At 39.2% G+C, this 288,358-nt stretch overlaps 1 protein-coding gene across 2 annotated transcripts; it reads left to right on the forward strand.

Moving 5' to 3' along the window:
- The first annotated feature begins 52,217 nt into the window (after positions 1 to 52,217).
- On the forward strand, positions 52,218 to 205,527 carry ANOS1 (anosmin 1). 2 transcript variants are annotated; one of them, XR_010370377.1, is made up of 15 exons: positions 52,218 to 52,549; positions 83,246 to 83,293; positions 136,731 to 136,793; positions 140,013 to 140,235; positions 149,030 to 149,214; positions 155,709 to 155,838; positions 165,396 to 165,598; positions 168,467 to 168,614; positions 173,032 to 173,181; positions 193,554 to 193,648; positions 195,675 to 195,846; positions 196,780 to 197,000; positions 199,705 to 199,846; positions 200,548 to 201,249; positions 201,974 to 205,527. XR_010370377.1 is itself a non-coding variant. In XM_064437236.1 (14 exons), exons 1-14 carry the CDS (start codon positions 52,361 to 52,363, stop codon positions 200,604 to 200,606), a joined length of 2,028 nt encoding a protein of 675 aa, XP_064293306.1. In that variant the 5' UTR covers positions 52,218 to 52,360; the 3' UTR covers positions 200,607 to 205,527. The 2 variants fall into 2 exon arrangements, 1 of the variants encoding a protein (XP_064293306.1); XM_064437236.1 differs by having other exon boundaries at positions 200,548 to 205,527.
- Positions 205,528 to 288,358: the final 82,831 nt, after the last annotated feature.

A 288,358-nucleotide genomic window follows, 5' to 3' on the forward strand; every position in this document is an offset into this window, starting at 1 on the left:
CCAGAAACAGGGAGATCAGAGGATGCTCTGACCTCTGTGAAAGCAGGAAGGGCACATGAGGAAAACCGGAAAGACAGACATGCTTTTCAGCCACATCTCAGTATGGGAACTATCTCGTAGTGCAGGGTTATCAGAGTGTCCGAAAATGCTTTAAAAGTCTCCTTGTTATTACTGAGTACTCGGCTGGAGCCAAGTACAAGGCCCAGCAAAACTTGCTGAAAATAAAAGCATGCAGTTCAGTTTTCAGTATTTCTCAGGTTTGATGGTGATAATGCAAATGCTTTTAACTAGAAAAAAAACTATATCCTGAGTTATTGCTGAAGAAGTAGACTATAAATTGATGAAAAACATCATTAAAGTAAATTCTCACATTTCTTTCAAGATTTCATCTGTCAAAGGGTATGAGTTTCATGGTAATAATGCTATTCTACACTTTCCTTTTTGGTTTCTTTATTAATAATATTTTATATTTCACAATTGGAGTTAATAGACAGTTAAAGTCTCACTGCCCAGAGATAACAGGCATCAAAGTCATTAAAACAGTAAAGACCTAAGTTTCTTCTCTGGTCTCAAAGAAGTTAATAATGATACTCTCTTACCATTCTAAAAAATTAACTCAAGATTCAAATTCTCACATTCCTTTGTTCTGATACAGTTTTTCCCACTTTGAGATTAAGTTTTATTTATTTTTAATTCAATAGTCAAGCTTGTACTGAAAGGCAACTTTTAAAGATGTTTGAATATCTCATTATTTATGCTGTTTTGTAAATAACCGCCTATGCTTCTATGTACAGTTAAACACCATGATGTTTGGTAATAACTCTCTCTCCTTTCATTTGTGATATTCAGCTACCATTTCTAGCTATATAGCTTCATAAGTAAGTACTCTGAAGTGCAAAGCTAAAAGTATCAGTTCTGGATTAGAAAAATAGTTGGGCTTTTTTTCCATTTAATATTACACTTTCCATACTTCATTCTTTTTTAGCAAGAGTATGTTTGTGTCTGTAAACTAAATGTGCAGTCACAAAAAATAAAGATGTGGTTTTAATAAGTACTTTTAAAAAGCCAGGCCTATTACAAACACAAGGAAACCAGAGGAAATGAAATAATTTTCAGATGCATAACAAAATTTCAGCTGTTAATGACTAAGCCACTTTTCTTTGTGGCCTGTGTCCATTAATGTGCATGTCTGGTGCAGTAAAGTGTTTCATTTATTTCACACTTGAAGATAATATTTGAGGATGTAATAATAATAAGTTGAAGAAGGAATAAATTCAAAGTGAGTCCATGCTGTTAAAACACAGTGCTTTATGTAGCTATGGCAATTTGATAAATATCCTTTGACAGACTTCGAGTCATGAACAATAAACCCACTACAGTCTTCAAATTTTTACAAATGATATTTTTTATTAATCATTTTGCTGGTGTTACTGAGACATCTCTGACTTACCAAAACTGATTTTGTCTAAGTGTATGAATTAGTACATAGATTTTAATACATGATAAGGCCTGTAGTCCATGCAAACACATTATAATATAATTTGTCACAAGGTAGTGTTGTTGAGAAGGAGTGACTGTTGTGCTACAAAGCAGCATAATTCTTAATGCCTTTTAGCAGAAAATCTACTCAACTGTCTAGACAGTGCCAAAATAAAGATTCTACAACCAGATATAAGCAATGACATTGAAGTATGCCACTGGTTGCTCAGGAACTGTTATGGGACAGGTACTGAATGTGGGAAGGGAAGATATGAGACATTGGTAAGGTGAACTTGAGAGACTTTTATCTCTTTAATGCTTGGCCAACATTAATCTCATGATCTTATATTTACAGATGAATGAAAGAGAGCTCTGATCATTGCTGGAAGAAGCTGTAGCAGCTGCAGGATGTATAACAGTCATTTATTATGTGAGGCCATAAGCTGAAGAGGCTGAGGAGAGGATAAGCATGCCATTCAACTGAAGTAATTAAGTAGGGTGGTAATCCTCAATACACATATAAAGAAGGCACCTGGGACAGTAACAAAATATAGCTGACATTAATGAATCAGATCAGAGACACAAGAGTTTGGAAGGGACCTCTAGTCCCACCTCTGCTCAAGGTAGGGTCAATTAGAGGAGATGCTCCAATTCCTTAAAAAGATAAGAAATCAAGATTTCGCCATGAGTAGCCTAGCAATCTAAAGGGCATTTTGTAACTGCCAAAATTAATCTTTGTCAGTGCAGGACTACCTCAGTTTAGCTCGAGACAAAAATTTGTTTCATCTTTTACATGAGAGATTTGCAGATATTCAAGTCTGGGATTTGGGACTATTTCAGAAATGTCTTCGATCAATACATTATATTGACTGAAGAAATTCTAATTGAAAAGTCACTAAGGTTTGCAGACTAATTTTATTTGTCTTCTAGAATTTTCATTTCTTTTTAATTTGATGGTATAAATGTACATTTGATGTTTAAAAAAATGTAAAGGAGTTTTCTTTTGATTTAATTAACTGGGGGAGGTAATATGGGTTAAGATGATATGTAGGACAGAGAGATTAGTGTAATGTTTACAAGAATGTCTTGTGAGACAGTCTTGTCCGTTTTACGGTAAGGTGAATTAATGGTCAAATTTGGTCCTCACATTGGTGAATGGCAACAGATTTGAGAGAAAACCATTCAGACCATATTTGCATGACACTTGGTTTTATTTTGAATGTCAAATCAATCAAAACTTTAAATCATCATTGAAGTTAGCTGCTTCATTTGATCCCTAACAGTTTCAATATAAAGTGTTGAATGAGACCAAAAAAGGAGGGTTTTCTAGGGGTTTGAGTTCCTACAGGCCAGAAAGGGTGAATTTTGTCCAGATGTATCAAGAATAAAAAGAGTTTGTTACTCTTTTATGCAATCTTTTTTGCTAGTGGTTTTTACTTCACTTTATGCACTCACTACTTTGTCTGTACATTATTTCTGATTTAAATGATTCATTAAAGATCAGGTTCAGATACTGAAAAAATTGAGGTGAGAGCCAAAAGGATGTTCTCAAAGTCTGAAATCAGGGACTTCATACACAACCTGTCTTCCCAACTTCGTCTGTGCATACTTCCACTTATAACCATCAGCTGATTTGAATAATTTTTCCCTATTTAAAGTGAACTCTTTATATAAATTTTGCTCATTATTGACATGGCTAAAACCACTGCTTTAATTTTGCTGCCCAGCATTTTCCTATCTGTCAGATCTAAGGTTGGGAATAGGACAGTGCTGTTCTATATTTCAACCTTCATGTGTCTTTGAAGGAAAACTAATAATTAAAAGCCACTTCAATTTAAGGGAAGCACAATATCTATAATTACAGTGGGAATTGTGTCCAATGGAGGAACAACATATTTAAGCATACTGTAATGGAAGAAAGTTCACTGGCAATACTCACTCTAGAATGAATAAACAAGTAGAGTATTGCTTCACATTTGCTGAGAGCGAACTAAAATTCCTTCTCATTGAAAAGCTTGGCTACATTTTAAATAGAAACAGAACACAGATTTAGCATTTACTAATGCAGTGGGTTATTCAATTCCAGAGGAATGTTCTTTTTTTATCTTTTTGTCACAGGATACCCAGTCATGATATTTAAATGTGAACAATTTGGGACTTCAGTATCTTCTTTTTTTAAAAAACCTTCTGCAGTTGTGTCATACAGATGCACCCTAGTACTTTACATAGGAGTTAAGACAGTAACAATTTTAAGTTCATTAACTGAACAAAAACATCTCCAAAAATCAAAGGAAGAGTGGTTTAATATGAACTGATTACCTTTGCTAAAAACACACAACTGAATATGCTTGCTTCCTCTTCCCATTTTTTACAGAGCTCCTCTGAAGTTCCTGCCTTCCAGGCTGTATCGTAAACCCTTCCCCAACCATTGCCCAACTATTTTCATTCCAACAAAACAATTCTTCACCGCTTGTTTGTCTCTTGAACCTTAGGATCAGTAATCTGCATCCCTGCCCTCTTTGACTGCCAGCCACCCCTCTGCCATTTGAGCACAATCCTTTTCTGAAAAGCATCAGACTTCCTGGACACCCTACTTGCTATACTCCTCCATTTACCTTTCCTAATTACTCTTTCAGTATGTTTTTTTGGAGGATCCCCCAAAGCGGAGAGTCATTATCTGGACAGTGGGACAGAGTGCCCCCTCAGACGCTTTGAGGACAATGCCACATTAGGGGTGGCGGTTGATACACCAGCAGGCAGGGCTGCTGTTCGGGGGGACCTCGGCAGGCCCCAAGAATGGGTTGAGAGGAACCACTTGAAGTTCAGCACAGGCAACCACAAGTCCTGCCCCTGGCTGGCATGGAGCAAGCCCTGGCACCAGCACAGGCTGGGGACTGGCAGCGAAGCAACTTTGCCAAAGAAGACCTGGTGCACAAGGCTGAACATGAGTCAGCCCTATGCCCTTGTAGCAAAGAAGGACACATAACTATTTCTGACTGAAACATTATAGCATCACTAGCTGCAGAGAGATTAATATTTCTGACATAAAAATTAGAAGAGGAAGTTACTGTATCATTTTTGTTCTCTTTCCTCTTTATTGTTATCCCCTTGTATTCTTTTCTAGGTTACCACCCTGAAGCAATGGTCTGCCTGTCTGCTGGAAGTTAAGGAGCTCAGAAGATTCTGAATTTGCACTTATGTTCTCCCAAAATCATAAATAAATGAAATGGCATATCTGTGTATCAATGCAATGAGTCAAATAGGCTCTTGAATCTTGCCTTTTGAGCAAACTGGAGAGAGAGGGAGGGCAGGGACAAAGGCGGCTGCATTCTGCTTACTCCTTCACGTCAGTGCTTAGACCATGCACCACTCACACAACCCATCTGTTCGTTCATTCAGCTGCGGATCTCCGCTGAGCGTTGGGCTGCCTTCAGATGAAAATGGTTGCGTATGTGCAAAACGGAACACACAGCTATGGCATCCACATATTTTGGCCTACGGTGTTTATAGACTCTCAATTACTCACAAATGGTCAGGATACTCACAAACTGCCGGGCTAGAGTTGGTTTTGCTGCTCGCGGGAGCGCGGCCGCGGAGCACGTGCGCAAAGGCAGCGGTGCCACCTCCTGTCCCGCCGCCAGCGCCCGTCGCCCGGCTCGGCCTCCCGGGGAAGCGCTCCCGCCCGCTTCCCTCCGTGTCCAGCCTGGGTGGCAACGGATGCCTACAGGTTTAGAATACGCAGGAAATACCATACATAGAGTAAGCACAGCACTGGGTATAAGAACACGAAGATTTAATATTCCCTTTTGGCACGCAAGGTGTTCACCTGCTTCTGTGCGTGCATAGGACTGCCACCCCCAGGTAAGTTGGCCAACGCAGCTACAGCCTTCAGCTTGTCTAAAAAAAATATTTCTTATGTTTTCATTCAAAAGAGAGCCTTATCTTAACGCGGCTAACTTATTTCAACAGAAACCCCACTGTGTTAAAAGTCTGAGATAATGCTTAAAAATACGTTTGAGCTGTGCAGACATCCTATAAATTTTAACATATTTTTATTTATCATATTTTTAAAGTATTAAGTAAACTATAGCACAGAATGTATGAAATCAGCTTCACTGAAAAAAAAGTATGATTAAATTATTGTAGTTTGCAAATAAAGATAGCAAAAATCTGTTTATTTTGCCATGTAAACTAAAGTGTTCCTTTATGGCAGTGGTTCCACAAGCAGTGTACTTCAGAGAAGGTAAACAGGAAAGATTAAATCACGTCTTTTTAGTGACTCAGCTTTATTCAGCCTAGCAGTTACAGTCACAGTAGCCTTCAAAGTGTTTTATTGCTCTAAGCATGTACTAAGCCAGATCCTAGTTTTCCAGTTAACTGCGCTGGGACCATTAATGCATATCTAATTTGGACATGAATTATTCAGCTCCCATTACTTTGGGCATTATTAAAAATCTTTAGCAAGTCAGGTAAGTGGGTAAGAGAAGATAAATGCGTTTGCCACTGTAAATGCACCACATTTGCAACAGTGTAATTACATTGCTAGGGGAGATGGCACATTTGCATTATAAACACATTATAAAAATATTTGAGGACATATCATCATTACAGTCATGTTTAAGGTCAACCATGACAATCACCTGTGCTTGTCACTCTGTCAAAGCTTGACTGTACCATGAAGCTTGTTCCACAAGCAAACCCTTCAAGAAACCCACTTCTTTCCTTCTTGAAAACCTGTGGTTTCAAGCCAAAGTGGCAGAAATTTAATTACTGAATAGATGAAAGAGGGCAGCCATGAGGATTAATGACAGGAACCCTGTCGGCTATTGAAGATTTTGTTTGAAATACCTGCTAGATACAGAGAGTTTGTGAACCCACCTTAGGAGCGAGTAGGGTTAGGGCCTTGGGCACTGACCTTCAGAAAGATTCTGCCTGTCCTGCACTGAAGGCAAACTTCGGGGTCAGCAGGAGAGATGTTAGAGCAACTATGGGATGGCAGTGAGACTGGCTTTTCATATCAGTTCACAGTCTGCATAAGCAGATCCATAGGGCATGGCATTCCGCCACGGTGTGGCGGAAGTGGCACACCATTAAAGAGCCAGAAGGTCTTTCTGACTCACAGGAGACTGCTTCTGGACAGAAATTGTTCACATAATGAGTTTATACGGTAATTCTTGAGAGAACGGGGAGCTTGTGGTTTTTTGCATCATAGCTGCTGCAGCCCAATAAAACATTTAGCCACTTACTTAAGTAAGCTTTAACTTAAATGTTTTAGTTAAACACTTTTAGTGATTTCTGTTGACATGTTCTTAAATACTTCACAAAGTTACTGTTCTCTGGAACGCTGCCACTGGCATTGCATACAACTGCCTTTAGCAAAAATACATTTTAATAGGAAATCCTGAACTGTGCTGGCAACTGGTAAATCTTGTGTGGCGTACAGGAGAGCACATTAACAGCACAGATATGGCTATAGGTAAGCTGCAGAAGCTTAAAAAGATTATCCCATTTGTTTAACTCTAGTAATAAATAATTGGAAGGAGTCAGCTCAAGAGAACTGAAGTTCTTTACAGTATAATTCAAAAAAGTAGAGATTATTTTGGCAATACTATCTGGAAAAGTGTACTGCCATTTGACTTCATTTATTCATATCACATGGCAGGGAATGGTAAAATATACCCAAACACTTCTTTATGCAAGTGCCTTTCTCAGTACTAAGCGCTAACATTTGTTTAGCTGTATGGTACCTACTACACCCGCATAGCGCTCCATCTATTGCATTAACAGCTAGCAGAAATATTACCCATTATTGTATATAGAGATATTTATTCTCCACAATGTATAAATGTACGTCGTTTATCCATCATAGTTGTAGGAATCACATTTTAGTGCCATGGTCCAGTACCAGTCACAGGAGAAAGGCTGGTAGAGAATACTTAGATTATTGAATACTAAAGTGAGATTTGTCTCACCTAATTTCAGCCTTTTTCTTCTGCTTACTTAGGTTTTCTTTATTGACTATAATGGAGGATAAACACCTCCAGAGGGCAAGTCATTAGAGAGAACCAAGGCAGAAAAATCAATTCAACCCTAGATGTTTGATAATAGAGGAGTTTTACCTAACACTTACGTCTTCTATCTGGGACCTTGTTTGTCTTGATGTTCCTGATAATTACTTGTCAAGTCAGCTTTCCTGTGCATTGTAATTCTTTCTTTCCCTGTTGATTAAAGCTGATCTACCCCACATCTTTTGCCAGAGGAAAATTAGGGAAAAAAATTGATCTTTCTTGTGGATATTGCCAGGCTTTTTATCTTTCATAACTGGCATGAAATATGCCAATTCAGAGCTGGTTCTATTATGACTTACACAAATCATGTCTAATTCATTTAGCCCTTACATTACTCTCTCTTGTAAAAAAAAGCAACATATGTCTCAGTAATTAGTACTTGTCTGGCAGCTTTAAGGTAAGTTAAAATGAAGCTGCCATTTTCATTATGACTTCCTTTTGACAATGTAATAGGAACTAATTATTATGGACTAGATAGGCCAAGATGTCTATGAAAAACGTGAAGGGTCATTAATAATTCTTTCCAGGTCCCATTTACTCTAGAAACTTCTGTCAATAGCATATATCTGCTGTAATGTGCTGGCTCATCTGCTATGTCTACCAACAGCAAGAATGATATCAAGACTTTGCTTATTTCCTTGCCCAACCCACACATTGAGAGCAAACCTTGGTACACAGGCTGTGCCAACAGAGTTTTCCAGAGGAACATGTCTTGTGCAGGTCCCCTTCTGGAAACAGCCTCAGTCTTTCGGGAATTTTGGAAGTGCTATGTTAGAGTTTGTTCACAAGGTCTTTGTGATGTGGCGTACATTTTAACCCAGGAAAGAACAGGAAGAAAACAGAGAAGGTCACACCGTCCTGAAGACAGTGCATAAAAAATTTTGATGGCACGTAGAAGATTTATTATAGGTCTCCCCTGCACACCGAGGTGGACAATATTCATCTGCCCACTCCATGAGTTGCTGAAATGGGAATAGCTGTGGTAAAGAGTCCCAAAAGAACAGAAAGGTCAGTAAAATTTTACACTTTTTAAAGAGAGCTGCAGCTCATTTCTCAATCTGTTGGGATGTGCCACGGAAAACACACAGCTTCTGTGTGTGTGCAGTTAAATGGCTTCAAACTGTATTTCTTGACATTTTGTTGGCTGATAAGAAGATACACCTAAGAATAAAATGCACATATGGGACATTTATTTGTCATATCATCCTTGACAAGTGAAATTTCCCATTAGACTATAAATACAGAACAGCTGTGAAAACCTAGACAAGTTATTATAAGCAAGTATAGGCTGAACTAGAAAGTGAAATGCAGTTATTTTCGAAAATGAGCCTTAAGGCTCTAAACAACCTCATAGCAAATTTAATGAAGTTCTTTATACTAATGTTTTTCTAAAATAAGAAATACGGATTTATTTTTTTTTGTGTGTGGTAGTGGTGTCTTCAAACTTCATCTTTTTTAGTTTATTCATTAGACAGAAAAGGCAATCAGCAGCAATACATGTTATTATGTCACACTGCTTTAAGTTCAAATGTGAGATCAGATCGTTCCTAAACATTTAAAGTACACCTGTAAACAGCATGCAAGTTGTAACAGAGTTTTCATGGTTTTGTCCATGTCAAAATACAGGGTTTAGAAACAAGTTTGGATAAAATCTGCCATCTGTGAAACAATCTTAATCAAGATACTATTCTAAAGTTTACTAGATTGTGTGACTGTCCTATGCAAACACAATGGAAGGTGTACATCAGACATTTTATAGCAAAGTTACAGTGCAGCACACTCTATTAAACAAGTTGTTGGGAAGTAGGATTTTAGAAGCTTTTCTTTTCAAAATACAGCTTCCATATAAAAAATTAGATGGAAGCTTTATGTTGTCATCTTATGTCAACAGAGAGGGATATATTTCAGGCACTGAAATCAACATAATTCCTCAGGCGCGTACTACAGAATAATTTAACACAACTGGTGGTCTGTGCTTAAGAAAAGCCAAACACTGGAGCAGCAGGGGTTCTGCAGGTCAGGAAACAGCATGGGAAAACCTGCTGGTACTATGGATGGCGTCCTCATTTTAATGAACAGCAATTTTAAATAGTCTCTTAAAGTCATCAGTAAAAACACAAAACCTTTCAGATAAATTTTCACTTTAGTTAGTTAGCAGCAAAGATGAGAGATAATCATTTACTTTACCTCTCATCTTAAGTAATTTGTGATTTCCAGTGCTAGTGTTCCAGTATATATAGCAGCATCTGGATACTTAGGAAACAAAATGTGTTGAAATATTTTTTATTAATAAAGATCTGCAGTGATAGGTCATACCTCTTAACAACGCTATAATTAACTTTTTAACACCATAACAATTATAAAAAATGGACTTTGAAGCTGTATTGTGAGATTCTTTGCAGTCAAATTGCACAAAATGTCAAATTAACGTTTTACGTCCTTTATAGTGAAAATTAATTTTAATTAAATACATTTTAAATCAGTAATTAACATGAGTTGAAGCAAGCCAGAAATGATGTTAATCACATTAAATACCTGCAGTATAATTTTGGTTAGAAGCAGAAATATTTCAGACACTGATAGAAAAGCGTTGAATAGCCTACCTTAAGAGTTTCTATGGAAATGTGCTAATTTTTCATACATATTATCACCTTTCCCTTCAATATCCAGACAGAAGAGGGTTTTCTCTTCTCTTCTCTACCTCTGCTCATTTGAAAAAGCATGTCATCACAACAGGAGCAAAAGTTGATCATCAAAAGAAAACAGGAGAAATAAAGGAAGGCATTCTACTCCTGTTTCACTACAGTAGCAATCTCTTACCTTACATCTTTATTAAGCAGAGATCTACAAATTCTTTTCATATCTGGTGCTTGAACCCAGGAAGTTTGAAGGCCTTTATCCTTTTCAGTAAGTCCAAGCCTGGGTCTAATACGTCAAACTAACACTGAAATACAGCACCATATTATCTTTGCCCAGTAATATGATTAACAGACAAACCCCTTCTTTTTGACTGTACGTTTTTTGGATGGGAGGTTTAGTCTGAATCTCTTAAATAGCATATATAGTTGACTCAAGATATCCCACAGGACTGCCTCTACTCTTGCCAGAATTTGACATTTATAAGTTTATGTAAGGTCATCTTTCTCTGCAGGCTAAGAATTACAGCAACGTCAATTTTCCTGCTTAACAAAGCCAGTTCCCAAAAGGGCAAGCGGCTACAAGATCCAATTGCTTGCAAATTATTTCCAAAAACCTGAGGGAGAGCAAAGAGAAGATGAGATTTAATAATACCTCATATTTATCCAGGAATTTAAAATTCTGAATTTATTTTACCTGTTAAGAATGATGATATGTATCAGTACTTTTGGGAAGCATAGACTGGTCAAAGGACTGAGATAACACTAAAGTCAATGGAAAAAAACGCATACATGAGCTAAGGGACTTACCCAAGGTCACAATCATGTCAATTGTAGTGACAGCAATCAAGTGTGTCTTGATGGAGGACAGTGCTGTGCGCCTAGAAAAGAAAAGTATTTTCCCCATTTCAGGGCTCTGCAATTCATTACCCACAAGGGACTGTATGAAGTTCTGATGCGACTCCATTCTCGTTCTGCTGACAACTGCAGGGACTAATTTTCTCTGGCATTTGTTTTTACAGTACACCCCCGCCCTCCCCAGTAGCAGTATACCCTATTTGAAACTTTCCACTACAGTTAGTTTGAAACTTTAAGAGTGCAAATGCAATTGACTGCTATGTAAAAAAAAGCCCAGAATACCTTTTGTTTCTTTCATTTGGATTTATGCCTTTGGGAAGACCTTTCTCCTCCTTCTTGTTCCCCCCCTCCTTCCCGCTTAAGATAAAATAAGGAAAAAAATCAACCAGACCCAACCAAAGGACTTTGTACAACAATAAATTTATTTCTTTGTACAACAATAATTCTTTATTTGTTTTACCTTTATTTATTATTAAACTCTCACTTTCTTTAACTGCAAAAGTATGTTGGGTTTTTTTCACTTGGCACAACAACATGCTAGCTTTTCCGTTTTAGAGTAGATAAGACAGCATTGTAGTTCCTTATGCTGTAGGAAATCTTAGCTTATCCATGATAAGCCCAGTTACTCCAACTCCCAGTTCCTCCTGATCTATCTCCCTTGATTATTGCTGTTTCATAGAACAGAACCACATAAAATACTCTGTTACAGTCTTATTTCTAAACTGTCTTTCCTACCATTAAAATCAAAGAAAGAAAACCACCAAAACCCCCACCAGATTTGCATGTGACAAAAGGGCATGGATGTAGAGGGCTTTTTACTCAGATTGTATTTTGTTCTCAGAATGTTGACTCCCTAAGTTCCACATAGAAAAAACACTATAATCTTCAGTTATTATTAAACAAGAGAAAACTTCTCATAAAACTCATAAATTGAATCTGCCTATGAACATGTATGATTAGGTGAGCAAACATGGTACTAACACTCCAACAGGATGGGCCCCTCACTACAAGAGAGACATCGAGGTGCTGGAGTGTGTCCAAAGAGAAGGGCAATGAAGCTGGTGAAGGGTCTGGAGAGCAGGTCTTATGAGGAGAGGTTGGGGGAACTGGGGTTGTTTAGTCTGGAGAAGAGGAGGCTGAAGGAGACCTTATCGCTCTTTACAACTACCTGACAGGAGGTTGTAGCGAGGTGGGGGCTGGTCTCTTCTCCCAAGAAACAAGTGATAGGACGAGAGGAAATGGCCTCAAGTTGTGCCATGGAGGTTTAGATTGGATGTTAGGAAAAATTTCTTCACTGAAAGGCTTTTCTATTGCTGGACCAGGCTGCCCAGGGAAGTGGTTGAGTCACCATCCCTGGACGTATTTTAAAAATAATTTTCATAATTGGAAACCCATGGGTTAGAAAAACTAAAATGGAATCAGGGTTTACTGGTTGTTTCCAGTATGCCCTTAAAATACTGTGGGATGATAAAGGAATTTAGTTACTGACCTACTGCTGTAAATGAAAGCAAGAAAACATTGCGTTTTTGATGAAGGAAAAGAGAAAAGTTTTCTTCTTTATTAGGGAGCTATGAAGTGTAGTTATTGTCTGAAATGTGCAACGAAATGCATGGCAATGGCAAAACATCTATATGCTTTTAATGGACATCATGAAAAATATTTGATGGATAAATTATATGGAGAGCATGAAAATAGTATTTGTGTTGAATTTCTAAATTCTTACTCTGAATAAGCTTTGGTTACCTTTTAAATACATAAAATAGTTTAAAATATAAAGTATCTAATATACAAGCATTAACATTCTTTTGACTCATATGATTTTGTTTTCATTATTAAAATAGCTTACGTGATTGTGATCAATACACAAGAGAAAAAGGATTCACTAGGGAAACAACAGTTAAGAAATGTGCAAGTCTTTTAGTTTTACAACAGAAAGAGGAAGAATGCAGTGAAGTTGAAAATAATCATACACAGAAAGAAAGAGGAAATTTCAACCTAAAAAGAATTCTTCTGGCATAATTCCTTTGAAAATATAGAAAGTATTAAACTATACTTGACAACACTTTTCACCTTGCTGGAGAAGCTGACTGTGAGTCTTTCCATAGGACTCAAAAGCTTCTGGTCCTAATGAAAAACAGAAAGAAACACTCATTTAAAGAAGTTCCCCACAAAAATTCTCTCTATATATTATCTCCAACACAATCTGTGTGAATTGAGACCTGAGGGGTTTAGAGACAAAATGTCAGACAAGGAGCCTGAATTTTCAGTCAGAAAAAACTTCATAAACATAAAAGTTCATAACATAAAACTTCATAAAACTTCATGTCACAGTTGGGATTATGTTTCCATTAAGGTCGCTGTTTCCAATTCACTCTTTCATTCACACATTCATTCATCACGTTATAATGAGCTACTTCTGAGGAATAATATGAATCTCTCTTCTCTTAATCTGCCCTGTGATAGAAGAAACAAAAGGAAAATAACTCTGCATAATGCAATCCATTTTCAGTATTTTCTTCTACTACCGTCCTTCTCCCATCTTACTTGAATTTCCTAAGAGAAAAGAAACACAACAGCTGCCTTCCCCTAATCTTGATGTCCTGGAAGTTTCAGTTTAGTGAAAAACTCTGCAAACTGCTCAGTTTTACGTTATGACATGATGACTCCAAAGTTATTTTGTCTTCTGGTAGGCAATACCTATAAGAAACAAAAGAACAGACAGTGGAGACTAAATATAGTTTCTTAAAAAAAAGGTTAAGCTGAGAAACTCTGGTGTGACAGTAGAGGGTATACTGAACTAATCATTCTCATTCTGCAGCTTGTCTGGGGTATCAGAGCCCACAATTCAGAGCCACAGCAAAAACCCAAGAAAACAGAAAGAACAGCAATGAATAGCTTAGGCTATAGATTAACATTAGTTATAATTATGCATAGAATAATTCTCTCCAATCAACTACAGACAAGAATTGCTAAAAATTGCATTAAGGCATATAAAAGCTTTACATAACATGGACCTGTTCCCACTTCAATTCAAATGAAAATATGCCACATCAACTTGAGTGTGTTTTAGAGCACGCCTGCCCAACTATGAAATGATTCAGAGAAAGCACTAGCTAGATTCCAATACCTACATCCTGCAGATATTTTAACAGCTTTGCTTTAATTTTTTTTTTTTTCTTACACTGAAGATCAGAAAACCACAAAATATGTGCTTGGATATGTCTAATACTACATATGGAGTGAAACAGCTCAGAAAGAAAGAGACACGTACAACATGGACTCTTCTGAAATTTCATTAACAGGGGCTTAAATTCTGCAAGCTGTAGGCAGATATCAGTGTAATTGGTAAGTTTGCATCACCGATTCGAGTAGCTCAAAAACTGTATGAGTTTGGTGACATTGCTTACAACAGACTCTGAGGCAGACCTTGCTGCAAGCCAACACTCTTCATAGAGAATGAGATATATTTCCTGGTGGCATGAATATGTACAGAATTTTGAATTTTCTTTTCCTTTCCTATTAGTAGTACTAAGCTAGGGTTTAATGCCTTTGTACATTATTCATCTGCTATCAATGATTTTGCCCTGACAGGTTATTTCACCCAGTGCAACCTTTTCTCCTGTAACCACTGCTTTAATTCCTGTTATCTTTGCAGAGGTATTTATGTGCTGTTAATGTAGTTAACTGTTAGTGCTAGTTCTTCCTCATTTTCACTAAGGAATATAAATGCAGTTCAAGGGAAAACTGATTTAATAGCATTAGGCATTTTGGGAATGTAGAAATAATTGAAGGATAAAATAACTTTAAAAAATGGATCTGGAGTGCATGGTTAATTAATACAAGACTTTTTTTTTTCTCATCGGGGAGAAGGATTGGTGCTGAGAATGTCACTGCAGTTTATGTATTAGTAAATCCCATTTTTCCTCTGGCTGAGGGGAATCCCTGCTTTTCATAAAAATGATGAACAGTTAAATCAAGTAAGGAGATAATAGATATGAAGAGATTTCAACACTTGGTTCATATCTCCCTATTATTCTTGGCAATAACTGCTTCTATCACTAGGGACACTTGCAAGGTGTTATATAAAGGAGTATAGGAACATTTTCTAATTTTAGTTTCCATGGCCCTTGGATTCCACTGAAGGCTTGTTAATTCCTGGAAGTTTAAGAAAGATTAAAATTCTCTGAAAATACCAGCACAGAGGCCCAATTTTTTCCACTAACATCAATGAGAGATTTTGTTCAACATCTTGAAATCCCATGACCCTTGAAAGGGCCATACTTATCAACAAGCTGACAGCATTCATTATTCTAAAGAGGTCTGTAAATCTAAAACCTCTGATAAGTGAATTCCTTAGTCCTGAAATCCATGTGGCAAGATCCATTCAATGGGTACAACCTATGCCTGAGTTCAAGTTCAGTTCAGAGTAACTTTTTCCACATACATGTCCATGAAGGAAGGGTGTGAATTACTTCATTCTGTAATTACCTTGAATGTCTATTTTTTCACAGGCAGCTGGCTTGGTTATAATTTCCTTCATGATGGTCATTAATATTTCTCATTTAAGCAGATTCAGTACCTCATAATTTTGTGTTATCATTTGCATTTCATTCTCAGGTGTTTCTGATCTAGCTTTTACAGAAGACAAAACCTTCTCAAAAGCTTATATGTCTTCAGAGATCTTTCCCAATTTAACTTGCTGGAAGTCTTTAAGAGCTGAGGTTGTAGAGAGAGAACTGGCTGCTGCATTACTGAATCTATTCTGACTCCTTTAGGTCAGTTTGCTTGAAATTTTAATTGCTGTCTAATCTTTTTTCAGCTATCAGTTTTGTTCAGTCACAAATTAGGAATTACTGTTTTTGCCAAGCTAGAAAATGTCATGTAGGATCTGAGATGTGTTAAAGCAAGAATAATTTTTACTTACATTTCACTGAATCCAGATAATAACAATTCATAAAGTTAGAAAAATTAAGAAAAAAACAGCTAAAACATTGCCTGTGAGAAAAGGGTTTTCATTATATACAAATTATTCTCATTCTACTGACAAATAACAAATAGAAACACTTTGATACGAGACACACAAAACAATTATAAAATATTATTTAAATTTTACTTATGAATTTTATCAGTTACAACCTTGAGGTAATACAGCAACAACAATAATAACAAGAGTAATAATTCAGTTTTGCTTTGTGTTTTAAATCTTTCACAGAAAATAATTTAGGGAAAATTCCAACCTAAAAAGTATAACACGATCTAAATAATAGTTGCTCCAGCAAGTGCAGTTGTGGGCTCAAGCATCACCTTTACAACACAGAGCTGCAGATGGCAAGGGCATCCAAGTTTGAACAGTGCAGATGAAGATTAGGCTGAGGCTTGTGATATAGCCTCTGATATGGTGTGTATCATATATTGTATATATGGTATAGCCTATGATAAAAATATTTATCTACCTATATATTCCTGCAGAAATACATGACCGCACAGTATCACATCTTATTACCTTAAAGGTAAAATGCAGAGAATGTCAGTGTTTACATGGTTGTGCTTAAAATCCACTCTTGGTTTTAAATGGGCAATGATATTAAAAACACCATGTTCTGCTGAGGCATTAGGAGGGACCAGCACATACATACAAATCAATGAGAGAATGTTTAGACTAAACAAGTTTGGGGTCTGGATGAATTACTGATAGGCCACTAAATGCACCTAGTGCATATAAATGTTTTGTGTGTTACCATTAAAATATGAAGTTATGCTTTTCCTCTTTTCTGACATTATTTCAAGCATATATGATTCTAGCTTTCTAAGTCATATCTATCGGATATGTACTCAAGGTCTGGCTACTCTGTACATAAGGATTAAATTACACACTGGGACAACAGTCAGACCTTAACTGTGACGTGACGCTCATCAGATGGTTTTTAGCTTTCTCGTACACAAAGGCCTGAAGTATACATTAAACCATAAAAGCCCTGTTTAGAGTAGTGTTAAAGGTCTGCTATATTCCCAGCAGTATTCAAGATGAAAGCTGAAGCTGTTGATGACCAGAAATTATGATGAAAGTGGAATCCTTGCTTCAGAAAAGCAGTGTCTTAGAAGAAAATCTGGCAAACTGACCTAAGGACTAAGAATGGACCTCATAAACTCATGAACTTCATACCCAAGCAGCTCCGTGGATACCAACTACTTACATGTAATTTTTTGCCATGTTGTGAAATAATCCTGTGAGCATTATTTTTAAATTCTTAATTGTAATATTTTTATTAGTTGATTTTATATTTTATTGAAAGAGATTGTTCCTGTCATAATTTTGATGAATGATTTTTTTTAAATAAAATATATCTTCCCTGAAAGATTCATTGCATCTGTTTTTTTCTCACAGAAAGATATCATTAATCTCACCAGAGTAAAAATTTGTCCAGAGAAAAAATAGTTTTTATTAGAGCCATGATATAGCTAGAAAAAAACACCCAAACCACAAAGAAAAGCTCTTACACATTCTAACCTTTATTCAGAATTTTTTATTTTGTTTCATTATTTTTCATTTCAGTCTTTTAAACAAACTTGGTTTGTGTTTGCTTTTAGCTAAAATTTGTGTTTTATTTCTCAGTGACAAAATAAAATCTAAACTTGCAGCATTTATGCCATTAATCTTCCTTTTTATTGCTGCAAGTTCATTGACATCTATGTTATTATACTCAGCTCTTTTATCTTTATGTTTGTGGTCCTTTTTTCCTCCTCCATAATATTGCAAAATATCCTCATTATTAGAACTTATATAATGAGTAAAGTTACCCTAATCCATTTTTCAATGTCTAATCCCACAGATTTTTTAAAAAATTAAAACCAGTGGCAACAGAGGAAAAAAAAAAGAAAAGTTAATATGGATCAAAAATATTCTTTAGTGATTAAATGAAATTGAGGAACTGTTCTATTGCAAATCTTTGAGGGAAAATGTACTGAGGAGAATTGAAATGCTTTTATAAAATTAATTTTTCTATTGCCTTGTTTCATTTTTCCCCAAAAGCTCCATGCAAAAGTTCCCAGGTTTTGTGTTTAGTTGAAAAGTTCTGGTCACAGTTATCATGGAACTGGCTTGCATCTATGGAACTACTCAAATCAGAGAAGAAATATGAATTAAGCTTAATTTAGTTTCAGTGGGATTAGGCTGATGATGGTTTTTCATATTAGAGAGAAAAAACTTGTAATTTTGTAAGACTTAAAGTTTGGAAAATGAAACAATAGGAAACCCATATGTTTCTCCCAAGGGATATTCTGACACTTTTTTACACTTTTTGGGCCTCAGTCTGTTCACTGCTAGCACACTTAACTTTAGTATTGCCAGAAATTTATGGCTTCACATACTTAAAATCTTAAACTTAGGCTACCCAAATAAGAAATAAGTGTATTAAGAAGTTGTTGGGGTTTGGGTTTGTTTTTTGGTTTTTTTTTGTCTGGTGAAATCAGAGAAGAAAATACTTGGTAAAACACCCAAAAAAGCAAACCCACCCATTTCAGCACACATCTAGAGAACGAGTGATCCAAGATCGTTTACACATTAAATTACATATTCATTTCTTCTTACTGCTTATTTTTTTATACAATCTGTTCTATTTAAGGCATTGCAAGATAAGCATTTACAATATTTAATACTGTTTATTTTCTTTTGGATTAGATGTTACCAAATGTAATTTACATATTTTCCAACATATTTATAATGATAAATTTTAGTCTATGCACTACTACTTTAAGCTATTCATGCAAAACTGTCCAGCATTTTATATCGTCCTTACTTGTAAGTAGACTAATGCATCACCTGCTCATATGTGGGCTGCAAAGAATATAATCCCGGTGAGCCTTCAATGTATTACAAATTAGAAGTATAGGAAAGGAAATTCATTCTTCACTTGAGATATTATTGAAGAACTTATAGATTTATTTTGAAAACGTATGACGTACTTACAGTAAAACTTATTTTACTATTCATATCCACTTAGTTGTGGCTTTGTTGGCTATTGTAATGATTGTCTCAGAAATGCCTGCTTCTTTGTTACATAAAGATAATGCCAAACCCTTATCAGGTATGACATGCATTTCTGGACTGAAACTTTCTGAAAAGATCAGAAAAAGGCCACCTCTTTAGCAATTACACCTTCTAAGAGTGTAGTTTGTCTAACCACTGGATATCATAGCCATGAAAACTGCTATGTTAGTCCAGGCCAAATATGATCTGATATGATTTATGTTAATATATAGAAGTCATAAAACAACTTCATTCTAAGTGGCCTACAGCTGCGTCATGCTTTGTAAGTACATACATCTTAAAGTTACTGTAACTGGGTATGCATTTCTGGTTGCTTAGTCTGTCTAACTCATAAAGGTCATGACTCAAGATGTTTGGCAGAATGACATTTGGGGGAAAAGCAAGTGTTGTATTTGGAAAGCAAAAACAGATAAACAGAAATATAGAAGAAAGCAATAAATGTCAAGCACTTCAACACTATGCCACTTTTCATGTTTTTTATGTTGAAGTGTTTACATACAAATTCATAACATAGTTTGGAGAAGTGGCTCCACAGTAGATAAATAGATAACATGTAATTTAAAAATAAATATTGGAGAAGAATCTACATTTACTTTCATTACATGAGAAGATCTAAAAAATATAATGGATGTTACCAGTGACAGGGAGGAGAAGAGGATAGAAAAGAGGGTTTACCAACACCTGTTCCCCTGCCAGGACATTAGGACTTTGCTAATACAGCAGAAAAGTGCAGGACCAAGGTTTTTTTCTGTTTCCTTAACCCTATGCATCACAGCCAAGGAACCAGAGAGATGAGGTGCCACACAGTCACCAGAAGATGTGCTCTGTGTCATTGCAGCCCAGCGCTGTAAATTCACACCTCCCCGCCGTAAACTGTTACGAGAAGGGCTAAAGATCTTCTTTTATACTAGGTCTGAGCCTATCCCATATACGGCATATGTTGCAAGAGAGAATTTAAAGTCCTCTGCAGAAAAGCCCTGATATAACACATCGGAGTGAGCAGCAATTTCCAGATCAAAGCACCTAGTATGCTCTAAGTGGCATATTACTGAGCAATTACAAATTTATTTTATAATGTTATAAGCTTGACATGATATTAGCTGAATCTGATGTGTAAAATGCTGGTTCCACTGGCAGCAATATGAATTTTATTACTGACTTGACTGCGACTAGATTTCAGCTGTTGCACAGTGGCATGCCCCCCCATGATGATTTGCACCAGTTGAGGATTTGGCCCAGATTTGTTGAGCACTGCTAGGCTTTGCACTATGGACATTTGTCCACCAGGGATAAGGTTAACCATCAGCTTGCTTTACAAGCAAAATAATATCCATCAAAAGGTCAGAACTCCTTGTCAGGATCAGCCCTAGGTGGATTTCAGAGACTGCTGTAAAAGTACCTTAATGAAATGCAGAAGACAATATAGTAACCCATAAGGCACTTTACAGAAAAGGAGAAGATATGACTTTCATCTCGAAGATGGATTATTCTTTCCTCCACTATTTCTGTGTCTTTTATTTTTTTACTAGTTACAGACATTAACTTTGAACATAACTTCCTTTAGTTTTGAGGGTAGATTTTTAACAGTAACTGTATGAGATACAGTGACAGACCTTTTGTACAGATGATTTGATACAAAACAGATTCAGCATTTCTTTTAATAATTCAGTCTGACATTTGAAAAAAACTCAATCAACACTTAGGAGTACATCACATTTTCATCACTCAGAACAACCAGCTGGAGTAGGATGACAAAAATTTTCCTCAAATACCATGGGTTAGCTGCCTTAATAGGACTCTCAGTTTCCTTGTCCAGAATATCTCCGATCCATTAAATGTGAGACTTCCAGCTCTTTACACATGCCTTCTTCCTTCACTTGGACCAAAAAGAGTTGTGTGCAGCAACGCGGGAATGGCGTTTAATTTCTGATTGTCTGCAATGCCTATGGCATTGTAGAATTTGCCCCATTTATCCTATGAAGGGCATGACAATCATGCCTTACCTAACTTCTTATCTATTACAAAAATATTTCAAAAAAGATGGCTTTAATCCTTTGTTGTTTGTGGTTCTAAATGCATTATGAGTTGAAGACCTTTTAAGTATTTAGTAAAGTGAGTTAAGACCATTTAAGGATTTAAGTGTGAGGCTATCGTAGAGAAAACACTCTTTTTAGGGGAAATTACCTCAGTAATCTCCCTCATGTCTTTTCTGTCTTATCAGAGAACACTGTACCCAACCACAGTAGTCCCTACTGTCTAGGCACGACATTTTTCAGGCCTTCCCACAGGCTGCAGTAACCTGCAAGTCCAGCTACACCCACAGCCTCAGAGGAGAAACCAAGGGCTGTTGCCTCTGAGCACCTCGGCTCCCAATCTGGCACCTTCCCAAAACGGCGAGAAAGGCAGGATTTGTTGCACAGTGTCTGCATTAGAAGTGCTCCTTCTCTGTACACACTAGATGAACTCTATTTAATAACTTAGAGAACCTGAATATACTTTCTTATCGGAACAAAGGACAAAAGGTACCTAACAATGCGAACCATCTCATTTCATGACACTGCTGAGTGCACATCGTAGCTCTAAAATATCAAAAGTAATGAAAAAAAAAGTGTACTAGGTTGCATCAGTGCATATTTCTAAATTAATTTTGGACTTCAGTGTGCTACTGGAAATGCAGTTGTCTGAACTGTAAAATAAAATGCCAGTGATTACCATTCAAAAGTCTGGCTTGAATCCAAAGCATTGCGGCAGAAGTGATATTGTTATTCTGTATTTGCAGCGTAGGCAAACTTTGCAGAATCTTAAATGCCATTGCAAAGGCTGACTTTTAATGGGTATTTCAATAACAGACCAGACAATTACGTATACAACAGGAAAAACAGAAGGGATAGTAACAGTAGAAGAAGGAAGTGAAAAACATTCTAAATGTGTGCAAAAGGTAGATCAGAAAGAGTGCTTGACTATTTTACTATGGTATGCAGCTTCTTTGCACAATTTATGTTAGAGGAAAGATTGACAAAAGGAAAAATATTAATTCAGAATATAGATACTATGTGTATGTTTAAAGGATTATTATGTATAGATCTATTAACCTGGCTGGAAAGGAATATAAAATATGGCATAAAATAGCTGGAAATAGCATATAGTGGAGAGCTCTGAAAGAAACATGAAGGGGTCAATTATCACTGTACCCATGACAAAATTTACAGAACAAGAGCATAACTATATTAGGTAATTCTTACATCATTATTTTATTGTGAAGTATTGTGCTGGTTTTGGCTGAGAAGGGGTTAATTCTCCTCACTGTGGGGGTTGGCTGCATTTCCAGCCGCGTGGCGGGGGGGGGCTGGGAGGGGCGGGGCCATGGTGGGGGTGGCTGACCCCGACTGGCCAATGGCAGGTTCATTCCATACCATGTGACACCGTGACCAGTATATTGAGGGGGGGCAGGTTGCAGCTGGGGAGCGGCGCGGCGTCGGGTCGGCGGGCGGCGAGTGGCTGCGGCGCGGGCAGTTTGTTTCGGCGGTCCATTCCCCCTCTCCCCTCCCTTCCCCTCCCCCGGGGCTTTGTGCCTCTCGTTGTTCTCCTTTACATTGCATTTCTGTTGTTGTTTCTTTTAATTTTAATTATTAAACTGTTCTTATCCCAACCCATGAGCGCTACCCTTCTGATTCTCTCCCCCATCTACCGGTGGGGGAGTGAGCGAGCGACTGTGTGGGGCTGAGCTGCCGGCTAAACCACGACAAGTATATAAAGTTAGAAAGCTAGATGTTGGCTATAATAAAAGAATAAAGCACCACGCCACATCAAAAACTTTTTTTTTCCATTTGTCAGGAAATTTCACTTGACATGCAGAAAGCACCGATAGATATGAATTAGACCAGAAAACTTGGAGTACAAAAACCAAAACTTTAATTCCAATGCTTTACATTGGTTTGAATCTCATGATGTGGCTGTGATTGATAGCCATTAATATACAACGTTGTTTCCATTAGAAGATATTGTGTCCTTCTGAAAGCAAAATCCATGGGCACTCCTAAATACCGCAGAAGCCCATTTCAAAGTCATAGAGTCTTAATGTAATTGATGGTTGCATTAGCAAGGTTATCTTTGACAGTCCAGGTAATACATAAGTAATCTGTTAAACAACACATTAATACATTTAACACATATTTCTCAGAAGGGCTTTCCAGGGTAAAGAAATATTATTGTCCTTGTGCAAACAGCAATCCAAAGCACAGAGAGAACATCAGATCTGATTATGGTTGCACAGTAAATCTGAAGCATATCTGGGAAGAGCCCACGAGGTTACTAACTCCCAGCCTGGGACTCTAACCGCATACAAACATAACCGTTGGCTGAGATCGTATTACTAAGTTACGCTGTACCGAGAGCATCAGAAAAGTAGCCATCAGACAGCCATTATATTTGTACAACACTTGAATTTATAGGATCTGGTCTAAATCTTCTTTATGGACTTGAAATAGAGTGAAGTTAGTGGGGTCTCAGTGGAGCCTGTGAAAGTGCCATTAGATCAGAGCATAGCAGAGAACCATGACATGTATGCTTGAGGTAAAACACGGCTTTCTGAAGATGTATAGGATGACGGCATAATTTGTAGTGGAATGAATTCTCCGAGAGAACATGCTGATTGCTTGGAATGACTCCAAAAAAGCAAAGATTTTTCTTTTGTGATAAAAACAAAAATCCTACCATAAAGCTTTCATTAAGGGTTTCACTATTGTTTGTTATATAATTTAACCTTTGGCACAGTTTAACATCACACTCCTCGATGCTCTTCTGTGATTGTCAAGCGAAAGTTACACAGTATTCAGCAAACCAAAATAAAGGCCTTGAAACCAACACCAAATCCTTGTATGCACTGATTTCAAGCCTAAACTTCCAATTCAGTATGCAGAACCTCTCAGACTGCACCTGCCGTCTAATGGAAAAAAAATCAGGCTATACCAAGTTCATTCAAGGCTGTACCAAACATGTTTTCATCAAGTGGTGGATGACACCAAGATGAGTAGTGTAATTGATATGTTTGAGGGAAGGGATTTCATCCAGAAGGACCTTGACGGGCTTGAAAAGTGGGCAAATGTAAACCTTATGAAGTTCAACAAGGCCAAGTGCAAAGTCCTGCACTTGGGTCAGAGCAATCACCAGCATCAGTGCAGACTGGGCGATGAATGCATTGAGAGCAGCCCTGCAGAGCAGGACTTGGGAATAAAGGTGGATGAAAAATTGGACAAGAGCTGTGTATTGGGTTTGTGTGGCAAGGTTGTGGTAGCAGGGGAGGATGAATGGGTGACTTCTGTGAGAAGGTGCTAGAAGCTTTGCCTATGTCCGGCAAAGCCAGTGCTAACTGGCTCCAAGATGGACCCACTGCTGGCCAAGGCTGAGCCCATCAGAGATGGTGGTAGCACCTCTGTGATAATATATTTAAGAAGGGGAAAAAAACCCTGCACTACACCAGCAGCAGTCAGAAGACAGGAGTGAGAATATGTGAGAGAAACAACTCTGCAGACACCAAGGGCAGTGGACAAGGAAGGGGAGGAGGTGCTCGAGGCACAGGAGCAGAGATTCTCCTGCAGCCCGTGGTGAAGACCATGGTGAGGCAGATTGTCCCACTGCAGCCCATGGAGGTCCACGATGGAGCAGACATCCACCTGCAGCCCGTGGAGGACCCCACACTGGAGCAGGTAGATGCCATCGAAGAAGGCTGTGACCCCGTGGAGAGTCCTGGCAGGACCTGTGGACCTGAGGAGAGAGGAGCTCACGCTGGAGCAGGTTTGCTGGCAGGACTTGTGACCTCGAGGGGGACTCATGCTGGAGCAGTTACTGAAAAACTGCAGCCATTGGGAAGGACTCATGTTGGAGAAGTTGGTGGAGGACTGTCTCCCATGGGAGAGACTCCACATTGGAGCGGGGGGAGCATGAGAAGTCCTCCCCCTGCAGAGGAAGGAGCGGCAGAAACAATGTGTGATGAACTGACCACAACTTCCATTCCCCATCACCCTGTGCTGTTGGTGGGGGGGGAGGTAGAGAAAATTGGGAGTAAAGTTGAGCCTGGGAAGAAGGGAGGGGTGGGGGGAAGATGTTTTAAGATTTGTTTTTATTTCTCATTGTCCTACTCTGACTTTGGCAATAAATTAAAATAATTTCCCCTAGTTGAGTCTATTTTGCCTGTGACGGTAATTGGTGAGTGATCTCCCTGTCCTTATATTGACCCACAAGCCTTTTGTTATATTATCTCTCCCCTGTCCAGCTGAGGAGGGGAGTGATCAAGCAACTAGGTTGGCACCTGGCATCCAGCCAAGTCAACCCACCACAAGCTGGCAATGTGTGATGCAGCACAGAAAGCCAATCATGTCCTGGGCTGGATAAAAGAAGCGTGGCCAGCAGGCCAAGGGAGGTGATCCTCCCCCTCTACTCTTGAGACTCCACCTGGAGTGCTGCAGCCAGCTCTGACGTCCCCGGCACAAGAAAGAGATGGACCTGGTGGAGTGGATCCAGACGAGGGTTGCAAAAATGGACAGAGGGCTGGAATACCTCTCCACTGAAGAAAGGCTGAAAAAGTTGGAGTGGTTCAGCCTGGAGAAGAAAAGGCTCCAGGGTCATCTTACTGTGGCCTTTCAATATATAAAGGGGGCTTGTAAGATGGAGAGACTTTTTACCAGGGCCTGTAGTGACAGGGCAAGGGGCAATGGTTTTAAACTGAAAGAAGGTATGTGTGTAGACCGGACATAGAGGAGAAATTTTTTACGTTGAGGGTGGTGAGATACCGGACCATGTTTCCCAGAGAATTTGTAGATGCTCCATCATTGGAAGTGTTCAAAGTCAGGAAGTCAGGCTGGACAGGGCTTTGAGCAACCTGGCCTCAAGAAAGATGTTCCCAGGGAGGGGCGCTGGGCTGGATGATCTTTAACAGTCCCTTCCAACCTAAACCAGTGATGATTGTATCACCACCAGAAAACTAACAGAGCAGCCTGGCCCTTCTTTGAGTTTTTGGAACACATTTCAATAGACTGATGCTGGGATTTAGACAGAAATTATGTCGCAGATCTTGTTCATCATCTGTTTCTGGAGAAAGTGGCTTGTTCTATGCCTAACTCGCCATGAGTACCTTACAAGAAAGAATCTCTGTTCCAGTTTTTTTCACTGTAAATCTATCACCTTTCTCAACACTATCACACTGAAGTAAGTAGATCCAGGAACCCATGAATGCACATATCAATTCATAAAACTCAACCATGCTGATTATGAAGTATGAATTATGCAGCCCAATTCCCTGTTATATGTAATCTCAATACACTTATAAGATAAAATGCTTTAAATACTTCATATTTAAAGCATCATTTTAGACTCTGAAGGCATATTGACAGATATGAATGAAGGCTGACTGGTTTAAAAAAAAATTATACCATTATTATTATAAACAAATTTCTTTATGGCTTTAAAATTTTGTAAGTTTTTGCTAAAATAATTAAAGCAATAAAGTAAAAATACAAAACTCCCACTGTTTTTAATATTTTCAGTTTCTTACTAGCATGGAATGACAACTTGGCTAATTGACATAATTCAACATAATTCATTGGAAATGGAACCATAGGGAGAGTGGGCTGGATTTTTAATACGGTTTTTAGTAAGGGCTGATTTTTCTCAAGTAAAAATACATTGCATTTTTGTTTAGCTTCTTGCTGGTGAAATCACTGAAGATCTGAAGTTTTAGAGTTTTAGATGGTTGTTCGACATTTTTGTGTTCTGCATAGTAAAGTCAGAAAGTCTAGCTGTTGAATACTATTTTGTAATTTTTTGAAGTATGGAGTTTGAGATAGAAAGATAGGACAGGAAAGGACTTTTAAACTGACTTCCTATTTTCATTCTTTATATGAAATATGTAAAATGTATTTAAAAACCAGGAAAAAAAATTTAATATAAATTATTATCCTGTAGTGGGAATGTGGTGGGTTGACTTTGGGTAGCTGCCAGACACCCAGCTGTTCTCTCGTACCCTTTCTTTAATAGGACAGGGGAGTAAATAAGATTAAAAAAAGCTCATGGGTGGAGATAAAGACAAGGAGATTATTTACTAATTAGTGTTACAAGCAAAACAGACTCGCCTTTGGGAAAATTAATTTAATTTATTGCCAATTAAAAGATGATCTGGGTGGTGAGAAACAAAGGCAAAACCTAAAACACCTTCCCCCCAACCACCTTTTTTCCCCCGACTTGACTCTACTCCCTTATTCCTGACACCTTGGCCTTGGTGCAGGGGGGATGGGGAATGGGGGGTTGTGGTCAGTCCATAATGGTTCCTCTCTGCTGCTCCTTCCTCCTCACACTTTTCCCCTGTTTCAGCATGGGTCCTCTCCATGGTCTGCAGTCCTTCAGGATAAACGTGCTCCAGCATTTGGTCCTCCATGGGCTGCTGTGTGAACATCTGCTCCAGCATGGTCTCTTACCCAGGCTACAGGGGAATCTGCTCCAGTGCCCGGAGCACCTGTTTCCCCTCTTCCTTGACCTTGCTGTATTCAGGATTAGTTCTCATGCTTTTTTTCCTCACTCCTCACTGCTGTGCAGTGTTTTGCTCTTTCTTAAATATGCTTTCCCAGAGGACTGGTAATTTGTAACAATGATTAATGTGTCTCAGAATACTGAAATGTTCTAGTTGTCAAAGTTGGAAGTTGAATTACTAAGACTTTTTATGACTCTAGTCTTTGTCAAAGCATATGCAGAGTGGTATAAAACTTCCTTAACATTTATCTAGTGCTGCCACAGAGGTTATTAATTTTTGGCCATTTTAGAACTTTTTATCAGGGTATATCCTCCTAATGTTTCTAAATAAATAGCTATATTACAACTTTTTTTTTTTTTTTTTACATTCTACCTAACTACTCTTCCCCTTAAATAATTACATCATTCAGATGCTAGGATAAAAAGAATTATCAGATTTCTATGTTTGTCATCTAGTTTGCATGCCAAGTAATGGACATCACTTGCAATATTATGATTGCACACTCTTTCCTCTTTAATGCTTTCTAAAAATTTTCATTTTCTGATGTATGTCCTATCAGGTTTATCTAACAAAAACAGGTGTATTCAGTCTTACTAAGGCCATCTCTGAAGCTTAAGGAAGTTGGAAAAGATCTATTTTTTGCAGGTAGAATTATCACTTGGTCTAACTGAAAAGAAAAATGAAAATAACTGGACTTTCAAAAAAAAAAAAAAAAAGAAAGAACCAACAACAAAAACCCAAGCCTCAGGAAAGAGGACTGAAAAAGTGTACTAATAGGAATGCTTCAGGAAAAACAGAAGAAAGAGGATGGCATAGTTATGATCTGTATGATCTGCAAGTACATAAAATGTTCCTGGAATGAAAAAAGAAAGGTTAGGTAGACATCTATCAGAGTTGACAGGTACAGTTGATTTTGCCTGCAGGCAAAAGCATAGAGTAGATGACCTCCTGAGGTCTCTTTCAGCCTATTTGTCTCTGATTCTGTGATAGGCAGTGCTTTAGTCTACAAATACCCTCATGACATCAATAGGGGTATTTATAGAAGAAAGTACCCTTCAGAAAGACATTTGCAGAGATGTCAATACTTTTTTCTGAAAGTTAAGTAGGTATGCATAAAAGGAGTAGAACTCCTGGCTGAAAATGTCATCCACAACTTTTTTTCTCATCATAAAAATCACATATTAAATAGATTTTCTCAAGACTACAGATAATAGTTGGATTTGAATTGTCAAGAAGGTATGCTTGGAAAGCTACATTTCCTCCCTCAGCATTATAAGTAAGCAAGATAATGAAACACATTTAAATGTCTATCTTCTATATGCTCTACAGGATACGATTTTTGAAGAGCTAATTGCTTTAGTATTGGGCACTTAACTGACACTGAGGAGACGGTATACCTTTGCCTGACTAACTGCTCCACATTTTGTATGGATATTATAAAGAACTCAGCATTCTTTAAGTGTAAGTAATCTGACCAAATATCTGCAGTTACAGATATTAGCACATCTACACTTGAGACTTCCTATGAAGTCAGTGGAGAGGAACAGGAGTTCAGCACATTGTTCAGCAGGCTTATTTTTGATGTCACCTTTAGGATGAGATGATTTGTGCCCTGGAAGTACTTATTTATTTCCAGTGACTATGAAAAACACAAGAAATGAGCAGCTGAAAAGTGGGCATCTGTATTAAACAGATCAGTAAACTAGTATCGCTCTTCCTTGGATAGATTTTCATATTGTACATAATCACGTCATAGTCTTTCACACACTTTTTCCTCACACAGCTTCTACAGAATAGGAAGAGCTTTTGGCTTCTGTTTGAAGATGTGGAAATGAAGCACAGGACAGTTAGGAGACTTGCCCAAGGTCACACCAGAAAATTCAACAGAAAAGAGGCCTGAATCTAAGTTTGTGAAGTCTCTGACTGTGTTCCACTGGATTTTCTTTTTATTTTATTTTTTTTTTATTAGCAAAAATGAATTTTCTAAAAAAAGTGTTTCTCAGACAGTCATCATCAGAGGCCTGTCACTCATGCCATTCTTGACTTTATCCCCCCAAATAAACACTAATTTCCTTAGCTAGATTATTAAATGAAAAAAAAAAGAGGAAAATTGCTGTGTGTAAGCAGGGATGAGAAGTCTTTCTAATTAGGATGCTGCAAATCATTCTAGAATTACATAATTAAAAATGGCCTGGTGGTACGAGGATGGCAAATCTGCAAAAATACAAAACTTCAGAATGAACATAATCTTGCAAACATCCATATGGTAAACCATTTTTTCTTCTGATTTGGAAATGAATAAATTATCTTCCATGGCTAAAATGCATGCATACACACGCTTGTATTCAAGTACTGTGTGTGTATTCATAAATACATGATATATATAACCATATCTTAGTTTTCATTAGTCTGATCCAAGGATGTATCAAACTGTTCTCTTCAGAATGCCTAGCAAAAGGGAAACAGAAGTATGGAATACTCGAGTTGATAAATGCCTAGTGCTTTAAGTATTTTTTGATCAAGAAGAATTGCCAAGCAAATTCTTAGGGGGAAAATCATGGTTTATCTTCAGCTATGTGGCAAGTGGTACCATTGCTATGAAAGAAAGTACCAAAGAAGAATAAGCTCTAAGAAAGTATTTTGGAGTATAACTTTTCACTAAATTTGTGACTATCCACAATTGCCCTGTTATCCACAGTTTTGCCACAAATAATTGAGGCAAAATCCTAGTCTCATTTGAGCTGAATAGCAACAACCCCTTGGTGTGAATTGGAGAAACTTCCTTCTTGGTTCAGATGGGGATTGGAGCTCTAGAAGCTAATGCCTGAAATGTGTATTAGTGCTTAAAATGGAGAGATGCGAAGAGAGCAGAGGAGAGAAATAAGAGATAGAGAAAAAAACTTTTCCACAGTGTAGAAAAAAACATGCAGTCAAGAATGTCTAGGACACACAGAAATACTTTGTGAAACACAGTAAAGCTCCAGCTTCCTTTCCAGCTGTCATGATATTATCTCTGAAAGTACTTCTGCATACACCCAGCTCTTATATTAAATTCATTACTCTTATATGGGGAATAAATCTCACATGGGGTAATGCACCCTGCTTCTCAATACACAGAGACTTCAAAGAGCATCAGGTTTAAGTCCCTTGGTAATTCTGATCATCTAATGTTTACTACGTACCTTGAGCAAGGTGAAAAGATCTTGTAAGGTGTGAAGAAGTAAAAATCAGAAATGTTATTGAATGTTTCTGAATAATTCAGAAAATGCCACTGGTAAGATCCTTAGAGATTCTATTTAGAGTTGGCATATTTGGTTTTAAACTATCCAGCACAGGAATCTCCAGATGAGGGATAACGCTGGCAAAGACAAGAAGTGGCTACAATGCATGGGTTATTTTTTCTTATTGATATATGTGAAAACATATATACATTAGCAGCAATATTTTGTTCAGACTATAAAATCTTACCCAATAAAATTAGTGAGAAAAGTGGCTACATGCAAATTCTAATTCATCTTTTCAGAAAAACTAAAGACAGAGGACCAAGGAAAACTGAATCATGCTTCCTTATGTTAGTAGTTCTGGGGACACATTTGGGCTTTACACAGGATGGAACAAGCCCTTAGTGAAGTGCAGATGGTGCCTCTGTGATGTGGTCTTTAAATGCATTACACAATGATTACAGCTCCTGATTTTTCTTCTAATACAACGTATGTGAACCTTCTATGTATTCTCAATGGGCTAAGCAAAACTATATTCTCCTGGTAAATTTCATGCAGAAGTTCTCCACAGAGGAGGAAACTTGTTTTCAACAACAATTTACAGCAGAATATTATTCTCCATAAAAGTAATAATTTAAGAATAAATATATATAATAATGGTCTTTCTTGAACAGACCTGTTTTCAGTTACCTAGGCTAAAATCCAACTAATTTAATTTGTAAACTTTTTTCTAAAGTAAGCTAAGATGGAATTCTAAAATATCTATACTTAAAATCCATTTCTTGTTGATAAATACTATGGTAAGTAGAAAATGGTAAAATCAATACTTGTTCCAAAATATATCAATAAATGTAATGATTGCAGCAAACAAAACAGATGAAATCCATTGTTTTGTTTCATTTCTGCAGTTTCTTCCCATGATACAGAATTTTTAAACAGATTCATAGATAATAACATTTCATTTTTCAATGTAAGTTTTCTGCACAGGAATTCTTAGCTCTATTATGTTTTATACATACCAGATTAAGTGGCAAGAAGAGGCCCTGCAGCATGTGACTCTGCACAGGCCACATGGCTGGTCCCCAGGAAGACTGGGACCCCATGGTTGGTGTTCAGCATCATCAGCTGTATTGAAAATTGAAGCACACCACGCATGTTGTTTTAGAGCTACACTAACAAACTCTTACATTTTATTGCTATCTCCACCTTCATATGAGATTTACTTTGTCATTCTTTTTTTATAATTCTGGTTAAATGTACTGTTTAATGTATTTAAATATATTTTGCCAGGCTTTATGTATTTTTCTTATTAAAGAATAAAAATACTATTATTATTTATAATAATAAATTATTATTCTACCCCTACTCTTTCTATCACCAAATAAAATAAATCCCTTTTTTCTTTTTACCAATTTCTCTTTTTATATCCACTACAGTTTTGAAGGTGGTTTTACTCTACAAGTCCTGGGATGTTGTTCGTAACCTTTTCTTCTTTGCTTAGCCTGAAAATTCCAGATAAGAGTTTGCTCTTTTGAATTAAAGTGTATGGCTCTCCTATATTAAAGTCCTTAAACTCTCAATCCAGTCATTGTCTCTAATTGGTTCTCATAATTTCTCAAAGCTTGCCCTTTCAAAATCAAAATCCTTACTTACAGACATACTTTTGTTTATCCCACTGTTTCATTTAAACTGGATCAGCAAGGGATCATTAGATTCAAGACTGTTTTCTGCAGAAAGCTCTTTTATACTGTGACTCTTATGTTGTCATTTACTTCATATTACATCCATGTCTCGTAATTTCTATTAAAAATAGTTATTGAAGATACAGGACAACTACTGAGCAAAGGAATTTTAGATATCAATATATTGTATGCCATAAAGCTCCTTCTAAATGCAATGGTATTAAAAATCACAAGTTCAAGCATTCCAAAACAGGAATTACGATGCAAAATCTAAATTATCCTGATAATTAATTGTGCCCATTTTGCATGTACATCATGTTAAGGCATTTAGTTATGTGATCAGATCTCACTTCTATTTTCCACAGGAATTCTTCCTCAGGTGGTGCACAGAAAGCCTGAAGATGAAGCTGTCGTCTTCTATTGGAGATATGTATACCCCAGTTTTGAAAAAGCTGAATCCTTCACCGAAATCTTTACACAAATGTATCACAAGAATGGCAGAAATACCATATTCCAAGAGACTGGTTCACTTCTCACATACAGTCATAGCAGCCTAGATCTTTCTCACATCAGGACAGAATCCTCCTGGGTTCAGCAGGAAGCAACTTGCCAAGTACAGCTAATGAAATATCTCCAATTTGGTGCAGAAAATTAGCATGAAAACACTATTCAGTTATTTGGCAAAGTAGATGCGTGTCTCATTCAAAACTCTAGTGTCACAGATAGTTCTGGGCTACACTGGTAGATGTTTCTCGTGGCAGCTAAGAACCATACAGATCATTACAGATCAAGTTTCTATATGTTTAGGACAGTCTCCCTACAGTTTCTTTTATCTCATAATGAAAGCACGTTCAAATACTCTGAATGTGACTCTTGGAGACTTGCTTCAATGGTGACAAAATGGTACCATTATTTAGCAGTTGCACAGATTTTTCATCTGTCCATTTCCAAGAAGTTTTTTGGAGAGAGGAAGACATATGCAATACAGAATAAAATGGTATGGCTGAATGTGTAATAAATACACTACTCCAATTTGATTACTTAAAAAAAAAAAAATTTCCTCAGATGGATGAAGAGAAGCTTTTTGACACTGTCTCCCACAGCATTCTCCCAGAGAAACTGGCAGCTCATGGCTGAGATAGGTGTACTCTTCACTGGCTAAATGGTCAGGCCCAGGGAATTGTGGTAAACAGAGCTAAATTCAGTTGGCAGCCGGTCACAGCAGTGTTTCTCAGGGCTCAGTTTTGAGGACAGTTTTGTTTAATATCTTTATCAATGATCTGGATGAGGGGATTGAGTGCACCCTCAGTAAATTTGCAGATGACACCAAGTTGGGTGGGAGTGTTGATCTGTGTAAGGGCAGGAGGACTCTGCAGAGGGACCTGGACAGGCTGGACCGATGGGCCAAGGGCAATTGAATGAGGTTTAACAAGGCCAAGTGCTGGGTCCTGGGCTTGGGTCACAACAACCCCATGCAACGCTACAGGCTTGGGGAGGAGTGGCTGGAGAGCTGCCTGGTGGAAAAGGACCTGGGAATACTGGTTGACAGCTGGCTGAACATGAGCCGGCAGTGTGCCCAGGTGGCCAAGAAGGCCAACAGCATCCTGGCTTGTATCAGGACTAGTGTGGACAGCAGGAGCAGGGAGGTGATTGTGCCCCTGTACTTGGCACTGGTGAGGCCGCACCACGAGTACTGTGTTCAGTTTTGGGCCCCTCACTACAAGACAGGCATTGAGTTTCTGGAGCGTGTCCAGAGAAGGACAACAAAGTTGGTGAAGGGTCTGGAGAGCAGGTCTGATGGGGAGCAGCTGAGGGAACTGGGGTTGTTTAGTGTGGAGAAGAGGAGGCTGAGGGGAGACCTTATTGCTCTCTACAATTACTTGAAGGGAAGCTGCAGTGAGGTGGGTGTTGGTCTCTTCTCCCAAGTTTCTAGCAATAGAATGAGAGGAAACAGCTTCAAGCTGCATCAGGGGAGGTTTAGACTGGATAGTAGGGAAAATTTATTTACTGAAAGAGTGGTCAGGCACTGGAACAGGCTGCCCAGAGAGGTGGTGGAGTCACCATCCCAGGGGGTGTTCAAAAACTTGTAGACATGGCACTCTGGGACATGGTTTAGGAGACACGGTGGTGTTGGGTTGACGGTTGGACTTGATGATCTTAGATGTCTTTTCCAACCTTAATGATTCTATGATTCTAAGCAACCTTTTCCTTTTATATTCTGATCCTACCATTCACTTTCACATTGACTAGGTTTATTTTTAGATAAGTAGGTGAATTAAGTTATTTGTGGTAATTTGCTCAATTCTGAGAAAAGAATCTTTAGTAAAATCAATGGGCTTTAGGATGGTTAGTCTTCTAAACCCTTATGCAGCACTTTGTCACAATGTCATTTGTAACTAGGAAATGACCTTGCTTTCTCAGAGTCATGAAATTCTATTTTAGGAGGGTGAAAAATCTCACCCTTATGATGATGAGACAATAAGGAAGGTGGGTGTCATGGTATAACCACAGCCAGCAGCTAAGCACCACACAGCAGCTCACTCATTCCCCTCACAGTGGGATGGGGGAGAGAATCAGATGGGTGAAAGTGAAAAAACTCGTGGGTTGAAATAAAGACAGTTTAACAGCTAAAGCAAAAGCCACGCACAAGCAAAGCAAAACAAGGAATTCATTCACCACTTCCCATGGGCAGGCAGGTGTTCAGCCATCTCCAGGAAAGCAGGGCTCCATCGTGCGTAACGGTTACTTGGGAAGACAAATGCCATCACTCCAAATGTCCCCCCTTCCTTCTTCTTCCCCCAGCTTTATATGCTGAGCATGATGCCATGCAGTGTGGAATATCTCTTTGGTCAGTTGGGGTCAGCTGTCCCAGCTGTGCCCCCTCCCAGCTCCTTGTGCACCCCCAGCCCACTCTCTGGTGGGGTGGGGTGAGAAGCAGAAAAGCCCTTGACTAGTGTAAGCACTATTTAGCAACAACTAAAGCATCTCCACATTATCAACACTGTTTTCAAGACAAATTCAAAATATAGCCCCATACTAGCTACTGTGAAGAAAATTAGCTCTATCCCACCCAAATCCAGCACAGTGGGCAAACTCTGTAATTAAAGAGGTGCCAAAAACTGTAATGTTCATGAATCTGTTTACTGCTATTAAAACACAGGTTGAATTCAGTTTTGTTATTTTGTCAGGATTGCCCTGGGCTAGGAGGACTGAAGTTAAAAAGAAGACTTGATGTCATTTCTAACAAACAGAGACCATTAATTTTTTTCATTTGTAAAAATCAAGTACCATTCTTTGTATACTGCCCTACAGAGCAACAGAGAAATACAGTATTTTCTCATTATTTTATTTCTAATGCCATGACATACTATCTTTTAAGAAAGCCACAAACTGCTTTTTCTTTTTCCTTTTTTTGTTTTGTTTCGTTTTGTTTTGTTTTCACAGTTACCATGACAACAACAGAATTTTGGTAGGGAAAAAAGATTTGACAAGCACATTATGTTTCTTCTTTTAAAGTTTTCACAGCAATTTAGATGATCAAACATTTTTTAAAAAGGCTGAGCGTTATACAGGTGTGATAGCTACACAAATGACTTGAGAAGGTCAAGAAAAATGCTGTTTCCTGTCAAGACCATGATATAAAGCAACACAGGTATTCATCACTGCAGCAACAAACCTCAAAACTGCGATTTGTTTTTTTGCACAGAAGAGTATTTTTGGCTATGGTGAATGGACTTGATACAAGTGGGAAAAGGTATTCAAAGAACAGATCAACATCAAGACTAGTTTAATATCAGTCCAACCTCTCAAATAAATTAGAGAATTTTAAATAGCAGTACAAAAAGCAAACGTTCTCTGAGAATCCTTATCTTGCTACAGATCACCAAGACATCAGAGACATGCAGCCTTTTTTTCTAGATATTAAAACTATTAAAGAGTTTTTGATAAGGCTGAAGACAGACCTTTCCAATTCTCGGCATTCAAATTCAAATTGAAAATGCAGCACTTCAAAAAAGGGTTTCATTCTGATTTGGAACTAAAAGTAAACTTTTAAAAAGTCTCCTGGAAATGAAAATAGATTGAAAACTTATAACTTTGGGGTGATTTTTGCTTAGCTAAATTAGAAAAACAAAGTCTAATAATAAATTTTTTTTTGTTAACTTGGTAGATTTGTAAAATTTATACTATGTGTTATTTTTATAGTTATTAGTTCATGGCATATCATCATCAGCATATTCACCTACAGCACTACTACTGGCATGTGACAGTAAGAAAAAATACTGAACTATTTCATTATTCTTAAAATCAGTACCAACAACTGATTTTGGCACATTTGGAACATGGCTGTTTTTTTTTCCTGTATCAAAAGGCTTAATTACAAACACAAACAGGAGATGATGCTTTAATGTAAGTATCAAACTGCTTCACTTTTTCTTCTCAAAGCATTCTCTACCTGTGAGAATTTTAATTAAAATTAAATCTTTTTTAAAAATTTCCATTCTATATTAAAAACATGTTTTTAATGACAAACATTTCGATGGAAGAATTCTGATCAGTTCAGTTGACTGTAAGTAACTATTTGGGTTCCCTGTTTAACTTGTGTATGGTGTGGCGTTAACTGCACAAAAAAGTTAGGTAGGTTGGAATGTATATTGTGGAAGAGCCACCACACTGTATCTCTCTTTCACCATTAAACTCTGACTACTTCAAATTCTGAACTAAATTTTCAGAGTTTTAATGAAAAAATAAGGGTTTTTTTCTCTTAGCCAAGAGAAAATTGGTATTTCCTATAACTACTAGTTCTTGCTAGTGAAGGCCTGATGAGTACCTGATACCATAAATACATAAACTGATACTGGGCAAGCTGCCAAACTTCATTTGCTCAGTAACATTTCTAAAGACAAATCAGACAAATCAACCATGTTGCTTAAGATACAGAGTTCAACATTAGCCTTGAAGGTAATCAGAAGGAATTCTGCTTTCTAGTGTAGGGGATAGATTAATCCATATTTTGACTCATTTTGCTTGTCTAGCTAAACCATAATTAATCACCTCTTTTAGCCAAATTAGACAATCATGGTCTGGATGGCTGGAAAACTAGATGGTAAAAAGCTAGTGGATGGGCAGGGTCAGAGAGAGGTGTCTAGTGGGTAGCACTCTACATGGATGCCTGTGACAAGTGGATACCACTGGGGTCTGCACTGGGTCCTGTCAGGTGTAGCGTCTTTGTAAGTGATCTGGAGGCGGTAATGGAGTGCACTCTTGCCAAGTCTGCAGATTACTCCAAATTGGGGAGAACAGTAAATACGCTGAAGGGCAGGGCAGCCATCCAAAGGGACCCAGGCAGGGTGGGGGAAGGGGCCAACAGGAACCTCATGAAATACAACAAGAATTGCGTCTGAACAGGAAGAATCCCAGGCACTAATATGTGCTGAGGAGTGATGGCCTGGCACAGTTCACTGAAGTGTTTTCATATAAAGACATCACATTTGCAGCCATGGGAAGGCGGATATTAGTACTGACATCCCCATTTGTGTTGTCTGGCTGGTCATATCCTCCTAAGCTTTGGTATTGCAGGGAGTGATACACCTGTCACCAGCCTCTCTGCTCTTCTGAGCGGTACAAGGAACAGGATCACTCTGAAATTTATTGCTAAGTGGCAAACAAAGCAACTTACCTGGGGTCATTCACTACTCTCATGAGTTTCCACGTGTCTGTCTGCACACACAAAAGCACAGGTACATACTTAACTATGTTTAGTACAATTAATAAAAGATTTGGGGTAAAGACAAATATATTGCTATGGATTTCCATTCTGTTCATTTCAAAATTAATTAACCTTGAAGAGAGAACTGTGAACAATAGAAGTCTGAATTATTCTGTATTTTAAATCTTAACATTTGCAACACAGAGCAGGAAAATCCATAAAAACAAATTTGCAGGTTCAGCTTCTTCTTAATTGTTGTCATTTTTCATTCTATCACTTTCAGTGTTATTTTAGGCTGAAGGACACAGTGCACAAACAACAACCTCTCAAGCACATCAAAAGTTTGAGCTTAATTCAAGGGAACACAAACTGTTTTTATACACCATATACACATACCTTTACCTATTTTTTATACAAAAAATGCTATTGTAGTCATTGAACAGGAATATTAAGACTTCATAGTTACTAGCTAGATATGTTTATAAAGGATCAATTCATTATGTTGTAGTTCTGTTGTCTTTTTTCTTAAATATTTTGCAAATAAATCTTGAAGGATATAATATATTAAAATTATGCAGTGATGTGAGTTAGGAAGAACTGATACATGTTGTGTAACAGGCTGGATAGTTGCTTAAGATTGAGGCTAATTAAAAAGGATTATTACAATGATGTCACATTTTCCTTTCAGACTTTGTACACAGTGTACTCGTTGTACAGCCTAGCCCAAGAGGGCCTTCATCTTGATAACTCTGCCTCTCCTTAGCAAAAGCAACAATGGCAAGTATAGTGGCAAATTAAATTAATAAATGCATGAAAACACTTTTCAGACACATATACAAAGTGAATCTGACATTGTATTTAGAGGTGATTACAAACCTCATTGGCAAAGACACTGTCAAAAGCATGTCACTTGGTTTATTATGTGACTTTCTAACTAAAATTTGAAATTCAGCAATAATCAATATGTAAAGCGTTTCTGTTATCCAGATTGGAAAAAAAAAATCTTGATAACTATACCATCTCCAGAACTAACTGTAAATGAGAAATCATAACAGAAAGTAATGAGTTCAGTGCTGTCTGTTCTTGACTCAGTGTTATTTAGTTTGTGTATTGGAAATCTAGAAACAAATAATAAAATCACTTCTTATGAAGTTTCCATATGACATGATTACTGACTTAAGTGATAAATAATATATAGAGAATTCTGAATCATTCAGTAATCTGAATTAATTTTTAAACATCATGCATTTTAATGCTACCATATGCAAGATTGTACATCCAGGAACACAGAAAGTAGGTCACACGCACAAGACACAAAAATGTTTCTTGGAAAGCCTGTATCTATGAAAGCCTTTGGGTTCTGGTGAGTAACCAACTGAACACGAGCTCCCAGTGTAATCCAGTAACTAAGACCAATGTAGCTCTAAGCTATATAAGGTGAAGACAAATAAAACAGACCATAGGTATCATATTATACCTATATGGTATTACTGACACCATTGCTAGAATATCATGTCCAAACCTACGGAAGACACTGCAAGGTTGGAAAGTTTCGGAAAAAAAAAGAGGTTTACAAAATCTGCAATCAGTCTGGTTAATTTATAAAAGTTAATCATGGTCTGCAAATAGCCTCCCCTCATAGCCCAGGTTTATCTTCAGATGGATCTCAATCTGTCTTCATGTGGATTTCAATATGAAAGGCAGTCTTCATCTATCCACAACGTGGGAAAAAGTTCAATGTCTGAACATTAATAAACACTGGAGTCAGGATAGAAATAAGGTACACATTTTTAAAGTAAGACAACCACAAAAAACTTCTCCGAAGGTGTATTGATATCTACATTATTTTCTCTCCTGATACAGAGTGGGTGCCTGTTTAAAAACATGCTCTAATTCATTCAGATGTATGGGATATACAAAACACAAGACAAATAATTATGGTTTGAAACAAGAAATCAGACCAAATGACTGGAGTAATCTGGAGTCATGAGCTGGGACACATGCCAGTAAGATATATTTTTATTAGAAAATTCATTTTGCAAACTAGTTCAAGACATAGATTTGGAGCGAGTGAGGCCTTGGCTTTTCCCCATTCAATGTGACCCTGAAGAAGATAGAGTCCCTGCGAGGAAATAAGTACGCTCATTCAGCTAATAGCCTTGTTTGCCTCTGACCTTTCTCTATCGGTGTCTCAAGTTCAGTATGTTTGTAATTTGTCTCATTTTGTCTCTTTTCTTTAGTGTTGTGGATGAAAACTCACTCAGGAGTATCATTTGGGCACCATCTTTGATTCTAAGGTTTTGATCTCCACATCTTGAAAATCAAAGTTTGTTTAAATTTACATTCTTTGGCATAATGTCTCTAATATTCAGTCCTTTCTGCCCATTCATGCAGCTAAGCTCTTACCATTTTCCATCCTAAACACCGTGACTTCTTTTTTCTGCTCGATATAACAGCAAATTTTCATTTGTCAACAACAGAGCAAAAGGTGTTTTCCCAGCCTTCTGTTTTAGTCATCTCTTCCCTCTTTGTATTTCTGAATTTTCTTCTCTTCTGTACTGCATTAAGACACAGAACATCAAGTGCCATTTCAACACTGGAAAATCCAATCCTTCTTACAGTCAACTGATAATGTCAACATTTATTCTTAAGTTCTTATCTTTTAAAATAAGCACCTTCGTGCTTTCTATTATGTTTCTTACGTTTGGGAAGGGTGCCCAGTGAATCTCTCTAAAGCTATCCCATCATTTTGCTTCAAATCCTTCCTCAGACCTCACCACTCTTGTGTTTCTTAAACACGCAGTGAGGCCTAACACATAGTTCAAAAATATCTAATTGCTTTCCTGCATTTCCCCAGAAATCTTTGAATAAGTATGTGTTGTCTCTCGCTTTAGACACAGAAGATGAGATTTTTGGAACAATGAACCATTATTTCATCCTGCCTTCCATGGTGACTGCTAACTGCACCACTAATATTCCTACTACCTGCTACTGATTTCCCTCGTAAAAGACAAAACAGTGACTCAGAAAATTCCTATTGATTTTCTTCTGGAAGAAAGTATTATTATAAGGACTGCAATTCCACACCTACAAATGAAAAATATCAGCTATATGAGACACAGAGATAGATTTCCGGATTTTACTCACAGGCTTGAGTTAGGACTACGCAAAATATCATTCTTCAAAAGGAGTTTGAGAACTTCAGGGATCCGATGTGAAAGGAATGCTATAGGCCACCTACAAGAGCCCAGAGAAAGAAAAGAGTTACTATGCAGCCCTTACCACAGGAATGGAGTTGTATGTGGTCCTTGAAGGAACACTCAAAGCCACAAGGAAGTCTATTTCATCCTCCCATTCACAGGCATGACGGTTTGTCCACAGATGGCATAATTTCTGGCACAGATTAAGTCTTCTTTCAATGTCAGTTCTGGCTTCCATTGTTTTACTTGCAGAAAAAATTATTTTGTGGAAGCATCTTTAAAATTAACCTCATTTTCCATGGTAAATGCTTTCAGCTTCCCTAGAGCAGCAGCAGCTACAGCAGACACAGCCTAGATTCAAAGCTCAGACAGAAAATTAGAGACCAGTATCTAGCAAAGTTCTAGCTATTGCAGTTTCTTTGCTGAACTGCTGCTAGCAAGAAATCACAGGTAAACCAGCCATCTCCCAGACCTTAGTAAGCCTACAAGTACAGTTAAAATAGATTACAAATATATCTAATATTACATCTAAATTATATAGTATACATATATTAAAAATATATATATATATACACACACACATATAAAGTACCTTCTTCATGTATGTCCTGAATAAAAGTGAAATAAACATGCAGTGTAGGTGGGACATAGAACCACAGAATAGTTTGGCTTGGGAGGCACTTTTAGAGGTCATCTAGTCCAACCCCCCTGCAGTGAGCAGGGACATATTCAACTAGATCAGGTTGCTCAGAGCCCCGTCCAACCTGACCTTGAATGTTTCCAGGGATGAGGCATCTACCACCTCTCTGGGCAACCTGTTCCAGTGCTTCACTACCCTCATTGTAAAAAAATTCTTCCTTATATGTAGTCTGAATCTACCATCTTTTAGTTTAAAACCATTATCCCTTGTCTTATTGCAACAGGCCCTGCTAAAAAGTCTGTCTCCATCTTTGTTATAAGCTCCCCTTTAAGTATTGAAAGGGTGCAGTAAGGTCTTCCCAGAGCCTTCCCTTCTCCAGGCTGAAAAACTCCAGCTCTCTCAGCATAGGAGAGGTGTTCCAGCCCTTGGATCATTTCCATGGCTCTCTTCTGGACTTGCTCCAACAGGTCTGTGTCTTTCCTGGACTCCAGAGCTGGACACAGCACTCCAGGTGGGGTCTCACCAGAGCAGAGTAGAGGGGCAGCATCACCTCCCTCAACCTGCTGGCTACGCTGCTTTTGATGCAGCCCAGGATACGGTTGACCTTCTGGGCTGCGAGCGCACATTGTTGGGTCATGTCCAGCTTTTCATCCACCAGTCCCCCCAACTCCTTCTCCGCAGGGCTGCTCTCAATCTCTTCATCCCCCAGCCTGCATTGATACCAGGGGTTGCCCCGACCCAAGTGCAGGACCTTGCACTTGGCCTTGTTGAACATCATGAGGTTCATACAGGCCCACTTCTCCAGCTTGTCCAGGTCCCTCTGGATGGCACCCCATTCATCACACATATCAACCACACCACTCAGTTTGGTGTCATCTGCAAACTTGCTGAGGGTGCACTCGATCCCACTGTCTGTATCATCAATGAAGATATTAAACAGTGCTGGTCCCAATAAGAACGCTTGAGGGACACCACTTGTCACTGATCTCCATCTAGATACTGAACCGTTGACCACTACCCTCTGGATGCACCCATCCAACCAATTCCTCATCCTCTGAACAGTCCACCCATCAAATCCTTATATCTCCGATTAAGACAGAAGGATGCTGTGGGGGACTGTGTCAAAGGCCTTACAGAATTCCAGATAGATGACATCCATAGCTTTTCCCTTGTCCACTGATGCAGTCACTCCATCATAGAAGGCCATTAGGTTGGTCAGGCAGGGCTTGCCCTTGATGAAGCCATGTTTCATCATGAAGCTGCCTCAAATCATCTCCCTGTCCTCCATGGACCTTAGCATAGCTTCTAGGAGGATCTGTTCCATGATCTTCCCAGGCACAGAGGTGAGGCTAACAGGCTGGTAGTTCCCAGGGTCTGCCTTTGTACCCTTTTTAAAACCGGGTGCAGTGTTTCCCTTTTTCCAGCCACTGGGGACTTTACCTGACTGCCATGGCTTTTCAAGTATCATGGAGAGTGGCTATAGTATCAGCTGATTCCCTCAGGACTCTGCGATGCTTCTCATTAGGTCCCATAGATTTGTGTATGTTCAGGTTCCTCAGGTGGTCATCATGAACCAGATCTTCTCTTACAGTGGGAGGGACTCTTCCCCCCCAGCCCCTGTCTTGCAGTGCATCCACTCGAGAGGTGTGGGAAGAGAGGTTGCCAGTGAATAGTGAGGCAAAGAAGTTGTTGAGTACCTCAGCCTTCTCCTCATCCGTTGTTACCAGTTTGCCAGTCTTGCTCATCAAGCAGGGGTATGCCTTCTTGGACCTTCCTTTTCTGCCTGACATACCTCTAGAAGCCCTTCTTAATACCTGGCCATGAATTCACAAATAAACTACTGCTCTTCAAGAAGTCCATATAGTTCAAATAGAGGTTGCACAGATGCATTCAGTAAGAGTCTCTGAAAAAAATACCTTCAGACTTCAATGAAGAATATGGCAAGCGATTAGTTTTTAAAGTAAACATTTAAGGTAATGACTTTCTGTTTAGCTTTCTTGATTATTTGGGAAATGCACTTGAAAATACATTATTTGTTTGTTCAAGTTATTGCATTGTTCAAATCACAGAACGGATACATTAGCATGCATAGTAACTAAGCCAAATAGACCAGTTTCTCAAAACAGCATTACTCTGTTCTGATCTCAGCAAAGCTTATAAGCTAGAATACAGTGGCTTGCTACCACGGCTAGGAAGCCTATGCTTTGAAGCTGGGTTCTTCTTAGTAAAGGTTTGAGGAGATCTTGTTTGTGCATGTTTTCATACAAGTATGTAGCCACATCTTCACACAAGATCTGAAGATGCGGCCAGCAGGTCAAGGGGAGTGACAGTCCCCCTCTACTCCACTCTCGTGAGGCCCCCCTGGAGTATTGCGTCCAACTCTAGGGTCACCACTACAAGAAAGACATGGACCTGTTAGACCAGGGCCAGAGGAGGGCCACAAAAGTGATCAGAGGTCCCCACTGCCTCTGGTCTTCTCACTGAGCATCACTGAAGAGAGCCTGGCTCTACCCACTTTGCATCCCTGTACAGCTATTTCTATGCATTGATGAGATTCCACCCCGCCCTCACCCTTCTTTTCTACAAGCTAAACGGTCTCAGCTCTATCAGCCTTTCTTTGCAGGACAGATACTCCGGTCTCTTCAACATTTCATGGATGTTCACTGAACTCTCTCCGGTATGCCCTTGTCTCTCTTACATTGAGGAGACCCAGGACTGGACACAGCACTCCAGCTGTGGCCTCACCAGTGCTCACGAGAGGGAAAGGACCACCTCCCTCATCCTGCTGGCAATACTTTGCCTAGTGCAGACCAGGATACCATTATCGTTCTTTGCTGCAAGAGCACATTGCTCACTCATCTTCAACTTGGTGTCCAACGGGACCCTCAGGACCTTTCCTGCCAAGCTGCTTTCCAGATGGGTGGCCCCCAGCATACACTCGTGCATGGGGATATTCCTCCCACGTGCGGGACTTCACACTTCCCCTTCTTGAACTTCAGGAGGTTCCTGTCACCCCACTTTGCACCACTCATTGCCACACTCGGGGCTTGGCCATTCAGCTCGTTTTCAGTCCACCTCACTGTCTCCTCATCCAGCCTGCACATCAACAGCTTGTCTCTAAGGATCTTACAGGAGACATGTCAAAGACCTTGCTGAAGTCCAGGCAGACAACATCCACGGCTCTACCCTTCCCTACCACGCCAGTCACTTCATCACAGAACATTATCAAGTTGGTTAAGCAAGACTTCCCCTTGGTCAAGGCCATACTCACTACTCCTGATGATTTGCCTGTCCACATTAAGTGCCTGGAAACAGTTTTCCGGATTACCTGCACCTCAGGGGTGGAGGTGAGGCTGACGGGCCTGTAGTTCCCTGGCTCCTCCTTCTTTCCCTTCCTCAAGATAGGAATGACATTTGCTTTCCTCCAGTCTTTCGGCACTTCTCCCAGTGGACATGATTGATCAAAGATTACCCAAATCCAAAAGGGAAGCATACCAGAGATGGAGAAGTGGAGGATTATCCGTCAAGAGCTACACGGGCATTGCCAGAGCGTGCAGAGGTGCAGTTAGAAAAGCAAAAGCCCAGCTTGAATTGAAACTGGCAGTAGGTGTCAAAAATAACAAGAAAGGGTTCTTCAGGTATGTCAACCACAAGCAGAAAAAGAAGGAAAACATAGGCCCACTGTTAAACAGAATAGGAGAATTAATCACCAACGATGCTGAAAACGCAGAAGTCCTCAACACTTTCTTCACCTCTGTCTTTACAAACACTGTAGGGTCACAGGCTTTGAGATTTGTTCTCAATTTTGTATTCCCGGTTGATCCAAACACTGACCCACCATCAGTGAAGGAAGAGTTAGTATGTGAATTATTGCAAGAGCTTGACCCCTACAAATCAATGGGCCCTGACGCCATCCACCCGAGGGTGTTGAGAGAGATGGCTGACATCATCGCAAGGCCGCTCTCCGTAATCTTTGAGAAGTCATGGAGAATGGGGGATGTCCCAGAGGACTGGAGGAAGGCAAATGTTACCCCTATCTACAAGAAGGGCTCGAGGGAGGATCCAGGTGACTATAGGCCCAGCAGCCTTACTTCAATCCCTGGGGAAGTTATGGAACGAATCCTCCTGGGGGCCATCACAAGTCAATTGAAGCATGTGATTGGGAAAAGCCAACATGGCTTCACTAAGGGCAGATCGTGCTTGACAAACCTGGTGGCCTTCTACAACAAAGCGACTTGCCTGGTTGACATGGGGTGGGTGGTGGACATTGTCTACCTGGACTTCTCCAAGGCCTTTGATACGGCCCCCCATGGCGTCCTCCTAGAGAAATTAATGCGTTGTGGCCTAGACAAGTGGTCTGTGCAGCGGGTGGGGAACTGGCTGACAGGCCGCACCCAAAGGGTGGTGGCAAATAGCTCTTTTTTCCAAGTGGCAACCTGTCACAAGTAGAGTCCCCCAGGGATCGATATTGGGCCCAATGTTATTCAATATCTTTGTAAGTGATCTGGATAACGTGATCAAGTGTAGCCTGATGAAGTTTGCTGATGACACCAAATTGAGTGGGGAAGTAGACACTCCAGAAGGGAGAGCTGCTCTGCAGGAAGGTCTAGATAGGCTGGAAGAGTGGGCCAACAGAACCTTATGAAGCTAAACAGGGACAAGTGTAAGGCCATGCACCTGGGAAAACATAATGCGGGAGTGCAGCACAGACTGGGATCCACCTGGCTGGAGAGCAGCTCTGTGGAAAGGGACCTGGGGGTCCTGGTGGACAGAAAGCTCAACATGAGCGAACAGTGTGCTGCTGTGGCCAAGAAGGCCAACAGGATGCTGGGTTGCATCAAAAAGGGCATCGCCAGCAGAGATAAAGAAGTCATTATCCCGCTCTACTCAGCGCTTGTCAGGCCACACCTGGAGGACTGTGTACAGTTCTGGTCCCCGCTATACAAAAAGGAGGTGGACAGGCTGGAAGGGGTCCAGAGAAGGGCCACCAAGATGATCAGAGGACTGGGAAGCCTGCCATACGAGGACAGGCTGGGAGAGTTGGGTTTGTTCAGCCGTGAGAAAAGGAGGCTCAGAGGGGATCTCATCAGCATCTGCCAGTACTTAAGGGGTAGCTACAAAGAAGACGGAGACTCCCTTTTTACAAGGAGTCCCATGGAGAGGACAAGGGGGAATGGACACAAGTTGCTCTTGGGGAGACTCTGATTGGACATGAGAGGGAGATTTTTCACAGTGAGGACAGTCACCCATTGGAATAATCTCCCCAGGGAAGGGGTTGACTCAGCCACATTGGACACCTTCAGGAGTCGTCCGGACAGGGTGCTGGGCCACCTTGTCTAGACTGCGCTCTTCCCGGAAAGGTTGGACTACATGATCCCTGAGGTCCCTTCCAACCTGTGATTCAGTGATTCTGTGAGGAGTTGTCTTGCAACGACAGCTGCCAGCAACCTCAGTACTCATGGGTGCATCCCATTAGGGGCCGTGGACTTGTTCATGTCCAGTTTGGTTACATGTTCCTTAACCCGATCCTCTTCCAACAAGGCTATGTCTTCCTTGCTCCAACCATTCTGCCTGCTCTCTGGCACCTGGCTTTCCTGAAGGCTGGTCATGCTAATAAACTCTGAGGCAAAGGCGGCCATCAGTACCTCAGCCTCTTCCATGCCTTCTGTAACCAGGTCCCCTGTCTCGTTGGCCAATGAGCTGCCCCAGTCTTCTTTTTGTCTCCCACGTTCTTACAGAAGCCCTTCTTGTTGTCTTTGTCGTCCCCAGATCGATTCAATTCCATTTGGGCTTTAGCTTTCCTAACTTCATCCCTGGATGCTTGGACAATGCTTTCATATCCCTCCCACTTTACCCATCCTTGCTTCCACCCTCTCTATGGTATGTAGTTCTTCTTGTGCTTGAGTATTGCTAGGAGCTCCTTATTCATCCACACAGGCCTCCTGGCATTTTTGCCCAACTTGCTATTCATTGGGATGGACTGCTCTTGAGCTTGGAGGAGGTGATCCTTGAATATTAACCAGCTTTCCTGGGGCCTGCCTTTCCTCCAAGGCCTTATCCCACAGGACTCTTCCAAGCAGAACTTCTGAGAAGCCAAAGGCTGCCCTCCTGAATTCCTGGCTGTGAGCTTGTTATTCACCCTCCTCCCTGCCCTAAGGATTCTCTGCTCCCCCATCTCATGGTCTCTGCCACCAAGGCTTCCTTGAACATTCACATCCCCATGAGCCCCCCCGTGTTGGTATGAAGTCTAGCAATCACGTCTCCTTCTTGGCTTGTCTATCATCAAAGGATGAAATTATCAGCATTGCACTCCATGAACCTCCTGGTTTGCTTATGCCCTGCTGTGTTGTCCCTCCAGCCACTATTGGGGTGGTTGAAATCCCTCATGAGGACCAGGGCCTGCAAACGTGAGGTTGCTCCCATCTATCCATAGAGTGTCTCATCCACCTGTTCCTCCTGACCAGGTGGCCTCTACCGGACACCTACTATAACACCACCTTTACCTGTCCTCTCTTTAATTCTAACCCATAAGCGCTTAGCTGGCTCCTCATCCATCCCCAGGCAGAACTCAATGCACTCCAGCTGCTCTCTCACATAAAGTGCAACTCCCCCTCCTTGTTTTCTCATCCTGTCCTTCCTAAAGGGTCTGTACCCTTCTGTTGCAAAACTCCAGTCATGGGAGCCATCCCACCATGTCTCCGTGATCCCGACAGGATCACAGCCCTGCAGCTGCACACAGATCTCTGACTCATCATGTTTATTCCCCACACTGCCTGCATTAGTATGTAGGCGCTTCAGAGAGGCACCCCAGCAAGTTGAGCCCCTGGAGAGGGTTTGGGGGATTATGTTGTACCCAGAATAACAACAATTTTTGACATAACATAATTAAAGCCAAAGAGAATTGAGAAAAGAACGGCACATTAGGATGCTGTAATATAATAAACTAAATCAGTGAGCTAGAATGCAGTGGTTTATATGAAAACAATAAATATTTTTAACATTAACAACATCTCGCTTATTTGTTTACCTGAAATTAGAACCTGATGTTGGTAATTCCTTTGGAATAGAAGTAATTACTTAAGATGCAGTCAGCTTAATTTAAAATCGATGAAAACCAACTCATTAAACAGAAGTAAATCGATACAGCGCCCAGTAGCTCTCACCTCACAAAACCAGCATGTGGCGCTGTCTCCTGTAAAAAAAAAACCAGCCCCGAGTTTCGCAAAGCTGGTCTTCCAAAAAAACTCGTCTTCACATTGTCAGACGGCTCTAAAGCACAGGCAGGATAATAATACTTGTATTTTTACCATAAGATCAATGCTCTGCATTTTCAGGAATTTATTGGTACCGATTCTACTACTTCTAATACTAAAAGATTATTTAATTTCATTTAATGACAAACAAAAGTCAACGAGCAAAATGCACGAATGTGTCTATTATGTCTATTTAGGTGGCTGTGGATTATGATTATCTTTAAAGATTGGCTGGTTTGTAGATATAATTTATTTCCAAATATCTGTATTTTTATCCAATTTATTAACCTCTTTAAAATGAGTGTATTTACAAAGTTATGTATCATGTCTTTTGGTCTGTTGGATATTTAGCCCATAGTGGGTTTTAATTACCTACTAAATTCTTGAGCTACCAAGCCTGTTTCTTAATCTCCATGTAAGGGAACAGGACCTGTGTGAATACAGTTTTACTGGAACTGAACAAGCCAGTCTTTTGTGTGCTAACCAAGTCAGCCCTCACTAAAAAGGAATTCACAGACGACGCTGATGATCTCTGTAACCATGACCTTTCAAACAAAAGCAACTGACTAAACTGTGTATTCACAAACTTTTTAATTATTAAGGGCTCTGTGCCCTTTGCTACTAGGCTTTATAAAGCAAAAGAAACAGGATTCATACCTTTTACTTAAAGCTGGGGTTTATAATATACCACATAAATTGCATTAGTAGTAACACGGAGCGGATATATCTATAGAACCATCTGCCCTCTCTAGATTTGCATCTGATTTACAGATTGTTACATATTTTTTCAGGCAGTTCTTATTATCTGCTAAAGTATGGTAAAAGTCAAAAGCATTTGGTGTACATGTAAACACTATGAATCAGTGAAGCAGTTTTCTTCTCCTGAGTCAAGGCAAAAAATGTGAAATTTTCAGTCAAGGCTTAAGAAAACCAATCTGAAAGTTGGTCAGTTAGGAACCGGGAAGTCCTGAACTTCATATTGAGGCCTGACTGGGCTCACCACTACTTGTCACAATATTGCTAGGACTGTGCTGTCCTATAATGTGGTTGTTTTTTCTTTTTAAAAATGGAGATGCTGGATTAGGCAAAGTAACTGGTTCTCCAGTGGCGAGAAATCAGTCGGAATTGGGAACAGCATTTCTGAGTCACTTAGGACCTCTGCTCACTGCAAGAGGTAGGCAGTCACTCCAGCTCCAAAGACGAGAAAGACTTCTGGAGGTGTAGCTGAGACTGTCTTCCTTGCCTAACCAGGGCACTTCCAAAATAGCACGTGGAGGACACTTACACAGTGCAAGCAGCAGGGCAACTTCTGTGCCAGGACGTGGCAGGTGACCTCGCCTTCTGGCAGCTGTGCTCCCTCAAGCATCCAAGGGCGCAGACTGTCATTTCAATTTGTTAACACTCGCAGGAGTGAATCTAGCCTACTGGCTTTTTTCAAGTGAAGATTTCTGGTCAGCTGACAAGAGACACTGTAAGCTGCAAAGTAATATCTAAACTAAAATTTGTCTCGCTTCCTATCATATTTGTATGCTACCAACACTTGTGACAAGAACGTTCTTTTTTTAATCTGTGCCTTTTCTGATAAGCTAGTAAAAGTATAGCTAGAATCTAAAGCTAGAATGTAGCTACTGATTTATTAGTTTGGATGTAGCAAACCTTTTTATACTTTGATTTTCTGATATATAGGGGTGTATGCAAATAGCCTGGTAAGAATAATGACATTGGGGAATATGCTTTATTTCACATTTGTGTACATAGGAATATCCACAAAGAGAAGAATCGTAGCCATGTAAAATTAGTACAAGCCAGATTGGTCAAAGACTTTGCTGTCTTTTGATGAGATTTTAGGTGACTTTCCTAATGAGCCCTTAACTTATGCTAAAACTTGCCCCGGTAAAGAAGACTCATGCAGGCTGCTTAATATAGCGTTTGAGAATGTCATTAAACTACTACTTGTAGTAGTATTAACTCCTAAAGTGGCCTAAAGACTACTTATTTCAGCTCATACAGCATTGGGATTTTCAAGTTCGGGAGGCTCAATCCACAGGCTCCAGCGAGAACAGATCCACTTGCTCTTTCTAGTAGCACATACTTGCAACGGGAGGAGTTCACATAGTGCACGCACAGAGAGGAATGTAGTATGTAACCTCTGTGCTACTTACTGCGGCGTGCGCTCCCGGCCCTGGAACTGAAGGTGCAGAGAGAAAGGACGTTGGGCTGTACGTGTTAGTGTACTGTACGGTAGCCATTTTAGAGCCCAAGGCGCCGTTTTAATTTTGCAGCTGTTACCCAGAGGCATTTAGACTAATGACTTGTAGGTTTTCGTTCTTAAATAACTCTTCAGAGGAGCCGTTACGGTTTTCACCTTGGGACAAATGCTCAACGCTGCGTTTCTGTCAGAAACACTGAGTGTCAGAAACTAATTTCCGTGCGTTCTTGACTCCCCGTAAGGTATAAAAGAGGCTAATACCGACAAGGCTTTAAGGACCGGTCCATCAGCAGGGCTGCGCCGGTCCCCTCCGGCAGCGCAAGGGCCAGGGGCCGCGCGGTGTGGCAGGGCTGTGCCAGGCCGCCGCGACCGGCCCTGCGCGGACAGCGGACCGGGCCCGACACCGCCGCCTGCCAGCCCCGACCCAACGGCCGGGCGCCAACGGTCGGGCACCAACCACGGCCGGGCAGGTTGGGCGCGGGCCGCGGTGGGCAGGTGGCGGCGCGCAGCCATGGCCCCGGTGGGCAGCGGCCGCCCCGCCGAGCCGAGCCGAGCCGAGCCCCGCCGACCTGCCCGCAGCCGCCCGGCCCGCCCGCCCCGCCACTGGCGCTCGGCGCAGCCAATGGGGCGGCCGCTGTCAGGCTCGGCCCGCCCGCTGCCGGGCGGGGGAGGGCTGTGGGCCGGGGCGGGCGGGGGTGAGGAGAGTTGAATGATTGAACTTTCTTGTGTAGTTTGTGCGGCGCGGAGGTGCCTGCCCCCAGCGCAGCCCGGAACCAGCCCGCCGAGCGGGAGCTTCTCCCGGCGCCTGCCGCCCCGCTGCCCTCCTCTCCCGCAGAGCGATGGTGCGGAGGGCGCCCGGCGCCTCCCTCGCCCTGCTCCTCTGGGTAACGGCCGCCTGCGGCAGCCCCGCCGGGCCGGGGGCCGCCGCCGCCCGCAGGCAGGAGGAGGCTTTCTCCACCGCCAGATGCACCTCCAGGTGCCTGAGCCTCCAGATCACCCGCATCTCCGCCTTCTTCAAGCATTTTCAGGTAGGGGCACCGCGCCGCACAGGGGGGCCCCGCACCGGCCCGCTGCCGGCGCCCGGCGGGTGGACGTCCCCCCGGCACCGGCACCGCCGCGGCGGGCGCGGGGTGGGGGGCGGAAAGGACGGCCGGGGCCGGAGCGCCTCTTGGCCAACTCGGAGACGCCGTTTCCCCAAGGGATGGTCGGCGCGGACAGGTGGGCAGGTCCCCGCAGCAGCGCAGAGCCCCGCCGGTGCGTGCGGGTGCCGGCCGCCGGGAGGAGGCGGCGGCGGCGGGTGGTGGGGCTGCCGGCACGCCGCGCCCCACCGCACGCCTGTCAGCCGCCGGCCGGGCTGAGCCCGCGGCGGGGCGAGGCGAGGCGAGGGCACGGCTCTGCCTCGGCTCCTCGCAGGTGCTGGGCGCGGCGGGAGGGGCCCCGGCCGCTGCCTCCGGTGGCGTCCGAGGCCGCGGGGCGAGCGGTGCGGCCGCAGCAGGGCGCCGCCGGGCCGAGGGTGCGCTTGTGCTCCGGGCAGTGCGGGGGCGATGGTGCGGGGCGGCGCCCGCCGCGGGCCGGGCGGGTCGCTGCGCCCTGCCGCCCGCCGGTGGCTCGCTTCTCCGGGCGGGTGGGAAAGTTCGAGCTTATTTTTTTTTAGGAGCGGTGATCGGGAACGTGTAATATTTGATTCCGACCTCCTGGAAGGTGAGGGTGGGGGTAACACTTTTTTTTTTCCTTTTCTGAAAGAGAGAGGCACATCTCTGGCTAACGGGAGCGGGGGGTGGGGATGAAGTGGCGGGAGACCTGCGGGGTATAAAACGAGATGGGGGGGGAGCGAGCCCCGAAGGCGGCCGCGCTGCGAGCAGCGCGGGAGGCGGTGTGTCAGCAGCGGGTGCCCGCCCGTCCTTTCCCGTCTTCCAGTCACACGCGCACCTTTCCCTTCTCCCGTCCCCACCTGTTCTGCGCCGTGCAGGTATTAAACCGAGCCGACTCCATCCAGATGGTGGAAGCCCTCCCGAGCTGCCAGCCCTTCTCCCTCCCAGGCCCCTTCTAGGAAGGGCTGGCCAGCGCGCCGGTGGGAAGGGGGCCGTCTCCACCTTTCGGGGCGCAGCGCGCAGGGGCCAGGCGGGGAGCGCCGCCCGCCCGGGGCGCTCCCGTCAGTCGGAAACGGGAACCCCTCGGGCAGACGCTCCGGGTGACGCGGCGTTCGCGGCCGGGCGCCGGCACGAAGGGCAGCTGCGGGAGAGGGGTAAGGGGTGGCCCGAGTTAAAAAGAAGCCGGGGCGAAAGGGCAGCTGCGTGCCTTGGTCTCAAGGGCGGCATGAGGTATTCGGCGCCCGTAACCGGATTCGGGCTGCGGGGCTCGGGGAAGCCTCCGGGGCGGGGGGGACGGGGCGGGCTGCGTGGGCGGCGGGGCGCGCGCTCCCGCCCCGGCCGCCGCTCCGCGGGGCGGCTTGAGGGGAGGGTACCCCCCGTGAAAATAGTTCCTTATCTTGGAGAGGGATTAGTAATTTCTATTGCGTTGTCGGGCGGCTGTAACGTACTTGTTTTACAGTTTCAGTGGCTAAGGAGGCAGTTTAGATGGAGCCAGTTCCCGGTGAAAGGCTTTTTTTTTGTGTTTTCTTGGCAAGATTTCTTTTCCGACATAAAACTGCTGACAGAATGCACATTGCCAAACAATAGTGATTACATTTTAATTAGCCAGGGCGAAATAAGATGCAGATTACTCAGCTAGGACTTGATAACTCGCTGTTTTTTTTTGTAATCAGTTGAAAATCTTGGAGTTTTAACCCCAACCTGCTAAAGCACACGGTAATTTATCTAAATTAGCAGGGATTAAACTCCTGCTAGACATGAAACAACTGTAATATTTGGAAGATAAAGTGCTCTCTTTCATAAAAGTTAAGCTTTCCATTGTCTTTTAATGAGGGAAAGGAGGAGAGTTTTAGAGTACAGCAAGCATCCACTGTTCTCACAAGAGACTGATAATACACAGTGGACTGTAGGACATGCAGGTCTGGGCCGTGTTATTCCACGAGGGCTAAAGGATACGATCCTCCTTTCATCTTCCTCTCTTCTCCTTCTTTTTATACACGACCTCCCCTCCCCCTTTCATCTCAACTGGTAGCAATTTCTGGAGTTCTTTTCACTTCAGAGATGCCCACTTATCTTGTAATCTGATTCAACCTTTGAAGCGAACTAAACACTAGCTCGTCCCAACCGGAGCAGGAAGGAACTCTAGTGTCTCCCAGTTAGGATGAGAATTGAAAGAAGACTGACCCACTCATTTCCCAGCCCAGCTTTACATACAGCCTCAGCGGTGGGGGTCAGGGAGACAGCAGCTGGATGCTTCATGGGAGGTGGACTCGCCAGCACTTCAGAGCGAGTTCATTTCACGTAGTTCCTGGTACCGAAACCACATCGCTAACAACCTTTTACAGGGAATGAGGACCAAGGATTTCCCAGTAAGAAATCAGAATTAATTCTATACTTGCTGGCTCCCTTATCTGAATGCCAGCTGACACTTTCCAAATTTCCAAAATGCTTACAAGAGATTTTCATTCATTTTCCCCCACAGAATTTTAACCCTTTTTAAAAAAAAGTCTATTCGTTAATTTACGTTTAGGGAGCAGTTCTGAGCTTATTTTAAAGGTGCATTCTCAGTAGGAAATTACTATGTGATGCACAGGTCAAATAATTTACTTTTTTTTTTTTCCCCATGTAGACTATTGGTGTGGGCTAGAAGAAGAATTAGTCACTAAATCAAAAGTCAGATCTTCAGAACACCTGTTGAAAAGGCACAGATGCCTGCTTTTTGCTATAAAATTCCTGTGGCCAGGGGCGCTTTTCAGTTTTGGGGGTGTTGGGGAATTCTGGGTAGAAGTTATGCCAAGGGGCATTTAGGATCAATATGAGACATATCGCACCATATGGGTCTTATAGCCCAATGAAATATGCATGTTTTATATTTATCTGTGGCCTGTGTATAGGCTGGGAAGTTTCACAGGAAATGCTGGCACAAAATCCTTCTTCCATAAAAAAGCAAACAAAAATGTAAGCAGAAAGGGTCATAGTGGTTTCTTCTTTTATATAACAGCATATTAATTACATACTCATCCATAGTAGAGAATGGTATTCGATCTATGAATGAAGGGATTCCAACATATGTCTTCTGACTTCCTGGAGTCTGTGCAGCATTGAGCTTTAGCTTGCTTTGGACTTCTGCACATGAGAGGAAACATTTTTATCCCAACTGTGTAACTTGGGCCACTGGACAGCACTGAATGAAACATTCACAGAATGGTAGGGGTTGGAAGGGACCTCTGGAGATCATCTTGTCCAACCCCCCTGCTTGAGCAGGGACACCCAGAGCAGGGGGCACAGGAACACATCCAGGCAGGTTTTTAATGTCTCCAGGGAAGGAGACTCCACAGCCTCCCTGGGCAGCCTGTGCCACTGCTCTGGCACCCTCACAGGAAAGTTTTTTCTCGTATTTAAGTGGAACTTCCTGTGTTCCAACTTGTGCCCATTGCCCCTTGCCCCCGCCATTGAGCCCCACTGAAAAGAGTCCAGTCCCGTCATCCTGACACCCACCCTTTAGATACTTATATTCATTGACCTGTGACCAGAAAAAGTAGGGAAAAGGGAACATGGCTCTCTACCCTAATGTTTGGGATACTCGCTTTTAGCTGTTTTGGTGTTGAGACTGGGGTTTTACAATGACTGTTGTGTAACATGTATGAGGGAGTAACTGGAGCATTACCGGAACCCATCCATACTCCTGGGTGACTGCATTGATGAGTAGAGTTCCTACTGCTGTGCTTTGTTTCTGGCAAAATTCTCTGCAAATCACCTGAACGGGATAATGCTGAATGTTCTTCCAGCAATCAAGAGCACAACAATAAAGTGGCCTGCCTACAGTGGAGAAGATGTTGTAACCATTAATGTGTTGTCTAGAAGAACACATCTCTGTGTTAGTGAGGAACCCAAAAGCTGCCCTTACAAGAAGGGAAGGGAGATTCCTTTTCTATTTTGGAATGAAAGGAAGGGGTAAGGGTGCCTGGTTCCACAAGAAACATCAAGATTGTGAATCTAGTGTGGAAGAAAGCACACTCTTTTAGGGTCTGAAGTGGTAAAGAAAGGTGATACCACTGGATGCGTTCTTTCCCTCAACATTTTTGTGTTACAGAAGTTCCCTTCTCAGCATTTTAGCTGATGTACAAGAAGTAGTCAGGGATTCTAACTTGATGTATCCAAAGTTTATTTATGAATCTAGCTTTATGTTAACCTAGTACAGTAGGTAATACTGTAATGAAAATTAGGTCACAGTTACTGTACAAGTTTTTGCATTCCTGAAAAGGGTATGGATATAAATAGGGATGACATACAGCTAGCTGGAAAAGAGGCTTTAATACTCAGATTAGTTTAGCTAGAGCTTTTCTGCATAACCTACCTGTTTTAGTGAAGCAAGACTAAATTCCTTGCATTGCTGTCTGTGGGTGTAGCCTTCCGTGTCTGTGATACTAGTTGTGGATGAACTCATTTCATTTTGGAGGAGCAGGCATGGCAGTGACCTTTAGCGTTCTGTTTTCAAGTTGATTGAAAACACAGTTTGGATTTTAACCTCTACTGCGAGCCATCTGAGCCACGTTCAGAAAACAGCACAATTAAAAGTTTTCTTTGTGAATAAGAGCTTGAACATCAGTGTAAGCACATAGGCTAAAGGTACAGCATGAAAACAGTACGGAGAGCAGTGTTTACTTGGACCTGTGAACTCATGGATCCTTTGTCTTAGTTGCCATCTCTTACAGACCTCTGAAGTGTCTCCTGCTTACTATGTGAAACTTGACAAGTTAGCTAAGGTAGAGGAGGTGTCAATCTTATCTGCTGGGTCAGAAGCTAAGAGGGTGGTGGAACATGCCAGAGGATGGAAGAATGGCGGCAGCAAGTGGTTGGCAGTAGTTTCCAGTCGGACTGACCAGCTGTGTTTGCCACACAGAGATGTAGGAACAGAGAGGGGCCACAGCCACATTCTCAGAGTGCTAGAGTTGTTGAGGCTGGATGGCACCTCTTGGCCACCTGTTCTAGTGTTCAACCACCCTCACTGGGGGGGGGGGGAAAGTGTTTTCTTGGCATCAGAGAATCATAGAGTCATTCAGATGTTCAAATGGAATTTCCTGTGTTTCGATTTCCCCCCCTTGCCTCTTGTCCTGTTTCTGGGTATCACAGAGAAGAGTCTGACTCCATCTTCTTTTCTCCCTCTCATCAGATGTTTATAAACATTGATGAGAACGCCCTGAGCATTCTCTATTCCAGGCTAATCTCTCAGCCTCTTCTCATATGAGAGATGCTACAATCCCTTAGCCTTAGTGGCCCTCAGCTGTACTTCCTCTGCTAAGTCCATGTCTCCCATGCACTGGGGAGCCCAGCACTGGACCCAGCTCTCCAGATGCAGTGGGGTGACTAGAAAAGAGAATAGGAGCAGTTACATTAAAAACATACAATGTATGCTGAATATTGGTACCTACTTCTAAATTAACTTTCACTATTTACATTTTTCTTAGTTTATATATGACCAGTTATGGTCCATATTTTTAACTATCAGTAAATCTCACTGTCTTACTTTTTTTTTTTTTCCTTTCTTTGTGTGTGGATAGTCCTCAATAGTAAATTGAATCTTAGCAAATCCATTTCTTTATTCTTAAGAGGGAGGTACATTGGGATGTATACATTTAGCATGATCTAGAATTATGAGTGCTGCTTGAATAGGTTCATGAGCAGTTGCTTAAACTCGTTCAGAAACAGTGTGGATGAGCTTGGTCTCTTAGGCGTTCTGTATTCATACCTAAGTTAAATTATTTGAGTAGTGGATGAGTTACGGTTGAAACTTTTGATAGAGCATAGACATCCCTCAAGTGGTAAGCTGGTTTTGTGATATATGAGGGGAAATTATTGAGAGAATTTCCCTTGTAAGTGTCATTTAGTATAAATCTAATAGTAATGTACTAGGAATTAGTACTAAGCTAGATAAGCTAAGGCTAACTCAAATTTGTTTTTGAAAGGATGGAAAAATATTCTTTTATGCTAACAGATCTATATGTTGCATAATGTGTAATATGTGTAAGAAGGAATGATAAGGTGTTAAAAGTTTGTTATATTGAATGACTGATAACTATATGGTGGTAGGACCTTTTTTTCACTGCTATAGATGGACAGTTGCCTGTCAGAACAGCTGAAGTTTTTGAGGAAAAACAGTCAATTCTTTTAAATAATAAAAGGTTCTCAGTTTTTATAGCTGGAAGCAAATAGTGTGCAAGTGACTACCTCTAGATACCCCAAACCAGATTTTACCTACAAGTCCAGCAGCTAGTTGTCTAAATGCCAGCACATCTGCCTTCAAATTGCTTGTAACTCCAAAATGAGTGCACCTGTGAAAATCTGCAATTGATTCCAGATGTAGGCCAGGCCGTAGGCAAGGCTGAAAGTCTAGGGTGCTTGTGCCTCTTTGTGCTCTGCTCTACAGAAGATGGAGATCATGAAGAAACCATTTATTGTAACTGCCTTGAATAATTCCAAAACCCTAAATTACTTTTCATGAAATCTTTTGAAAAGATATGTAGTACTTGTGTCATGAAATGTAGTAGATATGTAGTGTGTTATTCCTGGAATGTTTCAGTTCCAATGGATAGGCTGCCCAGGCACTGAGTTTGCTTAGATCTTTTGGGACATGTTCACAATCTTTTCCTCATGTTACTACTTAGGAAATGTGTGCCATCTGCTTGTGTTGCAGTTTCAGTACTCATCTCCTTTCCAAAAATAATCCCTTGTGTTAAATAATTCTGACTTTCATATGTCTCATAAAGCACACTGCTGTTAATTACACGGACAAATTTAAACATTTGTTATTACTTTATGATTTTCTCAAAACTTGTTAAAATTCTCAATCATTCTTCTGTCTTTACTGTTCCTGCAGTGTATGAGCTGGGTAATTGTTCTGGCATTTGTTCTTATTATTCAGATTTGCTGTTGTGAACAAGAGGTGCGCAGATCTTCTAACATGTTCTTATGTAAAAACTTTGAAGATGAAAAGTTTGTTTTGAATAATGATGGTTGCATCTAGTGAAAATACCTGCATTATTCACCATTTTGTGGAATTGAGCCACAGCTATTCTTTGCAGTTGCGTCCTGGTTTGGTCTGAACCTCCCTGATTTCAGTGGGAGTTATGTTCACTTTCTTGCAACCAAACTGAAATCTCTCTGGCATCAGGGAAGGCTTGCACAGCTCATATGAGTGCAGGGGTTACAGAGCCTGGTCATTGTTTTGTAGCAGTTTTGATTACTCAGATTTGGGAACTTAACCTTTACCATTGCTTTCCCAAATTAGAATGTTTGGCTGTGTCCCAAGTGTAAGTTTTAAATACAAATCAAATGAACTGTAGGAAAATGTAAGCAAATGGTGAGCAATTGTATTGACCAATAAGAATTGCCAAGATACTTTTCTGCATTTCACTTGTGGGTGCTTATGTATCAGAAGAATATTCTTTATGGTATCTTATTCTTGTTCATAAAATTAAACTTGCTGTTAATCTGGTAAATGTGCCTGATACCAAATGCAATAAAACCAGTGGGAATGTTACTAATATGTTTTGAGGCAAATGTTTTATGTATAGAAAAGATTGGCAAAGCATAGCTAGAATATCACAGGTGTGTGTTGGGGAGGATAAGGAGATGTTGTTTTTGAAAAGCATTAGAAAACTTGAAAGAAAAACAGTGGGAATTCTAAAATGTAAATCCTTTTTGCGATTTGAATGTATATCTACTTACTATGGAGGTAAAGGTTATAAGCTAGGTAGTGTTCATATTAAAGCTATTATTAAAACATTATTCATGCATATGGGTTGTCTCTGTGATTAACTAGTGCTCTGAACTGTATTTAAATGTGTTTGGTTTACTAAGTGTCCTATAAGGGGCGGGGGTGGGGGAACCCAACCCAATATACTTCCAAGGCAGCTTGAAAACCAGACTGATTTCCCAGATGCTGAACACTTGTCATTTTGCAAAGGGCAAACTTCTTAAGACTGGATGCTGAATTTATGCGTGTCTACAAATAGAGGTTATTTTTCACAAGCTGGTTTACACCTCCATTGGCTATTCTGTGTGAATGCCCCCAAAATGTGCATTTTTGCTTTCTGTGATTATATGGATTTGAGTACATCTCCGTTCTGTAAACAGAAGAAGAAAGCGCTGTTGTTCAGCATCTATATTTTTAAAGATCGAAAAAATGATCAATTACCAAGCATCAGGAATATGACACAGAAGAAAGACACATTCGTATTGATATTAAATAGTCTGCCTAGCAAATGTAAACCATGCACCAAAAAACCGCTTACCTAGGAGTTTACACCAAGAATCTTCTTTTTTTGACCTTTCCCACAGCTAAGCCTCATAAGGCCTTATATTTCAAAAACCTTTGAAGTCCATGAAAAGCCTTCTGTTGATTTCAGCTGGATCAAGCCTGGTGTATGAACACCAGGTCCATGCAGCCTTTGTCCACAAACAGGAGTGCTGTGAACTTGGTATCCCAACTCTAGTTGTATCCCTTTTTTAGTCTTTTAATTTCCAAGAGATCACAAGACATGAAGATGGAGAACTGGGGGTGTTGAAAGGTAAGTGGACCCTTTAAACTTGAAAGTAGAGTACTGTTTCTTTCATCTCTGATTAAAAAGAATCACACATTCATTTCCATCCACTGAAAAGAGTATCAGATACTTCCAGATTTGGGGAACAACCCTAAAGTTTTTATCAAATTTCCACTGACTTCTGTGAACCATATTTTCACCAATGTGTCTCTAGACTGTCAAAGAGGTATGACATCAAAGTTATGTAAAATGTATGGCAGATATAATACAGGAAGACACGTGTCTTTCAGCAGAAAAAAAAACCCTGAGGCATATTATACCTTCCTAGAAACTGCATGTTTTGCTTTGTTTTTTCTTGGTTTGTATGTTATATTATGTTCCATTAAAAAAGAGGTGACTTGACTCAAGCTTGCAAATGGAGTGACTCCCTGGTAAGCAGCTGAGGTTCCCGAGGAAGGCATGGCTCCAGAACCTGCGGGAGAAGCAAAAGAAGAAACAGTGAGTCTCAGAAGGGAGAAAGCTGGAGATAGGTGACCTCCAGCAGGCACACAATGCTGGGAAGAGAAATTGTCTAGGAGTAGAGGGGACTGTAGATTTTACTGTGACACAATTAATTGAAACTAAGGTTGGAAGCAGAACAGGCACAGTGGGCATAGGAAGAGTTGTTTGTAAATATTTTTTACTTCTGTTCTTAGCTGCATGGAGTTTTACTTCATATAAAAGGTTAATTTTTCTTATTTGTAGTTTAGTAAAAATGTGGCTTGAAAATCCTTTTGTCTTCATTGGAAAGTCTTGTTACAGGTAAAACCTCCAAGAAAATTCACCACAAAGTCCTAGCTAATTTGTGGTTCTGTCATGTATACCAATGCAGGCAAATAAACATTGTTCTAGACCAGGGGTGCTCAAGGGATGCAGCCTGTCCAGGTAATGCTGCTGACCTGTGGCTGGCTTCTTTTCAGCGTGTTTTCATTCCTTTCTTTCTGAAGAGTAACTTGGAAGTCTGGAGGCTGTTTATGGGCTGAGTGTGTCCTGGTAGTGGCAGCTTGCTCCTCATTTCTGCCTTTCCTAAAGACTTTAACCATATTGATGGATTGTGAGAAAAGACGAACAAAGGAACAGACTACTCTGGCTTTCTGAACAATTCCTGTTCTCCAAACATTACTAACTTACTCTCTGGAGAGGTTTCAAACAGAAATATTTTCTGGTGATGGCAGCCTGCTCTCTTGAGTCAATACTGTGATCTACTTAATATTTAATTCAGAATACATGTAATCCCAACTCTTCAGGAAAAGTTTTGAATCTTCTTAGGCATATGTTCTGTGTATTTTCAGAAGTGCTGTATTTACTATATTGCACGTATATAGTAAAGTTTGGTCATGTGATGGGAGAAGAGCTATACATATGCTTTATTCCATTCAGTAGAGAAAGTGAAGTGGCCTCCCCCGGCAGTATGTTGGGCACTGTCTACTACAAGGGTGTTGTCTTTCCAGTCAGAACTTTGACAAACTGCTGCCACTGTAATTTTTCAAGTGATCACAACTCAAACTGCAAACATAGCTCAGGTAATGAAGACTTTGTTTTTTCTGCCTTTGAGGGTTGCAATTCAGCTGCCATGGGTCCTGTAATACGATAAATTGTAAGATTGCTTCAGAACAAATGCCTTATATCCAGAGAGTCAGTGGTTGTAGTTGATGGTGAAGATTGGGTGAGAATAATATACTCATTTAATCCAAACATAGTTCAACCTTCCTTGTCATTCTTATAAGAATTTATAAGCATAGTTCTGTTTTTCTTTTTTTATGGATTACTCTTGAGGGGAGTTATCTGCACATTGACATATTAGAAAGAACACAAGTAATCACTGTTCACGTACAGGAACATGGTTTCTCATCTCATTATTTAGGCCCTAGATCTAGGGCTATACATCATTTGTAGTTAATTGATAATGCTTTTTAACTGTTAATGTTTTCTTTGTACTACTGGGACATTCCAGTAAGGCCTCAGGGCACTTTTGGACCTAGATGCTATAAATTAATTTCTTAATCTCACTTGCTGGAAGACTTTGGGTTTTGTTGGAATTTAGTATGTGGATGAACAGATACATGAGGCAGCAATTAGCTGAATGCTGAGGAAGGGGTAGTAATAATAATGATGTGTCCTAATAAACTGGCTGTCAGGCTTTTTCCAGAATTTGTGTTCCTACACAGAAACTAATCTAACAGGGTGGTGTGGGGTTTTTTGGTTGTTGTTTGTTTTAGTTTGTTTTTTTTTTCAAATTGGGATGGTTATAGCTCCTTTGAAAACAGTGAAATCGTGTTACTGTGTAACTACAGCTAGACAATAATGAATCACATCATTACCTGCCCCCCTTTTTCTTAGTCACAAAGAGTGTATAATAGGTTGAAATTTGATTAGTATCTAGCGATTTTGGGAAGGGAACTGGAACTAGGAGAGCTGGAGACTTTCTTCTGTTTGTGAGATTTCTTTCTATGCAACTATGAGCTGAGAGATCCTGAACTAGCCAAGCCTTGGTCAGTCTGGATCTGCAGTAGGCGGAAGGAACTTTTGCAGTTAGACAAACTGACACAAAGAGGTAAAAGTCATCCAATTAACGAGGTGTGTGTCACTCTTCATATCATACTTAGTAGCAGCTATGGGACGTGTTTGTCAAAATAAATAAGGAAAGATGATGTAGATTTTTGAGCTAGCAGCATAGTGTTGGCTTTTTTCTTTGAGTTAAAAAATTGAATAAACAGTATGAGAGTAGGCTTTTGATAAATACCATGCATTTTCTATCCAATGGCCTCATTGACCAAGTAGAATGGGAATGCATTTGATGCTGCACATGCAGCATATTAGCTCATCTTGTAGAAGACTTAGTTTAATCATAAGACCATACACACATATACTTGAGCACTGGACAGCACCAAAGCTGTAATTACAATGGCGATAAATGTGCAACAGCAAATAATAATTACTTCAAGCCTCCTTCTGGTGTTCAAAACCTTCCTTAAGTAGAAGAAAAGAGAAGCAATGTGGACTAACCTTGAAAGTTAAACCTATCCTCAGCCATTTTCCAAGTTGTAGAAAGAAATTAATATTTAGAGTTTCCATAAGAATATACTGGCTGCCTTTGTTTTGGGATAGGACAGCATGACTCTCAGGTAGTTGTGAAGACTAAAAAGCTTTACACATTAATGTAGTGTAAGCTCATATTGTTTTCTTTAGCTGGACATCTTCCAGCCTTCTGACTGATACTTAGCAGTTCTCCCATTTATATGTTTAATAGTTTAATACAGGATTTTTCTGGAGCTTTCACTGCTGGCCTGAGTTTTATATCCCTAAAGTTGATAGTAATGTATCCAGTGGTTTCAATGGAAATAAGCTTAGGCTGGTGCAAATGTACTGGAAATGTCTGTTCAGAATTTATAGATTAAAACCAAGAAAATTCCCAGTATGCTTTTTAAAGGAAATTAACCTGAGTTTGTTGAATACCATCATCCTGCATCTTAACATCAATCTTCACAATTCAGTGTGGTAGTAAATGTTACTATGCCATTAGGACAAAGTAAAACTAAATTGCCAGTTATTTCCCGGATGCAGAGCACTTTGACTTCTAATTAAGATATTTTTAGAAGAGATTCCTTCAGATAGTAAGGGAAGGTAGAAGCAATATTTAGTTGTACTCAGCTCTGGTTACATCAAAGACAGTAAAGAAATATTTTTTTGTTTGTTTTTAAATGAGATATGGTCCAGTGACTTATTGTTGCTCTATATACCCGGGTACCCTCAGGGATTCCAAATCATCCCTGTAAGTTTCATCAACAGGCATGGCTTATCCCCTTAATAATAGGAGCAGATGTCAAATTTTCATGCCCTTAAGATGCTTACTCATACTTAGTAGATCCATCTGGCATAGATCGAGCCTCAGTCAAGTTGTTTTCATCCATGACCGAACCACTGAGAAAGCAGATCAAGCAGAGCTCCTCAGTCCAATGAAAAAGAAACTTGAATATTATCAACATATTTGTAGTATTACAACCCACTTCACTTCACTGTCTTTCTTAATTGCTTTACACAGGTGAGAAGACTGGTAACATGGAAGGAAACATTATAATTGGGATAGAATTCCTGGAGCATGCCACCAGCATCTGAGACTTTCCAAAGATGGAACAACTGAAATATTTGTCATTTCTACGAAAATAGATGATTTAAGAAAGAAACAAAATTTTAATATAAAAGGCCTGTTGATAAGTCAAGATATTGACAGCTGGTATTAACCTCAGTTGTCCACGTTTTATGAGCTTGAGACTATAAATGATAATGTTTTTCTTCTGTGACTGTTAATTTAGATCACAGATATGAAAGAAAATGCTAGACTTCAGAACTTGTGTGATCCTTGCAGTGGAACTGTGTGAAAATTCCATATCCAATTGTTTACATTAAGTGGAGGGTTTAAATACTGTGGCTTGGGTAGGGATTTAGGCTGAGTGTTGACACCTCTCATATTACAAGCCTTTCAATAACTTCAATGCAAATTAACCTGTCTTAATTTTTAACTCTCACCTGATGCTAGAAATGTCTGAAAAATGAGGGACCTGTCAGGAAATGATTGCTCTGCGTAACTTTTATATCTGGTAACCAGACGTGTTAATGACAAATGCTTCACTCCTGCCTTGAAGAGAGATTTATTTTCTTTTTATGGGACATCTTCATTAGCTAATAATCAGACTGCATTCTAGAAAGCTGGCAGATGAAAGGCTTTTATGTTTGTGGCAAGTTTATGACAATATGATGAGGCAATGCAAATCTTCCACTGAAGATTCTTACTGTAGAAAGATCCAGTTATTATCCCTGTAGTTCGAACTGTCTAAGTAGTTTTAGTATGTTTTATCTTTCTCACATAATATAATTTCATGTTGATTTCCTCTCCCTCTCATCTGTCCTTTCACAGTCTTAGGTTGGTTGCAGGGTGGTCTAGAAGACTAGACCCGTGTAATATGTTTCTTGTGGCATATAGTTCTTAAACTGGGAAAAGCTCCTAAGAAAACTGGAAGAAATCGATTGTATCTATTATAACCTGCATTAAAAGGCTGGCTCTTCTCTCAGGAATATACTTCTGGTGTTGCAGGGCTGAGGGATCCCAGCTAGGATCAGGTTAGCAGGCACGTTACGTTTCAAGTGAAAAGGGAAAGACTCGCCCACCCTTCTATGTGCTCCTTCACTTGATGCCTGTTTTTCATCCACTGTCAACACAATGCAGTCTTTGCTGTTCTGGGAGCTGTTGCTGTTCCTTAAAATAGGGTGGGAGTAAAAATGTGCTCTGCAGAGAAATATGAACAGGGTTTACAGGTCTGTGAGCTGAGGAAAGAGCAGCACTGAGTTAAAGTCAAGGGAAGGGGGCCATGACTACCTCTTTGTTACATGATACAATTAGGAGGAGGACATTCATTACGTGATGTGGTATGTGGTAACTGACCGGTACACAATTGGCATCCACTAATCTATGTTATTGGCTTAATGTGGCAGTCCTGTGTGGTGGCTTTCTGCAGAAGTGAGAGCTGGGTTGGGAAGGGACAGGCTGAGGGCCAGATCGATAGGAGCAATGGAGAGAAGAGTGCAAACTTGCATGGTGTGATTTGTTGTTGGGCTGTGCTTTAGAGATGAGACAATGATGTTTTGGGCTAATTAAACTGTATGCATTGCATCTTGTCTGTCTCTTTGTAATGCCTACAATGAAGGCAGATGTATGGAAAGGCTGTAGCAATTAAAATATGTCTGGGAAATAAGACTTCTTGAAAGGCTGCTTTAACTCTTGTGATGAAAGCTTTTTTTTGTGTGGCTGACGTATGTTTCTTTGAATTAGTGCTTTCTCAGTGTATGTTAATATTGTGTTGGTTTTCGTTCAGATTGAAGATAGGCTGTTCTGTTTGTGAGTCCAAGGGTCATTTTAATTTGGACAGCTCTTTAATTCCTGAAAGACCACAGAACCCTTTTGCAAATGTTTCTAGGAAATCCCAGGTCTGTTGAGGTGCACATCACTCACTGAGCCAGGTCTTCTATGGAAAAAGGAAAATATCCCCAAAGACTGTTTTAAACAACTGTTAGAGCTCCAAGAACTGTGTTAGTTTTGACACGTTACTTTTGAGAGCTTTTATATGCACTTCAATAATTCTTCTAAATTAGGATTTTTTTTTAATAGGAAACTTTTATTTATAAATATGGATGGGTCTGTGGAACTACCAATGTGTAATTATAGTCAAATTTTAGAATGCATATTTCATCTGTAGGATCATTATTTGTGCTGTTTTTTACTGCTGAGATCACACTCTTCTACATGCTTTTACAATATTAAAAGAACATGGGGTAGTGAAGTAAAGTATTTACACTGGCAATGATCTTTATTGAGCTTGTTGCCTTTTACAGATCAGAGGAGAAATTTTACATAATATATCAAGACAATTGGAATAAGGAAGGGGATATTTGACACAAATATTTTCTGTTGAGAAAGGTCTTGCATAGAATTTATTAATTTATCTGTTTCTCTTCTAAAGGTAAATGAAAATATATGTATCCATCCGCTTGTGGTGGGTATGGCATCTACTAGTACTTGAAATATTTAGTTTCTTGTAAACTAATAACACATGCCAAAGGGAAATGAAATACATTCCAGAAATTTGTCATGTGAATTTCACACAATTATATAGGAAATAATTAGTATGTTAAGTACAAGAGTCTAAGCATAAAATCTGATGGTGCCTGATATTGAGGCATAATAACATGGGTACTGAAGAGCTGCTGAGTTTTAAGGCCAGGTGTGTATGCATACTTTTGCCAAAGATACAAGTGTAGTGTATATAATGATCACAGAATCACAGGTTGGAAGGGACCTCAGGGATCATGATGTCCCTCCTATACACAGTGGAACAGAACAGGAGAAAATACAGTAAAACATGTGGCTGGTGTGTAGTACAGTGCATTTAGCAGTTTTGTAGTCATAAATGACTCCATGACAATGCAACCTGCATAGAGAATCCCGTGTTCGTACAGTTAAGAGCTAGATTATTGATAATGAACGTTTTAGATGATCTAAAAATGTGTGGTAGTTGGTGTGTTTTGGGGTGTGTTGTTCTTAATTTTTTTTTTTTTTAATGCTTAGTTTCTTAAGGACATGAGATACTAGAACCCTAAGCATTTTGCAAGTCTAGAAGGCAATGCTGCCCTGAATGGCCCTGAAACTGGCTTCTGAGGAAAATCTAGTCTAGCAGGAAGCACTGAAATACTACCCTTGTGTGTTAGTGGGAGATGTTAGAAGTGTCTGAAGTGCATCTACACATTAGCGTTTTAACGTGGATCAGAGTTTGCTTTTGGAGTGTTTCACATCATGGACCAGTCTCAGAATTCATGCAGTGGATTTCTTCTGGATGAACATAACTGGAACAGATGATCCAGGGGGACCCAATGTGCTTTAGTGACTAATGAACGTCATGTCTGTGGGACCAGGCTAGAACTAGTTGAAGGAAAAGGGAAAGAGGAAGTTGGCATATATGTAGTGCAGACATCAAGTCCATCAACATCAGTTGTTTTGTTCAACAGATGTGTTCCTCTGGTTCATACGACTTCCTAGTGTGGAGACACCCTGGGGTGTTTGTAGCTGATTCTGGAATGATCAGCTGGTAGGCAGCACAGGTGAATGCAGCCTGTGGTAAATGTACTACATCACAGGCTGTTGGGAATCACCCAAATAACCAATAATGTTTATAATTATGCAAAATAGTAATATGGACTATGATTTTCAGTTATAAAGTCAAATCAGCATTAAAAGCAACATGCACGCATTTCTGAAACCTGGAATATTACTGGTTTTTGGTAAATCAGTTGTGTTCTTTCAAGTAGACTAAAATAGGCCGTGTATGTCTAAATTTATATTGTATTTTGCATAAATAAACATATTTTTAGTGTGTATTATGCTCTTTTCAGTGTTAATTTCCCAATGGGTTACATTTCTGTTACTTCCGTGAGCTGGCATGTACTTTTATTTTCTCGTTATTTCATTTGTATAGCAAATCTACTTTATGACATGACAAAAAAGGCACATGGGCATTTTGGAAGGGTGAGGATTTTGAAATAGAGCCTACAAACAAATAGTTGACAAGCCATCTTTTGCTTCCCATATTAATGCTATTAGTTTCTGTTCACTTCAACTGGATTACTTAACCCCAAGAAAAGTATGCAGGTTTTGGCCCAAAGTATGTGCCTTAGTGTGACATTCCATATTAGTTAATGTCAGTGTATTTAGTTCCTCCTGTTGCTTAGTGAAGTGAAGTTTATTTCATCTGGATTCTTTCACAGGTCGACAGAAACTTCTGCTCAGCAGAATAAGACCTCAGTTGAGATCAGTCTTAGAAGTGGTATGAGTGAAGTCTGTGAAACCACAAGAAGGCAGTCATAACTCACAAGTGCGGTGGAGACACGAGGATTCCTGTGGCTCGCTTGTTTTTACAGCTTGTGTTTATCTAGTAGTTGTTCTATCTATTTGAGAAGACACTGCTGTAAAAAGAGAAAAGGTGTTCCATACTTGAGATGCAAATTTAATCCAAGCAATACAGCCCGTATTTTCAAAACTACTGATCTGTTGTTGTTTCATTGGTAATGATATTTGGATTTCGATGACTGTCTTTCTAGGAACCTAGTAATGATGAGAGAGATGATGAACCAGAGAACAAATACAGTTGTGTTTCACAATTTAGGTGATTGTTGCTGATTGTATTTAATTTATTTTGTAATTACACTGATCTTAATGATTTTTTTCCATTTTCATTTTGGTGCACGTAAAATTGGGGCTTTTAAATATTTCACTGTAAACTCTAATGAAAACAGTCTCTAATAGAAACAAAGGTTGAAGATGACTTTGCATGAACTGTTCAGAAAATATCAGTGCAACATTGAGGCAAATACTATCCTATTTGTACCCATTCATCTACAGGAGGACACAATATATCATTGAGATAGGAGTTAGCACTTTACAGGTGATGGCAGCATTAGTGTAAATGCAAAAGAAAACCTGACTAAGACTTTCTAAAAATTATTGTGATATGTATTTCCTGGTGTTAAATCCAGATGTTTAAAATTAGACTGCAGTGTTAGTCAAGCTGTTACCCATGAAATTTAATTTTGGTTGATATTTACAAACTGCAGTTATGTCACCAGATGAATCCTTAGGCTGATAGTTTTATAATTATTTCTTCCATCCAGTCACCTCTTTAACTTAATTACTTTGGGTTAACCAGTAACCAACATTTATTTTTCTACAGTTTAAACATCTGTGATACAGAAATGGCTTCTGCTAAGGAGGGTGTACATTTGATTTAGCTATGAGGGATCACAGTAGCTAGTTACAGTAACAGAAGAACTCCAGGTGTATGTTCCAAAACGTGTTCTTCCCTTAGCTTCCTATTCAGAATACTATTGCTCAAGTTATTTATTTTTTTTTATAAAAATGGTTGTATGTACTTGTGAGATGGCAGAGGAAATGTATGTGCCTAGTTAAGATTAACATTGTATTTCTAGATCACTTTTTATATAACAGACTCATCATAAAGTTATCCAAGTGTCTGATAATCATATATAATCTGCTAAGTACTGTTTGTTCCCTTACTTTTCTCATGTCAGAGTCCTATGCAGTGATTTTTTTCTGTTTGGTAGTTTTTATGTTTCATTGTTTTGCCTGGTTTATTTGGTTCTGTTGTTGAAATTTTGCTTTGTGCTTTGGTTAACTAGAGCAAAATCTAGGGACATTCCTGATACATCAGGAAAAAATGAAGATGATGTTATGGACCCCAAAACACAATTTCCTACTATCAGGCTCAGTGAGGACTGGCTGCTCTCAGGGGATGGGGAACGGGCAGCCAAGGGTCACCCTACCACAGGCTGTGGATTCTCTGAGGGGAGCAGCACCACAGGGCAGGCAGAGCTGGGTGCTGGTAACAGGGTCATCAACAGCCCCAAAATGGCAAGCGATGAGTCATGGTCAGGGACAGCTGTGGGATGAGCAGGTTCATGCTGCACTGGGTGAAGAACTGGCTGAATAGCAGGGCTCAGAGGGGTGTAGTGAATGGGGCTACATCTGCCTGGCACCTGGTCACCAGTGGTGTTCCTCAGGGTTCAGTGCTAGGGCCAGTTCTGTTCCATATATCTATCAACAATCTGGATGCAGGAGTTGAATGTGCCATTAGCAAGTTCGACGATGATACCAAGCTGGGAGGTGCTGTTGACTCTCTTGAGGGACAGGAGGCCTTGCGGAGGGATCTAGATCAATTGGAGCACCGGTCAGTGATTAATGGGATGAAGTTTAACAAGCCCAAATGCAGGATTCTGCACCTAGGATGGAGTCACACTGGGAAGAAGTATAAACTGGGAGAGGAGTGACTGGAGAGCAGCCCTGCAGAAAGGGATCTGGGGGTGCTGGCTGACAGCCGGCTCAGTACGAGTCAGCGGTGTGCCCCGGCAGCCAAGAGGGCAAACCACGTCCTGGGGCGCATCACACACAGCGTAACCAGCCAGTCAAAAGAGGTGATTATCCCCCTGCATTCAGCGTTGGTGCAGCCTCACCTTGAGTGTTGTGTGCAGTTCTGGGCCCCACCATTTAAGAAGGATGCCAAGGTCCTTGAATGCATCCAGAGGAGGGCAACAAGGCTGGCGAAAGGGCTGGGAGGCATGTCCTGTGAGGAGCGGCTGAGGACTTTGGGCATGTCTGGTTGGGAGGAAAGGGTGCTGAGGGGTGACTTCATGGCTCCCTACAGCTTCCTGAGGAGGGGAAGAGGAGAGGGAGGTGCTGATCTCTTCTCCCTGGTAGCTGGTGATAGGGCACGTGGGAATGGTTCAAAGCTGTGCCAGGGGAGGTTTAGACTTGACATGAGGAAGCATTTCTTTTCCAAGAGGTTGATCAAACACTGGAACAGGCTTCCTAGAGAGGTGACTGATGCCCCAAGCCTGTCAGTGCTTAAGAGGCATTTGGACAGTGACCTTAATACATTTTAAGGCTGACCAAAAGTTAGAGTGGTCAGCCAGTTGGACTAGATGATTGTTGTAGGTTGCTTCCAACTAAAATAGTCTATTCTGTTCTAAAAGGAGACAGGGCCAGAGGCAGGGCTAGACATGAGGCCTCAGCAAGTATCCCACGTCCAGCTATGAGACAGGGCCAGAGACAAGCTACAGGGTACACCCAGGAGATGAGCAGCCTACAGCATAGCTGAGGAGAGTCCATCCAGGAGGCAGGGCTAGAGGCAGGCACAGCTACATCATAGCTCATTGTGCTGTGTTTGGCTGGGATAGAGTTAGTTTTCATTACAGAAGCTAGTATGGGGCTGTGTGTTGGATTTGTGCTGAAAACAGTGTTGATAACACAGGCATGTTTTCATTACTGCCGAGCAGTGCTTACACAGAGCCAAGACCCTTCCTGCTTCTAACCCCACCCCACCAGCGAGTGGGCTGGGGGTGTACAAGGAGTTGGGAGGGGACATGACTGGGACAGATGACCCCAACTCACCAAAGGGATATCCTACACCTTATGGCATCATGCTCAGCATATAAAGCTGGGGGAAGAAGAAGGAAGGGGAGACATTTGGAGTGATGGCGTTTGTCTCCCCAAGCAGCTGTTATGTGTGATGGAGCCCTGTTTTCCTGGACATGGCTGAGCACCTGCCTGCCCATGGGAAGTGGTGAATGAATTCCTTGTTTTGCTTTGCTTGTGCGTGCAGCTTTTCCTTTACCTATTAAACTGTCTTTATTTCAACCCACGAGTTTTCTCACTTTCACCCTTCTGATTCTCTCCCCCATCCCACTGTAAGGGGAATGAGTGAGCGGCTGTGTGGTGCTTAGTTGCTGGCTGATGTGAAACCATGACACTCACGGAAGAACTGACAGTCCCAGCTGGGCTGCAGTGGGACTTCTGGGCCCATGGGCAGGTGGTGATGGTGGAGACCCCAGGTGAGGCAGGTCAGGGCTGCTAAGGCCTACTTATGTCTTTAGGGCCCTGACACCTGCACACACAATATTGAAACGTGACAAAGGTGAAAATTCTCACTTCTCTGGATGAATCAAAACTATAAACTGAAAGTTATAGATTTTTGAAAAGCAACAGTGAAAAAAAATTGGAGATGATATGATGCCATATAAATTATGCCATGATCCATTTTGAAGGTTGCATGCTGTTGCTGTCCTTCCATCTCAAAAAAAAAAAAAAAAGTATAGGAGCAGTAGGAAAATTACAGAGAAGAATAACAAGAAAGACAAAGACTATGGAATAAGCCCTTAGTGGCTCATCCAGTTCTTATGCTTTTGCTTTAGTAACCATTTTTTGCCACCCTTGGATACATGACATTGGACTATATGGAATTTGTTGCAGTTTTCTATGACTGGTATTAAATATTTAGGCGTGAACTGTTAGGTTGTATGATAAAAGCTTGTCTGCAGACCCACGAAAGGGCCCAGAGAGGCAATGGCAAGCGGGGGCTCCCAAATCACACCCTGCCTGGCTGTTCCCAGGCCCACCACAGGAGCCATCAGCTCATCAGAGGCCTATCCCCACAAGGCCAGGGGAGCACAGAATAAGAACTTGGAGGCAGGGACAGCCTGTCCCAGGAGAACCTGAGCCCCACTGTCCGGCCGTATGACCCATCAAGGTGAATAAAAGCCAGATCCCCTTTGGACTAAGTGGAGATGCTGCCTGGGGCATGGGATACGTTATGGGGTGCAGAGGAAGAGCATTTTGGGATCACGCAGGACTTACTATGGGGAAATAAAGGGATAAAAAGGGCTGGATGCATGTAAATAAGTGACACGCTTGTCTGGCTATGCTCCTGATCAGTGCAGTCTGTCCTATCTTATTAAATTCCACTTCTAACTCTTTTCCTAGCTGAATGACATATGTTCTGTGTGTGTGCACATGCACGTGTGCGTATGGGGGCTTGAGTGCCAGCAACCAGAGTCAGACCCTGGGGCAGAGGCCCATGTGTCTGTGGTGGCAGCAGCGGTCTGGGTGCCAGTGGCTGGGCTGGGACTGTGGGCCAGAGGGTCTGTGTGCTGAGAGCCAGCAGCTGGAGGGACCTGACCGAGTGAAACCAAGTGCCAGCTCCTGGCGTGTGACTGTGGGTCACGGGCCTCTGTGTCTGTGGTGCCAGCAGCTGGACCGAGTGTGGGGGTGTGTGTGAGCACCAGTGAAGAGCCAGCTGGACAAGCCCATGGGTAGGTGAGGTGGCCTGGGAGCTGGATATAAGTGTGTGCATCCAGGGGTGAGAGGACAGCAGGTTGGCTACTGCAGGACCAGGGGAGTCCTGACCAGCTCTGGGTGTGTCACTGTGTGTCTCTAAGGGTAAGACCACAGGGCCCTTGGCTACTGGGGACTGGAGTAACACCCCCAGCCACAGGGGGTTGGCTCCTGGACTCCCAGTCTGCTTTGTCAGTGTGTGTGAGGTGGGCTGTACCAGCGGCAGTAGTGGGGCTGTGTTCTTGGGGGCTCGTATCCAGGTGCCAGCAACTGTGGAGACTAGGATCCAGGGGCACCTACTGGGTGGACTTGCTTCTTCTGCAGTATATGACAATGTTTTGCATTAGCTGGAACTTCCTAGCAGTAATTTGGGTTGTCACGTGGTTTAATATAGATTAGAGTTGATGAAAGTGTGACTAACCAAGGTCGGATCATTTTCTATCAGGATGGTATAAAGTATCCCAATCAAATGTTTATAATGGAAACTGCTGCTATACATGCAAGCACCGTTCTTATTTATCTAAGTATTAGAAATGGTCCTGCTCAATAACATTCAATTTATGATTTGTTGATGCTTTATTCATTTTAATTCCTTATTAGAACCATTATAAGGCAACAGAAATCCCCTACTAATGAATTATTTCTTTAAGACATAATTTTCAGTGAAATAAAAAACTTTATAAAATGAACAAAATGTATGTTTTTTCAATTGTTTGTATGTCCTTCTTGTATCCCCTGGATAGAAGAACAAGAATATTTCTGGGATTCTGTTGTATTTCATGGATGGTTTAATCTCATACTGACCTCTTCTATCCATGTCTTCTGTAGTGGATGGTCTTCAAACTTGCCTGTAGAAGTGAAGATGCTAAAAATATATTTGCAGAAATTGTCCTTGAAGGAGCAGTCTTGTTTCCCAGGGGTAGACCTTGTCGTTGGGCCTTATGACCTTGCTCATTCACTGTCTCTAACTCCATGTATCTCCTATTGATTTCTACAGAGTGATTCAGTCTTTCTGGCCAGGTTTCAGTCCGCTCTAGCCTGCTGCTAAGAGTAATTTCAAAATGCATAAGGGCTTAAATTTGCTCTAGCTTGGTGAATGACTTCTGAGGCAAGTGTTTAAGCTGTTCTATAAAAGGGTATCCTTTTTCATTATTCTGCCATATTTTAAAAGAAAAATGTATTCTGGTTATTTATATGGAAAAGGATAACTAAATATCAGAACCCAGGAGAGGTGGGACTGTGGTTCCCCTGACCATACATCTACTACAAGTTTGTGTTTAATCTCAAGAGAAAGGCTTTGGGAAATAATTTTTTCTTTGGTATTTCCTATCTGCTGAGTTTGGTATCCCTCCGCACTAAGTGTACGGGCTTTTCTGGAATGCATTCCTAGGTGCATACTTTGGTATTTGGAAACTGGAAAGCCTAGTTTCAACTTGTTGATTCCATTCTGCACCTTAATTCCACACTTCAGAGTTGGGCCTTGGCATACACAGAACTGTGATAGATAAGTCCCTATATTAATTTCTGTTTTAGTGAGCATGCAGTCAGGAAATGTGTGTCATGCACAGTATAAATTAAATTTTACCATTACATATAATTTCACGCCATTGAGATTTTTGAAAGGTTAAGGAAAATGTTGGGAACATGTGTCTTTAAATTCATCACTGCAGCAGCAGTATATTCAAATGTGTATTGTGTATTCAAATGCTCTGTTTCACATCAGTGGGTACTGTTATTTGAAGGGCTTATTTCTATGCTTTTTTTGTCATTTTGAAAGAATCAGTGAGATTGTCAGGAGAGGCCACTTCTGAGAGGTAGTGGTTTCACTCAAAAGTGAATTGAAGATTGGACAGGGGAGAAAAGACTTCCAAAATGGATAATAGGTATACAGGTATTGTAGTAGATTAAATGCCTAGTTCAGTTTTCACAGCTCATCTCTGGCATTTCAAAAGAAGGGTTGTATCTCCTAACACAATTATGGACAGAGATGCAAATGAAGGAAACTTTTTTTTTCCCCATTGCTCCAATGAAAGGCCAGTTTTTACTTGCTTGTGAAGATTGTTTTCTTTTTCTTTTTCCCTGGGGCACACTGTAGATAGATGAAGATTGATTCTTCATTGCCTCTCTACGTGCATTTTTTTTTCTTGCAAGTGATGCTGCACAACTTTTCTTTTTTCAAGGCAGAAGAGGGCAGAGAACACAGATGTTTCTGTCTTAACTGTTTAGTCCCAAGGGCATTTATGGTTTACAGAGGAAAGCAAGGTGCACATATACTTGCTGAAATGAAGCCTAGTAAGACTGATTAGGGATGTCAGTTTATCAGCTTAATTGAAAATGCTTGTGGCTTGTATTTTCAGGAAAAATTACAATGATAAATCTTATAGTATGTCTGATTCCCTCCTCCCCTTTGCTTTTGTAAACTCTGGCCTTATATGTGTCAAACAGTCCTGGTTTTGAAGGTCTGGTTCTGTTTGTCTACAGTTTCCTTTCTGGCCACGGAAAGTGTTTGGGGCTCAGGCAGTGGCCTGAGTTACTGTTGTCTCCATCTACTATGTGACGTTAGAGACTGTTTTAGTCTTGTCTGCTGGACACCTTTCATATGACATGTCAGTGCTGGGAAGATAGAATATTTGGAGTTTGCCCCATTGAGCGGTTTCTTCTTCTCTTCAACATATAGATGAAGATACTTTAAGGTTGCCCTGAAGGTACACTAGTGGAAGGCTTATAGATTGACAGAAATAGTGGTATTTAACTCTTCCTTGAGGCCATTTCTTCACATAAGAGTTAAGCCACCACTAAAGACAAAGACCTCTCATTGGCATGTCAGATCAGGGTTGGGTTTGAAGAAAAATGGATGTGAGGGAACTGAGGATGTAATCTCAGAGCATGTAAAATGCTACAGATAAAACACAAATTTCTGATAGTTTGAAATTACAGTTTCAGCCAGGTGCACTACATTAAAAGCAGAAAAAAATCACAGCTGAACATTTGTGTTACTTAGATTAACCATTTGCTAAGATGCAGAGTGGAGGAAGTGAGAGTCCATTTAGCATTCCTGTTCTTCCGATACCCCATTGTTCAAAAGAAGCCTGCAGGATTTGCTTTCACCTTGTACAATGAAAGTTCATTCACATTATGTTAGTTTGTACAAAGTTGAAGTTGCTAAACAATACTTTTATGTTTTGCTAAACAATACTTTTTAATTCAAGTGGTAGTAGTTTTCAGTAGAAAAAATGAAAACATTTGTAGACAATAAAATCATGAAGTAGGAAAGCCACACATCTGGACATATATGGCGTTATTGTCTCAAGTAACAGGTAAAATTCAAAAGCAGGAGTGCTTTTTCTAGTTCAGTGGAAAGCAGCAGCATAACTGAAACAAAGTGATGAGCTGCCACTAATGTGTTATTTGAATCAGCTACCTCTGTCACATTTTATATGAAGAAGAAAGGGGGAATAAATTGAAAGTAGCACATAAAATATTGTTTTAAAGTTACTGCTGGCTAGATCTGTAAATGGAAATAATAAATCCTCACATAGCATTGAGGGTAATACTAAAGTATTCCCACTAGCATATGTTATTTACAGCTGTTCTAAAGTTTTATTTCTTCTATTTATGGCTCTCTCTTTTGGAAGGGGTTGGACCTGACATGTTGCTCATAGGTAGCTATTCTTATGCTAGCAAATCTCAGGTTTAGCAAAATTCTACAGTAACAGCAGATAAAAATGTATTGTAAAGTCAAATAATGATTGCATTGTAACCTGCTGGGGAGATACGACAAAATAAATGTTCCTAAAATATTGAAATTAAATTGTAGGAACTAAAATTCTTAAATTGCTCCTAAATAAGCTTACAAGCTGATAGGAGTGGATATATCTTTACATTTATCATCCCCAGAGCTCCTTAGGTAATGCAGAAGTAGAAATTTTTAGCATTACAGCTCATATGAAGAAAAAAAAGCATATATAAAAGTTTCTGAAGTTCAGATTAAAAGCTGAGGGGAAAGCATAAGTATAATTTGCATTAGTTTGGTTCTTAAGGTACAAGAGTAACATGCAAGTTCAATGCTTTAGTTTCAGTTCCTGAATTTCCCAGAGTGCCTAATCCAAATCTGTTAATGACATGTCTTTGCATTGTATCAGATTCAAAATTTGCTTAATGCTCAAAGGCGGCAGTGATTTATCTTGTGTGGCTGAAACACACAAGTTTGTAGCCTAATTATCTTATCCTCTTTTTTTTGTCTTTCCTCCTAGCAGAGGCCTAAGAAAAATTTGGAAGGTGATTCTGAACTGCCCTTGGAAGTGACTTGTCATTCATATTTTTACAGAACCTTCTTAATGAGCTGTGCTCATCTCTTTAAGTACAGAAAGGAAATGTACCCAGCTAGATGACTGATCAAACCAATTTTTTTTTCAACTACTCATCCTGAGGTAGATCTGGATTTTGTTTTGTTTTGGTGGCATTCTGGTTTTGTTTCTTTTTTAATTCAGTTGGCCCATTAGTGCATAGAAGAGTGTGCTTAGCTTAAAGCAAGAGTAGGAACAATATCCTGTTGACATTGTTACAATAACACGTTTAGTTTAAAAGCACATTTATATTCTTTGCTATATGAAGGCTTTAGCCCCCACAAACAATCTGACGGGAACTTGCGAGTCAAAATCCATACTGTTTCTGTCATTTTACTTGTTGTGCTTCCAGCTTCTTCTGGTGTACAGAATCTTGGATAAAAACGGGTTCTGGTCCTTTCTGCTATATTTTTGTGTAGGGGCCAAGCTTCTGTAATAGCTGGAAATATTACTGGAACAAATTCAGGAGGGCAGCCTTTGGCTTCTCAGAAGTTCTGCTTGGAAGAGTCCTGTGGGATAAGGCCTTGGAGGAAAGGCGGGCCCCAGGAAAGCTGGTTAATATTCAAGGATCACCTCCTCCAAGCTCAAGAGCAGTCCATCCCAATGAATAGCAAGTTGGGCAAAAATGCCAGGAGGCCTGTGTGGATGAATAAGGAGCTCCTAGCAATACTCAAGCACAAGAAGAACTACATACCATAGAGAGGGTGGAAGCAAAGATGGGTAAAGTGGGAGGGATATGAAAGCATTGTCCAAGCATCCAGGGATGAAGTTAGGAAAGCTAAAGCCCAAATGGAATTGAATCGATCTGGGGACGACAAAGACAACAAGAAGGGCTTCTGTAAGAACGTGGGAGACAAAAAGAAGACTCGGGCAGCTCATTGGCCAACGAGGCAGGGGACCTGGTTACAGAAGGCATGGAAGAGGCTGAGGTACTGATGGCCGCCTTTGCCTCAGAGTTTATTAGCATGACCAACCTTCAGGAAAGCCAGGTGCCAGAGAGCAGGCAGAATGGTTGGAGCAAGGAAGACATAGCCTTGTTGGAAGAGGATCGGGTCAAGGAACATGTAACCAAACTGGACATGAACAAGTCCACGGCCCCTAATGGGATGCACCCATGAGTACTGAGGTTGCTGGCAGCTGTCGTTGCAAGACAACTCCTCACAGAATCACTGAATCACAGGTTGGAAGGGACCTCAGGGATCATGTAGTCCAACCTTTCTGGGAAGAGCGCAGTCTAGACAAGGTGGCCCAGCACCCTGTCCAGATGACTCCTGAAGGTGTCCAATGTGGCTGAGTCAACCCCTTCCCTGGGGAGATTATTCCAATGGGTGACTGTCCTCACTGTGAAAAATCTCCCTCTCATGTCCAATCAGAGTCTCCCCAAGAGCAACTTGTGTCCGTTCCCCCTTGTCCTCTCCATGGGACTCCTTGTAAAAAGGGAGTCTCCGTCTTCTTTGTAGCTACCCCTTAAGTACTGGCACATGGTGATGAGATCCCCTCTGAGCCTCCTTTTCTCACGGCTGAACAAACCCAGCTCTCCCAGCCTGTCCTCGTATGGCAGGCTTCCCAGTCCTCTGATCATCTTGGTGGCCCTTCTCTGGACCCCTTCCAGCCTGTCCACCTCCTTTTTGTATAGCGGGGACCAGAACTGTACACAGTCCTCCAGGTGTGGCCTGACAAGCGCTGAGTAGAGCGGGATAATGACTTCTTTATCTCTGCTGGCGATGCCCTTTTTGATGCAACCCAGCATCCTGTTGGCCTTCTTGGCCACAGCAGCACACTGTTCGCTCATGTTGAGCTTTCTGTCCACCAGGACCCCCAGGTCCCTTTCCACAGATCTGCTCTCCAGCCAGGTGGATCCCAGTCTGTGCTGCACTCCCGTATTATGTTTTCCCAGGTGCATGATCTTACACTTGTCCCTGTTTAGCTTCATAAGGTTCTGTTGGCCCACTCTTCCAGCCTATCTAGACCTTCCTGCAGAGCAGCTCTCCCTTCTGGAGTGTCTACTTCCCCACTCAATTTGGTGTCATCAGCAAACTTCATCAGGCTACACTTGATCACGTTATCCAGATCACTTACAAAGATATTGAATAACATTGGGCCCAATATCGATCCCTGGGGGACTCTACTTGTGCCACTTGTGCCACTTGGTAAAAAGAGCTATTTGCCACCACCCTTTGGGTGCGGCCTGTCAGCCAGTTCCCCACCCGCTGCACAGACCACTTGTCTAGGCCACAACGCATTAATTTCTCTAGGAGGACGCCATGGGGGGCCGTATCAAAGGCCTTGGAGAAGTCCAGGTAGACAACGTCCACCACCCACTCCATGTCAACCAGGCAAGTCGCTTTGTTGTAGAAGGCCACCAGGTTTGTCAAGCACGATCTGCCCTTAGTGAAGCCATATTGGCTTTTCCCAATCACATGCTTCAATTGACTTGTGATGGCCCCCAGGAGGATTCGTTCCATAACTTCCCCAGGGATTGAAGTAAGGCTGCTGGGCCTATAGTCACCTGGATCCTCCCTCGAGCCCTTCTTGTAGATAGGGGTAACATTTGCCTTCCTCCAGTCCTCTGGGACATCCCCCGTTCTCCATGACTTCTCAAAGATTACGGAGAGCGGCCTTGCAATGATGTCAGCCATCTCTCTCAACACCCTCGGGTGGATGGCGTCAGGGCCCATTGATTTGTAGGGGTCAAGCTCTTGCAATAATTCACATACTAACTCTTCCTTCACTGATGGTGGGTCAGTGTTTGGATCAACCGGGAATTTTGTTCTCAAAGCCTGTGACCCTACAGTGTTTGTAAAGACAGAGGTGAAGAAAGTGTTGAGGACTTCTGCGTTTTCAGCATCGTTGGTGATTAATTCTCCTATTCTGTTTAACAGTGGGCCTATGTTTTCCTTCTTTTTCTGCTTGTGGTTGACATACCTGAAGAACCCTTCCTTGTTATTTTTGACACCTACTGCCAGTTTCAATTCAAGCTGGGCTTTTGCTTTTCTAACTGCACCTCTGCACGCTCTGGCAATGCCTGTGTAGCTCTTGACAGATAATCCTCCACTTCTCCATCTCTGGTATGCTTCCCTTTTGGATTTGGGTAATCTTTGATCAATCATGTCCACTGGGAGAAGTGCCGAAAGACTGGAGGAAAGCAAATGTCATTCCTATCTTGAGGAAGGGAAAGAAGGAGGAGCCAGGGAACTACAGGCCCGTCAGCCTCACCTCCACCCCTGAGGTGCAGGTAATCCGGAAAACTGTTTCCAGGCACTTAATGTGGACAGGCAAATCATCAGGAGTAGTGAGCATGGCCTTGACCAAGGGGAAGTCTTGCTTAACCAACTTGATAACGTTCTGTGATGAAGTGACTGGCGTGGTAGGGAAGGGTAGAGCCGTGGATGTTGTCTGCCTGGACTTCAGCAAGGTCTTTGACATGTCTCCTGTAAGATCCTTAGAGACAAGCTGTTGATGTGCAGGCTGGATGAGGAGACAGTGAGGTGGACTGAAAACGAGCTGAATGGCCAAGCCCCGAGTGTGGCAATGAGTGGTGCAAAGTGGGGTGACAGGAACCTCCTGAAGTTCAGGAAGGGGAAGTGTGAAGTCCCGCACGTGGGAGGAATATCCCCATGCACGAGTGTATGCTGGGGGCCACCCATCTGGAAAGCAGCTTGGCAGGAAAGGTCCTGAGGGTCCCGTTGGACACCAAGTTGAAGATGAGTGAGCAATGTGCTCTTGCAGCAAAGAACGATAATAGCATCCTGGTCTGCACTAGGCAAAGTATTGCCAGCAGGATGAGGGAGGTGGTCCTTTCCCTCTCGTGAGCACTGGTGAGGCCACAGCTGGAGTGCTGTGTCCAGTCCTGGGTCTCCTCAATGTAAGAGAGACAAGGGCATACCAGAGAGAGTTCAGTGAACAGCCATGAAATGTTGAAGAGACCGGAGTATCTGTCCTGCAAAGAAAGGCTGATAGAGCTGAGACCGTTTAGCTTGTAGAAAAGAAGGGTGAGGGCGGGGTGGAATCTCATCAATGCATAGAAATAGCTGTACAGGGATGCAAAGTGGGTAGAGCCAGGCTCTCTTCAGTGATGCTCAGTGAGAAGACCAGAGGCAGTGGGGACTGGAATGTGGTTAATGGGCTTTCCATTCATGAATCAGTACCAATCCCCATCAATTTCTTAAATGTGTTACCCTTGCTTCCTAGCACCTCTAGATAGTGTCTACAAAGATGGACTAAAAGGTGACTTCAGTCAGTTTTCCACCAACCTTGCTTTATGAAATGCTTTCCTAACTTTTCTATGGTTACTTTACACCTGTCTGAGGCTTTTACTCAACACAAGGGAGTTCGAGTCAGGATTAGTACTAATGTTGTGGCACAATGTTGCTCTTTAAGCAGAACTGGAAGGTGAATTCTTTTTACACCTTTAGGGTGATGATGTCTGGTCTTAAAGGAAGATTAATATTAATGTATTTTTTCCTTTGTTTTTCAGAACAATGGGTCACTTGCTTGGTGCCAGAATCATAAACAGTGTTCAAAGGTATGCCCTTTTTTTCCCCCTCTCATTTAAGTTACGTAGTTGCTTTCAGTCTCTTGTCTGTAGATTTAGTGCTTTTCATCTTAGCCTGTTTTCAGAAGCATCTGCTTATATTTTATTTGGAAACCTCGACCTATAAGAAAATATCCAAAATTAAAACAGAATGATTTACTCTTTTGGGACACAGGAATCATGTTTGAGGATATTAAGCTTAGTTAAACCAATATAATTCTGTGGTTATCAACAAAATTTATACTGGCAAAAATCTAGTGTATCATTTGTGTTCTTTCCGCATTTTTGGTCGTAAGAAAATCAAAATGTCAGTCATTCTAAAACCTTCCTCCAACAGCACTGAGGTATGCCAACATTCAACATTTCATTCAGTTTGGATATTTAATTTTTATCCTGACACTGAATTTCTTTGAAAAAAAAAAATCTTGATACAAATCCTAGTGGCTCTACTGATGCCCTGTCCTATCCTAGCACTTAAACCCTGAAAGCCTACAGGGTAAATGGGCTAATTTTCGACTGATTCTCCTGTGGAAGAGTCTTTCCATGGTGCCTGGATAGAAGCAAAAATTATTTGGGAGCTTTGGTGGGTCAAAGTGGAATTACACACGCTAGTGCTGACTGTAAACGTCATGGAAGATGCACCCATTGGAAATTTGCCTGAAAACGGTGAAGATAGTATTTCTGTCTAATCTTTGTGAAAATGTATTTCTACAACAGCTTAGGCTTTTTAACATAAATATTTATTCTTTATTCTGTGAAGATTGCACTGCAAATGGGATTAAATCCAAGTAGCATTGTTCTGTATTGTTTTAATAATGTAAACTATGTAAATGCTGGTGCTAACCCGTGATTTTAAGACATGACAATTTATTCTTTACATTTAAAACGTGAGATTACTGATTCACTGATCTGGTTTCTGTTGAAATGAATGGAATTGGAAATGGATTGATTTGTTATTGACTTGTTCCATTGCAAGAAAATAAAAAAAAAATGAATGGCTTTTGTTATATTAAAACCACAGTATAACTACATTGGTACAAGAAGTGGTGCAATAATTCCTGTATCTGTGCCATGCTGCTAAGGGTTGCACTTCTGCAATGAAATCTCATCATTCTTAAAAAAAAACCCCAAACAAGCAGAGGTGCAGAGAATGTGTCTCATTATAACTGAAGTGCCTTTTAAGGAAAGTGTGGGTGTCTTGCCCAGTACCATGGTGATCCTGATGTAATTTTCTTTTTTATGCATTTATGAAGGCTGCCTTGGTATCTAATCTGAAGGGCTTCCCTGTGGCTTGTGTCTACCCTAAAAAGAAGGAATCATACAATAAAAAGTTTTCCAAATTTTAAATCAAGGCAAAGGTTATAGGAACATCTCTCTGAGTCACTCTCAAGTTCATAGAATCCACTGCAAATGGATATAAGGTATTATGAATTTAAGGTTTACCTGAAGGTTGGTAGTGGTCTCTTTAAATCAGTATAAGTATGCTACAAATTAATATTATTTTAGAATTCAAAATGCAACAACAGTTTAAGTTTTAAATTACGTAACATATACTTTACAGTCATGTTACCTTATGTTTTCATTCTTTCTTAAGAAGGTAATACATTTTCCATAAGAAAGCAGCTTTGCCATATTGAGAAAAAGAAATAAATATAAACTTGTTCAAATTGTTAGCAGAGCTGAACATTAGCAGAATGTTCTCTTGTTTCAGGCAAGCTTTGGTTTTCTGTGTTTTGCAGTGCGAAGTCAAACAATTGTGTTACCTAACTGAAACATTTAAATCAATGCAGGGGATTGAGTTAACCTTTTAAAAATGCAAATTCCTTTCTCTGCTTGTCAGCAACTCAGTGGAGGAGTTTTACGAGTGTGATTCTGCTAAATATCTCAGATGAACTTTTTTTCTAGTGGATTCTCCCAGTGTCCACCTTTATTTTGTGGCTGTGGTGTTTAGTGACACAGCTTTTTGAGGTGGCCTGTAAAGTGCAGATGACAGCAAATATCCAGCTACTTTTTTAGCAGGGAGACTTTGAAATATAGAATCACCTTTTGTTTGCACAAGTATTTGCATCTGATATGTAGTGGAGAAATTTTATTTGGAGGTTGCATCAGTATATTGAAGAGTAGTAGCTGATAGAACAATAAAAGATGATGTAGTTAATGAAGTAATTTTTCTATTGTTTTCCTCTTTCATAGTACAGTTTATAAGATGGAAAAAAGTACAGTGTAGTCCATCTTCTTGTAACATAAACAATCCTAATTTTATTTAAGAAGCACTTTTTTCATTCCAAGGACAGACAGTAGCTTGTAGAAGTAGTCCTGGATGGGAGGTGAAGCTATAGAGAAGAAAAAAATAATCATAAAGCATCCACTACAGGGCCTTTGTATGTATTTTCTCCTCATTGCAAACACCTTTGGTGTCTGTTTTGACTTCAGTTTACCTAGACCTGAATTGGCAAAAATGCTATTCTAAAGTTTGTGTCCATTATTCTCTGAGAGTAAGAACAGTCTGGCGTAAAAGTCTGTTGAAATTTTGTGCCCACAATTTTTTACATAGAATAACTGGGAAAAATATCATAATACTAGCATACAATGAAAATTATTTTTTTCCTCATAGAAGTCTGTGGTCTTCTTATTTAAGAATACTTCTGTAGTTGAAGATAGCTGTTGCTAAGATATTATTCAAGTTCATTTGGTCAGTGAAGTACCTCTAAAGTTAATTCAAGGTATTATACCATTGCCCGCTAATACAAGTGTAGACAACCACTGTTAGTTTGAAGACAAATGCATTTGAGAACTACTACTTTTCCAGAGAGCTGCAAATCTAATGAACTAAAATGGTTTCGGCTCTCACAGGAGCAGTTGTAGATAGCTATCTACATCCTAAACAGCTATTTATGTTTGTTATTTTAATGGTGCAAGTCACAAAATCATGACTGTGAGCAGCAAAATATGCACCAATGACTTTATATGTAATTTGATTTAATAAGATCTCTCCAGAGTTTTATTTTACAAGATAAAATACAAGAGAGTTCTTGAAATCTTACCCTGTTTAGACATGAGGTAGGCAATTTCAATATGTTAAAAATACACTATTATGATTAGGACAGCTGTAGGTTCATTAAATAAATTGCCATTTTTGGTCACAGTAGTTATTTATTCACTGCTATCATGCACTCCTGCTTGTCTGCTTGTATGGAGTTGAAGCAGACTGGGGGGTTCTTTGGGATCCTGTCAATTGCTTGATTGGCTTCCAGTGCAAATATGAGTATTGAAGAAAACTTGTCACTGGAACCAGTGAAGTTTGCTGTGAATTTCTTCGGAAATAGATGTAAAAGAGAAATTTTTTTTCTACCTTTGTCCATAGTTCTATTGTTTTGTTTGAGCTTACGCTTTTCATATTATTTTATAATTTTGTTGGGCTTTTTCTTATCCTTTGCTCTTTTATTACTATGTTCAGTCTTCTCCTTACTACTCTTTCTTTGGTGGACATTTGGTATTTCTTTTATTTTTGAGACCATGAGATTTTAAAAAAAGAATTTTTAGTAGAAATTGGATGGAAAAATCTTTTGGGTTTTTTTTTTTTTGCCCTCTACAACAATCATCTAGTCCAACTGGCTGACCACTCTAACTTTTGGTCAGCCTTAAAATGTATTAAGGTCACTGTCCAAATGCCTCTTAAGCACTGACAGGCTTGGGGCATCAGTCACCTCTCTAGGAAGCCTGTTCCAGTGTTTGATCAACCTCTTGGAAAAGAAATGCTTCCTCATGTCAAGTCTAAACCTCCCCTGGCACAGCTTTGAACCATTCCCACGTGCCCTATCACCAGCTACCAGGGAGAAGAGATCAGCACCTCCCTCTCCTCTTCCCCTCCTCAGGAAGCTGTAGGGAGCCATGAAGTCACCCCTCAGCACCCTTTCCTCCCAACCAGACATGCCCAAAGTCCTCAGCCGCTCCTCACAGGACATGCCTCCCAGCCCTTTCGCCAGCCTTGTTGCCCTCCTCTGGATGCATTCAAGGACCTTGGCATCCTTCTTAAATGGTGGGGCCCAGAACTGCACACAACACTCAAGGTGAGGCTGCACCAACGCTGAATGCAGGGGGATAATCACCTCTTTTGACTGGCTGGTTACGCTGTGTGTGATGCGCCCCAGGACGTGGTTTGCCCTCTTGGCTGCCGGGGCACACCGCTGACTCGTACTGAGCCGGCTGTCAGCCAGCACCCCCAGATCCCTTTCTGCAGGGCTGCTCTCCAGTCACTCCTCTCCCAGTTTATACTTCTTCCCAGTGTGACTCCATCCTAGGTGCAGAATCCTGCATTTGGGCTTGTTAAACTTCATCCCATTAATCACTGACCGGTGCTCCAATTGATCTAGATCCCTCCGCAAGGCCTCCTGTCCCTCAAGAGAGTCAACAGCACCTCCCAGCTTGGTATCATCGTCGAACTTGCTAATGGCACATTCAACTCCTGCATCCAGATTGTTGATAGATATATGGAACAGAACTGGCCCTAGCACTGAACCCTGAGGAACACCACTGGTGACCAGGTGCCAGGCAGATGTAGCCCCATTCACTACACCCCTCTGAGCCCTGCTATTCAGCCAGTTCTTCACCCAGTGCAGCATGAACCCCCTCATCTCACAGTTGGACAACTTGTCCGGAAGTATCGAAATTTTATATAAAATCCAGAAAAACTACATCCACTACCTTCCCTTCATCCACTGAGATTACCTGAGATTAAACTAACATTTATGTAGTTTCCTGGGTCTTTCTTCATGCCTTTTTTGAAAATTGGAGTAACATCGACTAGCTTCCAGTCAGCAAGGACCTCCCAAACTCACGTTACCTTTGGTAGGTGATTGAGATAGGTCCTTCCATAGCATCCAGTAGCTCCTTCAGAACTCTGGGATGAAACCCATCGGGCCCCATGGGCTTGTGAACATTCAGCTGGTACAGCTGGTCCTGTACAATTTCAGTGTCCACTAATGGAAAGTCACTGTTGCTGCATTTGAAGTCATCCGAATCAGGGGACCGGGCAGCCCAAGGTCTGTCAGCAGTATTAAAGGCTGAGGCAAAAAAAGCATTGAATGCCTCCACCTTTTCTTTGTCCCAATTTGTCAGGTGACCGTCTTCAACTAGTATTGGTCCAATGTTTTTTTTTTTTTAGACATCATCTTGCTATTAATGTACTTAAAAAAGCCCTTCGTGTTGTCTGACACAACACTAGCCAGTTTCATCTCTAACTGAGCCTTGGTCTTTCATGTCTTCTCCCTGCATATATGAAGCACAGCTCTGTAATCCTTCTGCGAAGCCTAACCTCTCTTCCAGAGATCATACAGTTTCTTTTTCCTCTTGAGCTCCATGAGGAGTTCCCTGTTCAGTCAAGCTGGTCTTCTGCCCTCCTTGCTTGACTTACAACACAGTGGAATTGCCTGTTCCTGTGCTTCTGAAACGTAGTTTGTAAAAACTGACCAGCACTCGTGGAATACTAAACCCTCAAATGCACATTCCCAGGGTCCCCTGCTAAGTAGCTCCCTGAATAGCTTAAAGCTCTGTTGAAGTCTAGGCTAGCAACTCTTCTGCCTTTTTTCTCATGAGACTGAAACTTTTAAACTCAATCATTTCATGATCAGTTTGGCCAAGACAGCCAGCTACCATCACATCCCCCACAAGTGCTTCTCTATTCACAGATAGCAAGTCTAGGAGGGCATCTTTCCTAGAGGGCTTGCTGAGTACCTGTCAGAAGAAATTATCTCCCATATATTTCAAGAATTTCCCAGACCTGCTTGTCGCAGCAATATGATACTCCCAGTTGATGTCTGGGAAGTTGAAATCTCCCATAAGGACAAGGGCTACAGATCCAGAAATTTCTCCTGTTTGCCTATGGAATAACTCATCAGTGCTTACATCCTGTCTGGGCGATCTGTAGTAGACATCCACTACAACATTGCCTTTGTTTTCCATCCCCCTAATCCTCACTTAGAGGCTCTCAGCCACATCATCACCAACTGTAAGGGTTGTACATTAAAACCTCTCCCTTACATATAGTGCAGCTCCTCCACCCCACCTGTTCTACCTATCTCTCCATCTCAGCACTCCAGTCATGGGTCTCATTCCACCAAGACTCACTAATACCAACAATATCATAGCTCTGGGAGCTGGTCAGTGCTTCCAGTTCATCCTGCTCGTTTCTCATACTGCATGCATTGGGGTACAAGCATTTCAGATACACTCCTGAGCCCACTGTGCTTCCAGGAGCAGCATAAATATTCTCACTAGCATTGCCACCCTCATTAGGATTGAACATTGTATAGAACTTATGTTCCATGAGGTTCCGTTCAAATTTGGTCTAGGTAATGCAAGTTAAAATTTAACATTTTTCTTTTACTTTATCAGTAGATTACTGGCAGCCTGTCGGATTTTCTGAGTGATGCAAGGGTAGGCTCGTAAACAACAGCATGAAAAAGTGGAGCTGCAAAGCGGAGGGACTGAAAAAAAGCAAAATGGGATGGGTTGGGCTGTATTTCTTGACACAAAGTCATTTAATCAGCACCTGGATCTCAGTCATCTCTACTCATTCCTGGACAGCGCATGGATCAAAGGTTGTTTGGGCAGAGAACCAGGCAATTAGACGCTCCCTTCTTTTCTTCCACATACATGACTACATAAAACCCCAGCTCCTGTTGCCAACAGCTGGCCCAGCACAGAAATGTGAAATAGAAGCTCTGCAAAGTGTACTGTGTGGTTGGGGGAAGACAGTTTGAACTGGAATCCGATAGATCCAGTATACTAATGCAAGGTGGATTTAAGTCTGACATGATAGCAAAGTGTTTGGCTTTCATATCACAATTAAAAATATTTTCATGCCTGTCATTTGTAATCTGTCTTTAAAAACAAAAATAAATATTTTGACATGGGTTACATGTGTAGGTATGCAAACAAAATCTACTTTGGGCTTATTCCTTCTTTTCCTCTCTGATTAGTCATATTTTCTATGATATCTCATGCTCTGACTTACCTAACTAATTATTTTAAAGCATTATGAGGTACAGGTTATATACATGAAGAAGTTGTGTCTGTAATGTATTGATCTCACCTAACATATAATAATCTAATTTCTTATTTCAGTTTGAAGAATTCAACGTGTTTCCCACACAGGTGGTCTGTTAGCTTTGTTACAAATTTGTAATCCTCATTAATACTGAAAAAGTTTCCTTTAAATAACAGCATGTCAAAAAACCCTATCTTTTTTTCTTTTTTAGTATAATGGCAGCTGCTAGGGAGGGAAGGGTAGAATATTATTTAAAATCCTGTTGGTTGAATATACAGAGCGTCTAAACCAGAATGTCTAGTTCTGCTGTTGTGAAATATTCATGACAGTTTTTGTTAGAGATTTCTTTATCATTTGTTAAAATGATAGGTCGCAGAACATTTTTCCTTTTTCTTTTTGAAGGGCTATTTTATAAATAAAAGCCACATAATGAAATCTGTATGGATTCTAGGTCTTTCTGCAAACATAATTCTCATTGACATTGATGAGAAATTCTGAGTAGAGATGTGTGTTCGGTGTTGAGAGAAGAATTTTGCTTAGATATGGTTGCTATTAGATTTGTGTTTTCCAGAGCTGATCTCATACATTTTTAGTTGCAATTCCCAATGTTCATGAGGGTAGAAAATAGTATTCTTGTTTTTATACTGTGCACAGATGTTGTTATCTGGCAATTTCATTATACTGCATTTTTAAATGAAATACAGTTTACTTAGTGTGTTCAGGAGAAAAGCAGAAAACATCCACCCATTTTCCCAACTGTGTTTTTTTCTTATGCATATTAACCCACTGACTATAAATGCATGCAGGTGAAGGGTCTGTTTCACTCCTCTTGTTTACTTTGACCAGTAGCTTCCCCTTTACATAATCCAGTTGGACTAAAGCATTACTGTAACCATTAAATTTGTTGATCAACCTCCCACTAACAGCTATATGTGGATTAAGGCACTGCTTGGTGTGTGAAACACTATCAGAGTCTGGCCCAATAAAACAGTCTGCAAGGATGACTCAAATGCTTCAAGGATAACAAAGTCACACCGGAGGTTTGCTCTTTTTGTACAATGGCAATAAACTGGTTTATACTGTGTTTTGAATTCCCCAACTGACTTCACCTTTTTTATTGGATTTAACTTTCAGATCTTTACATAATTCTTGTTTAAAACTTCACCTATCTCTAACTTATCCTCTGAAAATCTTTATGTGGTATTTTACTTCTTCCTCTCCAATAGTGTCACTATTCTGTATGCCCATCTACCTGTTTCTTACAAATCTACCAAAGAATCAGTGAATTGTTTAGGCTGGAAGGAACCTCTTGAGATCTTCTAGTGCAACCCCTCTACTGAAGCAGGGTCAGCTAGAGCAGGTTGTCCAGAGCCATGTCCGGTTGGGTTTTGAGTATCTTCACAGATGAAGACCACAACCTCTCTGGGCAACCTGTTCCAGTGTTTGACCACCTGTGCAGTAAAAAGGTTTTTGTATTTCCTGTTTTTTAATTTGTGCCCATTGCCTCTTGTCTGGTACACGGGCATGACTGAGAAGAGTCTGGCTCCCTCCTCTTCATTGCTTCCTATCAGGTATTTATAAACAAGGGTAAGATCCCCCTCAACCTGCTCTTCAGGCTGAACAGTCCCAGCTCTCTGAGCTTCTTCATACATGGCGGACGTTCCAGTCCATTAATCATATTCGTGGCCCTATGTTTTCTTCTTCTCTACTTATGCTTTCTAAGCCCGAAATGACTCCTGTCTACTGCCATTCACAAAGCTCCTGTTCTGTCCTTAAAATCCCACTGCCTTCTGTTGTCTTATTAACAGCGAATCTTGCTAAGCTGTATGTAAATGCATAGCATCTTCTGCTCCTGCTCCATTTTGCGGGTTTGCTTTTACAGTGTAAGCGCCATAGTGCTGAGGCTGTTCTTCTCAAGTACTTGGAAGCGCTGAGCACATAACAGGTGCTTCCCTATAAAAACAACAATAAGAATTGAACACTGGTGAGAGTAACATGAAATGACAATGTGCCCTACATTGATGCTGGTTTAGTGAAAAATGTATTTCAGCCCTAAGGGGGGGTGGGGTGGGGGTGAGGGGGCAAAATGACTTCACAAACTCAAGAGAGTTTGTGAAGTAGAGATAATTTTTTTTACAGCTCCTTGCACAAGTTTTTGTTTTTGGAAGCAACTGAAAGTCAAAAGACCAGCAGGCATAATTTAAAGCCGCATGTGCAGTGGCATTTACAAGGACTAGAGATAAATGGGGATCATCATAATGCACTGTGAATTGTAGTACAACTTTCTTGTTTCTAGCAGCCAAGGCAGTGGTCCCTGATTGATTGATTCAGCAGAAAGGCTGAAAGGCTATTTTCTGAGTTTTCAGAACTGAGAGGAAAATGTGGAAATAAAGATAAATAAGTTTAAAAATGCTGCAGCCGAATAAACAGACTGTTTCAAAAAGACAACTCTTTTTAGAACAATACACACTCCTGAATTCAGTCTGCGAGCAATTGTTTCAGGCTTCCAGCTGAGCTCTTTCCAAAGATAATGCAGGTGGAAAGATGAGTTAATGGTTTAAACAATTAGAGATTTGATGCAGTCTTCCATCTGTCAAAGTCCACTGAAATGAAAGCTCACAGTTTTAATTTGTGCCTCCAGCATCTAACTCAGTCTGAAATGGTGTCAGCAATTTGCCCTGCCCACAGTACTGTCATTCTTATGGTAAGCATTCTGTGCACACATGCTGGGAGACTTTTATCAAACATATTAGTGTGCATTTGAGAGATCATTAGCCTGACGTAGCTGGAACATTCCAGGTTTCTTAGCCTGGAAACTCACATCTCTGCTGGAAAGTGTGTTGAGCCACTGTTATTTACACAAGAAAGCTACAGCAGGATAGGGATAACTTTGTAAAACTTAAGAATAGTGGTTCTTGGTATTGTCAGTCTATGGTGATTAAAGTACCACCCATGAGAGGGTGAGATAATGGATGTTTTGATTTTTGGCTAAAAAGAAAGAACGAATAAAAATGTCTTTCTTGATCTGCTGAACAGTGTGTTTTTCTTTCATCTAGTAAAAGATAAGGTAAAAGCATTTAGTAGAACAGAATTCATAAGAATTGGTCAGATTATTGGTGTGCTAAATAGATAAAATAATCCTGGGTGTATAAGAAATAAGAAGGCAGATGTAATATTTATTGCTTGCATTCTTATGGATGATTTTATTGTTTTATTATATTCATCTATGACAAAGTTGAAGGGGATGAGAGAACCATAGTGGTTGATGATTAAAGCTGAACTGGCTAAGAAATGGGTTGGCTAAAGTTTCTGGATATTTGTGTTTGGGGAAATAGAAGAAAGAGCTTTGTGATTCAGTCTTTATGTTTATACAAAAGCATTAGTGTATAAATGTGCTGTGATGACAGGAATCCCTTTGTTCTCTAAGGGCCTTGAGAACTGACAAATGAACAGAATTAAAATCCAAACAATGTTTACAGTACTTTGTAATCCTCTGAGGTATCACTCTATATTTGTAAATATCGAGTTTTATTTTTCGGGTATTAAAAAACCAGTTGTATTAGAACATAGGAGACTGAAGTAAGTGGAAATGAAGAAAATTCATATTCTAATTAGTTGTCATGTTGGATCACATCAGTCATCCTCACAGTCTAATACTGTGTTACCAGCTAGATTCTCCATAGATAAGTAAACCTGCAGGTGTGGAATAACCTGCTGCTAGAAAAAACTTACTTAAGCTCTATTAGTTATTTTGGGTGGTGCTGTGAAACATAAAAGTTATGTCCTTTCCCAGACACTAGTTTTGGTTTCACAGGTCTTACTGTTTATTGGTTTATTCAACTTGAATGTTTTTGTCTTAAAGAACAGATCTCAGGGCTTTTCAGAAGTTGTTTTGCTTGGCCTTCACTCTGAATGGTCCTGCTGATAACTTTCTGTCTCTAGGACAAGTGGTTAGAGTCAAGTTATTTTCATTTTTCATGGAGTCATAGAATCATAGAATGGTTTGGCTTGGGAGGGACCTTTAGAGGTCATCTAGTCCAACCCCCCTGCAGTGAGCAGGGACATCTTCAACTAGATCAGGTTGCTCAGAGCCCCGTCCAGCCTGACCTTGGATGTTTCCAGGGATGAGGCATCTACCACCTCTCTGGGCAACCTGTTCCAGTGCTTCACTACCCTCATTGTAAAAAAATTCTTCCTTATATGTAGTCTGAATCTACCATCTTTTAGCTTAAAACCATTATCCCTTGTCTTATTGCAACAGGCCCTGCTAAAAAGTCTGTCTCCATCTTTGTTATAAGCCCCCCTTTAAGTATTGAAAGGGTGCGGTAAGGTCTCCCCAGAGCCTTCCCTTCTCCAGGCTGAGCAACCCCAACTCTCAGCCTTTCCTCGCAGGAGAGGTGTTCCAGCCCTGATCATTTTTGTGGCCATTTTGTGTGATCATTTTCCTTCGGCTAAAAGTTTATTACCACTGCTACAGCCCTTACGGTGGGCAGGGAGGAAAGTATCATACTGATTGTCTGTCCCTGTGCCCCCGCAGAATTCTGCTGCATTTCTCATTGATCTTCATTGTGGGTTTATAGAAAAGGTTGACTCTTTTGGAGCTTGCCTTTCTGGACAGTTTTATCTTGTCCGCTTCTAATGGATGTTATCAAGTCTGATCACTGTGCTGCTTGACATTTGAACTACTGAATACTGAGTAAACTGAGCTAATGCTGAGCATAACCAGCGAAAGATTAAGTAGCCCTCTTTCGCAGGGAAAGGACACAAAATTGTCATCAATGACTGAATTGTGCCAACACTGGCTTTGAGGATAATAGCATAGTAGTCTCAACTCTGGTCTCAAAAATGCAAATGCTGGCTTTAGACGTTACATCTGCATACTCTACACTATATACAGACATACACTACAGCTGAAGGGGGAAATGTGTGCAAGACCGTGTGCGCGCACACACATACCCAACAGATATTTATTGAAGCTGGCATGCTGAAGCACTAAGTGCTTCTTTAACTTAACTTTATCTGCTTCATTGAACACTGTTCAGAATCCAGGGATATTCAGACAGCAGAACCCTTTATTTAGAGGTATCTGAGCACAAAAATAATCCTTTCCTAGAAACTTTGAAATAGCAACGGAGCTATGCAGCCTAATCAACTGTAAATTTTTGTCATCTAGAAAGCAGTTGATTAAGTAACATCTAGCAGAAGGTCAATCATCAGTGGAGCAACACTGGTCAGACAGTAAAGACAGTACTACTAAGACTAAGGAAAATATGCAGTAAATCTGTTTGAAAGCAAGCAACAGATTTATCCTTTTAAATCTTTAGTTTTCCCAGGTCTCTCACGACTCAGTTTGCTCAAACTTTGTACATATTTTTTTTTCTCATCTTTCAGTAACTTTGCATTCTATATGCAGAGTGTAATATGTAACATCGAAGTATATTTGAGCTTTTGATTTCCCAAATACAATCTTAGTTCCCTAAGCTCAGCTCCTTGAATTGCTATTCGGGAATTTTAATAGCTCACATAAGTCAGAGAATCTGTACAAAATTTATAACTTTGCAGTTGAGATCAGAATCTTAATTTTATCTTACTAAATTACATTTCGTTAACCTAATTAATTCTTCGTGCAAAACAGGCTGTAATAGTCTGTTTAAATGTATGGTCCTTTTCTGCTCTTGTGGGAGACAACTTCAGAGTCAGAACAAGTATAGCTCTAGTTAAGTGACAAAGACAAAATGTACTTGCATTGGCCTTTAATGTAGTAATAAAATATATTCAGGCCAGTGTAAAGGGACAGAGCCTGAAAACCATGCATGTTTATATCTTAGTCTTGACTTTAAAAGGAGCTGTGCTTGACTAGACCCAGGGCATTATTCAAGACCCACTGGAGTAAGGAATACTGACTTTAAACAAGCTTTATACCACCCATAAGGCAAGGTTGTGCTTTTTCAAGTGACCTACCTTGGAGTTTCTCTATTAGCATAATATTGAAGGAGATATAAAAATGTGTTTAGATAATTGAGGATACTGTGTTGAGAGGAAGGGAGCTGGTTTGAGGCACACAGACAAGCATGTAAGTGCCCTTTTCTCCACATACTCATTGAGTTGTAAGGACAGTGTTGAGCTGGGAGTGGGACCTATGACTGTTTTCCACTTTTGAGTGCCTTCAAAGAATTGGGAAGCTATCTGAGCACAGAAGCATGGTCTGTCCTAAAACAGAAATTGGACGTTTTGTTTCATAACACTAGGTGTGATATTTAATCAGGCATTAAAGAGTTAACTGCCTTTTAGCACTGTCTGTATATTAGAATAAGTCTCTATGCACAACAGGCAGAAATATTTCTAAGAGGGTGCAGTGTTAAACATCTGTGTTTGTGCCGTGGATTTTAAGCAGATCCCCTCACTGGGTTTCCTTAGAAAGTTTGCTTAAAGTTGGTTTGGGGTATACTCTCAGGTTAACAGGTCAAAAAGGTAACTGGTTTTGGCAGTTCTTCCATAACAATCACACCTACTATATGGATTACAAACATGCATTCTGATTTTAGTAAAATCAAATGTTTTTAGCTATTTCAATGGCCTGAAGAATTTAAACACACAGAGGCAGCAGAGAAATATACAGATACAAATCCCCAAAACTGAGACAGTAGCAGAACACTCAGGCCTGTTTTCCAATACCATAACCTTTCTGAAGTCACTTAAGTATCTGCAGTTGGGTCTAAAGGCTATTTCTTGCAGTCTAATTTAAAATTGGTTTGCATCCTCATTTTACACAAGTGAACAGTTACATGAGATGTAAATTGAAGAGGAAAACCATAGCCATATTTCTTGAACATTGACATGCGTATTTAAAGCATGTGGGAAATGTGAAGAGGCGTTTTGGGTTCATGTTCAACTTAAGGAGTTCCCCATGCAGGAATACCAGCAGGATCCACTACACTGAAATGAAAGAAGACAAAGGATAACTATTGAGCATTGTACTATTTTGATGCTGGTGCATGTATGCATAAAAGGGATTTCCTTTCTCAGGAAGGTGTTTTCAGCTTATGCATTTAGGAATGAAAGGATTGCCATAATTATTTCTGGAAAGGGATTTTTCCGTTGGAGTGTGAACCAGGAGAGTGAGTTATAAACAAGGATCTTTACCCCAGAGTATCTAATGTTGTGGTTGCTTTAAGGTGTAAAACCTGTGGATTCCAGCAAATGTCAGAGTTTGCAACCTCTGACTTTGGATAAGGAAAACAGGTGCCTATGTATTTTTCTCACAGAGGTGATATTGTTGTATCCAAAATATATTAAATCTGAACATCCACAATGAATCAGGGCATGAGCAGGAAATGAAAATTCAGTTACGGCACTTGGGATTTGAACTGCACCCTCTGACGACAGTAGGATTTTTCCAGAGTTAGGAATGCAGAATCATTTTTTAAAGCAGTTTCATATTAGGAATGAAATATCTCCAATTGTATGGTTCATATAAAATATGTAGCTATATTGTTACTACCTGAATTTTGAAGTCCTTTGGGAGGCAAATAGACCCATTTCTGGTTTATGTAAATATGAACGCCCTGTTAGGCCTAGTAAACAACAGAGGTATTGGCTAAACAGTATTTGCCACTTCATCATTGTTTTCAACTTACATCCACTTGAATCAGGCTTTAGCATCATGTGAATTCTGAAGTGTTGGTCTTCCTAATGTCTGGAATTCTTTCAGTTTGGCCTGAGAATACAATACAGAGCCCTGAACACCTCCCGGGCCTGGTCCATGCAGCTGTTGTTAGGAGGAGAACTAACCATGCTTGCTTCTGGGTGGCAGGAGTGCTCATGGGAGGTATGGTTAGACCCAGCAGGCAGACATCAGTCTGGCTACAGTTGTTAATTTTTGTTTGGATCTGGACCATATTGTTGAGTGATATCTGAGGGTATCGTTATTCACTCACCAGGTGGAAGGTATAAAGCTCTGAAAGGGCTATGAGCAAGGGAGGGAACTGGAGGTTTTCGGATTAGATTTTTGGAAGGTTAGTTGTAGCTGTAAAGAAGCACCGAGACAATGAAAGCTGACAAGTAACTATTTAAATCAATGAAAACATTACTGAACGTGTCTTTTCCACCTTGGAAGACCATCAGCTCAGCAACTATTTCTTAAAGAACTTCTGGTGTCTCAGAGAAAACCTCCAGCATCTTTCTACTGGAGATCTGCTATGCTCATATATTATTTAGAATTCTAGTTTCCTACCATTATTTATCATTGAAGGTGTCTGCATGACAGAAGTATTATGTTTCTTTAGAGTTCAGCTGTTTCTGCTGCACAATTTCCTCATCCAAAGTAATCTTTCACTTCGCGTCATCATATACAACTCCTACAATAATTGTGACATATGTTTTTTGGTGGGGTCATGATATAGAAAATAATCACCTTTTAATTGCTCATTTTCTTCAAAAGATTAATTAAATCTTTTGGTTTCATAACGGAATATATTAAAGTTAATCTATAGTTACATAATACATTTGAATAACAAATTAGTGTTTAAAAAAAAGAAGTGATTTGGTTGGTTGGTTCTTGCCTTGTTTTTTCCTTTTAATTTCTACCCCTACCATTAAATAAACTGAAACCAGGAGAATTAAAATAATTTAGCTTTATTGTGTGGAAATACTTTTTTTGTTAAAGGATAATAGTGGTGCATAAAATCACAATATATACTTCGTTCAAAGTAATATCTGGCTGTAGGGGAAATCATCTGATTTTCATGTTTCCTAGGTTTAATAAGGGTTTGAAAGTATTGCAGAAAGAAGAATGTATTTCCTTAAATGGCAAGTAAGTAGGTCATCTTCATCTTCAGGGAAAGGCTTATTTGTCCTCATTATTCCTCATTATTCCTAGGTCCAACATTATGCAAATTCATTTTATAATACACTTGAAAGTAGTTATTGTAAGGAAGTGGGTGTATCTATATGCAGTTCTTTAAAGATGTCCTTTTAATTCTTTTTATCCTGACAACACCAACAGCAAAATAGATTTGCAAATAGTATTCATATACATGAATGTTTTTAATCACTAGTACAGGAAGGTTGAATTAATTAGAAATTAATCTCTTCTTCCCCCATTTTTACTGCTTCAGTGGTAAAAAGATTGTTAGATGTAGTACTGATTTAAAAGTGTTTGTGTATGATGCACTTAATGGGTATTTAAACTTCTACTTTTGGCAGATCATATCAAAATGTTAAAGGCGTTGGTGGTATGTTGTAAAAGAAATAGTAAGAGGACAGCGTCGTGGTGAAGGAGCAGTGACAGGCAGCATAATAGCGTAGGCAGATCACATACCCACACCTTTGCAGAAAAATGACAGGGATTGTTCCCGCCCTGCCAGCAGCATCTTTCCAGTGGAGGCTTCTTGCACCTCTGCCATCCGCCTACAAAATCTTCCCCTTGATGGAAAATGAGCTGTGGTTTTACCTCTCTAACTTACCTTTCATTAAAGAAAAATACATTAAAGAAAAATACAAAAAGGAGGTGGACAGGCTGGAAGGGGTCCAGAGAAGGGCCACCAAGATGATCAGAGGACTGGGAAGCCTGCCAGATGATGATAGGCTAGGAGAGCTGGGTTTGTTCAGCCGTGAGAAAAGGAGTCTCAGAGGGGATCTCATCACCATGTGCCAGTACTTAAGGGGTAGCTACAAAGAAGACGGAGACTCCCTTTTTACAAGGAGTCCCATGGAGAGGACAAGGGGGAACGGACACAAGTTGCTCTTGGGGAGATTCTGATTGGACACGAGCGGGAAATTTTTCACAGTGAGGACAGTCACCCATTGGAATAATCTCCCCAGGGAAGGGGTTGACTCAGCCACGTTGGACCCTTTCAAGAGTCGTCTGGACAGGGTGCTGGGCCATCTTGTCTAGTCTGTGGTCTTCCTAGAAAGGTTGGGCTACATGATCCCTGATGTCCCTTCCAACCTGTGATTCTCTGAGTCTGTGATTCTGTGAATTGAAGTTGTTCACCATGGAATTAAAAAAAAGAAAGAAGAGCTTATATCGTAGTAATTCGAAGAGGATTTCCCCCCTGAGTTGTCACAATTTTCTGGGTAGATCAGTGCAATTCAAAGCCATGCCTGTGTGGCAAGTGTGTTTTGTGTTTGCACAGAAGCTCACTTGATCGATCTGTTAGTTCAGAGTGACATTTTAAGTGCATTACAGTTTGGTTTTTGCCTTTTTTGTGGGGGAAGGCTGAAATTCCTCAATACTGTTGTGCTTTTTATTGAAGTTTTATTAAATAGTGAATTTAAGGAAAAACTCTTGAGTACATTTTATAGTGCTGCCATGGAAAGCTAGTGCATTTTTTCTTTATTACTAACATTTGTTGGGTGTTGACAGGTTATCAAACAGTACAGAGCTGTTTAACACCTTGGAAGAAGACAATAAAGAGGCTTGTGACACTTGCTTAACAAGAAGCACCGTGTGTTTTGGGAAATCTGTCAGTGAGAAGACAGGCCTGTAAAGATGTCAGGCCTGTTTTGACCTTTCTGCCCCTTGTTTGTATTCTACTTTTTCAGCTGTGCAAATGTCTCCACATTTGGTAATTGAACTGAAAGTGGACATCATATGACATGCAAAGGATATGAATAAGTTTCAGAAAAGTTTTATTGTGCAATGGAAAAAAATTCCAGTTTTTGTAACTTCTGCATTTGCACTATAAAAATGATTACACTTTCTGTTCATTACTCCAGAATATTATTAAAGGAAGTAAAAATATTTTCTTATTTAAATAAATTATATATGTAGTTATTTTGGGGTGTTCTGTCAAAATGGTAAATGTTGCATCAAATCCAAGTACTACTAATGCGTGGTACTGTATGCCTACAGTAATCTGAGCTCCACTGTAATGATATATGACATTTGCTTCGCATGCTCCGTGCTATATTTTATCCAGCATTTGGATAGCATGATATTCTGACCTTGTCTGATTGGTGATCTCATTTACTGTGAATGTTACAAGAACAGTAAACAAAGCCTGGAAGAATTGTCAAGCTGCCAAGTTGTATTGTTCTGTATCTTTTCAAGACAAAGCCACAGAAATTTATCTGTCTTGACACCTTTGTCTCTTGTATTAAGAAAGCCTTTACTAACATCTCTTTAGTTCTATGGTCTACCATCTAAAAATGCCACATCTTATAAAGAGAACAGGTGGAAAGGCTTTTAAGGAGAGTCCTCAGGGAGATGGAATAAGTTAGGAAAAAATAACAGCAGCTAAATTGTCTAAGGGATTCCCAAGACTGACAAGAGTACATCATAAGAAGATGTATGAAACATTTAAATAATGCTTCTGTATTAGAATTTATAAATAACTATGAATTAAGCTAGTGTGTAAATATGTTGTACAAATACGTTGAGCAGACAATACTTTTCTTGCATGAATCCCACAGCTATTTACAAATGTCAGTGGTTGCAGGAATTCTGAAATGGTTTTGTTTTATTGTGTTTTCCTTTCACCTTCCTCTCACTCCCTCAAGAAACCTACAAAAGAGAAATATTCCACTTTATTCAAACTATATGGGGGTTTTGCATCTAACTCATGTAGGCTTTCTGGAAACTCTGAATCTAAATCTGTATGGAATTTACTTTCAGTTGAATATTGAGCTTGTTTTATTTGGATTATTTAAATTTTTTGTGTGAAAAGTAAACACTGGGATATAGAATCACATCTGGATATTGTGGTTGTACCTCAATCTAATTGCTTAAACTGGCTTTTGCAATTACTTTTTATTTTAATGGGAAGTTGCTATTGACAGTACACATCTTCAGTAGGTATTTTTAAACAATGAGAACTTCAAAAGTAAAGGAAATATATAACAAAGTGGCAGTCTGAATAGAAAGAGTGATTATAGCATACTTTTACTGGGATTGGGGTGTAAGGTCTTTAATTTATTTATAACAAAGTTAATCATCTTCTAGTTGAACAGTTAAATACTGAGGACATCTCTTTTTTGAGTCGTCTTATCCTTCAGCCAATTGACAGAAGATAAGCTGCTGTACCCATCCCTCCCAGCACTTTCAAAGTGCAGTGGAGCTTATTATAAATGAATGACTCATACATAGGGTGGAACAAATGCACCATTGGTAGCCTACAGAGATAATAACACTGACCTCCGGTCATTTTACAAGAGAACACTCTCTTGTAGGTCGACTTCCCACTGCTTTAAACCCAATCTAAATAGACTATTCATGGGGAACTGGATTGTCAGATTAGAGATTTATATGCACAAATATAGGCATTAGCAACATGGTCTCTTCACTTCAGGACATGAGAGGTCGTTTAAATATCTGACCACATAAAGCAGAGGGACATTTTTGTGTAAAGAATAGGTTTGTAAACTTCCTTCAGACTTACTGAAATATGTAGGGCAGTCATAAAAGTCCAACGTTGCAGTCTGTGTTTATGCAGAACTTCCAATAATATGAAATTGTTTGGAAATAGGGTTATGATAGCACTGCCACTTCATAGGTAACAATGGGGTAGGTGAAAAGAGACAAGATTTTAGGTTCCAAGTCAACAGATGCTTAAAAATTCATTCATACAAAGTAAGTAGGCAAGAATAAGTTTGTAAAAGTAAAAAGTTTAACGTTTGTGAAATGATTTCCTTTTTAGGAGGATCTTGAGATACCAAATTTAAGCTTTAGAATATGAAAGTGATAATGAGAACTAGTTCAAATTTTTATACCACAAAATATGATGTAAGTGTGTCAAATATCTTCATCTTCCAACTATAAATATTAATGCTGATGTAATGCAATTTGTCAGTAGAACTCATGCATCCAGTGTGTACTAGGAAGAAATTTCATTTGTGCCTTTCTTCAGAAAGAGATGTGCTCTTCTGCCTGATTTTAACAAAAGGTTATATTGAAAGGGATGATTTCAAAGCAGATGACAAATTACTGAAAAGACATTTTTATTGTATAATAATAGTCTCCCACAGAGGAAAGGAAAACAAAGAAAGAGCAAGAGAGAGTGGTGGTGGTGAGGAGAAACTTCCCCCCCCTCAACATTCCCAACACTAATTTAACAAAAAACACGTGAACAGACAACTTTCTGTTGTTTTCTTCTTTTGCTGTTCTTTTCATTTTTCTTAAAGGATGATAATCTTAACAGGTTCTTTACTTTTTCATAGGACTTTTTAATACAGAACACTATGACATGCAGTCAGATCTCTCAAAAAGGTTGGTTTTGGAAATGATTATTCCAGTTACATTATAACTGCAGAATATATGTCAAGGGCATTAGTGATACTTGATTTATAGAGAAAGAAATAGTAAAAATGTGTTGGAAATTTGTATGAAAGAAAATTGTAAAACTATGAACGGGACTTTCAATCCAAATTTGTATATACCGACCTGACCCCCTTAGTCAGCCTTTATGTGGAATATAAGAATTTTTTACTAGATCTTATACTGTAAGCTACTGTGACATATTTTCAAGTTGTTAATTATCTGAATCCATTTTTATACCGTAGTTATCGACTTTTACTGAAAACACTGAAAATATTCCTTGTTTTTTGCCTGTTTCTATGCTCTGAACCTGTTCATTTAACCTCTGAGAAAATATTTCTTGTTAATTAGTGATACAGTATGCATCTATATATCCATATATATCTGCAAATAAACAGTTTTTATTCTCACTGAAGCAGATGAATTGATGTTGACAATGATGTTCACTTACCTGGATTAGGAGGCTTTTTTTGAGACCTGAATCCAGACATCCTTACTTGGTTGCACCTGCCACAGGACAAATCCAGCATAGCAGTTTCCTAGGGCTTTCCTTACTTTGTACCCAGGCAAAATGTCAGTGAAAGTCAAGCACTGCAGTGATGGAAGGTCTTAGTCCAGCAATAACTGCCTTCAAGTTGAAGATTTTGCAGCTGGGTTCCAAACTTGCAGTGGTTTTCTACTTGGAAGTTTCAGAAGACAATTGCAAAAATGCACACAGAATCACAGAATGGCAGGGGTTGGAAGGGGACCTCTGGAGATCATCTTGTCTAACCCCCCTGCTTGAGCAGGCACACCCAGAGCAGGGGGCACAGGAATGCGTCCAGGTGGGTTTTTAATGTCTCCAGGGAAGGAGACTCCACAGCCTCCCTGGGCAGCCTGTGCCACTGCTCTGGCACCCTCACAGGGAAGAAGTTTTTCCTCATATTGAGGTAGAACTTCCTGTGTTCCAACTTGTGCCCATTGCCCCTTGCCCCCGCCATTGGTCACCACTGAAGAGAGTCTGGCCCCATCCTCTTGACACCCACTCTTCATATATTTATATGCATTGAGAAGATCCCCCCTCTGTCTTCTCTTCTCTAGGATGAACAAAACAAGGTCTCTCAGCCTTTCCTCATAAGGGGGATGCTCCAGTCTCCAGATCATCTCGGTAGCTCTCTGCTGGACTCTCTCCAGTAGTTCCCGTTCCTTCTTGAACTGTGGGACCCAGAACTGGGCGCAGTACTCCAAATGTGGCCTCATCAGGGCAGAGTAGAGGGGGAGGATAACCCTTCTCGACCTGCTGGCCACAATCCTTTTCATGCACCCCAGGATACCGTTGGCCTTCTTGGCCACAAGGGCACATTGCTGGCTCAGGGTCAGCCAGCTGCCCACCAGCACTCCCAGGTCCTTCTCAGCAGAGCTGCTTTCCAACAGGTCATCCCCCAGCCTGTACTGGTGCATGGGGTTGTTCCTCCCCAGGGGCAGGACCTTACACTTGCTCTTGTTGAATTTCATGTGGTTCCCCTCGGCCCGGCTCTGCAGCCTGTCCAGGTCTCGCTGGATGGCAGCGCAGCCTTCTGGTGTAGCAGCCACTCCTCCCAGCTTGGTGTCATCAGCAAACTTGCTGAGGTTACACTCTGTCCCTTCATCCAGGCCACTGATGAATATATCGAACAGGACTGGACCCAGCACAGACCCCTGGGGAGCACCACTAGCGAGAGGCCTCCAAGCAGACTCTGCGCTGTTGATCACGACCCTCTGAGCTCTGCCATTCAGCCAGTTCTCTGTCCACCTCACTGTGCCTCATCTAACCCATGCTTCCTAAGCTTTCCTGTGACGATGTTATGGGAGACAGTGTAAAAGGCTTGCTGAAGGCAAGGTAAACAACACCCACTGCTCTCCCTTCATCTGCTCAACCAGTCACATAATCATAGAAGGCTCTCAAATTGGTCAAGCCTGATCCCCCCTTGGTGAATTCAGGTTGACTACTTCTGATAATCTTCTTTTCCTCTACATGCCTGGAGATGTCCTCCAGGATTAACTGCCCTAACACCTTTCCAGGGATGGAGGTGAGGCTGACTGGCCTATAGTTTCGCGGGTCCTCTTTCTTGCCCTTTTTGAAGATTGGAGTGACATTTACTTTCCTCCAGTCCTCAGGCACCTCTACTGTCCTCCATGACCATTCAAAGATGATGGAGAGTGGCTTAGCAACAGCATCTGCCAGCTCCGTCAGCACTCATGGGTGCATCCCATCAGGGCCCATGGATCTGAGAGGATGCAGTTTGCCTAAATGATCTCTAACCCAATCCTCCTCAACCATGGGGAAGGCTTCCTTTTTCCAGATTTTTTTTCTCACATATTTGTTCTTTGTCACAGGGTAATGATGGAGGTTTTTATTAAACCACCTTGGGTAGGGAGATGTCAGTTTTTATACAGAATTCATATTTTAAGTGTAGTTGTGTTTTCCCGTATCTGGGCTTTTAAAAAATAATATAAAGTAGAAACTGGTGTCTGGGAGAGATAGACAGTTTTACTTGTTATTTCTGCTGCATTTTCTATGTAAACCAGCATCTATCTATGTAGGAATGCACAATTCTTAAATATGGTAATTTCTCTTGCTTTTTAAATTCCCCTTGCTTAAACTCTGTTTTTAAAGTGCTATGTGCTTGGAGAGCATTCTGATTCTTCAAATATGTGGATTAGGCTTAACCTTTGTAATGACTTTTGCTAGCATTTACAAGGATGTGACTTTGAATATTAGAGGGAGTTGCCATGAAAAGGCAGAAGAGAAGCACAAACATTTGGCATCTTCTGCTTCTAGATGTCCTACACATCATCTCCTCTCATCTCTGAGCTTCCATCCTGAAATATCATTTCCCCAGGAAAACTTATCTTCCTGCCCTTGGGTCCAGTAGTCCATTCAGATAAGTACGACATGCTTCCCTCCACAAGGGAAGAATTTGGGAAGAATTTCTTTTGAAAACTGTAAGTTTTAGTTGTATCTTAGTGCATATTTAAAATTTTATATCTACATCCATTCTTGTTTTTCCCATTTCACAAAATGTTGCTTTTACGCTAACTGGGAGCATAGGCTATGCCACACCGTGGCTTGACACAGATGCTGAAATATGTTTGGGACTGTTACCTCTCTTTCAGCTAATGAAATGGTGAAGATGAGCTGTTCCTCTTGGTAAATACTTTATTTCCTGTGAGCTTTTTGTCTGTTTGTTTCCTTAACATTACACAATATTTTTAAACTTTTTTCTGCTTGAAATCCAGTTTGAGAGTCATCCTGATTTTAGTTTTGGTTTCTGTTATAATTTTTTATAAAGTATGGGCAGTCAACTTACTTACATTCAAAATGGCCATGTTTGCTCTTGAACATAACCAGGCTTCCAAAATAATGGCAATCATCAAGATACTTTAAGAGACAAATTTTTTTTAGGCATTTAAAAAGAGACTGTGCAATGAGAGTTTCCAGTGGAAAGCTAGAAATCTGTTAAAGGAGCTTTGTGATCATCGATCATAAATTTCTCCACTTGGGCCCCAATTCAGAGACACTCATGCATGTTTTCTCTGCTGTGTTTTTCAGTCCCCAAGGAAGTCAGTGTAATTTTCTCTGAAAGTGTCAGTGTGGTAAGGAACAGCACTGAAGTTCATTGAACTTGGAGTGCCATCATTGCAGATAGTGTAATTCTGAAGCTAAACAGTGGTACTCTACTTATGACAGTTCATGTGGCTTCAGGATTTGTTTTTCCTTGTTGGTGCAGAAACCTTTACAGATGATTACAGCCTGAGCTCCTAGAACCGATAGAGTGCTGTTTACAAGAATGTCTAGATAAAATGTCTATCTGCATCTACTCTAAACTGTATCTTATCGCAGGATTATATTGTCTAAAATACTGGGATGATACTAAACTTCATGTCACTATTTATAAAATAAATGAAATCTCTGTTAGTGACTGATATGTCTGGTTAGGCTGAAATTACAAAAAAATATTTACTATAATCCTAATATTTCTTTAGCTATCTTTTTGACCAGTAGCAAGTTCATATCTGAAAGTGTATTCTCAAGTAGTGCCAGTGCCTAAGCATACCATGCTGAAGCATACCCACATTGTGCACTTGGCCAACCCTTAAAATGCAGCAGTTATGTAGCTCGTTATGACAGTATAATTTAATTTATCTCTAGTGTTGCTTCTATTCAAAAGAATGAAATAAATATTCTGTGAAGGCTGAGCATATTGGTAATTGCAGTTACCTCTATATATTGTTGTTGAATCATTTTTATTCGTATGGGAAACTTGACGGACCACAAAAATAAATTTTACAAAGCTTTTGTACATATAGTTACATAGGATCCTAATGTAACCAGAGCATGGGCCTGCTGCTGTAGTATAAAAGGATATGTAATAACACTCTTTTCTCTCTATAGATATTAAACAACTTGTTTTAGTGGTCTCTGCTTTAATCAGAGGACATTGGACTAGATAATTTCCAGAGGTCACTTCCAGCTTCAACTATTCTGTGACACAGATACAGGTATCATCATGAAGTAATATACCAAGAAAAAAAAAATTAGACCCTCTGTTTGTAATACATGCTTCTTTAGACAGTGCGTTTCTTACAAGCCAAACCAGGTGTTTTAAGATGCAAAATTGAAAAGGGGAGTTATGAAACATGAAACACAAAAGGAAGGATACTGTCTTCATTATACAACATAAAATTGACTATTTCCTTTGAAATGCAGATTTTTTTTTAAGAGGAAAAAAGAAGAAAAGCAGCATTTAATTCATATTCAGGTTGATGTGATTTTTTTTTTAAGGAATAGATAAAATGCCTTGGAGGAGGGGTATGTGCTAATTTTAGGCTTGCACAGGCTGTCTTTTGAGCTGCAAGAAGGTATCATTTCTTCATTTTCAGCAACCTTCATCACTCAGGAGTATTGCAGCTAGGATAGATGGTCATTTGGTCGCTTTGTAATTGCAGCTGACTTTAATCACAAGGGGGACACGGCTTGTACTTTTTGTGTAATGCACAATTATAAAAGGAATGCAGAAAAAAATATACATTATTCTAAACTGAGTTGTGATATGACCATATTGTCATTAAATAGAGTTATGCCAGTGTTTAATTTGGGACACTAGCTAACTGGCTAAATAGTGTCCTTGGTTTTTTGATTTATGTTCACTCTTATTGCTGGGGTGGGTGTTACTCTAAGTCAGTGGATGAGAATTAAATCCATTCCTTTTTCTCCTCTCCTTTGGAGCTTGTAATCATCTTCTCTGCTTATACTGTTCCGTAGATTCAGTTGGTTTGGCTTTCTCGCTGTGAGCATTCATTTAACGATCATTCAGAGTTCAGGTTAGTATGGTGCTAAGTAAATTCTCTGGCTAGCACAATACATATATTTCCTTCAAGCTGGGCTGCAGATTCTGATTTGTGTACTATGCTTTCTTCAGTTCTTATAGTACTGCTGAAGAGGTTATTGTCCCTGGCTGTTCATCACTTCTTCCCTCTCCACAGTATCTCCACTCTGCTACTCTGGTGGGCACATCCTAACCTGCTTCAGTAAAAACAAGTTAAGCCAGAGAAATTTACAATTGTTGCTAACCAGCCTCATTTTGACTGAAAAACATCATGGACCTATCTGCCTGAGGAAATCTCAGGGTGCAGTATTCTCTGGTGTGAAGGGAGCACAACAGAAGTCAAGAGGTGGGATATGGGGATCATCACAGCAAAATCTGAACATCGTACTTAAGGCTTAGGGATATCTACGCGGCCATCCAGGGATAGAAAGTGATTTTAAATGGTGAATTACTTATAGGTGACTGTAACTCCGGTAGGAGAAAGATTCTTTTGGTTTAGCTGAGTTGAGAGACACATGTTCTCGTAGCTGATACACTTTAAGTAGCTTGGCAAATTCTGTGCCTTCTCTTTTCTCTCACTTCCCCATCTGTAAAATAGAATGGTAATTACCTCCTATGGACTTAATTTGAAATAGTTTTTCAGGGTTAATAAAGTACCTAGATATGACTAGATCTGCTGTTGTACTAAAAAATAATTCTGTTCCATAAGTTTGGCATTACATACATGGATTTATTGAAGAATTGAAATTTTTCTCGAGAAGAAAGCTGTAATAGTGTTAAAAATTAAAACATTACTTGCCTCTATCTGTCTTTGTAGAATGAAGTATTTTGGTGAATATAGGAAATATTTGCTGTCCCATGTCTTTGCTAGGTGTCTGCACCAACTCAAATCTAAGCGTTATGATATTATGTAAACCAATGATGAGAGATAGGGAAGAAAGAAATTTAAGTACATGACACACTAACAGAATAGCAACCAAGGGCAACTGTGGTGGAGGGGACGTTTGTTTTCTTCTGAGATTTTAGTCCTGGTTTTGTACTGCTTTTTTTTCTCAACTAAGAACAAGATAGGGAAGTTATTTTTAGGACACACATGCAGGCATGTGGGGTGCCTGGTCACTAGTGTGTGCTTGGATAATACTACTGAATTCTATAATAATTTTTCATGACATCTGATCTCAGTACAACAAAGAAGGTATAGCAAATAACACAACGATGAAAAGGACTCATTATGTTCCCTACCAAGGAAATCATGAACCCTTTTCACAGATTCTTCTGCTTATAACTATGTGTTGATTACATTTCTTTGTGCTAAGTAGGAAAAGGATTATACTGTATTAGTATAAATGGTTTTGCCAAAGTGGAAGCTTTACTGGGATATTTATGAAAAAACCAATGTATCATAATGTAATATATGCACCCTTTGGCTAGACTTACATTTTTGATTAATTTTGATCTTTTTCATTTATTTTGCATGATAACTGACACCATGATAAACTGATAGGTGTGAAATAATTCCTTCATACTTTAGCTCCTTATTTCCAGCCCCACAGATAAATAAGTAAAGAGCTTGGTTCTTCTTATACATCTGAAACTACTCTAATAGATTGTTTTAGATTAGTGTCCTCTAAAGATAATAATGGTTGATGAAATATTTTAACGTTATTAATATATACTGGTCTGTTGTGAACATTTACTGTGTTGATTGTAGTGAGCCTCTGCATGGCTAGCAAAAGAGTAAACTCTTAGCAGTGTACTGGTATAATGTCCTGTGATAACAGTTGGCGCAATGGAGCCAGAAAATGTTGAGTAAATAGGTGGCCTATGAAGTATTTTCCCTACTTCTTGCACCTCCATTTAACTCCTTGCTATCCTTCTAGGTACAGTTTGGTCTTTCCAGAAATGTTCAGAAGTTATTACACAGAGTCAAGCACAAGATGTATTATACATACGTAAAGCACAAGATCTATTATACATACGTATTAACTTTTGAGGTCAGACTAACAGAGTTTCTTGTTAAAGCAAGTATTGTATGCAGAGCTACCATAAAATGTAGTAAAAGTTATCTGTGATGCTATGGGGGACCTCCAAACTGAAATAAAATGTATTGTCAATCCCTAATCAGAAATGCCTATTTTCTTACATACATTTATTGTTATATACATTTCTTGTTATATACATTTGCAAATCTAAGTTTGCATATAACCCTTATTCTTTGGTTCTTTGATATAATCAGGTTCGTGCTGATGAGCTTTCAGAGCTAGTATTAGCATAGCCCAGGTGGGTTAGAGTGCAGCATCTCAACATTTGTCCCAAAGACAGGAAGAAAGAAGAGAGAGTTGAATTCTAGTTTCCTCTTCCAAATCAACAGAATTCATAAACCTACTATGTGCTGGTAAATATTAAGATAGGGGTTTGTTAAGTAAGGAAGATGAGCACTGAACATGTATCCTTTTCTGGAGACTCTCCTGAGGAGCAGGTAGCCAGTGTGAGGGAGGTAGAGCAACCAAAACCCTCATCAGCTCTCAGTTTGCTGCTGCAAAACCACCACCATTTGTGATATGACCGTCAAAGCAGTATAGCCAGAAAACGAACCCTCAATAAGCTTCAGAAACACCAAGCTAATGCATTTGTCCATCATACCAGTATTTCTCCATGTTTATATACAGAATCAAAGCTAAAAATCATGTCTCATCCCCCCTCTACCCACTTGTTCTCTTGCTTTCTTCAGCTAAAGCTGTCACGTTCTGCTGTGTAAATCATCTCTGACTTTTTAGGGTTGGTGTTTGAAGTTTGATGACAGAGATGTGAAATGTTACGGAAGTATAATATTTATTTCCTATATTGTGACCCAGAATATAAAAGATAGTAATCTGGTTCATAGGGAATCAAATGCTTTATCCTATTTTATTCTGTGAAACTAAAACTTTTATACTGTTTTATGTTGCTCTTCTGTATTTCTTTTCAGCTTCAGTAAAAAAGTGGCTTTCATTTTCTTATTTAAATCATATGTAAGAGAGAAAAGAGTGACAGGGTGAGTCTGAGACAAATTTAATTTTGTGTTCTGATTGAATAACTTAATACTGAAGCATCTAGTGTGTCAGCTGAGTGTAGGAAAGAATCACAGCTAACTTTTTTGTATGTGTGGGTTGTGGGGATGGAGGAAGCATTTGGATAAACCCATAATGATCATATTTCTAATCTCATTCAAAAGAAATACAGGTCTATCTGGACTTTCTTTAAGCTGTCAATCATTCTAATGTGTCTTACAACTACAATGAAGAAAAAATTGCCATCAGAAACTATCTGTAGCAGCTCTTTTGCTTTTGGGGTTAGTGTAGAAGGGTGGTTACATAATGAAATAATCTATAAAGTTGTCTGCCAAGTCTTTGATCTGTGGATCTTGCTTTTTCCTAGATGACACGTCTCCTAAAATCATGACAATACGCAAAACATATTGTATCGCTCAGAAAATAAGAAGTGAAATTGGTATAAATGTTGTTGTTTCAGTCAGAGAATTTTTATTAAAATTTACTTCAAAATTCCTTTACATGATTTCCCATGTTTTCTTACTTAACAGGCTGAATTATCACAGCACTGGTGGCCTACCTAACAAAAATATGCAAGGTGACAAACAAACATGAAATGAAGGTACAAATGAAACCTACGTGCCCCCTGATGCACAAAACCAGCTATAGCTTTAAGGTTTCAGGGAGTTCTTGCTGTGTCCTAAATCTCCAGCAGACTAGTGTGTTACATTTGTTTGTTCTTATGGCTGACATAATACTTAAATCTGTTTCCGCGTGATCAGGAACTTACCTGGAACACTTCTACTCTTCAAGGCATAATACTTTGTCTGGGAGCTGTACATAGGGCAATCTTCCTCCAGTCTTCTGGAGTCTTGTTCCCCATGTGGAATCGGTGCTCTTCTTTAAGATTGCAGTCTCTTTGTAGACACACATAAGCATGTCTGTATCTCAGCATACGTTTTCCTTGTTGCAGCATTGTTCTGTTGCCTTAAAATGTTAGATTCCCTCTACCACATACATAAATCTTGTTAGCAGGTTTTTCCAACTGACCAGATACAGCTGCAGAAATTGATAGGTGTGTAAGGTGTGTCAGATGAGGGTATTAAGCTAGAGGGGTAGGCTTGAGGGGAAAGGGGGAGGGAAAGAGGACTTAAGGTAAAGTCCAAAATGGTGAGCATCTCTGTTGTCATAAGACTTGACAGGTCTATTATTTTGTTCTGCTCTGTTCCTCCTCTCCAATGGAAATAAAAGGAAGGATTGTATTGCCCAAATCGTGAACGGAACTGATAGGGGAAATCACATTTTGAATTCTGTGAGAACTTTTTCAGAAGTTTCATGAGCACTCTTACAAAAGTGCGGTGCGGTGCAGAAATACTAATACCACATATTACTTCCATCATATGATGTCTACAATTTCAAACTTCCTAAAACAACCAGATATGGGAAATATAAACTGTTGTGCATGTGCTTTTCTATTTTTGTAATAGGAGAGTACTGTTCAGTTTTTTAAATTTTTATGACTTGTTGTGTACCATAAATCCTCATAAAAATGTAATTGTGTGTAATTTGTACACATTCAATACTAGATGTTGCGCACAACTTAACTATATAATTAATCAACGAATCAGCCTGATATTTTCTGCATCTGTTATTGAAGTAAACATATTGCAGGAGCTATGGTTATAATTTGTACATATGTACAGACAAACATGTTGAAGAGGAGGCTGGTGTGTTTCAAATTTATATAAGAGATTATTTTTCTCAAGGATTTTTCCTGTTTATTAAGCCATAAGGACATTACATCATTTGGAGTCAAAGTAAAGGGCTGTTGTAAATATAGATTAAGATTTCATCAGATATTACCAATAAACGTAGTCTAAATTGAATGTCTGGGAGTAATTCCAATTTTTATCAAATCATACACCCATTTTATAATGTTTCACTGAAAAATAACAGGAAACAAGGAAATGTAAACTCATAAGTTAAGTTTTCAACAGGTCATGGAATTTTTAAGTGCCAAAAATGTTTTGCATGCTCAGAATCTATTGACCAAAATCCTTTTTGAATTACAAATTCTTTTCAGCTTGGATGCCTGTTGTTAGGGAAATGCAGGCTGTGAATGCTAATTTGGATTTGCTTTACCAATTAAGTACTGTAGTTTGAGCTGGACACATTTTCTTCGAACAATTCTTTATTATAAATGTGTGAATGCAACACCTATGAGCTATGCTAATGAAGTTACTATCAAGTTTAACAGACAAGTTTAGTAATTAGACACAATATTTTTGAAACTGATAAAAAGCTCTAGAAAACTGGTACAGCTGCAAGGTTGTGTAGAAATTAATGTCTTCTGTTTTGTAGAAAAGCTTCAGAAGACACGTTTTGCTGTAAAATCCTGTACAACAATTTGGCTGCTCCTTCAAAGTGATAGACAAGAACTACTAGGACAGATTAATAAAATCACCACTTTATAGACATTTTTACAATAAAATGTAAGAATTTGCTTACAATGTTTATTGTCATAAAATTGCTGGGGTTCAGTAAACAAAGTTTTAAATGTTTCATGTTTTGACATTGCACTGAAAATGTGCTCAGCTGGAAACAACAATCTGTTAATTTTTCATTGTTAAAATGAAAAACGATTTGCACTGGAAGGAAATGGTAGGACAGAATTACAACTTTTCTTCAAAAGGCAAGCTGCTTCACGCCTTGAGTAAGCAGAAATACATAAAGATATTTGAACTTCTGGCTTAGACGTTAATGGTGAAAAAAATACAAACGTTAATAAATATTTACAAAAAATGTGTTCATTCAAACTACAGAGATGATAAGTGGGGAAAAAAGACCTTTTGTGCTTAACATTCTCAGTTTTCAACTATTATTGTAATGTACATGATAGGAGCACGGGTTAACTTTCAAGACTCAATTAAAGCAATTATAGCCCTATTGAAAGCCTGCTGACATAAATGCAAAGGTACCATTGATTTCAATTGACTTAGGTTTGAAGCCTTATTGGCTACTTGTGTTTATTGTTTTCAGTTTTAAAAATATTATTTCTGATGATAGAATTTTCAGAATGCAGTTCCTTGCCCTTCCTCTGGTTATTTTTCATTATTATTGATTTGGCCAGTATTATATCTTCATTTCTTCCTTTTTAAGCTTTTCACGGTTTGATAAAGAAATGTTCATTTACATTCTTACTGTCTACTAAAATATCAGTTTCAGGAAAGGTAAGAAATATTTATCTCTCTCCTCCAGCCTGAATTTTTCATGTTGCTGAGAAGCACTTGAGAAGCCCCTGAGCTTTTTAAGGAGAATTTCTCCAGAGTAGGCACTGCAAAAAGTTGCATGCACCCAAGACTCTTATGAAGATCCAGACCAAAGAACATGTAGTTGGGGTACAAGGTGAGACATTCTGGAGTGGGAAAAGGGAAGGGCAGTGTGCAGCCCTGCTGAGGTCTGGGAATGCTTGCTGCAGGCAGCTGGGAGCCCAGAATTGCAACCTGGTAATTTCTTCAACTCCTATAGCCTGTTGCTTTAGGAGGCAACATGTGAAATGAGGAACAAAAAGCTTACTCTGCTCCTTAACACCTGCGCCAGTTTGACGGTGAAGTAAGAAGGCCAGAATACATGATTGCAAATATTATTGTCCAGCCTAAAAGTGTATAAGGTTTCTGCCTGAATTAGTAACAAATTATCTCTGTCAAAGTTGATTTAATGACAAAATTTTACTTTCAGTGTGAGAATTTGGTCACTGGACCAGTCGTAGAGCAGCATGGTGAGATAACTGTCTTCTTTGTATGTTTTCTAATGCTCAGGTTGCTCAAAGTTATGTCTCTGTGTATGAGACCTTGAATATGCAAATAAGGCTTTATTATTTTAGAATGCAATACTCCTTTTTTTTTTTGAGGATCATGGGAACAGGTCACATCTAAATGCAGAAGCAGAAGAAAAAAATTTGACTCTTCAACTTTTTTTTATCTGGTGGTCATTTTAAAATCTAAAAGTTTTTTCAGTTTAGTAAAAGGATGAGGAAAAAAGAAATTTTCAAAACAGAATACATTTTGAGGTGGATTGGCCATAAGGCTGTTTTATATATTGGTTGACCTGTCAAGGGGCAGTCTTCCCTTCCCCCAGCCATTTGTTCTGCCCCACTGCCTTATGTTGACTTTGCAGTGAGCAATGAGCAAAGGGAGAGTTTCCAGTGTTGCCAGCCCAAAAGTGTGTTCACTTTTTCAGTTGAAGTGCAAAAGAGCAAACACAATGGGCAGCCCAGACAGAGCGGGAGGGCAGAACCAGGAGATCTGCCTATAGTTGATTTGTCTTTGCTGTTCTTGGAGCCTCACCTGCTCACCTCTGTGAAAGTGCTCGCTCTCTCATTATAAAGGGCAACGGAACTTGAGTCTCCTCTCACTTACACTACTCAATAGCAGGGGGGTAGGATGCCATTTTTCAACTACATCTTGATTAATAATTTTGTATGCCTCTCACTTAACCTTCACTGATTGCTTTGTAAAGACACCATCTCTAATTTCCAAACTGGATCCAATGAGTTGGAAAACACTATTGTTCTGTTTTCGTATCACTTGATTTGTGCCTGGTTTGAATGGCTCTACGAAAAGCAATGCACTCGAAGGTAAAGCCCACAACGGGTCTTGTATTATGTATAATCTGCATAAAGTTGAATAAAGCTTTTGTATGGAACTGGCATAACTGGGTGGGGGAACAAAACAAAAAACACCCTGAAAAGCTTTAGGACATACAGACCCTCAAGCATATTTATGTGTAGGGAGAGGATGGTGTTTTCGACTGACAAAGTGTTCCTTGTGTCAGTTTTGGAAGTAGGTGCCACTGTTTAGTCTGCTTCTGTTTTCTTTATGTTTTGAATTCACTGTTTCAAACATCAAATGTCCCTATCTTCTATACTGTATATTGTGTCATAGTAGTAAAAGTTATACTTCTAAAGCTGCATTTCTGCCTTTTTTTTTAAAAAAAGCAAATCTGACCGTAAAACGCTATGCCATTTAGAAAAATCAGTAAAATGCTTTCATGAAGGAAATAACTTCTGGAGACTCATATAGCAAATGTGATTGATTGTCCTTCTTGGGAGCAACTGGAACAGTCTGGATTATTAATATGGCAAATAACAAACTTCAGAGTATTCCCTCTTTCTTCTGAGATGTTACATGGAGGTTTTCAGAGTACATGAAACTTAGCCCTACTTTGCAGTGGGAAATGGCAAAATGTGCCAAAACAATCCATGAAACAAATAAAATAAAGCTCTTAAATGAAAGCTTTAGCTAATAGTATTTGCAGGGCAAGTCAGTTACTTGAGAACAGTTAGTGGCAATAAATTAGTTTAAAATGTGTTACAGATGGGGCTGGCATGTTTTTTCTCTTTGACTTCTTGGGTTGGATTTATGCCTGGAGAGATATAGTAACATTTTTCAAGAACTGAGTTATAATGGTCTTTGGCTAGAATTCTTCTCTTTTAACAAATACTTTAATTGCCTTAACACCTCACCTTTGTTATGCTGTTGTCAGATCCAGGAGAGGAGAAAAATATAAAACTATATCAGCAGTTTAGCTGTATAGATTGGAGAGGTAGAGCTTTTTGATACTCCTCTAACAAAATACTCTAGGGGTGCAATTATAATGCCGTAAAAGGGCTTTTACAGGCACAGAATCATTTGTGTTAACTGTGATAGGCTGTATCTTTAAGATCACATTATATGATACTGTAAGCTTCATCTGAATTAGAATGATGTTGTGTGTACCATGAGTCTTAGTAACCAAAGTAAAGCCTGAAATACACTCAACAAGTGTACATTTTCTAACACGGATGAAGTCCATCTTTGCATACAGTGATGCCCCTTTTCTGGAAAGGTTCTTAGATCTAAAGTGTCTTGATATAGCCATCTCTGTTGGTCATCTTCAGGCCTGGAAATGATTTCAGTAGTTACACTGACCAAGAAAAAGATGCATGAAAGGACTGAGGAAGAGATAAGTAAATCAACTGTAATGGCCATAATTTAGAAGAATATCCTTTTCAAGCTACTTTTTAATGTCTGAAGGAAAACTGTATTCATAGACGAAAAGAGCTGAAAAAACCCAGAATTTGAAATGAGTTTCTTGAAAATGCAGATGCAGCTTAGTCTAAGAGATTAAAATTAAAAAGAGGAAGATGTGTTTGGACAACGAGCTGTGACAGCTGTTGTTGCTGTTGCCTTTTTTAACAATATGAATAGAAAGATTGTTTATGTAAGTGGCTTGGCCTAAATGTTGTTCCAGAGTTTGTGCCAAATACATAAACTGTTCTTAAGATACTTTGGGCCAAACTCTGTCTCCTTGGTTGCCTGGGTGGCTCCTATTGATTTTAATGAGCATTGCATATGTTAATTCAGGCACAAAATTGGCCCTGTGATACTGAATCACTGAGGTTAAACCATAAACCAGGTCATTTCTCTATGAATGTGTAAGCAATTTTAGGATACTTGAAGAATACATTTGTCAGATGCATGCAAAATTTTATGGCCATTCCATTAGGCAATTGTAAAACGCAGGAGAGAAGTATTATATTTCTTCACAGTCAGACATTATTAAGATGGTTTTAATAGTCAAATCCTGAAATATTCTTCATCCTGTAGTGTATAAAAAACACTATTCAAAAAATTTTGCACTGTTCCTGAAAAAGGGTAGTTTTCATGATTTGACTTCTAGCAACTGGCATGTACAATAAAGACTACATATCTATATTATGTTACAAGTAATTCTGTAAACAGTGTCAGTATACTAGCAGTTTGCCTCTGGGCAGTGGCAATTTTACATGGTGGTAGAAAAATTTTATTTAACTGTCTTGTGGAGGTTACAGAAAAGAGAGAATTGTTTTTTATTACACGGCATCAGTTGATGCATTTGTTCAGACAAATACAGGATGGTTACCCTAAGGTGTTTACTTATTAATCTCTAGCCACTTGCCCAAAGAAATACTCTGGAAAATATAAAATGACTAAGGCAGTTTGTTTGAATAAGCAAAAAATAGTGCCTTGGTGGTTTCATACATAGACCTAAACATATCTGAGATATAACAGCAATTGAAAGTTCTATAAATTCAAATGGGGTTGAGGGAGTAAAAAGATTAAAATCTTGTTACAAATGTGACTGGTGGTGAAACAAACCGGATTATATCTTATGTCTTGTTCAGAAGTCTGTTCATGAATACTTTTCTATCTACTTTTATGACTGATTGTTTGTACATATAAGAAATATAATACAGCCACAAGATTATAAATGTCTGCCTGAAATACTTCTTACAGAAGTATTGTACTTCCAGGATTATTCTGGAATATTAAAATTCTTGGGTAAGAAATGATTTCTCAAGATGATAATCCCACCATGCTGAGCAAATTAACAGTACTTTGACAAATGGTGGGACTTGAGATTCAAACACCCAAATTTTGGATCCTATACAATTTATACATGATGGAGGTATCCAGGCTCCCTCCATTGTCCATAGGAGTCAGTACAGTCAGTAACCTCCAGAGAGCTACTTATCTCACCCTGTAGGAGACACCTATATTTGGTCCTCTGAATAGTTCTCCACATGCCATTGACTGTATTGGATAGATCTAGATCTAGGCTGTCAACTAAAGGGAAGTTGGGTCCTTGTCTCACATGTAGACATGCAGCTTAATGTCTGAACTGGATCTCTCAGTAGGGCTATGTGTTGGTTTTGCTTGGCAAAGTTTTGGTGGTGGGGGTGCTACAGTGGTGGCTTCTGTGAGAAGATGCCAGAAGCTTCCCCCATGTGTCAGAGCGTGCACCAGCTGGCTTCAAGACAGATGCACTGCTGGCCAAAGCTGAGCCCATCAGTGACGGTGGTAACGCCTCTGGGATAACATATTTAAGAAGGGGAAAAAACCTGCTATGCAACAGCAGCCAGGAGAGACGAGTGGGAACAGGTGAGAGGAACAGCTGTGCAGACACCAAGTTCAGTGAAGAAGGAAGGGGAGGAGGTGCGCCAGGCGCCAGAGCAGAGGTTCCCCTGCAGCCCAAGTTGAAGACAGTGGTGAGGCAGGCTGCCTACCTGCAGCCCATGGAGGACCCCACACCAGAGGTGGATGCACCTGAAGAAGGCTGTGACCCCATGGGAAGCCTGTGCTGGAGCAGGCTCCTGGCAGGACCTGTGGCCCCATAGAGAGAGGAGCCTACTCTGGAGCAGGTTTGCTGGCAGGTCTTGTGACCCCGTGGGGGACCCACGGTGGAGGAGTTAGTGAAGAACTGTAACCCATGGGAAGGACTCACATTGGAGAAGTTGGTGGAAGACTGTCTCCTGTGGGAGGGACCCCATGCTGGAGCAGGAGGGAGTGGCAGAAACAATGTGTGATGAACTGACCACAACCCCCATTCCCCGTCCCCCTGTGCCACTGAGGGGGATGAGGTAGAGAAAATTGGGAGAAAAGTTAAGCCTGGGAAGAAGGGAGGGGTGGGGGGAAGGTGTGTTAAGATTCGGTTTTATTTTCTCATTACCCTGCTTTGACCTTTGATTGTTAATAAATTAAGCTAATTTCCCCAAGTTGAGTCTGTTTTGCCTGTGACTGTAATTGGTGAGTGATCTGTCCTTATATTGACCCATGAGCCTTTTGTTATATTTTCTTTCCCCTGTCCATCTGAGGAGGGGAGTGATAGAGCACCTGGTGTCCAGCCAAGGTCAACCCACCACAGGCTGTATTGTTCATTTACATATGAACACTCAGTTCCATTTGAGCTTCTCCATAGAGTCCTGGAGCCATCCATGTGGGGCTGGCAGATGTGACAGATACCTAAGAAAAAGGTGTTTGCCTTTCAGGAGTGGCAGCTGGAGGCCGTTTGCCATATCATGCATTATACTGAATATTGGTACCTGTAAATGGGCAACTGAATTAAGCCCTAGATACCTTTCTGTCTGGGGAAATAACTTGTTTTGCCCTGGCACATTCAAAGCACAGTTCCTAATGCATTTTGTGGCCACAGAGAGTTATACATTTCCTGAAATAGATACCTGATGTTCCTTTGAACTTTGAAGATAATGTTTGCACAGTTTCCTGTCTCTATAGGTTAGGGTACCTGGTATTGCTGTAGGGGCTGCTTAGACCTCAAGAAGATTCTTCATCTTTCAAGAAAAGCAGGTTGGCTCCCCACTGTTGGTTGATCTTCTAGCAAAAGTAATTTTAATGGGAGTATAAAAGAAAACAGACCTGTTTTATCTTAATTTTTCAGTTTCTTCATGAGGTAAGACTTGGGCATTTGGGCCTAGATCCTACTGAGGCAGGGAAGACCACCTAGTTAACTACACAAGAAAATTATTTTCTTTTTTTTTGAGATTTTAAAATATAGTGTTGTTCTTTTTCTGTAGCAAAATCATGGGGTATACTACATTGTCAGTAGTGCATAAGCCCTGAAGGAAAGGGTGGGATGATGGTGAGACAGAGGTAACATAATCCATGGAGAATACGAGCTCTTCTCTTCATAGCTGGAGGTCCGTGAGATTCTGTGTATAAAGCTGAAACAAGTCCCTACCTAGCTTTCCTGTCTTTGGTAAATAGCAAGAGATTCTTAATTTCTGTCATTAGCCTGTGGTCACTCTGTCTGTGCATGACCAGCAAAAGTCTTCTCCTTTTAGCTGTCTACCTGCTACAGCTTTCATAGTGAACTGTAAGGTTGCTGGGGGAGGATGGTCTAGCATGAATGATTCAGGAAAAAAACAGCAGTTGGGGCAAGAGGTAGACCTGTCTTATGTACTTTCTTTCCTGATGTTTGGTTTAAGTTTAACAGAGTTTAACTTTTAAAATAAAATCCCTAAAACTTTTCATTACAACAGATAGTTATACAGAAAACAGAAAACTTGGAAGTATCCTGACTGAATGAAAAGCTGCAGTATTTGATTACAGATTAATGTACTCTCAAGGATGTACTGCGATCCTTACAGACGACTTCACATGGAAAGCTTTGCAGGACTATTTTTTCTCCACACGCCCTTTTCTATTCCTCTCATCCAGTGCCATTTTTTTCCCTTCTTCCTTTTGCACACAGTCCTCCAACATGCCATCCTGCTACTACTGCCCAACCTAACCCTGTTTGTGTTGAGATGAGTGGTAAAAGATGACATCCAGTTAGAGCTGCCGCAGCTCCAGGGCCCTCAGTGCAGATTTTCAAGTCAGGATTGTCAGGTTTTGCAGTTTACAATGGCAGTAATTACAGTGCAGCTAACAGGTACATGCTCACTATACAAAACCGAGCATTCTAGTACCCTTATCTAGATATGTGCTACCATGAGATTTAGGATGCCTCTGAGGAATCACAGGAAGTCAGTTTCTGAGATTGCTGGGCACCTGCAGTCTGTGGTGATTTAACCTGGAATTATGACTTCTGGTTGTGACCCTATGGATATACTTCATTAACTAGTGTTCATTTCCTTGCATATATTTACATAAAAAGGCAAGCTATCCACTTCATCTGTCAGCTTTCAGAGTGCTATGCAAAGAGATGCTTTTCAGACAGCTGGTCTCTGGGGACTTAATACCAACATGCTTCCATAATTTTACTCTCCTTGATTCCTCTGAGAGTTTGCTCAAGAGTCCCATTAAGATGAATGGCAGAAAGCTAGATGAAGCATTACATATCCCAAATTTCCACTTCACATTTTTTGTTGTGCTATAGCATCACCTTTATCACAATTACATTCCATTTCATTGTCTTAACATCTGCACACTGCAATAGGTTACTTAAGGATGACTAGAAGTATATTACTATCAGTCTTTCACTTTTTGTATTGTAGTCCATGACTGGAAGGATCAGTATGTTTTAATAATGTTAGAAATCAGTGGATAATTAATTAAAATACTCAGCTTCCAAAAAAACCCAAACAACAAAAAAAAGCTACATATTCAGTGAAAACCCTAGAATCCTTTTAGGAGTAATATCTAGCAGGGAATTTCATATTTAAGGAAAATTTTGCTTGCCCAGTTAACATTCTAAATTTATATGGTAAGGTAATGCAGTGATGCCTGTTTGAGCTGCAGAGGTGAACTACTGCATTCATGAATGCTGAAAGCAGAATGTGTTCCTGGGGCACAGTCTGGACAGCCAAATCACCTTCCCCTCTGCCCTGGGAGTAGAAAAGGACAGTGATCTGGCCCAGACCTCTTTCCAGCTTGATTCTTCCAGCACAAGGCTGAGGGTTGATTTAACAGTTTATTACATTCTATGATAGTTTAATCTAAACTATTTATTTATTAACTCAGCTGCCAGTTTGTCCCACTTTCCTCACAACACCATCACGTCAACCTTTATTACTCAGCCTTGGAGGGAAAATGTGATAGTAGTTGTGTTTTAGACTGGTTTTATGACCGGCTTAAGCTGCTGTAAGTGCAGGCTATCAATTAAGGAGGTGTTTACACGCTCCTCTCTCCTTCCTTTTTGCGCGTGTCCCCGAACCAGCCAGCTAGTTTTTAAGAGGCTACTGAGCGAGCTGAATGGGAAGTTTACTTGGCTAAAAACTGGTCACTTTTTCATCTAGGGTGCCTGTTTCAGCACATTTACGTCCAGGAGAGTGCTAGTCCCAGTACAGGACTGCTCCTCTTCTGGTGGCATTACAGATTTAGATTCGCTTATGCCCATCACGTAACCATAACCTAAAAATTATAACAACTAGAGAGACTTACCAAGAAATTTATCATGTAAGCACAGTCTTTCTTGCCTATGTGTAGCATGCATTGAAAAATAATAGGAGGGAAGGCATTTATTTAGCTACCTTTGAAAGAAATTCCGTTGAAACAAGATATCTATCTTAGGTTACTTTGTTTGACTTTTTTAAGGCATTCAGACACTTTATTATTTAAATCACAATCTTTTTTTTTTTTGCAAATAATATGTGAAACTATCTTTTAAAATATTCAGCAGTGTTTATTCTATGAATTGTCACGTAAACTGATAGAATTTTACTAATTTTTGTGTTTCAGTAGGTTATGTTAAGAGACATGAAGATATTACTGTGAAAAGGAACCACATTATCTCTTTTTTCAAAAGACTCAATGGATACAATAGAGTTGCTAAACATGGGACAGAAAAACATTCTTTGTGTAGTGGGAATATATTTAAAGCGAAGTTTAAAATACTTCACAGTTTCCTGTTATATTTCAGGTTTTTGTTTCTGTTGTACTTGGGATTAACAGAATTTTAACTTATATTTTTATAGAATGAAGCAACATTTCTTTTACTTATGATGCTGGTACTTTTTAGAAACATCATATTTGTTATTGCTGATCACCTTCACTGGGTTTTTCTGTGAATTTGTTTACTCTGAAATTCATAAAAATCCAAATTTCTTTTCTTTAGAACCCCCTTTTTCCCCGTCCTCTCACGTACACAAATTTGTATCATCAGTCTACTTTAGGTCAATAGATATTTCCATTAATGCAACAAGTGAAACTCTGAGTACGCTGAAAACTTTCTAGACATGCTATTATTAGGTTGCTCAGTTTATCAATGAGGCAGACAGCAAATATATTTAAAAATATTTAGGCCAAGCAACAGAATGTAAATTGCTTGCACCAGAGGAGGGAATGAATATTTTTATCAAGACAAACTCCTTTTCATTTTTCTGTTCTTTTTCCTCCCCCCTTGCCATAACTGCATGAAGAGGCATGCACAGATCCCTGCTGCCAGAGTGTGATACTTAACCTGACCGTCAAACAAGCCTCACAAAGGAAGGCTTTTCAGGTCCCCCAGTGAAACAACCACTGCATTTTATTATGGCGTGAAATTAGAAGTGAAAAGCCCTATGGCTCTTGCTGTTTAGTAATGCGGAATATGTCGTTTCTGATGGTGATGGTAGTGCTGGGAGGGAAATAGAAAGCCAGGGAAGAGAAACAAAGTAACGATTTAGACAAAGAGGGCCCCCCTTTTTTTCTGTCGTCTCTGATTGTTAGGTGGTCTATAAAACCATAGTACTGTGGTGGATACAGCAAAAAGAACATTTAGTTGCGGCTCTTTCATTCAGAAATGTATGTGTGAATTTACAGGGCGATGTATAAGGAGAGTCATCTGCTATAAGAAGAGTTCACTAGTTTAACTCATTTATAAAACAGCAACAAAAAACTTGACTTTGCTTGGAGAGAGCAACGCTGCTCTGACAGACACTAAGTTGCATAGCAAGATGGTGTTTATAACAAGACTGTGTGTGGTTGTCTGAAGCTGCCTTGTAACAGATTGGAAGGGGAGAGTGCCAGCTTGAAGAGGCTTTCCCTTGTCTGTTTGAGATTAAAAGAATCATGTTTTCTCAATGAAGATTCTGGGCATATATAAAATGTCAAAATATTTATGCTCACTTTTATTTTAAAAGTACCATGTAATCACTAAAGCAAATAGTCAAGTATTCAGAAATGAAAAGACAGTTTATGAGAGAGGCATTTTGGAACATAAAATGGGCTTCTTCTCATAGAATCATAGAATCATTTTGGTTGGAAAGGACCTTTAAGATGAATGAGTCCAACCATAAAGTTATCCATCAGCTGATCACTATCGCTGCTGCTGAAAACAAATTGTGAAAGCCCATCTGCCGTTCTAATATCTGGAAGGGAAAAGCTGTTACATTTTGCAGACCCATAGTGTTAGCAGTAAATATTACTGTTACGTTTACTAGATTACCTTCTTTGGACCCTATCTGCATGGAAAGGGTGGCAGGGAACAGCGATCTAGAAACAGTAGGGACGTGCAAGTGGAAAGTCTCTGCCAAGTTTCTTACTCTCTAGGTTATAGATGGACACTTGGAGAAGCTTTAAAAGCAGAAAGAAGGAGTTGACCTGACTGATCCGTGATAGATTGGTGGAACCGATGCAGACATGATAAATCAGTTTATTGGTAAACTGCACTGTGGGACTGCAGCCTGAAGGAAGAAAATTCATATCGAGAAGCAAAACTCCTACAGCTTTTTTAATTCAGGTAGTTCATTTCATTATTCATTAATATGGTAGCTACATTACTGAAGAATTCCATACATAAGCAATAGCACAGAAAAGAGCAGGAGGCACTAAGAAATGAAAGCTATTATCGCTATCAGAGAGAAGTCTATTAGAGAAGAGCTTCTTAACCTTTTTAGGCTGTGTCACTCTTCATTTGATTTAAAATAATTTATGTGCTTTACAACAGTATATATCTTGTGTGCACACTACTGCTCCAGGCTTGACTTGCTGCTTCATAGCATTTTGCCAATGCTACACTTCATTTATTGACAGGTGAAGCCTCAGAATGAGGAGATTTAGAAAAAGGGCTAGGAAGAGTTTTGAAAAAAGAGAACCGATTGGCACTTGATGCAGCACATAAAAGCAAGGCAACAGAAGAATAGGAAAATGATCTTTGAGACAACAGTTTGAATAGAGATAACTGGAACAAGAATTTTAAGGCCAGGGTAGGTTGGTAGAGGAAACAAAGGTGTGAGAAAAGGAGAGTGTGAAAAAGAATATTATCTCTGTAGCAAAGAAGTGGTGGTGAAATAGCTACTGCGCTGAGACGTAATCAAAATATATGTACCTGTTATAAGCATTTCGAAAGAACTTCAGGAGGATCAGAAAGTGCTGCCAGGCCATGCCACTTCTAGGTGAGAGGTTCACGTTTAAGGCTCTCCTCTAGAGAACTCATTGCGTATACAAGACAAAACAGCTTCAACAGGAGAGAGAAAGCTCCATCAAATACTTTATGTTTAGGGGATTCATCTTGAATGTAGGAGTTTTAAGTACAATTCCATGTTTCAAAATCAGGGAAAATAAGAACTCAAAGTTGTTTTTTGGTGACTGTGTTAAGCTCTAGGCTATGAGGCAGGAAGAGGGAAGAAAGTATGTGTCCCAGTTTCATCTGCTGGTACAAAACTTTGAAAAGAACTGGTCAGGAATGAACTAATGTTTGGGAGCCAATTTTCTGCTGACATCGATGGCCATGATTTTGATTTGGCAACAAAGAATAGAAACATGAAAAGCGTCCTAGGATTGTTCTTCTGCCCTTTGAAACAAACACTTCTGCTGGCAATGTTTGACATGCCAGACAACTAAGCCATACAGATAGATATCAAGCTGTCAGTGTTGAAAGTTATTTTCACTCTAAAAGGATTGGAGTTGAAACTCCTGCATTTCTGCTACAGTGTGATAATAGAACTTTTTTTTTTTTTTTTAATAGTAATTTACTTTACAGATATTTTATGCCATAACAGTTCTTTCATTTTCAGCACCTTCAGTGATTCTCACCTTCAGTACATGTACAACTTTTCTGGTACTTTTCACTTTCTGTTTAATTCTGGGAATTTACAGCAAAGGCTACATGGACTTTCCAGAATATTTGACCTGAAGTTCTTGGCAAGGGTCTTGGTCTTTCTGGTCTAATGCAGGTTGTTGGAGCATATAAAGATTTGAAATGGTGGATTTTCAGAGATAAATGAGGTCAGAAGAGCTTTTTTATCCAAATTCTTTAAACAGAGCCTCCATTTTAGGAACAAAGCCTGTAATGCTACTCTGTAAATGCAAAGGTCTGGACAGACTTAATGAATACACTGTGACTAGCCCTTTCCTTATCTCTATTCCAGGAAATATTGGTACTGATCGTAAGCCATAGGGCTTCCTTTATTTGCTTAGGGTATTGAAAGCATTCAGTAACTCAGATTCCTAACACCTAAAATTGTGGTATTAGCATTCTGGATGTTGTCTACTGAAATGAACTGGACAATTAAGAAAAGAAGATTATTCTTCAAGTTCGTGTTTTTGTTAGATATTCAACAATTCTACTCTGGAAAATTTCCTGTACCATAAGTCCTGATTTGATATTAGAAAGTTTGCATAACTGTGGGGAGCACTAATACCTGTCCATGTGTGTGCTTTTAGTCCCTCCACACCCAAGTAAAATAAATACACATTGACTGCATCTATTTGCTATGGCATTTTAAAGTATGCTGCTTGACTTTGCAGCTAGTAAAGTTTCTCAGAAATGTTCTATTCTGCTCTGAAATAACAATTTGAATGACTAGACCACTCTCCAAAGTGCTGGTAACAGATATAAGACATTTGCACCTAAAACTGCTGTAGTTTGCTTCAGTAACTGTATGTCTAAGCCTTTTAAAAGGCTGAGTAAACAGAGCAGAAATCTAGTGTTTTTCTGCCTCTTTGCTTGAGTAGCAAAATAGAGTTTCAAAGAAACATGTCAGTATGCTGTCCTTCTCTTACTTATTTGGATATTGTTTTGAATAATAGTATTTTTTTTCTATGTCCTTCAGAATTTGTAACTGGAAGATACTGTAGCCATGTTCTGTGTAATTTGGTGAAGTGAAGGTTTTAGTGGTCTGTTATGAGACATTGACCGTCCCATTTGCAGCAACAATTTACATTTATTGAGTCCACACTGCTTGGATGTGAAACCAGAAGTAATATTGTTTAATGCTGGGTTGGAAATGTAATGTTAAAAAGTATTTCAGTATTAACACTATGTTGAGGTCAATAAGGGTTGTTCATATCTTTCAAGACTTCAGTCCAAGGTGCCATATAGGGAAGGTCTCACTTTGTAGGTTTATGTTTAGCATATATTTGGAAGACATAATTTGCCATCTTTTTCTTAAAATATAAAAACAGTGCAAAAAATAGAAAGAATCCAATGCCTGGAAAATTATCTAAAGCAAGTGATGTGTCATAAGTTCCATATTTCACCTGCAGGTTATATACATTATCCTACTTAGATAAGAATTATTAAAAATAAACCTCAGTTGCATATGTAATGATATGTAATGGATCTCTGTTACAGAGCTTTTGCTAGTCTTTCTGTAAGGGATACCAAATTCTGCCAGGAAATATGGCTCTCATTCCTGTTGAGTAAGATCACTGCTGGATGGCTTATATTTCCTCTTACTTTCTGACGTTAGATCTCAACACAAAATGCTGTGTTCTTATAACTTAACCCTTAGTACTTTAATGCAAAATTGCTCTGGATGAGGTCACATGTGAATTAACCAGAAAAGCCTCTTAGGGTGTTAGCCTTAGATTAATCCCAACTACTGCAGGTATACCCTTGTGTGATGTGGTGTAATATTATGTGATGGTGGCCATGTGGTAGTTGCTTTTCCCTATCCCTGTCTGTCCCTCCTTGCTCATGTTGGACCCTAGAGGTTTGTGCTGTTTTGTTTTACCTTACAATTGAAGAGGACCCAGAATAGTTAAGGCAGCTGTAACTACATCTCCAATAGAGACACCATTCTCGTAATTTCAGTGCCAGCCCCAGGTATTCTGTGGTTACTTTTTTCTGAGCTGTTGACTTCTGAAAAATACAAAGTGGTCATCTGTCCTAAAACATAAGGATGTACTGTCTGAATGTTGATTAGAAATGAATGTTTTTTTTTTTTCTTTTCATATATATACTTTTATTAATTAGAATAAATTAGTACTGGCAGGTGATGATAAATTCCACATTAGTAACCTATGCCTTGTCATCTGTCGCATCACAGTACATGTCAGGATGTCATCAGTATAGAGCAACAAAAACTTATTATTTCAAGAAAGACTGAGAAGTGCTCCTTGAAGGGATTTTAAAGACCCAGATCACACTAACCAAGTAGCACATTCCTTAGTGACCATTTAAAATCTAAGACCTGGCATTCATTCAAAACCAGCTCTACAATTAGCAATACTTTCAGACAGTATCAGCTGGGTTCCCAGTGTACATGATAATGTCACAGAATAAACCCAGCTGTAACTAATTTAATTAAGACTTGATCCTCGAATACAAAATCATTCCTTTTTACCAAATCATGATGCTCACTGACCTGCAAGAGAGAAAACAGGCAACACAGACAGGGAACCTTTCTCTGTCATTTAACCCATTTGTTTATTCAGTTACAAGGGAAATATATTACTAGTGTTAATTCTCATGAGAATCTCTTTAACGTGAACAGAGGAGTAACTCCAGGTAGCCATACGAAATGGCTATGTTACATAAAAGAATACATTTCACAGTTGTTCCTATTAGACTTCCAAAGTTTTAAAGATACTTAAACCTCTCTCAGTGTACATTAAATGTAACTGAATTTTAGGAGCTAAAATGTCAAACTGGGTTTCTAGGAAGTTGATGACTAAGTGCTCTGATGGTTCAGTCTGATAATGGGAGAGGAGAGGCAAAAGAGGCAGAGAAGCAAGAGACTGACTCTGCTTAAAATGGATCTCACAAAATGGTCAGAGGCTTCTTGAGCACTGTGTATTAACCTACAAGCTAATATGACAGCTAATGATTCTGCAGTTGAAAACTCCTCTCTGGGCTCGTAGACTTTTTTGGCCTGAGGAACTGACTGATTCGTTAGTGCATCTCTACCTCTAATGGTTTGTTCTAAAGAAGATACTATGGGTGCCGGACCTGATAGGCTGCACTAGCACCTGAAATTGCTCATACCAGAAGTGCTGCAGTGCCTCATCTTGGGCACTTGCTCACTAGGAAAGCTGTCCACCAGCCTGAGTGCAATACCCTGATACCATGAACCACTCACATGGACAATTACTCACGTTAAGCTTCTGAATCAAACTATTGAGCATGAGCTTTGGAGAGCACTGAGAATGATCCAGTGTGAAAATGAGAAAAGAGTTTTTTGCATCACAATTCTGGATTCACTTACCTGCCTCTGTAGGATTCCTCACTCTAAGTGCCTGAAATTGTCATTGAGATTTTTGTAAGAAACATTTTCATTTTGTAACATACATTATGAAACAGTCACACCTGTGCATTCTGGGTGGGTAGGCAGCCCATACCTTAGTGCTGGTCAAAGATTTAAACTGGAGATTTTACAAAAATAAATAGAACAGGGATCTTTAAAAGAGTGTATCTAACTTCAATTTCATAACCAAACACCTCTTTCATTCTAATATGCAGAATTCAAGTAAGCTGCCTTGAATCTATAGAAGGTAATTACCCATCTTAAAGTGTATGAGGACATGCATTACCACAGGAAGTTGAGAGACAAATGTATAAATAGGCTTTTATAAAATGATTTGACAAAAGTTACGTGCATTCCTGAAGTGGGCAGCCAAAGTCCTTCAGATGGATTAATTGGTCTCATCCCAAGATGCTTTTCTTATGTTTCATTGCAAATTGCTGGAGTTGTGATTCTTAACTACTTTTATACATAATTAATATTCTGCTAAATTATTTCCTTAGAGGTATAGCTTTTAGAATTACACCTTGTCCTCCGAAGTGCAAAAGTACCAAATCAGGCTCATGCATCAAGTTGGAGAATCTAATTTGGTCTTTGACTCAAACAGTAATGTAAATATTGATACTTATTTTTGGCATTAATAAATGAGATGTATCTTCTAGGAAGAGAATTTTTGAGGATTGTTTTTTGTGTGTATGGATCTTTTGGGAAAATATAATCTGGAACGAATGGGAGTTGTTTTGGTTTTTTTTAATTGATGTGCCAAATTTTTTTAAATTATAACTCTTCCTGATGCGTTTCCTCAGTTTTATAATGAGAAATAGTTTCAGTTAATACATCCTGCATCTCATGACTCCTATAGTAAAGAAGAAAAGTAGTTGTTCAAAGTGTTCAAAGGATAGTAGTATGTTCTATTACGCGCTATTGCTAATACCCTATATTGTTCTACCCAGCTAGCATGCTATTAATTGATTTGGACTGGGTAAATATTCAACTGTGAATTAACTGTTCTGAAACAAAAAAAAAGTGTTCTTCAGACAACTCACAGTCTAATTTTTGAGACACAGAAAGTAATAATTTCTGTTCTTATTGATTAACAGCGGATGTAGATTTTAAAAAAATCTCAAAACCAGTTATTTCTATCTTGCTGCCTGTTTGTGTCTTGCATTGTATTTACTGCCACTGTGCTAAGGTTTACAGATTAAAAATCGCTTTTCTCGTGGTTCCTTTGGGTGCATCCATATATTTAAGTGTACCCATCACAAAATTATTCTCTCTAAGAGTGAAGAACCCAATATTCTCCTCTGGATTTGGTTCAATTCCTGACCCCAAGAATGTTCTCTGCTTATTGCCTGATAGTGAAAACATGCATTTTTCATGTACTTGTCTTCATGACTTGGCAGGTTCTTAGGAGACTGTACACTGAAAGGTGTTGTTTTCCTTTTTTTTTTTTTTTAACCATCTAAGTTCTATTTAATTAGATACCTTAGGGCAGCAAAACACTTAAATATGTATTGTAAACATAAATCATTAATTTCCGACCTCACTAGCGTAAGCAACTGGAATGGTGAATGATAATGAAAAGAATAATTGCATTCCAGCTATAACACTTTGATTCCATTTTTTTACAACAGTTTGCATATGACCGGGTTCCACTGTGATGAAGGAGAAAGCCTGATTAGACAAAAACATTGTGGGTAGACTCTTGTTTGCTCTTTAAATAGTTATACATGTATTCTATTCAGCTATTTAATTTAAATATAAAATTTGAATGAATATATATCATTTGAATAAATATTTATTTCAGTACTTAAATGATGTTTTGCAATTCATTAGACTTTCAAAATTGCTGTGTTGGTGTAACTCTCTCCCATTCAGGTCAAAGGCAACATTTGCTAAGCGAAAGTGTTGGTGGACTATTTTGAAAATCCCTTTACTAACAAATGTAAATGGTTATCATCATATGCTAATCTCGTAGTTGCTTTATTTATAGTTTAAAACAAAGAAGACTTCTCTAACAGGGCCCTTAACTGCAAATTTTTAAAAAACGGAATAAAAAAATATAAACCAAAGTATTTTAAAACAATGATAATCCTGCTTCCTTGAATGAAACAGTACTTTGTCCTTGTTCCTAATTTTATACAGTCTGAATATTAACAGTTCTATAGTATTATCTGATACATGTATTTTCACCTATGAGTGTGTGTCCATACGCACAAATTGTGAAGGATGACAAATGCTGGGCTGCTGTTTGTTAGCACTCCTTTTGGCTTTCGATGCGATTGTTTAGTACTGAATAACAACTCTACAGCAGTCTGGATGAAGAAAGCAAGCCTACAACTTCCAGATTTAACCACAGGAGATGATAAAACAGGTGCTTTAGGAGAATTCAGTTTAGCAAGACCAACGTGATTAACACCCATCATCTTCTGAAGAGCGCCACTGGCCTATAATGACTGGTTCAACGCTGTGTTTCATACGTCTTCCCGCAGTAGAGCAGCAGAGCAACCTTTATGGTGGTGCCAGGGCAGCAGCCAGTGGTGGCTCCAAGGGATCAGTGACATCTGCCAAATGGACTGCAGGGACACCTCCCGTGCTGCTGCCCTCCTGCGTGCTGGTGGTCTGCCATCCATATACCTAAGCTTCGCTTCTGAGTGTGGGTGGTAATGTCTGTAAGGTATTTTTTATTATATAAAGTAGAGCCAAAACCAGCTCCCAGCTGCTGCTTGGCCTAGATTCCTCCTTGTCCTGGGTAGAGGATTTCAGCATCCTTTTAACTGGCACGCACATTTACACTAATCCAGAAAACCTGGATGTGTTTACCTGCTGGGTGGGAATAGTTTTCTCATGGGTGTTTTAGGTATTTCCTTGAAACTCTTCTTATTAGTGAGAAATGCTGTATGCATTCATTTCAGACATTAAGGCTAAGCTTAACACCAGTAAAATAACTCCTGTTGGTCTGAGGGAGCTTTGGGTCAGGCCTTTGCTGAGTTGCATTGAAATTGTTAGAAATGTATTATCCAAATTTTAAATTTTAAGATGTATGCTCTTTTTTTGTATGCTCTGAACACCTGGATTTAAGAAAACAGATGTTATTGCCACTAGTTCTTACTCATATTTTCTTGATTTTAATTTTATTATGCATGGAATGATACCTGTCAGAAAACCTTCAGCTGCTGTTGATGTAAGGCCTGATTCTGCTTTTTCTTGAGAGAATTTTCAGCTTGGTGCTTGCCATGGCTAGATGGACTAAAAACGGGGGAGATCCATAATGGAGGGAGGAATGTTTTACTACATGCTGCGCAGAGCACTGAAAATTGTATTTTCTTCAGTAGAGCCATCTCGATGCACATCCATAGCAAAGCATGCAAAAGATGAGATAAAAACCCAAACCCCTTTGCAGATAAAAGATACAGCTCAGAGTGACACATGCAAATGGGATGAAAATGTTTAACAGAACCAGGCAGGTTAAAGTTTATGAGGACAGAGAGTTCACTGGAAAGCTGAGATGTCTGGAAAAAGACAAATTTATGTACCCAATAGCCCTTCTTCAGAGCTAGCATGTATATAACACATTGGATCTGGAAGACATTTCCCTCTTCATATTCAGGAGAAACTTAATGGGGAAAAAAAGGTGTCTCTCTAGCTGAGATTATTGCCATTCAGAGGATAAAGCTCATTAGACAGTGGGGTGGGGGGATCTCAAGATCTCGGCTGATTTACAGTTTAAGTCAAGGACTCAAAGGTGAGACCTGGATCCAAGCTTCCAGCTTTTCCAGCTTCCCACTTTAGGGGAACCTCATAACAGACTAGCTAAGGGGACAAATGCACAAACATCAGCGTTTGTGAGGTGCTCTCATCTTTGTTATTGCAAGCTTAATAACTACCTTTTTAGAAGGACAGCCATAAACTCTTCTAGTGCAAAGCTATTGGCAACATTTCTGTCTGCTAGCACTTTTTCTTCAGCCTACAGAATGGTACAGCTCCACCAAAGCTAGGCAATCGGCTTCTGCAGCAGCCCATGGTGCTGGGCTGAGCCCAATGCTCTGGGGACTCCTCATACAGCAGGTGTAGGAAGATTTTTTTTTTGTTTATGTATAGGTAACAGCATGTACTCTAATCAGAGCCTGTAAAGCTTATGATGGTGGCCTTACATCTTGCTACATCATCTGTTTTCCTTGGAGTATTCTGAGAGCTGTCGCATTGCAGGGTGGCTGCTCAGCCATGGTTCATTTTGTCCATTTTTCCTTTGAAGTGTCTGAGTTGAGATGCCCATCATCTGTGCCTGCCCTGATGGCTGAACATGCTGGGGCTTAACTGAAAGTAGCCTGGGCTGTCCTGAGTGATTATTGAGACAGAGCGGCAGCCAGACAAGGCATCAGGTGCTGGAGCCTGCTTGCATTGCAGGTAAAGACATCCTGGTACAAATGCCTTGAACAAAACCCCTGAAGCATACAGCATCCTAGTATTTCCTTCCAGGAGTACCAACTGTTTTGCTGTAGAGCCTGCAAGGGAGGTGGTGCAGTCATCATGAACTTGGTCCTGGTTGTCATCTCAAGACTGGATGTGCTGGTTTAGATACTCTCTGTGTGGCTGTGCAGCAGTGAAGCAAGAATTCAGAGAAGGCAAGGATATGGGAATCCTGACATCTTTGGGGATCACTGACAAAGTCTCAGTGTGGTGAAAATGTTGCCCATTTTGTCTTCACACCGTTTATACTTGTCTAATTTGGGGCTGAATCCATCAGACAGGAGAGTTGTAAAATCAGCATGACAGTGGAACTGGGCTCAAATATGCAGTAACTGTACTACAGGAGGAACAACACTCTGGAATTAATTAAACTTACTGACTTCAATGACATTTTATAATGTATCCTTCTAATTACTCTGTATACAGTACATTGTGAATTTTTAAGAACTAGGAATTCAGCCTAAAATAACAAAACATAGAGAGAGAAAAGGTTTGAGAGGTATTTTTCATTCCTGAAATATGTAACCTCCATGGCTAATGGTTTTATTCTATTTTTCAGGATGTGTTGCTAGTAAGAAAAATGCTTAACTTTTAAAAGACTGGTTTTTTCTTAGTACATTAATGATACAGCGGACAGCTGAGATACAGCCTATAGGTATTCGTGCTTGGTTTTGAATAGCATAAATGTATATGGATCCAATCTAGGAGTATGTACAAGAGAAACTAATTATGTAAATACTAAATTTCATGTCAAAGGCCTTTCTTTTTGGTGCAATAAGTATCTTTCCACTATTACCAGAAGGAATAGGTGTTAACTCACAACAATGCCAGTATTTTCTAAGATAATATGTCTAACAAAGGAGTATAAAAGGTTTCTGGATGTGAGTCCAAATTTATGTTTCATCTGCAGTAAATGCTCTTAATAGTGTGATTTTTCTTTATGCTCTGTGCTGAAGCTTGATTCTGGTTTGCAGTTTGAATCTCAACCCTCTGTATAACTATTGCAGTAGAGGTTGAGGGTGAAGAAATTATAATATGGTACTTGAAATAAAGTGGTTTTGCTAACAGACCAGTGAACATTGTCAATTTATACAGGAATAGTGATTAAACCTCTGCTGAGTTTACTCCATAGTTTGATGAAATAGTTTCTCGCTTGGGAAAGTTATGGGTCCGCCTAATCTTAAGGCTGATCAGCAAGGAGAAGATTTAACTTTCTGTAGTTTAGAATAGCGCTTTTGACATTGTCTCTCTGATCCAGTGACACAGTGTTAAATGGTATTAGGACCTAGATTCAGTAAGTCAGAAAATAGGATGACATATAAACAAGTGAGGCAATTGCTTTGTACTGTAAGAAATACTGAAAATATTTCTTGTAATCTACCATGGCTTGGCATGACCTTGCTCTGACACCATGACTCAATGACACAATCTTATCCTCAGGAGAAGTGGATTTTTAAAGCCTATTATTAACTTCCTATGGGCCAAACAAACAACTGGAGAAGAAATGGGGTCATTTGTGGTTGTTTATTTCTTTCTCTTCCTGACACTCCTCTGCCTCCTGATTCTTCCTAGTGCCTGGAGCCCTGCAAAGAGTCCTGGGACCTGAAGAAAAATCATTGCCAAAGCTTCTGTGAGGTACGTCAGCCCAAGGGCACTCTTTCTCACTTTGTTCTAGCTGTCTCTTTCATTTAAATTATTAGCTTCAAGGAGACAGCTAACAAACATGGGATTTTTACAGCATTTGCCTTCATTTGAATGGATACACATATAACAGTTTAGCGATATAAAGTTTAAAAGAGAAGATTTCTTTTTTTTTCTGACCAAATGATTCATCTCAACTTGAAGTTTTAAGACTTGATCCAGCCACACTTACATAGCTTCTCTCAGAAGGTGCTGTTAAATCCCTCTTGCAGGATGCTGTTTCTACCACATGCCCTTCCATCTTTTCTGGCCATGTGTAAGAAACAGTATCTTTACTTAAAAGATAAAATGTCATTGTGTGAAAATCCTTTTGCAGGGTAGCTAGAAAAGATGGCTTTCCTGTATGTGAAAATCAATCTAATTTCTAAAACGATATCTCTCCAGGAGTAACTGGGCTCCTAGTTCAGAACACTACTATCAAAATACATAATTATTCAGGAGCAAGTGTTTGGAAAACTGTTTCTGAGTCATGTGTCAGAATAACCTTGTGAATAAGCAAACCTGGATCAGTTAAACTAGTACAAAAAAGGACATGGTTTTATTGGATTTAAAACATGGCTTTGCTGAGTTTGTGGAATTCAGCTGTTACAGTTCTTAAGTGTTTTTAGTATGAAATGGGAATATCATCTCAATAGAAAGTTGCTTTATTATAACTAAGTCAATATAAAGATACAACTTTATTCAGGTCTATGACACTGTATGTTTATGAAGATTTTCAGCTTTTCCTATAAAAAATAGAAGTGACCTTAATATGTTGATCTCACTGATATACTGATTTAACTCATTCCTCATCACTGTGGGCACTCTTTTTCTGGTACAAGATCATGTCTTATGTTTAAATTATTTTAAGCATAGTGAAAATAATTAGGAACAGCTGTAATTTCAACTAAAAAAATTTAGGTCCAACTATGTGTAAATATGGATTACTGGATTACTGATCCATGTAGTTACATTAGAAGACAAAGTAGAAATTTCTCATGAAAACCAATCCTTGTAAGAGTTCTTTAATCCAGATTAATTGCTGCTTCCTCATATACAAAACTCTGGGGTAGTATAATAAAACAGTTTTAGTGGATCTAATTTAAGTCATTCTCATATATCACTTCTCACTCTGGCTGTATGTTTCCAGATATGGGTGAAAATACGTATAAAATTGGTTTAAAAGGAAAACATTTGTAGAACACTGTTCTATTGTAGTTAGAAACAGTGAGCATCCCTCTTTGATTAGTATTTTGTGGTTGAAGCTAAATTTAGAACTTCAAAGGCCCGTAATGAAGAGCAGCACATTTAGCAGCTAACTGAAAAATGAGCTGTGAAATAGGGTGAGGAAGAGAAGCCTTGAGGACGTATTATGCCTCAGGGAGCTATAAAGTTTTTAATTAAGTAGCTGCAAATTTGTGATGTTTTAGGATTTGAAATTAGCTTCACACACACATACGCACACACAAGCACACGCACAAAAACACAGGACCACTTTCCTTTCTTTCAGACTCATGTATGCTCCATAGGCATTGTTTGATTGAATTAAACAAGGCTGTTTTCCTTTGAGAGTGTTTGAAATCTTTTTCTATTTTGTAAAAAATCTGGAAGCAGCAATTTAGCTTTGTGTTTCTCCAGGTCTCTGCTTGGTATATTACTTCTTAGGTACTGAATGAGTGTACTAATGTTAAAGGAATCTTAGTTTACCTGACTCCTTTTTTTTTCCATAAATCCAGTTTCCTGCTGGTTTAGCTTCTTAACTGGCTAACCATGGGATCAGGTGCATTCCAATGCAGGGAACAGCAGGAGTGTGTGTCCAAGGGTCACTGGGGTTAGTAAGAGATATAAGGACTGCTCATTTTTGCAGCCTTTAGGCTGGTTAAGCTGTAATACCCAAATGCATCCTTAAAAGCCTGATTAAACATTTCTGGACTGTTCTGTAGGACAAGATGGGAGAGGTAACATAGTGGCACATCTTGGACCACAGTGACTTTGGAGAGTAAACTGACACATAGTCTGTGAAACAACTGGGCCTTCATGATAGTGAAGTCTTTCTCATTTTGCCAGAAATATGAAAGCAGTGAAAATAAGAAAGTCAAACATTTGAATATGGAAGGAAGTTGCAGAAGTTACATGAATAGTTAGATGGAGAGTGGGTTCTAAGTCCTGCATAGGTTTAGGAACCTGTAAATCAGATCTGTCAGAGTGGAAGGTTTCTGGTTGCTCTGAGATAGAAAGGGAGGCCCAGGATGTAACTGGACCACTACCCAATGGGTAACCCCAGTTACATGGGTTGCCCATCTACAATTCCATCAATCACTTTGAGGGAATCACTTTAGCTGTTTTTGCACCAAACTAAATAAAGCATCAGATGAAAGAGGAGGTGAAATCACCATGTCACACACATTGCTCTCCCCAGGGTGCTAGATACTATTTTTAATACAGTTTAAAGTGAAACTTGCAAACCTCTGAGTAGTACAAATGCTATAAAATGTCTATGTGTTGAAGCAACCTCTCATATATCTAGGACTTGATTTCTCAAAGAAGTAGCATTTATTCTGATCTTTAATCAAGATATTTAAGTCTTATTTTAATCTGTGATTTCTGCTGATCATTTTATCAGAAATTTGGTTCCAGTTCCATGGAGAGTTATACAATTACTAATATGCTGGCAATAACATAAAGATGCTGCGAAATCTTCTCTTGTCCAACTCAGTTCAAACAGTATAATGAAACAAGATTTCACTTATTTATCTAGAGGGGCATTACATAAGATATTGTGGGTAAAGTGTTATGAAATACAAAAGGAGGAATGTGGGGTAGTAAAAAAAAAACAACAGTCTGACCGTTGCTTCCCTTTGTTTTGGGAATGTTTTTAATCTGTCATTGAGCAACTTTGTAGGCAGTGAATGTGAGGAAAACAAGGGAAAGCTGGCAGATGTAAACAACTTTATTCCATTAAAGATGGTGGTCTTTCTTGAGGGAATTCATCATTCTGTACTTGGAATGCTTTTTTAGAAGTGGCTTGAATATATAAATATTCAGGGTATAGTCTTGCAAAAGCTGAAAATCTGAATTTTCCTTTAGGAGGTCTTGGAAAATGTTCAACATATTTTCTTTTTTTTTTTTCCCCCCTGTTGAAGACTTCATACAGTTCTTTTGTTTTCCCTTTAGCCTCTTTTCCCCAAGAAGAATTATGAATGCCTAACTAGCTGTGAATTCCTTAAGTACATCCTGTCTGTGAAGCAAGGGGACTGCCCAGCACCTGAGAAGGCCAGTGGTTTTGCAGCTGCCTGTGTTGAAAGCTGTGAAGCTGACAGTGAATGTTCTGGAGTGAAGAAATGCTGTTCCAATGGATGCGGTCATACGTGCCAAGTTCCAAAAAATCTGTACAAAGGTAGAGATTATTAATATGTACTTATACTGGGCTAATAACTTCAGGCCATAATAAAATCTCCTAGAAAACCAGGACTTTAATTTCATAGGAGGTTGTATGGATGGGAGGAAGATGGAGCGGTGGCTGTAGAGATGTGGCTGGACACTGAAAGAGTGGAACTGGAGAAAAATGTTGCTCAAGTTTCTGAATTTTTTTCCCCTTGTGAAGCCCATGTCTGGAAATCTGTGGAATGTAAACATGTGACTATTATGAATCATCTTAAGCAGAACAAACTTGCCAGTTTAGGTGAAATCTCACTTAATTTGATGCAGATGAGAAAGAATGCAGCAGAAAAGTATTTAATGATAAATAGTTCAAGACCTATTAATCACAAATAAAATTTATATTTATAAGCCAACAGGTAGGACTACCAAATAGGAAGTGTGAGATAATCTGGTAAAAGAACATATCAATGTAGTATACTTAGCATTGGTGTTCTTAATGACCTAAGAACAAAATAGTGAAAGATTATAATATCCACACATATATATTAATTCATTATTGAAATCTAAGGCAATCTCAATAAAAAAATTTTAATTGAGTCCTGAGATTTTGTGAAAAAAGGATTCCTTGACATCTATTGGCACAAACACACAAAGAAATTATTTGCTTAGACAAACTCCAGATTTTAATTTGTTGGAGTTAAAAAAATATTTATACATGGAAATATTCTGAAAACATGCTCCTAACAGAGCAATGAGCATTTATGGAAGACATTTTCTTGTTCCCATAGAGTTGGAATGTCTTGTTAGATATCTATTCTCCATACTTCACTGATAAAAAATAAATATTAATCAGTTATTCTTCTGATAGCATGGACTCTCTGTGGATAGCCTAATCAGCAGAACTATGAACTAAGCTCCAGGCTTATATCTGAATCTGGACTTATTTCCTTCTGTGGATGGAAGAATGGTAAAATATGTGAAGGAGGTGGTGATTTTATTTTTCAGTTCATTTCTTTAACTGAAATGTTGGTACATCTTTTTGAATGTCCCTAGTGATGAAAATATATATCAGAAATAAGATGCTTTGACTTTTGAATCATACCTTTGAGCGTACAGGATGGGCCACCAGAAAGCACTGTCTTATTTACTTACATAAATGGAGAAAATTTGATCTAGAAGCCATAGAGGTTGAGTAAGCATAAAACTGGTGAAGATAGTACTCAAAGTACTTTGAACAGCAGGCAATACTGTAATCCAGATTTCCAGTGCAGAAGGGAAATTCTCTTGCTTCCAAGATACTTCAGAGCAGCCCCTTTAAAACTATAAGGAATTTATACATTGTTTTATACAGCACCTTTCAAAATGAAAATTATTAAAATGGATCACTTAGTTCTTTCGTCTTCTTGAGACAAACAACTAGAGTGTTAAACTGGCATTTGTGTTGTATATGTAATGATTTACATGATCAGGCTCCATACCACAACTACAAAGCATTCCAGTAAGTGTAACAGCTGGGAAAGGTAAAAACAAAACAAACAAGCAAACAAACAAACAAATGAACTAAACCTACATGCTTTTAGAGAGGACAGAGGATATGACAGGTTATGATACATTATATAACTGCACACTGGAAAGTCTGCTGCTGTTCAGCCTAATTATAAAGGAACTGAGCTAACCTCCTCTAACATCTTATCACCTATCTGCAGGAGGTGCTTGCTTTAAGAGCATATATGTCTTGCAGAGGAAGGGCAAGCCCAATACTGTACTGCCTTCTGAGCTGATAAATTCAGCTAATTAGCCTCTTCAACCTGTCTTTCTGCAACAAAGGACAAATAGAAGCGGAACAGGCTTGCTATTTATTTCCTCCAGCAGTAGATGACCTTCCTGTCACTAAGGAAGAGCAAACACTGCAAGCGTGACTAAGATCTAGTGAATAAGTTGAGTACTTATAATTTTGACAGCAATCACAGCTAGAAAATGAACTCCGAGTGAATCGAAGAGTCTACAGCAGTTAGAATCATAGAATAGTTTGGGTTGGAAGGTCATCTAGTTCACACCCCTGCAATAAGCAGGGACATCTTCAACTAGATCAGGTTGCTCAGAGCCCCGTCCAGCCTGACCTTGCATGTTTCCAGGGATGGAAACTTTCTTATATCTAGTCTGAATCTACGCTCTTTTAGTTTAAGACCATTAGCCCTTGTCTTATTGCAGCAGGCCCTACTAAAAGGTCTCTCTCCAACTTTGTTATAAGCCCCCCTTTAAGTATTGAAAGGACGCAATAAGGTATGCCTGCAGCCTTCTCTTCTCCAGGCTGAAAACCCCAACTCTCTCAGCCTTTCCTCATAGGAGAGGTGTTCCAGCCCTCTAATAATTTCCATGGCTCTCTTCTGGACTCGTTGCAACAAGTCCCTGTCTTTTCTGGTCTCCAGAGCTGAACGCAGCACTCCAGGTAGGGTCTCACCAGAGCAGAGTAGAGGGGCAGCATCACCTCCCTCAACCTGCTGGCCACGCTGCTTTTGATGCAGCCCAGGATGCGGTTGACCTTCTGGGCTGTGAGCGCACATTGTTGGGTCATGTCCAGCTTTTCATCCACCAGTCCCCCCAACTCCTTCTCCACAGGGCTGCTTTCAATCCCTTCATCCCCCAGCCTGTAGTGATACCAGGGGTTGCCCCAACCCAAGTGCAGGACCTTGCACTTGGCCTTGTTGAACATCATGAGGTTCATACGGGCCCACTTCTCCAGCTTGTCCAGGTCCCTCTGGATGGCACCCCATTCATCACACATATCAACCACACCACTCAGTTTGGTGTCATCTGCAAACTTGCTGAGGGTACGCTCAATCCCACTGTCTGTGTCATCAATGAAGATATTAAACAGTGCTGGTCCCAATAAGAACCCTTGAGGGACACCACTCATCTAGATGGAGATCACTGATCTCCATCTAGACACTGAACCGTTGACCACTACCCTCTGGATGCACCCATCCAACCAATTCCTCATCCTCTGAACAGTCCACCCATCAAATCCTTATATCTCCGATTAAGACAGAAGGAGGCTGTGGGGGTCTGTGTCAAAGGCCTTACAGAATTCCAGATAGATGACATCCATAGCTTTTCCCTTGTCCACTGATGCAGTCACTCCATCATAGAAGGCCATTAGGTTGGTCAGGCAGGGCTTGCCCTTGATGAAGCCATGCTTCATCATGAAGCTGCCTCAAACCACCTCCCTGTCCTCCATGGGCCTTAGCATAGCTTCTAGGAGGATCTGTTCCATGATCTTCCCAGGCACAGGGGTGAGGCTAACAGGCTGGTAGTTCCCAGGGTCTGCCTTTGTACCCTTTTTAAAAACGGGTGCAGTGTTTCCCTTTTTCCAGCCACTGGGGCTTTACCTGACTGCCATGGCTTTTCAAATATCATGGAGAGTGGCTTAGTATCAGCTGATTCCCTCAGGACTCTGCGATGCTTCTCGTCAGGTCCCATAGATTTGTGTATGTTCAGGTTCCTCAGGTGGTCATCATGAACCAGATCTTCTCTTACAGTGGGAGGGACTCTTCCCCCCCAGCCCCTGTCTTGCAGTGCATCCACTCGAGAGGTGTGGGAAGAGAGGTTGCCAGTGAATAGTGAGGCAAAGAAGTTGTTGAGTACCTCAGGCTTCTCCTCATCCGTTGTTACCAGTTTGCCAGTCTTGCTCATGTAGCAGGGGTATGCCTTCTTGGACCTTCCTTTTCTGCCTGACATACCTTTAGAAGCCCTCCGTATTATTCTTTGCATCTCTTGCCAAGTTCAGCTTCAGCTGGACCTTGGGCTTCCTGACCCCATCCCTGCACAAATGGGCATCATCATCCCTATACTCTTCCCAGAGTACCTGTCCCTGCTTCCACTGCCTGTATATTTCCTTTTTGCCCATTTAGTTTGACCAGCAGGTCCCGACTCAGCCATACAGGTCTCTTGCTTTCCTTTCCTGATTTCTTACATGTGAGGATTGAGAGCTCTTGTGCTCTATGGAAAATGTCCTTGAAGATCTGCCAGCTCTGTTCGGTTCCCTTCTCCTTGAGGGCTGTTTCCCAGGGGGGTCCTATTGACTGACTGCTTGAACAGCTGGAATTTTGCTTTCCTAAAATTCAGGGTCCTGACTTTACTCTTAGCCTGACCCATATCCCTCAGGACTGCGAACTCCACCAGTGCATGATCACTGCAGCTCAGGCAGCCTCCAATCTTGACATCATCAATTAGGTCACTTAAATTCCTATAGTTTCACTGTTGATCAAGCTCTGGAGATTGGCTACAACAGCAGATATAAAATACCCATCTGATTTGCTAGATTTACAAACTGGATTTGCCCTTTTGTATGAAGTGCTAAAGCCCAATCCTAAAAGAATACTAATGTATATATGCTTGCACCAAAGTCATATATTGTAAATGTTGGATTAACATGACAAGTCCAGTTACTTGTTATCCTAATCGTTTATTGTTTATTGGCTTGCATTCGCTATGAACTTCAAACTGTCCATTATCGTTGAATTTTTTCATCTCTGTTGGGAGTATTACTAATCAGTTGCACAGTCTTCACGGTTTTATTTCCCTTTACTGGAGACATCAAACGTTCTCTCCAACTCATGTGTCATCTGCCTCCTTTACATTGTCTGAACTAATGAAGGACTTCAGAAAGTGTCCCTTCTCCACAGCCTACCTCATTTTTTTCTATATGGACATAATGACGTTATAAATAACAGTAAGTAGATTTGGTACTTCAGAGATAGAAATGGAGGCAATATGTCTGCTTAGAAGTAGAACAGTTTAAAAATGCAGAAAAAAAGGAAGGAAGAGAAAGGAATGGAAAATACTTGATCAGGTTTGCTTTGTTTAACCTGCATGTATGCGTCCCCAAGTAAGGACAAGGATGTGTCTCTTTTTCTACAAAAAATTACCCATCACCATCACCTTTTTCCTGTTCAAAAGTTAGTGATCTCTCAGATGTGATGATACACCTATTTGTGTGAACTTTCCAAGGATCCCTTTTTAACAAAGGTTTAAGGCTCATGCTGTCTAAACCAGCCTAATTGTCACTTAGCCCCATCTGGCAACTAAGCCCCATGCAACCAGGCACTTACCACCACCCCTGTTGGTATGGGGGAGAGAATTGGAAGAGTAAAAGTGAGAACACCTGTGGGTTGAAAGAAGAACAGTTTAATAATTTAAATAAAATTAAATATAATAGTAATAGCAATAGTAATAGTAATGGTACTAAATTGTAATGAAAAAGAAAATAACAAAAAGAGAGAAATAAAATCCAAGAAAGGCAAGTGATGCCAATGAAAAACAATTGCTCGCCAGCAACTGACCAGTGCCCAGCCTGGCCCCAAGCTGTGGCAATACACCAGCCAACTCCCCCCAGTTTGTATACTGAGCATGAAGTCATATCATATGGAATATCCCTTTGGCCAGTTTGGGTCAGCTGTCCTGGCTGTGCCCCCTCCCAGTTTCTTGTGCACCCCCAGCCTTCTCCGTTGGCTGGCCAATGTGAGAAGCTGAAAAGTCCTTGACTTCTTAGCAACAACTAAGACATCAGTGTGCTATCAACATTATTCTCAACCTAAATCCAAAACACAGCACTATACCAGCTACTGGAAAGAAAATTAACTCTGTCCTAGCTGAATCCAGGACGCTAATTATGTCTGAAACGTGTAAAGGAGCAATCCATACAGCAGACCAAACTGCAGGTCTGGGCAAAGTAAATTGTGAAGAGAAGATTACGATGTTTAAAGGATATGATGTTATGACAATATCATAATAGGATAGCTGGAGCCAGATGGTCATCCACAGTTTAAAGGCTCTTGTAATGCTTGAAGAAAAGCAGTTTTGGATTAAAAAACAAGTTTACAGTTTTAAAGATGCCCATCTCTGAGTCTTTGAACAACTGTGTTACCAATTGTACTGATGCCATGAATGTACCCTTTACTGTCCAGAACCACTCCATGGAAACTCTTTGAATTCCTGGGAATACAGATTCTTATGATGGACCAGTGTCCATTTATTCCTCATGGCACAGAGATGCATGTGCCATCTGAAAGACACCTTTAGAAACATTTTGCCTGGTCTCTGGTGTTGCACACATACAGCAATCAGTGATTTTAATTCTTCAGTTAAGCACTGCAGACTTCAGGGGGCTAATTTGTTCCAGGATGATGAAAGGGCCGACCATTTACATAATAAAAAGCACATTGACGAGTGATTGGATCTGCACATCTGGTTATGAAATTGACGGTGCTGGTTCTACAAAAGTATTTTAAAATGAACTTGTGCTGTGCTCTCATTGTTTGTGCTGCTGCGCTCCATCTGCACGCAATTACGTAACAGCGGAGAGGCTGAGATACTTGCAATCAAGTGAATCCAACTGCCCCTAATGCAAAGCAGATGGAAGTTTTCTTAACATGCAAATTGTAGGATTATTGTACATCATAATTAAAGAAGGATTCTCAAATGTGGAAATCCAAACTGACATGTTCTGTGATGTTCGTTATGTTAGACTGACTGCTGGCTGTTGAAGGATATCCAGGGTTTAAACTGCTGTGATAACCAGATTTAAGTACTGGATTTTCCTCAGGTTGATTTTTGGTTTCTTCAAGAGCTACAATATCAATTTTTATTTCCTTATAACTAATTGTATAATGAAATTTAAGAGAAGACCTCTTAAAATATAAAAGCAGTTTGTTCACCTAAGGAAATTTTGGTACTCAGTCATCTGTGGCAGACTGAGTAGGAAACAATTTATTGGACCAGTACATACAGCTGCACTTATGTGGACACCTACTGAAATGACAAAATAACTAAAGTGCATATTATAACTTGCTAAGAAGGTTTATATGTCAGCATAGAAATCTTATTTGTGGCATATCCTGAAGTGACAAAATGCTGCGCACTCAGATACATGAGTTCCCAGAGTCTGTCTACAGAAATGTATCTTACACTTGATTTGTTGATTTAAGTAAAAGATGCCAAATTTGAAGAGTTGTTTTGTCCTTCAAGCTACTGCAGATGTTTTCAAAAAGGTGATGTTATCAGCCACAGAAACAACAGAAATAACTGTCCTTCAGTGTCACTGTGTGATGAAAAATTACTGTAAAATTTTAGAAAGACATCTTTGTCTCTGAAATGTAACAATTGGACAGTACACATTAGACATAACATATCTATTCCAAGATGCCTTGCAATTACTTTTCCTAGATCTTTAGGGAAGAGTGGAGAGTTACACATCATACAATACAGCTGCTTGTGAGTCAATGAGATCATGCTGCCATGGAGAAGGCAAACAGCTTTCTTAAGTATATTGGACTAATGTAAGATGTGTAAAATAATCCTGCTTCTCTAGGATACACTGGTAAGAGCTTAGACATAGCCTAGTTTTAAGCTTGACTCTGGAGAAGTGCTCTGGGCCAACGGCAGAGTTTCCACAGACAACTGCAAGAATGATCAGGTGTCTGGCAACACTGATTTAAAAGGAAAATGGAGTGCACTGTGGTTATTAGACCGAAGAAGAAAACATTCAGAGCCATGATAACACTCTTGCAGTACATAAAAAGCTCCTCCATAGATGAAAGAAAGAACCTGGGGAGGAACAGCCCCATGCACCAGTACAGTCTGGGGGCTGAACTACTGGAAAGCAGCTCTGTTGAGAAGGACCTGGGAGTGCTGGTGGGCAGCTGGCTGACCCTGAGCCAGCAATGTGCCCTTGTGGCCAAGAAGGCCAACAGTATCCTGGGGTGCATGAAAAGGATTGTGGCCAGCAGGTCGAGAAGGGTTATCCTCCCCCTCTACTCTGCCCTGATGAGGCCACATTTGGAGTACTGCGCCCAGTTCTGGGTCCCACAGTTCAAGAAGGAACGGGAACTACTGGAGAGAGTCCAGCAGAGAGCTACCGAGATGATCAGGGGACTGGAGCACCTCCCTTATGAGGAAAGGCTGAGAGACTTGGGTTTGTTCAGCCTGGAGAAGAGAAGACTGAGGAGGGATTTCATCAATACCTATAAATATCTAAAGGGTGGGTGTCAGGACGATGGGAATAGGCTCTTTTCAATAGTGCCCAATGACAGGACAAGGGGCGATGGGCGCAAGCTGGAACACAGGAAGTTCCAGCTAAACATGAGAAAAGACTTCTTTCCTGTGAGGGTGCCAGCGCAGTGGCACAGGCTGCCCAGGGAGGCTGTGGAGTCTCCTTCCCTGGAGACATTCAAAACCCACCTGGACACATTCCTGTGATCCCTGCTCTGGGTGTGCCTGCTCAAGCAGGGGGGTTAGACAAGATGACCTCCAGAGGTCCCCTTCCAACCCCTACCGTTCTGTGATTCTCTGATTCTGTTCTCCACAATCCATGAACATCATGGACAAGTATTGAGTTTAAGATACAGAGGAGACTAAGCAAGGTAATGAGAAAACTAATAAGATTTCTAATGGTAAAGATAGAGAAGTAGTGGAACAGATTACTATGTGATGCTGTGGAAATTCTGTAATTAGATGGAAATTGTTTTCTGTGAAATCAGTTTCAGCTTATGACTTTCAGATCCTTTAGTTTTTAAATGAAATAAATAATTTGGAATTTTTTTAAAAAACAAGTTTTACTGTTAGCAAAGATAGGTCAGTTATGAGCACTTCTGAAAATCCTATGCTTATCAGCCTATCCATTCCACCCTTTTTTCCTTCTGTCTGACCAAAAATCTCTTTTTTCATTCATTTTTTTTTTATACAGCTTCATCTACATATGATTTAATCTTGTAAATTACTCACAAATTTTAATATGCATGTTCCTATTACAGGTGTTCCACTGAAACCCCGGAAAGAATTAAAATTCATAGAGCTTCAGTCTGGAGACCTGGAGGTGAAGTGGTCTTCAAAATTCAATATTTCCATTGAGCCTGTGATCTATGTTGTTCAGAGGAGGTGGAATCAAGGAATCCATCCAAGCGAGGATGATGCTACTAACTGGCAAACTGTGGCACAGGTCAGTTCTTTGTGAAGCGATGTGGATCCCTAGCTTCCAGACCATGATCTAAAGGTCCTTTTCAGATTGGAGAAGAGTTAGATCGCTTACAGGTGGGGGAGGCTCATGCAGAGGGATCCCTTTATAGGGTCTCTCTCCAGGTCACGACAGAGCTGCAAACAGAATCCAGAATCCAAATCGCCGAGTCCTTACTTCACTGCTCAGTGAACTGCTTTCTAGTTTTACTCAGGAGAAATGAATTTCAGTAATTTCACTGCCAGTTTTTCAGTTACAGAAACATCAAATGCTTTTAGTGTATATTGAAAATTACTTCATAAAAAGTGTGTGAATATATCAGTAAAGAAGTAAATAATGGTTTCCTTGTCCACAAAAGAAAAACTACTCAGAGGTTTATGTTTTCAAAATGAGTGTATTTTGTGGGTTTGCTCTCTATAGATGAAATCTATAGAACTAGCTGGAGTCTTGATTTTCATAAGGCCAGCGAGTGGCACTTTCCTGTAAGCACATACTTACGATCTATTCAGATGGGAATTCCAAAGTGTCTGAAAGGCAGAAATCTCTTGAAAAATATAGAATTAGATACCAAAATCCATTGAAGAAAGCATGTAAGAGACATGGTGCTTTTGAGGTCAGTGGTACTCTGTGGACAGTCTCCAAGGCATGGCTTGGGTCTTATAAATTATAAGATAAGAGATGCAATTGGTGAAAAGGCTATTTAATTTTTTTAAATAAAACAAGGAGTGAAAAAAAGACTATAACCTTTATTCTTCATAAAGATGTTTTCTTCAGATGTTATTCTCCCAATACAGAAAAGACTATGATGTCATACTCTTATCGCTCAGTGCAATCCAGACTGAAAATAAGATTCATGAGCAAATGTTTCTTACTGAGAAGCAGCCAACAGAGCATAAATTTTCACTTAGTTCTTTCCCAGTTTCAATCTGTTTTTTAACATGCTGACAGTCCACCTGGATGGCAGAGTTCCAGTCGTTTATCTTAACTGCTTCACCCTCTTCCCTGCTGACAAGAAAAGTAAAATGCTGATTTTGAAAAGACCTGTGAAATGTCATTATAGCTAGGAAAAAAAGGAAAGAGAGAATAAATGGAACCAGCCACAAAATAAAGTAAGGAGTTTAAATTCTGTGACAATCTGTGTTCGTTCTCAGTTCAGATTGTGTAGGAAAAAGCTATCTTAAAATAACGTCAAGCTTGTGAGACTGAACACTCAGAAGTGAAGTTCTTGGCTTCAGTGTGGTGCTATAGAGGGCTGTCACTGTGTTAGGGCCTTGCTTAGAAAAAGTCACCTGCAGCAGAGCCTGGCATGAAACCCTGCTTGTGCAAGGCCAAGGGAACATGCACGTCTCCAAACCTGATAAAGTTGCGGTGACTTACTTATTGTCTCTCAGCTGAGGTGCGGGTCTTCAGTCTGCATTCTCCATATTCAGCAAACAACCTTCTACCTTTGCCACTAGGAAAATACCATGGAGCAAAAATGAGCCAGATCTGAATTACTCCTCACTGTTATTGTGCCATGTATATGTGCTAGACTGTAGAAGCCCAGCTTTTCAGGCTGGTGGATCTGGACTGCAAAGGTAGCACACTGCTGTGCTTTTTCTCATCCTGGAAACAGACCTCATGCATGCTTCTGGAAGTATGTACTATATATGCTCCACAGTAGTGGATGTACAGCAGAGAGTGTTTCCTGTGCAAGAGTGAGAGGAATCCTGACAGCTGCCTTTCCTGGGGGTCTGTTACATGCGGGCAGAAGGGGCTGAGTTAATCTCTTTGGCAGAAGAAGCCTCCTTCAACTGACATCTTCCTGAGAACTTCGCTGTCCCTTCCGCATCGCAAGAGACGCGTGTTTGATTGCGTGATGGACCCCACTGGGGATGTCAGTTCAGAACAAGTTTCACGATGCCTGACTGGCTTTGTGAACCATGTATACCTTATGGGACATACAGGCTGGGCACCCTTGAGGGGTGCTAGTAATCAGAATTTCTATCTCTATAGAGTAGTGTACCTCCATGGTGTTTGTAGTTTTGGACATCCCACCAGGCAGCCAAAGTTGTTAAGTGTGGCTGCATGCGGTAGAATTTATTTTGCAATATCAGCAAGAAGGATGGATATCCAGTTTGACTAAAGTGACTGTGTGCACACCCTCCAGGCTTTTCTTGCCCATATAACTGAGGTTTTTTTACTTGTATGATTCCAAAACACGGGATATGAGACCTTAATTATAGGCAAAGGCTGTGAAGAGCTCAGCCATTCAGCTGAGGACTCCTGGGGCATCTCAGTCCAAGGGAGATGATGCTGGCTCCTTCATTACTCTGCGACTTAAGCTAGGGAGCATGTAAAAAAGCAGTTGAAGATCAAAACGACTGTGGGTGAGGATCTGAATTTCTCTATGCCTATGCCCATATGTACTGTAGTTATGAAAAGTTATTGTTTTTGTCTTCTCGTAAGAAATTTCATAACATTTTATCAGAGGTCCTCATCCACAATTCTATTTTTATTATCTTTCCAAGAAGAAATGGGGTTATAATTTTCAATAACTTTATTATAAGGTGTTTATTTTCAAAAAAACTTGCTGTTTTCTATTGCCTTTACCTGAGCTAATTTGCAAGTAATTTCTTATGTCTCACATAAATTTTACTTGGTGTTGAAAAAATAATTTTGAAAAGGTTTGTTTCCTCTGTATTGTATCGTGGCATCAGGTCTTCTCTGACATTTTATTTTTAAGGAAGAAGGCTCAATCTGTTAATATGTTATTTATTTAACTCTCCAAGTATATAAAGAAAGCAAACACATTGAAAACAATTTTAGTTATTTTTACTTCAGGAAGAAGGGGTTTTGTTACCTTTATTTTTTTACTGCATATTTTTGGGAAAACTTGACAAAATTAACCATTTTACTAATTTGCATTGGTTAATATAAAAACTGCTGGGATGAAGATACTAGTTAGCCTGTTTCGCTATGATGTACAGTGTCCTAAGTGGTTATATCAAGTTTCTTACACTACTGTTTCTTAAGGTTTTATCAGTTGAGTAGGACCTGTGGTACTATCCCATGAGAGTACTGTATATCTTCTGAACAAACTTATAATTCTGTTTGTTGCTAATTCTTTCTAAAAATAATAGTATAACTGTTTACATTGGAAACTTAGGTAGTAAATCATATTAAGTTAATTAATGAAGTTAATTCAAATATGCCAGGTCAGTTATTTTCAGACAAAACACACATCTGTGTTGGGTGAATGGAGGTCAAGTATGTGTGTGTGTGTATATGTGAATACACAAACATATATCTATGTATACATATGGTCAGACAATAATGAAGTTTGCTTATTAATTTATTCCTTTATTAAAACAAATAAGGAGCTGTATTTACTGCTAGCTTGATTGTGGAAAACCTTAATGCTTCACCTTGGAATTGTCTAAACTGTGTGGACAACAAATCTTTTTTAAAACTTAAAGTTTCTGAGACACCTAAAGTTCTGCTTCGGAGGATCACAAAAAGCTTCTCAGCTCTTGACAGCAAGAAATCCCTGCTGAACCTAACCACCGCTCCTGTACAGTAAAGGTTTATTTCTCCACATCCCAGGAGAGGGCTTGCTTTGGTAAGCATTCTTAGAGAGTGCCCATCTTGTGTGGGATTGCAGTCACTCAAAATAGGGGAGGTCTGCTGTCCTTTGATAGAGTAGGGGATGCAGCACTGTCAGGTTTCTTCTGAATCAGAGGAAACATAAACTTAGGTCTTCTGATAACCTGGGTGAATTGAAAATCCTTTTATCACTGCATTGTTTCAAAAGAAGGTGTAGAGCTACGAACTCAGCAGGGTAAGGCTGTCCTCTCCTATTTCCATTAAACCTTTGCACTACAGAAGGGAATCCAGGAGTGGCAGTGTGAAAGAAAGGGAATGAACGCAGCGAAACGGTCCATTGATTACTGTAATACCACTCAGCATACCGTTTAGTGGGCTTACATTAATTTAAGACAGATATTGAAAGGACTCTCAATATTATGATCTCAGCTCCAAACATACTTAAGTAGTGAGAACTAACTGAAGCAATTAAACAAAAAAAAAAATCAATTTACCATTAAGGTAGTGTAAGATATCTCAGTAGCATTTAGCTCTTTCTTGAAATTTATTAAATCTATGTAAAGGTTGCTTAGAGGCGCCAAAGTAGTTTATAATGCAGGAGTTACACCCCCTGCATGCTATTGAGTTTAACAGGAGCTTTGCCAACAAAACAAATGATGAAAGTAACAGGCCCAAGGCATGTTCATAAATTAAAATAATTTTGGTGATATCGATTGACAGATTATTTGATCTTACAGTATTTCACGGTTGCCATGGAAGACTGACACAACTGAAATCCTTTCTTTTAATCAGTCCTAGCAGAATAACTGAGCTGAGGCAAATGATGAACAAGATTCCTTAACTGAGGAATTTGGGGTCAAGTCTATTCAGATTATGCTTGCCTTGTAACTAAATTCAGCAAATCTGTTTTTAAAAAGCCCCAGTGTTGTACCTAGTTAATTACAATTAGATCTTGATCCTGACCTAATCTCAGTTGCAGAAGTAGCCTGAATAGACCCTTGTTTTTTCTTCTGTTAATATAGTTTATTTTACTCTAGTTCACTGTTGTGTCTTATCTGTAAGTTCTTGAGAATGTGGGCCTGTATGCTGGAAAAAACTAGCACATCTGAGTGCTCCATAAAATGAAAAAAATAGTAAAAGTTGGTTTGGGTAGGCTTTTGCTTCTCTAGGAGAACCCCTTCATTGGACAAGATAATTCACTCTGTAGGTAACATAAAAGTTAGAAAAAGGAAAGAAGATGAGGCAGACATTGAAAGCATTGGGACTGTTACCCCTGCTTAAGCTAAAAAGACAAATACAGCAGTCTGAATGGAGAAGGATTCAGAGTAGCAGGAGTATGTGAGGGTCTCAAAGTCTGCAACACTTAGCAGCCTGAGAGCAGTCTATAACGCAATTTAGAAAGGCTCTCTGTCCTTAACGTGCACACACAAATGAGATATCCATATCCCTACATTTTTCTTGTCATCAAATGAAGATACTAAGTGTAGAATAGCACCTACAAATTTTATTGGTGAGGACTCTAAAAATACTACTGCTGGAGAGCTGAAGTAACTTCCTCAAGTTCTAGGTATCTGAGATAGGTCAACAGCTGCTAATTTCTTACACAGATTGGAAAGAGCAAAAAGCAGAAATGATGCTGTGCCTTTTTTGGGAAGTGCTTGTCATCATTGCAAGTAACATTGAAACCTATACAGGGAAGGTGGATTACTGAAGTTACGGAAAACAAAGCTTGTGAAAATAAATTGATGTCACTACCTTTTTAATGAGCTTGCATGTTTGGTAAGTAACGATAATCAGTAATTATTGTATTGTATATTTAGACATATGCAGGACATTTAGTTCAGGTTCATGAGTTATTTTCATTAAAGAATTAAATTAAAATGCAATAAATATGATGTCCTAAAATAAAATTGAAAACTGGATAATTGAGAGGTAGTTGCGAAAGTAAAATCCGCAACACGTGGATGAGTTTCTGATGAGTTCTACAAAAATGCTACATCTTCTGTACTTGGCACTGATTTAGGGGTTACCAGGAGGCTGTGTTCAGTTCTGGTGTTTGTACCTTAGGAAAAATAAGAAACCATGCAGGAGATATCTTTTTAAAAGTTTAAAGGGAACAAAAAGACAGAGGGAAGCAGGGCTCAGAATAAGAGCATGTGAAGCACCTCCTACTGAAAGAGTTTAGAGCACATCTATGTTTATTCCATATTTCAGTGGTTAAGGCACTCCCCATGGAAGGTGGAAATTGAACTCATGACACTGGCAGTCTCAGTGGGTGTTGTTGGAGAAAAGGTCATCTCCTATGACCTGAGAAAGGTCTGCAGGGAAGAGTTAAGGCTGTGAGTGTCTTTTTCACATAAATGCCAAAGATCTGAAGAAAGCTTACATTCATTACCTGAGGGGTTTTTGTTTCCGATGAACCAGAAATGGCGGCTTCTCACAGTGCTGGATTTCATGAAGCCATTTTGGACCCCTAATTCTCTGAGAACTGAGAATTGGAGAATGAGTCCTGTGACCCGGGGCAATGAGTTCCCTGAAACATCAACACCTGAACAGCTAGGCCCTGTACACTGGTGAAGGTTGTGATAACTGGAAAACTAATTTTGTGAATTTAACACTTCAGCAGTTTTCTAAAGGTTACTTTTTTCCAGAAGAGACCTACAAGGCACTGTAAAATTGGGTGGTTATATGATTTTTTTCACAGCTGTAAATGCTTTGCAGTGCAGAATGATGCTCAGAGTCAGGTGAGGTGGTTGCACACAGCCTGCTGATACTGGTGCGTACTAAAGAAGTGCATCCCTTACCCTTTAGCCTGACTAACCAGTGTTGCATGGGAGATGCTAGCACAACTAGCCATGTCAGAATGAGAGTAAGCATGACCTTTTCCCCCCTAGACTACGGAGGAGCGGGTTCGGCTGCCGGACATCCGAGCAAGCAGGTGGTACCAGTTCCGCGTGGCAGCTGTGAATGTGCATGGGACAAGAGGCTTCACGGCACCCAGCAAACACTTCCGATCCTCAAAAGGTTAGTTTTCATTCGCTGTGTCTGGTGCACACCTTCCGCTCACTCACACATGGGGCACAACCTGATCTGCCTACTTCTGTAGCAGAAGGCTATTAACAGGTGGGCTTTTGGGTAGTTTTGCCACCATCTTTAGAAATGGTGTGAGATTTGTTTGAAGTTGGCAGAGGAATTAAAGGTTAAAGATGTCATTATTCTTTTATCAGTGAGGGGTCTCAACGAGTAAACCTCCTTTTAAACATTTTCCGCACGGTTGGTATCAAACAACATGACCTTGACCATGAAACATGAAGGAACTGGGGTTTCAGTGTGTTATTCCGAGAGGTTTCTCTTATTTTTCTTTTTAGCTATGAGAAATATGTTGCTGCCATATGTGTAGCAGAGTATTGAAATGTTGCCTGTATCTAAATAATTGTAGCAGCATTGTTTTGATGGAACTGCAGACTCCCTTAATATGTTACCCCTTGCTAGCACTAATCATAAAAGCTTAAGAATAAAAAGGGTATAAATGTGAAGTAGCATGTTTCTGTTCATTAGAAAGGCATGCTGGACAATCCACAAAGTATTGTAGGAATTTTTGTTGCCATTTCTGGTTTTGCAAGGGTTTGGGTAATAAAATAACTTCAAAAATTATTTCTGTACCAGTAAATGGTACTTGGGGGATGGGGGAGATGGAAACGGATCTCCCATCCTGTGAAGTTGCTGGCATTGTCCCTGGTTGTGCCTTTGACCCACATGAAGCAGAGTTTTCCTGGATGACTCTCAGCATAGTATAGGAGTCAGCACAGGCCAGAGACTATTCCCAGCAGACCGATGGTCTGGATGTGGTCACTCTCTCTTAAAGGCGGTCAATAATGTGGGCATAGCCAGACCATGCTAGTTGACTTTAGTACCAAAGAATGAGCTCTATTACTCTTCACTCTACTAATAGAGGTAGTTTCTAACAGAAGGACTTGTGTTTGTTTTAGTAGTGACAGAATCTTTACACTGATATAACACATATTTTGGGGAATACATTTCCTCCTCCTTCCGCAGATAGAATTATCTTGCAGTACAGGCAGTTGCCATCTATCGGTTCCCATGCTAGCTTTTAGCTTGCTGTTCGACCATAGTCAGTCCTAGAAAAAATCTTATTGTAGATGCAGCTATAGAGGCATGCAAGTGATTTTGCTGGTATGGATGGTTTAATTACTGAGTAAGTATACATTAGACTCAATAATTTTTTTCATGCTATAACCACATTTGTGGTAGGAGGGTTGGCTAGCATAGCTATCCCATTAGGGCTGTGACCACAAACCTTTTCAAGTATAAAAGAGGTATTATTTTAATAATTTATTTTACTTAAGTAGCCTATCTTTTCAGTCACATCAAAAATACAGTTCCTTCAAGCTGTGTTGACCTTACTGCAAGGACTCAGCAGCAGCAGTAGCTTTCTCTGCTTCATGAGTGGCACTTCAGCAGATACAGCACTGTGTTGCTGAATCTGGCACCAACTTTCTTTTAAAGTCAGACCATTGTCAGTTGTTTTACTGAGTTTGTAAAGATTTTCCAACTATTCTGCCTGGAACCACTATAACTGCAATTACATAAAGGTATATCATGGTATCTCTGAGGTTTTGGCTTGAGCATGACATTTTCAGGCAGGATTTGTGTTACCTTCCAAAAAATTCATCTCCCACTGAGTGTGGTAGCCACAGGAGTAAATTGTTCAAAATACCTACACTGGTAATGAATATAAGAACATCCATGGTAAGTCATGCTGAAGGTCTCTTTAGCCCAGTATCTGACTCCAGCCAAAAGTGGGTGTTTGAAGAACAGCATGAGAGCAGGATAAGCACATAGGGATACTTCTTCAGCATAGGCTCCCAGCTGGTAGTGATTTGTGTTTCAGGAGCTTGTGGTTTTGAAATGATTACATGTTAGATACCAGAGTCCTCTTTTTCTGTGGTCTCTGCAGCTACCCCTGAAGCCCTTGCTCTCCTTGAGTGCTGCTCATGGCTGTCTGGTGGAGGTGGGGAGCACTTTTAGGACTTTGTGACAAGGACAGCAAGGGCCAGTAGTACCTCTGCATATTCTTACCTGATAAACCAAAATAATGGGATGTTGATAATGGCAGAAAGTACATAGCCAATGTTGTTCAGAAGGCTTCTATAAGCCTCAAAACAATTTTCAAATCTAAACTCCAGCCCTTGGCAGAGAATCATGAATTGCCAGACAAACAGCAAGGAGTTCAGTTAGCTAGCAGCTTCGTAGTCAAAATCACCCTGCTCTGGCAGCTCACTTGACTATTTTAGAGGCTTTGGTATTGTCAGTGGTTATTATAAAGATACTGTGTTCACCAGCTGAAATGTGTAGAAGCACTAGGTGACACAGGTGAAAATGCTGCTAGGTAGTGACTGTCAGGAGTGATACTGGGATGCTTCAGTCGGTATCTCTTAGCCTCCGTGTCCCCACGTAAGTGCTTGCAGCAGTAACAGTCATAGTGTTATACAGATATTTATTTACTACTTTGGAGATCAGTGGGAAGTGGCAGCCCCTCCCTGGCAGAGAGGCAAGAAACTGCTGCTCAGATGTGTCTAGTTTTTTGAGTGTCAGCATCTACTGGCCACTGCTGAGCTCCTACAGGCACATTTAACCTCCAGTTTGGAAAAGGAAAGCGGGCTTTGGCACATCACCTTTGGAAGGATGCTGTCTGTGCTACGTTTGTGTGAAGTGTGGACAGAAATTCACTTTAGTTCTTGAACTGTTTCTATTCACCCTGTTGTGCCAAGACCAAGAGAAGATTATTATCATCAGACTTAACAGAAGTTTTCTTCAAAAAGAAACACTTTGATCAAGAAACATGACAGCAATTCCTAAGACAGTTTCTCACACAAAATGCTGAACTTTTACCAATTGCTCATAAGTTATAATGAACAGCAAATTATTTGGGTTTGTTTTTTCTTTGAAGGAGGAAAAACATGATATATAATCTGAATCTAGGGAGGAGTATGGCACCACAAAGTCTCTGTCACTAAATATTTTAAGCTGTTAAAAAGAACATTGAAAAACATTGGTGCTGTAACTACTCGGAGAGAGACTTTTTGTCTGGTTACTACAATACTGTTTTATACTATTTTGTGTTTTTTGAAAATGCAAAAAATATGATCTCTAAGCAGACACAGCAAAGTTTTGTTTTATTCAAAATAATGTTAAGTCTTCTGAGTTTTGTAGTTTCCATTAACTCCTCTATCACTTAATAAAGCTTTTTATTATCCGAATTAGTTTAATTTCCCAGTCACAAAAAAGACAAAAACAGGAAAACAAGAGTATTTCATTAAGCATTCCAGCTTACCATTCTTCATTTAGTTGTGTTTTGAGGTTTTATCTACTGCAGCTTTTGATGCTCTTTTACTGTAAACTTTTGAGGTGAAGGTTTATTAGCTGTTTTACACTGCCTCATGTGTTCATTTATGGCATTAATCTGTAAATAATAAATAAAGTGACACAGCTGAGGTAATTTATGGAATATTCAGAGCTTAAGCAGTGAGAATTTTTAAATGCTGTTTATTTCTTTTTTTGTAAAGGAAATGAAGGATTTGCATGTATTTGTCTGGCCTTCACAGGAAATGAAGTGATGCTTCATTTTGCCAAAATGTGATTCCAAAATTACAAGAAACACAGATTAGACTATACCTATCTGTTTGGAGCAGAGTGGCTACAAGATGAAGTGAATACTGCACCTTGGAGAGTGGGTTCTTTCGAGAAGTAGAACTCTGCACATGGATTTTCAGTTTGATACTGTCAGCTAAAATTGATCAAAACTTTCCGCTAATTTGACAGTGGTTTCCACTTCACTTTTCAGGGTTTTTCAGTTGTCTGTGCTTTCCTTTTCATCTTCAACTGAGTGGCAACAATTTGCAATAACAGCAATAAATAAAGCTAACAAATGCCTGGCTGAACATTTTTGATCCCCAAAGATACAAACATTTCCCTTCATATTTTGACTGGCTCTCTCCAAGCTGCTTCATTTTCTCTGGAAGCAGGAGAGGACTGTTCCTACAACCCATAAATGAGTTTCCTTGGATGAAAAGCTACCTGTGCTTTTCTTCCATTAAGCAGGCACCCAATAGCCTAACCCAACTGGTCAGAAGCTGCTCGGCACTAATGTTACGACTTTTAATTTACTGCAGTTGGGTAAGAGTTTTTAAGCTATTTTTTCCTAGCGTCTTATGATTTGTGATGAGAATGAACTCTATTACTAAGAGACTGCAGTTAACTAGAGGGATAAGTGTCAAGCCTTTCCATATAATATATTGTCTTGCTGGTCTGTAGTTAGGTACTGTGCCATTTTCTGAGACAAAAAGAGGCTATAAGATGAACACAGTAAGCCCAAATCATCCGATCCTTCTACCACTGCTAAAGGTTTTTATCTTCAACATGAAGGCAGTTGCTAGCACACACAGGATAAATTGTCAAGCAAAAGGAAGCAGACAACATTGTTTTCACAGCACATAAGTACCATGCTGGATGTGATTTCATGCATACATTACTGAGTGTTAGTAAAACCAGAACAGACACCCACTCCCAGCAATAAAATTCTTTCCGTTGCCCCTTTGGGACCAATGATTTTTTTATACTGTTGCACAGCTGGTTTATGTGTGCCATTTCCAGTGGGCAAAGCCAGTCCCCCGCTTATGCTTTGGAATTGTTTAATGGTTGGAAACTTGTCCGTAGAGCAGCTTCACCAGGTTTTTAAAGTTGGAAGGTCTAATGTTTAAACGAGAGCAGTGGGAGATCCATTTAAAGTCAGGAAAAAAAGCTTGATAAAAAGGGGTTTAGAGTCAAACTTGCTATCACTTTGGCAGCTTAGAAGGGGAATACCACCAGTTCCAATGTCATTATTTTCTTCTCTGAGATATATTCCAAATCATTTACTGTTTTCATTACTGCCACATTTAAAGCCAAAGTGGATGTATTGCAGAAGTGTTTGATGTGACTCTTGTGTATAGCTTGCCCATACTGTTTTGTTAACGTTGCAAAGTGCTTCCAGATCCTATTGATTGAAAGAATTTTGTAAAATATAAACTGTCTATGTTTACAAATATGGGTGTGGGAAGATGTGCATTTTGAAATGGTGATGATATGAGGGTTTGGTTTGTTTTTTTTTTTCTTTTATTTGCAGCAAGGAATCCTCTCTTTTGGGGACTGGAGACAGACTTTTACTTGTGATGGCTAAGTAGCCAGCAAGACAAGAATTTAAGCCCTTTGGGAATACTCAAGCCAGATACTATCCAGACAAATGCAGTACTTACTCCATGTGCTGGAACAGCAGCTTCAGCCTTGACCTAATGAAGCTATCATTTCTAGCAGCAAGGAGTGATTTACTTGTCAGGCTGCTGAGACCAGAATTTTTTCAGATTTGAGGACAGCTGTCTGTGCCAAATTCTAGTGTGTGTGTGTGTATATATATGTAATTACTTTTATTTTATTTGAGTTGTAGCATAAACTGCAAAGGAAAAGCTGCAACTAGCATCACTCTTTCTACAAACCAAAGAATTTGATTTAACACTCAGATAAATTAATGTATATAAAATTTCAGAACTTTACATTTGAAAAACTGGCAGTAATTTCTGTTTCAGTAATTTAATGATCGTGCATCTGAATTATACATGTGGGCAGTCAGTCAAAGGGATCACAGATATATGAAGACTGTTAGCTTTATAGTCAGCAGAATGCCAGTTTAGCTTCATTGTCAGGTTAACAGACACCTCGTGTATAAGCTTTATAATCCAGTACCAGTTATTAGACCTTGAAGTATTTCAGCACAGTTATACACTGCTTTTAGTGTCTGCACAGACATAAGCATAACAGAGCACCTTGTAGAAGCATGACTTTTCCATTCAATAATGCAGTACTAAAGGCTTAAAAAATCAGAATAAAAACCCTATTCTGTTATCTGGCAACTGGCAGGCATGCATTATGGAGGAGCACACTCTTATACTTAGCCGTTTTGGGGGTTTGGGGTTTGGGTTTTTTTTTTTTGAGGGGGCTTTGGACAGGTCTGGAGTTTTTTGCTGGCTATTTTTTTGTTGGATTTCTTTTTTTGAGGGTGGGGTTTGGGTCATTCAGGGGTTTTTTTTTCCTGTTAATAACAGAGATCACAATATCTTGCCTTGCTGCTACTCCTTCTCACCTGTTTGTTTTGCCGATGACTCTGAATCCTTTCAAATTAAAGAAAATATTCATATTCTTGGGGTTTTGGCTTACAAAATCATAGTTCTGTCAGTTGTAATAGTGATTACTGTCACTGAAATAGATTAATAAATTATATAGTGGTATTGAAACACTTAATATGGGATGGATCCTGAGCTGGTTAAGTGGCTTCATATTTCAAGTAATACACCCCAAATCCAGTAAATATTTTACTGCTGTATCTGTACAATCAGGCAGGGTTTTTTTTCACACGATTAATTGCAAAACTGTAATAATTTTTGTTCATCTTTGACATCTTACATCCTTCTATTTTATTGTTTTCTCCAGCTAAGTCTCCTAGTTTTAAAAAACCTCTTCTAGAAAATTTCAAATGTCTTGACTTTTCATGTCTGCCAACTGCAGATCTCATTCCTTTCTGTCTTCTGCTGCTGCCACCACTACTCTTCCTCCTGTTCAAAGGCATTTTTGTGGATGACGTTTGCATCCAAGGCTTGCAAAAGAGAGACTTTGAAGAAAAGGGCACTCAGGAAAATGTTTCTGCTATTGCTGTATTATTTCAGATGTATATTCCCTTAAAGAGGACGTTCTTTCTTTCCTTAACTGTAGTAACCCAATGATTTTTAATACAATGTTTACATTCTCCCATAGCAAAGGTGAAACACTACTAGGTTCTCTTTTAAATATGGATCAGCATTTTGTCTGCTGACTGGACTGTTTCTAGTGAACACAGAAGAAATGCTACTGATAAAGTCGTGTTTTCAATGAACAGTGCAATTTTTAAAAGTACAGGGTGAAATGCTGGTGCTGGAGAAGTCAGAGGAAATGATCTATTGGTTTCAGTGCGCACATAGTTCTCCCTTACTATTTTCTTTTTCTGTTTATGTTACTGGGAAAACCAGGGATGTCTGAAGTTACCTTAAAAGAAAAACAAATTCCTGTGATTCTGAGACATCTAAAACCTCATTCTGATCAATCGCTATCTTTTTACAAAGAAAATTACACACTACCTTGCATTCTTAGGGAGACAGAAACATTTGAAAAGGAAGAATGTAAATTTGGTCATTTGCTTTTAGACCTATGAAAAATTGGTGAATAGAACTTTAAAATATTTTTTTAATTATTTAGTACACTTTGTCCAGAAGAGCTATTTCATTTAACTTTTAGATTTTTTTTAAGGACTTTCAGAGTCTTTTATAGATGTAGAATGAAGGCAAACATGTTTTATGGTTAGAATTGTTTTTGCTTATATCTGACCATTTGTGAAGACATTCTCTGAAACATTTTAATTCTATCCAATATGTTACATATACATAATACATGATGCATAGTACTTCTGGGAGATAACCTGAATAATTCACCTACAGTGATATGATCATGTTGCACTTCAGGATATAAATGTTTTATCGCCATAATACATTGTCACGTACATGACAAAACATACATGGAAAAACCTCCAAAATTTTAAATCAGTGTGGATGAAGGATTTTGGATTTATGAATAATGATTCTGTTTATATTTATTGTACCTAAATTTCATTTTATATCTACCTATTTTATTAAACTCTAGAAGTAAATGAAAAGTTGTGTTAGAGAACAGTAGAAAACATTTAATGGAATAAATCTTAAATTTATCCCCTCCAATATGAATAGCTTTGTATACTTTAAGATGGAGTTGTTGGCTGCTTCACAAGTAAGGAAATAAGGGTAAGGACAGTGCTTCCCCAAAGCCAGTAAAAAATAAATGGAACTGGCTTGCAAGCTGATTAAAAGAACAAGTGAGAAAAAAAAAGGGATTTTTCATTATTTTGAAAATTAAGTTAAATTTCCAGAATTCTTAAACTCAATTCTGCTTTGTAACTTTTATAGCCAAAAGTTAGGTTGAATAATATATGTTAGGAAACAGGAGCATCCATTACTATTTAACTAAAATGGCATGTGTGAGGAAACAGGAGTATCCATTGTTATTTAACCAAGAGTCCTGTTAAATAACAGGAATAAGCCATTATTTCACATCTGCTGATCTTTAAAAAGGAAATGCTGTCTTTATTAATTCTGAATGTGTCAGTTTGCATGACCTAAATGATGGAATTTTCCAGTGAGACTGTTTCTCATAGGGATTATCTGATGAACTGAGTATGCCTGGAAAGTTTATTTAACAGCTCATTTACCATTATAAAAAGATGTAGGTGAACTGTGTGGTAAATGAATGCCTGGTGTCCCCTCTGCACACCTCCAGTTTTATTTCTGGCAAATAAGTGGTGGCTCATCTGGCTAAAAAATTATGTGAAAATGGTTTTTTTTCTGGTCAGATTGTTTTTTTGTAGCTACAGGTTCATAACATGGCTTAATAACTATGAATTTCCTTTATTCTGCCTGATATAGTTTTAATTTTTTTTGAGTCTCACAGTTCACGTTTATTTAAATTTTGTTTTTGCAGTTTCCACGTTTTGTCACCAATGTTTGGCTACCACCAATGTTTGGAGTTAAAATGGAGGATTAAAAAATAGGAGTTATAGTAAATAGCAAATTGGACTTTCAGAAACTCAGTTGCAAAATTTCGATTGATTCACATTATTCATGGCCAGGGTATTATAGAGTAGGTCCACAAGGAGGACCTAACATTCAGTATTGGAAAAGGTTCAATATTGGAACCTCTGACTATCAGGTGTCCTTAACTCTAGGGTCAGCACAGAGAGAGCTGCAGAAATAATATCTCAGTTGATAGTGACCAGAAATTAAACCAGAAAGGGAAATAAATCACAGGGGTAGCTAGTTGCTTTTTGTTGTTCTGAAAAAAACCCTATAGACTTCTATGACATCAAAAGATATCATTACATCTTATTTATATTTATTCTAAGGAAGTATTTATGTCCTATGGTGGTAGATATCAATGCTAGAATTTTGAAGAAAGATTCAACATGTAGGAATGTAATTTTATCACCTGAGAATTGTCTGGCAACACTGAACAAATATTCAGTGTTTCCACCATACAGTTCTGTGATGACTCTACAAAGCCACTTGTAAAACCCAAATGTTTTATACTGGCTATGTATTTAGTGAATGACAGAAGTAAAACTGATAGTCTAGAACATTTTGATAAAGCTTCATATTTGTGAACTATCAGCAACACAGAATAATGACAAAACTAGATGCTAACACAATATTTTTATTTCAGGAGAGCTTGGATTTCTAGAATTTACAAGAAACCATATCACTTATGGGAAATTTTGCTTGAATTTTCTTCAGTGTATTGAGTGTTGAATCCAGTTTGTTTATGCCTGGTAAATACATAAGATGAAGATGATCTTTACCTTATTGAAGACCATCTTTACATTAGAATATCTTTTTGTTTACTTTAAATTCCAGATCCGTCTGCTCCACCAGCTCCATCTAATATCAGAATTGCTAATATCAGTGCAAACAATGATGGCAGTGTAAATGTAATTATTACCTGGGATCTTCCAGAAGAGCCTGATATCCCAGTGCACCACTACAAAGTCTTCTGGAGCTGGACATATAGCAAATATGTAATCCCAGCTAAAAAAAAGAGAAGGAAGATTACTGATGGGGTAAGAAAGAAAATAGTAAATGGACAGAAATATGGCTTATTTCTGACACAAAATAGAGTGTAAGTATGAAATATGTGTTAAATTGCCATGATTTCAGCAGCTGGTAAAGTAGTGGTCTTAATTTTTAATATGACCAACCCCATAGACAATTTTGATCTTGCAATCTGTATCTTCCACTGAACTCAGGGAGAGAAGTAGAATTCTGCCTTAAAATGCAGGTAAATACTATAAGATTTTGCAGGAGAGATGAACAGAAAGTTAAATGCTGTTTGTCCTCTAATTAAGGCTTATTTTATTAGTGCTTCTTAAAGATACAGTGCTTGTTTTATTTAAAAATCCTAACATCATCTGTCACATTGTTCTTTCACTATGCAAATAGAACTTGTGACAACATCATATAGAATAACCATTATAGGTCCAATGAAAAAACAAACCCAAAACTCTTCAAATAAGCTGCTGTATGAAAGATCTGACATATTTCCATAGCAGCAAGCTCCTATGAGTTTCTTGAATGATGTGTGAAATATTGCTTTATTGGAAAGGTATCTCTTGTGATATCCTTAAGCATATTGCATACTATTTTAAATTAGTTAGTAGAAATCAATTACAGACAACAGGCTGAACTTAATTCTCAGTGCTCTTAATAAACGCATTGCGAGAATTTGGTCCCCTGTCTATGTTAACACTGTGTTTTGGCTCTGGCTGCCCACTTGCGCTGTGATGAATGACAGCCGGAGGGTTATAGTTCCCTCTCTGTCCCTCAGTCACCAAACCCTGAGAGAAATAAAGGTAATGAAGGCTGTGTGCCGAGTTCATCTACAGCAGATTGGACACAGCAGAGGTGCCACCGTGCGAGCATGCTGGACCCATGCCTTCTCATGGGAATCGGTGGGTGGTCAGGGTCTGGAGGCTGCAGAGCCACCACCACCAGCTCTGTGCTGGGCAGGCAGGAAAAGGAGGTTTCCCCACAAACATAGACAATATGGAGTCATTTCAGGGGCTGAGGTAACTTGGTTCTTTATTTCTACTTGAGTTAAATACTTTTTTTTTTTTTAAGTAAACACACATAGGAAAGAAAATTCTTTCATGTACTTTAAAAAAAAAAACACTTTGGCAAGATAGGAGTAAGGTTGGACTGTGCTAGGTAGAAAAGTTTGTGTTCCTCAGGAAAGCTGCCATTGGCTAGAGATCTTCATGGCAGAGGCTATAGCCTAAAGATACAGGGGAGCTTTCTCTCCACAAGCTGGTCCTTAAATCACAAAACCCAGAGAATTTTAAAATTGAGCTAAATCCTTAATGTCACGTTGGCAGTTTGCACAGAGTACATCCTACGTATAAATATGTTAAAACAGATCCAATATAGACCATTACAGTAATTGGGACCAAGTTCTGGCTGTGAATATAGGGAAATCCTGAAGAGCCAAGGCATATTTTAGAGAAAATGCAGGATTTTAGAATATCTTTCGTATTACTCCTGCTCATTGTACTTTTTCTTCTGCAGCACATTATGAAACTGTACGTCAATGCCAGTGAGATTCAGACTTCCCCCACAGGACACTCCTGAGGCTATTGCTAATCAATGGTCCTTTGGACGGTCTAGGTGTCCCTGCTCAAGCAGGGGGGTTGGACAAGATGATCTCCAGAGGTCCCTTCCAACCCCTACCATTCTGGGATTCTGTGAATATTACAGCAACTCTTCTGTCTAAAAACTGAAACTGCAGAAAACTTAAAAAAATAAATTAAAGGTGGAAAAATCTTATTTTTTAAAGATCATTGAAGATTTTTTTTTAGCCAGTTTTTACCTTTAGATGTGGTCTAGTCTGAATAATTTTATAATTATTTCCATATGAAATCATTCCAGGTAGACATTCAAATAATTTGACTGCAATACTAACACTGTTAATTATAATCAGCATTATAGTCAATGTTATAAATATCTTAGCACAAAGCAAGTAAAAGTAATTGATATGAAATGCTTTTAACAATCCCTGAAGTGTTAAATATGGCAGTAAGTGGTTATCTTTTTCACTCTGATTGACCATCAAACTTCAGAGGCACAAAGTATTCTAATGAAAACATGGAGTAATGTCTTCTGTCTGAGATATGGACTAGAAGGGTACTTCTATAAATACATTTAAAAAGGTTAGAAATGTAAGAATACTGAGAAGCCTTAGCTCTTCTTTGCAATATCATGGGACTTGCCTTAATTTATGGATTATTGACTGGAGAATGATAAACCTAGTCTGGTTTTTCCCCATTTAAGACACTCCCATGACAATGGAAACTGTATTTTTACTTTTCTGCTTTCCATTCTATAGCGGAAAAGTGTTCTTACCAATGAGGGATTTTGGTGGTGGGTTTTTTGTTTTTTTTTTTCATTTTTGTTTTCAACAGTTGAAAGAAGTAGAAAATATTGACAAATGTACTGAATGTTGGATTTTAGCTATCTTCAGACTGTCTCTAGAAGAAGTTTTCAGTTGCTTTGCTAACACAGAAATCAGAGAATAAAATGTTTAAACTTCTTTGGCTAGAATAATTTTAGGCTTAAGAATTTGGCATAAGAAGAAATCTTCTTATCTGTAAAAAAATCATTTGGTTTTGACCTAAACAATAGGTGTCTGTATTTGCCAAGTAATTGCCAAAATTATGTAAACATCAAGAAGAACGGTATTTTAAAAATTACACACAAAAACAGAGTCCAATAAAATATATTGTTTAAAGAATGGAAATTTTCCTCTGTTGAAATTTATACATGAGTTTTCTAATTTCAAGAGAGTAGTGTGCCTAAGATAGCAGGACTGCTTTTAGTAAGGGCCTGTGTTTCAGTAATGCTATAATATTTTGTACATTTATTTTTCTCTATTACAGGCCCAAAATTACGTGGTCCTGGAGGGACTCCAACCCAACAGCAACTACAATGTAGAGCTGCAGGCAGTAACACGTTGGGGTCAGATACGCCTAAAAAGTGCTAAGGTTTCTCTCCATTTTAGCACAACTCAGGACACCAGGAATAATAGTGAGTAATTTTTTTCAAACATGTGAATGCTTTATCTCTTCTTTATCTGGTATTGCAATGTTTTATACTATTTCTCAAATTAAAAAAAATTCTTAAAGCTTTCTGTTTCATATCATAATGATCCTGTCTCAGTGAAGTTGAGTAACCTTTTAATGTTAAATTTAATATCTAAAAATTGGTGACAGTTTTTGCCTAAGTCTTTATCTCACATCCTACTCACCTGAAATAAACAATGCAATGGCAATGGAAGCATTTGCATGACTGTGGTGTTAATATTTTTAAGTGCATATTTTAATATTTTAATATTTTTCAAGTGCAATATGGGTAAAAAGACTTGTCAGTGGCTGGAATAAAACCATTTCTGTGTCTTTGTCTTAACTGGAAACTTTTAGCTTGCCATGCTTTTCAAAATCCTGACTGTTTTGAGTAGCTCACTAATTCAGATTCTTGGACCACACAAATATGAACCTACGATGAACTGATATAAAACATCAGCTCTTCTATTAGGGAATCTAAAATGTTCCATGCCTGACAAGCAATGAATTCTCAAGAAATTCTTGCACACATAGGAAGTACATTCAAATTAGCATCTTGAGATCTTTAGATGTCAAGTTATTTCTTGTTAAGATCGTCTTTAAAACCTCACATGCTAAGTAATAAAATTGAAAGTGTATCTGAATCTGAAAGTAAACCATGATTCTTAGCCTTAGTTAAATGCTATTTGTATAATTACAATACCAAGTTACTGCCCCAACTGCTGATGTATCTCTGATTAACCAATGCAGCAAAATTCTGATAATAAGATGTTGCTGGACCCTTCTGCAAGCATATTCAGTTTGGATATACATAAAATATTTTAAAGTAGTTGTTAGCTATGACAGACCTTCATATCTACAGTTCCTCCCCATTTTAATGTACCAAGAAGATAAAATAGATCTAAAGATCCTTCTTTTTTCCCATATTAAGCACACTTTTACTACCTTTTTGGTCCATGTTAAGAGACAGCAGAGGGCCAAGTTTTCATCTCTTCAATGCACTGAGTCTTTGCTTGAAATCCATATCAGAATACGAGCTTGAATCTCCACAGTGAGTGCATAAAGCAAGTTTGGGTTAAATACTCAGTGAAGCCCAATGTAAGTGAATATGAGAGTTCTGCCCTTTTCCATACTGACTCTCCTAGATTGCACCTGTACTTTCTATCATCCCCCTGGTCTTCTCGTCGCTTCTGGTTAGAAGTTTCTGTGAAGTTCTGGATCTCAGTTCTAAACTTTAAGGTGTTTATATTTCAGTCCGACCATCTTGACTGGTGTGTCACCAGATTATGTCATAGCTCTGAGAAAGAACATGTAACTGAGTTTACTTTACATCAGATCACAGGAAAAGGCTGGTGCCTGGATTTCGCCTTAGTCTGAGGCTGAGCTGTGTCCTGGTAACTGGGACAAAATTCTAGGTGTCATTATATACACCTAGCCAAAGTGAGACTGGGCAAGCTGTTGCATTTCTTTCTCTCATTTTACTGTGAGAATAGCTTCATAAACTTTCCCCTCTTGGAAGCAGAGATTATTAATCAGCTGATGTTTGTCAGGCTTTATTGCTGGTCTTGACATTAGGTCGGATCATCAGGGTCTTTAAACATGATAGTAAATAAAGCCTTTCTATATAACAAAAGCCCTCTAAACTGAAGCTGAGTAATTGAGATTGAACTGGGTCATTTTGGGTACCATTTTATACTTACTGTGAGAAACCCTTTCACTGGTAGTTCTGTATCAGCTCTCCATGGTCTCACCAATGGCCAGTCTCTCATGGTCTCTATCACCAACAAGTTTCTGTTGGGAGAGGAAGATTTTTGTTTCACTTTTGCCTCTCCAAAACAGTGCATTTCTCAGAACCTGATGCAGATCACATATGATTTATTACTTAGAAATCCTTTACCAAATGGAGTTCATTCACCCTATACTTCATGTGTGACTTCAGTGCTTTCATAATTTTCTGTCCACTCGAGTGGCACTTCTTTCCAGTCATCATCACAGCTACATTTAAATTCCTTCCACAATTTTGCTTGGATAATCTGCCCTCTCCTTGATTGTTTTCCTCCAGAAAACAGTTCATCAGTAGTTTCTGTGAAAGTCTGCTATCTACTAATGCCTAATTAGTATAGACTTTCTAATGCCTTGTGCTTTTTTTCACTTTACTGTGGTGACCTTTTTGGACTAAAAGGTTCATGAATTGGGTTGTTTTTAAATCAGAGTAATAGCACACTAAGAGCAATACTTCTGTTTTCTCATATACTTTATATATAGTATTTGACTGTTATGTTCAAATTATGAGCATCCATTTGGTTAACGAGCTGTATTTTCTTTTTAACTGCAAATCAGTGCCTGCAAGAATTAAAATACATATTTGTTTTACAGTAGAGTACTTCAATAATAGGTTTATAGACAAATCTGAGCATCCTTTCTGTTAAAGCTATGAAGTAAAGGCTTCAGGATTCTTTGAGTCTAAACCACTGATATTGCACATTTTAGTGGACAGAGCGCTCTGCTGAGAGGTATATTTGGACCTTTTTGGATATGTAAAAATTTGCTAAATTATAGCTTACGTAGAAAAGCAAATAAAAACTACTCCTGGAGGAGATGCAAATTCATCTTCTGAATCTCACTGAAGTTAGGTACAGAGCCAGTCCTGCTTGAGGTACTTTTGAGAATACTCAGAAGCAGATGGAGAAATATGAAAAAGAAAAAAAATATTGCCTGAGATATTATCTAGGACATGACATTCCCACCCCCTCTTTATCTGGGGACTTCCATGGCCGTTGGGAAGTAGTTTCAGAAGCAACATGCCAATTTTGCCGAAGTCCCACTGTCAGTTGTTCGGCTCTCTGTGGAATTAAGCTCTGTTTTTTTAGGTGTCTGTTCCTATTGTCAGAGTAGAGAGTAGTCCATAACCCGCTGAAGTAATTTAGTCCTGCAGACCTCTGTGCGCTTTGCCCTGGCCCTCTGGCATTATATTCCCCCACACTAAGAAATATGTTGCCTCACTCTATTTGTATGCTTCGGTTCTGGGAAATGCAGCAAGACTCTCTCTTTCTTGATCTTTATATAGAAATATTCTAAATTGGTGTCCTGATTTTTCTGGAAATGGAGCAGGCAGAGAATGGCAAAGCAGAGATTTAATAAAATTAAAATACTTTAAATTGAGGTATACCTAATAGATTTCAGTTTGTACTTCGCTCTACCACTTTTTGATTTCCTTTTAGGTAGTATAAACATTATGGTTATCTTGAGAAAGAATTTGCTTAAGTTTGATAGTTTCACTTTAATTTAAAACAAGCAAAAAAAAAAAAAGTAAAATTGTATCAGATTAAGCAAAGGTTTGACAAAGTAGAATTTGGCCAAAAAGCAAGTGGGTTTCAGCTGACGCTACATGTAGGGCACAATGCTCAAGCTACTCCTGGTAATTATTGAAACCTGAGTCTTTCCCTCTTTCTCTCAGGTATGTAGTTAATAGTTGGACACATCTAATTATTAGACTCTTTACTTTTCATTTAGGTGTATTACTGAATTAAATACAGCTTCTTTTTGTTAATCTGATGCAAATACTGTCCTTTTAACCAGAACTGATATATTTGCAAGTGTGCAATGAAAATGCAGTTTGAATCAGCATTGCTGCCTATTCAAATTAAAATATCTAGAAATGCTGTCAACCCTGCTAAATGTTGATGAACTGTTGGCAGACGAAATGCTTGATGAAGGACATCCCATTACCAGGGCTTGTTCGAAGCTAGGCACGCAAACCCAAGGGAATTGCTCAAAGTTAATTCTGCTCTTACAATGTTTTCCTAAGCATTCACTGTTCACTGTTGGAAACAGGAAAGTGGGCAAGAAAGATCTTTAATCTGACCAGAGAGTTCTTACATAGCATACCAAAGGACTATATGTACTTTGATGTAATAACCACATGTGGCACTCTGTGGGTTACACTCAATGCTGTCTTTGGTTTTTGGATATATTCAAACACTGCACAAATATAAAGACCATGAATGATTATACAGAACTACTGCTAGATACTATGCCTGTTTAAAAAGTCAATACATTAACATTTCTTGTTCTTGGGGATATGAGTACGCTTTCTTTCTTTATTATTAGTTTAAAAATTCAAAGAGCATTTTCATATTAAAATATATTTATCTTTTTCTCTCTCTGTCCAGAATTTTTTTTTGACTGAATTTCAAACAGATTATATGCTTTTCAACCATTATGGACAATTTGTTCTTTATATTAAATTCATTTAGGTAAGATATCAAAAAAAGATAATTTGGGTTAAAGATAGTATTATTTTCTGAATTTCAGCACTGTTAACAGTCATTATATGGCACTGTACTGAAATAAATAATTCCTGATTGTTTTGTGTATTGCAGAGGAACAGACATCTGCTGGGAAACCCCAGAAAGGACTGGTAGATCCTTACCCAACATTTCAAAGAAGAAAACCCACTCGTTTTCTTAAAATTGGCACTCCTTTCTATCAGGACAACCAACTTCAGGTCAAAGTCTACTGGAAGAAGACAGGTTTGTAAAATTTTTGTTTTGCTATTTTTTCTAAGAAAGAACTCTCATCAACTGCCTCAGCGTTACAGAACATTGATATATTATAATGAGCCTTCTACAATCATTCAAAGTTAAATCCTATACCGATGCTTCCTTCCCTTCCCCTTCATGTTAGAGTGAAACATTGCCTCTCCTCTTTGTGTTATGGATGTGCAAATGTCTGGCAGAGGGGAATTATGTGAATTGGCTATCCAAAAATCACAGTCATGTTGGGACACTGATTCTTCCCAGAGCTAAGATAGCTTTTAGTTTGGTGGAAATTGATTCTGTAACGTTTTAGAAGGGAAGCAGAACTTGGTCTTACGTAACAGCTTTTGTGGCAGTTAATGTTGTCTCCCTGCAGTGTGCCAGAGGGTCTCAAGCACAGTTAGTTCCCGGTGGATTTTCTGCTAATGCCACTGCAGTATCACCTGTTGGACTTTGTCAGTTGAGAAATGAGTCAGGAAATGAATGTATATGGAAATCATGCAGTGGTGTCACAAAAACTAAACTGTAGTTTGAACCACAAAATTTAGAGTTATACTGGCTCACGTTAAGGCCACAATAGGCTTTGTGCCAAACTTTATCAGTCACCTTGAATTAGAACAGGATGAATAGTTGGCCACAACCACTGGAAAACTCTTTAAGCTGTTTTTCTGCTAGGCTTTGTGCACCCTTCTGTTTTTTCAGAAAAATCTAACAATTATTTTATGTTTAAGTCTTCCAGTCTAAAGGAAAATGCCATAAATTTTAAGTGTCTAATCAGATTCAGAAATCAAAAAAGGGATTTTACTTTCTTGCCCTCTAGGAGCATATACGTTGTTACACATTGCTCCAGCTTAGCCGTAACAGGTTCATATGTGCTAACACTGTTAGTGTTTTAACTTGCTACATGTGTAGCAGCAGCACGTGTATAAGATCTATTCAGTCTTTGTATTTGAAATAAAGGGCTACAAAATGGATAATCACCTTCTTTTTCTGGAGTTTTTTCAAAGAATTTTAGAAATATTTAAGTTCTTTTGGGTTTAGGTGTATGCAGCACCACCCTGAATGAGGAAGGGCTGTACAGCCATTCAATTATGCTATGTAACATAATAATATGTTGCACCGGATGGTGTGGATTGTGAGAGGTATCTTTTGCTTCTTCAAAAATGCCTGCCTGTTTGAGTGGTTACCTTTCTAGCCCTGCTGTATCAAATACTTTCAAATCAATTGCTTATTCCTCCATAAAATCTGCAAGCTTTGGCTCAGCCTGACTACATGCACATTTTAAACGTTTGTCCCTATCCTGGCTATGCTAGTATTCTTTTCTCTAGCTTTCTCCACTATATTTCATTTTTGCCTAACTTCATGGAAAGCTAGGATAATTTAAAGTTTAAATAAAAATTGAGGCATTTTAATTGTGAATGCTAAGTTTACCTAACAATATACTTTTGGTTATCCAAAGTGGTATTTCACAGAATCACAGAATCACAGGTTGGAAGGGACATCAGGGGTCATCTAGTCCAACCGTTCTAGGAAGAGCGCAGTCTAGACAAGGTGGCCCAGCACCCTGTCCGGACGACTCCTGAAGGTGTCTGATGTGGCTGAGTCAACCCCTTCCCTGGGGAGATTATTCCAATGGTGACTGTCCTCACTGTGAAAAATTTCCCTCTCATGTCCAATCAGAATCTCCCCAAGAGCAACTTGTGTCCGTTCCCCCTTGTCCTCTCCACGGGACTCCTTGTAAAAAGGGAGTCTCCGTCTTCTTTGTAGCTACCCCTGAAGTACTGGCACATGGTGTTGAGATCCCCTCTGAGCCTCCTTTTCTCACGGCTGAACAAACCCAGCTCTCCCAGCCTATCCTCGTATGGCAGGCTTCCCAGTCCTCTGATCATCTTGGTGGCCCTTCTCTGGACCCCTTCCAGCCTGTCCACCTCCTTTTTGTATAGCAGGGACCAGAACTGTACACAGTCCTCCAGGTGTGGCCTGACAAGCGCTGAGTAGAGCGGGATAATGACTTCTTTATCTCTGCTGGCGATGCCCTTTTTGATGCAACCCAGCATCCTGTTGGCCTTCTTGGCTGCAGCAGCACACTGTTCGCTCATGTTGAGCTTTCTGTCCACCAGGACCCCCAGGTCCCTTTCCACAGAGCTGCTCTCCAGCCAGGTGGATCCCAGTCTGTGCTGCACTCCCGCATTATGTTTTCCCAGGTGCATGACCTTACACTTGTCCCTGTTTAGCTTCATAAGGTTCTTGTTGGCCCACTCTTCTAGCCTATCTAGACCTTCCTGCAGAGCAGCTCTCCCTTCTGGAGTGTCTACTTCCCCACTCAACTTGGTGTCATCAGCAAACTTGATCAGGCTACACTTGATCACATTATCCAGATCACTTATAAAGATGTTGATTAACATTGGGCCCAATATCGATCCCTGGGGAACTGCACTTGTGACAGGTTGCCACTTTTAAAAAGAGCTATTTGCCACCGCCCTTTGGGTGCGGCCTGTCAGCCAGTTCCCCACTCGCTGCACAGACCACTTGTCTAGGCCATAACACATCAATTTCTCCAGGAGAAAGCTGTGGGGGACCGTATCAAAGGCCTTGGAGAAGTCCAGGTAGATAATGTCCACCACCCACCCCATGTCAACCAGGCAAGTCGCTTTGTCGTAGAAGGCCACCAGGTTTGTCAAGCACGATCTGCCCTTAGTGAAGCCATGTTGGCTTTTCCCAATCACATGCTTCAATTGACTTGTGATGGCCCCCAGGAGGATTCATTCCATAACTTTCCCAGGGACTGAGGTAAGGCTGATGAGCCTATAGTCACCTGGATCCTCCCTCGAGCCCTTCTTGTAGATAGGGGTAACATTTGCCTTCCTCCAGTCCTCTGGGACATCCCCATTCTCCATGACTTCTCAAAGATTACGGAGAGCGGCCTTGTGATGATGTCAGCCAGCTCTGTCAACACCCTCGGGTGGATGGCGTCAGGGCCCATTGATTTGTGGGGGTCAAGCTCCTGTAGTAACTCATATACTAACTCTTACTTCACCGATGGTGGGTCAGTGTTTGGTTCAATTGGCAATTTTGTTCCCAAAGCCTGGGACCCAGCATTGTTGGTAAAGACAGAGGTGAAGAAAGTGTTGAGGATTTCTGTGTTTTCAGCATCGTTGGTGATTAATTCTCCTATTCTGTTTAACAGTGGGCCTATGTTTTCCTTCTTTTTGTCCTTATGGTTGACGTGTCTGAAGAACCCTTTATTGTTATTTTTTATGTCTACAGCCAGTTTCAATTCGAACTGGGCTTTTGCTTTTCTGACTGCGTCTCTGCACTCTCTGGCTATGCCCTTGTAGTTCTCGATGGACAGTCCTCCACTTCTCCATTTCTGGTGTGCTTCCCTTTTGGATTTGAGTAGACCCAGGAGGTCATGGTTGAGCCATGGGGGCCTCTTGCTCCGCTTACTTCCCTTTCCTTTGTAGGGGATAAACTGGCTTTGTGTTTCCAATAGAGAGTTCTTGAAGAACTCCCAGCACTCACTAGCTCCTTTGTCTTCCATGGAAGCCTCCCATCGAATCCCTCCCAACTGAGCCCTGAGTGCACTGAAGTTTGCTCTTCTAAAATCAAGAATCCTTGTCTTAGAGCTGGCCTTCAGCACACTCAGCAGGATCCCGAACTCCACAATATTGTGGTCACTGCAGCCAAGGCTGTCACTAACTGAGATATTACAAAGCATTTATATATTTTGAGCTTGGTACTGATCACCTTAAGCTTTAGCCTTCTGGAAGTGAGATGTCAACTCATTGTCCAAGCTCCTTTTGGAGTAAAAAAAGAAAAGCAAGTGAGTTCTGAAGCAATTCATCCCCCACAGCAGCTGAATTATTCTCTGGAGATGCCTCTCTTCCTTACGGAGTACAGAAGGGAGCCTGGACAACTCATTTGTAGAAGGCTTAGAGATGCCTAACATGTCCCTGTGAGCTGAGGTTCAGTTCTGAGCAGCTTGAACTGAAAAAAATTGAGGGACAAGATTCAAAGATGAGGAGACTATGATGTTTCCTACAGCTATAAGGCTGGGTTGCTACACAGGCAAGTGTACACTGTCACGGTCTACAGGCAAGATTCAGCCCAGTGGAACAATCAATCCAGCTGCAGCACTTTTCCTGCCAGCCTGTTTCCAGAAGCAAAATTATGTGTCCTATGACCAAAATGCCAGCTGCCCTAGTGAAATTCAGCTTACAAATAGTTTTCCAATTTCACCATTGTAGTTAATGGAGGAAAAATCATGACCAGTACAGCAATATTCATCTTGTTCCAAAGCAGATATCTTGAACTAGGTGTCCACTAATTATAACTGTAACTTGGGTATCAAGCTTATAAGTAGATGTTACACAGTCATTACTTAAATGTTGACATCTATATCTGGAGCTGAATCCCACACTGTGTTACATACCTGGAAGTAATATTTGTAGTAAAAGTTATAAATGCCTATAGAAAGAAATAAGGTAGCCAGCATCTCATAGTGTCTGAGACGAGGTAATCAAGATTAAATGAAGCCAGGGAATATTTTATAGCTTAGAAGTAACAGTGTTTGGAAACAGTGTAATATCCACAACTGGAGATCTTCAGAGACAAGTATGGCACAGATCTGTTAGAAATGACATGGATTTACATACCATGGATTTACCTTGTGCCTGAGATGGACCAGCTGAGTTCCTGAGTCGCTGACTGTACAACCGACTTATCTTGTGTGAACCTGTGTACAGCCAGTTATACAAAGGGCACACCCAGAGGTCCATTTTGGTCACACAGTGGAGCAGGCTCTGTCACATGCACTAGGGTCTTTAGCTATATGCCCCAGCCATGCTGTGGAAGTTGCCTTCATTTTTCTCACATAACGAATAGCGATAGCAAAGGTGTGTGAAGAGGGGCAGTTTGTCACACTTAGTTTTTTATTTTCTTTTTTAAAAAGAAAATATCTGTATTCTGAGTGACAGCGTATGCAGTAACTCAGCAGGAGCCATTGCCTGGTGTGGAACTGAAATATCGCCAGTTACCTGCTCCTGAGAAGCTAACAGCTTCTATAAACTCTGAAGGAGTTTGGAGGTTAGGCAGTATATGGATGAGGTACTGACTGTAAATTTACTAGTGACAATTTATGGCAGAGCAAGGCTTTTTCACCGTGCAAGGAACACAGCAGGGAAAACATATTGGCTACATCTTGCCTTTATGAAAGGCAGGAGTTACTGGAGCCAGATGCGCTGGGAACTGTACCCACACGTCTCTCCTTTATGAACTGCACTGTCTCAAGTCGTGTTTAGGGAGTTGTAGGAGGTATGAGAGTGCAACAACTATAATAGGAAATACTGAGAGTTTACCTCAGCCTATTATATGGCCTAGCATCTAGGCTATTTTCATTGCAGATGGGCAATGAGTGTTCAAATCCTTCCTGACAGGGAGTTGATCTCTTCGTCTTCTACACGGTGGGTGAAAACAAGAGTCCCTGCTGATTGCTCTAACGTTCTCATTATTTTGTGGTTTGCTATTAAAAGCAACACTTTTTTTTTTTGGTTCAGGAACACAGCAATTCTATAGTCCTAATTAGGATGTGTAACTTTAAAACAAATAAAAATTAAGAAAATATGAAACCATGTGAAATAAATATATTGATAATGGTAAGAGTTTCCACGACATAAAAAATAATTCAAGAAATACAAGTCTCAAGCTTGAGTGTGTTGGATATTTGTAAATTAAGCAAAATTCCAATTAGTTGTAGCAATCTTTGCTTTGTCTGGTTTGATTTTTCAAATTTTATGTACTTTCTGTGGTGGACTTCATGGTCCTAATAAGAGATGGTTGCAGTGGTGATTAAATAAATACATTATTTAGATTCTGGATTTTTTTAAGATGAAGACATTTAAACCAGTATGATATGTTGATATACAGTGTCTTTTACCTGTAATGAAAACTTTAACAACTACTAAAACAGCAGTCTTTCACTTTGTAAGAATGGTACTCATTTTCGATAGTAATAGCTGCTCAGAAATTTTTGTCATATTCCAGAATTCAGTGGCCCTACCATTCCACTTAGATCTCAGAGTATTTTTTTTTAATTCTGTCCAAAACCAAGATGGCTCTGTAGAAGAATTTTGTACTGCCTCCCGGCACTGTAGCATCACAGCACATCGCAGATTACAGAAACAAACAGAAGGAGAGACTTATGTGGATTTCTTCCAGTCTCAGACCACTTAAGGAACACAAATGTGTTCCTAAGGTTGTTTTAGATTATCACTTTACTTTCACTGGTCCTTTTGTTAGCTGAGAAATTGTTTTGCTTTTGAATTTGAACCATTTTACTATCTATAAAAGGGACAAAATAGAATAGAATCATAGAATAATTTAAATGCGTTGAAAGGGACCTCTGGAGGTCAGCTGGTCCAACCATCTGCTCAAAGTGGAACTCTGAAGTTAAATCAAGTTGTTCATTCCTATCTGCAAGTCCCTATAACAGATGTCATTTTCTGAATGACAGGGAATTTTTTCTTTATGAATATCAGACTGCCGAGGCCACCTCGCAGTTTATTGCAATGTACCTTAGGACTTCCAGAATGTACAGTGATGTCTCTTGACATTCAGAGATAATTCTTCCATTACTACGATGAAGATGTATTCCTCAGTGTCATTTGCAGATGTGCCTTTAGGAAGCCAATGAAAGACCACAATCATGAAATCAGTGCTGAAGCTCTTGGTTTTATATCATCCCTCTGGATAGAATTCATCAAACCTCTGTCTTGTGGGACAACTGCAATAGAGGCGGTGTTGCAAACTGTTACGGAATGGGCTTTATTATACAGTAAAGAAGTGATTGCTTATCAGTAGTACTCAGAAACTGAACACAGTATTTGAGTTAAAGTCTGAGTAAGTGGATGGAAGACCCTATTTCCATATATATGCATCATAATGTGCCACACTTTGGTAGCAGGAAAGACTTATTTAGGCCAGTTCTTCAAGTGTCATTTCTTAAGTCCCATTAGCTTCAGTAAGCGTGAGGCATGAATGGAATGTAGGATCTGGACTTTACATTAAAATAAATCTCATTCTGAAATAATCTTTCAGTTTGAATGCTTCGGTATGATGGCAATAATAACTTCACTTCAGGATGTACGCTAGCAAAAATAACTCCACACTTCAAGCAGTACAAGGTACTTAGCAAATACATATAATTTTGCTAGACAGAGTCATCAGAAAAGCATATTGTAATTATATGAGTACAATAGCTTCTTTCTGAAAGAAGAAAATGTCTTTCACTTGCTGCCTCTGACTTAGGCCTGGGATTAGAGAAACACAGTACATTCCTTAAACAGCATGAATCCCACTTTTGTAAATGAAAAGAACTTGCTTGAGGCCAGATTTTTTGGCCATCTCGACTGTGTGAAATTCGAAATTATGTGCTATTTATGTCAAATAGTGAAATCAACTGAAACAAATAATTTTTAACTCCTTGGTGCTGGAGTCACAGTGTACCATCCATTACCAAGAATGGATGCATTCTGAACCCAGTACTTAAAAAGATTAGCTACCTAGAATAATTAAGATCCCCAGTATCTTGTGCAGTAATCAAGACTGAAAGTGTGAAAATAAAAAGATCCTTACGTTTCCTCTGTTCCTCAGTGGTTTGGCAACTAGAGAGTTGAGGTTTTGGACTTCAGCTGAAAAGCTTTCAAGTTGCTGCAAATTCGTGTATCTTCAGGATATGAAAATAAGATATTTCCCATAGACAGAAGGAAAATAAAAATTATTCTTTATGAGCTCACTGCATCCATTCTCATCACTTGCTGCAATAATTATAATACATTAAAATATTAGAATGTAATTTAGTATTATGATTTCTTTCCAAAGCAACATGTTACAATAATATTTTCTAACCCATTACTCTGCCTCCACTACTGTTTTCTTAGTGCCTGTTATTTGAGTATAACGTGACTATCCTTGCTCAGGTAAGGCTTTAGTTTCCTTCACTCTTCTTTGAATGGAGTCTATGAGCATTTACATCCCCTGTTTAAATTAAACATTTAAAGTACTTCTAGATATTTCAGATCAATATATCTGCCCCTTGGTTTTGCTTAAAAAGACAAATATTTAAAATACATTAAGACTTGGCTTCAGGCTTCTTTGTGTTTCTGGTAAATGCTAAAGGAGAAGGAAAAAAGAACACTTAAGGCAGGGAGAGACAAAGAATCCTCCATTGTCTGATAAAGCAACCAAACAAGAATAATGAATTAAATTACGGGGAAGAATAAAATGCAAGGCAAGGCAAAGCAAACAGAAAGCTGCCATGAATGCTTTTAAAACCAGATCTTAGGAAAACAAAATTAACTTTCACTTAGTTCAGGGAGATAAATGAAGTGACTCTATGTGCTGACTCTTTGTTTGCAATAAGGTGTTTCATGTGGCAGGTTTTAAAATAATTGAAGGCTTTCCCCATGTTATCCTATGGTCCCTTCTCACAGAACTTGTGCCATTGAAGCTAATGAAACCCTTCAATGCCAGATGGAATTTCTAGCTGTTACTGTAAAGAATTCAGCAGCAGTTGCTTAACACTGAAGAATTATTTAGTTTGGTACTAAATGTTGCACCAGGAAGATCTGTGTTTGAGCAGCTGGCCATTTTCTAATTGTAGATATTTAAGCAGTAAAATATTTGTACTTGAAGGTATCACTGTGGTCCAGATGGTTATTTCAGTGTGAAGACCTCGCTGTTAATTATAGTGAAGTGAACACCAAAATATTTTCCTCATATTTCTATGTGAATACAGAGACATTGGCTCAGAAGAGGCTGATTGTGTGGGTACATATAATGTGCATTTGTAGTTAGGGATTTAATTAGTAAAGCTGGCCCCAAGCACAGGAATCTTTGACTAGATCAACTCTTTAGAAATTCACCAGTAGACATTGCATAATTCTGCTTTTCCACATGTGCTACAGCTGACTCAGATGCCTGTATCCTATGGGCTTCCCCAGCATCCTCCCTGGGGAGGAAAGCAATGCTGTCAGCTTTAACTGTTGTCAGAAATTATCCCAGAGTTAAAAGAATATCCTTACAGAAGTATCCTCTGTGCGATTCCTACTCCTCCCTAACTTTGTCTTACATAGGCCCAATGTAGTTCCAGGAATAAAATTTTTGTTACCCCACTGCAGTTTTTAAAAATCTCTTTGCCTTCTTGCTGCCTGGAGAGGCTGAAAAGGGGAGCATCTGACCATCTCCAGTTGTACTTTATAAACTGACTGCAGGACTCTGACTATTTGGTTTATGTCCAAATGTGGGACACTAACAATGCTTAAAATGTTGCTGGTGGGAGTCATGAAAAACTTCAATAATACAATTTGGTAGAGCAGATAGAGTGCAACTTCTCAAACGGTATGCAGTTGATCAGTGGGACAAATAGATAAGTTTTGAAATCACATTTACAATAGGGGCAACCTCAGTGGCATCTCCCCTGCAAATGGGACAATCCTGGGGAGTCTTTTCAAGGGCAGAATTTACTGCATTTCTTCAAGTCTCCACAGGAACAACAGAAAACTGTCACTGAATGCCTTTCACTCACTTCCAAACCTCTGTTCCTTTCAGAGTAGGTGGTTAAAGCTCTTAAACTTAAGGACAAGTCTGTCCAACGATTATTCCCAGGAATGTAGCTGGAACTAATTCAAAGTCTGCCAGGAAATCAAATATCAGAAGCCAAATCAGAACTGGTCCCAGAGCTCAGACAGCTCAGAAGACTGATTTTGCTTAGCAGGCACCCACTGATGTCTGCTGAAGGAAGATTGTGGCTGTACTGGAATGGTTTGCCCCAGAACATTAATCAAACTAGTTCTAGCACTTTGCATGGCTAATCCACTTATTGCTTCACTTTAAAATTTACATAGCGTACGCTGTTCACAAGCCCTCAGTATGACCTGAACCATGCTCCAGAACACCTTTAATAATTGTGAAAGTTTATTTAATTTGCCTTAATTTATGCATTTAAAAGAAGTCTTTATGCTTAAATTTAATAACCGAATACAAATTTTAGCTTGATTTCTTTTGAACTTACATTAAAAAGATCAAATAGAAATGTAATTGCAAATTCCCTGGTCCATGAGTGCAGTCCAAAGATATGCCATCATTATGTGGGATGAGTACCTGCAGTCAGACTGCAGATACGCATTCAATATTGCACTGCAAAATCATTTTTCAAGACTTAACTCACTTCAAGGCATTGAAAAACTTAACTGGCCAACTAATAAATAAACTCTTACCTGATTTTTAATTGTTCAGGAAAAAAATATGTTTCAAAACAAACATCTTTATGTTCCTTCAGTAATATATCTCTACCCAGTACAGTTTTCTATGTTTCTAATTACTTCTTGAGTATTACCACCACCTATAAAGTTAATTAACAACAGATACAGAAATTTATATATATGCATATATAAATATATAGTGTCACTAAGATTGTCAGTGCCAATGTCTGTTGTTAGGCAGTCTGAATAACTAAGGGATAAAATGGCAAGCTTTTTACTGTCCAATTCCTCCCTCCTTTCCCCAGACTGTATCACTAGGTCACATGCAGTCCAAGTTTTGTCTTATATGCTTGTACTACCATATCTGGAGCAATCCTACCATTCCTACTGTGAGTAAAAAAATGCCAAGGTACTGCAGTTTAGGAAGATACTTTTCATCACCCATGGGGTAATAACTGCTTATGAGTGCTCTCTTAGCCTGCCTAAGTTCTGAAGTAAAATATTTAGCTTATGATCCAGAGAAGGTTAAACTACCAGCAGCGAGTCACCATGCTCATAGTGGAGGTAGTTTAAACTGGCAAGTGTTCTCTTATAAATTGGGTCAATTTTCCTCCACATGCCTCTTTTTAACCTGTATTGTTTAATTAGCCTGGTTTATAGGGTGGCCATAAAACCAGTTGCACAGAAACTACAGACAGGGAAGGAAACTGGACTATTTGAACAAGTAGCTAGAGTTGGAGGGAAAGACACCAAAAAAGGGTATCTGACACTGAAATTATAATCTAAATTTAAAGATGTCACATATATGCTGCTGATGAATAATGAGTTCTTAAACACCAGTTGCTTTTTACTCCTGTGACCATAAACTGAATATAAAAATATCCATAGTAGTGTAGACCAAAGGTCCATCCCACCCGGTATTCTGTTCTTGTCAGTGGCCAAAAGCAAATCCAAAGGAACATAATAATACGGCAAGCATGTAATAATACTTCTGCAGATTATTGTCCCAGCTTCAGACAACTTCTAGGTCATGGGATTTCCTGAGCCCAATGTGATTTCATTGTATTTATTCACTTTTGATGCATTTCTTTTCCATGATAATATCCAGTGTCCCATCAGGGTCACATAAATTTGGGGCATCTGAAATATCCTGGGTTGTAGGGTTCCAGAGTTTTAAGTGCTTGTTCTATGAAAAACTAGATTTTTTTTATTAGTTTTGAAGCTTCATTTGAATGCTAATTCTTACATTGGAGACACAGAGAACAGTCAAGCTCTGTTCACCCTCTGTTCATGCACATGATTTTATAGATATTTAACCTGGTTTTGCTCTGTTCTTTTTCTCATAGACTCAGTATTCTTAAACTGCAGATTCAGAAACTGCGTATTAATGCCATGAACTTTATGAATAACAGTTCAGCAAAGCAACATCCTGATACGGCAAGCCATGATGCATACCATGAAAGTCCAGTTTTGGAACCTGATGGAGCATTGCACATGCATGCAAACCCACCCATACAGCTTTTGTATAGGGTATGAGAGAGAAGGGAGTAGCGGGTGCATCTCTAAATGTCCTCCCACTGTGGAGTTAGGGATAAGCTGGGTCTGTACCTTGACTCTGGAATTGGGAAGGGATCCCAGATTACCTACCTTCAACATAGCCTCCCCAACTAAATTAATGTCCAGATTTGTCAAGTTACACAGAAGGCTAAAGTTAATGATAGAGTACCTAGTGACATTTTCCATTGATGTTTAGCAATAGCGAGCCTTGGACTAGTTTGTTAGGGGTTTTTTTTCTTTTTCATTAAATTCAGGTTTTGGATGCTTAGAAATGCATGATCAAATGGATGATTTGAAAATCTGTCTATGAGGGAATAAAGTAGGAAGCTTCTATTCAGGCTACAAGGAGCTATTGTGAGACTTGGAGCTTACAAGAGGCAAATTTCCGTGTAATAGAAAACCAGAATGAGATAATATTGAACTCACTTTGCATAGGATATTGCGTGTGGCAAAGGAGTGAGGGTAAAGGTAATCCATCTTAGAGATGATCCCAAACCTAAATCCCTCAACATATACATCTTTAAACCTGGAGACTTCCTAGGTCTAGATATGGACACAAATACTGTGGCTCAGGCCTGTCTTTAAATTACACACTAACTATTAATACAATTTTTTGAAAGGTTTATAATTATATTAAACAATGGATGTGTTCTATAAAAAGAAAGTTTGTTTTAAATGGCATAATGTGAGAAACAAAATTGTTGCAATTTAGATGATACTGCTTATGTTCCATGTAAGAGCAGGAAACAGTATAGTTTGCCTTGTTAGGAAGTGTTTATTGAATGAAGTTTAAATGTCAGCTGAGGGTTTTGGTGTTTATTTTAATCATACTGCTTGAATAGGTGATTATCAAAAAGTTCTTTTTCTCAGAGGTGTCATGAATACCATGAATTTAATAACCAAACATTTGACACTTTGGGTTTTTTTTTCCTTTTTTATAATATTGGGTGAATCAAAGCACAGGCAGCTAAAGAGCCAGAGCTGCTTTCATTTCATTTTTTAATGAGAAGTTACCTAGAATGCCTGAGACAGAACACATCAACAACATAGCTTTTAGAGGGAAAAGAGGAATGCAGAGAGACTTGCAATGGACTAGCACATCAATGCAGCATTTTATCATTAGTTGAAGGTAAATTGTGTTTACCTGTGGATCCTGCAACTGATAACTCACTTTGAATTTGCTAAACTACCATAAGTAAAATAATACTTGTTATTCTATCTTTATTTCTTGTCTTGTCATTAGCTTCAGATTTCAAATGTTGGCAAGAAACACCATGACTCAGAGAGGCATAGAATGGCTCATGGACCAATATGTGAAGAAATAAATAGGTGTTATTATCAAGTACTGACTGAGATCATGTTTTGCTTCTCTGCAATACGCTGAAGTATTCCTTCTCAAAGCGCTCTTCAGTCATGCTGTTTCTACAATGCAATAAATACCATGGGGATAACTTTATACTAATTATTACTTCAAAACTGAAGCAACTAGTAGTAAATAACACTGCTTCATTTATTCACTTGGATTTTGCCCATGTTTAAGCCTTCCCTGCATATTTTTCAGGACCTCTCCAGCAACTGAGTTTTAGCAGAAAAAGTGTTTATGGAAACTTGCACATTGTAGAACTTTGTGTTTGCATGGAGAAGACCGGTGGCCTGATAAGCAGATGTACACAAGCCTGAGAGAGCAGAAGACACGTCCTAATATTCTATCTCAAGTACCTGCATAATAGTTCTTGGTGTGGAAATACAGGCAGATAATGCTGCAGAGCAAACGCTGCTGTTTATCCTTCCGAAAGAATGGTGGGCTGGAAGCAGCGCTGCATTGTATTAGATCCACACTTGTAAAGGTGTATCAGGGGTTGCATACTGGGAGATGATAGGGCAGGAACATTTCTTCAGGAAGCCTCTGACTTGTATACATCTTTGGACACTTTAAAGATGACAAAATGTTCTTCTTTCTGCAAGGCATCATAAATTTCACCATTTACCATTGTTACTTTTACATTCTCCAGAGCACAGCTTCACCTTTCCATACAATGAGATAATAATGTTGTTTTCCTGGATGGTGTGCCGTTTGACACAGGATTTTTACAGAGCTCCCCAAAATTCATACTATAACTTTGCTGTAGAAACAATTAATCGAGCTTGTAGATACTGAGACGTGCTCTTCATGTGCCCTGAGCATATTCTGCCCTGTGCTGTGATATTAAAGATAAAATCTTTACCCCTTGGCTGTAGCCTAGTTTTTGAGCAGTAATGCTGCAAGACACATGATCCAGAAAGGAAATTACTTAATTTTGCTATATTTCCTTCTTCCTATTAGACTAGGACAATCAAAGACATGTTCAAGACCATCTTTTAACTATAGTTTGTATGGTCATTAGTGTCTTGGTCTTGGTGGGTACTAAACCTTCTGGACTGATCCATTAGCTGCTCTTAACTATTGAAGTCAACATGACTGTTCATATGCTTAAGTGCTTTCTTGAATCAGAGCCAGAGTGCTCAGAAGCTTGTGAGATCAACCCCCCAGTATGAGGAGAAAAACAAAAACCATGTGGCCAGTCACAAATACTCATTGCAGTTTGCTCTATGAAATATTAGATTTAACAATATATAATAAATACAAGTTTTAGCTACATCCAGACCAAATTCTTTCAGTATTTTTCTTACTGAATAGCTTCACAGAAATTTCAGTCTGCTTATGGCATTCTGTATGAAGAAAGATTAGGTTTGCATGAAGACAGCAGGTTTACATACTGCTAATTATCTTCCAAGCTTTGATAACAACTCTTTTTGACATACAGTTAGCATATTAATTGTATGTATATATTTTGAGGGGAGTCCTGAGTACTGAGGTAACTTGACAAAAAGTACAGAACACCATTTCCTTTTACACTGAAATACTCATTTGATGTATGCTTGTTATTTATATTAAATTAATAACTTTTATGCTGCCTGGTAAAGGTTTTCATATAAGTATGTCTTATTTTAGAAACTTTTTTTTTTTTACCATGTTTTATTCCAATGGTAAAATCTATCAGAAACTGCTTGTTAATTACTTCAAGTCATGTCACAATACAGAAATCAGCTTGATATTACTGTGTTTATTGATGCCAGACATACTTATGGTAATTAAACCTTAATTTGAGCTGCTGTTGTTGAACACGTCTGCTCTGAAATCTTGTTTTCCAGCAAGATTTTACATTCTAAGAATTTATTATAATTTGGTTGCCTGCATAATAGTGCTGTCATAACTGGCATTAATTGGCATTTTTGTACCAAGTTGCAGAGACCCATCATCCCACCACCACCCGTCAAACAGAATAGTATGCAACTCTAGAGCTGAAATACTTCTACAGAAGAAACCATTATCATTACTGACACTTGACAGGGGTGGAACAGAGGGAAGGATCCATGAAGTGCTTTGCTTAAAGGCCTCTAGCAAACCAGCAGCAGAACTAGTCCCAATTCCCGAAACAGTCTGCTGCAATTATCTTGCTGTGGATCACAGGAATGCAAAGTAATACATACCTCTTCAGTCTGTTTATCTGGTCTCCTGGACTCGTAGTAGGTTGTTGTCATATTGGTGGCGTTGGGTTGTGGGAACAAACGTCACTGCTGTTCCTGCCTATGCTATGCTGGTTTTCTAGCTACAAAGCAACTTCAGTTCCTCATGATTGTCAAGTTGGCACCCTTTTACAACAATAAATGAAATATAAAGCAGAAAAAAAGTATTTGAGGCAAAGAAAGGAGCTGTCTGCAGTAACATGGTAGAGAGAAAGAAAACACATTACATGAAATTATTCACATGGCTGGCAGTAATAGGAACATACAGCAGAACAGAAATGTAGAAAACATTGGCAAAGATGAGGAAAAGAAGTTACTTTTTTATTTAGTTTATTTTCAATAAACTGTAGAACTATTTAAACCAGAAGTTCCAGATAGGAAAATCTGCAGTTACCTGGCATTTTTTGGGGTGATTTTTCTGAATAGGTGTTGTCTTGAGCTTCAAATTCTTTGGGGAGATGATGAGATTTAGCAAATATAGAACGTAGGTCTAGGGTATTCCTATTCACCCTCATGCAGCCATGGCTTAGGATATGTTGCAGTACTTTAAACAAAACTTTTTAATCTAAGATGCTTAAATTGTGCGTATGAACCTGAACTTTTCAAAGCTGCAAACAGATGCATTTGGCATTGGCATTAATGGGATGTTGAGCTGCTTTTGCAGCTCAAAGCTACAGAATAAATGTGCATTCCCCCCCCCCCGCCCCCCAAAAAAAAAATCTGAGTTATATTTATTTTTTTTAGTTGAAATGGAACTAAAGAGTTTATGTGGGGAGGGGCAGAAAGAAGATAAATCTTCATAAAAACATAAAAACAATCACTAGAGAGCAAGCTTCGTGGAGTTAAAGACTTTTTTGGGTGAAACACAGGAGGGAGGGAATCAAAACATACATCTTTTCAACATGCTTTAGAGCATCCCCTAATCAATACATTTCTAGTTAGAGATTTAAGATTTAAGATTTCTGTCCAACAAAGTTGGCTGAATACCCTTGTTCATTAAAACAGCTAAGCATATGTGGAATTTTAAGAACATGCTTGTGATGTCTGTATAGGAATATTTTCGTAAGGCTAAGAACTCATTTTATACTTCAGAAAATTTACTTTAAAAATCATAGCCAAAATAATTTCCATTAGCTATTAGTTTATTTGGGAGGATTATTTTTTGCAACTTTCGGAAACATCAAGAAATCTTTAGCCTGAGCAGCTGAAGGTCATGTCCATGACAGTAACTTTACAGGGATTTTTAAAGTAATCTTTCTGGTTTGCATCCCTGTATGTTCCCTCACCCCGACTTTTTAAAGAAGCTTGAGAATAGAAGTAATTGTTTGAATAAGCTATCTGCTGTAAAAGTCCTTTACGGAGTTCTTGCTTAAATTATTATTATGTTGACTAATTTCACAAGCTTAGAGCTGCATGAATGAGTGCTAGCACTTACGTCCTTTAAATTCAGTGTTTCTATACAAATATTTTGAGTTCGGGGAGAGAGGAATGCTTGCTGTTTGTGCAAGCATCCGTCTTTTTAGTGCCAAATGGTCTACTTTCTAACCATGAGAACAATGAAGTTATAAAGCTTTATAAACACTTATAATTTGAAGTACAGAATCAAGAAAACTCCAAACTGTTAAGAAGGAGATTGATTATATACAAAAAAGCGTTTATAATGTGACATCTGAAATATCAGGGAACCAGACTGAAGGAGTCTGGCAGTTTCTTTTCAGTGTTATTTACCTATTCTAGAAGGGATAGCAGAGCTTTATGATAAAATTGGCCAAAATTAGTCCCATTAGATACTGGATATTCTGTTAATATTAACTACTCAAATGACTTTTCAGAAAAAGATGTGGCTGTAGGTTACAATGTATTGACTTCAGCTGGGCTTAATTCAAACCATTACCTTTGGTGGTAGTGGCTGACATTCAGGCAGACTGCAGCTTGGATCACTTGTCCAGTACTTATCACCGAGTTTGTGATGGACAGCTGAAAAAAATCTACATAAAATTATAGTACCAATCTGACTAGGAGCGTGTATGTTGCTGGAAGGAAGGCTGGGAGAAGCTTTTCTTTTGTGTGTGTTGTAAACACAAAATTAGGTGTATAAAGTTGCATAAAAATTAAACTCTAGAGCCAGGAGTTTTATGAGCAACTTTATAAAACCAAGGCATATTTTCAACTTTTTTTTTTTGTTTTGAAGTTTCTTATGTGGCTTTTTAGATCATTCCATACATCTTGTCTCCTTTCGCTTTTAAAAAATTTAATTTCTAAATCAGTCCTGTTGTTTAATATATATACTTCATGCATGCACATACACTTTGAGTTTTTCATGCTTCTAGCTTTATTTAATCACAAAATGTCCCACCTTTCCCTATTTTTTAAAAAGTTTCTGTCTCAGGTAGGAGCTACTTCCTTATTATATTTTGGTTTTGCTACCCAAATTACTCAGGCTTTAGATCCTGACAGTATAGACCTTTTTAAAAGGAGAAAACTGTTTTTATTGTTGTCAATTGTTTTTTCTTTTTTTTCCTAACAAAAAACAATTAACATGCTTATGTTCAAATCTTTTAGATAACAGCAATCATAAAGGTGGAGATGAGAATTGAAGATGTTTTAGTCTTGAAGGTTTAGGGAAGTCAAAAAAGCCTGTTCTAAAGAAAAGTTTTGGAAGAACTTAGATGGTGCTGTCCTGATGCATTCCATTTTGCAGCAGTTGAAGTACTTTTACATATGTAGGCAAAAACCTTTTTTAAATAATTTTAATTACGTAATCACTGAAAAGAAAGAAAATCCTGTCTTTTCAATATAGGTTGTTACCAGAAAATCAGATGTGAGCACTATCAAATATAAGATTCAGTTGTTCATTTTGTTTAAATAAAAACAATATGAAATTATGTTTATTAAAAACCTTCACCCTACATTTACCATCCAAGTTGATAGGAAGTGAAATTACATTTTTTTAACCTCTTCCTGATTTTCTAGCTCAAATAGAGGTTATCAGAAACCACAGCTTCAGAAACCCATTTATGAATGGGTTACTAAGGGTTTGCAAATGCAGGGAGAAGTAGGAAGGAAGAAAAGAACTGCTTGAGAGCAGAAGCTCACATAAGGATAGGAGGTGGGGCTGCAGTAAAACCTACATAGAATTCTACTGTGTCAGGAGGTGGAAATACCAAATATCTTGGGTTACAACTGGTTTAATTATATTTCTGAACAGAGCCTTAGTAAACCTCTACACTGATATATCTGGATGCTGAGCTACTTTAAACTCTTGATGCTTGGGATTTATGTTTCCCCAGTTGCCCATGTAGTGATATTCAGTGACCTACCTGAGGTACATGTCTTTTCCAGTTCTTGAGGGCTGGATAATGGCAAGGCTTCATTGGCTTGGATAATCTCTACCAAAGAGAGAATGATTTATTTATGGATTGCAAGTGAAAGTTATTGTAAGTGAAAATAGCCACTTTGTAGCTTGACAAAGAGCAGTCCGCTTTACACACAGATAGTTTAAAATAATAAATTGTGATTATCAGATAATATACAATCAGTAACAGATTCACCATGGTTAATTGGCACAGAGTGTACATTGTTAATATAACACGATTAATATAGCAGTACAAAGTTTTCAGGTCCCAAGAAGCTAGGTGTTTTGTTTGTTTGTCCCAGGAGAGGGGTGGAAGCAGGTGATGGGCAATAATTGAGTGAAACAGAAGAGACGAAATCAGACAAAACCTACTTACAAATGCACGGTGAGTTTGTGTCTTCATCCAATAGGCACATCAAGTGGGAAAGTCCAACAACTAAGAGACGAGAGAAAGCACATCCATTTCTGTATTTGTTTTTAAATGAGAGGGAACAATCACAAGACAGCAAGTTATTTCTTTATAGATTTCTTTTTGAAAAAAATAGTTGGATTTCCTAAGAGATCACACAAATAATTAGCATACAGGTTGTTACGAAGATAACTGCTGGAAAAATCAGTCTTTCTACCAGAATACCATTTAGGGCTGTTTCTGACACTACTTATTTTCTCTTTAGTTTACAATTCTTCCCTTCTGCATTCGAATTGCTCATAGCAGTCTAATGCCAGATCAGCCCTTGAGGCATCAAAGATATTTGTTTTCCCTCCTGAAACCCACAATGAGGCACTTGGCAATAGTGGCTATGTCATACCAAGCTAATTGATAACAGGCATAATTTTACATCTGCTATATAAAGAGAGAGGAGAACTAACTCCATAAAAATGACAGGATGTCTGTGCACTACCTGATGGGTTTTGGTTCTTTTGTCTAATTCTTTATTCCCCTTTGTTTTACTTCCTTGTGCAATCAGTATTAGGCAAGAAGCTAGAAGAGCTTATTGCTTGGTTGAAAGCTTATACTATTGATACTGCGGCAGGTTTTGTCATTTTGTCATTGGTTTAAATGGGAGCAAGCTCAAGCCTTTGGTATTACTCCTAAGAGTCAAGACTAGAATTTTATTTGGACAGGTACTGAACAGGTCTTATGATACATTCTGAAAGAAGAAAGCTCTGAGATTTACAGACATTTTCACATGTCTTCAGACAGATTTCTCAAGCAGTGCCAGGCAGCAGTATTGCAATGCTCTGACAATATAAACAGTCCCAGGCAGTTGACACAAAGCCATTCCCATCATTTGCAGGATGTTTAGAATTAGCAGCACTGAGATTTTTTTTTTTAATGCTCAATTTAAATATTTGCATTTTTTTTAATGTAAGCGGTATATGCTTACATATCTGAAAATGCCAGTTCACTGTTTTTAAAGTTATCTGAATTAGCTGATAGAAGGTTTAAATTACGTAAGCGTATAATATTTTGTCCATTCTGTTGAAGGATGCTTAGGAACAAGTGAGGAATTGCCAGGTCTACAATACTTAAAACTCATTCTATTTTCATCCAGAAAAGCCAGAAAAGTTGCAATGGTGAAATCATTATTTTAATATGTCTTCTCCTCTCTTTTTATATCATTTAGATATCAGCGTGAATCAATTCCAAGTCCACTGGTCGCTGGAGTCCTGTGCACACAATGACACCAAAGGACTTGGGAAAGTAACTGAGCTGACTTATGTAAGTCTCCGCTCATCCTTCTGCTTGACTCTGAATAGTTTCTAAGCAGCAAGAGAAAGGATGGTTCTGTAACATAACATAGTATGCTTTATACCATGTTTCATAGATAAGTAAGAATGTTTCTTTTTTATGTTTCTCTTCAGCAAAAGATAAAAATTATGCAGTTGGACTGTTTGGGGTATTGTTTGTTTGGTTTTTTTAAATCCGCACTAGGCTAAAATAATTCTTTTTTGTAGGTGTTATTCAGAAAACAAGAACAAGCAAACAGACTTCTTAGCTAAGGACTGATATAGTTCTACAGCACATAGAACATGGAGCTTTATCTATAATTAGTACTGTAGGACTCTAGGACGGTGCAAATTCTGAACAATAATAATAGTAATTAATAAACTAAGCTTTCTTCTAGACGTGCAGGTGGGTTTCACAACCCTGAGGAGAATAATAGAGTAAGAAAAAACAACTGTAGGTGAAAAATACTAGACATTAAATCTGGAAGTCAGACAGATATCAGATAAGGAGAAAAGCTTTATGTAAGTACATGTCAGTCCAAATATATATTGCAGTGGCGGTTCCTCATACTCAATTTGTTGGCAATCTAGTGTCATCCATCTCTGTAACACATTATTTGAACAACACAGTAATGTGATTGGTGCATTGCAATTGATTTAGTGGGTTATGGAGAATGGAAGAAATCACAATTCACCTTTCCTTCTTGCCCTGACCTGTACTAGTGGATCAATTCAGTGGAGTTAATGGCATGTAAAAGTAGAGTAAATCAAAAGCCATCATTTCTCATACAGAAGGCTGTTAACTTGTAAGATGCATTGCTTCATGGGGTCAGCAAAGCAAATATTAGAGGTGGATTAAAAAAATGATTGTGACATAACATTATGATCAGTCCTGATTTTTCAAGCTACGCACATTGAAGATAGGAGAAAGTTAATGTTTAAGAAGTTTATTTCCACTAGAGGTCAGGAAAGACTCTTTTTCATCTGCCCAAAAGCATTGTGGGATTAGTTCATTTGAGCATTTAGGCCTTGTCACAATAAATGAAAATAGTCCTGTCACAATTATAAGCAGGAGACAAGCCTATTAGAGCACTTTCCTGGCAGGTGCAAGGGAGGGAGTCAAGTCCACTCTCAGCCCAATCTCTGTGTCCCATAGAAATGACTTTCCAGGTGAGGGTTAGACAAATCCAGTTTGTGATTAGGAAAAAGAGGGAGTTTTGCAGAGGAATACTGGAAGTTCATGTTTCTGAAGGGAAGTAGAGATCTAAATGGGAGTGAGAGGCTTTTCACCATAGCCAGTAAGGTATTATTGGACATTTTCCCAGAAAAAAAGAAAACCAAACATTTTTTTTCCTCATACATGGTTTGTGCTAATGCTTTCAGGCTGTGATTTTCAGAAGTACTTTAGAGAACAGTAAGAATTTAGCAGGACACTTACACTTTGTATAAAGTCTTCTTCTCCAGTGATTGTCTTTAAACAGAGAATTGTGCTTTGTAGTTCAGCTGTGGAGCTTTTCTTTCTGATAAGAAGGTAGAAGTAGCTAATGTACTAAGGCAGAAAAAATGGATCCATAACGCCATGCTGGACTTTGAATGCACTTCTTAAAAGTTAAATGTAGATAAAGCCTGTCATTTACAGCAGCTTAACTCAGCTTTCTTATGTTTATTTAATTCCATGAGCATTTACATCCTCACATTGCTACCTCCATTGCCATCGTCTCAGAGAGACTCTTTTAAAGCATAGAAGCCACTTGCTTTGACGCAGTGTGGCGAAGGACCTCTGTGGAATTGAAGAACATATTCAAATACCATTCTAATATATTTTACTACTGAAAATTATCATAACATATGCAGTGTTTTCTTTGTTCTCTGGTAAAAGCCATGTTGGCATGTGTTAAACATATCAGGAAAAAATTTAACTGGAAAAAAACTTTTCATCTGCCAACCTTATTTTTCAATTTTTATTTTTTTTTCTAGAGGTCTATTTGCAGCATGTGATCTTTTTCTTTTTCTTCTAGGAAAACTACATGATTCTGAAGGACCTGTCATTTTCATGCAAATATAAAGTAACTGTTTTGCCTGCAAAATCTAAAGGTCGTTTTAAGGCTGAGAGTGTTTTCTTTGTTACCCCACCTTGCTCTGCATTTAAAGAAAAAAACCACAAGCACATTAATTGTCCTGCTGAGGGAGGTAAGGCATGATGTGGATAAGTAGCCAAATAGTTTCAAATACATTTATAATCACCAAAAAAAAGGTCTTTAAAAGCAAACCTAAAATAAGACATGAAAGATTCAGACCAAATAATAATATTACTAATGATTATGTGAAAAATCAAGTGAAATAGAGAGCACTATAGATCTTGGCTACCACATTACTGTTTTGTCAATTAGGTGACATTATTAGTGGACTGTTCATAAACATATGATGACATTTGTTATTACACAGCTTTTATTTTTATGAGGAGGAAGTTTCCCAGTTATGTTCATTATAATGACAGATGATAACTGTATAACATAATTATGCTGGCATGACCCACCTTTTGAATGTTTTGCTACTGACGCAGGCTGATTTTTCAGTCTGATTTTGTTTAGGTCAATTCTGCTCTCAAACAAAAAATATAAGCATTCATACCTTTTATACTTGTCGTGATGGTAGGTATAGCTACAGGGTTATGGAAAATTGCAGAATCATGGAGATGTTGGTTGGTAAGGTCCTCTGGGTTTCAGCTAGACCAGCCACCTGCTTGAAGCAGGGCTGTTGTCACCAGTAGGTCAGGTCAGCCAAAATTGAAAACTGGAGCTCGGGTATTCTGGAATACAGGGGAGCAACAGAATGGTTGCCTGTGAATGAGGCATTTACACCTTTACATGCCATAGGCTTTCCTTTCTGTTGCCTGCATCTGGCAGGATTTTATTTGAAGTTTACATTTGGCACCAAATGTCAACAGACTATATCAAAGAGAGGCTTTTGTTTACACTGAAAATGCAGTAGCAGAAAGCTGGCAGGATCCTAAGTAACACCAGAAAGAAAGCTCTGTCTGACCTTGATTTGTGGAACGAAATGAACATTATTGAACGTTATCTCTCAAAGTTTAGCTTATCTTTTTGCTTTCCAAATTTGTAGTGCCAGTTCTACCCAAAGTGTTGGCCAAACCCGAGAATCTATCTGCGTCTTTCATTGTCCAGGAAGGTAACATCACTGGTCATTTTTCCTGGAAGATATCTAAGGCAGACCTTCATCAGCCCATGACAGGGTTTCAAGTTACTTGGGCAGAAGTAACCACAGAAAGCCGGCAGAACAGCTTGCCCAACAGCATCATTTCGCAGTCGCAGATACTGCCAGCAGTAAGTTGTTTGTTACTTTCCTTTGCTAGCGGCTTCATAAGTGTGTGCATATGTGGCCTATTTTTAATGTTTAGTGACGATGCAGATGTCACACATAGCATTTTCTGGCTCTGCAGGCAAGTTGGAGCAGGAAGTGCTTAATTTTTCCTCCTTGCTGGAGAAAAAAAGCACAGCTACTCTTCTTGATGACACATCAAACATTTTAATGTTCACAATTGCCAAATTAGGAACCACTGTCTGAGAAATGCCTGAAGGGAGGAAAGGATTGTCTGTGTGGCAATACACCGTTTTTATTTTCTTTTGATGATCAGGCTGTTCAACTTGGTGGTTACTATAGTTTTACTAATTATTTGGTGTCCAAGTCGGTGGATTTAAGAGAATTTTATCTTCCTTTAAGTCACTCATTAGTCCAAGAAAAATAAAAATCACTTTCCCCTCTACCAGTATGCACCATTGTCCGACAGACAAATAATTTAAAGGAGAACTAGATTTCACTGTTTATTGAAAGTGTGAGAATTAAAAATTTGAATTATTCCCCCTATTTGCTTTAAGATGGCTTTTGCTATTTCAGTTCCTTCTCTGGCAGAGGCAGGTGAAGAGCACTTCATTCAAACTCTGTTGCCAGATCCACCAAAGTCAACAAAAGGACTTAAGCAGCTGGCCTTGATCCAAAGTCAGCTAACAACCTTGGGAATCCTTCCATTCACTTCAGGGAAATGGATCAAGGCGATTGTGTCTAGAGCAGAGCTGGCTGAAAAACTTTTCACAACATTTCGTCAAAGAATGCGTAAAATGATTTGTTGGACACATCTTACATTCAATGCATTTTCCACAAATCCAAGGCAAAGTTCTCACCGTTCTGTCTTAATTCCTAGCAGACTGTCCTAAGGCTAGGGCAACCTGTATTTCAAAGCCTCCTGTTCTGGGGGAGAGCAACAAAGTTGACCACGGATTCTCTAAAACTATGGGGCAAGCTTCCATGCAGTGTGTGGAGCTGTTTTGTTACAGCTTAGAACAGACTCAGTGTCATCTGCACCAATTCACTCAAAGCTTGACCCACAGTCCAGATACAGCCTTGGTCTCTTCAGCAGGCCACGTTGCAAGATGACCTGAAGGGGTTACTCAGTCACAGACCTTTGGCTGCAAAGAGCCACTTTAGCACAATGATAAGCAAAGTTTCAGACCACGAGATGTTACTTTTCACTTTTCATCTTCTTTTTTTAGGATTCAGAATTTCTGTTCTTTTTTTTTTTAAGCTTTTGGTCCAGTTAGGTCTGAAATATGTATAAAGTTTTATTTAAAACGCTCATTTGCCTAGTGTTATGCTTTAATTTTTTTATCTTTGTTTTCCTCTGTTTTCACTACTGTAGAGCCTGGCGATTCCTTTAATTTAATTATCTATCACTCTATGTACTTCTCTGTCTATTTATGGCAACCGGTTAAGAAAATTCTGGTTTGAGCTGAAACAGTATCTCCTACCTTTCAGAAATCACCAGAATGTAGGTTATTTTATGGTGAGATCATTCACTTATTCTCGTTGGTAGCCTCTGACTGATAAAAATTTAATATTTCCACAATGGGGGCTGAAGCCCATAAGTCCCAACTGCTGGAGGAACACCTGAATGGGCAGAGTGAGTGTATGAGTGCAATATACGCACTCCTCTCTCTCCCCTACCCATTCAGTATGTTATACAAGGTGCAGTAACTTCAGCAAGGCCTATTAAGAGCAGCCCCATCTCAGGATATGCGCTAATTTGGCAGTAAAGCTACACGTTTCCCCCCACCTTTTCTCTCTCTCCTTTCCCCTATATTGTCTGCTCTGGCAGTAACAGCAAATTATCAGTGATTCCCACAGCCTGCTCATGTCCCCCCGCATGGCGCTGCGTGCAGTGCCAGCCAGAGGAACTTGACCTGCAAACTCCTGGCCAGCCCAGCCCGGCTGGTCACAGGAGCACACCGTGGCCGCAGTGTCTGGCGTCACTGCCCTGCTGTCACCTTCCTGGGACTGGTCCTTTTCAGCTTGGAATAAGGTGAATCAGGATTTTTGATTCCTTAATACATTTTTTAGTCAGATGTATTCCCATTTGGGAACATTTATAAACTTACTCTGAAATGACTTTTCACACATGTAAGTGACCACGCAAGGTATGGAGCAGTGAAAATCGAGGCTGTCATGCCAAAAATTGGATTAAGAATAAAAGGGCAGATTCTCGTGGTATAATTGGGACGAATACACTGAAATCTGTGTAGCCACAGTTATTTTCACTAGCTGCAGCAGGAGGCCAGACCTGCAAACTGCCATGAATTAATTTACCAATTAGTGGAATTCACAGATCCAAAATAAAAACAAGTTTATATATTGAACAGGTTAAAAAGAATTACCAGGAAGTTAATTATTTTTTTTTTATACTGATGAGCACGTCATCCATTTTCAAGAACACTAAGAAATAACTTGGACCTCTCCCACGTGGAACCATAACATTATGGTAAAAAGGTACGCTCAAAGGCAATGTCAAGCAAAAAATTCAAAACAAACCCTCTCAACAAAGCGATGCATATGTTAAATCCTTTTTACAGAATTCTAAGAAAATAATTTGTGGATGCTGAGAGTGACGGAACCTTTATAAACCACTGCTTTGTGTGAATAGATCAATTATATCTTAGTTTTAGACACTGAGAATTAACACGATTTATTTATTTTTAGGATCATTATGTACTTACCGTGCCCAATCTGAGGCCATCTATGCTGTACCGCTTGGAAGTTCAAGTGCTGACAACTGGTGGGGAAGGACCAGCTACGATAAAATCATTCCGAACACCCGACCTTCCTCCATTTTCACCCCACAGTAAGTAATATCCCATTTTCACATGTGGTTCTGTGTTTCAGAACTTCAGTCCTCTACATGACATGTAAACACTTAGCTCAAGCCTTAGAATCTTTATGGGTTCCAGTAGCATTCCATGAATTTAAGATGCCTGAAAATATTGGGGTTTTTTCCCCCCGTAACTGTCCATCAGCAATGATGGAAGAAAACACAGTCTTTCTCTCACTCACTTTCAGCGGTCTGACATTTGCCATTCATTCCACCACAGCTCTTTGGCTTATGCCTATAGCACTTGGGATTCAAAGATTCTGTCCTCCAAGTACTACCAAGGCCTGGGAGTGCTTAGCTTTCAAGATTAGATTTTATTTGGTTCATTCAGTATGACATGGCTGGAGCCTGATTATATTTCTAAAGCAGTGCAGACCTCTTAATGGCCATGTCCAGCATTTTATAAGTACCTGAAAAGTACACCTCAATGTTGCGAAGCTCAACAAAAAATATAATGAATTAGTCCAAGATTCATCTGTTTAAATTCTTTCGTCCTTTCGTAGTCACTAAAGTTGTCTGGACTGAAAGTGCACGTAGTTGTCGGCACAGGCAATTCAATTACAAGCTGAAGGATTGCAAGCCGAAGGCCTCATAAAGACTTTTTAATATGAATAAATGATGGTGTTACATATTCAGGATTTCATATGTGTGTGTTTTCCTATTCTTTTGTTTAGGACCTCATCTGAAGCAACATCATCCACATCACTTCAAGCCACCCCCAGAGAAATATTAGACTGTTTCAAATGATTATACAAATAACTGAGAGAAAAACTAAGCTCCCAAATGGAGGGTAGGAAAAGGCACACCTGTAGGAGCAATGAACTCAGTTTTCCAGTGGAAGTTACCATCCCATACAATCTGTATCTACATCTTTGTAGTTTAGCCATGACAAATTGTATTTGCACCAAGGCCAGGATGAAACATACAGCAAGTATCATTTCAGTACCACCACTATTCAACAGAGTGAAGATCGCATCCGACTCAACACCTGTGGGAAAATCAAAAGTGTATTCATGATAATGTTTTTGTATTTCTATGTTTAAAGTAGATTGAAACGGTGCAGTGTATACAGCTTTTTCTCATAGTGACTTCAGTGTTAATATTTGCAAGGTTGTCCTGTGATGTATACATACTTTTGAACACTGGAGGCCATGTTCTCATCAGCATGTTTAAATGATCTATTTTACTTAAAGCTCTGCCTGTCACCAGTTTAAGCCCTAGTATATTTTGCTATTAAAGAACATCTCCATACTTCTGAAATAAGGACGTCAGTGAAATAAATACCTGGAAACCCTAAGATAATCAGTATTTAATGCTGCAGTATCACCACAGAGGAGAATAGTGATACATTTGTATCAACCATCTGTTCTGAAATGGTAATGTTTTAGCATGTATATCTTCTATTAACGTAGTTAAAAGCTAAAAAATATACAGGTAGATGTACCATTGTAAGGAAACAAATGGTAGTTAATAGAATTGTTGAAAACCTATGGCAAGTAATACAATTAATTGATAGCACCTGGAAGATTTACTTTTAAAATCCCACTTAAAATTTTTTGGTATATAATATTTCAAGGTATAATAATATCTTGAAAAGAAAAATCTATTTTCTAGTTTAAAATCTAAATAGTTAACATGAAAGTTTTAAAAATTGAAGTTCTGAGGCACATTTATTATTCAAGTAGCCATAGAGCTACTTCTTGGCTTTGGCTTTTGATGCACGTATCTCTTTTCCCCGTGGATCTTTTGAACAGAAGGATGGATGTATTGGCTCCATGCTATTCTGCTTACAGAAAGAATTATGTGACAATATTCTGGCATCTGGAAAACATTGGCTTATAGTTTATTTGAATGCATTTTTCAAATTTAGACAGAAGGGTGCCCTTTTTAACCATAAGGGAATTCCTATTGCCTTATTGTGCAATATAAACTGTCTAGAATAATTTGCCACACAGAGAGACATCCTTCGACAGTAAACAGAAACTGCTTGGATTTATTATCGAGAGGGTGGAAAGTATCTGCCAATAAACATCCATACAAATACTCATAAACAGCTTCTCATGTTCAAGATGTTCAAAGTGCTCCTGCATTCTTTGGCAGAGTTTCCGTTGCTCCCTGAACCATCATATGAAGAGGCTAACGGAGCTCAGATGCTTAGTAGGCAAACTTGACAAGGTGGCCACTTTTTCTACCAGGAGATGCTACAGACCCACTGGTACTTCATTTTTGCCTAAGATACTCAGTGAGAGGAGCTTAGACATCAGTGGTAAATATATTTTCCTTCTCTTGATGACAAACTGTTTTGTGGAAAGCAAGTATGGAGAAAAGAAATACATGAAACTGAGGATCAGAATTATGCTTATCGTAGCAGAACATTCACAAAATATTCAAATACAGTTTGTATGTACTGAAGTTTATAGCTTTTTTGTTTCATGTGGGTTGATACCGCAGAGGGTTTAGGAAACTGACTTACTTTCCGGTCACTTGCTTATTCCAGTTTTCCTACATTTTTACCTTCGGTTTTAAAGGGCTCTTTTTTTGCCATTCTTTTTCTACTCTACTTGTTATCTTTTTTGATATGCACTCAGTGGCCAAGAGCTTTCCAGAAAATTTCTATTGCTGCATGTCTTGGGCCTTGAACAGTAGTTTTAAAAATATTAAAGACTATGGTGCTTTTAATTCCTTCCTCTATCATTCTGTCATCTCCCCTTTCCCAAAATACATTAGCAAATAAACAGATGAACTCTTCGTCATAAAATCTGTAGTATAAAGGTTTATTTTCAATGTTGGCAGAAGGCCAGAGTCTCAGAGACTTTTGTTGGGATGGAAGTGTTTAGTTTGTACAAGCCTTTACAAAGAAAACACAGTTTGAATCCGACCAGTGTGCAGCACTGCTCTGACATTTAGATTGCACAGGGCATCGGTAAGGCTAGAATTGATCTCCGTGGTGTTTGCTGAGAGCAGGAGTCAGTGGGATCAGGGAAAGTAATTACCTCAGGCTTCTCTGAAAACTTCTGTCCAAACCTTTCAGTCACAGTCTATTGTAGTTATGTTGGAGCAAACCTGTAGTGACTTGATTAACGTTAATGAAATTATGTTTTGTTCATAGTGACATGGTAAAGCATAGAATATGGATGTCAGCCTTTATCACAATGATGCCAAAGCAGGCTTGGAGATAAAGTGGAAGTTAGCAGCCCTGAGTGATCATACCCTTAGTCTCAGTTCTGGAGGGGAAACCTCATTCTTCTGAAATGCATCAAAATGGTTACTGTTTGCTGATGCCAGTCTCTTTGAAGCATTCAACTTTTAAAATCAACAATGTACTTTTGAAGAACATGGTGAGGTTTTCCCTTTTAAAGTAGATTCTGGAAATAAAAAGTTGATACAGTAGAACTGTATTGAACAAGTGTATCTTACAAAGTCCTCTAAGATGTAAATTATTTTTTTCCTTCTACAAATCAGTTTATCAACTCACCTTTCAAGTCACCCTCTAAATAAAAAAATAAAAATACAAGGTCAACAAAGCTCATGCGTGGATGTTAAATTCCCAACTATGAGTGATTTCCTGGTTATTCTTTGAATTTAGCAGTACAGATTTGAAGTTGTTAGTGCCTAATTCATAAAGCCTTGTTTGCTGAATTGTACAGGGTATTGTCCTAATTTACTAGCCTAAGTCACATTAAACATTTAATTCGGTAATAGAGTTGTAATTCACTACTTCATTCACTAGCTAAAGATTTATTTTCTCTAGTGATGCTGTGTAATACAGAGTTAATATAGATATTGGGAAGTTTTTAGGTACTCTGCACCTTTACACTAATGTATTATTTGCTATGTACGATTCTGATGGGTTTGTCAGTTGAATTCAGGATGCATTTTGTTTATCTTTGTTTCTTGAAGGGGAATTCTAAGATTACGCCGTTTTTGCTAACTGCTTTCTGAAGTGGATTTTCTTTCGTTCATCGGTGATTTTTGTTTAAGAGGAGAATGGTTTGTTCTTATTGTATCTGTTTGAGTTGTTTATAGAGCAAGAGAAATTCAAATAAGACAGAGCTTGTGATGTATTACTATGTGTATCATCTTGAATATTCATTAAGAATATAGCACATGGACAATAAATAACAGGTCTGACTTCTGAAATGCTGAACATCCTCAACTTAATGGCTTCAGAAGAGCTGAGGACATGGTGTGGCAATGCTAACATTGACATTAATGTTTAACACAGTCACACACAAAATCAAAAAATACTCATTGCTAATGTGAATTGGAATTGGCAGAACTGTATAGAAACCTAAATACTGTCTCAGTTTAATCCACAACACTTTCATCTCCATGCTCCCAGCTGGAGTCAGGGAGAGTTTCAGGTAGGCAGGCCCCGATTCCGGAAGGTATGCGGAAGAGGAAACTTCCACATGCACAAAAGAAGTCAGTGGGACGGAAGTAAACCTTTGCAGTTAAGAATGAGCTTTAGCGATGTCTCGCGTAAAGCATGGATGTCAAAGTTTGCTTGAATAGTGTCTTAAATCAGGGCCTTATAGAACAAAGTATGGGACCCAGACAGTTCTAAATTCTGTGTACAACACCATAAAAAAATTTATTTTTGTCTTGTGTATATGTAAATGTAGTTGTGATATTGACTTATTTATTAATTTTCTTATACTATGTGCCAAGTATATTCCTACCCTTTTGATCAGTACCTGTGAACATCAATTACTAAAAATGATGTTATGCAAACTTGTGCATTGTAACCAGGAACATGATGCTAATAAGCTGTTGCATGTAGTTTTAAATAATTAAGAAAAACCCTTTATTTAAAATTGTAAATGAATACCTGCAGATGTTGATGATTAAATATGGTTTTGCATGCCAAAACTCATTGTTCAGTTGTGGGCATGAAATGTAACGACTGTATTACCTCTACTGAATATATTAGTAAGGTACAATTTACAAAGTAATTAACAGAGCTCTATATGTAAAATTTTTCCTTTTTACTTAATTATATTGTAGTAGAGGTAACAGACCTTCTTCTCTGTTACCCAGTTTGGCTGTAGAAATTATGTTCCTATAACACTCATTTAAAGTCAATATTTATTTATGTATGTAATACAACAAGATTGGTCTTATGTGTCTGTCCTGTTATTTAGAGAAAAAAAAATACACTTCTTGTAAAAAATAATTTGTAAAAAAATGTAAATGTAAATATAGTCTGACTTCTCTTACTCATTATTTTCATGTTTAGAATTTGTACATACTGTCTAGGTAATAAACTATCCTACATTGAAATCTTGCTACATTATCTCCTCCATACAGAATTTATAGTTTTGTTTTTCTCTAAGTTGAAGACATAAACTCCAAAATTTCCTGATATTGCTTTATCTTTGGAATAACTGCTTACATTTTTGGTTTTGGTTTTCCTTTAACGTAACTGGACAATGTTTAGAGAAACCCATATAGTTAAATTGCTCTGCAAGTTGGACTATTTCAATGATATTTGCCATTACAGTTCAGTAAACCCAGACAAGAATGACTTATCGCTGTGGACAGGCAAGTCGTCATAATAAACAGTTGAAGTGTTCTATATGCTGTAATTCGAAATACTGATTCATGATTTCCTTCCATAACTTCAGATAAATGTGCCTCTCTCTTAATTCAATGTTGAATAAAACATTATTTGGCCTTGAGCCAAAACACTGGCTCTTAGCCCATCGGTGGCAATGCCGCACCTGTAAGGGTAAAGAAATCACAGGGGAGAACACTGAGACCATAAGCTTTGAAATAGAGCCAATGTGCAAGATTCCTGCAGGTTTGAAGGTGGTGCGGTTCAGCAGAAGTGAATTGCTCTGTCCCCTTTCGGATTGCGCTTAACAGCCTTCCTGCTTCCGCTCAAGGTGCTGCCAGGAGCATAGATTAATATCCAATACGTGCCTGCTGTAAGCATTTACTGAGAGTGTTTTGTGGCACAGAAACTAAAGAATTTATGCATGCTTGCTTGCTGTACCCAGTTCCTCACCTGTGATGGTGATATATTCGTGTTACTTAATGAAAAGCTACATTCAGGAGGCTGTTTCTTCTTGAAGGAAGATCAGCTTCGGAAATGGTGGGTTGTCATTTTTCAGGAGAGGTAGGCAAATATGCTACACACAAATATCCCTTTATATTTGTGTGCAAATATATTTGTACACCAAACAGGGCTTGCTTGTCTTTTTCACAAGCTGTCCAGTAATACATATGTCCAATACGTTCAAAATCGTCAATGTTTAAAGGTAACTCTGGGTTTGCTGATTGGTACGGATTAGCCAAAATATTTTTCATATTCTTATAATTTTATTTAGAAAATGTTGCCTGATTTAAATGGTTCAGACTGCATAGTTGTAAGTAAATGCAGAGTGATAGGCTGTAATTTCCACCCTGTCATTTCTATCTAAGTGAAATTAGAGGAGGCAGATTGGGGACAGAAGAGCATAGGTGGCACAAAAAGAAGCTAATAATTGTTTCTTTGCAGACATCCAATTTCCAGGATTAGAAGTTATCTGCAAACATTCAAAATAATCTTTTGAATTTCTTTTCTGAGGTATGCTGCAATACTTGCGTGAAATATAAATATTTCAGACTTTCAGTTAACATACCTGCAAGCCAAGATCAATTAGACCAGGAATATAGAAAACAGGAATATAGAAGAATAAAGAAGCTGGTGGACGCTCGCGGTTCTCGCAGAGCACTTAGGGACAGCTGTTCTTTTTGTTTGGTGTTTATTGAATTGTACCGAAGACAAAGAAGATCCATACGGATTTTTCTTGCTTTGAGTGAAATACCTCTTATCACAAAGGATCCCATTTAGTTGGCTAAAGGTGCTTCATGAATGGCTGAGTTACCAGAGGTATACAGTAGCTTAATACTGGAATGACGCACTAGTCAATGAACCCTGTATTTTTACATTTTTCTGAAGATTGTATTAGCTTGTCTTATCTTTTTGCCTGAACTTCAGTTTTGTTTTGTTTTGTTTTATAATGGATCACTGTTCATTGCTTTTGTTGTATGTTCAGTGTGAGAACTTGTCTCATTTATTAATCTTAGCCATACGTGACACACTCAAAGCATGTTTCTTTTCACTGCTCATTGCTATAAAGATCTGGGTTTATGATACCTTTCCAATAAATATAAAGCCATTAAGATAATACATATACATTAAAGTATTTAGAGCTGATTTCAGTAAAGTGCTCCTTGTCAACCAAGTAATATTAGTTTTTAGATATAAAGTATATCTGCAGATGTATCTCATTTAAATTATTATGTACACAATATAGTTTTGGAGAATAGGAACACTTAATGTCTTTTTAAACAACAGCCATGCTAGCCACAGGAAATTGTAGCAAGCATACATATTAAACTGATAGAAATCACTCATATTTGCAGCTTGATAAATGCTGTAAAGACAATAAATGATGTTCAGGTTAGCTAATTACATCACTTAGACTGAGCAAAACTAATGCCAATTCATCTGCAAAGCAGGAGATGTGGGTGAATACCAGAAGTCTAGAGATAGATGTAGCAGGAACAATATAAACTTCTGTGCCTGAATAATATAATATCAAAAAGCACAAAGCTGACACAGCTTAAATTATATTTTTTTCCCCAGTCACTAATACAGAATACTTAATACTTTAATAAAATCCTAAGATGATCCCACATTTATTTTGTAAGTGGCTTTGTAACTTTTGTAACTTTATGAAACGTGGAACCAATAACAGTAAATTAATCCCTTTATTTCATTAAATTTAATTTTAGAAAAATAACATTTAATTACCTAACATCATTCTCAGAATCACTCAACAGAAAACTTGCATAAAGCAGAGTAATTCAGCTGAGGGAACAATTCAGTTTGGGATTTTGTCCCTGAAATTCAACCTTTGACTGAAAAAAACTCCCTATTTTTAAAAATTATATATCCAGTTATTGGGAAACTATGAGTTGAATAGTGTAGTCAGTGGTTTTGGTAGCAGCTTTCAGACTGTATTTAGGAAACTTTTTCTCTTAGCTAACCTCAAAATTTCTAGAATAGTCTATTGCATGATATTATTCATAGATGATAGGTTGCTCAGGGTCTTGCCCCTTCATAATCAAGGACGGGGATTCCACATCCTCTCTTACTAATTACTTGTGAAACAACAGTAAAGCAGAAAGTGGCACTATCAAGGAAATTGTGTGGGAAAAGCCACACAGCAAAGACAATTTCAATTTATCATGTGATAGTTTACCATACAAACATATTAACATTCAACAAGTTATTAAATATTAAATTGGCAATGGCAATGGTCCATTTGTTTTGCCTCTCTTGTATGCCATGGTTTGTTGGTTTGAGGAGCTACCTCCACCAAAATTATCAGTCGTCCGTGGTCAGGTAGCACGTTACTCTTAGCAGAGTATGAGCTTCTGAGGAGACCACCAAGGGCTCTGGAGAGCTGAGCCAAGCTGAGCAGGTCACGTTGCTGTGGCTGTGGCAGAGTGTGCCTGGCGCCCAGCTGGCTCTGCTGGTGCCACAGGTGTTGAAACCTGCGTTCTTGGCGACGGCAGAGGGAGAGAGAGCGGTTGCCTGGGAGTGGAAAGAAAGGAGTGCCTTCAGCAAAAATGCTGCGAAAGGGCCTTCTGTCCCACTGCAAAACTGTAGGGTGAGCAGAGAAGAAAGTTTCAACACAGAGGTGCCCACTGATCTGAGCTGGGAGAGAAGGTGAACTGATTGCTCCTCAGCAAGAGAAGGAGCAAATGGGGGCGTACAGAGCCATGCCAGTCAGGGGGAGGTGCCCCTGCTGGTGAAGCAGAATGGTCCTGAGCAAGGGGAGAGAGGAGCACCTCACACCTTCAGTACACTGCCTTTCTGAGGGGACTCCATGAGGGTAAGGAGGGTGGACAAGATGCAAAGACAACTGGCACAAAGACTGTCGTGCTGGAATCCACACATACCTACTTCTATTGAACTTTGGTTTGCGGAAGACTTATAGAAATACTTCAATTTACTGGTAGCCCAGACATCTGCAGATGCAGAGCTGCAACTCTGGGACCTCAACGTAAAGTATCACCATGGCGCTGGCATACTAGCTGGGACTGCCACTGCCTGCTGCTGCTCTAACAGGGTTTTGTACCTACTGCTGGCACTGTGTAGGGAGCTCAGCTCCTCCAAAATGGAGAGTATCTGAGCAAAACTTTGAGATGTGGGATCATACCTGTGTGGGAGCACACCTCTGGGCTCCACTAGCCTTCACTGTTTTGACACTGTGGTGAACACATGTATTGCTGTCCCTTGTCTTTCTTTTTTCCCTTGGGATGCTATGCACTCAGGGAAATTCACCCTGACCTGTCCTCAGCAAGTCTTCCCCTGGATGTGGTCCTCATATCCACGGGTTTGTGGCCTACCTCATCTCAGACGGTCACCCAAATATCACCTAGTGTCAGAGGGGTAGCTGTGTGAGTTTCATCACTGTCAGACACTGTTGCTGAAAGGAGAGGGACTGTGTTGGATCATAAGAAAAGCTGAGGAAATCAAGACTCTACTAGTTAGAAAGGGTAAACCCTGGCACTGCATGCAAAGAGGCTGTAGCTCCTGAGCTGGGTAGAGGAAGGGAGCCTCCAAGGAAGAAACCACAAGCAGGATTTGCTTTGTGTTTCAGCAGTAACTGAAAATGAGCGAGCTCAGCTTTTATGCACCATGGGAGCACCTACAGTAGTGAGGTCCTGAGCTGCCAAAAGCAGGAGCTGCAGTAGGTGTCAGTTGAAAGAAAAGAACGTTCCTCCTAAAGGCAGGGTTTGAGCCCACGGGGAGGCTCATCAGCCATCACAGCTAAAATCCAGAGCCTCACATGCTCAGTCCTTCTGGCGAGGCATTAGGTCTCAAGCATAAGTTTTTCTGTCTGTGTAGAAGTCCTGCTAGAGACAGAATAGTGAGAGTCAAACATTAAAAATAAGAGGCAATTTGCATACAAGAGAGGACAGCCAATGAAGAAACCTAGATACTTTATGCTAATTCCTCAGTTGTCCTAACTATGGGGAAACTGTGATGCAGGTAAAGCATTTCTGCATAATCAGCAGTTTCCAGTTTTGCCTATTGAACCAGTTAACCTCAGATTAAAGAAAGGGGTGCTGCTGCAGTTTTTAGCAACGTATAGTGAGCCTTTAGCAACAGTTACTGTGAAATATTCTGAAGGTTAGACTTCTGAAATCAATAGGTTTCCTTCATATTTGAAAGACAAGTCTAAATGCATGACTTGCTGCATTACAATTGAAAGAAAGCCATTTCGAGGCATTGTGAAGCGTATGTTACCATCATCTTGAATGTGGAAATATTGAAATACTTACAGATCAAATAAATGTTTCTCTTTCTTCTTAGATAGTTCATGATGACTCAGAAACAAGAAAAAGGTCGCCCTTTAAATGAACCCACAGCCACAGATAAGAAAATAAAGCTTATGGCATTTCTTAAGGAGACAATAAAGATCAGCAAGTATAGCCCAACAGAGGTTTGGTGCCAGAAATAAAAAGAAGCCAGATGTGAATACTTGTCTCCCTGCACATCTCTGCTGTGCATCTTGGCTGCTTGGCGGCTCCAGGTATAGTTAGTCTGCCAGCAAATTCAATAGCTGTGTCACTGCCATGGAGCCATCACACTGTAAAGAACAGCAAAGAAGGCTTCTTCTGGTCTCTGGCAGGCTGCTACCATAATCCTAGCAAACTTTCCTATGGTGTGAGAATACTTCGCTTTCCGTAAATGAACAGATCCATAGCTTGAAAGAATTTGATAGGACACTGTGAGAAGAAAACCGTCAAAAAAAAAAAGAAATTGGGGGGGAACAAGAATTATTTTAATGAGGTAGAGAGTGAAAAAAATTTAATAAATATGATTCAAAAATCCATATTTTTCTCTGAAATATCACCTAGACATTCTTAGAAATGATAGAAAAATATAAAAAAGTCAAGTCAGAAAATGTTGGAGAGAACATTTCTGCAAATTCTATAGCCTGTGCAATGTCGGAAGGCTTTAGTTGCAGCATTTCAGTGAGGCTGGACATCTTGGAATACTGCATTTAGTTATTAACATCATATTACTCTTGACACATGTTAATGTTGTTTAAAAAATGTATGTATAGCTTAGCTAAGCGATGGCTAGCATCAGCACTGTAAGGACACACCACAGTCTGTTTAATAATGACTGCTACTTTGTTTTTTGCCATGTTCTTTACTCTTCCTGCCGTATGAGCAGCAAGAATGGCAAAAATGCATAAGCAAAAGGCATGAAATAAGGTCTCTTGTTTCAGTAAATTCTACATTGATTTTAGGCCATTATCACCAAATTTAGGCCAAGCTTCTCCCGATTGCTTTTAATCTCCTTCTTAATGACTGTGGTTTAGTTAGGCATTTTAGCATTTGGCATCCCATTAATGCCAAGTTTGTTGAATGCACATGCCTTCCCTGTGTCGCTAAGGTAGACTTTGCACTAAACAAGGCAACTTGTATGTCCCCAGGGCTATTGAGCACTATCGGCAACTGCTCCATCTGGTTCCAGGGATCATCTCTTGTAAAAAGTCTATTTACAAATCACAGTCACCTCTGCCCTTAAATCCATCTTAAATTTAATAGTAGTACTGCCGGATTTGGGATTAACAAACCCAACCTGCTCACCATTGTTGGCTTTGAAAGCAGATCCTAGGTTATGTGAAGCACTTACCCTTGATTAGGTGATTTCTCTACTTCTTTCTTTTTTGACAGACAATCCTTCTGACTTTTCCTTTATGCATCCTGGATATATTCTGCTGTCTGAGCCTCCCTCCTCTGTTGTGTTCTGCCTTGTCCCTAACAGACATAATTCTGCCATGGGAAATCCTCTCTTCTACAAAGCATTTTTATGAGCTCCCTTGTTTCACTAGGGATTTTGCCTTTGCTTGTTCTTGACCACTGTCCCCCTACCTTTTCACTGGATGTCTTGAATTTTGCCTGAGTTGGACAGTGATGCTTCTCCATCAGTCATTTAAGAGGAAACTCAATTATTTGCTGCTAGATGTTTTTTACAGTTCTAATTACTAAACAGTCCATTATATGTTCCTCAGTCTCAAAGTTGTGCTTCTTGTTTCTATGTCAACTTTACAAAGATTTTATCTTCTCCTGATCACCAACTATTTTGTGGCAAAAGATTTACCTGTTTGGCCATAATATACATTTTAGGTTGCTCACATTTTTTTTAAAGAATAACATCACCGTTACCATTTGTAGAGATGATCTAGCAGTATTATCACATTTCTCATTGCATACATTATGAGATGCTTTGTGCTTTGCAGATTTGTGTGAAGTTTCCTTCTTCCAGTATTTAGTGTCTTGTTCTTTTCTCCCAGTTGATTCAATAAGTGAGCTATGAGAAATCTTTTAAAAGGCTAGATTGCAGCTGATTGTCTGTCTTATTTAGCCTTCTTCAAAATGAGTCCTTCTCTCCCATAAAGGATCTAAAAATGACCAAAAAAAGTAAATGTTTATAATGATGAGCAATTTATTTTTCCATAATAGGTCACTATTTGCACCACAGAATGTTTATATTTTTGGCTGCATCTCAGAGATTTTCCCTAAATTTTCTTATCCCCACCTGCTTGCTTGTTACAAGTTTAAAGAAAAGGAAGGATGCAACCTCACAGCGGCGAATAATTATGTTGCAAAAAGATTGACTCGATATTATATTAGATGTCCCTTAAAATGTTCCAGAAGTATTTTTTACAATTGTATATTTCAGGAAGTATTTCAAGAATGCAGTCAGAGGTTTAGCTAAGGCAAAAGCTTATTAGTAAAGACATTTATCTTCTCTTCAACCACTTACCCCTAAGGATGGATGAGTTTGTATCCTTTTATTCTACTGTACTTCTAATTGTTGTTGGCAAAATAATCCCTGGAATTACCAAACTTGTATAAGCTTGAAAAACCATAGGCTTCTCTAAAGAGAAAAAAAAATGTGGTTTTGTTTTGTTTTATTCCATTTTAATTTACATTCTGGTTTCTTGCCAGTCAGGACTTACGTTTTTGAGCTTTTCTCTGTAAATAAAAAAGTTATAATTTTATAAGACTGACAGTAACAGAGGGGGAGAGGTTGGAAGAGAAGAATGTGAAATTCTCATGAAGTTAAGAATTTAAAGGATTAGGTTGCATGAAAAACACCAAGTAACACCACTTTTGTGACAAGATTATAAGATTTGTCAGTGGCAGTGGTGATGGGAGTGACAGTGGGACTCATCTGTTGACAAGACTTGACATTCTAGGAGGCATGCTGCCTCTGAGGAACCCAAATCCTTGGTGTTACTGAAAAGTTGCCAAGGCTCCTCCAACCCTCTGAACACTACCCCATCCTTATGTTCCATGTGGGTGTTAATAACACTACTGGGAATCAGTATCCACAGATTAAAAGCTACTGTAAGGCTCTGGGAATGGGGAGGTGAAGGGGTCAAGAGCTCAGGTGGCTTTTTTGTCAATTTTGCTGATCAAAGGTCAAGGCTTAGGGACAGATGTGACATGGAGATAAATATGTGAGTGAGCAGATGGTGCTGCCAGCAGAACGTCAGCTGCCTTGACCATGGAATAATGTTTCATAAACCCTACGGCACAAGGAAGAACTGCACTTCTCTCACACCAGTTTACTGATTTATTGAGACAGGTTCACAAAACCCACCAGATCAGTATGAACTATTCCACCCTTAACAAAAGTCTAAATATAGACAAGAAAAGAAGCATTTACTGTAATGTCAGAGGAGAGACAAAAAGGAGAATGGTGGGTTGGTCCATCAAACCTATTAGATAAAGTAGGAGGAACTGGAGGCTTTATCACATGGCCAACATTTTGCTGTAAATGACATTTGGTTGATTAAAAACTTGTTGGTTGATTCACATGTGTCACAGCATTAATACTGAGGGATACAGCTTGCTCAGAAAAGGCAAACAGGACACTGAAAAAGAAGGCAGGAAAATATTCTTAAATGTGAAGGGTGCTTACATCTGCTCTTAGACCCAGATTACAGAGAAGCATATATTTCCTGTAAGTTTTCAGAGCCCTCTTTATACTGCTTGCAGCTAAAGGAGAAAGAAGATGGACACTATCAGGCTGATGGTCCTGGAGATGAAAATCAGAATAATCCAAGCACAGGACTTGGTAGTAATATCATAATTACTCGGTAGTCATCGGTCACTACTCAAGCAAAATCTATGGAAAGAATACAGCAAGATATGGAGTTAGGAGCTCACCTAAGGGCAGACTTCTACAGAGAGGACATCTGTATCTGTGCTGGCTACTCTTACATCAATAGAGGCACTTAAAAGGCGCTGAGGTCTGAATAACTGTGCATTAAAAATGTTTATTTTTTTAACATTGTCAAAAAGAACTTCCAATGAAAACCGAAGGTACAGATGTCTATGTGCCAGATACTTAAAGTAGGATGATATGAATCCCATCCAGGCAGTCCAATAAGGTTTTGGAACATGGTGGCGTTACCACTTAATAGACTCAGGAGGCAAAATCCTGCAGAGGATGATGTTATAAAGAAGACGGAGTCTATTAGAGAAACAATACCAAGCTGTGAAATCTTAGAAGGTAATATAAGCAACAAAATAATGGCTAACATGAATTTGTAAAGGCCAAACTGTAACAGTAGCACAATTTCTTCATATAGCATAGCAACGAGGCTTCAAGATAGAAAAGAAGAGCATTTCTGTGCGTCTTGATTTTATCGGAGCTTTTGGTTTTGTCTTCCATTCTTAGGATCAAATTAAAAAAATGCTATCCAGATGAAAGTATTGCAGCATATGCAAACTTTGTTTCAAAAAATATTTAGAGTAATTACTGATAGTACATGTCAATTTTGAAAAATGTATCCGCTAATGTACTACAGGGACTCTGCTCTGTCCAGGATTATGGACTGTTTGAATTGACATTTTGGAGGATGAAATAGGGAGACCTTATTAAATTTGCAGACTTGATAAAGGAAGTACATCTTAAAGAAAGATTAGAATTTGAAGTAATCTCAAGTTAATGGTATGGGCTATTTTAAAATGTTAGCTGTAATAGAGATAAGCAAAAAGTACTTCGCTAGAGCTAGAATAATCTGCTGGACACTACAGGTTGGAGAACAATTAGCTAGGTAGTCACCTAATAGACAAGAATGCATGGGTTGAAGAAAAATTGTCCCTAAGCCAACAATATTGTATTGTTGCAAAAGAAAATAAGGCAAACTGTACTGAATTATTTAGACAGGAATGTGACATTCAACATTAAAATATTTTTTCCTTCTACTTGGCACTACTACGGCGTCTGTGGGAGTACTACTCCAAGAATGAACTTCATTTTAAGAAAGACTGGAAAAATTACAGAGCAAAGAGAATGATCAGAGTTCAGAAATCATGGTCTATGATAGAAGAATAAAGGACTTCTGGAGTATGGTAACTTAGGGAACAGAAAGAGTAAAGAAGTGTTATTTACTTCCAGCTTTGTAGAATTGTGCTGCAGTGAGAAGCAGGATCATGAATGTCTGATGGACTCAAGTATTTGGAAAATATTTTGTATTAGTGAGGACAATAAAGTACTAGAAAACCTTGCCTAAAGAGATTTTGTGTGGTTTCCAGGGCTTAAAAGGCATTGAAATAAACTTCTGTCTTAAGCACAATTCATTTTGCTTTTAGGCACATGGATGTTTAAAGGTCTCAGCTCGCTTTGAATATGTGAGGACCAGGCTCCTACTTAATTCCCGAAGAAGAAAGCCTCGTCTTCATGAGAGCTGGATATCTGGGTAGGTACAGCACAAGCGGAGTGGGCAGTGAGAAAATCTCCAGGAAGTGCCACCAGTTACTCTGAGCTTCAGGGTGCAAATTGCAGCTGGTTATACTGGTAGAAGAATGAGGTTCTAAAGAAAGCTCTCTTTCCTCCCACCTAGTTGCTGAAGTGGTGATGGCAGAATTCATGTAAAGAACAGGGATGTGGACAGTCTCCCATCTTATGTACAATGCCCCGTAGTTTTTTTTAAAAAAAAAATTCCTAGATTTTTTCAGAGGTTTCTTAGATTTTTAGAGGTTTTCGCTTATCTGTGACAGCCCTTGAAAGTTATTAATTACTTTGTTTAATTTCCTTTTAATTGTTTAAAGTTCATGGGGAGTTGTGAACATGTTTGTTTTTAAAAAAACATGAGTCTTACTAACACTTCATAAAGTACTTTAAAATATTAAATGCCTATAAAATATTAAATGAAAGAGGAAAATTTACATTAGAAAAAGGCACAAGTTATGACAAGTTTCAACAAAAGGAAATGCAAATTTTGCATCTTTCTGTGTTGTTATAGCCTAAAAAAATGATGGATTCTTCTAATATAGAAGTAACTTTTCTCAGTAAAAGTTTTGTTAAGACATTCCATGACATGCACAGTAATTATAAAATTATTAGTTGATGCAGTATTTCATGAGATTCAATTTCTGTAAAAAAACCTACTACTGTAGAGTTACCATCTGATTTTAACTTAGTAGGCCTATGTGCAGTGTATGTTATAGTACAGGACTAGGATAATTATTAGAAAGATCAGAAAAGAAGAATGTGAGTGGTATCTCAGCAAGTGTGAATATCGATACTGGCAGTTTATGTCTGCTTCATTAGGAAAGGTAATAGATGTCCAGAAAACATTGGAGGAAGAACACTGAAATGAGACAAGGCTTGGCTTGGGCAAACAGCCGGAATAACTAGCTTGGATGTAATTTAGTGGGCAGGCATCATTTCACGCCATGTCATTTGCCAGTCCGTTACTGTTCCTGTAACATGCAGCAGTCACTGTTTGTTTATGTTCCAAAAAGCTCCTGGCAAGATGAAAGTTCTAGAAAAGCCTTTTTGTTTTATTACACTTTTAACCATCTCTGTTTTTGCTTTACACTTACTGCAATGACTTTCATTCTGCATTCAGTTTTGGTTTTCATTGTGAAGCAGCAAAGTTAGTTGCACACATTTTATGCCATTGTAATACATGCTTTTTCTGTGTCCTATTCATGACACATCATTCTTCATTCAAACATTGTGCTGCATGTTAAAACTTTAAGGAAAACTATTTTTCTTTCTCACTGTTAAAACTTAGTGTATTTGAACAGCATTCCTAGAACTGTCCTGGTTCCCGGTTGAAGCCTGTGTGCCACCATTATCTATTATAATTAGTTTAGGATATGAGAGTTCAAGGAAAGTTTCACTGTGAATTATCTGCTTAAATGACACTGTGTCCTTAGCAAATCAAGTGGGTAAGCTCAGCATATGTGTAGTCAAGCCTCAGCAAATGCTTCTGAAACAGTTTTAGAGCTGGCGTAGGGCAAGATGCCACAGAGCAGGGCAGGTGCTTTAGTCAGGGACACCAGCAGCTGGTGTTCTGGGGCAGTGGAGCACCATTTCTGAGCCCAGTACTCAAGAAAACCACCATGTCAACGTCACTTAGAAGAGAAGGTAAACACAGTTTTAACACCCTGCCTGAAAAGACCTTCCCAAGTTCTTCTCACTGATGCTTCTATATCTTTTCTGCAATGTTTCAGTTCATCCTTCAAGAAACTGGGAAGTTATTCTCATTCGTTCCCAAATGACCTGATAGAGAAATAGTGGGAGGGAAAGTACAATTTGTCAATTTTGGAGTGATAACAAACACTTAATGGAAAATGGAGAAAAATTTCTATTGAATTTAACATGGGCAGGGCTTGACCATAATGTAAGAAAATTTCTGAAAATTGCCATTTTTAAGATGAATACCAAATGCTTTGGAACTGGCACCGAAAAAAACCATATAACTCAAATATATTTCTAAACTGAAGCAAAAAAGCTACAGAATTAGCCATTCTTTAAAGAGCCACATCAATTATTCTCTTCAATTTTCCAACATTATTTATTACTTTTTAATGGGATAATATTTAAAAGAAGAAGCTGTTACTGGTTAATTTTAAAACTACAGAATTCCAACATGAGTGGCTTATATTTTCGTTCTCTATAGAACTTGAACTCCCAGATCTGGATACACTATTATATTACTCTGGAAAATATGTGAAGCAGTATACAAAACAAACAATTCTGTATTGCTAATACAGGAATGCTTCTAATTGCTTTTATAGACACTCTTTTTTCTAAAAGACGGTATATTTTCACATTACTTATAACAGCAGTTCCTTTGACTTCAGTGAATACAGAGTACTTATGTAAGAAGGGTTCATAGTAGGAAATGGAGATCTCAGGAATAACCTGTCACACGTATGGTAGCTTTTTTAAATTGAATTTTTTCTGCATTATTAATGCACTGGTGTTATACAAGCGCAATAGTACAAGACTAAAGGCTTGTTTGGCATTTCTCATAAGTTCCAAAGATCATTTTTACATATGTAAACTTAATATCTAGGCATACTTCTCATGTTCATGAGTAATCATACTAATAAACTAATAAATCCTGTTCAAAAAATCACTAGTAAAATTAGTCTAGATTAATAACCACTGAAGCAAAGACTCAAAATAACAGAACAGTGACAGATACATTTACAATTTACAAGAATCTTGTTGAAAAAAGACTAGTTAGTTGTCACATGAAAGTGAAGAAAAAGAAACATATTTGTCTTATATTTTAGCTACATAGGATTTCTTGTTCCAGGATATGTGTCTACTGCGGAGGAAAAATAAATAAAATAAATTAAAAACAAAAAAGAGGAAACCAACAACATAGATCAATTCACTATTATTTAAATCATATTATCGGTTACATCTCATTTATGTCTAAATCACAGAACCACAGAATCACAGAATGGTAGGGGTGGGAAGGGGACCTCTGGAGATCATCTTGTCCAACCCCCCTGCTTGAGCAGGCACACCCAGAGCAGGGGGCACAGGAACGGATCCAGGCCTGTTTTGAACGTCTCCAGGGAAGGAGACTCCACAGCCTCCCTGGGCACCCTGTGCCACTGCTCTGGCACCCTCACAGGAAAGAGCACAGGAACTTCCTGTGTTCCAGCTTGTGCCCATCGCCCCTTGTCTTGTCATTGGGCACCATTGAAAAGAGCCTAGTCCCATCGTCCTGACACCCACCCTTTAGATATTTATAGGTATTGATGAAATCCCTCCTCAGTCTTCTCTTCTCCAGGCTGAACAAACCCAAGCCTCTCAGCCTTTTCTCACAAGGGAGATGCTCCAGTCCCCTGATCATCTCGGTAGCTCTCTGCTGGACTCTCTCCAGTAGTTCCCGTTCCTTCTTGAACTGAGAAGCCTAGAACTGGACACAGTACTCCAAATGTGGCCTCACCAGGGCAGAATAGAGGGGGAAGATAACCTCTCTCGACCTGCTGGCCACAATCCTTTTCATGCACCCCAGGATACCATTGGCCTTCTTGGCCACAAGGGCACATTGCTGGCTCAGGGTCAGCCAGCTGCCCACCAGCACTCCCAGGTCCTTCTCAACAGAGTCGCTTTCCAGTAGTTCAGCCCCCAGACTGTACTGGTGCATGGGGATGCTCCTCCCCAGGTGCAGGGCCTTGCGCTTGCTCTTGTTGAATTTCATGAGGTTCCCCTCGGCCCAGCTCTCCAGCCTGTCCAGGTCTCACTGGATGGCAGCACAGATAGTCTTTTTGACTGCTGCTTATATCTGGAGTCTAAAGATATCATTTGGCCCTTCCTCCTGCTTGTGTGGCCTTGCACGACAGAAGGCAGCCTGGACCTGCAGAGCAGAAGGGAACTGCACAGTGCTATGAAAATGGTCCCAGTCTCCCCTCTGTAGGGCAGGGCCGAGAAAACACTACAGGATGTCACTCTTCCTACAGCCTCAGCACAAGTGCTGACTCTTCCAGTCAAGCACAGTCTATCTGTGCATTCATATACTAAGACAATAAACACTACTTTTCTATACCATTTCCAATTTTAGTATGCAAGAAAAAGAACTATTTCTATAGAAAATCTTCCATTCAAATGAAAACATGGATTGTAATCAGGATGTATTCCCCTTTAATTTAACAGAATTAAACATATTACTGCAGCAGAGTTCACCACTAGTTCAAGAGTAGTCTTGAGAAAGTTTCATGAGATAGAAATGGCAGCATTGAATACATGCAGCTGGTGCAAATATGTAATGTGATTTACTTGGAGTTATGGCAAAAATTGTCATTAAACTTCTGTTCAATTAGAAAATCATTCAATGACAGTTCTGTTCTGTTGCCCTTGGTCAACTCTGACTTATACTATACTCTTCCATGAAGGTCACCAAAGCTGGTCATAGTATATTCTCACTGTTTCTGCAGCACACTTACAACTGACAGGTGAAAGGTACCAGGTGTATTTTAAAATCTGTTTGTCATCTCATGGTATAAAACTGCCATTGCAGAAGGTCATACATTAACATTTACTTTCAATAAAAAATGTCTTGAAATTGCTAATAAAATAAGGAAAGCTTTGAAAAAAATGTTGAATTGCTTTCATTCTGATGTCTTTTAATAGGCAAATATAGTAGAGGAAGAATAAATATTAGCCAAATAGACAAAAACCACATAGAAAGATGAAGATTCAGAAAGGTATATATGCACTGTGTGTATATCTGCAATTATTCATCACCTAGAAATATTGCCACTTGGGTAAAGGTCAGTATTGACTAGAAGTTTCTGCTCTTACCAAATAATTCTCCATGCTTCATCACTTCTGTGCAATTTATTTCTGTCAGCTCTGCATATGACATTTGCTTTAATGCTGCTTAGTGTGTGTGTAAAAAGGAATGATGAAGTGGCTGTGCGTTGCATTGTCTTTTGGGGTATACCCACGTAAGTGGATATAGCAAAAGAGCTTGAGTCCTGACATAGTTCAGGACAGTCTTACTGCAGAGGTCTAAATAAAAATGCTGCTGCTAGACTCCCATCCTGTCAGCAGGGAAGGTTAATCTCTTTCACCAGACTAGAAGACAGAAGACTTGGGGCTGAATTCTGAATGTCAGAATTTGCTGTATAACCTTTGGCAAATCACTGAATTTTGCTGTTTCCTGACTTTTGTCCTAGTGAAATATAGATAACAGCAATTTCTTGTTTATCTACTTAGATAATAAATTCTTCTGGTTAGAGCTACCAAGATGATCAGGGGACTGCAGCATCTCCCTTATGAGGAAAGGCTGAGAGACCTGGGTTTGTTCAGCCTGGAGAAGAGAAGACTGAGGGGGGTCTCATAAATGCTTATAAATATCTAAAGGGTGGGTGTCAAGAGGATGGGGCCAGACTCTTTTCAGTGGTGCCCAATGACAAGACAAGGGGCAATGGGCACAAGCTGGAACACAGGAAGTTCCAGCTAAACATGAGAAAAAACTCCTTTCCTGTGAGGGTGCCAGAGCAGTGGAACAGGCTGCCCAGGGAGGGTGTGGAGTCTCCTTCCCTGGAGACATTCAAAACTCTCCTGGACACATTCCTGTGCCCCCTGCTCTGGGTGTCCCTGCTCAAGCAGTGGGGTTGGACAAGATGATCTCCAGAAAGGTCCCTTCCCACCCCTACCATTCTGTGATTCTGTGATTCTGTGAGATTTATTTTTTACCTAACATCCTATAATGCATAGATAAATATATCCTTAAGCTGCTAGGTGTTTCTTTGGTAGGAAATAAGTAAAGACAGGGAATTTAAAAAGAAAAATGCTCACTCTGTACTCTAGAATTTCTCACTTTGTTGGATACTTCAAAAAAAAGCCCAACCCAAATTTATTCAGTTTAATAAGGCAGTTGAAGCGTGCTGCTAGAACAAGCCACCTATACTGCAAGATAAATTATTCCCTTCTGGTCTTCTCTCTTTGGTCTTCTGCTTGCTGCCTCTCCTCCCTTTGCCAATACTGTTATTACTGCTACAGCATGGCTGGTGTCCTCCCACAAATGCTACTATCCAGTTGTATACCTTCAGGAGGAGAAAGAAGAAGTAGATGTGCTGACAAAATTTTAAGTGTATGAAGTAAATGTACAATCCTAAACTGCTTTCTCTGAGCCAGCAACAGCTAGAAAATCAATGCAGAGAGAACATGACATGTTTGAGGATGTTGTATTGACTAGCTTTTTACGTAGTATAACTGTGTTTGAAAAAAGAATGTAAAAATGAGGGCAGCATTGTTTATTCATATCTTTGACAGACATGTGGCTAGACTGCAAAATTTTGACCTGAGTCCTGATTTAACTTTTCTGTAATGTCACAGATATTTGCAACTCTGTCAGTTCTGCTGCTCCATGTGGAAGTCCAGTGCCTGAGAGGCAGATGGTTTTAGTAATCTCCTCACAGCTACTACAGTGTCTCCAAATCTGTGTAGAATAAATCCTTCTTTTAATAATGCTCAATATTAATTTTCACCTGAAGTAATGTTATTAAGATAACACAGTATTTTATATCAGAGATTTGCACAAACCGGGCTGTTTCTGTACAACCAAAAAGGAATGCAAGTATTCCTGGCCCGAACATCTAAAACTATAGCTGGACTGACTGCTAAAGGTAGAACAGGACACATCCTTCCTGCCAAGACCTGGTCAGGAAAGTTTGTACTCTCATTAGAAACAAGAAAAGCAAGAGAGATATTAATCTACTTAAGGGGGACAATGTCTTTCATGACAGTTATCCCTCAAGGTCAAGAGCAAATTAATAAGTTTCTGTTTCATTCCACAAGGTAGGAGCACTGATGTTGAAATCCTTAAAGCTGAGCTAGCAATCTGAGAAAATATGGTGCAGTTTCCTTTTGGTCAGTAGCATCAAAGATGCAATCAGTAAATTCACCCTGTAGCAATGTCCCCATACTGAGAAACTCTCTCGAGGGAAATAGTATTACTTCAGCCATATATGATTCAAAGCTCCTTTAGCTGGAGTTCTTTGAAGATAAAAAGCTGCATTCTCAGCTACTACAAATAAACATAGCTACCAATTAAAGTGTATTTTTGCAAGACTCCATTATCTCCTTGCTCAATAGTGACATTAATAATGGCTTATTTAGCCTCTATTGGTTTATGCTATCTACTCACACCATAAACAGTGAGGCAGTTCTTTTCCTCCCAAGTGTTACTTTCCTTGGTGAAGGTCTTCAGCCACAAGTCAATTTTATTGTAAGGTTGTCTTACAGGAACTGATTCTCACAAATCCTTACTAGGATTGTGCTGTTATGCTGCAGTTATATCATTTCAGTCTTAGAAGGGTTATTTTGTAGTTGGCTCTGGCTTGCTGAATTACATTGCCTTAATTGGTAAGCATTCTCAGTTTTTCTCTTTCCATGCTGAAAGAGCTGGCATGCCACCACATTCCTCACAAACCAAACTTTTCCACAGCAGGCAGTTTCTCTGAATATATTTTTTAAATCTTTCCTAAGACTGAAATCAACATAATGAGAAGGAATGTGTAGGAGGTTAATAAAGGTTCATTAAACAAGAACCTTTGACTACCTCATGCTCTTTCATTTCAATTCTCTCAGTGTCTCAGAGTAGCTCATTTTCATCAGGGCATACAGACAACTAGGTAGGTCAAAGGAAAAAAAAGGGTGAAAGCTGCTGACAGATGGTTAGAGAAAAAATAATAATTCAGATTTTTCCCATTTTTCTTCATAAGCAATGTACACATGGTGCAAAAGACTAAACCTTTTGTGTATGTTTTTTTCAGAAGTCTGAATTATTTCCATATTACAGATTCTTAACATAAACTGCCTGTTCCCTGGGTGGGACCCAAGTAGGAAACACCTGAATTTTCCTCTTCTAAAAAAAAAAAAAAAGTTACGCTTTTCAGTAAAGGTTAAATTAAGAAAAAATCACAATATTCATCTTGAAGATGTTTATTCATTTTTAATATACATATTGTGAAAGTGTGATCATATAGAGTTCAAATTTTTCATATAAAAGTTGTACACATGTAGCATTACAAGATGGCAATAACAACAAAACACTCTCAATGTTGAAGACTCCGTATATTCTAAGACATCTAATAATCTAATAATTCTAATATATGGTATTGAAGGTATGACATACTCTAAGATATCTAATATTCTAATACAACTGCCAAATACAGAGTAAATTTAATTTCCATTCATAAAATGATTAGAAACAACACTCATATTTGCCAAGATATTATAGAAGTCTCTCTGCAAAGGGAATTAATGAATTTCTAACTTGAGGTTTAACTAACGTAAATTCAAAGGCAGTTGGATGAAATCAGAGATCCTAAGCAGTGCTATTTCAGAGTTCTCTCTACCTAATCATGACTAAAATCTGGTGTGATGATAATGCTTTATTTGGCCTGTAGTTTTATTAGCTTCACTTATTTAATTGATTTGAGGGGTATGCAAATAGTAATAGCATTTCATGTAATCTTAGCATTATACATTTGTCCCAAAGCTGCAACAGATTAACTTCTAACTCAGATAATGCAGCTGATAACATGAAAGCCTCATTCAAAGCAAAGTAAGGAACTGTGAAAAGCTTTTTCAGCTGTTGCCCCTGAATATATTTCTCTGTGTCAGTTAATAGATACATATACAAAGGTTGATTAGCACCAACAGCGCACTTGACTCTATATTTCTACACAAGACTAATTTATATTTCCCACCCTGCAAAGTAGAGACTGAGAGGAAGTAATCACTTCAGGTAATTTTTCCTTTTTCTTTGATAGTAAATTAATTTATGAACAAACGAACAGCAAGAGCTCTCCATCTGCAACCCATGTGAACATAGACAGGTTTTTAAGTGAGATGTAAATGGTAGCAAGCAGATGGCAACGGTTGCAAAAAGGGACTGAAAAAAGGCAATAAATAGAGAGCTGGCACTGTTAACTGTGCAAACAGTTTGAAGGGGATGGTGATGGGGTGTGTTCAAGGCACAAGTCAGGGTAGTGCTGAGCAAACAAAACTAAAAGCAAAAAAAAGTATTAACTTCTGATAGTTAGGAATTAACTAGAGGAAGCAACACTGAAACAACTTACTGAAAAGAGAGGTAAAGGTAGCATGAGCAGACACATGCATTTTAGATAATCTGAAATTAAGGGAGATAGTTATGATGTATATGCTTCATCTATAAGAGAGTCTTCTCCCATAACACATGACATATGCAATTTTAAAATAAATGTCAAGGTTAAGTGAGAGACAAATTAGGCATCTTTATTGCCCTGGCCTTGAGGCATATGATCTAATGGCATGAGGAGAAGAGTCAATATTGTCATTATAGAGCAAAATAGCAAAGACATGTCCAAAGAATAGATTTTTTTGTCCTCTTATCTTCAAAGAAATTGAAACCTTGCTTGCTCAAAACAGCAGTAATGTGAAAGGAAACGACTGCTTTTCACTTAGTGCCAAATATTCAAAAAGATTTGTAAAAAAAAAAAAATCCAACAAAAAGCTCTGACTGCTGGCTGTCTCACATTGCTGGGAAAGTAGTATTCTGATACTATCATGAAATGAGAACAGCAGGTTTTTAACCACGATCACATCTTATTTGTAACAAACAAAGGGTGGTGAAAGATGGGAGCAGAACATCACCAAAAGCAGGGCTGAGGAGATGGAGGATTTAAACAGCAGTGGGTAAATAGGGTATTGAGAAGGAAGGGAGCAAAGAGCCAGGTAATAAGAAGAAAGGGAGATGGGAACAAAAAGAAACACAAACCATAAAGGCAGATAATTTAATCCCTCCTGTAGAAAAGCTCTGCTTTTTAAATCTTTGATTATTAAACCAACCAAGCAATGAGCATGCTTTTTAAAAAAATAATCAAAGTACTCCATTAGTATGCACAAACACACACGTGAAGCAAATGCACAACTTTGACAGTCATAATCCCTGTGTTGCTACTGCTGTCTTTAGGGCAGACCCTCCCAAAAGGATTTTTTCCATCCAGCCACCTACTAAAAAAGCAGCTGGTGGGACCTTATTGACATTCCAACACTGGTTTCACTGGAATGCAGAGAAAATGACGAGCTACTCCTACAGAGAGCTTCACTTCTTAGCACAACTATATAGTGCTTAGCACTGACAGGGTTTTTTTTTTGTGTGAAGGAGAATTCAGAAGCTTTGCAATTCTGAGAAACCAAAGATCTCCAGAATACAGTTAGACCGCCCAAGAATTTCCAGAAAAATTATCTTTAACCCAAAACATTAACTTCCTTCACTTCTTAAATGCAACCCTTACTTCCCCAGCATGTGTTTACATTATCCTGCTGAGTTGCTGCTTCTTTCCTGCTGTAACCTTCTGTGGTTGACAATGATACCGAGAACTTGGTGATATGTGCTTAAAAACTCTGGCCTGAGCTTTTACTCATCACAAAAGAAAAAGTTTTTCCTTTTTGCCCCAAGCACAAGCAGAGCTTTCATCCTTTGAGAGTTCTTTACTTGTATGTGTGAAATAGAGCGATCTTTAGTAAGGGCAAACAGGGCCTTGGAATTTGAGAAACTCCAGTGATAATTTAATGTTTATGGAAAGACCAAAGAATTTGGCTTGCCTCTGATCTTTCCATTCCAGTTGGAGGGAAAATATCTAGATGAGTGTCTCCACTTCATAGGGATATAATTAATTAAGACTGTTAAATTGAGTTATTTGTTACACACACGCACCAATCTTTGTGAAAACCCAATGAGCAAAACTACAATCACAGATGACGCCAGGTACTTCAGACTTCACTTGCAAATTGTAGCACTAATATTCGTGCTAATTAGCACATCAGTATTCCAGGTGTTTCAGGGTGACTGCATATTGATCTCATTCCAGCTGGAGGGGCTGCTACCCCAAGCATTGCACATCAGCTCTGTGACACGTTGGATAAGGAGCTTCCCCATCTCTGCCAGGGCTTTTGAAGAGTTTCTTCTGAAAGGTTGGTTTCATGTTGCATGATTTGCCATAGCTGAAAACAAAACTATCTGGGATCCCAAACACAAAGGTCTTTCTGCTCAAGATGACCTTGGTGAGTGTTCCCTTTTATCTTGCCTCTTGGTCTTGACCAGTCACCTCCCTACCAGAACCGCAGTTTGGCATGGTTAGGATGTTTTCTAGCTGTGACTGGGAATGGTGTATGAGAAATGTATGAAAATAAGGCTGTCTAAATCCATGATTTTCCTTGCCTCCCGAAAGACTGAAGATTATTTTTTACCCTGAAGTTTCTACCGACAGCTTACATGTAGTTTATTTTTCACCACTCTTCTGTCTTACTTCCTTTATATTTGTCACTGCAAATCCCACAGATAATAAACTCCAACAACAAAAATGCCCTTCTTTCTGTTGTCCCTTCTAACATACAGCTGAGGAGCCAAGAAAGCCGCTGACAGTCTGCTACTGTTAATAGGGGCAACATGGATCACTGCAGGAATGTCAGGTTCAAGAATAGGAGTTTTCTAATTATCCACAAAGTCACTTTAGTCTTAAGCCATGGAACTGCTAAAATACCTTTTTTTTTATCACTTGAGCCCCAGTAAGTTTTCTCCTCCCATTTCCCATAACCCTTTCACCTGTCTCAGAACAATTTGGAGAATTAGTAGCATTAGAGTAGCTGAGCATATACGTAAACTATCTTCTACTGGTAAAAGGCATGGCTCTTGTAAAAGACAAAGAGAGATCTGAAGTATTTTTTTCATAGCAAAATAGGGATCACAAAATTCTTCAATGTTTGTATCTAAGATAATTCTATGGCTGATTTAAAGAATTCTTATTTCTGCTGAAGTGATCCTGTTATCTATAGTATAAAGCAAGCCTAAAGCAATACATTCTTTGCAGTTAATGAAAACATGAACAGAACAAGCCTAGAGACATATACATTTGCCTCTGGCTTTGAATGCAAGATTTTGCATCTGCCAAACTTACCTCCACAGTCTTTAAAGGCAAAAAAAAAAAAATAGGGCTTTGATGTAAATGCTTTGAACTACTCCTATCTAAAGTAAGCTTCTAGGCACATGTGACTACCCCCCTTAAAGCTTTCTAAGCATGCATACTGATTGATTTTAGTGGACTAAAAATTGTCAATGAATTTGCTTGAAAACACATGTCACTGAATATAACTGCTGTGTTCCTCACAGCTAATAGGAAGCTTGTCTTCAGTAGGCAAATGAACTGTAGAAGTGAGAAACAGTCCCTTTAGTTAAAGCTGTATTGTTAAGTGTATATTCAGCAAAAGCTAAGCAAAAGGCACATGTGCTAAATGATAAAGGTGTGTTCATTGATCAGGTCAAACTATCGAGGCTGGAAGTGGTTTTGCTCTTATAAAAATGGTATTCAAATGGTTGCAAAAAATTAAAACAGATGTTTGCGGAACTGCAGATGCTATCTTTGAGCAGTATCACTGCCGCTGCTCATAAAATCATATTTTAACAGTAAAAAAATCATTCTAGAGTGACAAGCGTAGTATTGAGTGTAGCAGCATTTCAGTATGTTCCTACAGTGTAGTTAGTTAAGCATATCTGAATGTTATTATTATACTTTATAACCTCTTTTGCAGCATACCTTTAAAGGATGAGAAGAGACATTCATTCCATAATGGATTAATATATTAATCATATAATGAAACATTTTCAAATATAGCTTCTACTACTTCAGAAGAAATATGTAATATAACAATTTCTGGGCATTAACAATACTCCAGAGCTATTATGTTTGGCAATCTGGATAATTTCCAGAGCAGTTTAATCCAGTTTCTGTTACAATTTGTTACTTTGCATAACCCAAGAGAGGAAAACAGAACAAGAAAGTATTAACCAATCATTGTTCTCCCCTGAATCCTTGAAGCAGCCTCTAAATTGCATCAGTCTGCGGTGGAATCATGGGATTTTATAATGCAAGGGAAGGCCTTTGGAGTGATCTGGGATTGAGTCACATTTTCTCCCTGAATATTTCCCAGGTTATTCATAGAGTCCTCTACACTGGGAGGACTGGCTAACACTCAGTTTTTGTATGATCAGGTGAGAGGCTAATGAAGTTTTCTAGTTTCACTTCACAAACTGGTAAAATAGGGCCATACAGGGGTTAGGATTTAATGCTCTGAATGGCACTGAAGGAGCTTAAGAGTTCTTATAAAATGTTGGTATTTCTGCACTAGCTAATATATTCAGAAAAAGAAAAGAAAAGAGAATTGATAAGATAAATTAATCCTTACCTTTATTCTTCTAGCTTTTTGGCTTAAATGCCTAGGGAAAATATACTAAGTTTCTGACCGAGACCAATTAAAATTTTATTATACTAATGGTGAATGGCCAAATACGAAGAGCATGAAGACTCAGCTATAGATGAGGGGTTTAGCAGAAGATGGAGATTTGAGTTCATACCTGAAGTGAAAGCTAAACCTTTCTGGCATTCATGAAGCACTCCCTGTACTACAAGGACCTCATTGCTAAATATGGCTCCATCAGATATAAAATATAAAGGAGCTTTGAAAAGGCCATCAAGGGTCTTTTAACTCCAGGGTCACTTAATCTAGAAACAAATAAACAAGGATATTGCTGATGCTTCAGTGTTCTACTGAGGAGTGTGTTTTATAGTAGGAAAAGGAAGTATCCAACTTTAGAGTAATAAAATGATGCAACAGGGTTGTGTACCAAAGCACAAAAAAATCAATCATAGTAAACCCAGAAAAGTTACTTGTGTCTTATTATGAGATCTATGTGATACACTCAGCATCAGACTTTGTGTGATACGAATACAACTTCAAAATTTTCCTGTAAGTATCTATTTCTATGTATTTATATAAAAAGAAAGGCATTGGTAGTGAAGAGATTCACCAGAACATCACTGCAAGTCATGACCTCTGGATTCAAACAGCAACTTACTAATGTATTAGCATTAATCAGCACAGAGCAGTTGCTGCACTGTACTTTGTAATTACTAAGGATACATCCCTTCATTGTCGATGTCTCAGTAAAAAAGCTAAACAGCATTAAATGTGCATACCTGGAGGGTGGGTGTCAAGGTTTTTTGGTCTAGCATATTAAAAACAAGTTAACTTTAAAAGAAACACTTTTTATTATTTTAGTTTCTCAAATGCCTACCTTCCCCCCTTTTTTTTCCTACATATTTGTTTTTTAATCCAAGGACTGGACATATAGTGCTTTGGAATACTTCTGGAAGAAATGCATTTATCGCATTATAGAACAATTCATTAACATTAGCCAAATCATGTTACATTATAGTTAATGAAAAACTGTAATTTATTTCCTCTTTGGAAAGGCAACCAAGATTGAGGAGATACTGAATGATTCAATTAATATTAATTCAAGATGCAACAAACAGTTTGGTCTAGAGAAGAGCTGAATATTTTTTCAAAATTGGCTCCTTCTTATCAGGTAGATAAATATTTGACTTGAAGAATATTTTGGTCCATCAGTCATTACACTGCTACAGTATACAGTATCTTCTATCTTACTTTATATCTGAAAGACCTTTTTTTCTTTTTTATTTTGGTCTGGAAAACCTGCAGAGGTGGGACTATTACCCTTTCTTCACCTCTTTCCCCAAGTTAAATAGCTGTTTAGCTCACAAGTGCCATTTGGGAGTAATCAGCATTTACTTTTCATCCAGAAGTGGGTAGATTGACATAAAATCTCAGAAACACCTGAGACTTTGTCTGTTTCACAGTAATATATGTGATGGATTTTTAGTACATGTTTGTAAAACAGTAAACTTTATTAGTGCCATGCACATCATTTGCTACAGATGAGAAAGCTTTAACTACTAACTGTATTACCCTTCACAGAACCTGGTAGCTCTGATGTTATCAGCACTATAATGAAAGCAGAAAATACATGGCTTCTGACATCTTTCAAATTCACAAGCGCAGCTGAGGCTTGCGTTGGTACTACTCTTAGAATAAAATGTCATTGGGACTGTGTCCTTCATATCTTTTGTAATTAACCTAGTAGCTGGAAAACTTAGTACCTCTTATAATTTACCAAGTAAGAGCTCAATGAATCATTGGGACTGGAATGGAGATATTCCTACTAGTACAGTCTATATTCCATCACTCCTGGGTTTTGTAAAATTCTAGCTTCAGGTATGTAAAGGCAACATATTTACATACAAAAAAAGAACATCAAGATGAATGGAGTATTATACCGTGGTATTATAATAAATAATTTTTTTGAGGACCAGCATAACTGAAGCAGTACACTATAGTTTATCTGGCTTTGAAAAAGGAGCAAAAAAGAACTGTGATTGAAAGTTGATAAAGTCAGTGTTTGTGTAAAGAACTGAACAGAGAGAAATATTTCCTTGTGACACGTTCCTAGCAGAAAAAGGAAAAGCATTGAAGCAGAAATTGTTATATCTTCCCAAAATAATTCTGATGTGTAAAAGTACATGGAAGTGCTGATTCTGTCTCAGTTAAAATGTAAGTACACACACTATGTGCAAAGAGAAATAAGGATCTTTTTAATTATGATAATTAATTAGATGCTTCCAGCCTTTCATCCTGTCCTGTCACTAAAGCCAACACCTAAAACAAGAAGCTGGGACATCAAATGAAAGAAGAGATGGTGTTTCTGAAGGTCTACAACTTGTAATGACATATGTACTGTTTTCATTTTAAATTATTAAAAAAATAAAGGCAGACTGCTCATATACTTTAATGATACTTCCCATTGCAGTTTGTGTTTAACTCATGAGGATTTCAAGAGAGAAATAACAATCTTTTATTCTTTTCTCAAGCTAATAGGAAGAATAATAACAATTTCCATAATGCAAAGTTAAAAAAAAGGCTATCTGTACACATCTTTTACAACGATAAAGCTCAGAATTCATAATGCCACCAGCTATGTGTAGAATATTTATTTTCTCTCTACTCCTGACTGAACTATGACTAGCAAATACCACAAGGTTAAAAATTACTCCCATTCATGGGGAAAAATGCATGGAACAAATGGTATTTTTTAAAGTTGTCGTTAACCAAGGTCAAAAGGTCATAAGAGGTCAATAATCCTGCTGCATTAGTCTTTGCAATAAAACATTGGGAAGGACTGTTATAAGCCACTCTGTCTTTCTCCCCATGTTTTGGGAAGGAGACGTTTTTTCACTTCAGCGTAGCTAGTAAAGTGCAGCCCAAACTGAAGACCCCACAGGGAACACAATGTCTCTCTCTCTCTTTACCAAACCCTCTGCCTAAAACCAGTAAGGACTGTTCATAGAACTGCCATACTTTATTCTGCATGGGAACAAACCTGGCCCTGGAAAAGCAGACATCCAGCCCATAGAAAATAAAATTTTATTGTTAAAATACCTGCTTGCAATGATGGAGACCCCAGCTGCAAATCTGCCTTGTGAGGCAGTCCTTTGTGTTGCTCCTCCTCTTACTGGCAATTGTATTCAGGTTTTGATAAACATTTTCATCCTAGATACATAGACATTCAAAGCTTTTAATGCAAAGATTTTAGTTTAGATTAACTAGTATTTTCAGGTGCAGAAATGTTGGGAAAGGTGTTCTTTTTATGCAAAATATACTCCCAAAATTTCCCTAGAGAGTGGATTGCTGAGGTATAGGAGAAAGAAAAGGAAAAATCAGAGTGGGGTGGATATGAAGGTGTTTTGTGAGGATTTTTCACGGTTCTTCTTTAGTTTGGTTTGTGCACTATATGTTTGCATATAGATGAGAAACTGAATAAGAGCTAATCCAAGCACAAATGTTTTGTTGCACTCTGAAAATTGAGTCTTTCAATCTAATTTGTTGTATTATAAAAAATCCAAAGCCTAAAGCCTGCTGTAGGTGAAGTATAGTCTCTCCCTCTCATGAACATCACCGTACTCTTTCTTGTGGACACAGCTGTTAAGGGATACTAATATCATGGATGTAACATCAGTCACTTCAGTAAACTGATGAAGAACCAGATTCTCTTTTTCAAAGAAGCAGTAGCTTATCTTGTGAGCCTTTACTGTGGCCAGTGCCCTGTGCTATTTAGAGGGACAGAACTACTCAAAGCTTTACAGAGCTTTGGATTTCAGATTTTTTCCAGGTACCTCCACACAATCACCCTTCTTCTCTTGCACAAGAGGCACCATCTATTCTACCTGCCCTGAACTTTCACTTTTTATTCTCCAGGCCTTAAGCCGTAAGGCATTCACTGTTATTGAAGCACACAACCATCAGTAGAGTACTTTGTAACCAGGGCTCTTCATGAATCTTCCTCTGTGAACGAAGGAAGCATATTTCTAACTGGTGTCTCCCACCACAGCTGGTCTTGCTTCCAACAGACAGGTCCTGTACCAGGAACTCACTCACTGGGAAAGATGATCTCCAGATTGCCTTGATCCTGAGCAGAGGCAGGGACAGCTGCAGACACTGGAGGCTACTGTCCAAGGGTCATAATGTCTTGACACAGGGAGAAAGCCAGTATTCAAAGGTGATCTGCTTGTAGAAATCTGTGCATCTAAACATACAGACTGATGAGTTTTGTAGCAGTGATTATGCAGCTTTGAGATTTTGTAACTTAACATTGAAGCCAGGGTAACAAAAATCCTTGTGACCTAAACTGTAGCTGCTAATAGAGGTGCAATTTTCTGATCAAGCCAGGTTAGAACTAGAAGTTGTACCCCTGAAAGCTTGGCAGCTGCACTCCTGTGTGTACCCAGCTATAGTACACCTAAAATCTGAAAGTGCTCTACAGTATTAGGAGACACTTTAGCAGTCTAAGGCCATTTGTCAGCCTAAGTGGAACGTGACAATCAAGAAGAGGCAAATCTTTCAAAACATTCCCACCTTTCCAGTTTCCATGTCTTTTGTTTTCTTCCCCTTTTTACGTAGGGGAGAAATGAAATTCTCTTAACCAATGGGTACTAGTGGAGAAAGGATTAAAACAAATCTTCTGAGCCCTAATTCAGTGAAAATGCCTTTGTGGTCTGCTTGCTCAGAAATATTATGAACATACATAGACTCTCAAATAAAACTGAGATGCTGATGAATGTTGGAAAGGTAAACAGATTAGCTATTAAAAAAAACTAGTTATGGTGCTAGATTGAATAAATTTATAATTCATACATCAATAATATGCTTTTCTTTAAAGTTTATTGTCTGTTAATGATTTTAAAGACTACCCATATTTTTCTCATCGGTTAGCATTCTTGTCATTCATTGATGTCAATGTTTTTTGGGTCAGGGCCTATATGTACTCCTTTAATGAAATGTTAGTATGCTTGCCCCTCATTCTGAAGCCTTGAAGGGAGGTTTGTCTGACTAATGACAGTATTTTGGCCATAATTTATTGTTTGGAAACTGAAATTTATGTAGGTAAAAGTATTGTTCAGTATCACTATTTACCATCTTACAGGTAATAGACTGTATTAGTATACTGTAAGTTTCACTCACAATTACTTCAATGTCTAATTGCTAATAGGCACATGATTAATCCACCCTGGCACATCTAAAACAGTAATTACCTAATGCCATTCACATGGTGTGGGGTTAACTGAAAGAGGTCTTGACCTTCATGACCTATCAGTTTTGCCTCGTCAGCTTGACCCAGGTCAGAGATTCTCCCTGATAACTTTTGCTTATCAATAAAATGTCACTGTATCTAGAAACAACATGTGTACATATATGTGTACGCATGCATATCACAAGAGTGTGTATATGCACAATAATAATGAAATAACAGAGATAAGTATTTGTGTCACTGATTTTTATCTTATCGTTTTCAAGTAAAACAGGAATTATGTAAATTGCAAAGTGAAGACTTTTCAGTTTGTAGCTTAAACATGATACAAAAGTTGATTTTCTAGGTAAGGCTAGAGCAAATTTACTGTTGCTTATGCTATCACAAATGCTTTTGAGAAGACAATTTGGCTGACACAAGGTTTTCGAAAGGTAATATATATTAAAACAAGTCCTCTTTAATGTAGAGATATAATTAGTCAAACACAGTTCTTAGTGACTGATGCACCCAACTCTGTTAGTTCGGCACAAAACCTGAGATACTGGTTGAATTTTACGTTGTGCTATAACTAGAAAGAAATGTGTATTCCATTACATCCCCCAAACTTATTAAAGCATATTTAAGTTGAAAAACTGAGTACTTCAAAATTAGGAAGTACCAGAGTTAAAGTTACTTCTGGACTTACAACAAGAAATTAGTTGTTTTGTCATGAACATCATGCTGTGTCTATAATTCGTTATCACAGAAGCGATCACTGCCCCTGCTTCTCCCTTCCGAAGCCCAAAGCTGCAGTAGTTACAAATGTATTCAAATAGCTGAAGAGTGAGCGTAAAGAAGACAGAGCCAGGCTCTCTTCAGTGGTGCCCAGTGACAGGACCAGAGCTAACGAGCACAAACTAAAACACAGGATGTTCCCTCTGAACATCAAGAAACACTTTATCACCGTGAGGGGGGCCCAGCGAGGTTGTGGAGTCTCTGTCCTTGGAGATATTTAAAAGCTGTTTGGACATGGTGTGAGCAACCAGCTGTAGATGGTCCTACTTTAGCAGGGGTCTTGGACCAGATGGGCTCCAGAGGTCCCTTCTGAATTCAACCACCCTGTGATCCCGTGATAGGTAAAGCAGAGTTAGGAAAAGCAACATAAATTCTCAGGCAGGATATGCCCAGCTGCGTTGTGTAATTAAGGCATATGTGCTGCCTCCGTGTGTCTGTGCAAGAGAGGTCCAGTTAGTGAGCTTCAGTACCAGATGCCTGACCAGTCACATTGCTTAGCTGTTGGTTTGTCTCCTGCCCTAGATAGGACTACTCCAACTAGTGAGGCCCAGGACAAAGCCCAGAGTTTGGATAAGTTTCTCGTGGTTACTCAGATAAGTCACTCTCCATGGGCAGTGTGGAAAAGATGGAACCAGGGTGTTCTGTTAAACCACACCTTTCAGGTCCCCCTGCCTGATCACCCTAGTGCCCCTTCACGTGGCAGCTCACACAGTGTCACTTATTCCCCAGTTTCATTTTATAGTAAAACCACTTTAGTGGGCTACAGCACAATCCTCTTACAGTTCCAGAGAGTTTAGTGCAAAAACCACATGGTAGTAATGATGACATAGGAAGCAGGGAGGACAAGTTCCATGACAGTCCCTTGGCAGCGTGGTCGTGACCCAGCCAGCTGGGGGGATGACATGGGGTCCTGGGCCCTGGGCATGGTGAGGGGAGCCCCCAGGGAGCTGGTGCTGCCCTCAGGCCCCACAAGCAGCCAGTAAGATCACCCCTACTGATCAATCACTCCCAGGCTGCGTGGGGCTGTATGTCTCATCACAGCCATCAAGTCCTCCATTAGCTTACCTACATCTACTTCTGTATTAATCACACTTTTTAAAGATGCAGCTCTCAATATGAAATGTATAACGCTTCTAAGATGAACCATAATGCAAGCAGAGTTAATAATGCATTTGCAGCAAAGATTTGCTGGTAGGTTATTCTGCCTTCAGAGAAAAGGAGCAGATCCAGCAAACTGACCTGGAGGAGACCCCGTGCATACTTAACCCTCAGTTCTCTATGCATCACATGCACTGTAATCTTGTTTTCTTTGACATTTCTCAGATGCACTAATCCTTTCATCCTGCAAGATCAAATCTGAACCCTCATTGATTTTATGCTAAGGCAACCCATGGGCCTTAGCAGTAAGACAGTAGCTTCTGTACCCTGACCGTAGTAGGTCAGTTTTGTTTTCTGTCTATTGCCTCAGTGTAAAAGTACATTTTACTGGTTAGTTCATCTACTAAATCTGACTCAGACATGCTGCTTTACATCTCCCTCAACCTACTGGGCTGTGTGTAGTTATTCTGAATTTACATTAAACTAAATCATGTAACTAAAGGGACATACTTTCCCCCACCAAAGTGCCAAAGGGAAAAATGTGCTGCCAATCCTGTCACTGGAGGATATATCCCCATAAATACTTTGTGAACTAGACAAGAGAACAAAAGACTGCTGTCAATAATGCTAGTGTGTTGTGGCTGTCCATCACCCATGAAGGCAAAGTATCTTCGAGTTCCAACAAGGGCTGAGAGTCTTCATAGGCTGAATGTATTTAAGAGCAAAAGACACTTTGTAGTCCACAGGAACATACCCACTATTGGCAAGGTATTAACAAAATCTTTCTAATCAGATACAACTGATACAGTCTTCAATATTCTTTTTTCTTTGTATACAAAAATGTTCCCGGTTCACTGTTAACTGGGATGGAAAAGCTTCAGAAGAAGGTAGAACGTGTGGCTGGCTGGTTGTCTAAAATGATTATTAGGGAGGTTTTGGGAAGCAAGTTCCTGCCAGTAATACTTGAAAAGTATTGAAAATACTTGAAAATACCACAATACTAGGAAAAGAATTGTTATGGTATTAATTCTGCTGAGTTTCCTGAAATTGTACAACACTTAATCCTGTGAGTGGTCTCAGGAAAGTAGATTGTGTTTCTGAGACATTCTGGTTTTGATTTCTAACAGATATTATTGGGCTGTGCTGTGTGAATTTTATTTTGTAATAACTGCATATTACATTGAATTTGTAGAAATGGGATATTTTGTTACTGATGTCTGCTTGATATCTCCAGCTGCTCTGAAGATTTGTCACAGAAAACAATTTGTCTTCTGTTTGTCTTTTTTTCTGCAGCTTGCACTTCTCAGTTCACCACAGCCCTCTCTTTTCCTCACTCACATGCTTTATCTCCATGGTATTTTTGAACTATGATGCATTAGATATAAAAATTATCTGAAACCGTCAGCATCTGAAATAAAATATCTTATGAATATCGGAATATGATGCTTGTTGGTGTAGATTTATACTCCCCACTTAGTCAATGAGATACATGTGTCTCTGCTGTTTGGGTATTTTCTGAACATGTAGTAACTATTATTCCTGGCACGTGTGTGACTGATTGTTTCCAGAATGAACAAAACATAAGGCAGCATCATTATGCCTGGTAGATGCAGGCCACACTCTCAACAGTGGTCTTGTTTTTATAAATTAGTTAAATGGTTCCCAGAGAATGATGTGCTGAACTATTTGGGACACATTTCTTTTAAGCAAATGATGAAAGGGTTCCCAAGTAGTTCCAAATGGTCCATATTTGCTTTGTTTAACAGTCAGGCATCCTAGTCACCTGGAAAGTATCTATAAAAGATTGAGGTTGTGACAGAGTAATTTACTTTTATTTAAACTTTACTTTGATTCTAAGCACTAAATTTATACTTAATAGTATATTACCATATTATTGAAAAGTTAATATAAAATCATGAATAGAATAATTTTGTTCATGGCTTATATCTGTATGGGATGTTTCTTTACAAATACTTGCGTTTTAAAACACTGCATCACCTAATGTTCACAGATAAAATTGTTGCCCCATTCTAACATAGAATACAGATATTTTTTTTTTTGTAAAATGGTAAATCTTGGACTTAACTTCATCCTAGTAAAAAGTAAAGTTCTCTAAGGAATGTTAGTTTTTTGGTGTAATGAGGAGCTGATGGTATAAAGTAGCTAGCAGAAGATATCTGATGACTCAAAATTACTTTACTTTCCACCAGCTTATGAAAGGAATAAGAACAAAGTGTTTTAGAAGTCTTACAAAATTATCAGGGTTCCCGAGATTGCCTAGGGCAACGTATCAAAAAGAGAAAAAACATAGCCCTTGTTTTAATCTTTCATTCTGTATCCTGGAAATAATTTCATTGTACGATACCTTCAAAATAAACGTTTCTTGTCCCAAGGGAAACTGGTTTTCATTGCACTAGTAACGTCTGATCAGATGAGACTGAGATCTATCATTATTTCTGATTATTATAATGGTGCCTATTGGAATCCGAAGAATAAATTGAAGAGAGGAGATTTTGAGCAGCAAGACTTACTTTGTGTTTGAGCAGAACAGTTTTTTAAAAAGCCATAAACAATACAATTCTCAATTATTTTAACTTCTGTCTAAATGCTCTTGACACACACACAAAAAATGTATTTCTGCCTTGTTGAAGTACCCTACCTTCTTTGCATCCTATTCCCTCGTAGTAGTATAGCTGATAACAGTATTTAAATAACAGTAAATATTGTCAAAGGAAAGTATTGCTTTCCTAAGCATTCTGCCCTGCATAAAAGGAAGAGCAGAGAAGTTTCTGCAAATAGTTTGAACATCTGTCAGACTCTGGAGGCTTTCATTTGTGGATTCTGCAACAAGACAATTACCTTGCCTTAAATTGAGCTTACAAGCTTTTCTGCTAGTAAGGTTCATATGATGATATCATTTAGCTGAGGCTCTGGAGACCAATTTCATTTAGGCCACTATTTTTGGATCTGCTTAAATCCTGTATAAGTCAACAGAACTGAAGATCACAGCAAAAGTTGAGCAGCATTTAACTATGTCAAAACAGAAATGGATTTTTGGAAATCTAAGTTGTGTTGTCATTTGTGCTTATAGGAAGCTGTATGACTTCCTGTAGAAGAAAATACAAATACTCTGAAAACTGCCTTTTTGCTTTAATCTGGCCAGAAGGAATGAGGCAATGACAAACATCGTTGTCTAATGTTTAGTCCCTAGTTTATGATGATCTAGTATTTCTTATTATCCTTAAGGTAGGGATTCCCTAGTACTCCTTAGATCTGCAGTGAATATACAGCAATGTATCTCCTGTGAATTAGTGTATCCCATCTAAATTCAGAAATTTTTTTATGCAAGGTTAATTACATTTCAAAATCTATTTTTCAGTAGTATTTGTGCTTAGACAGCTGCATAAAATGTTCACAGAAAAAAACAGAAAACAGAAGAAAAATGTTGTTGATTCTGAGTGTGATTCACTTACATTCATGAACATCTTCACTAATGTTAATGGTTATTGCCCTGATAAAGCCCGTATGTGGTAACTCAGGCCTTGTGCTTTGAGAGGCTTGCTGAGTGCCAAACATTTCCTATATATCTAAGCTAACAAGTGACAAAATTAAATAGTCAATTTTCTTTGAGGAGAGGAGAAAGTCAACTGTTCATGGAAACTCCAAAGAGAAAACAAAATATGAGAGAATCAGGAAAGGGATCGAGACAAATCTCCAGGAATGAACACATTCTTTTGAAATCCCTTTGAAGAGAAAATTGCCAAATTTCTCAGAGCTGTATTTTGAACCTCTTTTGGGTTTGTTTCATCCTATTTCTTTTGCAAAGGAAAAGATTCAGTTGTTTCCCAGGATCACGGATGAACTAGCTGTTGTTCAAAGCCATATTTTCAGGTAAAAGCTCAGCATAAAGCATATCTAGCAATTTTGCGGTTCTAGAGGTATATTCCTTTTGCTGCCCTTGCCACCAACATGGAGTTTCATTACAAATCTGCTTCAGAAAGTAAACCTTTTCTTCCAAACTACTAATCCTTTCATTAAAATCCCCCTTTAAAAATACAACACTGAAATGACAATGATCAGCAATGCCAAAGGCTGACTTAATCTCTAAACAGTGCCAGAGGCTTTCAGAACAGCTCAATGTGTTAATTACTTCGTACACTTTTCACAATATAGTCTTTCATTTCTGATTTTTTTTTACAGTAAAATCTGTTCATTTTAGTTTGCAATGACTACTTCTTTCTGCTTTATCTGATATAATTTTAAACAAATTGAAGAACTTGTGAGCTGAGAAAGGTAAAATTGTTGAAATTAAGCCTATGAAGGGGATTTGATTTGTTTTATTTTATCTTGCCAATATTTGTTAATGAAAAAGTCTTTTTCATCAGTAAATGTCTCTTTTAACCTGAACATTCTCTAAAGAAGAAAAAAAACCAACCATACATTCCAGTTTTAAAAACAAGTATTTTTTTAAAGTAAAAAGGAAGCATCACTTCAGTTGTCATGTGGGAAGGGTTACTTTGTTGATGACTGAGGATCAAGTAGCTGATATGAAACTTGCATGTAATGCCAAAACCATCTTAGACATCCAACATATTTATTTCACCTTGTTTTATGATCAAGGGGACAATTAGCCTCCTGACTGTTTGGAAAGGAAGAACTTTGCTTCCTGATTATGTCAATGTTTACTCAGAAAGTTCTTAAGTCTCTGGTCATATGTTGGAGTCCTAGAAGCTAGCTTACTTTTGCCCAACTTTTAAAATTATTAGATTAAAGCACCTTTAAGAACTTTTTTCTGGGTCCTATATGAGCCCTTGAGCAACCTAAGAAGAGATTCTGGTTTTCCTGTTTCCCTACAGTCCACCCTGAAGCAGAGTGGATAAAGTGGCAATCTGTCACAGAGGATGACACCATCCGACCTGCTATGCCTCTTGTAGCCAGACAATTTATGCACAGAGAGAGAAATTACATTGTTATCAACACTGCTGGGTCAGTGCTTTCAATACTGAGATCAGAGAGCCATCTAGGCCATCTGTCCCATGTAGCCTGTAAGATGGATCCCAGAACTGACATCCAATTTTAACATAAAAAGGCTGGATTACTCACAATTACACAGAATAGATGAGGTTGGATTGTCTTGTCTCTTGGGATTGTCTAGTCCAGCTTCCCTGCTAAAGCAAGGTCCACTACAGCAGGTGGGTTAACCAGTCAGGTTTTGAATATCTCCAAGGATGGAGACTCCACAAACTCCCTGGCAACCTGTTCCAGTGCTGAGCCACCCCCACAGTAAAGAATTGTTTCCTGACGTTCAGACAGAGTTTCATGTGTATCAGTTTGTGCCCTTGTCCTGCCAGTGGACACTACTGAGAAGTGTCTGGTTTACTCTTCTTTACTCTCCCCATCATATATTTACACTCATGTATAAGATCCCCCCGAACCTTCTCTTCTCCAGGCTGAATATTACCAGCTCTCTCAGCCTCTCCTCATGTTGAAGATGCTCCAGTCCCTTAATCACCTTTGTGGCCCTTTGCTGCACTCACTCCACAATGTCCATGTCTCTCTTGTACTGGGAAGCCCAGAACTGGACCCAGCATTCCAGATGTGTTTCACCAGGGCTGAGCAAAGAGGAAGGATCACTTTCTTTGACCTGCTGGCAATATTTTGCCTAATTCAGCCTAGGTTGCTGTTGGCTTTCATTGACATGAGAACACACTACAAGCTCATGGTCAACATGATGTCCACCCGGACCCAGAGGTCCTTCTCTGTTGAGCTGCTTTCCAGCCAGTTAGGCCCCAGCCTGTACGAGTACAGGGCTTATCCCTTCTCAGGTGGACACCTTTGCTTTCCCCTTTGCTGAACTTTGTGCATTCTTCTCTGACCATTTCTCCAACCTTTTGAGTTTCCTCTTCAGAGGAACAGTCATCTGGTTTATGAAGCAGTCCCCCCAGTTTTGTATCATCTGCAAATTTGTTGAGAATGTACTCTGTTCCCATCATCCAGGTCAGTAATGCAGATGTTGGACAGTATAGGAGCCAGCAGTGATCCCTCAGGTACATCCATAATGACAGGACTTTTCAATTCTAGACGATGGATGATTCTTCCATTAAAAAGAAAAAAAAATTCTTTTTTTGGATCTGCCGTAGATATGGATAAAGTTGGTTGTGCACTTTTGAGGTACTTGGTGTTCATTTATGTAATTTGTATGTAGTGAATACACTTCCTGCAGACCATCTTAATTCTTTACTCTTGTAGATGCCTATGAGACTAGAGGTTAATTTGAGGAAGTATTTCTGTTATTTTTCTTAGGGAATTTCGTCAGATAAAATTTACATTGCACCCAATTCAGAGGTGGGAAAGAGGAGCATGAGTAGATAACTGTCCTGGAACGGAATTTGCTGGGAGCCTATAAATCTGCCCTTTCTCAGACATTTCTGTCCCTACATGCTCACAACCTTTCCATCAGAGTAAAGGAGTTTCCTAATTAAGTTAGTATCATTCTCACAATAGAACAATAGGAAGAAAAATTTAGGGACATTTGAAAAAAAAAACGTGACTCTGGTGCATTAAAAACTGATCTGGAAAGCAACTTTCATAGAAGATTATATAACTAAAGAAAATGTTCTTTAATGGTTTTTCCTTCTTCCATGACATTAAAGAGTTGTTCAATACTCATAACAAACTTATTTCATTTTCAAATTATATTGAGCAGGTTATCTTGAGCACCTGCAAGCACTTCTCAGACCTGGTGATCTTTTGTCAAACCATGACAGTGCAACATGTTAAAATGAACCTGTCTCTTGAGTCTCCTACTTGTGCTATTCCACCCCTGTGCCTTATATCAGTTAGAATGAGATGTAGAGGCTAAACAGAGAGGGAACTTCAGTATATTCAACAGATCTCCCTGTCTAGGACGGGCAGGGTACCAGCATTACAGGTGTTACAGTAGAGAATGACTGGATAAATCCCAGTTTTTAAGAGATTTAAGAAAACATTTTATCTGAGGAAATAAGGCTGGGCACTCAAGTTGTGCTCTGCAGCACTGCAATTTGCAGTACATAAATACATCTGGGAACCTAACTTCCAAACACTCGGGCTAACAAAGGGCAAGCTCTCCCCATTTGAAGTCCTAGGGACCTTAGAGGTTTATCAGTCTTACTACAGTGAAAGGAATGACCTATCCTGTGCACTTTTTGCAGTAGAGAGAAGCAAAGCAAAAGTTGTTGCCAAATAGGAAAGATAAGCTTAGCAATGATCAGATAAGTGGTAAGAGCTAATGACTCAATTAGGATGCTCTAGATAACTAAGTAAGATTTATATTTGGCAAAGGCTCAGCAGAAAATTGTTTTACAAGTTTTGCAGTGAAAAAAGAGTTATACTGGGTTTATAACAAGGGTATGTTGGATCTTATGCTGGGTGGTTTTTTTGCTTACCAGTATTTGCTTACCTTGATTTCAGTGTGTCTCCAGGTCTTTAGCAAGAGAGAACTATTAACTTCAGTAGAGGTACTACTCAGAATACAGCGTGATTGCCCTACTTACTAAGCTTACTTAATACACTATTAAAAAAGGTTCATATCTGACTAGATTGTCACAAATCATAGCCAGGTGGTGTACAGCTGTGAGAACGAGAGACATTTACTTCATCATATGCACACACAGACACTGGTAGGCCGGAAGAAGTGACCCACAAGGGTGTCAAAGCAGCTTTGTGTGCTCCCACAGCAGAACACTTTTCCAAGAAGACTATGCTTCTGAAACAACCAAAACGGGCAGAATTGCATACTGCTTTCCCCTCAGGAGTGAACCTCCTCCCTAACCAATTAACCAATCAACCAACCAACCCAACCCCCTTCTCCAAAAAACCCCAGGGGTGGAAATACTATGTTATCCACAGCAGAGCTCCCAGCAAGCTTGAGAGACAAGACAGATTTGTGGTACTTTGTCTAGTTTCTATGAGGACTTATATATGACATCCTTACAGTGGCTTGGATTGTGCAACGGCTACGAAAAAACCCAGTTTTATTCAGCGATCTCAAATCACTGTATAAGCAGATATAAATACTACTGTTACAGGTGGAGAAATGGGAAAACAAAGGTTTGGTTTCCAAGCTTTTACAGCGGGTTTTCCCTCCACTGAGTATTCCAAATGGGTGCGAGTCCATAAGTAAAAGGGAGGATAAAAACACTAAGCACATAAAGCATTAACGTGCAACAGGCAAGTGGGCTGGTGTTTTTAAGAGGCTACATCAAGCTGAAGTATGAGGCTTGATCATACTAAGGCTGCAAAGGGCCAACATTTTAGTATTATAAATCATACTATCCTGAGCACTTTTAGTCTTGGCTTCCTTAAGAATCTTTGCAGAGCTATTGTAATCACAGGGTTGTGAGCAGGCCAGTTCATTAAACTGCCGACTCTGCGGCTTGCAGATGTTTGAGGCAGGTGTTCTGTACAGACCAGGGAGTCTGCTTTCTTCTGCTGCATGTTGCACTGGAGGTCAGAGGTTTCACCTCAATGGCAAGGTCTCAACTGCATGGCAAGTCTCAGAGGTCTTTGTTAGGGGAGAAAAAGAATTCAGTCTCCTTAAAATTTATGTACTGCAAAAGATAACTGCACCTGCAGACTGCTGCTCTTATTGAAAACACATGGTGGCTGTTGGAAGAAATATAAAATGCTACTCTGTAGTTCCTGTTGAGAATATGCAGGGACTCCAAATGATCAGTATTAGACCAGAGATACCGGAATGATTCATGACCCAATAGTACACAGTTCTGGTACAAAGTGTATGTTTTTGTTATACACTTAGGGATTCGTGCAAATCCACATGCATTTAAAAATTGACTTTGGGCAACGTTGTATTGCCATCAAACAGTTGCCCCGCATAATATAATGTATGCCAGCAGGCATTCTCAATGACCCAGCTAGTTCATAATTGGAAAAGGTTAGTCCAGTCTTTCCTGACCACCTGTGTGTTGGCTTTTTAACTTCCCAAATGCAAAGAGCAAAGATAGATTCTTCTAGATGCAGGAAATCCTATAAAACAGACCACCCTTATTAGGGAATCTTCTGTCTTAAAAAGACCACTGTAGGTTTGCAGGATAATAATCTGCTTTGTTTTTGCTAGAAATAACCTCCAGCAAATGTCAAGCTTTTGTCAGTTCATGTTACGTTAGTCAGGTATAAATGATACATTTATGGAAGGGGATGGAAATATCTTTGTGTATCTTAACTTCTACTGACATATGCGGCTGTGGTACTGCTGAAAGAGTTTTCAGCAATGACTGTCAGGGCTGTAATGCTAATAATAGCTGAAAGTTCATAAAAAATTAAGACAAATGATAGAACAGCATCACTTACTAGAATCTCTAAGGCTGAGGCTTCCGTCACCACTTGTTCATCAGAAGGCGCTGTTACGGATTAAGTTCTCATTATTACCATGTAGGAAAAGTGAACATTCAGTCCTGTGTTCATATGATGTTCGGAGTGTCCTTCATGGAAATTTTGTCTCAAATAATGACGCAGGTTATGATGCAACATGAATTTTATTATGCCATTGTATTACCCATATAGTGTATGCCCCATACACTGTATAGAATTGCGTAATGTAGGTACAGTAAAAGGTAAAGCATATCTATGAGGAACCCAAATATAATTTTTTCTTCTGAAAAATCCATATGTATCACAAACATCTATATGCAGTTCCCTAACATCCAGATTTTTCATAGCTTAGGATAGCAAAAATATGACATAGAACATCTAATTTCATCATCTGAAATATTTCTAAACTTCTAACAACTAAGATTTTCCCTACTGATTTCAGAGGTACAGTATTTTCACCTATTTTCTGTTTTCCCTTCTTTTTCTCCTGAATATTGAACCTACATAATCACATCCAGAAATCCATTTTAAGTACTAATGGCGAGATAACTATTTTCAACTGGAGATGAATAAGGCCAGCGTCACAGGCTGGAACGTTTTGCAAGAAAAACAAAGAGTATATATAATTTGAGTGCTGTTTTTCAGAACACTTAATATTCACTTCAGCTGCATTCTGCTCGCACAAGTTATGACTCTCTGCCAACTTCTAAGCCCTGATGGAGAAACAACAGTGAACAGTATTTCATCGAGTTCTTGATAAAGCATTTATACACATATATACAACGTATTGTTGAATGTGCTCAAGACTTCTGTAGTCAGATCTACTAACAAAACATCTTTCCGTATAACCATTTTTAGATTATGAAGCATAAATTCAGAGAAGGCAACAAGTACCCCTACACTGCTCTACATTACCTACAAAGTCTCTGATGATAAAACGCTGCACAAATATTGTCTCTAATTAAAGTATTTGGGCAATGCAGTGCAGAACTGGATTCAGAACTGACAGTCAGCATGCTGAGCGAGGAGACACCTAAACTAGGCTGATAGCAAACCTTGAGAACAGGGTTTATTTCCTAACCCTATTTCTTTCCGTAACTTCTGCTTTGCATTTATGACAATGAACCTTCTCCAGACTGAGATGGATTTTAAAAATTAACCAATATTGGTGTTTCTGCAAGTAACAATTTTTAAAAGTTTCTGACAAGAATAGAGAAGAGGAGTCTGTGTTTTTTACTGTATCTCTATTTGTAGCACTCATCTAGGATTTGGGAAACCCAATTCTATTACCCTTTCTGCCTGAAGTGATTCACACCCACGCTTTTCAACATCATTCTCATTTGTGTTAGGTTTTAAAACAAGATGCTTTATAAATCTGAGTAGTTTCAAAGTTCATGAGTGATAAAATTTTTGGTCACTTTTCTACTTTTCCTCTGGTGAGTGTCTCTCTCCATGGTGTTAAAAGCAGTGAAAGTACCAAGTTTCAGTTTCAACAAACCAGTATTTTCTGTTGAAACTCTGTTTTCTCAAAGCAATTACAGCCACCTGTTTCCCCAAATCCTCTGTTATATATAAGCTTGCTATGGAAGCTGAGAAGAGTGGAAAATCACTTTTAGGTTTACAATCTAAAAACAGTGAGAGTGGATAAACAGGACAAGGCAGTCAAAAATGAGTGTTCTGCCACTAAGGTAAGAGAGCTAATACACACTTAGAGCACATTTGCATTGCTTGCACTAAAAACTAGGGTATTAACTCATCCTGTTAACAGGTAAAGCAGTAAAATTATGTTCACAATTTTGAAATGAGACATGTGGGACACATTTGCAAGCATAAATTCTTCAGTTAGCTTGCTATGCTCTGCTTATTATTGTTGTTATGATGCTTATGTTCCTTTTACATTTTACTGTGGATCATATAGAGTCTGTCTTAGGGAACATCTTTTCATGTTGCCCATCTTGTGTGTTTTGCTCAGATTTCTCAATCATTTGAGTCTCATTTTAGGACACACGTATAGAAAAAGTAGTATAAATCTGTCAGCACTTGTAGTTTGCATCTGAATGTTTTAAAGTTGTTTTTTTTTTAATGTCTCAGCTGTTTTAATTTGAACTGGGATACGCAGCATTTCAAGCATCAAGAAACTTTCTCTTTTTCTAATTTCCTAATGTATAGAAGTGTCATTCAGGGGTTTTAGTACATTACATTAATACCATGCTGTTTCTTCCTATTTTAAAAGAAAATGCAATTGTACAATGCAACAATAAAAAATATTCTCAGTGTTATTGTATTGTTTAATTCACACCTTCTGCAGGTGGCTTTGAGTAATGTGCGCTTCTAAACAGGATGAGAGATTTCCCTATAGATAAGAATTAGTGTTAAAGTAGGGCTTTTTTCCTGCTAAATAAATGTGAAAGAAAAAAGAAATTTTTTTTTCCTAAAAAAATAGTGTTCAATGAACAGAAAAAATTGAACTATAATCTCTGTTAGAAAATACAGTGTAGGTGACTTCTATCACTTAGGCTAGTGATTCAGGTCCTTGACTATTCTGAAAATGAGAGTGTGATTGGTACTTTTCAGTTTTCTATCTCAGGGCACAACTGCTTCTTTATAAATTGCTTGAGATCTATGAAAAAGAAAGAGCATTCTTCCTCAATGTTGCAAATAACAGCAAGGTGTATATAGTGTATCCCATCCTGCAGATTAATTCTGTCTTTTGCAGACGTCCATTTGCATTAACTTCTCCTTCTAAGATATTATGGAAGATGCCCAGGCCAGTCAGCCAACAAGCTCCCCTTTAATTCTGGCAGTACTCTTGAATTAGTAGTTCCTTTTTTAACTTCTCTGTATATCTGGGTAGCCTCAGGCCTGCAGGATGAACTTGTGTTATGCCAATACAGTTGTCTGTCACTCTGTGCTTCATTTGTTCATCATACTTGCCATCAGTTCTTTATGCAAAAAAGACCTCGGATGTATGTCTGCTGTTTGTAATTCTTTCCTTGACACCATGAAATAATTGCATCGCTGAGCAAAGGTAGCAAAAAGTAATACCTCTCAGGTGCTGATGAAAATCTAGCCACGTCTTAGATTTTCTGATCAAGGCCATGGCATATGACAAACTACAGTCACCTTCCCAGACACTGACTTTGAAGAGACAGATTGTTCATTCTTTCCCACTGTCTACTGCAAGATAGCAGGAGCCTAGACATGCTAAACTGTGAGAATCACACTCCACTAGCAGCAAGAGAGCTGTACCTGGCCAGTGAACGGAGCTACCCATGGTGGAGTACAGTCAGAGTGGAGAGACCCTCATCAGGCATTTCCCTCGGTTCTACGACTACATACAAAATTCCCACACTTTCTTCTCTCTATTATTCAGTGGCACAGTCCACTGGAAAGGCTTATGCCTCAAATTTCTGGTTACCTAGATTTCCACTAATGTGTTTGCTACATTGGAACCACAGACCTACTGTTTTTCTCATGTTTTATATCTGTTTTTCTTACCACTGTAGCAGGAGAAGCACAAGCATATTCTCCCAGCACAGCAAAAGATTCTTCAAAACCAGTGTGGGCCCAAAAAGATTAGTAACTTTTTGTCACCACCTTTGCACTATCATGTTCATGCTGAAGGAATGCCTGTCTAGAAGTCACATATTAAAAACATTTGCAGGAAACAGGGTCTGTGTCAATCTACGAAAGAAAGTTCACAATAGCTCCTCGTTCTTCAGGAGAGCATTTGTCCAGTAAATAACACTGCAGTGACTGTTTCTTGCTTTCTTTTTTACCTCTAAGGTAAAAAAAAAAACCAAACCCACAAAGTAAAACAGGACAGCTGTTCACAGCTATCTCATGTCTGATCTATGTCCTCTCCCAAAACAGCCTTTCCCCTTTCCTGGGGCAAATGATATTCCATCACTAGTATGCATGCAGATTAGGTATTCTGGGGGACATTTTTGGATTCCCTCCAGTTTCTTTAACTGGAGATATGCCATTGCATTACTCAGTAAATATGCTGGCTGATCGATTAATCACATCTCTGGCATTAGCAGCTCATTTTGCGTCTCCTTGTCTGTGTACTAACTCTTACTCTCTTCTCCTTAGCTTGGTCCCTGACAGTTTTTGAATATTTATCAGTTATTATACACATTGCCTGACCATTATCCCTAGCCTAACTTCTAGGCAGCAAATTATTCCCTAATTTACTTGGAGCATGACCTATTTTCCATTTAAATCAATGATAGCTTGGGGAGGCTATTGATGACAACAATTTCCTAAAGACTCAAGAATGTCAGGGTTTTTTTTTCCAAACACCTCTTTTAAAATTCTTTTAAAATTGGATAGTTTTCAGCACTAACTAAGCAAGTCATCTGGACTAAAAGAAATTAACACAAACACCAGGATGTGACTCCTGCCTGAACCTTTAAGTTGTTGGGATTCTGCAGCTGAAGGGCAGAATTCAGGTTTGATACATTAGAAACTGTTAGTTTAGTTCACACAATAGTCCAATGACCTATCATGAAGCGCAAATGTGCTTGATCTGAAAGCAGTTCAGAACAGCCTGCGTTTAATTTACTGGAATAAGGTTCTATAAAGGTGATAAGGATAAACATTGGCACTTTAAGAAACTTTGAGCCAGAGATAGTTGCTTGTTGCAAAAAAAAGTAGTCCTTACATGGAAATAAAACCTGCATTTGAAAGATAAAGAAAACAATAATTAAGGCCTATTCAGATCAGGTATTACAATATAACAATAGTATGGTAATTTGGCAGGATAGCCTTCTAATATAACTAACTGCCTTACTACTTAATTCTACATAGCATTATAATGCAAAACAGCTGCTATTGACATTAATACTTTATCCCAAATCACAACAGGATTTCCAACATGCCCAACTTCCCAGCAGCAGCCATTAGGGAAAGTAAGCTATGATTAATTTCAACAATATGTCAATCTGTGGTAAAGTGAGCCCCCAAACCCAACAAGCCTACACGTTATGAATGAGTATGTGTGTAAAACCTGCTGAGACACATGATTTAGAAGAACTGACACACGGGTGTGCCAGCCAGCTAGGAATTGCAGTGTAGGAGGTCTTTCTGAGACCTTTCAACAAATGTTATTGTAATACTGTTGTGCTGCCTTGGGGGCTTGGAAAAAGCTTAACATATCTTTGCAGAATGAAAACAGTGACATGAATGAGGTATAACAGGATCTTAAGATGGAAATATTTCTCATGTTTGTTTCATAACTTAAAAAGGGTGTGATAGAGTCTTTCTGTAGCAGGCTTTATGTTAGAGGTCAAGTGTGCAAAATGCTAACAAAAGGAAAAAGAAAGACCTTCTAGAAATGGGGTAAAGAAGTTTTGTTTGCCTGCTTAGGGCCAAAGGAAGTCCCACTCTGTACGGGCTGCATATAGCCATTTTGGTATCTCTGTTCGTGAGTTAAATATATAACTTCAGTAACTCTGAAATATGAAACTGGAGTTTCTGGAGTAACTCTGATAATCTATACATGTAGCAAATGTGTTAGTATTTAGATGCATTACTACAGTTATGTGATGTATATAAAATAAACTCTGGAAATCATAATCCATTTTCCTAGGTTATCAACTTTTTGTTCACAAGGTAAAAACTCTTCCCTCTGCTTCATTCTCATTCTGACCTCATCCTCTGTTTATTCTTATTTTGTGGTGACCTAACCACTTGATCAGAAATGCAAAAGGCAACTAGAAGGAGATAGATAGAGCAACTTTGAGTCTGCTCACCCTCCCCCCTGCCCCGCCCCGAACAGGAAACATGTTAATATATGAAGGGAATTGAGAAAATTGTTCAGCTTACTTTTGTTGAAGTGGTGTGTGTCACTATGGCTTAAAAATACTTTTTAAAAATTCCTAAGTAAAAAGAACAATTTCAAAACCTGAAAAAGTTCCAGTAGTCCGAGCTCTGGATTTCTGGATGAGACATCTTTTCTTACATGTAGAAGCTGCATGTCACTGGCTTCACCCTGTGTGCGTATGTGTTGTTCTGACTGTTACAGCATATCACAGAAGGACTGAAACTAACCTTAGCTACAGGCTTGCTTCCTGCTATCACCAGAATCTTTCTTTGTCATCTTGATTGCTTTGAAAAGGCAATGGTGCAGGATCTGGCTAAACGGAGACACTCCTGAACCAACTTCAGTGTTCTTTCTGTAAGGTGACATTTGCCTTGCAGAGCTGAAATGGAGTTGTTATTCTGTCTTGAATGAGATTAGAAACGTTCACCTAAAGAACATTTTGAACTTGCTTATCTCTTATACTTGTTGCTTTGGTAGAGGTCCAAGATGATTAATAATTGTTTATGTTCTCTGGTTTGATCCTGACTGAATACCAGGCATTTCAATATCTGTTACTTTGAGGTAGCATATGCAAGATTACTTTTTTGTGTGCTGAATTTAGGCAGATTGATTCATCAGCATCTCTTTATTTTTCTTGGGGACTTCAGTTTTCTTTGGGAAGTTTGGCTTTCTCACTATATCTGACCTTAAACTTTTCTGATGACCTTTGTTCCAGAAGGAATTGTAGTTTCTATCTGAGCAGCTGGACTGAAGCAAATTGCCATGCCTTTGCAGTCTGAGACAGTAGGGTAAATAAGCCATGTTTGTGATTTTTTGACTTAGAGCCTTGGAAAAATAAAACATTTCTGTTAAGGTGACTGTCAATAACATTACATATCATATTCTAGGAGCCTCCCAAGTTGTACCTAATGCCAGATATTCTAAAAAAATGAAATTAGGGCTCCTCCTTGTCCATCCAGTTAGGCAAGAGAAACACACATCCAGTGATGTGACCGATGCTTCATATTTTATACCCTGAGATATACATTTGGATACTTTATGAACAATTTCTGAAGTATGTATACACAATGCTATTTTTCTAGATTTGTGGCAAGCAAAATCCATAGCAATAGAAATATTTATCTCTTGATTCCTTTAGCTGCAATTTTTTGGTAACAATTGGCTATCAAGCCCATTATTATTAGCTGTATTATATACTAGTGTCTTTGACAATTGTTGATAGACATGTTTAAAGCCAATATTATAACTTTCATGACTGGTATCCTTCTGCCAATGTACAAGTTATCTTATACAAGTCAACAAATTAAGGAAAATGAATGGCATCACCCACACATCTTAGCCATAAAACCACTCTGATTGTGTTAGAGTAATCTGTTTTATTTAATCTACCATAATTATATGTATCACTTCCCAGCAATTGTTCAAGAATAATCTCTCATGATTTTTCAGAGTCCCTGTTACCATTATGTCATTTTGAATGGCAAGAATTTATCTCAGCCTTCTTTCACTCACTTTGAAGTATCATAAACCTGTTATCCTGCCTACAAACCAATCAGTTAACTGAAGTGATAGCTGACTTCTCTATTTATTGAGGTATTTTCAGTTTATTTTATACACCATCTTGCAGTTCAAGTCCTTGCTTAGCAAGGTGATAGAAACTCTTTAGTGCATGCACTAAAAATCCTTGTTTTCTTGTTTTATTTTTTTCCTGAGTGCAATAATTTGAGATTTGTTTTTTTTTCTTTGCTTAAAAATGTATCAGCTATTCCTTTGTATATTCACTGCTCTTCAAACTATCTTTCCAATTATAATCAGACCAAGAGGATGTGTTCTATCTGTGCATAGTCAAAAATAATTTGTATCCAAAACAACAGCAGAATCTATTCACAAACTTCAAAACTACACAGTTTAGAGTACAAATGAATGTAAAGAGTGGCTTTATTTTCAGTGTCAGGCACAAGAAGAAAATGAAGGTATCTGAGAACAACTACCTGAAAGGAGGTTGTAGTGAGCCAGGGGTCAGACTCTTCTCCCTAGTAACAAGCAATAGTACAAGAGGAAATGGCCTTAAGCTGTGCCAGGGGAAGTTTTGGTTGGATATTAGAAGAAACTTCTTCACCGAAAGGGTTGTCAAACATTGGAACAGGCTGCCCAGGGAGGTGGTTGAGTCCCCATCCCTGGAGGTATTTAAAAGAAGGGTAGACGTGGTGCTTGAGGGTATGGTTTAGTGGCGGACTTGGCAGTGATAGGTTAGCGGTTGGACTCGATGATCTTAAGGGTCTTTTACAACCTTAATGATTCTATGATTCTATGATAATTTCTAACAGGTTGAGGTGGCAAATATACAATTATTGGAAATATCTTGACGGAAATTATGTTGCATTTCATTAGGACATCCAGAGGAAGTTGATCTACTTGTTTTGGAATGATTTTCCTTCCCATTGTTTAGCTGTGTTTTAAGTGTTTCAAATCACTACAAGAATATGAATATTGATTCTGCTCTTCAGCTGGTGATTATCCATTTGATAAGGCTAAACTGGGACTATAGCATACAACACACTCAACATTCAACAAACTGACACATTCACCTGGTGTTATGATTGAATTTAGGTCTTTGGGAGACAGTCAAGAATAAGACAAAGAATACAAACAACTTTTAAAGTTTTTGATACTATAAAACTTCTGATTTTAGGTTTTGGTTATGTAACCCCCTTAAAACTTAAAATAGTCTTTTGCAAAGTCCTTTCTTCTGCAAGGTCTTCAGGAGCTCTATCAAACCAGAGGCAGAGGAACAATAGCCTGTTTTAGCTGCAGAAAGACAGAGAGGCTGAGAAATCCATGTATAGAGTTAAAAAGATTTCACAGCCTTTGCAGTAGAAGAGAGCATGAAGAGAAAGAGTAGGGGAAGGACAGACACGTGAGCCTTAGCAAGGCACCTCGCAAAGGGAGCTTAATTTTCTCAGCTATTTCCCAACCATGGAGGCTGAAGTTCCATCTATATTGCTAAATAAGAGTCCAGGGATTGATATTTTGCTGAAAGGCTGAGTGCTGCCAGCTGGCTCTGGTCCACAGTGTTTAGGGCTGACCACCTCTGCAAGAAATTTGTCTTGGAGAGACCAAGCTGGAGCATTCCAAAAAAAGAACCAGGAAGTGCTGTTAACAATTAGGCAGTACGGATGCTATGGTCCCATGCTGACCACAGTCTCTGGCCCTTTTTTAATACAGTACAGAGGTACCCGGAGAGATCTTTAGCCTGGCCTTATCCACTGTGAGCTATCTGACTCTCCAGATGAAAGAGAGACATTTTAAGCAAAGGTGAGTATCAGTAGTATGTAACTACCTCTAGTTTAAGAGTTGGTGTTCAAGCTATGTTATTAGCATAAAAATGAAATTCATATATTCTTTTGGTTTTAACCCAATCTCAAAAATGTCTCTTATGCCCTTCTTGATTCACAATATTCAATTTTTCTGTATTTTTATTGTTTTCACTGTTATAGCAGAGATGATCTTGAAAGCATTGAGCTGACTTTGAGCTATACTTAGGTATAGCTTGAACTTCTAAGCTTAGGTGCTGCCCAACCTTATCCTAACTAACAAGGAAGGGCTGGTTGAGGATGTGAGAGTTGCGGGTGGCCTTGGCTGCAGTGACCATGAGACGGTGGAGTTCAGGATCCTGCATGGTAGAAGCAGGGCAACAAATCGCATTACAACCTTGGACTTCAAGAGATCCAACTTTGACCTCTTCAAAGACCTGCTAAAAGGAATCCCATGGGCTAGGGCTCTGGAAGGTAGGGAGCTGGACAGTATTCAAGGAACACTTCCTCCAAGCTCAAGATCAGTACATCCCTAGGAGGAAGTCATGCAGAGGAGCCAGGACACCTGCATGGATGAGCAAAGAGCTTCTAGAGAAACACAGATGGAAGAGGGAGGTCCACAGTACTTGGAAGAAAGGACTAGCCACTTGGGAGAAATATAGGAATGTCGTCAGGGTACACAGAGATGTGACAAGGAAGGCCAAGGTCCACTTGGAATTAAATCTGGCAAGGCATGTCAAAGATAACAAGAAGGGCTTCTTTAAATTCGTCAGCAGTAAAAGGAAGACTGGGGATACAGTGGGCCCACTGCTGAACAAGGAAGGGGCCCTGGCAACGCAGGACACAAAGAAGGCAGAGTTACTGAATGCCTTCTTTGCTTTGGTCTTTAGTGCTAAGACTGGTCCTCAGGCTTCTCAGCCCACAGAGGTGAGAGAGAAAAACTGGAGAAAGGAAGACTAACCATCAGTTGAGAAGGTTTGGGTCAGAGATCACCTAGGCAAACTGGATCCTTGCAAATCCATGGGCCCTGATGGGATGCACCCACGAGTGCTGAAGGAGCTGGCAGATGTTCTTGCCAAGCCACTCTCCATCATCTTTGAAAGGTCATGGAGGACAGGAGAGGTGCCCGAGGACTGGAGGAAAGCAAATGCCACTCCAATCTTCAAAAAGGGCAAGAAGGAGGACACACGTAACTATAGGCCAGTCAGCCTCACCTCCATCCCTGGAAAGGTGATGGAGCAGTTAATCCTGGAGGACATCTCCAGGCATGTAGAGGAAAAGGCTATCAGAAACAGTCAGCATGGATTCACCAAGGGGGGATCAGGATTGACCAACTCAAGAGCTGTCTATGATTGTGTGACTGGCTGGGTCGATGAAGGGAGAGCAGTGCAAGTTGTCTATCTTGACTTCAGTAAGGCATTCGACACTGTCTGACATAACATCCGCATAGGTAAGCTTAGGAAGTGCGGGTTAGATGAGAAGACAGTGAGGTGGACAGAGAATTGGCCCAACAACAGAACTCAGAGTGTGATGACCAACGGAGCAGAGTCTGGATGGAGGCCTGTCACTAGTGGTGTTCCCCAGGGGTCTGTGCTGGGTCCAGTCCTGTTCAATATATTCATCAGTGACCTGGATGAAGGGACAGAGTGTACCCCCAGCAAGTTTGCTGATGATACCAAGCTGGGAGGAGTGGCTGATACACCAGAAGGCTGTGCTGCCATCCAGTGAGACCTGGACAGGCTGGAGACCTGGGCCGAGGGGAACCTCATGAAATTCAATGAGAGCAAGCGCAAGGTCCTGCACCTGGGGAGGAACAACCCCATGCACCAGTACAGGCTGGGGGCTGAACTACTGGAAAGCGACTCTGTTGAGAAGGACCTGGGAGTGCTGGTGGGCAGCTGGCTGACCCTGAGCCAGCCATGTGCCCTTGTGGCCAAGAAGGCCAACAGTATCCTGGGGTGCATGAAAAGGATTGTGGCCAGCAGGTCGAGAGAGGTTATCTTCCCCCTCTATTCTGCCCTGGTGAGGCCACATTTGGAGTACTGTGTCCAGTTTTGGGCAGCCCTGTTTAAGAAGGATGCGGAACTGCTTGAGCAAGGCCAATGGAGAGCTACCAAGATGATCAGGGGACTGGAGCATCTTCCTTATGAGGAAAGGCTGAGGGACCTGGGTTTGTTCAGCCTGGAGAAGACTGAGGAGGGATTTAATCAATACCTATAAATATCTAAAGGGTGGGTGTCAGGATGATGGGACTAGGCTCTTTTCAGTGGTGCCCAATGACAGGAGAAGGAGCAATAGGCACATGTTGGAACACAGGAAGTTCCACATCAATATGAGAAAAAATATTCTTCCCTGTGAGGGTGCCAGAGCAGTGGAACAGGCTGCCCAAGGAGGTTGTGGAGTCTCCTTCCCTGAAGATATTTAAAACCTGCCTGGATGTGTTCCTGTGCCCCCTGCTCTGGGTGTCCCTGCTCAAGCAGGGAGGTTGGATGAGATGATCTCCAGAAAGCTCCCTTCCAACCCCTACCATTCCATGATAGGTTTGATTTTCAATTCTTCTGCTGAATGTAACAAGAATATTAAGAAATATGAAAAGCTTTGCTGGATTGGGGCCAAGATTAACATTGCTAGATAGACTAAGCTATATTTTACATAAGCTTTAACTGAATGTTCATAGTCTTTCTCTGTAATGTTGAAAATAGACTAGATTAAGAGAAAACCAGAACAATAGGTACCCAGAAATCAGCCCCAGTTAAGTAGACTACAGACATTACACAGTGCACCACAGCAGGAAGGATAAGTTGAAGGCTGTCAGTTTGCCTAATGCTGAACAAAAACAAAAGGCTGCTCCTAAATGCTTGAAATAATAGTCCCATAATAGATCTCAAATCCAGTTTAATCCTCTTTGGCAGCGTAATACTTTTCTAAAGCCATATAATCAAAGGGTGGGGAAGAAAATGATCAGGTTTAACATAGAGACTAGAATTTGGATTTCTGTATGAAATCTATGTGTTTCATACATAATTTATCAGATGTATTGATACATATTCTTATATATAAGAAAATACACTATTTATTTAAGACTTTCCCTTGGTGATTCAGTCATTTTCTTTTCTTCTGTGGTTGCTTACCTGTCCACAAAAAAACCTTCTTTTACCAGCATTTTCCTCCTGACAAAACACCCTTTCCAATGTTTCTCCTGAACGGCTGTGTTTTGTAGTACTAGCTATTTTGAGCTGATCATAGGCATATGTTGCAAAGCTAGAACTTTTGAAAGGACAATTTTATTTCCCAATCTTGAAAATAATTCATTTGCTAAATTTTTATTAACTGTAACAATTTTTATTATTGATTCCTGGTGGCTTATGATCAATCAGGAATGGGGACACATTGCATTAGGTGCTTTAATGCCTTCCCTAACCTTATTGCAGTCCAAATAAACTAGAAAAGAAAAACCAAAATAACAGAAGTAAAACACACTGAAAGATTAATATTGTGGCAGACAACACACACCATGCTGTATAATTTCAGGAAGGGAAATTGTAGGAAGTGATTAGCTAAGTGCTAAAGTAAAAGGAGGATAAGGGTATGCAAATTAATGAAGAAATCGGTAGGGGAAAGAAATAGGTCAGAAAGGGACTGCTGGAGTGAAGCCAAACCAAAGCTAGTCTGAGAAGAGAGGTCAGGAGGAACTGAACTGAAGTGCCTCAGCACAGAGTGGAGCAGTCCCTACCAGACTCACAGCCTTTAAGTCTCTGCTTTAGCTGATCAAGTACTCCTTCTCCTAGCTTAAATTGGGAAGGAAATACTACTTTAACTATCCAGCTTTTGAATCTCCTATCTCCAAAACCTTATTTTCAAATGTCTTTATATTAGAAGGGAAATCATTGAGGTCAATACTCCATAATATCAATTAACCTTTTTTGTTTAGCCATCAACAGTTCCAGTATTGAAAAACATTTTGCTTGCCATCAGTATGTGGACTTGGCTCATTTGCAGAGTTGCAGATTAAGGACTATATATATGCATTGACATGGTTCCTGTTTTAGTTTGTTTTGCCAGTGATCCATGTGAGTAAGGTCCCTGTAAGCATGAAGTGATATGATCATTAATAACTTTTGTACACTTTGTAAACGATCCATGGGTAAGGACAATTTATCATGTATTTTGATTTTATTACAGAATCTAGAAAGTGGTGGTAATAAACCTAATACAAGAAATATATAAATTTCACTTTAATGTTTCTGTGCTTTTAATTATGTCATGCCATAGGAAAATAATAATAAAATCTGCAGGAAAGTAAGCCCAAGACATAAAATTTGTAACTTCACAGCAAATATTCAGTATCTGGCCTTCTTTTCATCGTGTTTGTTCAACTCTTGCAAGAATTTGGAAATGTCTGATTGGTTTTATATCTTTACAATCTAAATTATTATCGTTGCCGTCAAAGGAATTCATATTAAATAATTTTGTACAAATTCATTGTAATGAATCTGGTAGGGGGAAAATACACAGCCATACACACATACTGTTGTGTTACATACAATGTATAAACTAATGGCCATTTTGACTTCCAGCAGAAAATACTTACTAGGTGAGTTAGTTACTTTTGAAAATGGGTCATATTTTACTGCAGAATTTCAGGTATTTGAGAATACTCTACTCAGTAAAATGAGGACCCCAACATACCAATCTAATTTAAGTCACAATTTCGAAAGACTAAAAAAGTGTACATATCAAATTTCACACATGTCCCAGATCCTGTCTGTGCAGGTATATTTTCTAGTGGTAGAGATGTTGTGAATTGGTCTTTATGGAGAGCTGTTCAGGTCCTCTTCAGCTGCAGTCACGAGCATTGCTTACAGAGTTCAACAGTTTTGGTAGAGCTGTTCTCATGTGTCTTCTCACATTTTTGCCAGACATAATTCATGTATTGATTGGATGTGTCTGTTAAATGAATACACAGTTTGTTTACCTTATGTAACATGATGCTCATGTCATCTTTCTATAATGGTCTTGTTTGGGATTCAAATTCTGTGAATTACTGTCATAAAATAATGGAAAATTCATCCATCTGATCCATGGTGCCACTTTAAGAAGCTTTTGTTGGATGAAATTATCCATATTTGTGTGCACAGCCTAGTGTGGATTTTGCATCAGAACATGAATCAGAAAATCACAGAATAATTTGTGTTGGAATGTACCTCTGGAGGTCATTTAATCCTAATCCCCTCTTGAAGCAGATCAGGTTGTTCAGGACTGTGCCAAATCTTGAAGACCTCCAAGGAGGTAGACCCCACAGCCTCTCCGAGCAACCTGTGCCAATGTTTGACCATTGTTACGGTAAAAAGAAATTTTCCTTTTATCTAATCAGAATCTCCCTGCTGCCAGATGTGTCCGATGCAAGTACTGTTTCTACCTTGGGCATTAGATACTGTTTAGTGCTGAGGACAGCTGATGTGGAACAGACCACATTCATAACATTAAACGATCTTGTCCGGCAGAAGTGGGAGGCTGCATCCAAACTTTGTTGTGAATAGCTTCTAGGCCATGTCAACTCTTGTCTAGTCCTAGGAATAATTTGGAAGCAAAATGTGAAGACCAAAAAGACAGAAAAGACTTACCAGGGATTCTACTTGTTTAACGGCACAGATCAAGTTCCAGTGCTTGGAACTAGCACTGCTTAATTTACGTAGCTGTTCCGTAGATCTGTTTAATTTGATAATGTAGACATCACCTATAATTCTATCAGAAATATGAGATTGTAGTGTGTAACCGATATGATGCCTCTACGATAGCACAGATCTGGCTGTTGGCACTCCTCAGGATGAGAGGACAGTCTTCCAGTAGCATAGTCAACAGATACGGTCACTCACCAAACTTTCACTTTCTGAAAGTATGTGAAACATGGCTAGAACAAGGGAACACAATGAAGCTTCTTTGTCCTTGTTTTCATTTGCTGTGTCACATCATTAGTACCATTTGGTAGAACACATTACAGTTTCTCTGACTTGGAGGCTGGGTCCTTACAGAACAAACTCAAGATCTGTGGAGTTAAGATCATGCATTTTCAGCAACTCTGCTCTCTTTCAAGGTTTTTCTCGGCTGCTGCTGACTTGCCCCTGTATTTTGATCAGATTTTTTCAGATTTCACAGGGACAGTAGCTGCAGCTGGGCTATGTTTTCAGTGTTTGCACAGCTTTACCTATAGCTTCTGTCAGACACTGTTCCCATGTAGGTGTATAATGTTTACAAAAACATCCCCATACAATGCTCTTTTCATGACCAGACGTGTGCACCAGATAAGGAACTTGGGAGAACTTTCATGGACAGCCTCTTAGCACTTACCGAAATGTTTATTGTAAATGTATCTCCTTGAGTATTTCCGAGAGTTGGGCAATCAGCCAGACGCAAATCGTTCTTTTTCAGAAATGAGCCAAATTGATGCAACATATTTTTGCTTAGTAGGAAATAAATCAATTTTAGCTGAAGCCTGGTTTTAAAGTCAGAGGAGTTATCATGAGGAAAGAGTGATTAAGATATACAATGCAATTTTCGTTTCTTAGGGGACTACTCAGTTGTTCAGATCTCACCTAAAGAATAGATGGTTGAGTCATTACATTCTGCAGCTTTTCAATGACTCTTGTTACTGATGGAAATAATCTGTTTCCTAGTAAGTTTATGGTAACGAGACCAACACCAGCTAGTGCTTTCACTAGCAGTTTTATGGGAGACAGACTTGAAGCAGAGCTCCTATCTCAGAACAGAACTCATCTCATTTCTGTCTACCTGAAAGACAGAGTTTTAGGTTTCCTCTTTCAATAATTTGCACTTTAGGCCCCATTAGTATGTGATTCCAGTGACCTACAGTAAGCACCTATGTGAGTAGTCCAAAACAAGTTATGCTGTAGAATTACCTCTTAAGTAGTTTAAGTTAGGCAGAAGAAAGTCCACTCTCAGTTCCTACGGGTAAGCCAAACTAGATTTTGTGGAGAAAAAAATCTGAAAATGTTTCCTGGCCTTCCGGCATGTCAAGACAGTTTCCACAGTAGCAATCATTACACTTGCCTTCATACAGCTCTGAAGTTAATCAGAACTTGATTTTCATTATGGGGAAACCAGAATTAATTTAACTGTAGCTTGTCATTCTTTATAATGAACCCTTTTTTTTCATGAGAAAATATACACATAAGACCTAGAAAGTATTTTTCTCTGAGCCTAAAAGTCAGAGCTCAGCATACAGATTAAGCGATTGTCACAAATATTTACTTTTTAATAGGAACAACTGTCTTTTGGTAATGTACTTCATGTTGCTTCCCATTTGAGGAAATTTAACATCAGTCTAGTACTCTTTCAAGCATAGGTGCTCCAAATTACTCTGCTGTTGCATGCAATCAAAATGCATACCATTTAAGATTTATTTCACATATTTTCATTTAGGTCAAGTTCATGCAGAGTTTGTAATATGATGAATTTGGAACAGCACCCAGATTCCCAAACTCTCCAGAAATACTTTATGCTTAAACTATCTCTACTTATTGCTGGAAAAATATTTCTTTTTAATTTTTTTTCTTTTTTACTGGAGCACACATTATGAAAATAATATTAATACTAATATGTGTCTTGAGTTCATTTGGCATTTTCAACTTTTTCAACTCTTCAAAAGTTTAATATGTGCCTCTTCCATTTTCATTACAAACTCGTATTTGTTATAATGATTCAAAGAGCTTTAAGCAACATAAATACTAGAGCAGGGATGTTAATTTTCTACTTTCTAGAAAGTATAATGTAGCTAAACTTGAAGCTATTGGTGTAATGAAGAAATTAGCAGCTAGGTTCTGTGGTCTATCCAATTATTATATTGTCTATAATTTTAAAATCTGTGTACCTGTGGATCATTCCAAAGAGCAGAGCTCAAGGGCTGTTTATTTTAGCTTTTCTATGGAATTACATTCAGTTCCATGTTCCAGTTTTGTCCATAGCATGTATATGTGTTCTGGATCTAGAGCTGATCCAGAGCTTATATTAAAGGAACTTGTATAAAAGCAGGAACCTATATAAAAGGGAGATTTAAATAGCTGACAACCTAATTTAATTTTTTCTGTTACTACCCAGTTTAATACAATTAACTCAAGGTATATATGTATGTCCTTCTCTCTGTGTGGCTACATTATCCATAGCACTAAGCTTTAATTTCTGATTACATTGTGCCATGTGTTATATATACATCTCACCAAGAAAAACTCTATACCACTTGAACATCCAGCAAAATTTCCTCAGATCTGTTGCAGAGACTCTCTGTTGCCTTTCTGCCCTACAATCAGCTTCTCAAACTCTCAGATCTGAGGGCTGTACACTCAATATGTGTGTACAGCCTTGAAACTTAATGACTTTAAATTTAATTTTTAAAAATGAAATTTCTTTCTTCCAGCATGATGGAATGTGTTTTAAGTTTGTAACTGATGCATTATTATTATTAATATATTAATATTAATAATATTATACTATATTATCAATATTATTAATAATAGTAATTGCTGCAATATGTTCAGTGAATATGATTAAAATGTTAGTTCCTCTTCTAGACTATTCTGTTGTTTTATTTTAAGTCTGGCAAATATAATTTAATGTGCACATCAGTAATAACTTTTACCCATAATTAACTTTATGTCTGTATATGCTGTTTGTACATAATTCATAGGTAGATGAAACAATACCTACATGTATAAATATAACTCCCAATATCCACCCTCCGCAGTGTTTGGTAAGCTTTGGGGTTTTAACATACACAAGACATATGACTAAAAACAAGCAGTTATTCATCCATGCTCTTTTCCTTAACATTCTTTGTGCTCCAAGTGTGCTCATTTGACCTGTAGGTTTTATTTTCTTAAAAGCACCTTTGATCCTCAGCTGTTTAGGTGCCTCAGATGGAATCCCAAGCAGTTGGCCATCAGGAAGCCTGGAATAAAAATTCCATCCACCAGTGCGTGTGTGTGTGTGTGTGTATGTGTGTGTATATATCTATCTCCATATATATATCCAAATACATATACATATATATCCAAATACATATACATATATATGAATATATGTGTGTATATATATACTGATCTCCAAATATATATATATACACACATGGGTATATTTATATATTCTATTCATCAGTGTGTGCGTCTGTGTGTTTGTATGTCTATAAAAGTTGTATTTGTACATACAAAATCTATGCCTTAGGCTGATATAACTAACACAAGTAGCCATAATATTAGGGGTATTAAAGGAACTTAAAAATTCTACCATATACCCCTAATCAATGCTTCAAGATTTAAAATACTCCAGTGGTGTGAGAGATACAGATACTAGGAAAAGAAGGGTGTTTTATTATTTTTCTCAATAAAATGCCACCTGACTAAAGGATAATGCACAGTTTATTCTAGCTAGTGTAAGCTAATTATTAGTTCAACAAATAAAGCTCTTTTGTATGCGTGATTTCAAAACTTCAGTCATCTCTATCTTACTACTCCCTTCATTTAAAGCCAAATATCTTTGCCAAAATAGGCCAGGAAGAAAATGTATACTATATTTTTAAGATTTATTATGTGTAGCAAAACTGTCATTATTGATGCAATACTGTACCATTCTTTGTACAGGCAGGTACTAAGGAATCATCCCACAGTATAGAGAGATTGCAGATCAAAATGAACTGGAATAGATGGGCTAAAACATATATATATATATATATATAAAGGAGTTATTACGGTCTTTTAGGCATTGTATTTTGATTGTATGGTTAAATGATTACTTTGAACACCTGCCTTCCTCTTTGTCCAACCTACTGGTTTAGTCATTGTGTCATGTCTATTAATTTGATCCTTAAAGTTATTTTCAAAGTACTGAGCTGTAAGAAACTTTGGAAAATTTGGGTAAATGCTTAACATTTTGGCACAGACTCAGATTATGAATAGGGGGATTAAAGTAAGAGTTAGGTGGTATACTCTTACTATGAGTATTATAATACCTAGCATACAGCCTGAAATTCCATGATCAGCTGCTGCTTAAACATGTTTTTTTAAGTGTGCATGTTTCACCTCAGAAATGGTGAGGTGTTCAATCATGTCTCACAGCACCCAACAAAGGGAATCTGAACCCATGTGAGTTATGTTGTTACCAATAAACCATGCTCATGCTTTCACATGTGTTCGTCTCTCTGGCCCAATGAAAATGTCTTTTTTCCCTCAAAATGGAACACTTCGACATGAACAGTTTGGTAAGCCCATCTATTTCAGATCCCTTTGGAGGGAGAAGTGAACTGGCTTGCTTAACTACTAGCAATTTCCTAAACTACTAGCTAATAAGACGGCTGTACCTCCTTCTTTTATGGACATTATATATGCACTTGAGATATAAGTAAACTCACAATGGATGTGTATATACTCATATTGCCCATATGTATTTGTATTTATAATTTTATGTATTTCTTTCTGCATTTTGTGAAAGACGACTAACTTGAGGACATTGCTTAGCCCTGTGCATGCAGCTAGGGGTACGTCACTGTGTAAGCAGAGAGTTGCAATGGAGAAGAGTGAAAACTAAAGGCATCCTGGTTTCTATTGACATGTCCTCCTGAGTATTCTAGCTGTTCCCTGCTCAGCACTGTTACTGTGGAGCCTCTTTCTTCCCACCTTTCCTCATGCACTTAAAAAAGCTTTTGTTATCTAAGTTAGACCTTGAGTTTTCATTTTTGTGTGTCCTCCCACACTTACCTTGAATCAGCAAGACTAGTTTTTTTTTCATCAGGTTACTTTTGAGTTGTACTGGAATAAACAGAAGAAGACTGAAGCTTCTTAAATCTATTATTTTGCCTGAACAATCAGGTTACATTAACTGAGAGATGAGGAAAAAAATACCTCAGTTATTACATGATGTATTGACTAGACTCCAGTCAGAATATTATGAGCCATATTATCTCCCATCTCGTATTGATTTGGATAATCCAATCTGGAATGTAAATTTGTTTACATTATAATGAAAAAGCAGGCAAAAGGTTATTTTCCCTTGGGGCGTAAGTTCTGTAAACTGGGCTGAATATGAGTATGAATATTAATCCAGGCTTTGCACTGTGTGGATGTTTTCAAGGAAAAGATGGGCCTGTCTGGGCAAAAGAAGTAAATAGGTGCAGAACTGAAGTCAGAAAGGACGGAAGATGTGGAAGTTGAAGATGGTTTCTTGCTGCTTAACTGTATGTACTGGTGTGCTGGGGGAAAAAAAGACACCTGTTTACTCTCTATATGTAACTTGTTTAAATGCATCACTGCTCTGCAAAGATGTTCTGGGTAACAGCAGTGCCATTGTTTTAGAACAGGTTCAGTTTTGCACAGCCAAGTCAGTTTCTCCTAGAGCTTCAAAAGTCCTCGTCCTGAGTCCTCTCAAAACCTTTGGAGTGAGCATAAAACCATGGTTAGAATATATGTCTGTGTATAATGATGATGATGAATGATTGATTGGGAATAATTTTCTGTATTAATTAAATACAAATTTGATTCATATTTCCTCCTGCTTGACATAATGCATGGTGAGGCTGCAGTCCTGCTAGGATGGAAATAAATACCTAAAAGGAGAAAGCACACTGTGGGTTTTGAGTGAGCTTATGATTTTTTGAATGAGTTTATAATTTCTTAGATATAATGTGATATACCATTTTTGTGGTTTAGTCCAGCAGGCAGTAAAACCACACACAGCCATTAGCGCAAAACTCCACCCTCCTTGTGAGATGGGGGAAGAGAATTTGAAGGGCAAAAGTAAGAAAACTCGTGGGTTGAGATAAGAAGAATTTAACAACAACAACAATAAATTGCAATGGGGGGTGGAGAGAGAGAGAACGAATGGATGAATGAATGAATAAATCCAGGAAAAACAAGTGATGTAACCACTCACCACCCGCCGACCAATGCCCATCCCATCCCCAAGCAACAGTTGCTGCTCCCTCCAGACAACTCCCCCCAGTTAATATGCTGAGCATGACGCCATATGGTATGGAATATCCCTTTGACCGGTTGGGGTCAGCTGTCCTGGCTGTGCCCCCTCACAGCTTCTTGTGCACCCGGCAGAGCATGGGAAGCTGAAGAAGTTCTTGAATAGTGTAAGCACTACATATTAAAGCCCAAAACATCTGTGTGTTATCAACATTATTCTCATACTAAATCCAAAACCAGCTCCTATGAAGAAAATTGACTCTATCCCAGCCCAAACCAGGACAATCATTTAATAAATATTAAGCCAAAGTCTAAAATAAAGTGTCATATGAATACTGCTGTTGTCTTTGAATATACTTATGTCTGCATTTAAGCTAACTCCATTTGTTATGTTTCAGGCTGGGCATCACCACATGGACAGCCACTTGTAGAGGGTATTTTTCTCTCTATTGAAACACCAAGCTGCAGATAAGATTATTTATCTTAATTCTCTCTCCCTTGGTCTATTACAAATTCATATTAACATAATTTTATTTACCATTTTGGCTACTTTATTACAGCTCTGTCATGTTTTTTCATTATGTTTAACTCAATTCATATGTAATGGTAAAATTTCTCTTTTACCTTTTTATATTATTATTCTAGCAAGAAAACATGATCAGTTCTGCAATTTGCATATTTATATTCTGATATAAATCCTAAAAAAATTATTTTTTCTGCAGTTTATAATTTCATGGAAATTGCTACCTGAGGTTTTTTAAATACATGACTTTCAATTTATGGATGCAGTACTTAATGCATTTGCTCATGAGTATACAAAGCAGCATTTAAAAACAGTTTGTTTGGTAAAGACTCGTATCTTTCCGGGTCTACTGACTACAAAAAATAAGCAAAACAACCCTCCTCTATTGTATTGCTGAATCAAATAAAAGCATTGAGATTTAGTCACTTATATTAAAGAGATTTACTAGAAAACTTAAGATTCATGAAGTATGGTAAATTTCTTTTCATATTAATTCAATTTGTGAGGGCACCTCAGGGCTGTGGGGTCTCCCCATGGTGGGCCAAGGCAGGGCCTGGCAACCCGGGCCCGTCCCAGCCCAGCCAGGCGCGGGGCAGCCGGGGGGCGCCGGGGCAGCCCCGGCCCCGCCATCGGGCACCTCCCTGGGGCCGGGGCCGGGCCGGGGCCGGGCCAGGCCGCGGGCCCGCGGGTGGGCCCGGCTCGGCGGGGCCCGTGGCCGGGCAGGGCGGGGCTGTGGGGAGCTGGAGGCCGGCCCTGCCGCGGCGGCGCTGGGGCAGGGGCTGGCGGCCCCGGGGGGCTGATGTGGGGTCCTGGGTCCTGGGCCCTGGGCAGGGTGCGGAGGGCCCCGGGGGGCTGGGCAGGGGCAGACAGGGCCGGTGGTGCTTTTGGGGCCCAGACCACATGCATGGCTTAACACGTTAAAAAATAATAGTAAATGAATTTAATTTTCAAAAAGTTTTTTAGTCATATCTGTGTAATTATTTACACCCTTGTATTCACACTTAGTTTTGCTGCTGTCATATTGATTAAGATGAAGTTGCAGCAATAGGGTATTTTTAGAAAGGTTTTGGAATATACCACATTTGTTTTGTCATTTTGCCCCTTATCAGCTGAGCTTGCTTTCTGTTCTCTCTAAATCAATCAATGAAAACAATCAGTGATTAGGTCTGTACGAGCAGGATTTCATTAATAATTAGGGCAAGTATGGACATGCTTTGTATCTGTGACTGTACAAATGTGCATGAAGTTAAATTTAATGTATCCATCATAAAATAAGAATGGCATTTTCTTTGCATCGCTGATTTTGAAGCAGAACCCTAGCTGAGGTGCTGTTCAGTCAGCATAATTTGCAGCTTTGGCAATAAAAATACACAGGGAAGTCTAGACACGGTCTATTTTGTTCATTTGGGTTTTTATGTTCCCATAAGAGAAAACCTGCCATATTTGTTATTACATTAAAACATACAGAGTTGGCACATTCATCAAAGCTATTATCCAAGAATTGTCTTTGACAGATTATACTATGGAAATATTTGACACGAGAACAAAGTCTTGAACTGAGAGAGCAGTTATAAATTAAACGAGCTGAAGGCTCGTGGTTGGAAAGTGAATGTAAGGCCACTCTGATCAAGTCAGAGATCCACACAGAGTTCGGTATAATGCTTCCAGGACCTCAGAAAACAGATGTCTCCACTTTCATGTGAGGAGGAGCAATGTCTCTGCTCAAATGCTGCAACAGAATGGTAGGTGGGATAAACTGATCTTGTTGTACAATGATAAGAAGTCAGAGAGATGGCACTTAATGGCAAGGTGTCATAGTTTTAGCTGGGATAGAGTTAATTTTCTTCACTGCAGCTGGCAGAGTGCCGTGCTTTGGGCTTAGTATGAAAATAATGTTGATAACACACCGATGATTCCGTTGTTGCTAAGTAGCGCTTCTACTAGTTAAGGACTTTTCCAGCTTCCCATGCTCTGCCGGGTGCACAAGAAGCTGTGAGGGGGCACAGCCAGGACAGCTGATCCAGACTGGCCAAAGGGATATTCCATACCATGTGACATCATGCCTAGTATATTAACTGGGGGGAGCTGGCAGAGGGTGGAGTGATTGTGGCTTGGAGACTGGTGGTATCCGTAGGCAGGTGGTGAGCGCTTGCATCACTTGTTTGGATTTTTTTTCCCTCCTCCCAGGCTCTCATTGTACTCTCATTATTTTGTTTTTCATTATATTACTATTATTATTATTGTTATTACTGTTTAATTTTAATTATTAAACTGTTCTTATCTCAACTCATGAGTTTTCTTACTTTGGCCCTTCTGATTCTCTCCTCCATCCCACAGGGGTGGCGGGAGTAAGCAAGCAGCTGTGTGGTGGTTAGTTGCTGACTGGGGCTAAACCACAACACAAGACTACAGAAGATGTGTTAATTACCAGGTTTTAAGAAAAAAGTAACTTTTTTTTTCCTTCTTAATTTTGCCTTTCCATGTATAATGCTAAGAATCTGACTGTTTGCTGTGCATGTGGGGGACTGAAACCAACGCCACCAGTTCTCTTTTAAAGAGATTAATAAGTACCTAGGAAAAACTAATGGTCTGAGGCTTTTAGAATATTACTGTTGGGAGGCTTAATTTGAAGATTTGTCTTTGTCTATATCATGATGCCCTGACATGTAAGTCACATCATTTTTGTCTGTAGTTGTAATTGCTAGAGAATTAATGTCCAGTCATTCTAGCATTTGCACAGTAATTACCAGACTTCTATGTAGTTTATAATATCTTTTGTACTACTTTCCCCATGAATACCCACAGGAAAAAAGCTAGAAAGATGTTTAGAATATATAAACATTGATATGCTGAACCACTGAAGAGTATTGAGTAACAGTCTTTCCTGCAACTCTGTTAGATCTTAGACCTTTCTTTAAAAGCAAGCTCACAAATCAGCCTAATACAGATTTATTTTCTGCCACATTGTAGTGAAATTTGAATGTTCTTAAAACCTCAATTTCTAATACATAGGATTTTTTGTATTTAAAACCACAGGATTTTAATGATATATAATATAAATATAATATAACCTGTGTAATTCTCTCTATGTAAAGACAAAGTTCTTTAAAGACATGTGTTAATGATCTAACAATTGGCCTAAGAGGGTGTATTTTGAACTCCTTAGGAGATCAGAATGCCGAATACAGTCAAGTGGAAAGTGAAAATAGATTTGCTGTCTTCCTTCTATTTGCACATATCAAATAAATTTTACAAGACTAATGGTCATGTAGCTGCTCAAAACTTGTTTAAAATTAGTGGGACACCTTAAGAAAACAAGGAAAGCACAAAAGCGTAGGAGCTACATGTATTATGATAGGTTTAATCTGTCTAGGTAAAAGTGTAGTTACCTCTACCTTTGAGTTTGTTGTCTGTAATCTCTCCACAGTCAGTGACGAAGATTAAAGAGGTATATTTAGACACACACAAGTCTATGGGGCTGGATGGGATCAACCCAAGTGTACTGAGAGAAGTGGCAGAAGTGCTTACCGAGCCACTTTCAGTCATTTATAAGCAGTCCTGGCTATCCAGGGAGGTCCCAGTCAACTGGAGGTTAGGAAATGTGACACCTATCTACAAAGAAGGTCTGGAAGGAGGATCCGGGGAACTACAGGCCTGTCAGCCTGACCTCGGTGCTGCAGAAGGTTATAGAGCAGGTCATCTTGAGTGCCATCGTGCGGCACATACAGATCAACCACGTGCTGAGGCCCAGTCAGCATGGGTTTATGAAAGGCAGGTCCTGCTTGGCTAACCTGATCTCTTCCTATGATAACATTACCTGCTTAGTGGATGAGGGAAAGGCTGTGGATGTTGTTTACCTGGACTTTAGTAAAGCCTTTGAGTTAAATCGAGTTGGCAGCTGGTCACAAGTGGGGTTCCCCAGTGCTCAGTACTGCCCAAGTAACTAGCGATAAAACGAGAGGAAATGGCTTCAAGTTGCGCCACAGGAGGTTTAGATTGGATGTTAGGAAAAATGTCTTTACTGAGAGTGGTCAAGTATTGGAACAGGCTGCCCAGAGAGATGGTAGAGTCGCCATCCCTGGAGGTATTTAAAAGATGTGTAGACATGGCACTTCAGGGCATGGTTTAGGAGACATGGTATTGTTGGGTTGCCAGTTGGGCTTGATGATCTCAGAGGTCTTTTCCAACCTTAATGATTCTATGATTCTGTGATTCTAAAGCTGCCTGATGGAAAAGGGCCTGGGCGTGTTGGTCGACAGCTGGCTGAATACAGGCTGGCAGTGTGCCCAGGTGGCCAAGAAGGCCAACAGCCTCCTGACTTGTAGCAGGTCTAGTGTGGCCAGCAGGAGTGGGGAAGTAATCGTGCCCCTGTACCTGGCACCTGTGAGGCCACACCTTGAATACTGTGTTCAGTTTTGGGCCTCTCAGTACACAAAAGACATTGAGGTGCTGGAGTGTGTCCAGAGAAGGGCAAGGAAGCTGGTGAAGGGTCTGGAGAACAAGTTGTATGAGGAGTGGCAGAGATAACTGGGGTTGTTTAGCCTGGAGAAAAGGAGGCTGAGGGGACACCTTAATGCTCTCTACAACTACCTGACAGGAGGTTGTGGCAAGGTGACTGTCTCTTTTCCCAAGTAACAATCAATAGGACAAGAGGAAATGGCCTCAAGTTGCACCAGGGGAGGTTCAGATTGGATATTAGGAAAAATTTCTGCACTGAAAGAGTTATGAAGCATTGGACCAGGCTGCCCAGGGAAAGTGGCTGAGTCTGCATCCCTGGAGGTATTTAAAAGATGTGTAGATTTGCTACCTAGGGACATGGTTCAGTGACCCTGGTGGTGTTAGGTTTATGGTTGGACTCCATGACCTTAACGGTCTTTTCCAACCTAAATGATTCTGTGATTCTTTATGAATTGATGTCTAAAACAGGTCAGAAGAATCAAACTACACACCTACTTCCTTTCCTTTTTTGTATCTATGGAGATCTAAATGTTAGTAGTGCAGATACAGGTATTGTTTGAATGTGCAAAGATAAGTTGTGTTACAAGATTAAGTTTATTTCAATAATAACCAGAAAATTTCTGAAATGTTTAATGTCTTTCAACAGTGGTTAGTTCATTGGAATTTTTTTTCCTTTCACAGTAGAGACTTTTCATTTCTAGAACTCATTCTATTTGAGCTTTTCAGGGAACACCACTAGCTTTGAACATGATGCAAGGAGGAGACTTAAATGTTTGAACAGAAAATATCTACACACCTGGCCCTAGCAAAGTGACTCAAGAAAATTTAGTCAAAAACCTAATCACCACAGATGAAGAGAGAATTCAATCCTCAGGTAGCATCTAAGAAGCTAGATCATGAGTAGGGAGTTATTACAGTTGATAGGGAACATTAAACCCCAAAATGTGTTTGATCTTTTGGCGACCTCTAAGACACCAGAAGAAAGAAAAGATCTGTAAAGGAGCAAATAAACACGAACCAAACTCTTTCTCCTTCATGAATAAGCACTGAGTTAAACAAGGAGATTTGTGTTTTCAGTTCTCTGTTGCCAAGTTTGGCTTTGTTTATATTTTGTGACTGGAATGAAAAAGTGGAAAATTCTGTGTGAGTTTAGGACACAGAGTCCTACCAAGTAACTGACCTGCCACTGCCAGCCCTCCTCTCCCTGTCCTGTTCGCCCTGTGTTCTTGGCTGATGGTTTACCAGGTTGACATCTGACTCCTTCCAGATATGTTGTATACAGGTAACTAAAGCATTCTCCTGGGAAATGAGCCACATGTATTTCAATATTCTTAGACTGTTTGCTGTCCAGGATCTAGATATGCTTCTTCTGAATGCTTTTCTGCCCTCCATCACAATCATCTGATTCTCACTTGTTCTGCTCTATAAGTAGGAATGCAGAAATGTTTTTCTGTGTTTCTTTTTGAAATCAAAATAATCTAAGTGACCTGATTTACACTGAGGCCTCATAAGCAACTGTATTAAGGATGGTAAAGAAAGCATTAGCGTGAGAATGAATGTTGGGATAGGGAGGGGGAGAATGGGACCTCTTTAGCTAACTTCTCCACCAGAGAGAATGTATTGTGTAACTGCAGTCTTTGTTACAGTAAATGAAGATTTACTATGCCAAGGATTTGAAATATTTGGCTAATAATTGAATTGGTTTGCTGTCTAAAATAATTAGCTGTTGGTAGATAGAGAAGGATTATTTTACAAGAGATATAGTGCCTAGAATATTAGAATTCCCTACCAGATGTGTTTTTGATGCTATGGGATCTATTTTGACTAGACTAACACATCATTTATGGTCACTCAGATTATTACAGTGTGTAAATAGGAAATATATTGTGAGGTTTGATTACCCATTTCAGCTGTATAATAGTGGCTATTAGCAGAAATTTATTTGTGTATTTATTACTTTACAATGCAAAGATCTAAAACAGGAGTAGACCATGCAAACTCCTTTAAGTGAATGATTTATTCAGTATGTTTAATCTTGTTAAAATTACTGAAATACCCACATGCAAGCATTTAAATTTGTTCATGATAGATTGGATCTTTTTGCCATGAATATAGTTCAAAACTTATCAACAATTTCCAACAGAAACAATGAACAGCTTTCAACAGAAAAAAAATGTATTATTTGTAATTATTACTCCTCCACTGGGTAGCTAAAACATTTTGAATGAAGAGGGAAATCAAAGTGAGTTCAAGATGGCTGGTGTTAGCAAAGCTGCAACGCTTCACACATTTATTGTGTTATTGATACAATTCCATTAGAGTTCTCACAAGTAATGTCAACAAAACAGACATACAAACTCTTATACACATACATGCATGTCTGTATTCACATCCCTAGTCACAGAAAAGGAGAAAAGGAGTTCTAGATACCATGGAAGTACACTCACTCTGCCTGTTTTCACCAATGTTGACAAATGCTCTCATAGGTACTCATATGATAAGACCTACCTAAGAAAGAACTAAGAAGACGAAAGAAGAAGAAGATTATTCCCTAATAGCCAATTGCAAATGAGCAGTGATCTGCAGGGATTCACTGAACCCCAGAAGATCCCATTTTATAAAGCTGACCACAAGATCAGAAATTTCTCCAAGCACCTTACCAATCAGCACAGCAAATATGAAGTGGTAAACGTGCCAGGATCCCACAGAGCTTTACAGGTAGAGCAGTTGCTACCTATCAATACGCAGAGTACTTTTTCAGTGGTCTATGCAGTGAGTTTGATAGGTAGCCCTATATGCTTTACCTCCATGAACTTATTTTTCTTTTGTGAGTATTTCTATTAAATTTGAAAAGTACTGATTTTGGGGGAAACCCTTTGCTGATTAGGCTGATTCACAGAGCCATAAGGTGTCTCCTTTAATGTGGCAGTTTACATATATGTTTTGCCTAGGCATCAATGGCAGTCCTGGGATTTAATCTGCTGCCTTCTGTGCTCCTGTTGCTGGTGCACTGAGGGAGAGATGGCCTTAAATTTATTCCAAATTCACATCTGTTTCTCCAGTTGGATAGACTTTTAAGATTCAGATGCGATGGTGCAGCTGTTGGCCTTTTGCACATGTTGTCTCCTCCTTTGAGGACCAAGAATTAATTTTCTCCTTTTACAGAACAAAGATACAAATAGTTTTCTTCAGGGGCTAGTTTGCATTAGGCTCTTCAGCACTCTCAGCAGTGTGGAAAGGCAAGTCTCAGAACACTTTTCCATCCCTATGCAAGGTTTAGTCACGGTTCCCTAGCTTAATTTCTGAAACAGGGAAGGCACCACAGAAGGTTAAAGCCAAAATCACTCTTTCCCGTAACTGTGGGGTAGACCAGGGGCATTGGAAGGTGGAAGAGCAGGAAATAGTTTACAGAGCCGCCTGCACATAGAGAACTGTGTATTTATGATGTGAACCTGAAGTTCATTTTGCAGATCATACTGCATTAAAATACTATTGCAAGCATGCATGGTTGCACAGAAAAATATGTTTATATATGCCATTTTTTGTGTCAGGCCTTCTTGTATACGTGCTTGATCCTTTAGCGTTCTTTACTTTCAAATACGTGGTGACTTGTGTGCATGTGGGAGGATCAGGGAGGCGGTTTTCACAGAGAGTCACTGGAAAACTGAAAACATGAGAGAAAGTTAATGACAGTAATTCCTTCACTTATATGTTTTAAAGCAACAAAATAATATAAATGATGGTTTTGCCTTCTTTCAACTTATTGATAATACACAGTAATACTTTCCTATGAAAATTTATTCGAACAGTGTAGTTTGAGAGTGAAAATTTTTACTGCCCTTAATACTGTTTTATAACATTCCTTTGTGTTTTAGTGTATATGCCAGAACATTGTTGGAATTAGGAACGGATGATTTCAGCACCCTGAGAGAACTAATGAAGATTAGTATAAGTAGTTCCATGAGGCATGAAAAATAGTGAGGTTTTGGAGAGAAGACAATAAATCAAGGTTAAATTTTGTCTCCACAAAAGAATGAGGAGTGTAGTCAGATCATCTAGCAAGGGCTGTGGAATCCTTGTTTTTGGGGGAGGAAAAAAAAAATCACATTCCTGTGATTTGTTCTAGTCCTCCTGACACAGGCTATTAAAAACCTTGTTTATGTTTTAGAGAGTTTTTTAAAGAGCACTTTGGGGCTTTATAGTGTTTGTAGAACGTTCTTTATAGTTAAAATTACATGCTGAGGTGGCAGGCTGCTGAGCTAATATATTGTTACACTGATTAAATTGATTAAAAGCTTCATTTTTGACAGGCAAATTGTAGAGGCTGAGATCTCTTTATTGCACATTTCAGTAATTCAGCTCATGTCTTGTCCTATCTAATAATCACTTCTCTGCCTCCCTGTTTAGGAATAATCTCAGCAGCAGGTACATTTTCAAAGAGCATATTAGCTGCAGATCTGAATTACATGAGTCTCAGTGCATTGGCATTACAAAAGCCTTATTCAAGGTAATGGCTTATTCAGTGAAACACTTGAAATGTATTTTTTTTTTCCCATCTTGCTATACTGTGGACAAAGAAAGGGACTTGATTTTTAGATTAGAAAATAAGAGATTGCTCTTATTATAGCTGTGGATTGATAGGAGAGGTCATACTGCAGAAGCATGTTATGTCCTACTCAGAACAACATATGCTTACTTACAAATGTGTTACAGAACAGAACATAAAAGCTTACAAGAAATCACTGAAGATATAACAGGCAGATAAAGAAGAGGATTCAGCAACTTAACTTAGTTGCAGAAGAGGTATTTTGCAATAAATGCAGAAATAAGGTGAGCTTTTTCAAAAAACTAAGGAAATCTTACATTGCTTTAAATAAAGATAGACACCTACAGAAAAATCTGTAGGCTCCCGAGGGCTGCGCAAAGTACAAATTGTTTACAGCTTGCCAACAGGAGATACTGAAGGCAGTCCAGAAGTATGAGTTGGCTGATAGTACTACACAGATATGGGTAGTCAGTGCCAGCCACAAACTGCACATTCCCAATTTGGTACAGGCATTAAGCATTTTTCAGGGTAAAAGCAGACTTGTTTAGCCAGAGATCAGTGCCCAGCCCAGTGGCTCTATTAAATGAAGAATACACTACTTGCCTATCTCACAGCATGAAAGGTAAGAAGATGAAGTGTGTCTACCTGGTTCAGACAGTTCCATTAGCTCAGTACCCTGAGTTGTGATCCTGCTCAATGGACCATACAACCCAGCTTCTGGCTATCAGAAGTTTAAAAACTTCTGGAGTTGTGGTAATATTCTGACCTTTCTATTTGGATGCCACTGATGAAACTTATCTTTGGATTTTACTTCTTGAAACTATATACAGTATGACAGTGAATACAGTAATTGAATCATGTTCCATGTTAAACCTGTCATTTCATTTGGAGACCTATTTTTCTTTTGTTGTGAGGAATGATAATTAATCATTTCGTGTCTTACCTTCTTCCTACTATCCATTACACCAGAGAGCTCTGGCTGTCTCCATACATTATGCTGGTGAAGCAGCCCAGATACATCAGTGTTTCCAAACTGCCCTAACAACACTGGCTGCTGACATAGAAATTAGTGCAGGTGTAAAGAAAGTTTAAATGTTGTTACCTTTCTGTCTGCTGACAGGAATCTGAAAGGGTAAGTATAAAGGAAAAATAGCTTGGGGCTGGCTTGGAAAGGGGTAAGGAAAGCATTGAGGGCATATGGGACTCTCAGCCACATGAAGATCTGGGGGACTGCATCTCCCAGCAGCTAGAACTTGACATCCTTTGGTCTTAACATCTATAAACACCTCTGAAAAGAATGATAAGGAGGTGTAGTACCTGACCATACTTGCAACAGTCTGCTGTGGAGCACAGGCCACTGGGATCTGATGTGGTTGCCTGACACTAGTAGAAAAGACACTGCCTACAGTAAGTCAGGGAAGGAACCACAAAGCCTTCTGATTTTTGTTTTTAAATTGTTTTCTAATGAGCAATGGAAATTACAGATACCTGCAAAAATAAAGTGGCAATCCTATGTCATAAGTGTGCATTAGATGTGATACACAGGTCATAAGGGGTAGCATAATGAAAGTAATCAGTTTAGATTTCATACTGGGAAAAAATTGGACCATGTAGACATGGTGGTCATACTAGCAGCATTTTGACTAGTACCAACAACATGTTTCCAATCCCCAGAGATTTAGCATCTAAAATCAGTTCTACACAGTGCTGGGAATTGTTTATAGGAAGTTACGTTATTTTCCAACCCCCTCCCTAATCTGTACATGTGTGTGAACAAGCATGTCAGATAATTTTTATCCCATCTGCAAAAGATAGCTCCACAATCCACAAATTTAGAAGCCCTTAAATCAGCTCAGCTTTCAGCCCAACAGTTAATTAAACACATTTCTTTCCTGTATCCCTATGAAAGACCTTGTTTCGTATCCTGTAAAGCAAATAAGGGGTTATTTTGGAATTACTTCATCCAACAGGTCCTCAGCAGGTCATTTTCTGGTAAGTCTGAGCCAGGATACTGGTGCACACTCTCCTAATATATCTCCTTGGGGGAAGGACATTTGGGTGTTTCTAAGAGATAATTTGACCTGCTATGTAGCCCTTGTCAGCAGCTAGGAAAACCGTTACAGCATTTATCTATAGTTAGAAATAGAGCACCATATGTGCCTAAGAGAAAAATATGAAGTGCAAGGAAAACATATGTCCAATAAGGCTAATTATTCCTTCATCAGCCACTATAAAAGACTACATACTGAAGTTTTTTCATTTAAAGAGTTAGAGATTCCACTTATTACCTATGCTGGATCATCCTGTACACTGGGGATTTGTAATCCCTGTTGACTGTTCACCCTTCCCCTCTTATAATCCAGAGGTTTTCTTCACCAAGGGTCTCCTCGTGAATAAGACATGGTGTTTTAGGCAATATTTTAATTTCTACATTTTGTGCTGTTGCACACCTGTACAAATACATTTATTATTTCATTAAGGAGTCTCAAAGGATTGCCAGGGGAACCTTTAAGCAACAGTTGTTAGAAATTCTGTTCTTCTGTAGCCATTTAACCCTCCTCTGCCTTTTTCCATATTTTGTATTATGACCTGTCAATCTACTTTCAAATGGCAAAGTTTACAGAAAATGAAGGCACTACAGAATCAGGGACAGAAAGTTTGCTGTTATGCTCCTCGCCAGAAGTTCAGTGCGATGGCCAATTTAAAAAAGAGTGGAGGCTCATATTTAATGATAAAATTATTCTAGATTATGTTTTCTTTCAGTTTCACCCAATCTAATTTTTCTAAAATCAGAAATTTCTCCATGCTTCTTTTGCTAATTCAGGCTATGTTTCTTTTGATTGCTGTGAGGAATCCCCACAGCCTAATTTTAGATGCCTAACTTTGTCTTTCCCTTGCTTTTCTCCAGATATGGTGATTCAGGGCAGGAACATATCTGGAATAGTGTGTCTCTTTTCAGTGTCTAGGTACGGATACTGGTAAGACTGACCTCCTGATTTAGACCTATTAATAATTTTTCTAAAGGTAGGTAGTGTAAATATCCCTTTCCACAAATGACTGGGTCTCTAAACCAGTGCACAGTTACTCTGGGACTTGAGGACCTACTGAGGGTCTCACTGGTATACAGTAATGTGTTTTGGATTTAGGAATGGGATAAGTGTATGTGTGTTTGGTTGGTTGCTTTCTGTTGCACTGATGTGCATGTATTGGTACCCTCTAAAATTTGAAATCTGGACCCAAATGAAAAGACTGCCATAATTCCTATCCGCTCATCTCATTTCATACAGTTTGGGTTCTTGCCATTTTTAACTGATATCAGCCAAGGGGGAAGAAATACTGCTTTGCCTCATGATCTTGATGATTGTTAATACTTATATAATGATGAATATATTTTAACAAGTGTATGTCCAGCTGGCTCTGTACACCTTGGGAAACAACCACAGATGTGTGGAAAAATAAATGCAAAGATGAAACAGCAGTAAATCGTGCATGACTCTCTTCTGAGGTCAACCAATTAGAAGTAATTGTTGGGCCTAGGTATGACAGAGCTGGGGAAGGATATGGGGAAATTCAAATGAAGAAGAAACATTCCTAGAGTCCTCTGGTGTTGAACTGACATATTGTCTCAGCAATACTCTAAGATGCTGTTATTAATAAGCCCAATGACCTGAACCCTTACTAATCAGTTTGAAGTTCCTGGATGAGCTATTGGAACTTTCCTCAAAAAGATATGTTCCTTAATAAGAAGGGGCTGAAACCCATGGCCCATAAACCTTGCAAAGATAGAAAAAAGTAGTCAGTATCTCAGATTATTTTGGGTCACTGATGGGATCCACGTACCTTCATAGAATCATAGAATCTTAGAATCATTGAGGTTGGAAAAGGCATCTAGGACCATCAACTCCAACCGTCAACCCATCAATACCATGTCTCCTAAACCATGCCCTGAAGTGCCACGTCTATGCATCTTTTAAATACCTCCAGGGATGGTGACTCCACCACGTCTCTGGGCAGCCTGTTCCGGTACCAGACCACTATTTCAGTAAAGACATTTTTCCTAACATCCAATCTAAACCCCCCCCTCATGCAGCTGGAAGCCATTTCCTCTTGTTTTATCGGTAGTGACCTGGGAGAAGAGGCCAGTGCCCACCTCACTACAACCTCCTGTCAGGTAGTTGTGGAGAGCGATAAGGTCTCCCCTCAGCCTCCTCTTCTCCAGACTAAACAATGCCAGTTCCCTCAACCTCTCCTCATAAGACCTGCTCTCCAGACCCTTCACCAGCTTCATTGCCATTCTTTGAACACGCTCCAGCAACCTAATATCCTTCTTGATCTCATACATGTCGAAGTTTATAACAGAATGCATAAGGCTAAACTATAAAACAAAAAATAAATGAATAGTTAGTGAATGTAAATCTTATCTAAAACTACCATGGCAAAGGTTGCAATAGGGAAAGATATGCCATATATTGGTTCTCATATTCCTGACTTGATATTTTGGTTTCAGCAGGCATAAATACTCTAACCAGATTTAGCTGTATCTCTGAATAAAACGCTAACTTTACAAGAGATCATAAGCACTACTGAAGGGTTAAGTCTTGACAAAAGCCAGGTATGAATGATTTATATGAGGAATATCATATACTGAGATTTTACATTGTGTGTGCACATGTGTTTACTTGCATTCACGTTTGTGTGGTTCCAAAATCTTGCACAGGAAATAGAGCACAGGTCTATCTCCTAATTCAACTTCTCTGAATATTATTGAATTTACAGAATTTATTATGTTCAGAATTTTTTATTATTACTTCAAACGCACCATTGGAGAGAATACTGCATAAACAGACTTGCGCAGATTGCAGAAACCTGCTAAATATCAATTCTGTTAAGGCTAAGCTTCAAATTCAAATCTAATTATGATTTGTTTCTTTCTTTTTCTATCATTTTGCTTATTTACTTGCAGTTAACAAAATGTGCTGCAGTGAAAAAAATAATTGCCTCTTCTTTATGGCACTCATAATTCAGAAGAGCTGTTTGAAGCAATCGTCCATTATATGGATTAATGATAAAGTGTATTGAAATATATTAACTCCAGTATCATTTTCAATAAGAAGCTGAAGGTTATGATAATTGAAGTATATTGTTGTTGGAAGTAAAATGGGACACTTATGATATATAAGTTTGAAACATACTAAGGGAAGTATTTTTTCTCCTGTAAGGTGCCATTTTATTTAAAATTTTGCCATTTATTTTACTAATTTCTAATTTTCATTCAAGAAAACTTAGTCACACAGCTTCTGGTGACTTCTGAGGTGGGAGCTGGCTACCCCTCTTTTGAGGAGAATGGTGGTCTCTGCTGTGCCACCATGACATGATCTGGATGGGTAAAACACACTGCAAACAGTTACCCTTGATCTGTGTATGACAGTGAGGTGGCATCCGACACCTGAAGATACAAAGAAGCAGGAACCAGACAGCACTTCTTTGACTTACCCTTAAGCAGTGATTTCGGAGAAAGCTGTGTTGGAGTCAGGTGGTATAGCAGACCAGTAAAGGGATTTAGGTTCCTCAAAGTGTGGCAGATATCTGGAATAAACTTTCTAGATCATGTTGCCTTGAGGAAAAATCCCTGGGGTAGGAATTTCCCAAAGTATAAATGTCAACTGACTGAGAAAAAGAAAAGACTTAATTGGATTTTTCTCAAGTCTTGAAGAGAGAAAGTCCATGTCTTTTCTGCAAAATGAGAGAGGCCATGAACCGTTCTCTGGCTGTGAGGCTAAGTGGCAAACCTTGATTCACACCCACACAGCTAAAATCTCTTCCAACACATGATAGAAACTCTTGAATTGCCTGTCTAGAACAAACCCTGAATGCACAAACATTATCTGGGACATGGTTAGTTGCCAGAGAGGCCAGAAACGTACCAGAAGCTAATCCAAAGTCAGGGTAGGATCTAGTATGTTAGAATTCTTCTAGAGTAAGCTGATTGTATGAAGTTTGTTGCTGTCTGGCTTCAAAGAAAAAAAACTTCTGCAGAGATTACTTTTGAGAAAAATCTCTCACTTCACATCACTTATTCCTTCTCTAAATGAGGAACAAATCCTTTAAGTCTGAAAAACATTCTGCTTTGTTTTTATCTTAGCCTGATCCTGCAAACAGAGCATAGTGACAAAAGAAGTGAATCCAGACTTGCAGTGGGTTCCAATTTCCTACATTCTTTTCTTTGCTAAGTTTATGCCATTTTTCATTTTTGTCGCTTACCCTTACGGATTACGTAATAATTCATTCATAAAAATCCCTTCCAGCTAAACATCAAAAGGTCCCTTAAGCTAAAGAATGTGTGTTTAATGGTTCATATATTTAGATTCAACTTCAGTTATTGGGAGGCTCATGATTCAAAATAACAGCAAAATCTTCTGCTTTGGTTTGTGGCGTGGTCTCTTGTTTCGACAATGAGATGTTGATTCACAGCCTCAAAACACACCGTGATGTTGTACCCTACTAAGAAGGAGTAGTTGTTGGTTAGTTCTCCCAGCAGCAGAATGATATTGAATGGGTGGGACCTGAGACAAGGACTATGTTACAGCATAAGGTAAATGATTTTGTGTGGGTCTGGAAAAGAATAGAACTCAAGAGACATTTGTGTGTCTGGACCAAGGCAATAATTAGTAATTGCCTCAAGAAAAAGTCAAAACTGTGATTGCAATTGTTATGGAGGAAATACCAAGTGTGCTTTTAGAAAGCTTATTTTCATCCAGGCCATTTAGCAATTCAGAACAGTTTGGAGCAAGGCTGTTTTAATACCTGGGATCATATAAATAGCAGATGCTGGCAGGAAATGTTGTCTCACTTGACCAGTGCTTTTATTTTGTTTAGTTTAGTTTCTTGCTGTATCTCGTTCAAAGTGCAAGTCGGACGTAATCTCTTTGGGTACATTCCTACTCCTGCCAGCTGGGAAGAAACAAGCAAGATCTCTGTAGCAGCCAGCGTGGTTATTGATAGAGTGTCACTCAGTTGCTATGCTCCCGCTTCTAAAAGGTGGGAGGGGAGGCTTTCACGAATCAGACAGTGAGACACCACTTTGGAAGAAAAGGAAGAAAAGAGAAGCAGAATGAATGAACTACAGGGAAAAAAGAAAGGAGAATTTGTGAAACTTCTTCAGAAAGTCTCTGGCTCAAAATTATTTGGAAATGGAAGCTCAGGGGACAGGGAATCATACTCTGTAAGCTTCTGGGAAGCACAAAGCTCTCAGGGGAAAATAAGTTAAAAAGCTGGGAAATGTCACTAACAATATATCGGTCTGTTTTCCTTCTCTCACTCCTACTTTCTCCCCATTTCCAATGATTTAAAGTGAGCTGTGATTAGCCTGGTGACCCTGATGGGTGATTTCCCTGAAGAGAAAGTAAACTACAATATTTAAATGTAGCATTTGATATAAGCGCAAGCCCAGCCTCACCTTTTTATGGCTGGAAAAGAAGGAAACACAAGAGACTTATGATTTCACTTTAATGGTTGTGCTAATAGCCACATTGGCTGGTGTCAGAGTGTGCCTGAGACAGGCCTCAGCATTCTTCTGGTGTAAAGGAAGAAATCACAAGAGACGTACTTTTTCCCTGTCATAACCAGGTGTTTGTTACTTGATCTCAGTAGTGGATAGAACTGTGTATCCTCTTGTTTTTTCCTCTTCTGCATGTATTGAATGTTTGATCTCTCTCCACTGAACTGTGGTCTTTAAGTTTTATTCTGGTGTTCACTGAAAACTAGAAGAGGGCAAAAAGACTTTTAGCTGAATGCTAGCTATGCTGGGTAAGTTGTAGTTTTGTGCTCCACATAAATCAATTGCCAACAGTCCTCAATAAACTTGTGAATTATGAAAAATGAAGTATTTGGAGATGTAGGGCTTGCCATACTGGGTCTGGCTTGAGATCCATATTGTCTAGTATTTTGTCTCTGGGAGTGGCCAGAAGTTAATTAAAGTAGTGTTTTTACAGAAAATTTAAATGTGTGGTTCCCTGCTCTGTTGCCAATATAGCATCAATTTTGGCAGAGGAAATACATGGCATCTGTTAATAGGCATGCAAAAGGAGTTTTATGGAGGAAACCAAAATAATAGGTCTTTGGCTTTGTTTGTGTAAAGTAATTCATGGCTAATTGTAAGCAGATACTACACTTAAATACTGGGTTACATCCTAAGCTGATGTAAATCTTATAGCTTCATTGCTATCAGCAGAGCTATTCTGAGAGACATACGCTAACAGTGTGATTCATAGTGAGAAAGACTGATTGCGATAACAGAAATTCCAATTCAGAGTTAAATTTTCTTTGCTTTTTCCCTCTTTTGAAGCCTATTTTAATGTCCTTTTCTCCCTCAGTTCAAAAAGTTATACTTTATTTGAATTTATAAAGCAAGCTAAACAGAAGCTTAATCTTGGTCTGATTCTCTGCTGTCCTGTACCCTTTGTAGCTGTTTGAGAATAAATGTGAAAGGTTTCCACTTGCATTTAATGGCATTTCGTATTCATTTCACCCAAGTATAAATGACAAAAAGGATAGAGGGCAACATATGATAGAAGTACAAAGCCCCTGTAGAAAGCAGTGGCTGCTTCTGTTCGTAATTCTTTGAAGGCAATAGATTCATCACAAAAAATAGATATGTGTTTTGTGAAAAAGATATACAGAGTATGTTCCACGCTATGTCAAAATGCTCTCTGTATAGGATTTTTTACAACAGATAACCAAAAGAGGCATAGAACTGTATCAGCCTTGCATGTAAAATGTCAGTGTTAATTACATGTAAATTAGTATGTGCTTCCATTCAAATTATGCATCCAAAAGTCAGACTGGCTTCAAAATCCAGAAAAGCAGAGTTGTCCACAGTATAACCTCAAGTGGTTTAATACATTTAACAAGACTTTCAGATATATTTATGTTACATCCGCCTTTAAAGATATTTTCTAGCAGTGCCACGCAGAAAAAACCCACCGAAATATGTGATACTAATATTCATGTAGATGAGTGACAAAGTTTGGATTTCTTGGTGCCTTAAGCAGATTATTGTTTTTATTATGGCTGAGGATTTCTAACAAAACAAGCAGTTTATCTGCTGTCAGCTTTAAAACTATGATTTTTTTATTGCTTTTGCATTGTGTACCAAGCATATCAGATATTCCACCACATGCTAACACTCGAATTGGTTATTTCAGACCTGTTAAGATATGTATATTTTGGCAAAGGAAAAGAGAACACTGCTAGTAAAAGACTCGGCAAATATGGAGAACATTTTTCATAAGTTCCAAAGAAAAGTTAATTAGCAAACCATATGGGAGTAAATAGGAAAGAAAAAGATGCTGTGCTAGCATGAAGACAGCAGACTGAATAAAGGCAATCATATGTGCATTCCAGAGGAGAAATAAAAGCAATATCTTTTCACTCAGAAAGCACCTCTGAGTCTGATACAATAACTCTGGTAATAATATCTTAGTGACCTATGATCAAATCCAAAACAGTGTTAGGCTTTTGCATTGAAAAGTATGATCTGGAGAAACTTACCTCAGTAACTCCCTGATGACGGAGACCCCTGTCAACTGAGTTCCCCCTGCACCTGCAGCTCAGATCTATATCCATTACCAGGGCTGCCTGGCCTCAGAAGCTGGTTTCCCTGCATTCACCTAAATCTGCCCAGATCTAAATGAAAACCTCTAAATCAAGCTTGGTCTGGTCACTTGAATAAACATCACCAATATCTGTGACATTATGCCCTGCAATTGAAAGCTCACAAAAAAAAGGGATTATTCTCAGCAAGTGGCAAAAAAGAAGGGAATATATGTCATTACACAGCTCATACTAGTGAGCTGCTGCTAGAGGATCAGTGTGCAAGAAGGGGTATGATGCCCCATCCAGTTAGGGCACTCTCACCAGAGCTGGGACATCTAGCATCAACGGCATTGTAATAGTGCTCAGCACAGGTACCGGAGTGCTTGAGGCTGATTCCTCCTGCCAAGGTTGGTGGTGGTGGTTGTGGGTTTTTTTGAGCGTGGTCTTTGGTTAATTTGTTCGTCTGGTTTTAATTAATGCAATGTCTAATTCAGGCAAAAAGCAGGGAACTGGGAGGTGGAAGATCTGAGTATCCTTAGGCTGAATCAGGAGCTAAACCCAGATTTTTAACTTTCTGGACAAAAGGTCTAAAAACCAATCTAGTATATAAGAAAGGTTTCTGTAAAGCTGCATTATAAGTGAAGGAGACAATAAGAAGTGTGGGTGTCTTTTTGTTTTTGGTTTTTGGTTTTTTTTACAGTCCCTCAGGTGCCTATCCTCAGGAGTAATTCGAACACTTACACACAGCTTCTCACATGTGGCTAGGAGCCCAACTACCTTTGATTAATTTCCACTAAGTCCTTAAATACTTTTGAGGGCTAAAGACCGAAGATCCCAGGTCCTATTAAAAGTCAGTAAAATATAGCTTCCTCAATATGCATTGGTTCTCTAGAAGGGATTGCTGTTCCCCACCAAAGCCTTCCCTGTGCTCATTCCTTACAAGTGACAAGTGAAGTTCAGCACAAAGATTCACCTGGAAACACAGACAGCATTTGCAGTATTATATTACAGCAATTACTGAAAAGACTTAGTGGGTCATATGGTACTCATTTATGGTGTTGTTACCTATATGGATATGGAAAGGAGCTCATATAAATATTTAACGTATACCATTAACTAAACCTATAGCAACTCCATAAAGCATATGTTTTACCTGATTCCATTATGAGTAATTAGAGTAGCGCCTAGCAACCGTAATTGAAATCAGGTCTTGTTTGTGTGAAGCAATGTGCAAGCACATAATAAGAGATGGTCCTGACCTGAAAAGAAATGATAGAAGGCCTTATGTACCAGCATTCTTGTTATATATTAAAATATCTTACACAAACTTCTCAAGGGCCTCTTTGAAATTTCAAGAAAGACAGAAGAGAGTATTTTAGAATTTTTAAAACTATTCTATCCTATGCCAAACCTTAGCTGGGGCATAATTAAAGCAGTTCTACTCCATGACATTTATGAGTTAGGTGCAAAGTTTAACGTTAATATTCTCTGGCACATTCACACAAGGTAAGAATGTGTTCATTTGCAGCTGTGTCTATGAAATAAGTATGTCAAATCTCTGTTTGGAGCCGGAAATTGTCTTTGGGACAGTGCACTAGAAAAGTGTTTTGGGTACAGTGGCCAACAACCCATTTGATGTAATCTGTAGCACCTTTGTGCAAGTTCGGCAGTCAGTAGTTTAACGTTCCAAATCTTCAGGAACTATTACGGGAACTGCGAGTTTATATCCTGGCAACATTACTACAGGAGAAACTTATCTAATGTTGAAGCAAAAAACCTAGGACAGGTTAATTTTTAAGTTCAGAGACATATAGAATATTTTGCAGTTCTAGATCAGCTCTGAAATTGTATCACAAAGTCCCCCAAATCTTTGATATAGGGAAGATTTTCCTTGGTGTAGTTTGGAAGGGAAATGAAAATTCCTGTGCTTTTTTTTTTTATTTTTTACCACCTAATTCAACCATGCATATTAGAAGGAAATGAACATAATAATAATAATGCTGATAATTATTCTGATAATAGAACTTTCTGATAATAACAATAATAAACATAAGATCTGGGGATCTTATCAATACTTATAAATATATGAAGGGTGGTTGTCAAGAGGATGGGACTGGACTCTTTACAATAGTGCCCAATGACAGGCCAAGGGGCGATGGGCACAAGTTGGAACACAGGAAGTTCCACCTCAATATGAGAAAAAACTCTCCTGTGAGGGTGCCAGAGCAGGGGCACAGGCTGCCCAGGGAGGCTGTGGAGTCTCCTTCCCTGGAGACATTCAAAACCACCTGTTCCTGTGCCCCCTGCTCTGGGTGTGCCTGCTCAAGCAGGGGGGGTTGGACAAGATGATCTCCAGAGGTCCCTTCCAACCCCTACCATTCTGTGATTCTGTGATTTGTTACTGCAGGATCAGAGGTGAGACAGAAAATACATGAATGTTTAAATTACATGTTAAGGGAGCATGAGGGAAGAAACCTTTTAAAAACTGGGGCAGGTACTCACTTTGGGGACTGCTGTGAATGGTGCTCAGTCAACGTCTCAAGATCAAGCAGGGGTCCAGTTGGGAAGGTCTGCAGAAACGCCTGTGCCTGTGGGTACATGTGCTGGTTTGGCTGGGATGGAGTTAATTTTCTTCTTAGTAGTTAGTATGGGGCTCTA

The sequence above is a fragment of the Phalacrocorax carbo genome, chromosome 1, assembly GCF_963921805.1.
Source record: "Phalacrocorax carbo chromosome 1, bPhaCar2.1, whole genome shotgun sequence".
Taxonomy (NCBI): domain Eukaryota; kingdom Metazoa; phylum Chordata; class Aves; order Suliformes; family Phalacrocoracidae; genus Phalacrocorax; species Phalacrocorax carbo.

Bases quoted from the DNA above. Each gene is read 5' to 3' on its own strand.
- ANOS1 (XM_064437236.1), top strand. From the start codon at position 52,361: ATGGTGCGGAGGGCGCCCGGCGCCTCCCTCGCCCTGCTCCTCTGGGTA. The intron at 197,001-199,704 runs GTAAGTTGTTTG...ATTTATTTTTAG, and splicing joins AGTCGCAGATACTGCCAGCA to GATCATTATGTACTTACCGT. The intron at 199,847-200,547 runs GTAAGTAATATC...TCTTTTGTTTAG, and splicing joins TCCTCCATTTTCACCCCACA to GACCTCATCTGAAGCAACAT.